The sequence below is a fragment of the Nelumbo lutea genome, chromosome 1, assembly GCF_056320005.1.
Source record: "Nelumbo lutea isolate HS-2025 chromosome 1, American lotus-T2T, whole genome shotgun sequence".
NCBI classification, from domain to species: domain Eukaryota; kingdom Viridiplantae; phylum Streptophyta; class Magnoliopsida; order Proteales; family Nelumbonaceae; genus Nelumbo; species Nelumbo lutea.
In genome coordinates, this window is record NC_142684.1 from 178,679,084 (window position 1) to 178,954,792 (window position 275,709).

A 275,709-nucleotide genomic window follows, 5' to 3' on the forward strand; every position below is an offset into this window, starting at 1 on the left:
GTTTTGGGGAATGCATGTACTAGCTAACTACATTGACCGCATAAAAAATATATGGTCGTGTGAGGCAAAGATAAAGTAGTTTCCCAACCAACCTTTAGAACATAAACTTGTCTTCAAGGGGCTCTCCACCTTCGGTCCTTATCTTGTGGTTTTGTTCAATGGGTGTGTTAGCAGGTTTAACTGATTATTGTTTTTCTTTTATCAGTTATTTAATTTTAGATTATTTTCTTGAATTAAGGATTTAATTAAAAATCAAACCCTAGACCCATTCGAACCAAGATTGGTTCAAACTATTTGGACCAAATCTAGGGTTTAATCAAGGCTGAAAGTCAGCCCTAATTTTCCCACTAATGGGCCTGAGTATTGATATTTAATTAAATGGTTAATTCGGCCCAACCTGTAAAGGCCCAATTTTAAATAGTTAAAACTGCTAAAATCCCACTTTAAACGATAAAGCTATATGGGCCGAACTGGGTAACCCTAATTCAGCCCATATACCTAGATAGCATTAATGGTTAATATTATGGAAATTTAATGGGCTTCCAATGGGCATTACATATAATTAATTGATTGGATCAATTTATCCCTGCATGAGATATATGGATGTGTGATGTGCTGCGTACATGGGCCATAAGTACTTGGTCCATGCTCATTCGACAGTGGCTCTTGCGCACACCATGGATGAATGCACATCATTGCCATGGTGTCCCTTTTGGTCATTGGATGACCTCCCTCAGTGGTGGGCCCCACACCTCATCAAGAGGTTATGTGCGGAACCCTAGCCAATTTAAGGCCCACCAAAATCTGACTTTATGAAAGTCAGTGGGAGCCACTTTGGTTTGACCTAAATCATACTAGGGCGTAATTATTTGTTCCCTCCAGCTAATATGAGTGCAAGTGATAGGGAGATTCATATGATGAACTCTCTAAAGGCCTTCCATCATTAGCATGAGGATGGATCCTTCAGTAATGAGGAAACACACCAGAAAATGGGCTATTCATTTGCTGTTGGGCTTGTCTAAGTGTTTCATAAGATGATAGGGGCGTCATAGACCAATGTGGGAGGGGCTTCACCAGAAAATGGGAATTCTCTCACGGTACCTTGGCGTTCACGAATATGATGCATAAGCACTCACTGGACAGAAAGGTTTACCTGAAAACGGCTCTGAACCTTGTCTGACAGAGGCCAAAGGGAAAACTCATATGATGGGTGGATATGATCCTTCACAAAAAGGTAGTGGAGTTATGCAGCTGAAACAGTTGGCTCCATGCACCCTATGTGATTTTCCACATTTCCAGAGACAACCCGTAGTCTCCATCACTGAGAAATGAGGAAAATCTCAGAGATGAATAAATGGAAATGGATCGTAGATTAAAATCCATATCTATGAAATAAACATGAATCAAATTAGGTTGTGGACTGATGTTTGCTCTTTTATCAGAAAATGGCAAACGGATCTTGTGCAAAGCTTCTTGATGACAACAAGCTTAAGGGCCCAAACTACGCCGACTGGTACAGGAACCTTATGCTGGTCCTAGCTTCTGAAAAGTTGGACAAAGTGGCAAAGAATCCTGCCCCGGAGCGTCCGGGTGACAGGGCTTTTGAGGCTCGAAGGAGAGACTATCAGGAATGGGAGGACAAGAACTCCTTAGCCCGGTGTTACATCATTGCCTCCTTGGACAACCCAATACAGAGGCAGTTCGATCAGATCGAACTCGCCAATGACATATTGGACAGTTTGAGGACGATGTATGAAGAGCATAATCGTTCTACTCGACAAAAGGTCTTGAAACAGTTCATGACCACACAAATGTCCAAGGGCCAACAAATTCACGACCATTGTTTTCGGATGATGAGTTACATCAACAAACTGGAGGCTCTTGGATCTGGGCTAGACCTTTGAACCCAGATAGATGCTACCTTTAATTCTTTGCCTCTTTTCTTTAATCCGTTCATCATGAACTATAACATGAACAAGCTGAATGTCAGCTTGCAAAAGTTCAGCAATATGTTGCAAAGAGCTGAATAACTTATTAAAAAGGATGAGCCTGTAGCTATGTTTGTTGAAGCTAGCAAAACGGGCAAAAGAAAGAGGAAGGCAAATAAGCTTTAGAAGAAAGCCACTAAGGGTAAGAAGCAGAAGAAAGACAAAGCATCGGATGCCTGTCACTTCTGCAAGAAGACTGGCCACTGGAAAAGGAATTGTCCTGCCTACCTGGAATCCAAGAAAGGTAATTTCGAAACTTGTATTATAGAAACCAATTTATTGGTAGTTTCTGCGTCCTGGTGTATTGACTCAGGGGCTTCAACTCATGTGTGTAACTCACTGCAGGGGTTCAAGGTAAGCAGAAGGCTGAGTGAAGGAGAAGTCACTCTCTACTTGGGGACTACTGCAACTATTGCAGCCGCGGCAATAGGAACTGTGGAGTTAATTTTTAGAACACATGGTCATGTGAGGCAAAGATAAAGTAGTTTCCCAACCAACCTTTAGAACATAAACCTATCTTCAAGGGGCTCTCCACCTTCGGTCCTTATCTTGTGGTTTTGTTCAATGGGTGTGTTAGCAGGTTTAACACCTAGCTTCCCATTTCTTTTAGAAGATCAAAAACACACTTTATTTAGGAGACAAAAATCCCATGTTTGGGTCGAGCTACTTCAATACCCAATAAATAACATAGTTCTCCCAAATCTTTGACTTCAATTTTTTGTTGAAACAATTGTTTAAGATGTTAGACAGTTTTGTATGCCCTTAGCTTCAATCAAAATGATGTACTTTATGAATTTATTGTAAATGAATAAAAGTGCATATTTGATTCATGTTCCCTTGGTATGTTTCTGTGTAATACCCTTAAACTAGACACTTAATGAGACTCGTGTTAATTTAGAATGTTCACAGCCAGTGGGTCGATCTGGGGAGACCTATCCTGACAAGGCTGACACTGTGGTGCCACCAAGTCAGTTGGGGTGGCTTGTCTCAGCTATCGGGGTGAGACCCTAGGCACATACAGTATAGGATTAATTGAATCTTTGAACTGGACCAGATTTTCAGTATTGCCCGGGACCTTGGAGATTGATGGGCAAAACTGGAAAGTTACACCCGACCCCTAGACTCGATTATGATACTACACTAGGTGTCGGATTGGGCTGTCTTTGATGTACCAATCATTGAGATCCTTAGCGGGGATCAAAACCTGGGTACGTTGGGACAGTTTGAGAATTCATCTGAGTGGGTGATCATAGTGACATGATCAGCCCCTTTGTCAGACAAAGGTAATGATCGGGGATGCACTCTCACTGATGGAAACCAAGACTGCCGGTAGCCGATTTCAATCGTTGAGATTTGTTTTGCAAAATATATTTTATATGAGATATAAAAGTATATATACATTATAGTTTCGAAATGATTTGCAAAAGGTTTTAATTCCTAGGATCCATACAAAAGATAGTGCAACACTGTTCTTTGCAGCCGAGGGAGATGTCCTCTCTTGTCGGGCAGTGTATAATCATTACGGGCTGAGAGGTTAAGTATAAGAACATTGAGGATAATATCTAATGGGCTAATCTTGCATCTGCCCACAGTCCCTGGGTGTTACAAAGTAGCTTGGCCCAGGGACCACTTAGGGTAAGTGTTGGGCCCATAGAACCCATCTGATGGGTTTCAGGGGGTGCACTGTCCATAACAGTGTATTCGGCCAGGCCTTGTAACAAAGGCTTGGCTAAACCCATGTGGTTGATGTGTAGATCAATGTTTGGGTCCCACGCCAAACAAGGAAGCCCAACTGGGCAGCAGTTTGGAAGGCTAAATGAATACATAACCTTAAATGGGTCTTAAGCCCATTTCGAACTGGGCTAATTTGATTAGTCAATTAAGGGGCAAATTCTGAGATAAGATCAGCTGATAGGATTGGGCCCATACCCTATCCACTCAGAGAGTCCAAAATCTAAATGAGATTTAGATCTGGAAATTTCCTAATAAGATTAGGGGATAGCTGATCCCTTTAAGTCTATAAAAGGAAGAGGGGGCGACAGCCTTTAGACACACAATCATCAGCAACAAATAGTCTTGTCTTCAGAGCTGAAATCACATAAGAGAGAATTCTACTCCTTGCAAATACTCTCTAGTTGCCTCCTTCCTGTAGCCGCCGCCTAACAGCAGTTCGATCTCCATTCCTTGGGAGAAATCAATATTGGATCTTGATTCCAATCTTTTGGAGAAAAGATTGGTGGGAGTTGTATTCACAAGCCATCCAGGTGATTATTGAGAAGGATCAAGTTCTTTTGGAAGAACACTGCTGATTCTGCTCCACCCTGCACTGCGCCATTTTCAGTGGGAGCAGATTTTGGATCCTACTTTGGGCATGAACACCTTCATTGAGAGATATTATTTCTCTGTATCATGTATTATCTCTCCCTACTCCTTTTGGTTCAGATCTGGTTTAGTTTATGGTTCAAGAATGATCCTTGAAAATATGATTTTCTAAATAGGGAATTCGATTCCTAGTTGGGCCACAATGCGGGCCTTAGACCTAGACCGAACCGAGTTGCACTTTTTATTTTATTTTATTGTTTTTTTATTTTTTATTTCTTTTCTAAGTAAAATTATAAAACTAAAATATTTAACTTTCCTTTGAACTTTGGGAATTGAGCATTATTTAAAAATTTAAGAAATGAAAAATCTAAGTTATCTAACACATAAAAGAAAAAAAAATTAACCAAATTGAAATAAGAATGATGGAATAACAAATTGGAAGAAGAATAGGAATTTTATGTCATTTAAATTTGAATGGTACAAATTACAAATACAATGATTTGATCATTGCACACTTTGATGAATGAAATATGAAAATGGAATAAGTTAATAAAATATAAAAAATACAATATGGTTAGAAATTGAAAATACAAAATTACATTGTTAAAAAAAATACCAAATAAATTAAATAAAATTAAAAAAAAATTACAATAATTTGAAAAAATAAAAAATTCTATATAAGTAGTCAAATTCATGAATCATCATTCATGACTTTCATCATCTGCTTTAGGTGAAATATCTGATATAGTATCATGCCTTCCCTCGTCTTATAATCTATTTCCTGCATCTATTCAATCCTTGAAGCAAATTTACATCTCTATGCTCTCATCGTTCACACACATTCTTTTGTCATCTAGCACCCTGGTACCTACATTAAAACAAGACTCCAATGGAACTATAGACATCAAAGGGGTTAGTAGATTATGTGCCATGGCGGCGAGAACCAAATAATTTTTTGAATGTTCACTCCACCAGGCTAAAAGATCAAAATTATTTGATCATTCACCTAAATTAGAAAATTTTGCTTGTAAATAAAAATTAAGATCATTAAATGAACTTGTTGTAGAACTAGTAGATTTTTATCTTGTACTTATTAAATAAAAAAGTTTCTCTCTTCTACTACTCGGCTCAAGGTCAGAAGTAGAAGAAGATGATGAATTTTCTTCTTTTTTTATTCCCTATATCAATATTCATATTTTCACAATATGATTCAAGTAAAATATCTAAACCATCTTTCCTAATACAAGGGTCTAATATCGTAACTAAACAATAAAGGGGATAAATGTTTCTTCCAATATTTGTTAATTTATTTTCCATAATTTCAACAATACATTGAAATTGTGGATTATTTCTATATTTTGAAAAACAATCACTAATTACCATTAATTGATAAGGTAAATTACAATTAGTTTGACAATAAATTCCAGATAATTCATTAGTTGCATCATAAAAATGTTTTAAAGAATCTCTTATACAGACTGCCATTTTTCAATCTTCCTCAAATATCATATCATTAGGCATTTTTAAATTATAAAAATAAGAAAGAATTTGTTTATGAGATATACAACTTTCTAACATAGCATAGGTAGAATTTCACCTATGCTTTACAATTAATATAAAATGTTTATATTTTAAACCATAATTTTGACATAAATATTTAAATTTTATATATATATATATATATATAATACAATTTATAGTTTTTGAAATATGAGTAGAAATAATATTCAATGCATTTTGAATACATAAGTTTAAGATATGACATGCATATCTAATATGAAATAATTTACCATTTAAGCATGGTTTTAATTGAGATTTTAAAATATCTATTGCAGAATCATTATTGCTAGCATTATCGGAACTCCATAAGCATGCAAAGTATTTAAAATACTTGCAGCAATAGCTGGGCCACTATGTGGCTATTCAAGCCTAGTAAAACTTAAAATTCATTTATTTAAAAGCTAATTTTCATCAATAAAATGGTCGGTAACACAAATATAACTAATATTAAATTTGAATGTCCAAACATCCGAAGTAATTGCAAGTTTAGAATTAAGGTTCTCTAACAAAGAAATTAGATTTTGTTTATATGAATACAAAATTTTTAAAGCATCAGTTCTTATAGTATTCCTATAAACTTTTTTATTATGTGGGTTTACAGAACTACGCAACCATTTTTCTAGCTGTGGATCTTCAACTAATATAAATGGTTGTTCTATATGTACAATATACTTAGCAAGTTCTTGTCTTATTTTTTCTTATGAATATTTAAAAATACCAAAACTAGTCCCCCTCCCAATCTGTGTTAAGGTTGTTTCTCTCCCTTCATCTTATTTTTGCTCATGTGTCAGCAGATGTCTGCTCAAATGACCCGTACCACCCTTGCTACACTAATTAAAGTCCTTCCTACATTTTTGGCAAATGGCCCTTTCCCCTTCCCCTCCATTTTCCCTAGTATAATACTAGGGGCGAAAGTTCCACTTCCTTCGACATCAATCGCATCAGTGCTAACACTATCATGATGCGATTGAATATCATCCATGGTGAACATGTTAGGAGATCAGTTTTCAGAAGAACCAACTTTTTTTTTAATTCTAAAAAGATAAAAAGTAATCTAATTCGACTTACCCGAATTGCCGATTCAAAATCCCAATTTGATTTCAACGGTTGAAGCCTTTCAACATTCAAGCCTCCCAAATTGAGATACTTGAGCTGGTTTAGCAAGCCTTCTTCTTATTAAAAGTCAAAACTTAAATAAAGTTGAGACTTGAGAATTGGAGAATGCAAAATCAGACAATCAACTAATCAGAATTACTCGGATTATAGAGAATTGAGAATGTATGAGTATGAGAGAGAGAGAGAGAGAGAGAGCGGGAGAGAGAGAGAGAGAGAGAGAGAGAGAGAGAGAAAGAAAAGGGAGAGATTAAGAGAATTGTTGAATTAGTGTGATGAGAATGGTGGAGGATAAGACTATTTATAAGAATTGAACATAATTTAATTGCCCAAAATACCCAAAAAACTAGTTGTTATTTAGTTGTCAGGAGGGGTATTTTGGTCATTTAAAGTTATTTATAACTTTACCCAAAAAGCCCCCTAAACTAGTTGTTATATAGTTATTGGAGAGGGCATTTATGTAAATTTTCACCCCATAAGCAATAAAGCCCGACTTTATTTACACCTCTACCTATAGTTTTCATTTTACTAACCCCTTATAATTTGCAACCTATTTACCTAATTGACCTTTCACTAAGAGGTGTTTGTTTTGGCATCTAAAAATTGTAACATTACCACCTAAAATGTGTGGAATATGTTCATAGACATGGATCCATGATTATTTATTCCAAAAGCACTCCTAACACTTCATACATAAAAAAAGCGCAAATAGAGTGGTTTCTTGTGTCTCAATAGAGGCAAATTTTGTGTTTTTATTTTATTTTGATTAAATTTATTCAATTGGACATTATGATCAAAACTGACATTTTCTAGGATCACCTAATGGAAGGTTGATTAAGTAAATTGATTGCAAATTATAGGGGTGTTTTAGTAAAATGTAAGCTATAAGGTAAGCTTTGATAAATCCATAAAACTATAGGAGATGCTTTATAAGGAGCAAATTTCTTAAACTACCCCTAAGTTTTTGGAAATTGACTTACTCACCCATACTATTTGAAAATTGACTTAAAGTACCCATAAGTTTTATAACAATTGACCAAATCCTTCTATAGTTAACATCTGTTAAAAGAAATATGGAAAAGACTATTTTACCCATCATTCTTCTTTAAAATTTGAAAATAAAACATTTAAATAAAAGTATTTTATTTTTTATGTCTTCCTAATCTCTTTGAATGCTAGAATAAAAGAAGCCCCTATAGTTGTCGCTCTTGTCCTCATCGTTGATTCTCTTTGTGTCTTTCTAACTCTATTTCTCCCTCTTCTCCATGTCTCATACTTGAAATGGCAAATGGACCGAACCACGGAAGCTCAGAGATATCAGTGATCATATTTTCAATTTTTTTTGTTAGGTTTTCTAGTTCAATTAACCATTCTTAATCTCTCTTTCTATATTTAGAATTAATTTCATCTTAAGTTTCTCCTCGTCCTCTTGTCTCTCTTCCAACCTACATTTGTTGTCAAGTAGCTTTGCTTCTAATTTGGATTCCTTGGAGCATATAGTAGAGGCTATTTTGGAAAAGCCAGTGTCCTCTTCTTTCTTGCCTACAACTGGTACGGCCTCAACTGGAGTGAATTCTTCATATTCATACTGGATGAACTACACGAAGTAGTTGCCCATTGCATTTCCATCTATATATTACCAAGAGCCACAAATGTCACCTGCAACAACTAAATGGTTTGATCTGTCCTACTCTTCTTACTCTGGGCTTCCTCAATATCATATTAGGGGTGGATTCTATGGCTTTTCAATGAATCCGCCTTATAATCCTTACTATTGTCGGCCACAGATTCCTTTAGTTGCTCCTCTTAAGCCTCCACCACCATCAGATGTCTCCACTTAGGACTTCCTTAATCCCTTTGGTTCGCTCAATGGTGGTTATTTGGGGTATTAGGTGAGATGTTGATGATGAAGATGGTGAAGAAGGGCAATGTCATCATTTAACGGAATTGGAAATGGAGTTGCAATCATCATTTAACAAAGTTGGAACCACTTGACGGTGGTTCTCTAGGGTATTAGGTGAGTTGTTGATGATGAAGATGGTGAAGAAGGGCACTATCATCATTTAGCAGAATTGGAAATGGAGTTGGAATTATCATTTAACAACGTTAGAAATAGAGTAAAAATCGGAGACAGAGATGAAGACAAAGGCGGAGTTGGATACGAAATCAGAGACAATGATGGAGACGGAGTCAGAATTAGAGAGAGGGACAGAGATGGAGTCGGAATCGGAGACGAAGAATGTAGTGGAAACATAAAAAAGGGTATTTTAGGAGTTTTAAGAAACATATCAGCCATGTGATGTCACATGTGAATGGAGTGTGACGGAAAGTTAACGACAAGGGAGGTTTTAGACAATTGTCAAAAATTTGAGGATACTTTAAGACAATATATAAACAATAAGGATAGAGTTAGTCAATCACATAAACCATAAAGGTAGTTTAAGAAATTTGCCCTTTTATAAATAACCCAAAGGGAAGATTCCCAATTAGTACCATATACTTTGGGTTTAGTGCCACTTTGGTCCCCAAACTTTAAAACATGACAATTCAATACCTAAACTTTCAAACGTGCCAATTTAGTACCTATCGTTATCCAACTTTTAACTAGTCGTTAAGTGGTATTTGAAAAGACACAAATGCCCTTTGAGTGTCATCTAATTTTCTCTATCAACCATCCAAGCATTGACAAAAAATGAATAGTCCCAAATCCTTGCCTTTTCTATTTAAGAAAGTTGTGGTCACCAAAATGCCATTGAGACGTGACCCAAACTTTCTTGAATAGAAGAGAAAAGGATTTGGGACTGTTCATTTTTTATCAATGTTTGGATGGTTAATAAAGAAAATTAAATGACACTCAAAGGGCATTTATGCCTTTTCAAAGGTCACTTAACAACTGGTTACTGGTAGATATTGGATTTGTACATTTTGAAAGTTAGGGTACTGAATTGTTTTGTTTTAAAGATCGGGGACCAGAGTGGCACTAGACCCAAAGTATAGGGTACTAATTGGGATTTTCCCTAACCCAACAAAAGAAGCAAGGTTCGACTGATTGTAAATTCATTGCAAACTCTTCTCCTTCTCAATTAAAGACTCAGTGTGTTTGAGCTTCCGCCATGCGAGATCTTCCACCACCGAATGAATGCATTGGTTTTACATTTATTATCAACTTATCACATGCATTGGTGAGGTGGAGATGACACTTTTTTCCACCATTGAATGCATTCATTTATGCAAACGTCAAGTTCTTTGAGATCTTGCTCTTTCTCTTTAGATACCAGGGAGGTTTTGATTGGTTGGATTTGTTTCTTCTTCTTCTTCTTTAATCATTGGTTTCATATTCAAATAGTAAAGATGGTTAGACTAGAATCTTGGGGACAAAGTTCCTTGTTGTGGGAATAAACTTTTTGATGCCCATCTACAAAGGGCTCTTATTTGAAATTTCCCATCATTTTCATAGATTCTCTTAATATTATCCCGACCCTTGAACAAGTTTTCTAACCTTTCTCCTATTTTCCCTTCCTTTTTACTTCAAATCAAATATAACCTTGGATTTATTTTTCAAACGCACCATATAAACAATATCTAGGTGATTATTATAATAGAAGAATTTTGACCAATTGAGCAATATCCAGGTGATTACAAACAATATATATGATGCCAATAAGGTACGATATTAGAAGGATTTTGACCAATCAAACCCTTAATCAATTCTGATGAATAGTGGATCATTGCTTTACGATGATCAAGTTAGGTCATATAAGTCGAGTTGAGGTCAACCCTAGCACAACCCAAGGTTTTAAATCCCCAATCAGACTTAGTCAACCCTAATCCTAACCCAACCTAAAGTTCAAGTTGCATTGGGCTTAGGTTGGGCCCATCCCGACCTTCTCTTATCCTCTTAAAATCTCACAGTACGTCTCAATTTTTTTTTGTAAGTACATGGACATAGACCTTGAAAGACATTGAGACAAATGCTTGTAGTGCATCACCCAACATTCACACTCAAAACAAATGGACCTGGGCACTTTGTATTCATAATAGTGCGATAGCCACCCTTGCCATAGCATTGCACTGACACAACATTCACACTGAGAACAGATGCGACTACAAGCATAGGTAATTCCACTTTGGTTATGACTAAGTAACAAAGGGCTCTTAAGAGCATAGTTGTAGCCGAGTTCGTGCTCACGATCAAACCTTGGTAAATGAGGCATAAGCCTTTGGCTAGGGGTGATCATGGGCCATGCCGGGCTTTGCACTTATGATAAGGGCTATAGCTTAGGCCCAGGCCCGGCCTGGCTTGGGGTTTCAGGCCTGAAACATAAGACCTAGCCTAGGTCTACACAGGCCCAAGCCAGGCCAGGCCTGATTCTGGGCCAATGTCTTTCATATATAAAAAACATTACATATTTATAATATTTTATATTAATGACATAACATGCATATAAACTTATATTATACATTATATAATATAAAATATTACATATAATATAAAGTATACATGTCATGCTATAATATTTATATATAAAATATATAATATAATGTAAAATAACTTGTATACATATGTATACATTATACTCAAAATGTGTAAGTTTAAATATATGCGGGCTGCGCTGGGCCTAGGTCGGGCTTGAAATATTAAACACAAGCCCGACTCTAAAATTTGCGGGCCTAGGCCCAGGCCAGGCCTAAACACAAAACCTAGGCCCAAGCCCGAAATTTCCGGGCTGGGCTGAAATGATCACCCCTACCTCTCGCCCAGGACCCCATGAAGCCACATATCGAAACTCTACTCATGAAATCCATTTTCTTATCTACCAACAGACCTACGTAATAAGGAAGATCTCCTCCCTTATCATGTCACCTTCTCATTCAAATAGGAAACTCTACGCCTATAAATAAGGTGAAGACCAAACTCCCCCAAAAACACACATCTTTCCAAGACTCCCCCACTTTGCTACAACCTTCATCGCCTCCTACTCGTTATGACCTTTGCACACCTTCCCCCTTTTTTCCTTCTTCGAAAGCCATCCTTCGTCCTCCAATAATACTATACTGCCATTGCCTTACCCTCCAATAATACTATACTGCCATTGCCTTACCCTCCAATAATACTATCGACCACGCTTTCATTGGCATTTGCTTGCTTGATGCTTTCATTAATCTTTGACTACACAATTGAAAAAAAAAAGAATGTTTAAATGATTAGATTCTATTATATATAATGAATATGATGATACATTTCCTATTGAAAATCTATGATGTTGAAATCAACAATAATAAAAAATAAAATTATAAAAAGGGCTCAAGAATTAAGACAAATTGGTATGATGGTGTGTAGCAATACTATAATGCATGTGTACAATAGCAATAGTGGAGTTAGGTTGCCAGACCGGTCAACCCTAATTGAACCCAAAGTCGAGTTGACAAAAGTTAATCCTAACCCTAACATGACCCAACCTAGTTGCAGCCATATTGATTACCACTTTTATTATACCAGTTGTTTGATAATTATCTTTTAGATGGTGTTCATTTTTAGTATTATGGTTGGTTTCTTACCACAATACCCTTATATTAATCTATATTCTTCAAACCAAAATACTCATTATTTGTGATGACAATATTTACCTTACTAGTAGGCATGATTTTTAGAACCGACCTGGAGGCCGAATCGGTTAGGGGTCCGGTTACTGGGTCAAATAGTCCGATCATTCGAATTGAATGGTCAACCTGTTCTGACAAAATAAATTAAAAAAATTTAAAAAAAATAAAAAATGATTAAAACCGTTCGAACGGTTAACCGCCAGAGTCAGCAGTTTACTGACCAAAATCAATGATTTTTTGAGAAATCATGGTTTTGGTGAAAAATGGAACCTGATCGGTTCCCAGTTTTTCTGGTCCAATCCAGTTTTGAAAACCATGGGTATTTTGGTTTGAAGAATATAGATGAATATAGGGGTATTATGCCAGGGACGGGCTTGCCTTGTTTTTTTTGGGTAAATCGAAAATTGTATCAAGGACGGATATTGAATTTACTAGAATACCCACAATGATTAAAATTAGATTGTTGTTGCAAGGTTTATGAATTTATGTATTAATTGTTGAATTTAATAGTACATTGAATTTTACTTTAGTAATAATTGCTGTTGTAACTAATGATAATTGATAGTTTGCTTTTCTACACGTTTTAATTAAATAGTTGGAAATTCGGATATTTTCATGCAATTTCACTCATCTGCTATTTATATATAATAAGCAACAACAATAAAATACAAGTTCTATACCCAATATGCCCCACCCTCAAATGCGGGAAGGGTATGTAGGGTTGGGGAAGGGGAGTCTAAAATTTGCAAAACCGTCATTGAACATGTTAAAATACCATCCTTGGTCACGAGTTGATTCATGTGTCAATTCATGAATATGTATATTACATGTTGAAATATTTATATATCATATGTGTAATTTATCATATAGAAATATAACATAATGTTTATAATATAAATATATATTAATTATATAATGTAAGGGCAATGGTAAAGTACAAATTTGACATGAATAAATCAAGTTTAATTTTTTTATATCCTGCATTAAAATCTATCTTATAATAATATAGATTTATTGTATTATACAATATATTAAAATATATTGTGGGTCGAGGGTTGGGCTCAGACCTGGCGCCGAACTTTATCGGCCTGATGCAAGCCCGAAATTTCCGGGTCGGGATGAAAATGATCACCCCTAAAATGTCCAGCCCCATGGAGTCAAAAAAAGGAAAAGGAAAAAAAATCTGAAAATCCGTGCCGAGCGAAAGAAGAAACTCCACTCCCTGTTCGACATCATCAGAAGCTGACTTCATGCTCTCTATTTCCTATATTGCATTCAGGTATGGTCGGTCATTCCCTTTGTTTTTTTATCCTCGAACAACATTTTCCTCATCATTTCATTTGCACGATGGTTCAACTAATTTCTATTAAAACTTGGAGAGAAAATTATATGCTTCTGCTTTCTTAGATAACCAAGGGTTTGATTTTTTTAGGTTCAACATCACGTTTCTTGAATCTTTGGACCGTTTCCCCCACCCCTTTTTCTTTACTTAGGATGCATACTAGTTTTTTTTTGAATGTTCAATCTGGTTAACTAAATTCCTCTTCGTATATCTATTGTCAATCTTGAGGATTTGCGTTTTGCATGACTCGTCGACAATTATTAGGTATTGATTCTTTGAGTTTTAGCTACTTTCTACGAAATCATTCATTGATATGCATTGGCTAAGTCATTGATCATGTAGTACTTATCACTTTATCAAATTGTTTTACTAAATTGTATTCTGTTCGTATTGTTTTCTTCACAATTTGATTTGCATTCTGCATACTTGATTACATGTTATTTTTTATTTTTTTAAATGCAGGAGCGGTTTGTCTGGTCATGTTGTTCTGATAAATCACTTTATTATTTTTTCTATCTTCTGTATTTTTTTTTTGTTAAATTGCGTTATACATATCTGTAGTTCCCAAGGTTTTCAATTTGGTTAAGGTTTGAATTTAATTTTTTCATGATATACTTAAATGTTGTAATGCCCAAATGCGTAGGTTCAATAAACAAGTATGTTCATTGTCAAATGATGTGTTAAAAGTATATCTGTAAGCAATATTGAATCTTATCAGATTAGACCCGATAGTCCCAATTTCAAAACTGGTTTTGCAGATTTACTTATTGGATATTTGGATTGGGTCTGGGTCTACTCTGACCGAGACTGACTCATTGACAGCAATACAGCTAACTATGGAAAGAAACCTAAAATGCCAAATAGACAATTTTAATGAAAGAATTGATAAGGACAAAAAGCGAGAATTGGAACAGAAGAAAGCCAAAAAAACTAAAAGTTGTGAAGATACCATCATCAATATCTTCATCATCACTGGTTCTTGTTTATATATCATTTGTTGTGAATAAGGTGAGAGGAGAGAAAAAGTTAAGGCTACACGACCACCCACCCATGATTCTTTTTATTACTATTAGAATTATCTAAATTTACAATAAAGACCCCAATGGGGCCGTTGTTACATTAAGGTTGCTGAATACAAATTTTCTTCCTCAAGTAACTCCATTACTCATAAACGACTGCACATACACATTACAATCTGAATACTCCAAGGAGCAGAAAGAAATGGAAATGCTTAGCTCTAGAGGTAAATAGGATTTGATACCAAGTAGTAATCTAGTAGATTGCTATTAGAGAGCAGAAGAGGAGGGAAGAGTAATAGTAGCTCAAATGCCGCCACACAGAAATACAGAAATACTAAAGTACCCTTACTAAGAAAAGATTGAAACTACCAATTAACCATATATACTCGCAACACCGGTTTATTTAAAACTGGATACATGAGAAAAAATGCTTGAAACTTTGTTGATGGAGAGGCCTTTCTTTAATCAAGATCTTGTGGACCAAGAATGTCAAATCATTTCTGTTGCAATAGTTGTCTTTTTTTCCTATTTAATGTCCAGCTCCTTATCCTCTGTTTTCATGTTTTATGTTGCTTTGACAAATTTGAAACAGCATTAGGCATGTTTAGTTTCCACCAGTTACTGAACATTTGAAAACATTGTTATGGTCATTTTTGTTTTGAACAGGTGCTTCCATATGATAGCAGATTAATAAAATGAGGTGGATAAAAGATCTTTATTGCATTAGCAAATATTGTAAATCTGCTGGAAAGATTTCTGAATTGGATGCATCAATGCATCATGCAGCAAATAAGTGTAAGCATGGCATTTCTAATGCCAAAATGATTGTAGACGACATATGCTTGCAACCTCGAAGAGGATATTGTTCTCAAACATTGTTGCAGCAGATTATCTTGGGAACTGAAGCAGCAAGCCTTCATGGTAGATTGATCATGGGAAATAATGCATTAGGGAGATTCCAACAATCCTTTTCCTGCAAAGGAAGTTTAATGAGTGCAAAGCACACTCCCTTGACAATATCTCGTTGGTTTGGATCAACAGTACAAAATGATCCTTGCATAAGTAGAGATTTTCTAGTTCAGCTTTGGGTTGCAGACAAGAAAATAAAAAGTTCTAGACACAAAAGAAGAAGAAGAGTTCAGCATGTACATATTGGTGGCACAATATACGAAAATCAATCTTCTTTTCAACTGCCATTTGGGAGGTGGTTTTCTGGTGCATCTGTTACAGAAGAAGGATCTAGTGAGCGGGCGAAACCAATCCTTAAGCAACCACCCCTTAGTGAGGCTCCCACAGGTTATTTGGAACCAACATCTTCTGAAGAGGTGATTAAATTTTGATTATTATTATCTGGGTTGCTGTTTTTTTGTCGTCTTTTTTTGTTTGATAATGGATAAAGGGAAACTTTGCTAATGAAAGAAAAAAAGAGAGTACAAAGAACCAGCTTAGAGCGAGCTGGTTTTTTTTGGATAATTAACAGGGATTTCTTTAATCAGAAAATCTTTATGTATAAATTTACATTTTGTTTTCATAGAGGCTTTAATCTCTCCCCATTATAACTTTGCCCAAAACAAATAGTCTCTCATAACTCCTTGCTTAGGTAAAGTATCAGCCATAGAGTTAGCTGATCTCTGAACCCATTGCACCTATACTGTTATGCTCCTTGTCATCCATGTGGTTCAAAACAAGCTTATAATGAGCCCTATAACAATAATCAAGAAAACTAATTGTTTTTTTCACTGCCTGTCGACTCTGTCCCTGAAATGCAGATTCAAGTATGGGTCTTTTAAATGTTTATTTCTAGAGTTTAATGTATCTATTTTTTGAGTCTACAATGTGAAATTTGTCGATTTGATAAACATTGTAGAACCTTATATTTATTAAATAATAGAAGATGTTCTTCACTTATACTGTTTATACTGATTTTTTTTGGTCAGTAAGATGAGATTTTATTAAATTTACACTCAAGTATTACAATAAGGTGGGAACTTTCTCCACTCAAAGGACAATTTATAATTTTCCCAAAACATTTGGTGCCTAGCTGTCCCTTGCTTAGTCAAAACATCTGCCATCCCATTTGCTGATCTTCCCATCCATTTAAAGGCAACATTTACCTCCCTTGTTAAGTTTACCATTTCCTGAAATGTATGTCTATAGGTCCATGGGATTTGGGAGCAACATCTTGTCCAAGAAATGACCACCTGAGAGTCCCTTTGCACCTCCAAGTTTTGGAAACTGTAAAGAGACTGGGCCAAATGGACCCTAATAGCCTTTCGTGTGATATCCTTTATTTTATCTTTTATTTTATGTTGATGGGCCTCACTTAATGGGCCTGTTATTTGTTCTTGTTTTATTTTCTTTATGTAACTGCCAAGCTGGCCACCCACTTAAGGGTATATTTGTCATCATCAATTTTTTAGAGATTAATAAAATAGGGTTAGAGGAGAAGGGTGATTAATTCGACTTCTTCTTCTCTTGCCTCTTCTCTTCGCCATCTTCCTCTCTTATACAGTTATTCAGGTCTGTTCTATTTTGCTAATCACTAAGTTTAATCTTGATATTAGAGAATTGATTTACATCTTGGTATCAGAGCAAGTTCAGTTCCTCTTCCTTCTTTTTTCTTTTTTCCTGTACACTCTAAAATCAAGAGAGTGTATGGAGAGATAGGTTCTCTATAGTATAGAGAATCACTTGCCTAGTTGGTAGAAGGGTATAGAGAGTTTAGTTCTGGCCAGATTTTGCCAAGAAATGATGCTGTTTTGCTGTTGCCCAAAACCCTAGCTGACTAGAGATTTTCGAGGTTACCAGGAAAGGTGAAGCTTGGGTGTGGCGCTCTGTGCTTGGAAGGTGTCTTGTGACTGCTAAAGGAGGGTGGTTCAGGTTTGGAAGAGTTTGGGTTAGTCTGGTGGGTGCGGCAATGTCTTATCTCTTCCTCCCATCTGCTGGACGGAGCAAAACCCTAGTTTTTCAAGCACCCAAGTTCTGGTTTGACTTCAAGTAAGTTTACATAGTCAAAATTTTATGTTCTTTGATTTCCGTTTGATTAATGGAGGCATACGGAAATGAGTTCAAGCAGGTGCCAGTTTCTGGACCTGCTTTAGTAGATTCCGTTTTGACTGGTGTTACCACAATTAAGCTAGATGGGACGAACTATCTTGCTTGGGCACAGCTTATAAAAATCTATGTTTGTAGTAGAGGAAAACTTGGGTATCTCATAGGCAGCAAGGTGAAACCCGAAGTGATAGACCCTGAATTTGAAAGATGGATGCAAGAGAACTATACTGTTATAGGATGGTTAATCAACTTTATGCAACGCCATATAAGCCAACACTATCTCTGGATGTCTTCGGCTAAGGAGATATGGGACAGTGTAACTGAAACCTATTCACAAAAACTGAATGTAGCCAGAGCATACAAATTGAAAAGTGATGTGAAGAACCTGAGACAGGAAGAGAAGAGTGTGGCAATCTACTACTCTATACTAAAATCCCCATGGCAGGAAATTGATGTTATGGAGACAGTGGTATGGGAGAATAAAAAGGATGCTGAAATGTATAGAAAACTAGTGGAGAGAAATAGGGTGTTTGAGTTTCTCACTGGACTCAACCCTGAGTTTGATATTATCAAATAGAACATTTTGGCCAGGGATGAGGTTACTCTTTCACAGGCATATGCTATGATAAGTAGTGAGGAGAGTAGGCGGCAGTTGCAGTTGTAGAGTCCATCTACAGAACATTTTGCACATGCGGGAATGAAACCGAAGGGCCCTACTGAGAAAAGAGAGCAGATGTGTGAATATTGCAAGAAACCACAACATACAAAGGACACCTGCTAGAAGCTTCATCCTGAACTTTTTCCTGATAGGTTTAAGAACAATAATAGCCCTAAGAAGGGCGGTCAGGTGGGAAAATCCAAGATTGCTAATACTACAGTACCTGAAGGGGGAAGTAAGGAAAGCGAAGAAAAATAAACTATTGAGCAGTTGGATGCATTGAAGCTGGATTTTGAGAAGTATGAGAGGCTCCTAAATCACCTGGAAGCTACGGTTTCTTCAACTCACCCTTCCAACAGTACATCATCTTCATCGACTTTTGCTCACTCAGGTACTCGTGCTTCTGCGAATCATGCTTCAGCTTCAGGTAATCATAAAATCCCTTGGATTATTGATTCCGGTGCATCAGACCATATGACCAGTCTATCTAACCTGTTTTGCTCATATCGTCTCCTCTCTGGGAAAGAGAAAATATCCCTTGCCGATGGGTCCCTTGCCCCCATCTCTGGTAAAGGTGATGTAAAGACTTCTGACACCCTGTTCTTATCTTCTGTTCCTCATGTCCCTAAGCTTAACACAAACCTCTTATCTGTTAGTAGCTTAACAAAGTCAATGAATTGTAGCATAACTTTCTTTCCCACTCATTGTGTTTTTCAGGACCTGCAGTCTCGGAGGATGATTGGGAGTGGCCATGAGGCGAACGAAATATACTTGCTGGACACACCAGATCAAGCTTTGGGACCACCTCATGGAGTTGCCTTAGAGTCAGTCGTGTCAGAGTCTGTTAACAAAATTTTATTATGTCATTTTCGGTTTGATCACTTGTCCTTTTCTGCTTTGAGTCATCTGTTCCCGGATATATTTAAAGGAGTGTCTTTATCGAGTCTTCATTGTGAATCATGTGAACTGGCAAAGCATTGTAGACATTCCTATTCAATTAGCAATAAAAGATCATTTTCTCCTTTCCATATTGTTCACTCTGATGTGTGGGGGCCATATCACATGCCAACCATGGGGGGTTACAGGTACTTTATCCTTTTTATTGATGATAATTCACGTTACACTTGGATTTATCTCATGAAATCCAGGGATGAAGTATTAGCTATTGTGAAAAATTTTCATGAACTCATCCTCACCCAGTTTAATACCCATATCAAAATATTCCGCTCTGACAATGCTAAGGAGTATTTTGAGAGAACCCTCTCCAACTATCTTGAAACTTTTGGGGTTATTCATTGAAGTTCTTGTACTTACACTCCACAACAAAACGGGGTGGCGGAAAGAAAGAACAGGCATGTGGTTGAGGTTGCCAGATCCCTCTTATTTGCATCCCATGTTCCTGTAAAGTTTTGGGGAGATGCTGTTCTTATTACTACCTTTCTGATCAACCGTATGCCCTCCCGGGTCTTTGGCTTTAAAACCCCTTTTAGTCTTCTCTTCCCGGATGATGATATCTTTTCTCTTCCTCTTCGTGTGTTTGGGTGTATTTGCTATGTGCATATTCATAGTCACCAAAGGCACAAGTTTGAACCTAAGGGTCATAAGTGCATGTTTCTGGGATATGCTTCCACACAGAAGGGTTATTGGTGTTTTGATCCAGTTCGTGGCACCCGCTTTGTATCTCGGGATGTCACCTTTGCAGAGTTGACTCCCTTCTTTAGTATTCCTCCTGAGGGGGAGAAATCTGATGAGTACTTTGCTATGTCTCCAGCTGTTCCTCTTCCCATCCCTTGTGAGTCCGGTCCTGGGGTGTCCACCTCTTCCATTGGACCTACCCCTGATGTCCCTGCTTCCCCTCCTGCTTATGCTCCTGCTCTCCAAAGGTGGTACCAAAGGCAGAGATTCAAACATGTGCAGGCTGTTTCCACTCCTTCAGAAGAGCATCTTGCCACTCCCATCATTCCTGAGGAAATAGGTCAGCCCTCTACTGACCTATCTCAGATTGTTCCAGACCTTGACCTTTCTATTGCTCTTCGCAAGGGCAAGCGGAAGTGTACAGCCCATTGTATCTCCAAACACTTATCTTACAACCTTCTCTCCCCTTCCTACTACTCTTTTCTTGCCTCTGTTTCTTCCCATGTGATACCCAGGTCTGTACGGTAAGCTTTATCTCAAGCTGAATGGAGGGAAACTATGATGACCGAACTTGATGCATTGCATAAGAATCATACCTGGGATATTGTGGACTTGCCGGAAGGGAAGGAACCAATGGGTTGTAAATGGGTGTTTACTATTAAATATCACTCTGATGGCTCTATTGAGAGGTTTAAGGCTCGATTGGTTGCTAAGGGTTACACCCAAATGTATGGCATTGACTATCTTGAGACATTTGCTCCTGTAGCTAAGATGACTTCAGTCAGGGTTTTACTTTCTCTAGCAGCTACTTTTGACTGGCCCCTACACCAGTTCGATGTTAAAAATGCCTTCTTGAATGGAGAACTGCATGAAGAGGTCTATATATCTCTACCTCTAGGAGTGTATGGGAAAGAAATGAAAGGCAAGGTGTGTAAACTACACAAATCTATTTATGGTCTCAAACAATCTCTTCGGGCTTGGTTTGAGAGATTTCAGACTGCTCTTGTCTCTTTTGGCTACATTCAAATACAATCTGATCATACACGGGTAATGACATTGAAGATGCTAGTAAACTAAAAGCATTTCTCAACTTTGAATTTGAAATCAAAGATTTGGGAGATCTTCGGTATTTCCTGGGCATTGAAGTTGCTCGATCTAAGAATGGTATATTCATATCTCGGCGCAAATATGTCCTTGATCTTCTTGCTGAAACTGGTAAACTAGCTAAACCCATTGATCCTAATCATAAGCTTTCTGCCGCAGATGGTCAACTTTTGTTTGATAAGGGAGAGTTTCAAAGATTGCTTGGGAAGCTGTTATACCTTTGCATGACTCGGCCAGATATTTCCTATGCATTCAGTGTTATCAGTCAGTTTATGCATTCTCCCAGAGATACTCATCTAGCTGCTGCAGAAAGGGTTCTATGCTACTTGAAAGGTACTCCAGGGAAAGGTATTCTATTTGCTAAGCTTGGTCACATGAACCTGGAAGCCTTTACTGATGCAGATTGGGTAGGGTGTATTGATGATAGAAGGTCCACTTCTGGTTATTGTGCTCTGGTTGCTGGGAATATTGTGTCTTGGAGGAGTAAGAAACAATTAGTAGTTGCTAGATCCTCAGCTGAAGCAGAATACAGGGCAATGGCTCATGGTGTGTCAAAATTACTATGGCTACGATCCCTTCTAGAGGAATTGGGGGTGGACTACGAGAAACCAATGATGTTTTATTGTGACAATCAAGCTGCTATCAACATTGCACATAATCCTGTTCAACATGACAGAACTAAGCACATTGAGGTTGATAGGCATTTCATAAGGGAAAGGGTCTCTTCAGGAGAAGTTTGTTTACCATTTATCACATCAGAAGAGCAACTGGCTGATATCTTGACCAAGAGAGTTCCCAGGGGGAAATTGACACACTATATAAGCAAGCTGGGCATGATTGACATCTATGCTCAGCTTGAGGGGGAGTGTAAAGAGACTGGGTCGAATGGGCCCTAACAGCCTTTCGTGTGATATCCTTTATTTTATCTTTTGTTTTATGTTGATGGGCCTCACTTAATGGGCCTGCTATTTGTTCTTATTTTATTTTCTTTATGTAACTGCCAAGCTGGCCGCTCACATAAGGGTATACTTGTCATCATCAATTTTTTAGAGATTAATAAAATAGGGTTAGAGGAGAAGGGTGATTAATTCGACCTCTTCTTCTCTTACCTCTTCTCTTCGCCATCTTCCTCTCTTATACAGTTATTCAAATCTGTTCTATTCTACTAATCACTAAGTTTAATCTTGATATTAGAGAACTAATTTACATCTGAAACCAAACTGTTTAGCAAATTTTAGACCATGGAGTAGTCTGCATAGCTAAGCTATCAAAGCATTGCCATCTGCCAAGGGTCGAATATAATGCCAACACCTATCCTTCTGTGTCTTGAAAGACCCCTCCCAGTCCAGCCGGGGCCAATTACCAATGTAACTCTCATCAAAATAAGTTTAACAAAATTGGTTGCTGGGGGCCTCCATTCCATAGATACTGTTTCCTTATCTTGAACTGGTAGAGCATCTTACTTCCAAGTTCTCAGAATGTCACTTAGTGAGGACACTTGGAAATTCTCTAGGGTCTTCACCCAATGTACTCGAAGGGCCAACTTTTGACTTCACAACTAAGAACTTTGCTATTCTAATGACTTCCTCCTCTTGCACATTCAGATCCACCAGGCAACTCTTCCCCCAGTTGATCCTCAAATTAGATAATTTCTCAAAGGAACTGACAAGGGTCTTTCTAAGGGACTCAAGGCTAATGTTGTCACAAAACAGAATTATGTCGTCTACAAATGGGTAATTACAACCTCAGCCCTTCCTACCCTCAAGCCTCTAATTAGGTTATCCATATCTGCCTTTATGATCATTTTACTTAGGACCTCTACAATCAAAGTGAACAGAAAGGGGGATAAAGGATCACCTTGTCTCAAGCCTCTTTTAGCTTGGAAAAAATCTCTAGCAGACCCCCTGATCAGAATTAAATATTGCACTGAGCTCAAACAACCTTTAATTCACAATCTCCACCTTTCCCCCAATCCAAATCTCTCCATAATCTCAAGAAGGAAGGAAAAATCCACCAAGTCATAAGCCTTTCTGGGGACATTATTTTCCTAAGCTTGTGCTAATATTCATGTTGGATGTACTTTGAAGAAAAATACAAGCATTGAATAAAATTGGTGGCATAAGTATGTGCCTTTGTGGTGGATTGGGCCCTCCCCCTCTTAGAATTTAAAGAATTGAATAAAGAGGATTTTGGAGTTAACCTTTGGTCCTTGCTGGAAGTTATCAAGGGGGAAATACAACCATAATCCATGAGATGTATCATCTTTTTATTTTCTTACTTGGACATATTGTTTTAGTGAAAACTTTTTACTCGCAGATTGTAATCTTTTTTTCCCTATTTTAAGAAAATTCCCTTTTGTATTTACTATACAAAGTTTATATACTTGTAGGCTCAAGAGAATTCCCATAACTGAAAAAATACATGTAGTGGCATGTACATCACTTCTGGTGTTTGCTTTCTCTTAGTTACTATTCTTTTTATTTTGTGGATTGTTTTTTGAGGTTAGACTTGAAGTGTCAACCTTTTAGTTATTTCTTTACTTCAATTCTGCTATTGGAATGAAATTCAACATGGTAGGACTGGCAATAGAAGTATAGAACATTATTATTAATTTTCTTTATTTTCTTTCCTTCTTTATCATCAGATAGATTATTTAATTTATTAAGATTCTTCTTTCCCTTACTCTCTATAAGAATTCTTGAAATGATATCTTTTAACAAAGGATGAAGTCAAGAATGTTTCAAGGCATAGTTTGGGTTATTTGAAGGTGTTGCTCCTCTTTGGATTTTCCAGATGCCTCACAAAATGGGTTCAAAAGTTTTTTTTATTTAGAAAGACAAAAGTGATTATATTAATGAGAAGAAAAGATATAGTAAGTTTACTTCAATATGTAGATGGCGCAGTTTTCTTTCTGTGATGCCAAAGGAGACCAAATTTGTCACCTAAAATATCTATTATATTGGGCGGAGGTAATTTCTGGGTTCAAGGTCAATCATGGCAAAAGTGAGATGCTAGCTGTCAGAGACATTCAGAATATGTAAGAGCTGGCTGGCAGCAGGATGTGATAATGTCTCTTTGACATCCAAATGCCTGGGGCTATCACTAGATGCTAAATGTACAGCAAGTTGTGTCTGGGACCGAATCTTGGGAAAGGTTGATAGGAGGTTGGCTTCATGGAAAGCTTGGTATCTCTCCAATGGAGGTAGAGTCACACTAAAGTGTTCTGTTAATTTTGCCGGGCTATTACATGTCTTTATTTTCAACTCCAGCAAAGGTGGTTCATAGGTTGGAGAAGACGATACAAGACTTTCTTTGGTCAGGTTCATTTAAATTCCATTAGGTCAATTGGGAACAAGTCAGTAAGCCAGTTATCCCCTGGGTATTTGAAGAGTAAAGTTGTTTAAATTTTCCCTCTTGGGCAAATGGCTTTGGCTTTTATTTGAGGAACCAAACAGTTTGTGAAGAAAGGTTGTAGCCAAAAACATGGTATTGGATATCTTTGATTGGGATGCTTCTGCCTCTCATATTTCATATGGCTGTGGTGTGTGGGGAGGAGTTTGCAAGGCATATCCTCAGTTTAGGGAGGGAACCAGACTTGTGGTTAGATCAAGAAACATGGTGAGATTCAGGAAAGATTCCTGGAGTGATGACTCCTCTTTGAAAGATGCTTTTCCTGCTTTATACATGATAGCCAGTAACAAAGAGACCATGGTAACCGATTGTTTTTCTTTAAGGGAAGGGGAAGTGGTATGGGCCCCTCAATTCAGGCAGAATTTTAATGATGGTGGAGAACAAATAAACATGTTAAATCAGGACCACAGAGTTTGGAAATGGAAGCAGGATGACAACTTTATGGTGAAATCTTTCTACCGGTATCTAATTGGGAGAAAGCAGGTAGCTTTCCTTGCAGAACTATTTGGAAATCTGCAGCTCCTTCGAAGGTATAATTATTTGTATGGGTATTTAGCTCATTGACAAAGGAAAACCTGATCAAGAGGGGTCTGAATATGTTCAATCCTCTCTGTCCATTGTGTGGTTTGAAGCAGGAAGGGTCTACTCATCTTTTTCTCCAATAAGCCTTTATGGGAGAATCTGGCATTACTTTCAGCAAGCTAATGCATTCCAATGGTGCTTCCTGAAGTCAGTTTTAGATCTGTTAATGCAATGGAAGGTCTGGGTATGCCGAAGAAAGGAAAGGTTATATGGACAACTATGCCCTTACCCTTCGGAAATTTGGATGGAAAGGAATGCACATCCTACTAAAGCTGTAATAAATCAAGCTTTTGATTTTTTGAGATCTTGGCTTGCCACTAATATTTTGTTCAAAGGAGAGCTTAGACAATCTTTTCTGACTTTTTTGAGTCCCCTCTTGGTTTTGAGGCTTTATACAGAATCTTGTTGTACATAGGGCTTTGTATGCATCTCTTTTCTTATGAGTGAGTTATACTTTACCTTTCTCAAAAGAAGAAAAAAAAAAGAAAAGATGTAGTAAAGCTTGTTAGAGTGTTATTTGCTATTTCTTTTCTTAGTATTTCATTCAGTATTCATATTCTATAAGTTGGCTTATGTATAGTTGGCATTAATTACTTTGTGGTGATTAATTGCTTTTCTATATTAAAATTTTAGGTCAAGGTTGCACCTCTTCTTGCAAGGTCTAATTTGCTTATAACTAGAAGTATAGAGTGGGCAAATCTTATGCTTGGTTTTGAGCAGGTAATTCGTTTAATTTCTAAATTCTTAATGAAATGTTTTGCAGGATTATTATCATCATTGAAATACTCATGCATGTCATTTTATGTGTTTCAAAAATGTTATAGCATTTCTATATTACATTATTTAAGCTTTAGATTATAAATCTTTTAGTCAGTTAGCTGGTTGAAATGGTCATGGTACAAAGGCTTCTTTGGTTGTAAGCGAAAATGTGAGGCATAATGTCATATTAAAGTTTTAGTTTGTATCTCTGGTTATGGTTTTACTTGTTTCCTCTTAGAGAAATATGGTCCCATTATCATCTCTGAACTCTGTCTTTTGAAAATATATTTCTGGATTTGAGTCTCCTTAATCTTTCTTCACTGGTGGGTTCATATTTTGGGCTTTTCTTCTGTCATTGTGTCATAGTAAAATGAAATGCAGAACAAAGGATTTACTAATTTGTTGAGCTTTTACCAAGTTTTGGTTTCAGTCAAACTGGAAACAGTAACTGATATAATATGCATGAAATCTAATATACATATTTTGTGGATGTGTTGATCGAGCACTGATTACTGTGACAGGCTTGGTTGCTATTATTACTTTCTACAATGGCAAAACACTTTGAGAAATGAGACTGTTTATGTTTTTTGCCTTCTGCAACTGGACGGGGGGCACATTGCACAATGTCATTTTTTGTCACTGATATACCGTTCTGGTCTTAGATTTTGAACAATTTCTCCACTACTGCTGTTGTCCACTTTTTTTTTTTTGTTTTTTCCTGTAAATTAACGTGTTGCTTTCTTTTTTCTTTTTTTTTTTTTCGTATTTGTGTGTGTGTGCATGTGTGTGCGCTCTCAGTACTAAGTCTTTCCTGGAATTGCAGGAGAACCAGTATGCAGTAGTAGATCCATGCTATCCTCAGACAGTATGTGACACACCTCTGTACTGTAACCAGTGACTAAAAGAAAAACCAGATTGTGTGATTGTCTTGCAAAAATTTCATTTGAATTTATACATTTTCTTTTATTTCCAGCCTGTGGGTTTTATATGCGAGCAGAGTAATATCATTGCTAGACAGGTATGATAACTGGTCTTGTTGTTTTCTATACACTTTATACATAGATATATAACCTTGTGCAATTTTAGGGGAAGTCTATATGGTTAGGGGATTTTTTTGATTACAAAATAGAATAAAATATAATTCATTAAGAGAGAGAGAGAGAGAGAGAGAGAGAGAGAGAGATTACATGAAATAATCTAAAAGGAAATAAACACCCTAATCATCCACATAAACAGAAATATCCCCACCATAATCAAACCCATGGCTCCCATACAGAAAAACAAACAAGTTATATTCAGCACTTCTAAATTTTTAAAAGGAAAGACCGACAAAAAAAAATCTTGGATTTATGACACTATCCAAGCCTACATACCTTAATTTACAGCTACTGAATCAACCCCTTTCCAGCAAAATAGATCCCTCTATGGTAAAAACCAATCTTCAGCAGCTAGCCTTTTCTTCACTTCTAAGTAGAAAGCACCTCCTAGTGTAATTTGAAGCAAACATGCAGCATATCCTTTTTTTATGATAGACTTGATGCTAGAATAAAAATTTTATAAAGAAGAATTAAATACAAATAGGTCTTATCAGTCCAAGCACAAAAAGAGAGCCCCATCTAGATATGCAATCATGCAACAAAACTTCCCATTGCTCACAAGATGTAAAGACCCCAGATAAAGTGGGGACAATATCAGATAAACGAAATCTACAACTCTGTTGAAGGCAATTTTTTAATCCAAATAATATTTAAATAAATTGAATTCAAATAAGTGGGTTGGCTAGTCTGTTAGCAAAATCATTAAAACTATAAAAAAGTATTCCGTACGGGAGTTCCCTCTCTTTAAGTGGGAGGGACAGATGTCCTTCACCTAGGAGGAGGAGGTAGTTACATAGCTACCCCACTCCCTATTTAAGCTCCTTAAGGGGGAAGCTAGAAGCACAGATGGAGAGACTCTTTGGAGAAAATTGTCACAAGAGATTACTTATCTTAAGAAAAGCAAAGATAAGGAGATAAGAAAAGAGAGGTGCTCAAGGGAAGGCAGGGAAGGAAAAGAAGTTTCGCTAATACAGGTAGGAAAAGGAACATCCTCTCAGAGAATACTTCCTATATATGCCTTCTGCTATGTATCCTTCTTTCTCTCTCTCTTTTATTTTCAGTTTTGAGAAAAGAAAAAGAGGGAAATAAACCATCTACGACCAGGTACCTCTACTTGGTTGAGTATGGTCCCTCTTCCAAGACAAAGCTTGGGATTAAACCATCAAAAGTTTAATTCTCAAAGACTGATTATGGTTCCCTTCAAATAAAAATGAAGAACAAGGGAATAAAATCGTCTACAATCAAAATGCAAATTGATTGACTACGGTTCCCTTCTTGTCTGCAAAATCCCGAAGGGTTAAGGCTGTCTACAATCACAATTTCATTTGATTGTCTACAACTTATCGTGAAGAAAGGAGTGAGAAGGAGATATTTTTTGTATCAAAAAGAAAAGAGAAATTTATTGTTGTAGAGTTTTGTTTTCTTCTCATTCTTGTAACACTTGATGTAAAAGAATTGCAAGTGAAAAGTTCTTTTAAATTACTCTATTGTTCTTCTCTTTTGTTATGTGCATTCATTTCTCCAAGCCAGAATAAAAAGGTGTTCTCTACTTTCTTGTGGAGATGTAATTAAGGGGAACAATCCGTATGATTCCCTGAAGGGGCTTTACCCAAAATAATAAGAACTCAAATCACTTGATTGAGTGAATTATGTTGCATGAGAATTTATTAAGATTTTCACACCAACAAACTCCTGCTCAAAATAGCCCCACAAAACTTGATGACCCTCATGTCCAATCTACCTAACATTGGCAAACCTTCCCTCATGAATCCATGTGTGGCATACCACCCAGCCCCTACATTCACACAAGCACTACTAATAGAAATTTGGTTTGTATTTAGGTTAGGAACACCAAAGATAGAAGAAAAGGTCAAGTCATCAGTTATCATAACATCTTTTTAGAAATAAAATTAAGAGATCCATCGGCAATGGATACCTTATCATTGCCAGAACATAAGGAACTAGATTAGAATAAGAAAGGTAAGATAGTCATATGGTCAGAAGCCCTTGAGTCTATTATCCAAGAGATATTTTGATTACTTGTTGCCAAGGCATGGGTACCTATATGTGCAAAGGCAGTCGATCCTCTTCCAGAAGATGTAATTTCTACCAAACCCTCCAACTGTCTCAGATACGTGCTGTACTTCTTGAATTCTTCTGTGTTCACAACAAGTGTCTTTTGTGGAGGCAAACTAGGTGGAATAGGAGTAGATGCAGGCTCCTCCAGTGTTGTAGTAGCGATATTAGCATTACCCTTTTTACCATCTCGAAATCTGGCAGGTTTTAAAGTGTGGATGTATCTCTAAACATGTATCCTTACTATGTTTGGGTTTTTACAAATTACAATGTTTACATACCACCTCCTTCTTTCCTACATGATCACCAGAACCCTCTACTAGACAAGATTAGGTCTAAATGTGGCCACGTGTTCTGTAAAATCAGGTAGTAATTGCAACATAACTCTCCTCTCTTAACTATGCACAAGAGGATAAACTTGTGAGGGCAACAAGTCTCTGAGTTTAGTCTTGTAAGTAAATCAAGCATTTTGTTCCTCTTCACCATTCTCTTGTGAGTTATCAACATCCCTCTTACATCCCCACTGTATATTGCTTGCAAAAGGTTAATTTCCTTCTAGTAGAATTGTAGTGTAAAGCGCAAGTGGCATCTCCTCCTGCTTCAGATTATTCACCTGCATCCTCAAATAATACCATATAATTCTCTTGTATCCATTGTGAATGATGGGGGTCTTAGGATCTGGTTCTACAACATTCCTAGATGCTTTGTACCATCTAACTTCACTATAGTGATAATCCCTTTAGTCTGGAGCAATGCTTTAAAATGCAGAGGTGTGATGCAAGGCATTCCACTACCTAGAGGTGTGACGTGCAGTTCAGAATGCAAGAGGCGTAAGCCTCCTGAACACAAAGGAGGCGTAAGCCTCCTTTAAGAGGAGGGGGGTTAGGAGGAGGAAGGGGGGATCTCATTTTTTCTTTATTTTTTATAAAAATATTTTATATTAATATGCATAATGTTAGAATGTTAGAGTGATGTTCGGCTGATAAGAGTTCTTATTAGCCCATTCTTATGTTTAACTTATCTTGTAACTGGGCTTGTGTTAATGGGCCTAATCATGTTTAATGATTTAAGTCATCTGGGTGTCCCATCACTAATCAGGGGTATCCCAGTAATTTCTTGTACCTTGTACTATATTCATCTATAAATAAAGGACTGGTCGACTGGATAGTACAGTTCGACATTCTCTTCAGTTCTGTGGTTCTCTTCTCTTCCTTGCTACTTCGAGTATAGCTCTTCAGATTACATGGTATCAGAGCATTAGCTCCTTCCTGGTTTCAGCAGGCGCACTCTTTTCTCTTGCTGTCTTTTCATCTTCTCTCTTCCTTTTCTGGGTTGCTGCAGTGAAGACCTAGGAGTGTAAGAGAGTAAAGCAAGTTCGAACCTAGGGTTTCTCTTGGTTGTAGGACTCAAGGGAAGTAAGACCCAGAAGTAGATGTCCTACTAGATTATCTCCAGAAAATAGTAGCTATTGGGCTACTAAGAGAGGTCTGTATAGGACAGACCTAGTTGAGGACTGATTTCAGCAGTCCTAGCACTAGCCGAAAGGGGGGAGAGCTTCCTCTACAGTTGCAGCTTCGTGCTCCAGCAAGACTTGGGCAGAACTATGGTAACTTCAGTTACAGATTCTCTTCAGGTCGGTTATCAGTTCTACTTTGTGAACTTCAGTTACTGCACTGCACAGTTACTTCAGGTTGCAGAACAAGCCCTAACTGAAGTAACTTCAGTTACTAGCACTGTGAACTGGTTCAGTTACTTCGACCAGTCCTAAACAGCACTGCACAGTACCCGAACTGTGAACACTTCTACCAGCACTGTGAACACACCCGGTTAACGATGTATCCTAGGAACTTACCCGAGGTTACACCGAACACACACTTGTTTGGTGGATTCAATCTCATATTAAACTTACGCAAAATTTCAAAAACAGAATGCAAGTCTTGTATTAATTCATGTGAAAACTGAGTTTTGACGACCATGTCGTCCACATAGCACTCTACTTTTCTACCGATTAACGGTGCAAATAATTTATTTACAAGCCTCTGAAAGGTTGCCCCTGCGTTTTTCAACCCGAAGGGCATAACCTTGTAACAATATAGGCCGAACTCCGTGATGAAGGCAGTCTTTTCTTCGTCTGCCGGGTCCATCTTGATTTGGTTATAGCCCGAATAGGCGTCCAAGAAACTTAGCAACTCATGCCCTAAGGTCGCGTCCACCAGACGGTCGATTCGGGGGAGCGGGAAGCAGTCTTTCGGACAAGCCAGGTTCAGGTCGGTGTAGTCGACGCACATGCGCCACTTGCCGTTGGCCTTCTTTACCAGGATGGGGTTGGCTTCCCAGCTCGGGTATTGGACTTCTTTTATGAAGTCCGCTGCGAGGAGCTTCTCGACTTCCTCGTCGACCGCTTTCCACCCTTCCGGGGCTAGGTTGCGTTTCTTTTGTCTAACGTGCCTAACTACAGGATTAGTGTTCAGCTTGTGAGTTATGAGTCCGGGGTCTATACCGGGCATTTCTGCCGTGGACCATGCAAAAATATCTAAATTTTGAAGTAAAAGACTTACCAGTTCGGATCGTAGGGGCTCCTGGATGGAAGCGCCGATCTGGAGTGTCCGAGCTGGGTCTATTGTCGAGGTCGGGACCGCGACTGTTTCTTCCGTGGGTGCGGCTCTCTCTTCGCCTTGCTCCGTGGGTCGCTCCAGTTCAAGGTCATTGGCTACCTTGGTTTTCCCCTTTAGGGCGGCAACGTAGCACTTGCGGGACTCAAGCTGGTCGCCCCGCGCTACTCCCACCCCGAAGTCTGTTGGGAACTTCATAGCCAAATGGTAAGTGGAGACCACTGCCCGTAGGACATGGGTGATCGGTCGACCTACTATGGCATTGTAGGGCGAGGGGGTCGCTACCACCAGGAAGTTGTGCTCGAATCTGACCACAAAAGGCCACGTGCTGACCTCTACAGGTACTGTTATTTTCCCAAGGGGCCGGACTTCTTCTCCGCTGAAGCCTACCAAAGGAGTGTCTGCGGGCTTCAGGTCGCTTCTCTGCACTTGGAGCTGGTCAAACGCAACTTTGAAAAGTATGTCGGCCGAGCTGCCTGAGTCGACGAGTACGCGCCTGACCTCGAAGTTGTTGATTCTCAGCTTTATCACGAGCGCGTCGTCGTGGGGGTAATGGACCCCTCGCACATCGTCTTCTGTGAAGAAAATCGACTCTTCTGTTCTTGGCCGCTTTGGGGGGTTCTGCTCCTCCCGGGTGACCTCACGAACCGACGTCCGAGCTGCCGCTGAAGTGCAACCCGCAACGATTGAACCTCCCACTATCATGTGGATGGTCCCCTGAACTGACCTCTCCTCTGGAGGCTGCCTGTGCGATTGTTCGGCCGGCTTGCTGTTGGACTCGGGAGCGTCTTTTCCGTGCTCTCCTTGCCGACCTGTTCTATTACTATTATTATTATTATTTTGTACAAAGTTTCTCAAATATCTGCGACGGATGAGCTCCTCTATCTCGTCGCGAAGGTTTTTACAACCCTTGGTATTGTGATCGTGGTCTTTGTGAAAGCTGCAATACAGATTCTTATTTCTATCATTGGGGTTTCCCCTCAAACGGGGTGGCCACTTCACGTACGGGGCGTCCTTGATCACCATCATGTTCAATGGAGTGTAATAAGCTCGGTCTGGGGTAGGAGCTCGGAACAGCTGACCCGGCTTTGCACCCCGAGCTGTTTCCTTTTTTCTTCGGGTGTCCTGATTGGAAGGTTCTCCTTCTCTCTTTCTTTTTTCGGGTGCGCCCTCACCCTTCTGGTTGATCTCCTCTTCGGCGGCTATGAACTTATCTGCAAGTTTCAGAAACTCGGTTATGGTCGCGGGTTGGTTGACGACCATGTGCCACTTGAACTCTTTGTGCTTCACGCCCTTCTTGGCTGCCGCAAGGCGTACGACGGTATCCAGGTGCGGTATCTGCATACAAGCATCGTTGAACCACTTGATATAGCTCCTGATGGACTCTCCCTCCCTTTGTGCTACGTTGAAGATGCTTTCTTCAGTTCGCGGGCACCGCTTGCTGGTGACAAAGTGGGACGTGAAGGCTTGTGCGAACTACGCCCAACTTCTTATTGACCCGGGTGCCAAGTTCCGGTACCATGTGCGGGCTGCTCCCCTGAACGTAGTGGAGAAGGCCATGCACATGCATGACTCACTGGCTCGCGCGAGGTGCATCTGTGACTGAAAAGCATCTACATGATCACTGGGGTCGAATGACCCGTCATACTTGTCAAGAGGGGGGAGCTTTAAATCCTTGGGCATCGGGACCGCTAGGAGTTCGGAAGACAGGGGGGACGGAACTGAGAGGAGGGGAGCTTTGGCTTCGGCCGAGCCTACCTCTTCTTTGCCCATGAGCTCGGGCAAATCCCGGGTGACAGATCGGCGAGCTCGGCGTCGGCGCCTCTGCTTCCTGACGGGCTCGGCGTTCGTGCTGCTCACCTCCGTGCTATCTAGAACGGTTTGTGCCGGGAGTAGCCCGGTCTGCTGGTGATGGCTACGGACGGAAGGGGCTTGCTTGGAGTCTGTTGCCAGAATCTCGAACCGGTTCTCGAGAATCAGGGTTCCAAACTTCGATTGTCGAGGCAACGCTGACTTGCCGAGCCGGGGTCCTCCCGACCTGTCCGCCCGCGACGAGATCGGGGTAGCCGGTCTCTCCCGTCTGTCGTGGGGGGAGGCTTGGTTTTTTGGGAGATTTTGGGGGGCCTCTCCCCGGCCAGAGTGTTCGCTTTGGTGGCGGGACTTGGCTTGCTACGAGGCCATGTGCTGAGGCTGGAGTTGAGGCTGTTGAAGCTGAGGTTGGGGCAGCTGGGGGAACTGTTGCTGATATTGGTACTGGGAGACCTGGTGCAGCACGTGCTGTTGATAGAGTTGAAGTTGTTGGAACTGTTGCATTTGGGCCTGCATGGCTCTCATGCACTGATAAGGTCCTCCAGCTGGTTCGGGCTGGCCACTGGGGGCACGACCGAAGGTTCGATGAACGTCGTTCCGACTGTAGTAGGGAGTGGGGCCATGACAGGTGCCATTGTGAGAGGCACATTCAAGCTGGGGATTCGGTCCGCTGAGAGGGGGACGGTGAAATGTCCGATACAGACAATAGGAAGTTGGGGTTGTTCCTTGGAGTTATCTATTTCCGTGCTTTGTCCAACGTTGCTAGGGGAAGCCATGAATGTTGGATTGTTTCAAGGAAGAAGAAGGAACTGAAAGAGTTTAGAGAGAAAGGCCTTTTGAAGCGTTTCCCACAGACGGTGCCAAATGATGTAGCGCGATTCGGGCACTCCTAGCTGACTGCTTACTGGCTCCTTGCTGGCAATGAACGGCACCTGAGAAGATGAAAGGAAAGATTCCCGGGGATTTACCCGGTGGGAATACTTCGATGCTTAAGTTAGTACTGTGAATAGGAAGTAAAGGGAAAAACAAAGGCTAAGAGTGGAGGTCACGCTTTTTTTCCTATACTCGAGAGATTGGAGGTCACAAGAAGAAGTTTCTCCTTTGCCCTGAGGGCTTTTATAGGGGTGCTCTTTGTGAGATCGGGCATAACCGCCACTGGGCCCCCCCCTGCCACAGCCGTTACCTGCTAGGGCTGTGCAGGTGGCCATTGCGATGTACTCCTTACCCGGGCGAGTGGCACGCCCCCAAAGTGACAGGCATGCCTCCGCCTACTGAGAGACGTGGGCGCAGACTGACGAAAGGACAGGGACTGCGCCGTCAGTATGGGATACTTCAGGAGTACCCTTAGTAGAATTAGTCCTCGGGACGACTTGTCTGCTCGGGAGCTCGGGTGAGCTGGTTTTCTTAGCTTGCGAGCTGAAGTTGCCTCGGAATATCCCTTTGGGGGTAGCTCGGGGAACCCGGAGCTCGCGTTGTGACGAGCTCCTCCTTTTGCGCGATATGATGTGGCGAGCTACTTTATGGGCCCGTTACTTAGCTGTATTGGGCCGCAATGCTGAGCTGTCGCTTACGTCGGGTCAATGTCCACGTGTCGCCGTTTCATAGATCGGGTCAAATCATCCTTCATCAGCACCAATGGGAAGAAAGAAAAGGAGAGACACTTTCACTAGACACCTTGGTTTTGGATGTCCCTCCAATGGGTGTCGATCTCAACAGGGGTCTAAAATAAATCAAATAAACCTTGAGTACCAACCCCAAGAAAGTTCTACAACTCTTAATCGGTTTTCACTTGACATTTCTGATTTTCCTTGATTTTTGGGCATCATACTCTAGGAAACACTTCTAGGCAGCAAAACATCAAATATCTCAAAAAATCCTTAAAGAAATCAGGTGACATCAACAATGGTGATCAGCTTCTAACACCCATTTACACTGCTGGTCCTACCTATACATGGGTTTCACACACAGAGAAGAATAGAAAACTGGCTCTGATACCTACTTGATGATTAAACAGCAAGTAATCAAGGAAAAATCAAAGAAAAATAGGAGAAAGAATTTGGGAACAGTTGCTGTAAAGAAACAAAGAGAATGAGGGGAAGAGTGCACTGATTTTGGGTCACAATGTGAGATCTGACTAACTTTTATATTTACTTCGTGTAGCTAAAAAATAAAATTACATTTCTGCCATTAATAAGTTGATTGGACAGAAATAAAAGATAACTAAATGCTAACCAGGCCCAAAGCCTACTAACAGTCCAATAACAAGTAAGAAGAACATTCCAATAAAGGAAAAAAACAAGGACAACAACAACATGTAATAACAGGCCCAAAAAACTGATATAAAAGAAGATATATATGCTGGTTCGATTTGTCAACAAATTTCAATGTTGTATGGTGTATCATTCTGCATAAATAGGGTTCTCTTTGTTTCATATCTTAAATTCTTAAGATTAGTTGGTTTTGAACACTCAAAGGCATTATTACCCTTCTCTATTTTTAAACTTTTTCAGGTTATAGTTGATGTTTCTCCTACATTCATCTTTTGTCTTTCTCCTTGTTACTGAGTGTGGACCTATTAAAAAAATTTCTATAGGTGCTTCGCACAAGGCGTCCTTTCCTTGCTTATATCACTGATGCCATGGGTAATGAACTCTTTAGGGTGAGAAATGCACATTCTTTTCCTTGCATGTGGTTGCGATTTTTCATCTCTGTAAGTTCTTGATATAATACTTCTATATTTTGATAGCTTGTTTACTACTAAATCTAGGTTCACAGGCCATTTTGGTGGATAACCAGCACAATTTATGTGGAGATAAATGGCAAGGTGTGGGTATTTGGTTTCGTTTATAAATTACATCTCATACTTCGTTGGAATTTGATACCTTGGCATACTTTTAGGTAAAAGGAGATTGACTTTGTAATTCATTCCATGTTGTCTTATTGTTTATAGGAAATTGGTGTTGTTCACAGGCGATGGCATCTTTGGAAAAGAGTGTATGATTTGTATTTGGGGTAATATGGCATTCTTTGATTTATATTTTTGTTATTTACTGAAATCTAGTCATTTATAGAAAATAAATGTTATAAACTTATCTCATTTAAATCCTTATTTCTTTCATTTGCTCTAATCCCTGTTTTGTTCATTTCCTTTTGGGTTCTGAATCTATACAATACAGCCTTAGTAGGCATTGTTTAAACCCTATGAAACTATCTCAAGTTATTGTTAAACCTGGTAGTTCTTCCTTTAGCTGTCTTTGGTGGTGCCTGATAACTGCTGAAACAGGTGCTACAAAATGAAAGACTCAATCATAAAAACATCTTACACTTGGGTATATTTGTAGTATATGATCAAAATTTTAGGGTTAAAACAATCATCCCAGTGCCTCTGCTTAAGTGTTAACAAATAGGTAGGTCTTAAGTTACTGAAATGCTCAATGGGGCATTTTTTAAATTTGGGATCTTTTCTGCATTCTGATTTCAGCAGTTAAGCAGAGTTATCAAAAACAATATGAATATCTTATTTTCTAGGATCTATTGCTTCTTTCAATACCAACTTATGCTCAAATAGCCCTAATTAGTTCATTCTCTCATCCATGTAAACACTTTCACATTTAACTTCGATCCTATCTGTAGTTCCACACTGAAATCTTAATTTTTTTTTATCAGTAACAGAGTTTATACTTTCAATACCAACTTGTGCATATCCTCCATAGTGTTCAAGGCGCCAAGGCAAACCTGAGCGACAGGGGAGTGCTTAGTCGTCTGGTTGCCTAGGCGGGCACCTAGGCGTTGCTTAATGTCTAAAAAAAATAAAATAAAAATGGGATGAACCCCTATTTTTGCCGTTGAAACAGAAATACCGGAAGGGCATAGCCCCTATCTTTCTTCCAGAAAAAGAAACAGACCTGTGCTTTTTGTTCCAAAAAAAGAAAAAGGAGGGGCGCAGCCCCTGTTTTTGCTCCAAAAAGAAAAAAGAAAAAGGAGGGACGGAGCCCCCTGTCTAAAAAGTGTGTTTTTGATCAATAACACACTTCATTAAATTCATTAATACTTTCAATGATAATTACAAAGAGGAAGACAAACTTTCTTATCTTCCAACTATAACTTGAGCCCCAAAAGAAGGAAAAAGAAAAAGAGAAAGAGAAAGAGAAGGAGAAACAGAAAAAATAATTACAACTGTGCCCAGAACATTGACTCCCTCTCCACCCCTTGTTTAGCTAAATCAGTTGATCTTTTTATCCAGCTGATTTTAACCTCCATTTCTCGAGCCAGCCATCTAACTTTCCTCTTCATATTGCTGTAATTCCATAAGCCACTGTAGTCTTTATTCAGCCATCCATCCACCACCTCCGAGTGCCTTTCAATTACAAGTTTTCTAATATTCATCTCCTTGGATTTCTGGATTCCTTCCATAACCGCATGGATCTCGGCTCTGAGAGAGTCACCCACTCCAATTGGACTTGAGAACATGGCAGAAACAACCCCATTCTCATCCCTGAAAAGACCCCCAACCCCTGATTGTCCAGGATTCCCTCTGCAGCTCCCATCAAATTTTAGTTTTATGAAACCCACAGGGTGGGGGGGGGGGAGTCCAAGACACATTCATCACTGTTTTGGTCTGGGTACTGTTAGCAATCTCACCCCAATTCCTCAACATGTCATCCACTGTATAATATGTGAATAGTTCTATGATTTCATCCACTGTACCACCCTTATAAGGATCAAAGCCCTCAATTCATTAGTACTTCTCTCTACTTCCGAGAAAATCCTAGCATTTCTTTCTTCCCATAAGGACCAGCAAACTGCAGCCCTCAGTCCTCTCCATATAATGCCTGCCCCTTTTCATGTGCCACCTGAAAAAAGGAGAAAACAGATTTTGCAAATATGATGGAGGGTTCTAACTACACCCAAATAGGGAAAGAGCCCACTCCCAAATAGACTTTGCATATTGGCAAGACACCAGTAGGTGAAAACCCGTCTCCCCATCAGCTTTACAAAGAACACACCAGTGAAGGGACAAACAAGTATTGGGTCTCTTCTTTTGGAGCAGATCACCAGTGTTGAATCTTTCTAGAAAGGCTTCCCAGCAAAAACTACCAACCCTAGGAGGGATTGCTCTGCACCAAACCTCAAGAATAGGAAAAAGGAGGGCTATAGGACTGGTGGACTGGCTTAAAACTTTGAAGAAAGAGGCACAGGAGAAAGAATCAATAAGGGTAGGAGTCCAAATTCTAGAATCCACCTTAGCAGGGTCTAAGAAAATATTGTCAAGAAGCTAAAGAAGACTCGAGACGCTGTCAAGGACTGAGTCTCTCACAGCCCTTCTCAAGCCCAAATTCCACCCAAATCCAGAAGTGGAAGAGGAGGGAGTTATGAAGGAGGAAACTAGCTCATTTTTAAGGTTAGAGAGTGCATACAAAGAAGGAAATTGGTCATTTAGAGGGGCATCCCCCACCCAAGTTTGTTCCAAGAATTTTTTAGCATTACCTGAGTTCAAGTCATACCTGGGTTTGATTGGAAGGATGAGTGGGGGCATGGAATGTTGTTCCCATCCTCCCTTTCTTGTTCAAAGGTTGGTCAATGTCTGTCTCCCTGAGTTGGTTGGTAAGCCTTTCTGTCCTTTGGGCGATTTGGCAATCTGTCCTCTCTACCCAATGTTTATCCCTTATTGGTGTGTTCCCGTTCTGCCTCAGGTTCTCCAAGTTTACCCCTTCTTTTGCACCTAGCACTATCGAAAGTCTTGGGAGCGCTACGTTCTGACTAATGTCTTCAGCCTCATTTACATCATAAGACCCAACTCTTCCTTCATCAACTATCAGATTTCTATGGCCGTCTGGGTTCAATCTCCATTTCTCCTTTATGTCCCCCTGGAATAGGCTTGTAATGTTCAGCATGCCCAAGTCACCTATGTTGTACTCACCATCATCATTCACGCTTCCAATGCTGGTACCCTCATCCAAACTGTCCTCTGGCTCTTCGTTGTTTACTCCACAGTGCACCCAACCTTCATCCAATTCCTCCCTTTCTCCAGTTCTCTCTCTTGCATACCTGGGATTCGGTTTCTACGAGAAACGATGCAAAGAACAAGGGTCTTCGGCGGGGCACCCACTGTAGATCACTGTTGTTCTTGCTCCACCACTGCAGTTTTCTCCTTTCTGAAATCGCCGCATTGAAAGAAGATAGACCAGAAGGTCTATCTACAGTCGGCACACTTACCAGCCCCTTAGCCTGACCCACGTGAGGCTTTAAGTTATCACGTGGGTCACTAACACATCCCCCCCAGTTCAAATGTCGACCCGCTCGGCTTCCTTTCCAGCCCTCTGCCCTGACCTACGTGAGATTTTAAGTTATCACGTGGGTCTCTGCTGATACCCCCGGTTTGAAAGTCAAGCCACCCATAATTTTAACCGGCTCAGATTGAGCCATTCGGCAGCTCGAGTCACTTATAATCTTAGCCATATCAGCATATGATGGGCCGACCACCTGACATTTCGCCTTAAATATTTTTGAATTATTTCCTCTTTCAATGTGGCTGCCCAATACCCCTTTGGAACCCGACTATTCCTCTTCCCCCAAAAGTTCCCCCTGTTCTTTTCCTTCCCCTCCCACTAACGCTCTGCCACGTATGCTTCCTTCCTCCATGTCACCTTCTTCTTCCTCCTTCGAACAGCTCGTCAACAGAGACGCTTCCACTTCCGTCAGGACCCAAATCTTCCTCCATAGTCCATCCAAGAAGAAAGTGACCAGACGGTCCTCCGGCTTATCCCCCGGATTCTTACTTTGATCTCTGTCAAGTCACTGAAGCTGCATTCCTCCATTAATCCACCCATCGTGTGGACTATTTTATCTACTATCGACTTATTCAAGAAATTGAACGGCACCCCAAGAAGAAGCAACCTACTGACTACTGTAATATCTCGCTCATTACAGGACATACGCCATTCTTCGATGATGATCAAACCTTCCTTTGTTTCAATAGAAGAGAGTTCTATTTTCGCCTCCCCTATGTCGAGAATGGCTCTGTTTTCACTAAACGGCACCACAAGAACAGGTTTTTTAATGTTAAAACTCTTCATTATTTCCTCTGCAACGAGCTGCCAGTCCTTAATCCTTTTTCCAGCTATCAACACAAATTTGTTGTTCCATTTCTGCTTATCAACTTCCAACTCCACTTTGCTCAATTTAACAGAGCAGGTAATGTATTCCTCCACTGCCTTCTGAGTTATTTGCTCTCCCTTTCCTACCAGAACACTCTCACTCTCCCCCAACTCTGTATTCTCCGTTGGAATCTTTTGCTGAACCTTTTCATTCATCTCTGTCAATACCAGGTACTCCCGTAGCTTATCTGCAAAACACTTCCAACCTGTCTTCCTATTTCCTTCCGGAATACACACGAACTTCCTGTTGCTTTCCCCAAAACGTTCTGTTATAACTGTGAACCACCCCTTTCTGTTGTTTCTCAGCTCAGCTATAAAGTTTTTCCTTCCCATATTCAACTGACCTTTTTTTTTGATGAATTATTCAACTGACCTTTTCATCGAGCTTGTTTCTTGCTGTAAGTAACTGCATCCACAAAACCCTTCATCCAAATCACTGCATCCCTGCAAAGAAAAATAATTGTTTTTTTCTCTTCTCTGATCTTCAGGCACACCTGTCCCTTGTTTCTGCAAGCTTCAAACACGTGCTTCTTGGCTTCGAGCTCCAGCCTTCTTCTCCATGTAGTTGCTGGCTTGAACTCCATCGCTCTGATAGTTATCTTATTCCCTCTTTTTATGAGTTTGAGTTTTTCTTGAACTCACTCTACCATGGAATTTTGATCATTTGGAAGAAGAAATAATTTCCAGAGCCCCTGTTTTTTGTTCCAGAAGAAAAGCATACCTCGTATCAGTGTATGTGATTGATTTCTCTTTCTTGTTCAGAGACACCTTGATGAGGATATCTCTCGAACTCTTTTCGAATATCATATCTCTCAATTAAGAAGATAAGGAATTAATAAAAACTTATTATAATATGAAAAAATAAAAAAAATGATTCGGTGCATCATGTCTGTGCTTATATTATGGACTTATAATATAAAAGAATATTGAATATGCAAAACTTAACACGGGTTATATATAATCATATGGTGTTTGGGCGAGGCGAGACCCAAAAAGCGCCTACACGCCTAGGCGTCGCCTTGACAACTATGATATCCTCATATCATGTACTTAACCAGTCTGTCTGTTCTGGACTAACTTGGATCCTTTTGGAATGAAGGGCTATGCAAATTGCAATTTAGAATTTTGTTTGTTCTGGAGATAAATTATATGGTCCATTACAGTACCAGGAATTTAATATTTTCCCACAATATATTGTACAGGAAAAAACAGTTTGCAGTGGTTGAAAATCCTGGGTTTTGGAACTGGACATTTACTTTAAAAGATATCGATGGGGATGTGCTAGCTGAGATTGATCGTAATTGGAGGGGTTTCGGCTTTGAGGTACTCATTTCTTTACAGTTTTTAATCTTTATTATTTAGTTTGTAAGAAAGTGTATTATCTATAGAGTACTTGGTGGTATTTGCTTTCTTTGTTGTTTATTATTACCCATTTAGTCTGGTGCTCACTTTGCTCCCAAGTGGCCTAGTCTAAGAACAAACTATTACCAGAGTTAACATTTTTCCCTAGTCATCCTTCTACTTAATTATTTGTGAAGTTTGAAGATTCTGTATTGCTTAATTTTCAACATAAATCTGTTTTTGGTTTGGAAAGTGGAAGCTAAAGGGCCATTACCTAATAATGGTTCTGGCTATCTGGGTATTGGCAGGGGTAGGTTGGATACAGACCTTAACTTTGGCATTTTTCTTTTCTACAAAGTGGTTTCTCCCATACTTGAACTCTCATTTTCATGCTTGTCGTCGAGAAATTTTACCATTACATTAAATCTATGACCCATGGAAAGTGGAAACTTTATTGAGTATGATATTGATGTTTTATGAAGCTTCTTGATCTTTTCTACATGGTTCCTTGCCTCTTAATCAAACTTTCAACATGGTTTATACAAAGAAAATACCAGTATCATAAGATATCATGCATGGAAAGTAGGGGGGGGGGGATGCAGCAATCAAGAAATTGTTGCCCTTTGTTGGTGTTAGGCACTGAAATTAATGGCCTAAGAGATATAGATAACATGTGTTGCAGCTCTTCACTGATGCCGGTCAATATGTGATCCGATTTGGGCATGCTGATTCCACCCCTAGGACGGGCCCTGCTGAAATGGTAAAATTTCAGTGCGGAATATCTGAGTATAATTTTTAACTTGGCCATATTATTTTTTATCAATTGTTGCTCATTTTTGTTTCAGATTCCAGACTTGGGAGTCATTCACCCATTGACTCTATCAGAGAGAGCTGTTGCCCTTGCTCTTGCAGTATCACTGGATAATGATTATTTCTCAAGGCATGGAGGCTGGTAAGCTTTAAATGAAGTCCATCCCTGTTGAAATTTATACATATTTTTTTGTATGCCTGTTTCCCAGACGATGGCCGACAAAGCTCTAGTTATAAGAAGGTTTTCAAATGACATGTTTGGAACTCAATTACAAGAGAAGCCATACCAAAATAGCAATAGCATATTCAAATTATGACTTTAGAAACCAATATCACTAACCTGGTAGACCAAAACACTAGTTCCTGAAGAAGCTTATGAAAACTCTTCTGAAAAATTTGCACGTGTGTTTTCTGAGGATGAAAACTATTGACCAGCTAATGAAGTTCTGATGGATAAAGTTGAACATAATTTGAAACCAAGATGTCAACTGGGGCCAAATAGCCATGGCTGATGTGGTGAGTTTGGGTGTCAAAGAGGAAGAAGTGGTCTCAGCTTTGTCAGAAGAAGTGACAGAAAGGGGTTAGCTGCATCCCTTGGTCTTGAGGATATCTCTAACTTACCTTCAGTATATTAAAGTGGAAAAACAGGATGTTCGTGTTCCTATTTACTTTTTCCCGTGGAATATTGAATAGATGATGCTCCTTGTTGCTGCCTGAAACCAGGAAGGAAATCATTTCATGGTGTCAAAATTTTAGAAAAGAAGGGATAGATAGAAATATACTGCAGTAAAAAATGGAGTTCGTGCAGGCAGGTCATTGGAGGAGATCCTTGAAGATAGAAGTAAAAAATTTCCTGTTTGAAGAGATGAGAATCAAGGGGAAGGTAAGCCTGAAGGTAAGGGAAGCGAAAAAAGGTACACTATTGCTGGAAGGATTAGAAGTGATCGAGTGGCTAAGAGAGTTCATAGCTGGAGTCTGTTCAAAAGGTAAGCAGATAAACTGACAGGATTTTAGTACATTAGAAGGGAGAAGATATGTTGTTGAACGTTAGAGGAATAGAAAAGGCTTCTTCATAGCTTTGGCTGAATTTTTTGGTAAGGGACAAAGGCAACTGGTGTGTCTACCAGCAGGAAAACAGAACCAAGGATGGGGGGAAGTTGACTGGTTGTTCAAAGAGTTTTTAGCTCAAAGAGTAGCAAATGATAAAAAAGCCTCCATAAGGGAGGAGAAGGCATATCTCAGCAACAGCAGGGTTGAACAAGGGCTAGTGGTCATGGCAAAAACAAAAGGCCAGTGCAGAATGGTGGGAGGTCTAGAGAGAGAAGAGTGGGATAGTAGGTTTGTGATACAAGCCAAGGAAAAGGTTAATGATTGGAGGAGGGTAGCTGACTTACTAGCAACCAGGTTGAAGCTGAAGAGTGTCTTCATAGTAACTCCCTTCAATAACTGTAAAGCCCTCCTAGATCCAATAGAGAATGAATTGGAAATATCAGCTATCAATGTTCAGGCTGATTTCGGATCATTCAGTCTTTAAATGGAATCCAACATCCAATTCCCTTCAATAACTACTGTGGTCCCCACCTCCTATCTATCAACTAACATAAAACATCTCAGAAAAACATCATAAAACTGATTAATCTTCAACACTCCCCCTCAATTTGGGAGTAAATGTCACACATTCCCAACTTGCGTAGATCATGTTCAAGCTTGTTCTTTGCCACCCCTTTAGTGAGAGCATCAGCCAGCTGCAACTCTGAAGAGGCATAAGGCAACAAACTTCTCCGGTTATTACCCTTTCTCTTATAAAGTGTTTATCAACTTCAATGTGTTTTGTCCTATCATGCTGAATTGGATTGTGGGCAATATTGATTGCAACCTGATTGTCACTGTATAACATCATAGGTTTTTCTGCTTTCACCCCAATCTCACTCAAAAGAGATCTAACCCAAAGAAGTTCTGAGATACCATGAGCCATGGATCTATACTCAGCCTCTGCATTTGACTTTGCCACAACCACTTGCTTCTTGCTCTTCTAAGAGATCAAGTTTCCACCTACAAAGGTGCACATTCCTGATGTAGACCTCCTGTCATCTAAGCATCCTGCCTAGTCTGCATCTGTATAGGATTCTAGCTTCAGATTCCCATGATTTGAGAAAAGAATACCTCTGCTAGGGTGTTTCTTCAGATATGCAAGTATTCTCTCAATAGCTTCCTAGTGCTGAACCCGAGGTGCATGCATGTACTGATTCACAACACTGATAGCATAAGAAATATCTGGTCGTGTCATACACAAATACAGCAATCGGCCCACCATTCTTTGATATCTCCCTACATCCTTTACCAACTCACCATCCACACAATTAATTTTGTGATTTGGATCAATAGGAGTGTCTGCTGGTTTGGTCCCCAGCTTCCTAGTCTCTCGTAGTAGGTCAAGTACATACTTTCTCTGCGAAATGAAGATCCCATGCTTGGATCTTGCAACTTCAATCCCTAAGAAGTATTTGAGCTCACCAAGATCTTTGATCTCAAATTCTTGCTGCAATGATTTTTTGAGATCATCAATCTCCTCTAGATCATTTCTTGTCACCACTATATCATCCACATACACAATCAGAATTGACACCAAAGCATCTCTCCTCTTCACAAAGAGGGTGTGATCAGACTGTGTCTGTGTGTATCCAAAACGGATGAGTGCCCCTCTGAACCTGTCAAACCAAGCCCTAGGTGACTGTTTTAGTCCATACAGAGATTTTTTGAGTCTGCACACCTTTCCTTTACCAACATTTTCATAAAAGCCTACTGGAATGTCCATATATACCTCCTCCTGTAAGTCACTATTGAGGAAAGCATTTTTGACATCAAGCTGGAACAAGGGCCATGAATAGGTGGCTGCTAGAGATAAAAGAATACGAACTGAACTCATCTTAGCTACTGGTGCAAAGGTTTCCAGATAATCAACACCATAGGTCTGAGTATACCCTTTTGCTACCAACCTTGCCTTGTACCTCTCTATCTTGCCATCGGCCTTATACTTCACTGTGAATACTCGTCGACATCCGACTGTCTCCTTGTCCGGGGGAAGATCAACTATTTCCCAAGTTTGGTTTTTGACCAAAGCATCCATCTCATCTTGCATGGCTGTTTTCCACTCAGGTTTGGAGAGAGCCTCAGTAACATTCTTGGGTATAGACATAGAATCCAGGGAAGAAAGAAAAGCGTGGTAGGAGGGTGATAAGACATTGTAGGAAAGATGGTGTGAAATGCAGTGGGCTGTACACTTTCTCTTCCCCTTACGAAGTTAAATGGGAAAATCAAGGTCAGTGGGATCAGCTGCAACAGTGGTGTTAGGGACAGAAACATTATCATCAGAAAACATAACAAGCTCAAGAGGAATACCTGGAGCTGTATCTTCCGAATCTGGAGTTTCAGAAGGACTAACAGAGAGTTGTGTGGGTCGTGGATGTGTGGAGTCAACCATCATCTTCCGGTGCACTGATATTGCTGTGAGGCTGCCCGTAGTGGCTCAAGTAATGAAACTAGAGGTGGTGGCTGAACTGATGGTGCAGGTGGTGGCTGAACTGATGGTGCAGGTGCTAGCTGAACCGATGGAGGCACCACAGAAACAGGAAGAGGAACAGATTGTGAGTTCTCCTCCCCAAAACTCTTCCCCTGAGGAGAACCACTCGAGAAGAAGAATGTGGATTCAAAAAAGGTAACATCCATAGTGACAAATCTGCTCTTCGACATTGGTCATAACAGCAATACCCCTTTTGGTTCTGAGCATACTCAAGAAAAACACATTGCTTGGCCTTAGGATCAAATTTCTTGCGATGAGGGCCAAGAATGTGAACAAAAGAAACACAACCAAAAACCCTCGGAGGTATATGAAATATCTCTCCATCTAGAAAAAGGAGGCAAAATGGCACCTTAAACCCCAAAGTCCGTGAAGGAACACGATTAATCACATGTACGGCTGTAAGGACTGCATCTCCTCAGAACTGCACAGGGACTGAAGCACGCACCATAAGACTCCTTGCCACCTCCACAATGTGTCTGTTTTTCCTCTCAGCAACTCCATTTTGTTGCGGTGTATATGCATAACTGCTCTGATGAACTACACCATGTTCTAAGAGATACGTGGTTAGATCCTTCTCAAAGTACTCTCTGGCATTATCTGATCTAAAAACCTTAGTTCTCACTCCAAATTGTGTGAGAACCATCTGATGGAATTGTCGTACTAAGTTAGGAACCTCATTTCGTGATCTCATCAAATATATCCAAGAATATTGTGTATGATCATCCACAAACAAGACAAAGTAACGGAATCCTTCCATGGAAGGGATTTGATATGGCCCCCATACATCAATGTGAATAATATTAAAAGCAAAAGTACTTCTTTTATTACTTGGTTTAAAAGACTGCCTACAATGCTTTCCTAACAGACAACTCTCACACTCCAAAGTAGATAATTGAACATACTCAAACAACTTTGGGAAAAGACATTTCAAAGAATTAAAAGAAAGATGTCCCAAGTGATTGTGCCAAAGCATAATCTGGTTTACTGACTCTGACCAACTACTACTGCTACTGCTAACCTGATGGCCCTGATGTCTCGGAATCTCATTCAGAAGGTAGACTCCATTCTCCTCACGACCACTCCCAATCATCTTCTTTGACTCCATATCCTGCAAAACACAATTACCAGGAAGAATGGTCATAGAACAGTTCAAATTTTTTGTCAAAGAACTAACAGACAGTAGGTTGGTATGAAGTATAGGGACATGTGAAACAGATGACAGAGTTATATCATTGGTCACTCTAACTATCCCCTTCCCAGCAATAGGCATATGTGAACCATCTGCTGTAGAGACCCTATCTCTACCAGAGCACAAATGATAGGAACTGAAAATGGTAGGGGCATTAGTCATATGCTCAGATGCTCTAGAGTCTATAATCCAGGGAGGTCCCTCCTTACCTGAAGTGGATGCAAGATTCACAGTTGCATATGGACTACCTGTATGTGCAAAGGAAGTGGTTTAGTTGGCTCTTGCATGCGGCTGCCCATTTGGAACGCTAGTGCTGGGTGAATCTTTCTTACTTATAATCTGTCCAAACCTCTCCAATTCTGTTCTCACTGCTGCTACTGCAATGGATTCCCAATCAGTTTGGGAGAGAGGGGCTGAAGAATCTCCTGTAGTGGCTACATTTGCATTTCCCTTCTTGTTTCTTATCCGAGTAGGCATAAGATTTGGATGAAGCTTCCATCAAGTGTCCCTGATATGCTTAGGCTTCTTGCAATAATCACACACCAAGTCCTTCTTATCTTCCCTTCTAGGCTCACTACTTCCCCTGTCTCCATTCGACTTAGGTTTTGTTGTACCAACCATAGCTGACTGGTCAATCCCAGGCTGTCTCAGCATTACATTCCTCCTACTCTCCTCTCCAGAGACAAAAGCATAGGCCTGAGAGAGTGTCACACCCTCCCTAGAAAGAATATGCTGCCTAGTAATGTCAAATTCAGGGTTCAGCCCTGCGAAGAACTCAAAAACCCTATTCCTCTCTACCAGTTTGTGATAAGTTGCTGCATCATTTACACTTTCCCATACCACAGTTTCTAAGTGATCTATTTCCTGCCATAGGGTTTTCAGCATGGAGAAATACACAACAAGAGGTTTTTCTCCTTGTTTCATACTTATAACCTGATTTCTTAACTGATAGGCTTTGGCTTCATTTTGCTTTTGAGAGTAAGTTTCAGTCACTCCATCCCAAATCTCCTTAGCAGTATTAGCCCATAGGAAATTTTTGGCAATATGTGGTAACATAGAATTACACAGCCAAGACATTACCATGTAATTCTCTTGCACCCATCGGGAAGAGTCTGTATCAGGTTTCTTCTCCTCCCCAGTGAGATACCCTAATTTTCCACGGGCACCAATAGCCATCTTAGCTGATTGTTCCCACTCCAAATAATTTGTGCCATCAAGTTTTACTGTAGTAATGATCCCAGACCAAAAAATATCACTACTACCTCCAACACCCAGTCCCACAATACCAGTAGATTTCATCTCGGTATTCCAACTCTCCATCTTACTTCAAACAGTTCAACAGTAAGAAAAAAATAGATTGGAGACCTTCAAAAAATAATTTAATACCACACAAACATAAACCAACCCTTCCGGAAGAAGAAAACCCTACCTGGAGGGAAATCTCTCTCCTCCCCACGCCTCCCAACAGAGAGAAAAGTGAATCGATCACTCCGGGAGGCCTAGAAAATTTCAGAAACCAAATCGCCCTCTTCAGAAAAAACAAAAGAAAACTAACAATACCTGGGTGCCCAAGATCAGATAAAAAACAAAGAGTCCAATTTTTTTGGGACTCTTCCTCGTACTCCAGTTCTTCCTGATTTTGATGCCGAACATTAGATCACCTTCCTGATGTCTAGATCCCACCAAAAACTCCAAGAACTGGGCAATCTATGGCAGATCGATCAGCCCTTTACTTCTTCATGCAATCGGCTGATCTAGGGCTGCATGAGAATGCTTCAAGAAACCCTAGCCGATGCTCTGATACCAAGTAGAAATCTGCTGAATTAAAAAATATGAAAGAAAGTAGTTTCTTGAAGAGAGGAAGAGAGAAGGAGAAGAGAAGAAGGGAAGTTGAAAGAAAAGAGAGCAATAATTCTGGCCGCCCCCTTCACTTATTATTTATACTAAAATAATAGAACAGTACAAAGACAACTATGCCCTTATAGGGCGGCAAAACATAAAACAACATATATAACACTTAAAAAAGCATAATAAAATTTGGACTCATATAACTACTGTGGTCCCCACCTCCTATCTAACAACTAACATGAACATCTACTCAAAAAAACATCATAAAACTAATTAATTTCAACAATTTGTTAAGAGGTCACGTGGGAGGAAAAGACTTAGAAAATGGGCCCAGTCGAGTGGATCCCTTTTCTGGTGGGCCGGAGAAGGCAACTCAAGTAAAGGCTTTAAAGCCGAGTTCTTATATTTCAAGCTTTGAGCCCAAGGCCCATTACAAGACAAATGGGCCAAGGGACCCTTTAAGTAAGCACGTGACTGGGAGGAGGGATGAGCTGATAGACGAGATTAAGCGTCTATCTTCTTCTACCCCGAATCCCTCCTTTCGATCGAACAATTCAGGCGCAAAATTTCAAGACTCTCAGTCTCGAGGATCTCTACAGTGGGTCCCATCCAACCTGGCGAACCGTCTCTCACCAGATAGGCACAACCCGAGATACCTGAAGCCTAGTGATTTGAACAGAACAAGGTTTGAAGATTGGTTGAGTGAACAAAACAACAATGACGATTCTGATAGAGACGAAACTTTAAGTTTGGGAAGTTTGTCTCCGAAAAGTAACAATGATTTACTTGAAATAGAAAGTTTGCATACAGAGCTGTTGTTTTTAGAGGAAGAGATTGAAGAGGCAGGTGGCGGGAAAACTAGAAATGGTGAAGAAAATGGTCCTAAAGCTGTGAAAACTCCTCTTCCCTTCGTCGAGGGAGCTGACCCTGAGTCTAATGAATTACAGGATATTGGTGGAGAGGGACAAGAATCGGCTGTGAGGATGGATGTGGGTATTCTAGTGTCGGAAACACAGAGAAAGGTTTTCCAAGTGGGTAGGTCGTCAGGAAGTGATTCTTTCACTATGTCTACTTCACAACTTTGTCCAAAAAGGGGAAAGGCCTTAAAACCATTTGTCGCCTGTCAACAACTCAATTCTAGTGATTCTAGTCCTACCCCCGTCCTACTAGGTTTGGGTGTCAATTCTTTTTTAGGTACTGACTTGTCTGCTATGCCTGTAACAGATATTCCAGCTTCCCATCCAGAAGGTTCTGATGCAAGAGAGAGGGTGATTGTGGAAGGAGGAGAGAGGGTGATGGAAGGAAGTAGTAAGGGGGAGGCAGACAAAATTTGGGAGTTGATCTGTACAATGATGGAGGAACTAAAAAAAAGGAAGGATTCTTAGAGAGATGTTGTAGCCAAAATAAGTGTGAGCAGGGTAAAATTCTTCCTCAAACATTGGCTGGAAAGGATGGAGAAAAGAAAAAGGATTAGGAAGGGGGGGAAAAAAGGAACAAAGAAGAAAAAAAGATTTGAAGTGGAAAGGCTAATCTCAGACATTGAGGGGGATTTAGAATTCAGTAGTAGAGGGGATGGGAGGAAGGGCCTAAAATGAGGAGATTATGGCCTTTTCATGGTTTTTTTTTGCTATTTTATCTCGATGAAAATTATTAGCTGGAATGTAAGAGGGTTAGGGAGTGCAAAAAAGAGAAGGGTGATCAAAGACCTACTCTAAAGGGAAAAACCCGATATTGTGATGTTACAAGAATCCAAAATGATGGAATTAGATGGGAGATGGGTGAGGAGTTTTTGGAGGTCTAGAGGTTTAGGTTGGAGCTCGTCTCCTTCTTGGGGAGCCTCGGGGGGGGGTTGTAACACTGTGGAGGGAGGATGTGGTGGCAGTAGTGGAAGAATTGATAGGCAGATCAGTTTCCATTAAGTGTAAGAATGTAGAGAATGGGTGTGTATGGGTCTTAACCAATGTTTATGGCTCTAATTCCTATAGAGAGAGGAATGAGATGTGGGAGGAACTATATGCAATCAAGGGGCTATGGGATGGCCCTTGGTGCCTGGGTGGGGATTTTAATGTCATTAGATTCTCTGATGAAACCAGTAATCCCCAACAGGTAATTACAAAAAGCATGAGGAAATTTAATGGTTTTATTGAAGATTGTGAACTGAAGGAAATACCTCTGCTGCAAGCTAGTTACACATGGTCCAACCTTCAGGAAACCCCTTTGTGTTTGAACTTGGACAGGTTCTTATTTAACCTTGCCTGGGAGAATAGTTTGGAAAACTTGGTTGCTAGAGCGTTACCTAGGGTCACCTCCGATCACCGTTCTATCCAGATAGGTACTGAGTTTTTTCCTATAGGACCCAAACCTTTTAGATTCGAAAATATGTGGCTTACCCATCCAGATTTTGTGAAAAAAGTGAAGGAATGGTGAGGTGAGGAGGAGAGGGGGGTAAGATGGAAGGGGATCAAGTTTCATAAGAAATTAAAAAGGTTGAGAGCCAAAATAAAAGAGTGGAATAGAGATCATTTTGGTAGAATTGAGGAGCAAAAATTGTGCCTAATCTCTCGAATAGAAAACTTGGATGTAAAGGAATCTCAAAATGGGTTGATCGAGGAGGACAAAGTGTTAAGGAGACAATTGAAAAAGGATTTGGAAGAGGTGTTATTGAGGGAAGAAATCAGTTGGAGACAAAAAGCTAGACACAAGTGGATTAAGGAAGGCGATGGGAACACTAGATTTTTCCATGATTTGGCAAATGGGAGACGAAGAAAGAATCTTGTATCCAAGCTAGAGATAGGAGAGGAGGTGATTACCAACCAGGATGACATAGCCAGAAAATTTGTGGACCACTTCAAGTCGATTTATAGAAGACCTTTGAGCGAGAGAGCAGTCGTGGAAGGGGTGGAATGGCCAAGAATTGATGACGGAGTGGCAAGGTGGCTGGAAAGGGATTTCGAGGAAGAAGAGATTAAGAAAGCTGTCTTTCTAATGGATAGATCCAAGGCTCCAGGTCCAGATGGCTTTACAATGGGTTTTTATCAAGACTATTGGGAGGTGTTGAAAGAGGATTTAGTTGAAGTCTTTAAGGAATTTGCAGGCAATCACATTATAAGCCCTGGAATTAATGCCACCTTTTTGGTCTTGATACCTAAGAAGAATGATGCCAACCACCCAAAAGATTATAGGCCTATTAGTCTGGTGACAAGCATCTATAAAATTCTGGCTAAAGTGCTCTCGTTGAGGATCAAAACAGTCCTCCCTTCTATCATTAGTGAAACCCAGGGGGCTTTCATTCAAGGGCGACAAATAACAGATCAGATCTTAATTGCGAATGAGTGTGTGGAGGAAATGAAAAGGTCTAGTAAGAGAGATTTCATTTGTAAATTGGATCTTGAAAAGGCTTATGATTCGGTGGACTGAAGTTTCTATTAGAGGTTATGCGAAACTGTGGATTTGGGGACAAGTGGTGTAGTTGGATTTTTTGGTGTATTAGTACTTGTCACTACTCTATTCTGGTAAATGGTATGGTGAGGGACTTTTTTCCAGCTTGCAGGGGTGTCAGGCAAGGGGATCCACTCTCACCCTTCCTTTTTACCTTAGTAGCTGATGTGATTAGTAGGATCATTACTAAGGTTGACAGTGAAGATGCCATTAGGGGTTGGAGAATAGGGAGACACCAAGTCCTCGTCACCCACCTTCAGTTTGTAGATGACGTAATGATCTTTTGTGAAGGAGGTTTTAGCGAAAAGGTAGCAAACCTAAAGGAGCTAATCAAAGGTTTTGAAGGTATTTCTAATTTGAGAATAAATTTGGAAAAGAGCTGCATAGCGGGTATAAATTTGGAGGTAGAGGAGGTCGAGACTATTTCGGAATGTCTTGAGTGTTCCACCTCTGCTTGGCCTATGTCATACTTAGGGCTTCCTTTAGGGGCAAATCCTAGGGAGAGTAGATTTTGGACCCCGGTGATAGAAAAGTTTGAGAAGAGATTAGCCTCATGGAAGAGGAATTGTCTCTTTAGGAGGGAGAATTACCCTAATAAGAGCTACCTTGGCTAACTTACCTACCTATTTTTTGTCTGTTTTCAGGATACCAGTTAGGGAAGCTAGGAAGCTGGAGAAGTTGATGAGAGATTTCTTATGGAAGTCGGGACAAGAAAAAAAGGATCACTTGGTTAATTGGGAAATTGTGTGCAGAAGTAAAGAAGAAGGGGGTTTGGTACTTGGGAGGGTAACTAGAAAAAATCAAGCTTTGTTAGGGAAATGGTTGTGGCGATGGCCATTGGAAAGAGAGAGATTGTGGCATGAGGTGGTGGGAAGCATTCATGGGAGGTCAGAGAATGGATGGGATGCTGGTGTATCAAGGCAAGCTAGCCTAGCAGCACCTTGGAAGGCCATTCACACACCCTTCCTCAATTTCTCAATTTTATCAGGTATTAAGTTTGTTCTGGCAACACTGTTCATTTTTGGGAGGATATTTGGGTAGGAGGCACACCTTTAAAGGATCTGTTCCCTTCGCTTTCTGTTTCTTTGTACAAAAAAGAGGTGGTCTCAAAATTTGTCTCACCTTTGGGAACACCCTTAGATCCTACTTGGGATTTTGGGTTTCGTAGAGGACTTAGGGATGATGAAATTGAATCACTTTCTGTTTTGCTTGGTTGTCTTAATCAGGTTTGTTTGGATCACTACGAGCTAGATAAGAGGGTATGGACTCCTAGACCCAATGGAACCTTCACTTGTGCTTCTTTCTTCAAGTTCATCTCTCAACTTTCTACTCACCAACCCTTTCCGCCAAAAGAAGTTTGGTGCATGCCAGTTCCCCAAAAAATTATGGCGTTTTGTTGAGAAGTATTCCATGGGAAAGTAAACACTCTAGATAGCCTACAAAAGAAAAGACCTTTCCTCTGTATTTCTCCTAATTGGTGTATCCTCTGTAGAGCTCACGGTGAGGATTGTTACCACCTATTAATATCTTGTCCCTTTTCTACAGACCTTTGGGCTTGGCTACTTTCGTTGTTTGGGAGTAGTTGGAGTCTACTAGCAGAAGTTCACATGCTCTTCAACCATTCTACCTTTTATTGGCCTACAACAATAGGGAGAATTATGTGGAGATGTGCTCGTGCTGCCTTGATTTGGACTCTTTGGGAAGAAAGGAATATTAGAACTTTTCAAGAGAAGGAAAGGAGCAGTTAGGAATTGAAAGACTGTGTGTTAAATAGGGCAATACCTTGGCTGAAGACCTTGGAAATCTTTCATCAATTCTCCTTTAATGACCTTTGGAGAAATTGGTTAGCAGTAGCGAGGTGTTCATCTCTAAAGGACAAATCAATTACAAGCCGGTCTCCTCCATCCGAAGGCTCATTGAAGTTGAACTTTGATGGAAGTAGCATGGGTAATCCAGGATTATCCGGAATGGGGGGTGCTTTGAGAATGAGAAGGGAGAGATTTTGTTGCTCTACTCAGGTCCCTTGGGAATTGGGGACTCCATCAGGGCAGAACTTTTAGCTGCTGTATTAGGGGTGCAGTTTGCAAACCAGATGGGGGTACAACACTTGACAATCGAGGGGGATTCCAAAGTGGTGGTGGGTTGGTTGAAAAATCCTGAAGAGGCTATGTGGCGTTACAAGAATGAAATGAAGAAATTTAGTTGGTTGACAATGAATATGTTGGTCACTGTACAGTGGGTGGGGAGATCAACAAATACTTTGTCAGATGTGTTAGCTAAGCAAAGGGTAAATAGGGAAGAATTGTTTTGGGCTCAGTTGTGATTCTTTCTTTTCTTTCCTAGTTTACTTGTAAGATTCAAGGAGGGGCTGCAGCTCATGCCTCTCCCTGGGATGTATGAACTCACTCTAAATCTGCCTCTGAATTCATAAATTTATTATCATTCATCAAAATTTTAGACTACTGGGTTCCTTCAGTTCTGACATCTTGGCCCCACTCCATCTTGCTAACTTTTGGGTTGCAGTACATGACCAGATGACCTTCCATTGTATTGTGGGCCCACCTTCTGGCTGCAATTATGGCTGTAGGTAATAAATACCTTGGGTGGCTTCATCTGGGTTTACTATAAGGCACTTGAATGACAGCAACTCACACAAGGGGATTTGTACGAGGTCCTAAGTACGCTGGAGTTAGAAATAAGAAATTGGATACACTTAGATTGTGGTGTCAGGGTAACACCAAGGGGTATATATATATATATATATATTGGCAACACCCTCTAAACGTGTGGCCAAGTTGAAAGGGGAATATTGGTTTGAGACCAGGCCACACAGGTAGGGTTCCACAGTGGGAGACGGTGGTTAATGAGGATAAAGAGGAATTTGGTAATCAGTTTTGTGGTTCCAAACAGCTTGTTTGCTGCATGGTGGGCATATGGGGAAGTGGGAGTTTAGGGATGACCATATTGAGAATATTTTGGGGTTACAGTCAAGAAAAGTGGGATAGGGGACTATTCCATAAGTCGCACCACAAATTTAAATTTCTATTCTCAAAATGGGAATTTGTTTTGCGGCAATATGGTTAATTTGTACACTCAGGTTCATTAAATGGCAAGGATCCAGCTCACATTCTAGGTTGTCCTGAATCAGATCTGTTGCAAAGATGAGATAGAACTTGGATATTTGGATCTTGTTGGAGGCCCATGAATTGAGTTGTTGATTGAATAATGAGCTATCTAGATCTCTGAATCAGGATATTAGGGGATCTTATTTCTTGTTATTGATAAAAAAAAAAAAACTTGGGGGATCTTATGGTAAGGTGGATGGTGCCTTGGTAAGCATGAGTCCGAAAGATAAATGCATCTCTATTGAGGAAGGTGGATTCTCTTCCCCTTATTCACAGCTGGGGTCAGCTTAGGGGAATATCTTTGGCAAGAAGATATTTATAAAGCAGGTCATAATCAGGATGAGGAAGAGGTTTGGGGGGGGGATTTGGATGTCTAAATTCAATACTTAGGGTAATTATAAAAAAAATTCAATACTTAGGGCTGCCAACAGGGCCCTCCCTGCATGATGCGTTAGATTGCCCAGCAATACATCCAGCACCAATACTGTTACAAGGAGCCTGTGTGAAGTGTGAACAAACATGTCATGGAGAGGGAGCATGTTCTGGTTTTCTTCTGGTTTATCAATTAAAGAGTACTAATTTTCTTGATAAATTGTTGAAACATTATATGGTTCTTTTTGTCTTTACAGGGGAATCCCTTTCATTGCTGTCGAAGAGTAGGATTCTGGGACAGGCCTCTTCTGGAAGACATCCCCTTTACTAATAGGTGTTTTTATTATTTGTGCGGTTGTATCAGGAATCTACCATTGCTTTGCAACATGTGATTTCCTTGATGATATAGCAATCTTCTTTTCTTCAATTTAGAGACATACTCGTCTGTTGTAACTGCCATTGTAAATGCATTGTATCAGCCATTTCCAGACTAACACTAGTGTTTTTTCTCTGATTTTTGGTTTAATTGTCAAGGGTTTAAACATTGTCCGTTAGTCCTTGTTTCAAACAAATCTCCACAAACCCGTCGTTCTGGTAAACTGGCGAACTGGCATTAATTAATAAATAGGGTAAATTTCTTAAACTACCCTTAGTGCCCTTACTGTTTGAAAATTGACTGTCACTATGTTTGAAAATTGACTGTCACTACCTTTACTGTTTCTAGCAATTGTCTAGCTCTACCCTTATCGTTAACTCTCCATCAAAAACTGTTTTCACGTACCTTCATGTATTTGACATAATACCCAAAGTACCCTCTGCATTCTCGTCCATCAGACCAAACCGGCGCTTGGACAGGCAATATGAAAGGATCAGATTTCTAAAGTAAAGAGGAGGGAGAGGGCAGCAGAGAACTCAGTCGGCCTGTGCATGCTCCGCCGTTCAGTAGTTGCAGCTGCCTTCCTTTACGGCAGAGATCTCCGTCACAGGTGCAACTGCCTTTTCTGTTCCTCTCAAGTCTCCCGTTCGGTAGAGATTGGATGCAAGGAGGGAACCGGAGACCGTCAGACATCTCCAGAAAAAAAAATGGTGAGATTTCAGACAAAGGTTCAAAGGGTCTGGGTTTTATAAGGAGACCGAGATTTCTTTGAAACCCACCCCACAAATCTTTAAGACCCTCTGCATTCTCGTCCATCAACCCAAATTGACCTCTACCCAGTTTCTTTCCGAGCATGTAATGAGCTTTAATATCTTTGAAAGGCTTTTCCAAGATCGTATTTTGCTTATGAACAAGGGAACGAGGAGAAGGCTTTACAGACGTGGCGGCCAGCAGCTGAGGCTGGTGCCTTTCGAGTAATGGGTGGGTCTGCTAGGTAGGAATTTTGGGCTGCGCATGAACGACAGGCTCTTGTCTTCTCCGTTGATGCCTAACAACATTCACTCCTGATCTATGCCCGTTAATATCTGGCTCCGGCACCTAATAACATTCGCTCATGAACACAGACCCTCTGCATTCTCGTCCATCAAACCAAACGGTGCTCGGACAAGCAATCTGAAAGGATCAGATTGAGGAGGGGGAGGGCGGCAGAGATCTCCGCCCGCCTGTGCATGCTCCGCCTTCGGTAGTTGCAGCGACGTCATTGTTGGCGATGGTGATGGTGATGGCCGCATCGATGGATGGCGCTCCCTCCCTCTTTCGATGTGGCCATCTATTAGTTGAAATGGTCGCTGGCCATTTCCAATATTCCCCTTTCCCCTTCATCTCACGACTATTTCCAAACTGCTCTTATCCCATGTTCCCTGGTTACGAAGGCAATCCTATTATCACCCCATCTTCTCATATTTGTTTTCTCTGTTTTTTTTTGGTTTCGTTTTTAGTATTTAAGTAATGAGCTTATTTGTATTTGATCGTTTGCTTCATTTAATGGCTGCTGTTAAATGATCTTTTTAATAAGTACTGTTAAATGAGCTTCTCGATTACATGGTAGAATTGATAATTCAGCGTAAATAAGAGAAGAAACGAAAAAATCAACAAAGAGAATTATAGATCTTTAAGGGCTTGAATTTGGGTTGCTGAACGTGTTTATAACTAATGGAGAGTAAATGTTTTATTTTGAAAATATGAAAAGAATAAAGGGTAAAATAGTCTTTTTTTTTGTTTTTATGTTAACGGACTCTAACGGTAAGAAAAGTATTAGTCAATTGTCAGAAACAGTAGGGGTAATGTTTGTCAATTTTTAAATAGTAAGGATATACTTAATCAATTAACTAAACCATAAGGGTAGTTTAAGAAATTTACGCTAATAAACATTGGTGCTTGAAATGAAACAATGCCGGCCACTTCTATTTCCATTTTCTTAAAAAGATCGATAAGAACTAACTTTTGCCAAATTGTGTAACTATGATTTGTTAACAGAATGGGCATAATAAAAGAGGCAACCAGTACAACATATTTTTTTTTTGTTAGCAAGTGCAACGTAATAACTCAATCAGTTCGGCATGCCGGTCAAGCCATTGGGCTTGAGTATTGATGGATTCTTGCCATTTAATGTTTCCCTCCAGATCTGGTTCTATCGTTCCAGTTTTCCAGATTTTCAGGTTGATAAAGAATTTGGAATCAGGACCGAAAGCATGAAACCTAATGTGTTGCATGCACAAAAGCATGAAAGCTATCCATGAGGTTTTGAAAGTGTGGCAAGAACAAAAGAAAGAGCAAATGTGAATCCAGAGCAATCCCTTGCTCTATAGGCGAGTAAAGAACTCGGATTCTATTCTTTCTTTTTAGCTTGTGACTCACGCTTGAATTCTCTCATAAATTAAAACAAGCATGTAACAAAGCATACCACTCCTATAATAAACTATTTTCCTTCTCAAACCAATCTTTCCATCACCCTAGACATGGTACCCGAAACCAACAATCCCAAAAAGCCTGGCCTTTCACATGATAATGAGAACCAGGGCGGTGTCATTGAGATGATCTCTGAATTGACACACCGAGTCATTGATCTTCAACACTTAAGTAGACCTGGGTCCAGCCGCCATGTTCTTGATGAGGATGAACATGGTGCAAGTATCATCACCCTCGCGGGAAGCAACCTTGGAGCGTCCATGAAATCAGACGTTGATAAGATTTCTGAACCAACCGACGAGGTATCAATAGGTGAAGACGAGGCAATGGTTACTTACCTGAACAATAATTTCCAAGCCATTAATAACTCAATCATGCTAGTTGGGAGTTACAGCTCCACTGATCCGGGTGTTCACATGGACATGTCGGAACAAATCGAGACTCAGGGTCAGCAGGGGCATAGGAAGGAGAGGAAGTATTGGAAGGAAGGGAAAGAAAAAAGAAAAAAGCAGCGAGAAAGTGGCATGAGAATTGCTGAGGAATGGTGAGTAGAATCCTCACGTATGCGTGTTTCTGAGCATGTTTTTATGTTTGTGTGGTGTTTTATGTGTTGTGATACACAATAATTTTACATGAATAAATGCACTAACATCTGTTTATTAATACTTTTGAAAGATAACAAACTTCGTCATGTTGCCTAAATCATTGTTTTTCGGCAAATATTTAGCTAGGTTATGTATTGCGGTTTCCATGCAAAATAATATTTTCTTTAGATTCATGGCAAGTAAAGTTTTCCCTGTTTGAGGTCGTTGTGAGTACATGGGGTTTTAGCTTTAAGGTGAAGCCAAATGATTTAGTCATCACTATGAATGTTATAAGATAAAATTATTGAGCTGTGACGGCATCCAACCAACTGACATGTTAGCGACGGCATGCAGAGCTAATGGGTCATCAGGGAAAATACAAATTAATCGTATTTATCTTTTTCTAGAAGACAAGGAATCTTGTCACTGTGAACAATCTGCTTTTTGAGCGTAAAAACTATGTAGATTATGTTCAGTTGCCTTTTGTTTAAAGATAGTTTCCTGTGAAACACTGAAGCCCAGCTTGAGGAATGGATTTCAAGATGTGAGCTTGGTGGTCACTTAAAAATCCAGTTTCTATGATTAGAGCTGTAATTGGATCGGATTCAGCAAAATTCGAATCTCATCCAATTATTGAAAACTTGGATCGGATTTGAAGGTATTGGATTCGAATTTGAATTCTAACAGATTGGATTTAATCCGATATCACTTTAATTTTTAAAATACAAAAAATATAAAATTTAATTACTTTTCAATTTTTATATATAATAAATTAATGTAAATATAGTATACTGAATTATTATATATAAATTCATAGATAATATAATGTACAAAAATATTTTTACAATTTTAAACACAATTATATAAAATTTCTATATTAAAATCAATTAATATTATAATATAATTAGATTCGGATTTTAATTGGATCAGATGGAGTCAAACCTAAATCTGATCTGATTATTAATCGAATGAAAATTGTAACATCCAAATCCGACCTAATTACATAAACACGTCATTCAAATCCAAGATAATTGAATGGGGTTGCAGATTTTTGAGTATCATTGACAGGCCTATCTATGATCTCCTTAGAGGGAATTTGATCAACATTTTGGTGTGATACCCTGGACAAAACCATCCCAGAAAAGGAAACGTTTTTCTATCTGATTCCTGTCTCAGTGGTTCAACAGTTCACGATGAAAGGATCGACCCATGACATCATATATGGTGTTCAGAAGATGTTATGTTTTACAGTTCTAATGTGTTTTTTTTTTTTTTTTTGATCAATTACAGTTCTACTGTTGCATTAGTATGGTATAGTTAATAAATGGATAAATTACTAAAACCTCTCCTTAAGTCAAGTAGACCCCCTTTGTTAAAATCCTTTAACAAGAGGCATGAATATGTCCAAAATAGCCATGTAGCTTCTTTGACCAAAGTGCTTATTTTCCAAAAATTTCTCTTTATATTGATTGCTACTCCAAGCCTTTTCAATCTCTTTTCCAAAATTGATTTATTTTCCAAATTTTCCATTTATATCAATTGCTCAAAGGTAAAACTGTAACTTTAAACTCTTTTTTCTGTTATTCATCATAAAGTTCATATTGCTTTTATTGTAGAAACCAACATCAATGATAACTGCATGGGTATTTTAGACATTTCTATCTCTTGCTAAAGGATTTTAATAAAGAGTCAAATTGCAACTATGTCAGAAAGTTCAGGGAGGTGTTAGCAATTACCAAACTTCAGAGGTTTCAACAATGGTGAAAAACTTCAAGGGAGGTTCAGCAATTTACCCTTCATAAATAAATTAATAATGGCTAACTTACGACTAAGAGAATAGAGATAGGTAGGCCACAAATTTGAAGAGAGAGAGAGAGAGAACAAAAGGGAAAAATTCCAGCTTTATCATTAAATTTAGAAAAACATAGTAGAAAACAACATTTTAATAAATGACCCGAAAATGAAACCATTTTGGCCACTGGTTTCTAGGTCAATGGTTCGACCATGCGGTCCGAACAAATGGCCCGTTCTAACAACTAAATTAAAAAAATAATTTAAAATTAAAAAACGATCACAAACTGTTGAACGAGTCAATGGTTCGACCGTCTGGGTCAAAGGTTTGTTGACTTTTTCAACATTTTTTTGACTGAAAGCGAGTTTTAGGTAAAATAGAACCAATTGCCTGGATGGTTCTCAGGTTGAACGGTGGTTCAAAAACCTTGGTAGAAAGTTTTGTTGAGACATGACAATGTTGCCATTTTTTCTAAGTTGTTGACTATTTGCCACTTCTACTTGCAACTTTTGCCACTCAAAAACCTTGGTAGAAAGTTTGTTGACTATTTGCCTCTTCTACTTGCAACTTTTTAGGTTGGTCAAAACAAATTATATGAGAATATACTTTTTTTCTTCCACAAATGCTTTGAGTTATCAATGCAACATTGCTGACTCGAAAGAAAAAAAAAAGATGCAACATTGGGTAGGGTTGTTCAGAAAATAGTAGAAACCAATCAAATTGACCAAACTGGCCCGATTCAACCAATTTAGTCGGTTCTCAAAATAATTCAGTCATTTTCAATTTGAAAAATAGTAAAATCCAACAGTTTGGTTCAGTTATGGGCTATTGTGTTATAAACCAAACAAAAACCGATCGAATCGACTACCTTTTACATCTATCTGTTGTATTAGTGGGACAAAGGGAAATGTAGCTTTGTTATTATTTTTTAATTTAGACTCTTTTTATGATCTAACTTATTTTATATTTAAATTTTGTCAGCCCGCCAACATTCTCTATTATTTTCTCCCACTTTCAATTTTTCAATTTTCAATTTCATAAAAAAAAAAAGACATAACTCAAAACTCCAAGGATTACATACTAAAGTGAAGTTTTACCTCTAATGGGACCCATGTAATAACAAATGGATGGTTTGACATTTGACAATAAAATATATAATGATACATTTTCCTTTGATTAACCAATTAAACCAACCGAAAAAAATTCAAAAATGATTTAACGGTTTTACATTTTTATGGATTGGTTTCAGTTGACTAAATGATCAACCCGACAGCGTTGGTTCGGTTGAAAAAAAGTAAGTGAAATGAAACCAAACGGACCCATGTATTGCCCTAACATTGGGTATCATTGCAAAACATCAAATTTGGTATTTCTGTTACAAATGCCAATGTCGATATTTTTCTGGCGGAATTTGTCATATGCTGCGATGTAACAAAATAATTTCTCAAAAATTTGAATTGGCCAACACAAAACATTAAAAGTAAAAACACAACCCTAATCTCTAAAAAAAGTATTTAAAGGACAGTTGCAGTTAAGTACCCTGCTTTATGCTAATAATACTGTCCTCCCTTTCTTTTTCTAACATCATTACATATACACCCCTTCCGTTAAATTGGACTGACAGAAGCAGCAAAATTACAAAACTACCCAATGTTCACCTTCTGAATGGTAAATTGGGTTCCAAAATTGCCCTTATTGGATTGACAATATTGCGTAGATTGTATTAAATTATCCACATTATTATTAATATTTCTCTGAAAAAATGTGGGTCCTTCATTCCTTATGGGTTTTCTTATGTTTTGATCAATACATGTATTTGCTGTCATTTGGAATTAAGAGATCTCGATCGCCTATCATCTGTTCGGATGATCAAATTCAGCCTGCTGTTAAGGCTTCTGGGTTTGCAGAAATGATTAACCTTCTGGCTTCTGCAGTTCTGCTATGTACTTGGCAATTCGATATTTCTGAAGTCCACATTAAAAAGGTTTGACTCAGATCTCAGAAAACTAAATAAAAACTGATATTTATACAACACCTAAGTTCTGTATTTTGCAATGGAAAACCTGCAAATGGCTTTTCACATGGAAGTTGGTTAATCCTTCAGAATCCATCAACTTCCGGATCCTTTTTGGAGTAGCTTCTGCATTCACCCAACAAATAAATGTCAACTACTTTCTACATTCTTGACCTCAAATATGATCTCAAAATACTTACTTTCAGCACCCCCAAGGCGATTCACAGATTCAACAAATCGCTTGTGAAGATCTGGAGTCCATCTAATCCGTGTTTCACTTGAGGTTTCTGTTTCAGATGTTACAGTACTACCAGAAGCAACAGAAACACCTCTAGGTCTCAGAGATTGTTTCTCTGGCTGAACATGTAAACTTGGTTGTGCAAGTGGAAGAGACGTGACTGGGTTGTAACCAACCTGCGTAAAGAAGACGAATGCAATCAGAGCCAAATGATACTTAACAAGGCAATTGTTTCTTATTGGCCCATTAAAAACACAAAATTTCTTACCAATAACAAAAAATATACATTATGATAAGACAAAAAAAAAGAAAAAAAGAAAAAAGCTCACTCTATGATTCTGATTTCTCTCGTAAGGAATTGAGGGGTTCCTGCTGTCAAAAGTGGCATCTTCACCCACCAACTTAGGCTGCAGAAGTGGATGAAGTTCAATCCCAGGCAAATTTGTATATGAACTTTAATTGGAAATATAAGAAAATCTAGCATTCTGATTTCTACAGAAGGGAAGTTTCACAATGGTTTGTAAAGTAGCTCTTGATTGAAGGTCAAGGTCATCACGCCTTTCTTAATTAACAGAAAAGGTTACTCAGAAGTAAATATGTTAAACAAATATGCTCCACTTTCAATCCAAATAAAATTGGGTTTTTGCTCTGAGGAGTTGAATCTTGGCTAACAAACGGAGATGGGTCTTCTAGAGTAGAACTTGAAATGATAATGAAAGTTATCAGAAAAACTGGAACCTTTTTGTTCTGTGGGTATCCGAAGCTAATAATTTAGTGTGAGATACTGGCATAAAGGGGGACGACCATAATGAGAGGCGACTGTGCGCCGATGAGAGGTGACTGGGCATTGATGTGAAGGGGTCTCCTGTATGCCGATGATGTAGGCACCTGTGTGCCATGATGAGAGGCAACCGCTTGGGCTGGAACACACCCGTGCGCTAGGGGCAATGTGATAGCTCATTCAGCTTGGGCAAGGGGCTGGCGAGGTAAAGGGTCATGCTTGAGCCAGGCCCACATGCCAAGCCTCCCTTGAGTGTCGGCAGCGTAGTGCCGGTCCATGCACGGTCCCCATGAGCATGTGTGCGCCCATGAGGAACCCTGGTAGCCATGCTAGCCATTAACCAGGGCCGCCCCGCAAGGGAAGTTGGTCTAGGGGTGCCAAGGTTAGGCACCCAAGGAGGTCGACCACCATCCTCAAAGAGTACGTTAAGCTTTTGGTGGTCTGCCTGAAGATGGGCTAATGCCCGGCTAAGGACCTCTACCTCACTAGTAGTGAAGCCCAAAGCACCAGCTCCAGAGGAATCAGCAACCTGCCCCATAGGAGAAGACACTGTTGGTATATTCTGTGAGTTGTCACCATTGTTGTTGGTGACAAGATTCCCACTTGCCGCATGACCCTTTTGTTGTTTCTTGTCCTTTCTCAATGCAGCTGGCTTCAGGTGAGGATACAGGACCCAACACTTTTCTTTTACATGTCTCTCACCACCACAATGAGTGCACTTAAGGTGTTTCTTGTCTGGATATCTGTTTCCCTTAGTGGAGACCAGGGCTGAATGTTCTCCAAATTGTTCAGTTGGTTGAGTTTGAGAGTCAACTTGCATCTCCTTTCTCCTGACTTCTTCATTCCTCACTAGATAATAAACATGGTGTAACTTGGGCAATTCATCTCTCCCTAGAATTTGTGACCTTATACCCTCATACACTGGGTCCAGGCCAGCCAAGAACTTAAAGGCTCTGCTCTCTTCAATCTGCTTATCATGTCTCTCCTTGTCCCTGGCATTTTCCCAATCCAATATCAAGTGATGGTCAAGTTCTTCCCAAACGCCTTCCAGAGTTACAAAGTATGTTGCAACTATCATATCCCCTTGCCTTAAGGCCACAATGTCTTGATTCAATCTGTAGATTCTAGCATTGTTTTTCTTCTGTCCATAGGTCTTAGATACCTTTTCCCAAATCTTGGCTGCTGTAGGAAAGTGATGAACAGTCCTGACAACTCGATGAGTCATAGAGGCAAGCAACCAAGACATAACTGTGGCATTCTCCTTGCGCCACACAGCATACTCTGCACTGCCAACCTCAAGTTCCTTCTTGTTCCCATCTAAGTACTTGTGAGATCACGGGATGTAATAAAAAGCATTGCAGAAATGGACCACTCCCTGAAGTTGTACTCATCCAGCAACACACTTGTAATTTGCAAGTTGTGCAGATTAGGGTTTTCCAGATTTGAAGACCTTGCAGTAGATCTGTTGTCCCTAGAAGAAACCTCTCCTGATACTGAAGACATCTTGACTGCAGCCTCTGTGTAGATGGTTAAGACTAGCCGAAGTGATCACAGTGCTGAAAGAGAGACTAGTTGCCGAGTTGAAGAAGGTTCTGACAGCTCACAACACTGTTTTAGACTTGCCGAGACTGTCACAGTTCTGAAGCAGTTCAGTTACAACAACAAATGAGTTGTTATGGGCTGGTAACCGACCTGAAACTAAGGGCTCTCCACCACTGTGCTATGCAGACTTCACTTGAGCTTTGAGTACTGCAACTGTAAAGAGAGTTCTCCCCTTACGACTACTGCTAGGACTGCTGAAATTAGTCCTCAACAAGGTCTGTCCTATACAGACCTCTCTTAGTAGCCGAATAACTACTATAACTAGAAACAGTCTAGTAGGACATCAGCATCTGGGTCTTACTTCCCTTGCGCCCTACAACCAAGGGAAACCCTAGGTTCGAACCTTGTTTTGTTCTCCTACAACCCTAGGGTTTCACAGCAGCAACCCAGAAAAAGAAAAGAAAAGAAAGACAACAAGAGAGAAGAGATGGCGTCGGCTGTAACCAGGAAGGTGCTTAATGCTCTGATACCATGAAAGCTGAAGTGCTGTAGCTCAAGCAGTAGAAGAGAGGTGAAGACCAAGAGATGCTGAGAATGTCGAACTGAACTAACCCAGTCAACAGTACTGCTATTTATATTAAAGTACAGTACAATGTTACATGAAATGACTGGGATGCCCCTGATTAGTGATGGGACACCCAGACAACTTAAAACACTAAACAGACTTAGGCCCATTAACACAGGCCCAGTACATAACAACTTAAACTCAAATACAGGCTAATAAGAACTCTTATCAGCCGAACCATCAATACATACAAAACCTTCAACCTAACACACAATATTGACATTGCATATTGTATTGGGAAGCTTGGATCCAAATATGAATGCAGAGACAATTTAGATAGACAGATATGGTGGAAAGATACAAATACACTTGGATATACTAGGAAAACTCTAACAAATCCCACAAATACATCAACAACACTAAGTCTAAGGTTGAAATAACTAAGAATATGGTATAACTATGAACACATAGAAATGCTAATTTTCATAGGTACTTTACAACCCACAATGCCAAGAGTGTAGAACATGTAGATATTGTTAGACAGTTTTGTATGCCCTTAGCTTCAATCCGATTTGATGTACTTTTGTTATTTAGTGTAAATAAATAAAGTGCATGCTTGATTCATGTTGTTTGGTATAATTCTGTGTAAGACCCTAAAACTGGACACTTATGGAGACTCGTGTTAGTTTTAAAGTGTTGGGATGGCCTGTCTCGGCCACCAGGGTAAGACCCAAGGCACATGCAGTATGGGATTACTCGAATCCTTGAACCGGACCATATTTCCAGTATTGCCCTGGACCTTGGAGATAGATGGGCAAAACTGGAAAGTTACACCTGACCCCTAGACTCGATTATGACACTTCACTATGTGTTGGATCGGGCTGTCTTTGATATGCCAATCAGTGAGATCCTTAGCGGGGATCAAAACCTGGGTATGTTGGGACAGTCTGAGAATTCATCTGAGTGGGTGATCATAGTGACAGGATCAGCCCCTTTGTTGGACAAAGGTAATGATCGGGAATGCACTCTCTCTGATGGAAACCAAACCGCCGACAGTTGATTTCAATCGTTGGAATTTTGTTTTGCAAAATTAATATACACACACACACACACACATATATATATATATATATATATATATATATTCGTACGGTTTCAAAATGTTTGCAAATGGTTTTAATTCCCAGGATCCATGTGAGTGGAGAGTGTGGCACTGTTCCTTGTAGCCGAGGGAGAGGTCCTCTCTTGTTGGGCAGTGCTTGATCATTAAAGGCTGAGAGGTTAAGTGTATGACCATTTAGGATAGTACCTGATGGGCTAATCTTGCACCTGCCCACAGTTCCTGGGTTTTTATAAGATGGCTTGGCCCAAGGACCACTTAATGTAAGTGTTGGGCCCATAGGGTCCATGTGATGGGCTCAGGGGTTCATTGAGCTTTTCAGTGATTTTGGCTAGGTCTTGTAATAAAGGCTGGGCCGAACCCATGTGGCTGGTGTGTAGATCAATGCTTGGGTCCCACGCCATACAAAGAAGCCCAACTGGGCAGCAGATTGGAAACTAGTTAAGCACTAAACACTTGATGGACCAAAAGCCCATTTTGAGCTGGGCTGATGTGATCACCCATCTAGGGGCGGATCTGAGATTAATGTTAGCAAAAGGATTGGGCCTTTAACCTTATCCACTTTGGATACCAAATTCAAATCAGATTTGAATCTGGTAACCTCCTGATAAGATCAGGAGTAAGCTAACTTAATCTGCAGATAGGATTAAGATAATCCCCTATCCAAATACTGATTTGGATTGGGATAACTCCTAATTAGGAGGTTTCTTAATCAAGAAGAAAAGAGGAGAAACCCTAAGAGAAAAAAGAGATTTTCGAACCAAGGGTTTAAGCAATAAAGCATCCTGCGAATTGAGATAAGATCTCATACACACTCCAGAGAGAAGAGAAGCAATTCAGCCATCTTCGTCCTAGGAGTTCTCCTCCAGCCGCCGCCATTCCTTCTTGCAAGATTTGATCTTTGCAGAAGAAAGAAATCAAGAAATCAATTCTCGACATCAGTCTTGCAGAAAAGACTGTAAAAGATTTGGTGCTCAGAGTTTCAAGAGGGTTCTTGAGAAGGATCCAGTGTGTAGGACGCACTCTGCTGGTTCTGTTCCACCTACAGCTGTGTCATCTTCAGCAGGAGCGGATCTTGGTGTCTGTTGTCAGTTGTTTATGTTTATGTTTATGTATTCAGGTTTAGTACCATAAGGGTACTGATGTAATTTCCTCTTTGATTACTGTTAGACTGTACTAGTATAAATAATAATAGATCATTCTTTCACCCCCTAAGTTCAATAGGGGCTTTCAGTCCTCTCGGCTCTCCTCTCCTCTCTCCCACTCTTCTCTCTTGTCTATCACTTGCTCTTACTCAACATGGTATCAGAGCAAGTTCGTCCAGGCCTGAAAACAAATTAGTTGAGGTCATTCTCCAATGCCGAGTAGATTGCCTCTTCATCTCCTAGAAGTTGTATCCTTGATGCTCGACTTCAAGAAGGAAGAAGGTGCCGGCCTGACTGTTCAACTTCTTAGCGCAGAAAAGAGTTCTGGTACAGAGTTTTTTCGTATTCCAGCCCATATGCTGTTTTCATTGATTGCTCGGCTGTAGAGAGGCTGTCACCTGTTGTACGAAGAGGAGGTTCTGGTTTGCAGAGAGGCTGGAGTTCAAGAAGGTACTGTCCATCTGCTGTTCGGGTGCCCTGGTATTCAATTGAAACTGTTTTTTGTTGTTCTTTCTTCTTGCACCCTTTGATGGACTGTTGATGCCCTAAAATTCGAATGTGGTGTTCTCCTCTGGTGTGTCACTACTATTCAGCTACATTGTTGATGGACTGAAGTTTTTCCTTGACTGTTCTTGCTGTTTGGCTACATTATTGATCTCAGTGACTGTTCGGCTACCCTGAAGTTGGTGTCAGCCGATTAGGTGTATGGTGAACTATCACCTTGTGTTTCTCTTTCTACTAAGGAGTTGTATGAAAACTGTAAAACCGTAGGTCATAAGACCTGGTTATGTACTGCATTGCAGTGCTTGTATTTTTATTCATTGGATTCCTACAAAAATTGTAGGTCATACAAACTAGTCCAAGTGTTGCAGCAACATTGCTTGTTCTTGGCTCTCTGTGAAACAGCAGGTCAGAAGTACCTAGTTGTATGCTGAAATAGCAAATGCTTCTTCTTTTGTGGACTGAAGGACATAAGATCCCTTTTCTGTAACAGCTCTGTGAGGCAGTGTGCCTTGGGTGTTGTGTGTTCTTAAACCTGAAATCATGAATAGTGAAGATTCAGCCACATCTGGAATCTCCACGATGCTGAATGGAATGAGTGGGGGTGGTGACCTATCCTTCCCTATGGCTGTTGTTCCTCTTGATGGATTAAATTACCTAGAATGGCGAGAGGGATCAAATTATACATCACTGCAAGAGGGAAGATAGGCTACATTAATGAGAGGATAAAAGAACCATCCTTCGAGAGGCTGAATATTATAGATGGAATCAAGAGAACAGTATTGTTATGTCCTGGCTCTTGGTTTCCATGCAGCCTCAAATCAGGAAGAATTTCATGTGGGCTGAAACTGCGAATGAAATCTGGGAACAAGCAAAGTCTACATATTCAGAATTGAGACACTATGCCAAAATTTATCAACTGCAGGCAACATCTTCTACTTGTAGACAGGGGGAGAGGTGTTTATCGGTCTATTACTTTGACTTAACATCTGCTTGGAAGGAGTTGGATCACTACCAGAGTGTGGATTGGAAATGTGATGAGGATGCTAAGAAGTACAAACAGATTGTCTCCTAGCAAAGGGTGTTTGCATTCTTACATGGTCTGTATCCTATGTATGAATCTATCAGAGTTCAGATTCTCAGCTCTAAGGATCTCCCTTCTGTTCAGTAAGTCTATGCTCTTGTACAATCTGAAGAAAGCAGGAGAAATTTGATGAACAACCCTGGTGGGGATGCTGTTGTATTAGTTGCAAAAGGGGGTGTATCTACTGGTGGGGGATCTTCTTCCCAGAAAGGAGATCTCCAGAAAAAAACAGAAGATAAGGAAAAATTGTGGTGCACTCATTGCCAGAAACCCCGACACACCAAAGATACCTATTGGGATCTTCATGGGAAACCAAAATGGGCTCAAGATCCGACTAAGAAGCAAAGTTCAGAGGTGAATAAGAAGTACGGGCAGCAAAATACAAAGAAACATCACATGGCCAACATGGCTACTCGGGAGCATCAGCCTACCATTTCTACTGTGACTCAGACACATTTCACTGGACCTGACCCGAGGGAGGACATTATGAATCTTCCGTGACCATTTAGAGCTCTATGGTAGAGCAATTTGTCAGATGGATACTCCTCCCTCAACCTCATTTGCATCTATGTCAGGTAATCCTGCCACTGCTTTCCATGTTGCTTCTCACACCCATGACTCTCCATGGATCATTGATTCTGGAGCATCTAAACATATGACTGGTACGTCCTCTTACTTTCAAACCTATCACCATCTTTCTGGAAGAGACAAGGTGAGACTAGCTGATGGATCATACTCTTCCATAGCTGGTCAAAGAATCCTCTCTCTTCCTCTTGGCCTTACCCTCTCTGATGTTCTTCATGTTCCAAACTTTCCCATTAATTTGTTCTCTGTTAGTAGTGTTACTAATTCCTTAAATTGCTCAGTGACTTTTTTCCTTTCTCATTGTGTGATTCAGTATCTGACCTCGGGGAGGACGATTGGTAGGGGTCGTATGGCTGATGGACTTTACATGCTGGAGAATAAGGTTGGTCTTCATGTTACAGAGTCTATGAGTCAGTCCTGTAAGAAAAATGTCTATTTATGGCATTGTCGTCTTGGTCATTTGTCTTTTGAGTCTTTGAAAGTTGTATTCCCAGATCTGTTTAAGTCAATGTCTGTCTCTGACTTTTCTTGTCAAACGTGTCAGTTGAGTAAACATTGTAGAACTCATTTTCTTCAAAGACATAGTAAATCTGAATCTCCATTTCACATTGTTCATTCTGATGTGTGGGGCCCTGTTACTTTACCATCTGAGAGTGGCTACAAGTATTTCATTACCCTCATTGATGATTATTCTAGATTTACATGGGTATATCCGATGCGAACCAGGGAAGAAGTACCAAAAATCATTCAAGATTTCTAGCGGATGGTCTTCACTCAATTTCAAACTGAAATCCAAATTTTCCAATCAGATAATGCAAAAGAATTTTTTCATAGTGACCTCACGGAATTTTTTGCTTCGCATGGTTCCCTTCACCGTAGCTCTTGTACCCGCACACCACAACAAAATGGTGTGGCCGAGTGGAAGAACCGACATCTCCTTGAAGTGGCTCGAGGTTTACTACATATGAATGTTCCCAAACGGTTTTGGCTTGAAGCTGTTCTTTGTTCCACTTACCTTATAAACCGTATGCCCTCTCGTCGGTTAGAGTACAAAGCCCCACATCAACTTCTCTTTCCTAAATTTCCCCTTCTTTCTATTCCTCCTCGTGTCTTTGGTTGTCGGTATTTTGTCCAAAATCTGTCTCCCACTCGTGGGAAATTGGACTCTTGTGCTATACCTTGCATATTTCTTGGTTACTCCTTCACTCAAAAAGGCTACCGTGTTTTTGATCTTGTTTCTTGTAAATTCTGTCTCCATGGATGTTTCTTTCTTTGAAGATGAGCCTTTCTATCCTGTTTCTCCTCAGGGGGAGTGTAGACATGAGGAGAAACTAGTTCAGCTTCCCTCTATCCCTGACCCTCCACCTTTTCGTGTTTTTTCTCGCCGTCGCAAAGGCCAGCCAAATCCAAGAGCTGTAGAGAATCCGGAAGCTGTACCTCCTGTGCCACCAGACTCCTCGAGGGAGGATCATACTCACTCAGGTATTTTAGCTCCCAATGATGTCCTTGAATCTATTGAAAATGATTCCTCTACTGCTAATGATCTTGACCGTCCTATTGCTCACAGGAAGGGGGTTAGATTGTGCACCACAAAACATCCCATTTCCAACTTTGTCTCCTATGAGAACATTTCACCCTCATTCCGTGCCTTCCTTACCTTTATTGACAGTGTCCCTATCCCTAAGAATGTGGCAGAAGTTCTTTCAGTTCCTGAATGGACAAATGCCATGAGGGAAGAAGTTAATGCCCTTCACAAAAATGGCACATGGGAACTTGTTGATCTTCCCAAGGGAAAGGTTCCAATTGGATGTAAATGGGTGTTCACAGTCAAACATAAGGCGGATGGAACAATGGAAAGGTATAAAGCTCGCTTAGTGGCAAAGGGATTTACTCAAGTGTATGGAGTTGATTATGCTGAAACTTTTGCCCCCGTTGCCAAGATGAATTCCATTAGAGTCCTTTTCTCTCTTGCAGCCAATCTGGATTGGGTTTTACACCAACTGGACATCAAGAATGCATTCTTGAATGGTGACCTTGAAGAGGAAGTGTACATGATTCAACCTCCTAGGTTTCTAGCCCAAGGCAGTGAACAGAAAGTGTGCAAGTTGAAGAAGTCCTTATACGGGCTGAAACAATCACCAAGAGCTTGGTTCAATAGATTCCATGTGGCAGTTCAGCAGAAAGGATACAGGCAATGTCAGTCAGATCACACATTGTTCGTGAAAAAAGGAGAAGGTAAAATTGCTGCTCTAATTGTTTATGTGGATGACATAATTGTTACTGGTGATTGGGAGGATGAAATTCAGAAATTGAAACTTTTCCTTGCAACTCAGTTTGAAGTGAAGGATCTAGGACCTGCCAGATACTTCCTTGGAAATGAAGTTGCCCGATCAAAGAAAGGTATCTTCATTTCTCAAAGGAAATACATCTTAGATTTACTTCAGGACACTGGAAAGATGGGGGTGAAGCCAGTTGACTCTCCCATCGACCCCAACCATAAATTAGGTGACAATTGTGGTGAATCACTCAAGGATGTGAAACAGTTTCAGAGACTTGTAGGGAGATTGTTATACCTTTCTATGACTCGCCCAGACATTGCATATGCTGTTGGTGTCCTCAGTCAATTCATGCATGCTCCTAGGTCTTCTCATCTTGAAGCAGCAGAGAGAATCCTCTGATATTTGAAGAAGTATCCGGGTACTGGTTTGTTGTTTCAAAAGCATGGACATTTGAAAGTTGAAGTTTATACAGATGCAGATTGGGCTGGATCCCAAAGTGACAGAAAGTCTACTAGTGGCTACTGCACTTTCATAGGAGGGAACCTTGTTACATGGAGAAGTAAAAAGCAAAATGTGGTAGCTAGATCCAGTGCTGAAGCTGAATATCGTGCTATGGCCCATAGGGTTGCTGAAGGCATGTGGATAAAGAATTTGTTGGGGGAGTTGGGTTTTCCAGTGACCAAACCTATAACTCTATTTTGTGATAACAAAGCAGATATAAGCATTGCTGCCAATCTGGTGCTACATGATAGAACAAAACACATCAGTTGAAAAACAGCCCACTTGATGATGGAACTGTTTGAGATTAGATGCAAACCAGAAAATGAACAAACAAGAGAGGAAGAGAAGAGAGAGCTGGCGGCAATGAGTGTTAGAGAGTAAGAGGTTCGAACATAACCCTTCTCTAACACTCTAAACATCTTATTAATAAGTTAATCTTTGACAAATTACAGAGAGGCCCTTGAGTGAGTAGGAAAATACAAAAAAAACAGAATATTACAGAGTATGGGCCCAGAATAAGGCCCACAACAGAGAGAAACATAACATAACATGAAATGACAGTCTATGGGCCATTCGGCCCATCTTCTCTACACTCCCCCTCAAGCTGAGCATAGATGTTAATCATGCCCAGCTTGCCAGTGTCATGTTGAAGCCTTGCCTTGGAAATGCCCTTGGTGAGAAAATCTGCCAGTTGTCCTTCAGAAGTAATGAATGGAAGACACACTTCACCGGAGGAGACTCTTTCACGAATAAAGTGTCTATCAACCTCAATATGTTTGGTTCTATCATGTTGTACCGGGTTGTGAGCAATGTTGATGGCAGCCTGATTATCATAGTACAACATCATGGGTTTGTCATGATCTACCCCAAGTTCTTCCATTAAGGACCTTAGCCACAATAATTCCGAGACTCCATGTGCCATGGCTCTATATTCTGCTTCTGCGGAGGATCGAGCCACAACTGTTTGTTTCTTACTCCTCCAAGAGACAACATTACCAGCCACCAGACTGCAATACCCTGAAGTAGATCTTCTATCATCAATATTTCCAGCCCAATCAGCATCAGTATAGGCTTCAAGTTTCAGATGACCATGTTTGGCAAATAGAATTCCTTTTCCTGGAGAGCCTTTCAGATAGCACAAAATCCGTTCTGCTGCTGCCATATGGGTATCTCTAGGAGCATGCATGAACTGGCTAATGCAACTGACAGCATACGCAATATCTGGCCTAGTCATGCACAGGTACAAAAGCTTCCCAAGAAGTCTCTGAAAGACCCCTTTGTCTTCCAACAAAGTTCCATCCGAAGCTGAAAGTTTGTGACTCATATCAATAGGAGTTGCAGCTGGTCTTGCACCCAATTTTCCAGTTTCAGACAACAAATCAAGGACATATTTCCTCTGGGAAATAAGAATCCCATCCCTGGATCTGGCAACTTCTATGCCAAGGAAATATCTCAACTCCCCCAGATCCTTAATCTCAAATTCTGTACGGAGGAAAGACTTAAGGCCCAGAATGCCAGAGGCATCATCACCAGTCACTATAATGTCATCAACATACACAATGAGATACACTGCTAGAGACCCGCTTTTTTTCACAAAAAGAGTATGATCTGACTGTGTCTGAACATAGCCGAATTTAACAAGTGCAGCTCTAAATCTCTCAAACCAGGCTCTAAGAGATTGTTTGAGGCCATAAAGAGATTTCTTCAGTTTACATACCTTTCCTTGCATATCTTTCCCATACATTCCTAGAGGAAGACACATGTAGACCTCCTCATGTAAGTCACCATTCAGAAATGCATTCTTTACATCTAACTGATAGAGAGGCCAATCAAAGTGAGCTGCCAGAGATAAAAGAACCCTCACAGATGTCATCTTAGCAACAGGGGCAAAAGTCTCCAGATAGTCAATCCATATGTCTGTGTGTAGCCCTTTGCAACAAGTCTGGCCTTGTACCTCTCAATAGTCCCATCTGCCCTGTATTTAATGGTAAAAACCCACTTGCATCCAACTGGATCCTTCCCTTCAGGCAAATCCACCACCTCCCAAGTACCATTTTCATGTAGAGCATCCATTTCAGCCTGCATGGCATCTCTCCATTCTGGAATCCCAAGAGCTTCTGATACAGACTTAGGAATGGGGTTAGAAGCAACTGAAGAGAGGTAGGCACAATATGAAGGGGAAAGTAGGTCATAAGAAAGGTGTTTGGAAATGCAGTGTGCAGTACACTTCCGCTTTCCTTTCCTAACAACAATGGGGACATCAAGATCTGGGAAGGGGGATTCCAAGGGAGCTGAAGCAATACCTGTTATCTCATCTGTGATTGGGAGGGTATGAGCCTCATCTGTTGTAAGGGAAACCACTTGCTCATTCCTGGATCTCTGCCTTTGATACACTTTGGGATTATGGGAAGGACAAGGAGGTAAAGAAATAGGAGCACTAGGACAAGAGGAATGAAGTGGCTGATCCTCCTTTGATTCATTTTGTGAGGATACAGATTTGTCAAGAGACTGAACTGGGACAGGAAGGGGAAGAGCAAAAACTTGTGACAGACTCTCCCCCTGTTGACAATGTCCTTCCTGAGAGGAACCATAAAAAGGAGAAAGGTCATCAAAGGTAACATCCATAGAGACATGTCTGGTGCCAGTCTTTGGATCAAAACAATAATAACCCTTTTGTGTGGGGGAGTAACCGAGGAAGATGCATTTGTGGGCTTTTGGTTCAAACTTGTGTCTCTGCACACTTGGAATGTGAACATAACAGGTACAACCAAACACACGAAGAGGAATTGGGAAGAGATCCTTATCTGGATGAAGAAGACTGAAGGGGGATTTAAACCCTAAAACCCTGGATGGCATACGGTTTATGAGATAGGTAGCAGTAAGTACAGCATCACCCCAAAATCTTGTGGGAACATGTGAGGCAAATAAAAGGATCCTTGCAACTTCAACAATATGTCTATTTTTTCTCTCAGCAACTCCATTTTGTTCAGGGGTTCTAACACAGGAGCTTTGGTGAATAACCCCCATGTCAGAGAGATACAAGGATAAGCTCTTCTCAAAATACTCTTTTGCATTGTCAGATCTGAAAACCTTAATTTTGGTACCAAATTGAGTCAAAACAAGCTCATGAAATTGCCTCACAAGTCTCGGGACTTCGTCTCGGGATTTCATTAAGTATATCCAAGTGAATCTAGAAAAGTCATCAATGAACAGGATAAAGTATTTGTAGCCCCCCATAGAGGACAAGTGGTAAGGCCCCCACACATCAGAGTGTACAATATGAAAAAGAAAAGAGGATCTTTTATTGCTCACAGGGTAATTTTTTCTACAATGCTTTGACAACTGACATGACTCACAATTGAGACTGGACACACTGACTCCCTTAAACAGTTTGGGAAGCAAATGACTTAAAGCAGAAAAAGGTAAATGACCCAACCGACAATGACTCAACATAATTTGACTGACTGACTCTGAAGAAGTAGAACCAAAAGCAGCATTCTTGGGATGATCAAAGCATTGGCCAGGGGTGTCGAGCAAGTATATTCCATTCGCTTCATGGCCACTCCCAATCACCTTCCGAGACTTCAGGTCCTGAAACACACAGTGAGAAGGGAAAAAGGTTACACAACAATTCAATGACTTGGTCAAGCTACTTACAGATAACAAGTTGGTATTTAACTTAGGTACATGAAGAGTGGAAGATAAAAGTAAAGAGTCTGTAGGCTTGACAGTTCCCTTGCCAGAAATGGGGGCAAGAGAACCATCAGCTAAGGTGATTTTGTCACGACCAGGAAGCAAATCATATGACACAAACAAAGTGGAAAGGTTGGTCATGTGATCAGAAGCACCTGAGTCAATGATCCAAGGGGTCTTGGGATTACCTGAGGTAGATGCATGGTTAGCAGAAGCCCTTATACCTGAGTGAGCAAATGCAGAGGTGGCTGGACTTCCAGAAGGGTTGGATGATGAAGTTACACCTTCAAGCTGGCTGATCATCCTTCCAAACTTCTCATAATCAGCTTTCATGGCTGCCAATTGTGCACTTGCAGACTCAAACTCTGTATCTGTACTTGTGGCTGTATGTGCACTTCCTGTTTTTCTACTGTTATTCTTCTTCTAGAATCGGATAGGGACAAGACTGGGATGCAATTTCCAACACTTGTCCTTAGTGTGTTTCGACTTCTTGCAATATTCACACACCACCTCCTTCTTTCCTGTGCCACTGGGGGCTTCTGTAACCCCTTTGGGTTTGATTCCCATATTTGCAAAATGATCATTGATACTGACCCCTTGAACCTGCACTTGCCTCCTGCTTTCTTCACTGCTGACCAAAGCATATGCTTGAGACAATGAAACATCTTCCTTGGACAAGATGTTTTGCTTTGTAATGTCATATTCAGAATTCAGCCCTGTCAAGAACTCAAAGACCCTATTCCTTTCAACCAATTTCCTATATGTTTCAGCATCCTTAGGGGTATCCCATGTCACGGCCTCTATCAAATCAATCTCTTGCCATATAGATTTTAGGGCTGAGAAGTATGCTGCAAGTGACTTCTCCCCCTGTCTTAGATTCTTCACATCACTTCTCAGTTTGTAAGCTCTGGCAACATTCAACTTCTGGGAGTAAGTTTCTGCAACACTATCCCAGATTTTTTAGCCGAGTTCATCCATAGATAATGCTGACTAATCTGTGGCTGCATTGAGTTCACAAGCCACCCAATCACTGTGTAGTTTTCTTGTACCCATCTCTCATAAGATGGATCATCCTCTGGAGGAGCTTTCTTGCTCCCAGAAATAAAACCCCATTTTCCTTTGCTACAAATGTGGATTTTCACTGATTGTGACCAAGCCAAGTAGTTGGTCCCATCAAGCTTAACTGTAGTTATAGCCAGCATAGAATCAGTTGGGGTTCCCAAAATCTGTCCATATTCAGCAGCATTCTTGTTTTCAAGGCTTGAGAAATCCATCATGTAAAGGCTCCAATTAGGATTTTAATAGGTTTCTCAAGGTACTGGGGTCTTGATGAGTTTAGTTTGAGCTGAATAGGTAACAACAACTAGCTCACAGAATCAGTTCAGACTTGATAACTGTGACAGTCCAGTTCGGTGGTAGTTTTTTCTTTACTGTTTCACCCTTTAAAGGACACCCAACAAACCTCCAATCACAAGGTATTTCAGGTTCTCAACAGCCGTTGTCCCAAAGAGAAGAAAATAGGGCCACAGTCCTTAAGAGACCTTTCGTCGAACACTCAGTGTGCAGTAGTTAACAGCCTACTGTTAACTAGAAGAAACCACTTCAAGGTGTTCAGTATAGGTCCAAGAAGAGGCTGGGATGAAGATGAGACTAGTGCCACTTAGTTTTAGATTAGTTTCAGCAGCTCGACAGTCCAATAATCAGCCGAATAGCACTTCCAAAACAACCCAAAAAAACAGTCCAGCAACAGTGGGCCGAATGTATGTGGGCTTTGAATGCTTTAATAGTCCTCCCAAACAACAAAAAAATAACTCAGCAAAGGACTGAGAAAAAACTTACAGCAAGAGAGTCTCTGGTTTGAACTATAAACCAGGCCGAACACTTGTTCTCTGAGATAACTTCGAAAGTCCTTTTCTCTGATTTCAAATCAGGCCAAACAACTTGCTCTCTGATTCTTCCTGGTCACCGAACCCTTCTCCAAGTGTATAGAAACTTGGGCACCCTCCAATGACCTCCAAGAACCAGGCGGATGACTGTAAACTTTCAGCCCTAGAACCTCCTCATGTAGTTGGCTGAACTAGAACCACATGAGGGACACGCCAAGCAATGGCCTGCTCTGATACCAAGTTGAAAAACAGCCCACTTGATGTATGGAACTGTTTGAGATTAGATGCAAACTAGAAAATGAACAAACAAGAGAGGAAGAGAAGAGAGAGCTGGCGGCAATGAGTGTTAGAGAGTAAGAGGTTCGAACATAACCCTTCTCTAACACTCTAAACATCTTATTAATAAGTTAATCTTTGACAAATTACAGAGAGGCCCTTGAGTGAGCAGGAAAATACAAAAAAACAGAATATTACAGAGTATGGGCCTAGAATAAGGCCCACAACAGAGAAAAACATAACATAACATGAAATGACAGTCTATGGGCCATTCGGCCCATCTTCTCTACAACATCGAAGTTGACAAGCATTTTATTAGAGAGAAAGTTATCACAGGCTAAGTGTGTACCCCCTATGTCACTTCTGAGAATCAGCTTGCAGACATCTTTACAAAGGGTTTAAACCTTTCTAGACATCATGATCTTTGTGACAAGTTGGGCATGATTGATATCTATGCTCCAACTTGAGGGGGAGTGTTGTCAGTTGTTTATGTTTATGTATTCAGGTTTAGTACCATAAGGGTACTGATGTAATTTCCTCTTTGATTACTGTTCGACTGTACTAGTATAAATAATAATAGATCATTCTTTCGCTCCCTAAGTTCAATAGGGGCTTTTAGTCCTCTCGGCTCTCCTCTCCTCTCTTCCTCTCTTCTCTCCTCTTGTCTATCACTTGCTCTTACTCGACAGTGTCCTCTTTGGGCGTGAACACCAACTTTGGGAGATACTGCTTCTCCGGATCAGGTATAATCCTCCCTTTTCTTTTTGGTTCAGATCTGGTTCGATTATGGTTCAAGTAGGATCTTTGAATATTGTATTCTAAATCTAGGGAATACGATTCCCAGTTGGGAGAAGGTAGGAAAATTTTTGAAATTCGCCCACCCATTCCGCAATCTTTTTGGTGTCCATAAGATGGATCCTATCATTCTTTCAGATATCATACAATAACTTATAATTCATCAAATAGTGTTTGAGCTCCCATGTACTAAAATTCATTACAAGACATATCAAATTGTTGTTAGATCAATGAGTTTGATGGACTATAGTTCTCTCTTACCTTGCAAATCATTTAGAATATATAAATTAAATTATTTTTTATTTTTTGGCTTTTTCTAAACAATTAAGTAAAAACCATTTTTGACAAATTATTCTTAGATCAATGAGTTTAATAAATCATTGATAGATCCATATTATAGTTCTTTCCTACAATGAAAATGCTTTAAAAATTATTTTCTTGTAATTTTCAGATTTTCCACTTCTAGAGGTGGTTATGAGTTATTATGGTGGTCATGACTGCCACCACAGATCCTGAATGATATGTGCCACATTCCAACTGTGCCCCATGCCCTGATGCCCATGCTTTAAGATACCAAAACAATATGCCCTGTATCAGGCATATTGTGTCAATATTTTGAACCTTGTTCATAAGTTGACCTGATTGGATTGGATAACTCTATAGTGCAAGAGACCTTTCATCATCACCATCCAAGCCTTATCCCAACTATATGGGGTCGGTTACATGAATCCTGTTTTGCCATTCCATTCTATTTAATGCCATATCTATTATTAAATTGTTGGCTCTTATTCTCTTAAACAATTTCTTACTACCCTTTCTAGCCCCTTCAACTTGCAAAGGATCACTTCTTATGGGTGTTGTTAAAGGTTTTCTGTGCACATGATCAAACCATCACAGTGCAAGAGACCTTTAATAATAAAATTTCCTGTTCTCTATCATAGTTTTTCTTTCTTTCATCTCTTTTGCTAGATTCACTTCTCAGTCATTGAACAGTGACTAACAAAACCTGGTCAAGCACATGGCCGCTGTTATTTCCTTGGAAAAGTAGAAAGGCACGATCAAAGGCCAAGGTTGATTTGATGAGATGGAAAATATAATACTTCAGTTACTATGTTGTAGATGGTGCGGAGAAATGTGCTACCTTCACTATGATACAATTCCATTGCAATATATGGTTTTGACTTTTGAACACAACCTATGAGCAAATATTTGTAACCTGTCTTGCTGAAGGTCAACTGAAAAAAAGGTTTTTCTTCATCATCTGTGAGCACGTTATTACCAACTCAAGTCCATCAATTGGAGAGTTTGATTTTTAGTCCTTACAGCTCAAAGGAAGAAAAAGAACCTAACCATAAAAGCTAGGAGAATAATCCGCTAGGACAAAACCTTTCTTATTAATTTCTACAAATTTTATTGGATTAGTAGTGTCCTCTCTCAGTTTGGCTTAGAGGGGCCAAAGAATAATGGGCACAGAACATTGCCTGATCAATTAATGTAGATGTTTGTGCTGTGCAAATTAGAAGATTTAGAAGAGAGGGCATGAAAAAAATTACTGTTCTACCTCAGATGAAGAGGATTGCACCGACTGAAGAGTGCTTGAATGGGAAAAATTGTGTGGTAGAGTCATCAGTGGTTCATCCCCAGTCAGCTTCAGCCATGCCATCCCCATTGTGTACCCTAGAGCTCGTGCAACTGGAACAGCCACTGCATTCCCAATCTGACAATATCTGCCAGTACAATAAAGATTAATATACTAGACTAGTTCTCATGGATCATGAAGAATTTTCAACTGAAATGGCAACTGGAAACTGTAGATTAAACAATTGACTATTAAATGGTGTCACATGCTGAAGAGGTTAGTCACACTGGATGTGGAAAACTATGGTTGGACTTCTCAATCTCCATATTACAGAGAGACACCAGGAAGGTCAAAACTTGGTGTTACAAAAGAAGTATTACCCCAAAAAGGAAATTCAGAAAATTCTCATTTGGCTTCAAGCCATCATTTAGAGATGGTTCGATTTAGGACTAATTATTTGGAATTAATGCCAATATAAAATTCAAAGAAACACCAACGGTGCAAACTATCTCCATAAATGTATTCACAGAGATTTTGCAGTGCTGGTAAGGTGTCATTTGTAATCTTTCTGATACTGATGGAGCTGATACTATTGTCTGAACTGAATATGCAATGGCATCATTGATGTGGTTTCTGAATTAAGATGCAACTCCTGGTGAATTAGCCGACTCCAACTGTCAGGTCTTCATCATGTAGGGTAGGTATATCTCAAAGTTATCAATATTACTTTTATAAATTGGTTTTGGGAGCATTTAAAGTATTCTGTTTCTTTTATCTCCTTGGTGGATGTACCAATGTGTCTATTATAGTTGATGCCTTGTTTTGATGATCCCATGTGAGATATTTGAGTTCAATGGAGATCTGTCATTGTGTGCCCCCTTTCTTCCCAGTCCAAAAGAAGTAAAGAACCTTGTACTTGGCTCATATTCCACCTAATCCTCTCCTACACTTATTCTTATAGGAACAGTAAGTCAGGAACCTTTCACAGGACAAGACTAGTGAATGCATGAAGCACAATAAAATTTTACCTTTCCACCATGATACTTGCCCCAAATTATACAATTTTAGTTTGCTACAACAGTAGGAGTGCCGTGGTACTTCTACTTTAAGGGTGAACACAGCTCTTGTTCAATTTGTTATTCTCACAAAGACCTATGATAACAGGATAGACTTGAAGGAAAATGAAATAAAAGACGGGGATGACTAATATTCAGTTAGCTTTTCTTGACAGGCTAATGAACAAGTGTTGATGTATGGAAATATAATAGGATAAAAGTATGATATTGGGATAATGCACAGGAGTATTGGTTATAGGAAGCATGGGATCACGAATAATGTGATAGGTTACTGCCTATCACATTGCGGAGAGAGAGAGAGAGAGAACGAGTATTCTTTCTTATTTTCATTGACAGAAGGCGCAGCTTATATAAGCAGTCGCTGGCCGTTACATTGCAGAGAACCAACTCAGTTGGTTATGATAGTGGAATTAGTTGGGATTCCATCGAACGTGGCCTATAGCTGCTCAGGTGTTTGTCAGGGATTCCTCTTATGTGTATACACCATAGTGATTGGTGGTCGTGGCCCATTAGCATAGCGAACTGGGCTTGGGCCAGCTCCTGTGTTCTCACCATCTCCTCCCCCCTTCAGTTTGACCTTGGCCTCAAGGCCCAGATCTGGGAACTGGGTTTGCAACTCCCAGTAAGGTTCCCAAGTGGCGTCTGTTGTAGGTAGTCCCTCTCACTCAACTAGAGCCTCCTGGATGACCTGCTTCCCCTTTTTAACCCACCTGAAGTCCATTATGCTCTTGGGTTCAGTAACTAGGCCTCCATCATCTGTGAATGTGGGCAGTGTTGGGTTGATGATGGCCTGGGGGCTGGTGCACTTCTTGAGCAGGGACACATGGAAGACTAGGTGAAGGGGGGAGGAGGGGGGAAGCTCCAGCTTATAGGCAACAGGACCAATTTCCTCCAGGATCTTGTAAGGACTGAAATAATGGGGTCCAAATTTTGGCCAGGCCCTCTTTGTGACTGAGACTTGACAGTAGGGTTGCAACTTCAAGTAAACATATTCCCTGATCTGATACTCCACCTCACGATGCTTCTTATCATAGTAGAACTTCATCCTTTGTTGGGCCCGGTTCAGGTTGAACTTGAGTTCTTGCAATATCTCATCTCAATTGATTAATCGTGTCTCCACTGCAGCCACATTAGTGGACCCTGATTCATATGGCAAGATGGCAGGAGGATCCCTTCCATACACGGCCCTGAAGGGGGTCATGGCTGTAGCCCCTTGATAGGTAGAGTTGTAAAAGTATTCGGCCCAAGGCAATCATTGGGCCCCGCGGCCTATCCCCTGTAAAACACCTCAGATATGTCTCCAAACACCTGTTTACCACTTCAGTTTGGCTGTCGGACTATGGGTGATAGCTGGTGGACCGGTGTAGCTTAGTTCCCTAAAGTTGAAAGTACTCCTTCCAAAACTGGCTAAGGAAGGTTGGGTCCCAATCCGAGACAATTGACTTGGGAGTCCCATGTAACTTGGCAACATCCCTGATAAAAACTTCAGCAACCATTGCAACAGTGTAAGGGTGCGGAAGTGCTGAAAAATGTGCATACTTGCTCAAGCGATCGGCGACCACCATTATGACTGAATACCGGTTGGACTTGGGCAGCCCTGTAATGAAGTCCATTGAGATATCCTCCCATACCTGGGCAGGTACTATGAGAGGCTGCATCAGTCCGGAAGGTGCTTGAGAATCATACTTTTGCTGCTGACAAACAACACAGGCAGCCACATATTGTTGGACTCTTCTTCTCATACCAGCCCAATAGTAGTGTGAAGACAGCCGTTTATAAGTCCGTAAAACACCAGAATGCCCCCCTTGAGGAGAATCATGAAACTGTTGCAAGAGAGCAGGAATGTGAGTGGAGGAGGAAGGTAGCACGTACCGTCCCTATATAGGAGATCTGGGCTCATCATGCTGTATCCTGGTACTGAGGTGGGGTTGTGTTGGTAACGGGCCCTTATCTGTGCCAATTCTGGTGCTTCACGAGCCTCCAACCTGATTGCCTTGAAAAAGGGGTGAGTGGGCTGGGAGCCCGTCAACTGATGGAACTCAATTACTCTCGAGAGGGCATCTGCTGCCTTGTTGGTGGGCCCAGGTTTGTATTCAATTGAGTAGTCGTACCCAAGAAGCTTGGATACCCACTTTTGCTGATATTCTGTGTGGACCTGCTGCTCCAACAAGAACTTAAGGCTCTTTTGGTCTATTTGAATGATGAAATGTCGGCCTAGTAGGTAAGCCCGCCATTTCTGGACGGCTAACACAACAGCCATGAGTTCCTTTACATAAGTAGAATAACCTTGGGCCTAGGCTGTCAAGGCCTTGCTGTAGTAGGCCAATGGTCTCCCTTTCTGCATCAAAAATGCACCTAAGCCTATACCCGATGCATCACATTCCAACACAAAAGTATCACTGAAGTCTGGTAGCATCAGAATGGGCGGGGTGGACATGGCCCTCTTCAGGTCTTCAAAGAGGCCTGCTGGGCTTTGGGCCCCCAGATGGAGTCCTGCTTCAACAAATGGGTTAATGGTGCTGCAATCGATCCGTACCCTGGAATAAAACACCTCTAGTAGCCAGTGAGGCCAAGGAACCCCCTAAGAGCCTTCACTGTAACGGGGGTGGGCCAAGCCTAGATACACGAGATCTTCTCTGGGTTGGCCATAACCTGACCTGCTGTAACAATATGGCCCAAATAGTGGACCCTGGTCTGGTCGAATGTGCAATTAGATAGTTTGGCATAGAACCCATCTTCTCTCAGTACCTCCAAAGTCTTTTCAAGATGTTGCAAGTGTGTGGGCCAATCGTGGCTGTAAACCAGAATATCATCAAAGAATACCAGTATGAAATGCCTTAGGAGTGCTTCTCTTGCCCAGTTGGTCACTACTTATAGGAGTGTTTCTATTGTGAAGTACAATGTCTAATATGCCCCTACATAAATTTGAACAATATCTACACATGATAAAATACAAGAGAATGACAAACACCCCTGTTCTCATGCCACCTAAAATCTTTCCTTTAAGCTAACAAACATGTATCATGTAATCCTAATCAATGTTTAAAAATGTGGAGGTGCAATTTGAGGTATTCAATTGCTTGGAGGCATGAGGCGTAATTCAAAATGTAAGAGACATAAGCCTCCTAAGTATCTTCGTCTATTGGGGTGTTAAAAATGGATTAGAAGGATATTTTAGATGCAAAAAGACCAAAAGCGTCAATTGAGGCTTCCCAATTTTTGGCCATTTTGGAACTTCTAGGTGCTTGTCTTCAGGTCTTCTCATCTTTCTAATACCAAACAGAAAAAACCAAAAAGTGATAGACTGCATAGAAAGACTCGCCAAACAACACCTAAATTTGGTTATTTCCCTAGTATTATATGGCAATAAGCATACATCTTTATTGAAAAAATTACAATTTCCCTTATTAAGAACATTCAATTTCCTATGAAAACATGGCAAATCATCATGTCTAAAAGACAATAGTGTTTTAAATAAATTAATTTCAATATTGTTAAAAACAATACAAATATAACAAGTACATAATAGAACAATTTCATATCAAATTAGAAACTAAAGAAGGATGAAATTTTGTAAGAAAAAAAATTAAGATAGAAAGTAAAAGAGAAATAGAACAAGGGTAGAAACCGTGGAATCATTGTTTTATTTAATATAAGAGGGAGAGAGGTAGAGGTGTAAATTGGGTCATGTTGCTTGCGGCTTAGCTCGATTTGTATGGACTGATGGGCCGTGCCAGGCTTGGGGTTTCAGGTCGGTGGTTCGAGCTGACACAACCATATATATATATATATATAAGCAATTGTATACACCAAAATTCATATAAAATAAAAAAATTAAGGTTTTTTTTTTCAATTTTTTAAATAAATAACTTTGGCCCGATCCACGGTCCGACCTGGCCCAATGCTTAGCACGACCCGTTTTACACCTCTAGAGAGAGGAAGAAATAATAGGAAAAAAATACAAAAGAAAAAAAAGCCTCTTCATCCTTCTTTTCTTTTTCTCTTCTCAAAACCCTTGAATCTTTTAAATTTCAAAAGTATAATATATATATAGTATTAATAGAATGTACTCCTCGACAACTATGCAGCCCCTAATGTTAGGACAAGGCATTGTTGACTTGAGTGTGCTTTAAAAAAAGCACCCCATTTGAATTCATTATTTATAGTATTCGTTGTTTATTTTCCATATTAATTGTTAATATGGAAAGTAGTTTATTAGTATGGGAAGCTCCTTGTAGTTCAAGTCTATTGGTTGTTAATTTCTTGGGTGCTTTTAGGAGTCCTACATTTTCTTTTTATTTTCTTTCCATCCTTCAAATAATTTTGAGAAGGATAGCCAAAACAAGTCTATATATGGGTGTTTCTTTTTCAAATGGTGGAATTTATCATGACCTCATTGGGAATAATTGAGTAGTTTCTATATAGTTACCTAGAGGGGAGGTTCTCTATTCTTTGGTGCATTCCCTTACTGTTAGGTTGAAGGTTTTGTATGTATGGATGGTTCGGCTGATAAGAGTTCTTATTAGCCTGTATTTGAGTTTAAGTTGTTATGTATTGGGCCTGTGTTAATGGGCCTACGTCTGTTTAGTGTTTTAAGTTGTCTGAGTGTCCCATCACTAATAAGGGGCATCCCAGTCATTTCATGTAACATTGTACTGTACTTTAATATAAATAACAGTACTGTTGACTGGGAAAAAAAGTTCGACATTTCAGCATCTCTTCTTCTTCTCCTCTTTTCTGCTACTTCGGCTACAGTAGTTTAGCTTTCATGGCATCAGAGCATTAGCTTCTTCCTGGTTTCAGCCGGCGCACACTCTCTTCTCTTGCTGTCTTTTCATATTCTCTCTTCCTTTTCTGGGTTGCTGCAGTAAAGACCTAGGGGTGTAAGAGAGTAAAGCAAGTTCGAACCTAGGGTTTCTCTTGGTCGTAGGACTCAAGGGAAGTAAGACCCAGAAGTAGATGTCCTACTAGGTTATTTCCAGCAAATAGTAGCTATTTGGCTACTAAGAGAGGTCTGTATAGGACAGACCTAGTTGAGGACTGATTTCAGCAGTCCTAGCACTAGCCGAAAGGGGGAGAGCTTCCTCTACAGTTGCAGCTTCGGTGCTCCAGCAAGACTTGCACAGACTTAGCTTCTTCTACAGAGACCACTGTTCACTTGCTACTGTTGCAGCATCGAACTGTTCACTTGCTACTGTTGCAGCTTCGAACTGTTCACTTGCTACTGTACCCGAACTGTTGCAGTTTCGGTTCAGCCCAAGTGAAGTCTATCTAGTGTTCTACCAGCACTGTGAACACTTCTACCAGCATAGCAAAGTGGTAAACAGCTCCAAGTTCAGGTTGGTTATCAGTCCGAAATCCCTCACCACTGCTGTGAGATTACCTGGGGAGCTGCCAGCTCCAGATTGTTCAGCACTGTGAACCCTAGTTGAGGACTGATGTCAGCAGTCCTAGTATTGGCCGCAAGTAGGGGCACTCTCTTTACAGTTGCAGTACTCGAAGTTCAAGTGGAGTCTGCATAGCACAATAGTTGAGAATCCTTAGCTTCAGGTCGGTTACCAGTCCAGAACTCCTTGCTTGCTGCTGTAACTGAACTGTTTCAGAACTGTGACAGTCTCGGCAAGTCTGAAACTGTGTTGAGTGCTGTCAGAACCTGCTGTGATCATTTTGGCTAATCAGAATCTGCTCCAGAACTGGTTCAGAACCTTCAGAACTGCTTCGGCTAGTCTTAATCAGTGTCACCTGCACAGTGGCTGCAGTCAAGATGTCTTCAATACCCAGAGAAGTTTCTTCTAGAGATAACAGGCCTGCGGCAAGTGGGAATCTTGTCACCAGCAACAATGATGACAACTCACAAAATACACCAACAGTGTCTCCTTCTCCTATGGGACAGGTTGCTGATTCCTCTGGAACTGGTACTTTGGGCTTCACTGCTAGCGAGGTAGAGGACCTTAGCAGGGCATTGGTCCGTCTAAGGAATAATTCTTTTGCTTCTACATCTCTTACCAGATCAGGTACAGCCTCTGCCTTCAGTGCCACTGGATCTATTGACTCTACTTCTTGGGTTATTGATTCCGGTGTAACTGAACACATGACACATATGTCTTCCCTATTCTCTTCATATCATTTGTTGTCTGGTCAGGATAAGATGAGAGTTGCTGATAGGTCTTTCTCCACTATCTCTGGAAAGGGAATGGTTGACCTAAGCAAGGACCTCTCTCTTAAATCAGTTTTGCATGTTCCCAGTCTCACCTCAAATCTTTTGTCTGTTTCAAAGCTTACCAAAAATTTGAACTGTAGTATAACTTTTTTTCCTACTCATTGTGTCTTCTAGGACAGATTGACAAGGAGAACGATTGGGTGCGGTCATGAGTATGGAGGACTCTACTATCTTGATGCAGACGTCGGTTCAGCAATACAAGCATCTGTTGGTAGTAGTCCGGAGAGTGCGGAGTCAAAAGCTAAGCTGCATCTTTGGCATGCTAGACTAGGTCATGTGTCTTTCTCCTCATTAGAAATGTTGTTTCCCGAACTGTTTAAGGGCATTTCAAGTCAGAGTTAAATTTGTGAAGTATGTCAAGTGTCAAAATAATGTAGAACTGTGTATCCAACTTCCAGTAATGATATTTGTGCTCCTTTTGATTTGGTTCATTCTGATGTCTGGGGCCCTTCACCCATTGTTTCTTTTGATGGCTTCTGGTACTTTATCAGTTTTATTGACCACTACTCTCGATGCACATGGGTTTACCTGTTAAAAGGACGGGATGAAGTACCACGGATAACTATGGCATTTTGCAAGATGGTTGAAACTCAGTTTAATAAGAAGATTAAGCAATTCAGGTCAGACAATGCTGCTGAATACTTTGAAAAATCCTTGACCTTATTCATGGAAGATGTTGGCATACTACATCAGTCATCCTGTGCTTATACCCCTCAGCAGAATGGGGTTGCTGAGCGCAAGAATAGACATCTATTGGAGACAGCTCGAGCCTTACTATTCCAGCACAAAGTCCCCAAGCAATACTGGTCTCAAGCGGTTCTTACTGCATCATATCTGATAAATCGGATGCCATCTAAGGTGTTGGGTATGAAAACCCCTTTCTCTGTTTTGTGTCCCACTCTTCCAGATTTTTCCCTTCCTCCTCGAGTCTTTGGCTGTATATGTTTCATACATGTGAAGGATCCAAAGAAGACCAAGCTGGATCCTAAGGCTACAAAGGGAGTACTCCTGGGGTACTCTCCTACACAAAAGGGTTACAAGTGTTATGACCTTGTCTCCAAGAGAAAGTATGTCACCAGAGATGTCGTCTTCTTGGAGTCTCAACCCTATTTTCAGTCTTCTCAGAATTCTCTTCAGGGGGAGACTAGTGGGATGGAAGAGGATTCTCATTCTCCCTCCTTTTTTGTTCCCCTATCTACCTCGGATCTTCCATCCTCTCCTCCTACTCCTTGTTATGGCATTCCAGGTCAACCCAATGAGACTTCCACTGTGCCGGTTACCTCTCCTGATGCTGCAGATGTTCCTGAAGGCTCCAGTAGGCAACAAAAAGAGATACTTACATTCAACAGAAGAAAAAGGGGCCCTCAATCTCATGACAGCAACCAGTTGGACTCGAATCAATCTGTCTGTACAATCCAAGGTAATTCTAACTCACATACTTCTGATTCGGATCTTCCTATTGCTCTCCGTAAGCCTATTCGCTGTTGCACCACCCGACACCCCATTGCTGATTTTGTTTCTTACTCACATTTATCTCCTGCCTATCACTCCTTTGTGTCTGCTCTTTCCTCTATGCGTGTTCCTTCTAGGTACTCAGAGGTTGTGTCTAATCCAAGGTGGAAAGAAGCTATGAATGAAGAGATGGAAGCCCTAATGAAAGCAATAACTTGGGAATTAGTGGATCTGCCAGAGGGGAAGAGCACTGTTGGGTGCAAGTGGGTGTTTACTATAAAGCACAGGGAGGACGGGTCTATTGAAAGGTACAAGGCCAGACTTGTGGCAAAGAGGTTTACTCAAAAAGAAGGGATTGACTACAAAGAAACCTTTGCCCCGGTAGCAAAGCTCAATACAATTCGGGCTCTTTTGTCACTAGCAGCAAATTTTTCATGGGAACTTCATCAGCTGGATGTGAAGAATGCCTTCTTGAAGAGGTATTTATGGAACTTCCACCAGGCTATGAGTTTGGTAGAAAGGTGTGCAAACTGAGGAAAGCATTATATGGGTTGAAGCAATCTCCCCGTGCATGGTTTGAGAGGCTTTGTGGGGCCATGAAGAAAGTGGGGTACACTCAGAGTGGTGCAGACCATACATTGTTCATAAGGAGATAGGATAGCAAACTTATTGCACTCATTGTTTATGTGGATGATATGGTAATTACCGGGAATGACTTGGACGAAATAAGAAGACTGAAGGAGTTTCTAGCTTTAGAATTTGAGATCAAAGACTTGGGTCATTTGAGATATTTTCTTGGGATTGAAGTTGCCAGGTCAAGAGAGGGAATCTACATATGTCAGCGGAAGTATGTTCTTGACCTCCTAGAGGAAACAGGCATGATGGGGTGCAGGCCAGCAGATACTCCAATAGAATAAAATCATGGCCTGTAGGAATTAGTAGGGGAGGACTACTATGATAGAGAGAGATACCAAAAATTGGTAGGGAAGCTGATATACTTATCCCTCACTCGGCCAGATATTGCTTATGCTGTGTATGTTGTCAGTCAATTTATGCACTCTCCAAAGATCCCTCATATGAAAGCAGTTGAAAGGATTCTCAGGTACTTGAAGACTTGCCCAGGGAAGGGAATTCTCTTCAGGAAAAACAATAGAATTGAAATTGAAGCCTACACTGATGCAGATTGGGCTGGGTCTGTTGGAGACAGGAAGTAAACCTCGGGTTACTATACATTTGTGGGAGGAAACCTGGTCACATGGCGCAGTAAAAAGTAGAATGTAGTGGCTAGATCAAGTGCAGATGCAGAATATCGGGCTATGGCCCATGGGGTTGCTGAACTCTTATGGCTCAGAACTCTTCTTAATGAACTTGGCATTAAGGCTGAAAATCCTCTCAGGCTATATTGTGACAATAAAGCTGCCATCAACATTGCCAACAATCCCGTGCAGCACGACAAGACAAAACATATTGAGATTGATCGGCACTTTGTTAGAGAAAGAATTGTCTCGGGTGAACTCTGTGTGGCATACTCCATCTGAGATGCAAATTGCAGATGTATTGACTAAAGGGTTTGTTGCAACAAAGTTCATGGACCTTCTTGGCAAGCTAAACATGATTGACATCCATGCTTAGCTTGAGGGGGAGTGTTAGGTTGAAAGTTTTGTATGTATGGATGGTTCGATTGATAAGAGTTCTTATTAGCCTGTATTTGAGTTTAAGTTGTTATGTATTGGGCCTGTGTTAATGGGCCTAAGTCTGTTTAGTGTTTTAAGTTGTCTGGGTGTCCCATCACTAATCAAGGGTATCCCAGTCATTTCATGTAACATTGTACTGTACTTTAATATAAATAACAGTACTGTCAACTGGGAAAAAAAGTTCAACATTTCAGCATCTCTTCTTCTTCTCCTCTTTTCTGCTACTTCGGCTACAGTAGTTTAGCTTTCACTTACTAGAATAAGAAAGAACAAACAAGAATTATATTGAGGATCAAAGCACCTTGCATTGGGTTGAGTAATTGTACATTAATTGGCGGAGAGAAACAAGGGGGCTGGCTCTTACTTTTCTCATTTGAGTTGGGTGATATATCCCCTCATGTCCATTGGTACTTTTTATTATTATTCATTTTAAATGAAACTTCAGACCAATTAACAATCAAAAACACTATCACAAAGAAGCAATTGCAAAAGTGCCAAAGCTTGACAATTGGAAAAATGAAAAGAAGAAAACAACAATGTACCTTTGTTTTATTGTCCCATAGAACCTATAATAATCAGGAAAACCTTGCAGCCTAGCACACTCACGTATAGTAAGGACTCGATCATGCTCAGGATGTAAAGTTGCCTAAGAAAATCAACAAGGTTAAACCAAGACCAAGAATAAATACCAAGTAATCATGAATAAAACTACAATGATAAAATACCTGGAAACGAGGATCTATTGTCGTCAATACAGTGGGTACTGTCTCATCCCACCATAGTCGTGCAAAAGGTCTGCATAACAAAACAAGCATTTCATCATCTTCTAATCATCATTACAATAGAAATCTGCTGAATTAAAAAATATGAAAGAAAAGTAGTTTCTTGAAGAGAGAAGGAGAAGAAGAGAAGAAGAGAAGTTGAAAAGAAAAGAGAGCTGTTGAAATAATTTAGTTATTTGTGTTAGGGTCTGTTTGGCTAGTTAAGGGTCTTTTCCCTTCTTATTTCTGCCGCCCTATATAATATAATAAAGCTGGCACCGCCAGCACTGTTCCATTGCCAATCTCTTCTCTTCTCTCCTTTCTCTCTTCTTCTTCTCTTCTCTTCTCTTTCTAATATTTCTGGCCGGCCTCACTGTCAAGATGGTATCAGAGCAGGAATACTGACTGAGAGAACAGATCGAACAAGCTTCCTTCCTTCTCCAACTTGCTGAATCTGGGCGGAACAGAGAGCTGAATCTGGGCGGAACAGAGATCTGAATCTGGGCCGAAGAAAAAGATCTACAACTGGTACAGTCCTTCTTTTATTTCTTCTTTACCCTCCTTGGTCGTGTACCAAGTGAAAAAACCAAATGAATCTGGGCTACTGAATGCTGTCAGACCTTTGTGAGGTTTATACCTTTTGTGTTTTGGGATCATGTGATTCTGTTCCTGTGTTAAGGTGACTGTAGGTCAAGGATGACCTGTTATCTCAATTTTTTGGCTTGATTACAAGTGTTAAGGATCTCTCCTGCTGATTAATGTTCTTAGACATTCTGGAAGGCTGGTAGGTTGGGACTGTCAAAACCGCACAGGTCTGAAATCTGCCAAATCTTGCCTTGTTTTTGTCCTGAAATTGGTACTGTTTGTGCTAAGACTGTTTTCAAACCTAAGTGTGTGGGTGTAGACTGAGTACGTGTGTGGAGCATATTTTTTTTTTTGGAGTAAGGAGGGATCCTAAGTCTGGTGTTTGGGATTGATTGTCTGTTTTGACCATGTCGTCTGAGAATTCTGCCACTTTAGAAATTCCAGGGAGACACGATAGAGTGAGTGGGGGAATGGATATGAGTTTCCCCATGGCTGTTATTCCCTTTGATGGTCTGAACTACCTTTAGGGGAATAAAACTCTACATCACTGCTAGGGAGAAAATAGGATATATCAATGGGAGAGTGAAGGAACCAAAGTATGGAAGTGTTGAATATGATAGGTGGAACCAAGAGAATAGTATGGTGATGTCATGGCTCTTGGTTTCCATGCTGCCATAGGAGGAAGACTTGTATGTGGGCTGAAACTGCTTGTGAGATATGGGAACAAGCAAAGTCCACCTATTCAGAGCAGAGACATTACGCCAAGATATACCAACCGCAAGCTGAATCCTCTACTTGCAAGCAGGGGGAGAGGAGTCTCTCGATGTACTATTCTGATTTGACATCGATATGGAAAGAACTTGATCACTACCAGAATGTAAATTGGAAGTGTGATGAAGATGCAAAAGCATATAACTCACTTGTATCTCAGCATCGAGTCTTTGCCTTTCTCCTAGGGCTGAATCCTTCATATGAGTCCATCCGGGTGCATATCTTGGGTGGTAAAGACTTGCCATCAGTTCAAGAGGTGTATGCCTTAGTGCAGGTAGAAGAGAGTAGAAGAAGTGTGATGAATTGTGTAGAGGGGGAGTCAGTTGCCCTAGCTGTCCGGGGAAATTCAGATGCAAATGTCGAAGGTGCTTTTAAGAAAGGTGACTCTTAGAAAAGAATAGATGATAAGAGCAAAGTTTGGTACGCTCACTGCCAGAAGACACGACATACGAGAGATGCATGTTGGGATATCCATGGAAAACCTAAATGGGCACAGGATTTGGGTAAGAAGTCAACACCTGATCAGGGCAAGAAACCAAGCCAACAGAATCAGAAGTATAACTCAACTAATTTGGCGTCAACAGAGACTAGTCCATTGGTAACTCAGGAGAGGCATCCCAGTACTGACCCTAAGGAAGAAATTATCAACTCTTTTCGTGACCATTTGGAGTTGTATGGTAGGACTCTCCGACAGATGGATTCTGGTCCTACTCCCTCTACCTCTTTCACGTCTACATCAGGTAATGTTGCCACTACCTTCCATGTGCCATCTCATACTACTAATTCTCCTTGGGTTATTGACTCCGGAATCTCAAACTACATGACCGGTAAGTCAAATTTATTTCAGACATATAACCTCCTCTCTAGGAGAGATAAGGTCAGACTAGCTGATGGTTCCTTCTCTACCATAGTTGGCCAAGGTACCATACCTCTCCCACTCGGCCTTACCCTTTCTAATGTACTACATGTTCCGAAATTACCTATTAATTTGTTGTCCATTAGTAATATAACTCACTCTTTGAACTGTTCAGTCACTTTTTTTCCGTCTTCATGTGTGTTTCAGGATTTGGCCTTAGGGAAGACGATTGGTAGAGGGAGCATGGTGGATGGTCTCTACATGTTGGAGAATAAAGCTGGTCTTGTGGCTACAGAGTCCATGAGTTTGTCAAGTGAGAGTAAAGCCTATTTATGGCATAGTTGTCTAGGTAATCTTTCTTTTGAGTCATTAAAAGTTATGTTTCCATAGTTGTTTGTGTCATTATCAATGAGTCAGTTACAGTGTCAGACATGTCAATTGAGTAAACATTGTAGAAGTTCTTTACCTTTGAGAAATAAAAGGTCTGAATTTCCATTTCATATTGTTTATTCTGATGTTTGGGGCCCTATTACTTTACCCACTGAGCCTGGATATAAGTACTTCATTACCTTGATCGATGATTACTGTAGATACACTTGGGTTTACCCTATGCAATCTCGAGATAAAGTGCCGAAAATTGTAAAAGACTTTCAACGCACGGTGTTCACTCAGTTCCAAACTGAAATCCATATCTTCTAGTCAGACAATGCGAATGAATACTTCCATAGTGATCTCACAGAGTTTTTTGCTTCGAATGGGTCGCTTCAGCGAAGCTCTTGTGCTGGGACACCCCAACAAAATGGTGTTGCTGAACGAAAGAACCATCACCTTCTTGAAGTGGCTCGTGGCTTATTAATTCATATGAATGTGCCAAAACGTTTTTGGATGGATGTCGTTTTGTGTGCTACATACATCATCAACAGTATGCCGTCTCAATTGCTAGAATATAAGGCCCCACATCAGCTTGTGTTTCCTACAACTCCGTTGTCCACCATTCCGATGCATGTTTTTGGGTGTCGTTGCTTTGTCCATAACCTGTCCCCTACTCGAGGTAAGATTGATCCTCGGGCTATTCCTTGTGTTTTCCTTGGTTACCCTTTATCTCAAAAGGAGTATCGCTGCTATGATCCTACCTCTCGCAAGTACTATGTCTCCATTGATGTATCATTCTTTGAGAATCAACCTTTCTTCTTGGTTTCTCCTCAGGGGGAGAGTAGGGTTGAGGAGAAACAGGCGACTCAAACTCAACTACCTCCTTTACCCGATCCTCCTCCATTCTGGGTTTTTCATCGTCGCCATAAAATCCAACAGAGTTCAAGAGCCGTGGAACCTGACACTATGCAACCAACATCATCGGATTCACCAGAGGCAGATCTGTTTCATCAGCCAGGTACACTTGCTCCTATTGATATGCCTGTTCCTCTAAATGTTGATTCACCTATCATCAATGATCTTGATATTCCTATTGCTAAGAGAAAGGGTGTTAGATCTTGTACCACTAATCATCCTATCTCTAATTTTGTGTCCTATGATCATGTTTCACCTTCATTCTGTGCATTTCTCTCTTCTGTGGACAGTGTCCCCGTTCCTAAGAATGTGGCAGAAGCTTTATCTAAACCTGAATGAACAGATGCAATGCAGGAAGAAATTGATGCATTACACAAAAATGGCACTTGGGAGTTGGTGGACCTTCCTGAAGGGATGGAACCAATGGGTTGCAAGTGGGTGTTCATAGTGAAACACAAGGCTGATGGAACTGTTGAAAGGTACAAGGCTAGACTGGTGGCAAGAGGCTTTACACAGGTATATGGAGTGGGCTATGCAGAGACTTTTGCTCCAGTGGCCAAGATGAACTCTATTAGGATCCTTCTTTTATTGGCAACAAATATTGACTGGGAACTTCACCAATTGGACATAAAAAATGCTTTCTTGAATGGTGACTTGGAAGAGGTGTACATGACCCAACCTCCAGGTTTTTGCGCAAAAGGCAGTGAACAAAAGGTGTGCAGGTTAAAAAAATCTTTATATGGGTTGAAATAATCACCTTGGGCTTGGTTTAGTAAGTTCCATTTAGAAGTCCAACAGATGGGGTTCAAACAATGCAAGCCAGATAACACTCTATTTGTGAAAAGAGGTGAAGGGAAAATTACAGCTCTTATTGTGTATGTGGATGACATAGTGATCACAGGAGATTGAGAGGCTGAAATAGTGAGACTAAAAAAATTCTTAGCCACTAAATTTGAGGTGAAAGATCTAGGCCCCTTACGTTACTTCTTTGGAATTGAAGTTGCTTGCTCTCACAAGGGCATCTTTATTTCCCAACGGAAATATGTACTAGATCTACTAGAAGATACGGGCAAGTTGGGGGTAAAACCAATTGACTCACCAATTGAATCTAATCATCATCTGGGAGACAGTCAAGGAGAGTTTTTGAAAGATGTGAAAAAGTTCCAGAGACTCATAGGGAGACTCTTGTATTTGTCTATGACCAGGCCTGATATTGCTTATGCAGTGGGTGTCCTTAGTTCATGCACAACCCTAGAACAACTCACTTTGAAGCTGCAGAGAGGATCCTTAGATACCTCAAGAAGTTTCCCAGAGCTGGTTTGTTATTCCAGAAACATGGTCACTTAAAGGTGGAAGTATATACTGATGCTGTTTGGGTAGGAGCAGTTGATGACCGAAAGTCTACCAGTGGGTATTGTGCCTTTGTAGGAGGAAACCTGGTCACATGGAGAAGTAAAAAACAAAGTGTGGTGGCTAGATTTAGTGCTGAAGCAGAATATAGAGCGATTTCTCATGGGGTTGCTGAAATTATGTGGATAAGAAATCTGTTAGGTGAATTGGGTTTTGCATTGAGCAATCCTATGCCACTCTACTGTGACAATAAAACTGCCATCAATATTGTTGCTAATCCAGTCCTGCATGATAGGACAAAATACATTGAAGTGGACAAGCATTTTATTAGAGAGAAACTTGAAAATGGAGAAGTGTTTACTCCATATGTCAGCTCAGAAGAACAACTTGCAGATATCTTCACCAAAGGTCTTCATCATGTGCGGCACAATGATCTGTGTAACAAGTTGGGCATGATTGATATCTATGCTCCAACTTGAGGGGGAGTGTTGAAATAATTAAGTTATTTGTGTTAGGGTCTGTTTGGCTAGTTAAGGCATTTTTTATTTCATTTTTTTTTTATTTCTGTTATGTCTGTTACTGTACTCACTTACAGCAGGGGCACAAGGGTCTTTTCCCTTCTTATTTCTGTCGCCCTATATAATATAATAAAGCTGGCGCTGCCAACACTGTTCCATTGCCAATCTCTTCTCTTCTTCTCTCCTTTCTCTCTTCTTCTCTTCTCTTATTTCTGGCCGGCCTCACTGTCAAGAAGAGCAATGATCTAGCCGCCCTCTTCACTTATTATTGATAGTAAAAATAATAGAACAGTACAGAGACAACTATGCCCTTATAGGGCGACAAAACATAAAACAACATATATAACACTCAAAAACATAACAAAATTTGGACTCACATAACTACTATGGTCCCCACCTCCTATCTATCAACTAATATAAAACATCTCAGAAAAACATCATAAAACTGATTAATCTTCAACACTCCCCCTCAATTTGGGAGTAAATGTCACACATTCCCAACTTGCGTAGATCATATTCAAGCTTGTTCTTTGCCACTCCTTTAGTGAGAGCATTAGCCAGCTGCAACTCTGAAGAGGCATAAGGCAACAAACTTCTCCGGTTGTTACCCTTTCTCTTATAAAGTGTCTATCAACTTCAATGTGTTTTGTCCTGTCATGCTGAATTGGATTGTGGGTAATTTTGATTGCACCCTGATTGTCACAATATAACATCATATGTTCCTCTGCTTTCACCCCAATCTCATTCAAAAGAGATCTAACCCAAAGAAGTTCTGAGACACCATGAGCCATGGATCTATAATCAGCCTCTGCACTTGACCTTGCCATAACCGCTTGCTTCTTACTCTTCCAGGAGATCAAGTTTCCACCTACAAAAGTACACACTCCTAATGTAGAACTCCTATCATCTAAGCATCCTGCTCAGTTTGCATCTATATAGGATTCTCATGATTTGAGAAAAAAATGCCTCTGCCAGGGTGCTTTTTCAGATATGCAAGTATTCTCTCAATAGCTTCCCAATGCTGAACCCGAGGTGCATGCATGTACTGACTCAACACTGACAACATAAGAAATACCTGGTAGTGTCATACACAAATACAGCAGTCGGCCCACCATTCTTTGATATCTTCCCGCATCCTTTACCAACTCACCATCCACACCATTAATTCTATGATTTGGATCAATAGGAGTGTCTGCTGGTTTGGTCTCCAGCTTCCCAGTCTCCTGCAGTAGGTCAAGTACATACTTTCCCTGTGAAATGAAGGTCCCATGCTTGGATCTTGCAACTTCAATCCCCAAGAAGAATTTGAGCTCACCAAGATCTTTGATCTCAAATTCTTGCTGCAGTGATTTTTTGAGATCATCAATCTCCTCCAGATCATTTCCTATCACCACTATATCATCCACATACACAATCATAATTGACACCAAAAACCAAACCGCCCTCTTCAGAAAATCAAAAGAAAACTAACAATACTTGGGTGCCCAAGATCAGATAAAAAACAAAGAGTCCAACTTTTTTGGGACTCTTCCCTGTACTCTAGTTCTTCTTGATTTTGATGCCGAACAATAGATCACCTTCCTGATGACTAGATCCCACCAAAAAATCCAAGAACTGGGCAATCGACTGATCTAGGGCTGCATGAGAATGCTTCAAGAAATCCTAGCCAATGCTATGATACCAAGTGGAAATCTGCTGAATTAAAAAATATGAAAGAAAAGTAGTTTCTTGAAGAGAGAAGGAGAAGAGAAGAGAAGTTGAAAAGAAAAGACAACAATGATTTGGCCACCCCCTTCACTTATTATTTTTACTAAAAATAATAGAACAATACAAAGACAACTATGCCCTTATAGGGCAGCAAAACATAAAACAACATATATAACACTCAAAAACATAATAAAATTTGAACTCACATAACTACTATGGTCCCCACCTGCTATCTAACTAACAGAAAACATCTACTCAGAAAAACATCATAAAACTGATTAATCTTCAACAATTACAATAATAATAACAATAATGATGATGATGATGGTGATGATTACATAATAAAGGTTCCTACGAAGCACAAGCTTACCTCACTGACTTTCCTTGGGCATACCTCAAAGCATAATCGGGAACCTATGCACAAAGAAAAGAGAGAGTAAATGAAAAAGAAGATTTCAGAACAAGTTAATGTTTTACTTGGTAAGTTTGGGTATTATAAAGGACCACGGGTCCCATGCAACAATGCTTATAAGGATCAAAGGACTTGTTTAGTATAGATGAGACTTTAACTGCTTGTCCTTAACATGCTTGTGGTTAATTTATCTAAAAAAAGGATGTGGTTAGCCTGGGATTAACTGACAAGGCGATATTTGATTCAGGTTGCTGGTTAGGAAAATACAGCCTTCATAAGCAAGGAAAGGGTTGTAGAAAGGCAAGTTTCCTTTGAAGATGTCTGCTAGGTAGGTTTGAAGACACCCTACCAAAACAGCAAAGGTGGAGAGCTGGGTAGAGTGGTTGGAAGTGTCACTCTAAACTGGAAACCAGAAAACTTTGTTGATATTCTTCCTCGTTCAAAACCCTGGGTCATGATTGTGCACTCTTAAATGCCCAAAAGATGCTTTTGTCAAGATGGGGATCATTAATGGGCATGGTCAAGATCCTCACTGGTTTTGGTCATCCCATCATAAGCCCCAATGTTCTCACTCTACTGTTCTCCTCAAGAAGTGAAGTTCTCTAAAACCACAACATTCGGCAGTTTGGGGATATCAAATAAGGATATCCCAAGGGGTGCTGGTGGAGATAGAACATTTGGGCTTGGAAACTGAAATGGTGAGAGATGAGTAAGTGTAGTTATCAATTGATGCAGAATCCTCAGATTCCTCACTGGAATGCAGTCATTGGATGAGTATGGTGTTTGAAAATAGCTCTGGGACATGGATTGCAAATCAGGCAGCAAACTTGAAATTGAAGGCCATGCTGATGCAATTGGGCTACTAAGATCAGTCTTTGACAGAAGGTCTACAACAGGATGTTGTACATTTCTCGGAGGCAATTTAGTTACTTGGAAGAGCAAAAAGAAAACTGTGGTTGCAAATATTGCTAAAGCAGAGTATAGAGCCATGGCACACACCACATGTTAGCTTATGTGGTTGAAACACCTACTTCAGGAAGTTGGATTCACCATGACAAGTCCTACGAAGCTGTATTGTGACAACCAAGCAGCAGTCCATATCTCTTTTAATCCGGTCTTCCATGAAAGAACCGAACAAATAGATGTTGATTGTTGCTTCATGAAAGAGAAGGTACTTGGTGGAGAGGTCAGCACATCTCATGTAAGTTCAGAGAAGCAATGGGCAAATTTGTTTACAAAGAGCTTAAGCTAGAAAAGGGTTGAATACATATGCATCAAGCTGGGATTATATGATATATAAATCTCCAGCTTGAGAGGGAGTATTAGCAGTCAATTGATCAGGGGTGTCTTAGCCATTTACTTATGTTTTGTTATGTTTGAATATTATGTAAATGAATAGGCCAGTCCTAACCAAGTAATGGACAGCCCTCCAGTTTTCTCTCTTTCTCTCTTCCTCTCTTCTCCCTTTCTCTTGTCCTTTCTTTCTACAGATTCCTCTAGGGTTTGTTTGGGAGTTCAGAGATTGTATCACTATCTATTGGCCACCAGTGAGCCAAAGCATTACCAAGCGATTTTTTTTTTCTGAAAATCATATGATTATTATACTACAATTTATAACATTCATGCGGTTCAAACAAATCCAATTGAGAACTAGTTCTTTGCTTTGTCAGTCTATTTTTTTTTTCCTTTTGATTTTACATGGTGCTCTTGTTTTAATGTGTTGCTATCATATTTGTCAAGGCGACACCTAGGTGACAAGTGTTAGACAGCCTATGCCCTTAGCTCCAATCAGCATGAAGTGCATTATGACATTTATAGTAAATGAATGAAGTACATACCCTTAAACTGGACACATATGAGACTCGTCTTAGTTTAGAATCTTCACAGTCATTGGATGGATTTGGGGAGATTTATCCTGTCAAAGCTGACACTGATGTACTGCCAAGTTGGTTGGAGTGGCTTGTCTCAGCTGCCAAGGTGAGACCTGAGGTACATGAAGTGTGGGTTTTCTTGAAACCCTGAACCGGACCAAAATTCCAGTATTGCCCTGGACGTTGGAGATAGATGGGAAAAACTGGAATGTTACACCTGACCCCTAGATTCGATTATGATATTGCACTAGGTGTTGGATTGGGTTGTCTTTGATATGCTAATCAATGAGATCCTTAGAGGGGGTCTAAACCTGGGTATGTTGGGACAATATGAGAATTCTTCCGAGTGGGTGATCATAGTGACAGGATCAACCATTTTGTCGAACAAAGTGAATGATTGGGGATGCACTCTCTCTGATGGAAACCTAAATTGCCGGTAGTTGATTTCAATCGTTGAAATTTGTTTTTGCAAAATATATTTATATAGAGATATACATATATATATATATATATATATATATATATATATATATATATATATATATATTATGGTTTCAAAATGTTTGCAAAAATGTTTTAATTCCTGTGATCCATGTGAGTAGAGAGTGCAGCACTGCACCTTGCAGTAGAGGGAGAGGTCCTCTCTTGTCAGGTAGTGTTTGATCATTATGGGCTGAGAGGTTAAGTGTAAGACCATTGAGGGTTATACCTGATGGGCTAATCTTGTATCTACCCACAGTCCTTGGGCCTTCATAAGATGGCTGGACGTAGGGACCATTTAGTATAAATGTTGGGCCCATTAAGAGCCCATAGTGATGGACTCAGGGGTTCATTGTATTCATCGGTGAATTCGGCTAGGCCTTGTAACAGAGGCTAGGCTAAACCCATGTGGCTGATGTGTAGATCAATGATAGGGTCCCACGCCATACAAAGAGAGCCAAGTTAGCCAACATTAAAGAGGAAGTGAGCCTGAAAGCTTAATGGGCTTAAAAGCCCATTTCGAACTGGGTTAAATAGATTAATTAAATAGGGGAGGATCTGAGATTTGGATCAACAGATAAGATAATGGATTATCCTTATCCACTCAAAGAGTCTATATCCAAATAAAGATTTGGATCAAGGAATTCCTAATTTGATTAGGAAGGTTGATCTTTATCTGCAGATAAGATAAGGGATTATCCTTATCACTTAAAGAGTCTAGATCCAAATAAAGATTTGGATCAGGAAACTCCTAATGAGATTAGGAAGTTGTCTCTTTAAGGCTATAAATAAGAGAGCAGGGCGAACCATGAAAACACACTCACTCAATACAGAGAGAAGACAACTCAGTTAGACTGATTGGATCAATTTGTTTCATGCATGTGATGTATGGATGTGTGATGTGCTACATACATGGACCATAAGTAATTGGCCCGTGATTATTTTGACAGTGGCTCTTTCGCACACCATGGCTAAATGCACAACATTGCCATGGGGTCCATAAGGTCATTGGATGATCTCCCCATATGGTGGGCCCCACATCAACTTCCTCCCAAAGATGAACCATGCAGAACCCTAGCCGCTTAGGGCCCATTTAAATATGGCTTTGAGAAAGTCAGTGGGAACCACTCTGATTTGACCTAAATAAAACTAGGGCATAATATTTCATTCCCTCCACTGAAATATGAGTGCATGTGATAGGGAGATTCATATGATGAACTCTCTAAAGGCCTTCCATCATTAGCATGAAGATGAGTCCTTCAGTAATGAGGAGATGCACCATAAAATTGGGCTATCCATTTGCTGCTAGATTTGTTGGATTGTTTCATAAGATGATTGGGGCGTCATAGACCGATGTGGGAGGGGCCTATCCTAAAATAGAAGACTCTCTCACGGTACCTTGGCGTTCACGAATATGATGGGTAAGCACTCACTGGACAGAAAGGTTTAACCTAAAATGGCAATGAACCTTGTTTAACAGAGGCCAAAGGGAAAGCTCATGAGATGAGTGGATGTGATCCTTCACAGAAGGTGGTGGGGTTATGCAGCTGAAACAGTTGACACCATGCACTCTGTAGTTTCCCACATTTCCAGAGGCAGTTCGCAGTCTCCATCACTGAGATACGAGGGAAATCTCAGAGATGAACAAATGGAAATGGAACATAGATTAAAAGCCATATCTATGTAGATAACTTGAATCAAATCGAGTTGTGGACTAATATTTGTTTTGCCTTTTATCAGAAATGGCAAACGGACAATTCACCAAACTGTTGGACGATAATAAGCTTAAGGGCCCGAATTACGCTGACAGGTATGGTAACCTTATGCTGGTTCTAACGTCCGAGAAGTTGGACAAAGTTGCTAAGAACCCTGCTCTGGATCGTCTGGGCGATAGGGCTTCTAAGGCCCGCAGGAGGGAATATCAAGAATGGGAAGAGAAAAACTCTCTTGCCCAGTGCTATATCATAGCCACCTTAGACAATGAGATACAACGACAATTCGATCAAATCGAAGTGTCCAAAGATATCTTGGATAGTCTAAGGACAATGTATGAAGAGCATAATCGTTCTACTCGTCAGAAAGTCCTAAAGCAGTTTATGAACATACAAATGTCCAAAAACCAACTAGTTCATGACCATTGTCTTAAGATGATGGGATATATCAATGAACTGGAGGCTCTTGGATCTGGATAGATCATGTCACCAAAGTTGATGCCATCCTGAACTCTTTGCCTCCTTTCTTCAATCGGTTCATAATGAATTACAATATGAACAAGCTAAACATTAGCCTTCAGGAACTCAGCAATATGTTGCAGAGGGCCGAAGAACTGATAAAGAAGGATGAGCCCATTGCCATGCTTGTTGAAGGTGGCAAATCGGGCAAGAAGAAGAAGAAGGCAAAGAAGAAACCTCAGAAGAAAACTAGCAAGCCTAAAAAGCAGATGAAGGACAAGGCATCAGATGCCTGTCACTTCTGCAAACAGACCGACCACTGGAAGAGGAATTTGATATGACCCAGAAATTTGACACACAGTTCACAGACGCACAGCAAAATCCAAACCACTAGTACATCAACAGGGAACTGATATTCATTTAGAAGAAAAGATCACTTACAGTAGGTCGGTTCTTTGAGAGACCGCCGGCTCTCCCAAGCACTCTCAGAATTCTGTACTCAACAAAAGTCTGTCTCCTCCATCCCCCAAAGCCCCTTCTTATACACATCTTACAACATAACTGCCTTCCATAATAAATGCCCCACACTCTTCTTATTCCCAACTGACGAGCTATAAATGCTACTCTTCTTATTCCCAACTAACAAGCTATAAATGCTACAAAACTCTCCTTATTCCCTCCAGCCATAAGTTCCCCCATGTTCAATTATTTCCCCCCTTGGCTGAAAGCTGACCTTTCCCCTTCCTGACATACGTAAAATTAATTGGGGGCCTATCATTACCCGCCGCCCAAAGTTTAACCTTGTCCTCAAGGTTGAAATGAGAAATTGGTCGCGAAGTAAGTCAAAAGGCTCCCATGAATCTTCAAAATCAGGCAGGTCCTGCCAATGGATAAGCACTTCCGAACTAGTAACTCCAAGCATAGTGGATGGACGCACCCCTCGAGCGGCTGCAGGTTCCACCAGCATTTCCATATCAACTAACAGAGTGGAAGGAATCACAAGAGAAGAGATATGATTGCCAATTGTTTTCTTGAGTTGCGAGACATGAAAAACAGGATGAATCCTTGCCTCTGGAGGAAGTTGAAGTTTATAAGCGACAACGCCAATTCTTTCCACAATAGCAAATGGTCCATAAAATCGAGGGGCAAGCTTTTCATTGGCTTGGCGAGCTAGAGACTGTTGGTGATAAGGTCGCACTCGCACATATACTGAATCTCCAACCTCAAAATTAACATCACGGCGATTCACATCAGCCGAATCTTTCATCTTTTGTTGTGCACGGTGTAGATGAGCACGCAGCTCCCTAAGTATAGCATCTCGCTGAAGGAGAACAACTTCAACATCAGCATTAGCCGTAGAGTCAAGCTCATAGCGGATTAATGGAGGAGGATTGCGCCCATAAACCACCTTGAAAGGTGTCATGCCAGCAGCAGTGTGAAAAGAGGTATTATAGTTGTATTCTGCCCACGATATCAAAGAAGACCAGTGGGTGGGGGAATCAGCCGCAAAGCTTGCACCAAAAGAAGCTCATATAGATTTTATCACGATCAGATACAATCGCGCGGGGAATGCCATGTAAATGGACTGTGTTGTGCAGGAAGGCCTGAGCAACCGTGAGAGCTGAGAAAGGATGAATGAGAGGGATAAAATGGGCATACTTGGAGAGACGATCGACCACCACCATAATTGTGTCAAACCCCTTTGACTTAAGAAGAGCCTCAATAAAGTCCATAGCAATATCCTTCTAGATCTGTTTAGGTACGGGTAAAGGTTGTAAAAGGCCAGCGGGGGACATGACTTCATATTTATTGCGTTGACACTTCCATAGCTGTCACCATGGCCGAGGAAAGACATGCTCTGATACCACTGATATGACCCAGAAATTTGACATGCAGTTCATAGACCCATAGCAGAATCCAAACCACTAGTACATCAACATGGAACTGATATTCATTCAGAAGAAAAGATCACTTACAGTAGGTCGGTTCTTCGAGAGACCGTCGGCTCTCCCAAGCACTCTCAGAATTCTGTACTCAACAAAAGTCTGTCTCCTCCATCCCCCAAAGCCCCTTCTTATACACATCTTACAGCATAACTGCCTTCCATAATAAATGCCCAGCTGGCCAACTTATAAATGCCTCACACTCTTCTTATTCCCAACTGACAAGCTATAAATGCTACTCTTCTTATTCCCAATTGGCAAGCTATAAATGCTACAAAACTCTCCTTATTCCCTCCAGCCATAAGTTCCCCCATGTTCAATTATTTCCCCCCTTGGCCGAAAGCTGACCTTTCCCCTTCCTGGCATACATAAAATTAATTGGGGGCCTATCAGAATTGTCCTCAGTACCTGGAGACCAAGAAACAAGGTAATTTCGAATCCTTTGTCATAGCAACCAATATGTTGTCACTTCTGCTTCCTGGTGTATTGACTCCGAGGCTTTTGCTCATGCATGTAATACATTGCAGGGGTTCAGGACAAGCAGAAGACTGAATGACAGTGAAGTGATTCTTTACTTAGGGACTTCTGCAAGCGTTACAGCTACGGCCATAGGAACTGTAGAATTGTATTTTAGAGAATAATTACATTAAAAGATTGTCTCTATGTTCCCAATTTGAGAAGAAATTTGACTTCTATTTCAAAACTGTGTGCGAATGGTTATTCTGTTCTCTTTAGTAATGTGATTACTATCTGTAGAGAACACTGATGTGGGCCCCACAGCTGTGGTCCCACTCTGTCCGTAGGGTAGAATGTGCCCTAATCATCCTAGGGTTAGCTGATGGTCAATTTGATATTCCAGTTGTTATTTATATTTCAGTTTTATATTGTTTTATGTGTTATGTTGTTTTATATTTCAGATTTGTCCTTTCATGTAACTAGCATAAACTATAAATACTAAATAGAAGTGGCGGCAATAGAATATTCAGATTTTGTCCTTCCTTTCAATTCTTGTGTTCTACTGCTCTCTCTCTCTACTCTTTCTCCTCTCTCCTCTATACCTTTTTCTCCTCTTTCGAACCTGAAATCTATTAGGGTTCAAGACTGATAGCAGTCTTGAACTTCTACTCGGTATTAGAGCCAAGTTAGGGTTTCTCATGTGAGTCTAGTCCAGCCGACCACATGAGAATTCCCTAGGGCTGGAAGCTGAGAAAGTGGAGTTCGTGGACTGATTCTTGGAGATCGCCAGAGGGTTTAGCATCTGTTGAAGACGTGTCACGGTTGCAGAGTGTTGGTGATCAGGAAGAATCAGAGAAGACTAGGGTTCGACTAACCTTGGAAGGCAACGAACAGTTTTTCCTTGTAAGTTATCTATTTTCTAAGAGAAGTACTATCAGAGAGGATAGGTTGGACCTATCTGGAAAGGGCAGCTGAACCATTCTAGGGTTTTCTCTCTTCTATTCTCTAGGGTTTTACAGCAAACCCTACTGTTGGGCCGAACCACCTTAGGGTTCTTTTCTCCTACTCTAGGGTTTGAAAGTGGTCTTGCGGCAAGCCCTAATGTTAGACTGAACATTGCGATTTACCTGGAGCTGTCCTTAAGTTTTGTTAGCATCGATCAGCCTTTAGGGTTTCATATTAACCCTACTGCAAGTCCATCTGTACGGTACTGATTGGAATGTGCAACTGAAATGTTTTTCTTAAGGACTGACTAAAATCCTAATTCTGCCAAGCATATCAGACTTGCTTCTAAGCTGATTTTTCAGATCCTTTTGGGGCTTTCGAACTCTCTTAAGGGGTGAGAACTGTACGGACTGCTGCCGTTGGTTTGCTAGTTGGTTTCAGATCAGATTCCTACCTGTTTTGTGCACATACACTGTGAATACAGATTGGTCCTACATTGTTTTGATTGTGATTGGTAGTCCAAGTGCTGTTTTTGAGACTTGACCGAGATGGACTTTAAAAATCAGGCATAAGGCAATTTTGGGAACAACAGTTATGGTAGTGTTTCTGAGATAGGTGGTCAGATTACAACCGTAAAGTTTGATGGATCAAACTATTTGGAATGGGCCCAATCAGCCGTGATGGCTATTGGGGGAAGAGGTAAATTAGGGTACCTCTTGGGAGATGTGAAAGAACCCCCCAAGGGAGATCCTACGTATACCAAGTGGATCCAAGAAAACTACTTGGTTATGACATGGCTGTGTAATTCTATGCAGCCCCATATTAGCCGAAATTACTTGTGGGCAAAGACAACTAAGGAGATATGGGATGTTATAAAAGAAACTTATTCCCAACCCCTTAATGTTGCCAGAGCATATGAATTGAAAAGTGAAGTGAAAAACCTTAAACAAGGAGAGAAACCAATTTCAGTATACTTCTCTACCTTGTAGTCCCTGTAGCGTGAGATTGATCACTTAGAGACTCTTGAGTGGGAGAGTTCCAAAGATGCACAGATATATAGAAAGCAGGTCTAGACAAACCGGGCGTTTGAGTTTCTGGCGGGCCTAAATTCAGAGTATGATATTGTGTGGCAACAGATTTTGACTAGTGACAGTGTGACTCTCTCAGGCATACTCCTTAGTACATAGTGAAGAGACCAGAAGGAAAGTTATGATGCAACCTCAGCCTCTCACACCAGCCTTTGTAGCTATCAAACCCAAATCAGGGGGTGATTTAGAGAAGGACAGGAGGAAGGAAGACAAAAGGGATGTGGTATGTGAACATTGTAAGAAACCCAAACATACAAAAGAAACATGTTGGAAACTGCATCCTCACTTGGTTCCAGCAAAGTTGAGAAGCAAGAAGGGCAATGCTCATGTGGTCGTGAACACTGATTCAACATCCTCATCTGGCACAAGAGGAACACCATTAGAGACCTTAGCTGCAGTTCGGCTGCCCTAATACAGTTAGAAAAGGAAGTTGGAAGTTCAGCTCAGCCACCGCAGTCACCATCAGTTCCTCCCACATCTGCCTTCGCACATTCAGGTACTCGAGCTTCAGCCTACCATGCCTCAGCTCCTGGTACTACTGAACCTTGTTGGGTAATAGATTCAGGTGCATCCGACCACATGACTAGCTTGCCTTCACTGTTTACCACATACCAATTTTCTTCGGGTAGGGATAAAGTATCTATTGCTGATGGCTCCTTGGTCCCTATTTCTGGGAAGGGTGACATTAAGTTATCAGATACTATCTCCCTGTCATCTGTTTTGCACGCTCCTAAGCTTGATACTAATCTTCTTTAAGTCAGTAGTATTACCAAGCATATGAACTGCTCAGTAACCTTCTTCCCTGACCGATGTGTTTTTCAGGACTTGGAGACGAAGAAGGTGATTGGGATTGGCCGTGAAACGAATGGGATCTATCTGCTCAGGGAGAGGTCTCGTCAGGGTGCGTCAGTAGAGAAGATGTCCTTTGTTTCTCAGAGTGTGAGTTCAGTTATGCTTTGGCATAACTGATTGGGTCATTTGTCCTTCCGGTCTTTAAAGAGTCTGTTTCCTGCTTTATTTGAGTCTATTGAGTTGTTTCAGCTGTAGTGTAAAAGTTGTGAGTTTGCTAAACATTGTAGAGGGTCTTATTTATTAAGTAATAAAAGGAGTAACAATTCTTTTGATATTGTGCATACTGATGTTTGGGGGCCCTATCACATCCCTTCCATGGGTGGGTACAGATATTTCTTGTTATTTGTTGATGACCATACCCTTTTCTTGGGTTTATCTCATGCGTTCACGAGATGAGGTTCCTGTCCTGACCCAAAACTTTCACCAAATGATCCTAACCCAATTTGATGCTTCTTAGATCCGATAACGCAAAGGAATACTTTGCTAAACCATTGGCATCTATACACCAGAGCTCTTGCCCTCATACACCTCAGCAGAATGGAGTTGCAGAAAGGAAGAATAGGCACATCTTGGAGGTGGCTAGAAGTCTTATGTTTACCTCCGATGTCCCTATTCGCTTCTGGGGTGATGCTATCCTCATGACAATATATCTTATTAATCGGGTTCCGTCCCAGGTCCTTGATATGAGATCTACTTTTTCCTTTCTATACCCAAGTGAGGAGTTGTTTTCTATTCCCCTTAAAACATTCGGTTGTACCTGCTTTGTTCAGCTTCTTGGACCTCATCACTCCAAGTTCGAACCCAAGGCCTCCAAATGCATTTTCCTTGGTTATGCACAAACTCAAAAGGGTTATTGCTGCTATGATCCTGTCTTAGGGAGGAAGTTTGTCTCCATGGATGTCACTTTCTTTGAGGAGACACCCTATTATCCTCGGGTTTCTCCTTAGGGGGAGAGCAGTGAGCATGGGGGTTTGAGTCCTTTTCTTCAGGGGGAGCGCAGTGAGAGTGGGGGTTTGAGTCCTTTTCTTCAGGGGGAGAGCAGTGAGAGTGGGGCAGTTCCTTTACCTTTCCATTGGGCGATGAGAGCTGCAATGGTGAGGGTGGTCAGAGGGATTAGGAGTTGAGGGTCTATCACAGGCGATGCGGGTAGGTTGATCCTTTACAGGCCCAGTCAGATCATACTCTATTCATCAAGAGGGTAGAGTCCTCATTAACACTACTTGCAGTATATGTTGATGATATTGTGGTGACAGGGAATGATAGCCATGAGGTTGAGTCCCTTAAACAGCTCCATCAAGAATTTGAGGTGAAAGACCTTGGTGTACTTCGGTATTTTTTGGGTATTAAGGTTGCTAGATCCAAACAGGGGATCTTTATCTCTCAGAGGAAATATGTCCTAGATCTGCTAGCAGAAACTGGAAAGTTAGTTGTCAAGCCTACGGATACACCCATTGAACAGAACCACAGGATTAGTGTAGAGAGTGGGGAGCCTCTTGAAGACAAGGTTATGTTCCAGCGATTGGTAGGAAAGCTCCTATATCTCTGCCTCACTCGGCCAGATATTACTTATGCTGTTAGTGTTGTCAACCAGTATATGCATTCTCCTAGAACTACACATCTTCTTGCGATAGAAAGGATATTAGCATACTTGAAGAGATGCCCAGGTGGGGGTATACTGTTCAAGAACAATAACCACATGCAGGTGGAGGTATATACGGATGCCGATTGGGCTGGGAGTGTTGATGACAGAAGGTCTACCACAGGATATTGTGCTCTTGTGGGAGGTAATCTTGTCTCTTGGAGAAGAAACAAAGTGTTGTCTCCCGATCTAGTGCTGAAGCAGAATACAGGTCAATGGCTAACGGAGTGGCTGAAATCCTATGACTGAAATCTCTACTTGAGGAGTTGGGTATTGAGTATGAGAAGCCCCTGATGCTGTATCGTGATAATCAAGCAGCTATTAATATAGCACATAATCCAGTGCAGCATGACAGAACCAAACACATTGAAGTTGACCGACATTTTGTACGAGAGAGGGTCTCATCTCAATAAGTATGCCTCCCTTACATCACATCTGGTATGCAACTAGCAGATATCCTCACTAAAGCCGTATCAAGAAAGAAGCTAGAGGCGGATCTATCCAAGTTGGGAATGATAAACATTTATTACCAACTTGAGGGGGAGTGTAGAGAACACTGATGTGGGCCCCATAGCTGTGGTCCCACTCTGTCCGAAGGCTAGAATGTGCCCTAATCATCCTAGGGTTAGCTGATGGTCAATTTGTTATTCCAGTTGTTATTTATATTTCAGTTTTATATTGTTTTATGTGTTATGTTGTTTTATATTTCAGATTTGTCCTTTCATGTAACTAGCATAAACTATAAATACTAAATAGAAATGGCGGTGACAAAACATTCAGATTCTGTCCTTGCTTTCAATTCTTGTGTTCTACTACTCTCTCTCTCTCTACTCTTTCTCCTCTCTCCTCTATACCTTTTTCTCCTCTTTCGAACGTGAAATCTATTAGGGTTCAAGACTGATAGTAGTCTTGAACTTCTACTCTATCAAAAGGAATAACAAATTCCTCGCATATTGAGAACTTGAGAATATAACCGAATATAACCGAAACTGTCTCTATGTTCTCCATCATTCTCTGGAAACAAATACAATCAAAACTACATCGGATAATAACCCCAAGAAAAGAACCCGTGATACAGTTAATCCCACGTGCCTGTGGCACTACCGACTTGGCCACATTAACATAGATCGTATCACAAGGTTGGTAAATGATGGTCCTTTGGATTTTCTAACTGTAGAAGATCTCTCAACCTGTGAACCTTGCTTTCAGGGTAAGATGACGAAACGACCATTTAATGGTAAGCCCGAAAGATCAACAAGCACGCTTGACCTTATACATACTGATGTATGTGGTCCCATTAATGTTAGGACACGTAACCAGCACGTTTATTTCATAACATTTACCGATGATCACTCTCGGTATGGTTACGTGTACTTAATGAGACACAAGTCTTAATCCTTTGAAAAGTTCAAAGAGATCAAGCAAGAGGTTGAAAAACAGTTGAGGAGACACATTAAGGCCCTTCGATCAGATTGAGGAGGCGAATATCTCTCTGATGAATTCGGGGACTACTTAAAGGAAAATGGGATAATAACACAATTAGCTCCTGCTACACCACAATTAAATGGTATGCCAAAAAGGAGAAACCTGACTTTATTGGATCACTTCTCGTACACTCAGAATCCTGCTACTCCCAGAATTCGAGGATCACTTCTCGTACACTCGGAATTACCCACATCCTTTTGGGGTTATGCATTGGGGACTGCGATATACGTGCTGAACTGAGTTCCAACCAAATCCATTCCAAAGACTCCCTATGAGATTTGGACCAGTAAGAAACCAAGTGTGAGACACTTGAAGATTTGGGGTTGTCCGACACATGTTAAAAGAACAAGTGCTGACAAATTGGAATCTAAAACCAGTCGTTGCCTATTTATAAGTTACCCAAAAGGCTCTGTAGGTATTTATCCTATGACCTAGGAGAACAGAAGGTGTTCTGTGGTCGAAATGCCCATTTATTGGAGGAAGATTACATCCTAAACAATCATCGTCAAGAAGTTGTTCTTGATGAGGAGAGCTCAGAAGTAGTGGGAGATGTCCCACAAGCTCCAATTAATAAGCAACCTAGGAGATCTACCCGAGCATCTAGGCCTCCAGTTCGTTACAACTATAACCAAGAAGGTTACTTGGTGGAAGCCATGACCAGTGAGGAGGATCACGTGACTTATATGGAAGCTATGTTGGACATAGATTCCTTGAAGTGGGATGCCATTAGAGCTGAAATGGACTCAATGGAGACCAATGGAGTTTGGACTCTGGTAGATCCGCCCCTTGGGGTAAAAGCAATTAGTTGCAAATGGATTTATAAGAGGAAGAAGGGCCCCGATGCTAAGGTTGAGACCTACAAGGCTCGTCTTGTGGCGAAAGAGTACACTCAGAAAGAAGGAACCGATTATGAGGAAAGCTTTTCGCCCGTGTCCATGCTTAAATCCATTTGGATCCTGCTAGCTGTAGCAGCATACCATGACTACGAGATTTGGCAAATGAATGTCAAAACCGCATTCCTGAATGAAGATCTTACTGAAGATATCTATATGCAGCAACCTCAAGGTTTTATACCTACAGGTCAGGAACAGATGGTATGTAAACGTAATCGATCCATATATGGACTTAAGCAAGCTTCTAGGAGCTGGAACATCCGGTTTGACTCTACTGTCAAACAGTTTGACTTTGAGCATAATCCAGATGAGCCCTGTGTTTATAGGAAGACCGGTGGGGAATGATGTAGGAATGTTAACTACGGTGAAAGTATGGCTTTCGCAGCAATTCTCCATGAAAGATCTTGGAGAAGCCTCTTATATCTTGGGACTTCAAGTCTATAGAGATAGATCGAAGAGAACAATAGGATTATCCCAATCTACTTATATTGACAAAGTAGTCAAGAGATATAGTATGGAGAACTCCAAGAAAGGAAATGTTCCTTTCAGGCATGGAGTCACTCTCTCCAAGGGTATGTCTCCCAAGACACTTGAGAAGATTGAGGGCATGAATGTAGTTCCCTATACCTCTGCCGTAGGGAGCATCATGTATGCGATGCTGTGCACTCGGCCAGACATTGCTAAGGCCGTGAGTGTGGTAAGTAGATACCAAGCTAACCTAGGACAAGAGCATTGGACCGCTGTGAAAAACATATTGAAATACCTTCGAAGGACAAAAGACTTTTGTCTGGTATTCGATGGTAGTTCACTATAGATCCTTGGGAATACCGATGCCGATTTCCAGTCAGACCCAAATGATAGAAAGTCTACATCTGGATACATCTTTACAGTGGGGTCCTATGTAGTAAGCTGGAAAAGCAACAAACAAGGGTCCACTACAGATTCCACAATCGAGGCCGAGTACATTGCCGCAAGTGAAGCTGCCAAGGAAGTCATATGGATGAAGAAGTTCATTCGTGAATTACGGGTAGTTCCATCCAACACATCACCCATTCCACTGTTGTGTGACAACACTGGAGCCATTGCTTAGGCTAAGGAGCAACGAGCCCACTCGAAGTCAAAGCACATCAAGTGGAAGTACCATGTACTAAGGGAAATAGTTAGAAGAGGGGACGTCCTGATTCAGAAGGTAGCATCAACGAAAAATGTAGCAGACCCATTGATTAAGCCACTAACACAGAAAGTGTTTGAGCAACACGTGGAAAGTATGGGACTCTGGCTTATACCCGATTGGACCTAAGTGCAAGTGGGAGTTGTTAGACAGTGTATGCCCTTCGCTCCAATCAGTATGATGCACATTATGACATTTTATTGTAAATGAATAAAGTACATATTTGATTCATGTTATTATGGCGTGTTTCTGTGTAATACCCTTAAACTGGACACATATGAGACTCGTGTTAGTTTAGAATCTTCACAGCCGCTAGATAGATCTGGGGGGATTTATCCTACCAAGGTTGACATTGATGTACTGCCAAGTTGGCTGGGGTGGCTTTTCTTAGCTGCCAGGGTGAGACCTGAGGTACATGTAGTGTGTGTTTTCTTGAAACCCTAAACCAGACCAAAATTTTAGTATTGCCCTGGACCTTGGAGATAGATGGGAAAAACTAGAATGTTACACCTGACCCCTAGACTCGATTATGATACTGCACTAGGTGTTGGGTTGGGCTGTCTTTGATATGCCAATCAGTGGAATCCTTAGGGGGTCAAAACCTGAGTATGTTGGGACAGTCTGAGAATTCATTTGAGTGGGTGATCATATTGACAAGATCAGCCCCTTTGTCGGACAAAGTGAATGATCAGGGATGCACTCTCTCTGATGGAAACCTAAACTGCTGATAGTTGATTTCAACCGTTGAAATTTGTTTTTGCAAAATATATTTATATAGAGATATACATACATATATATATATATATATATATATATAATATATATATATATATATATATATATATATTATGGTTTCAAAATGTTTGCAAAAATGTTTTAATTCCCGGGATCCATGTGAGTAGAGTGTAGCACTGCACCTTGCAGTCGAGGGAGAAGTCCTCTCTTGTTGGGCAGCGTTTGATCATTATGGGCTGAGAGGTTAAGTGTAAGACCATTGAGGGTTGTACCTAATGGGCTAATCTTGCATCTTCCCACAGTCCTTGGGCCTTCATAAGATGGCTGGACGCAAGGACCATTTAGTGTAAATGTTGGGCCCATTAAGAGTCCATAGTGATGGACTCAGGGGTTCACTGTATTTAGCAGTGAATTAGGCCAGGCCTTGTAACAGAGGCTAGGCTGAACCCATGTGGCTGATGTGTAGATCAATGATAGGGTCCCACGCCATACAAAGAGAGCCAAGTTAGCCAACATTAAAGAGGAAGTGAGCCCGAAAGCTTAATGGGCTTAAAAGCCCATTTCGAACTAGAGGGAGGATTTGGTACACACTTTGGGCGTGAACACTTACGTTGGGAGGAGCATTCTTGCATGGATTCCATATCAAGTAAATCCCTCCCTAATTTTGGCTTCAGATTTGGTCCAGTTTGGTTACAAGAACGAACCTTGAAAATGCAATTTTCTAAATTGGGAATAGAATTCCCAAATGGGAGTCAAGAAATCTTTTTGAAATTTCGCCCAACCTTCCTACAGGGTTCAACCATCCATATGATGGATCTCCCATCCCTACAAGGCGCCCTTTGAGGCTCACCTTACCTAATCGCCAAGCAGTTTTGTACTATGTATTGTAAAATACTTTTTTATTCTTTATTTTTTGACATTATAATTATAAAATAAGCACTATTAAACTAAAATATTCATTTTGTGTTTATGTACTAATTTGTTTTTAGATTTTTCTTATTTGTTAGGATTTAATCAATACAAACATTGCTAAATGCTGTATTGAACCCTCAAAGACTTTAAAACGTGAACCAATAAGTAATGAAGAACTTAAAATTTTGTCTAATCAACACATTTATTATACTTTAACATGAAATCTATACTTTTCTTATGAAAATTATGAATAATTATTAAGGAAAGATGGCTATGGTACTTAGGAAACTACCCTAGGATCTATGTTTTCTATATAAAAAAATATGTCGCCTAGGCGACAAGGCGCCCCACTAACGCCCAACCTCGCCTTGGCGCCTTGAAAACTATGGTTGCTTTAATAGGACTTATTTATGTTAATAACTATTTTAAAATACTATTGACTTTACTTTTCATCATAAATAGGAATATAGGATAAGGAAACATGATATATGGGCTAATTCATTTTGAAAGCAAACATGATTATATCATCTTAGGTTTCTAGTGTATTAGTATCCTTGAATTAAATACACATATGGTAGATATGCATTAAAATGGGGTAAAGTTACTTTTTTTTGTATATATTTAAGTTTTACTACATCATCATCATCATCATCATCATCATCATCATCATCTAAGTCTTATTCCATCTATATGGGGTCAGTTACATTAATCTTGTTTCGCTAGTCCTTTTGCTTAGTGCCATACGTGTTAAATTATAGGCACTTAATCATTTCTTAGTACCTCCACCCAAGTCCTTTTTGGTATGCCCCTAGCTCTTCTAGCCCCTTCCGACTTGTAATAAATCGTTTTTTTCTAACAAGTGTTGTAGATGGTCTTTATGCATGTGACCAAACTATCTCAATCTAATTTTTCTCATTTTATCACCTATTAGAACTATTCCTAGGTTTTGTCATATGACTTCATTTTTAATTTTGTCCTTCCTAGTTTTACCACTCATCTGTCCGAGCATTCACATTTCTGTCAGACTCATCTTTTAGCCATGATATTTCTTAACTTCCCAACACTTTGCTTAAGACAACATAGCTGGCCTTATAACCATTTTATAGAATTTTCCTTTTAGACAAAGCTGTATTCACCTATCACACAAGACTGCAGATGGTCCTCCATTTTGCCATCCTGCTCTAGTTCTATGGACAACATCCTCCTCAATCTCTTCTTTGTTATGAATTATAGAACCAAGGTAATGGAAGTGGTCACACGGATTTATCTCTTGGTTTGTACTCATATTGTTATTAAATTTACATTGCATATATTCTATTTTCAAAATCTTGACAAATCCTTAAGAAACAGAAACAATCTTACAATTTATGATAATATTCACAATACAATTTGATTCCACCTTCTTTATGAGTTAAGATACATGCACAATTTTCGCAACAGTAGTGATATGTATTTACTGTGTCCAACTATTTCCATGGTTAAAACCACCAAAAATGTTTTTGATGAGGAAACTAAATAATTAATCAAATTTCAAAAGGTGGTGGCAGGTAACACTATGCAAAATCACCAATTTAATAACTTGGAATTTTATGGGATGTTAGAAACGTTATTGAAATAAAAAGGAATTGCACATCTTTGTGCATGTGTATGTTTTTTTTTTTTTATGTGCAGACGTGAATATAGCAATTTATGGAAACAGGCATAGGTTGAGAAACCAAAGAGGAAACAAAGACAAAGAAACAAACTCTTACCAAAGGCTTTCCAGATGGCAATAGTATCCGCTCCATTGATGGATCCAGCTGGACAACATTGTCAGCTCCAACAATTAAACCAGGGAGGTCCCTGAAGTTTGCTCCCTACAAAACAGAACTAAATTAGACAACATAGAAGATAAATAACGATCAAAGTATAAATGAAAGTGATTCTAGTTTAGCCCACCTTTCTTTGTGGTATTTGACAAACTCTTGCATAATCATCTTCGTTTAAGGGAAGAGGCCGATGATCATAAAGTACAGATTTAGTTTGTCTTTCACCATTGCACATGGAACCCATCATCTCTACAAATAAGTTTAACTTGTGAAAACCAACTTGCCAGAAAAACTATGTAGTTTTTCTTTCGTTTGATGATAAGGCAAGAAAATAAAAAGAAAAATAAATAAAAAACGAAAAAAAGAAAAAAATGTGTGAATGTATTCTGTTTTACATGTTTTTCTTGTAGTAGGATCCCAAATTGTTGTTTTTGGGTAGCTTTGTTGACAGTTTGGAACCAGGGGTATTTTCATCATTTTATAAGTCAGACTTTTGGTCAGGGGAAATTGGGTGCATATCTGTTGGGTTTTGGTCTCTTGGGTCATGTTGTAACAAAAGTTATCTTTTGAGGGTTCATTTGAAGTTGGTTTTGTTCTCAAGGAGTTGCTTGTGAGAGGGATACATTCTAGGGGCTTATGTGTAAATATTTTAACTGGCTTGTCCAACAAGCCGGTGAGTCTTATAAAAGAGAAGGGGGCTGTTTCTATAGGGGCTTTTTTCTGGTTCTTTCTCTCTTGTTTGAGCTGTAGCTCAGCCCCAGCTAGGGTTTTCAAGTATTGGGAGCTTGGGTTTTGAGGAATCGACCCATCTTGGCATCTTCCAATCCCTCCATTGCTGCGTGTCCGCGCGGGAGGCCAGCTTGCTGCCGTTGTTATTGTAGCGGAACTGTTCCAGGAGGAGTTTTACTTCAGGTTCAGGTCTGAAATCCCTAAAAATCCAACTTATTTTGTTGTTTTCAGCTTGGTATTTCTTGTGTTTATTGCTGTATACTTGAGGTACTGCATGTAATTTGTCTTTCTATCCACGTCATTTGAGTTAGTGTTACCTTAACACCTGAATTTTATTTTTACTTTTCAAAAAAAAAAAAAAAAAAGAACTATGTAGGTCTAAAAGATTTTATAGTGGAAGTAAAAGAAAATCAGCCTTATGGATTTCATGCCACATGCATATATATCGGTAGACAACAGTCGAGAGAATTTTATTATTTTACTTAAGGCTTAGTTTGTGAAGAGTGCAAATATAAATACATTCAGTGCAAAACCTTGTATACGGTATTTCTAAACCTTGTATTTGCATTGATGCACTCTTCCCAAACTAAGCCTAAAGAACAGAGTACAAGAATTGTGCCAAGTACCGTACTGCAGGTAGCTTGGGCAACCTACTCCATTTATCCCTTGTCTTGCCAAAGTATCTGTCATATAATTAGTAGATCTATAATACCAAGCAAGGTAGCATTCAATTTGGTGGCTAGTTCCAATTTCTAAACACTGCATATAACCATCTAGATGCCTTAGAGATAAGTTTAGCAAAAGCTACTATGAATGTTCAGAGCTTCATTGGTGATAACATTGCAACATAAGCTTCACTTTGATAAGTTGAAGTCCTGCAAGTCAGAAAGGTGAGGCAACTATTGAGGCTTTAGATGCGTCTCGTTGGTTACTTCTGTGGTTCAAACCCAGATGAAAAAGATGTTGAATGGGCAATCAAGGACCAAAATACCAATTTCCCAGTTGAGATTAGGTGTGAATTTACTTTTACTTATGCTCTCTAGAAAAGGAGAGACAGAAAGCGTTTTGGAATGGAACATGATTGCATGAAGTAGATCCAGAGTACCTGGTAGGTGCTTTGAAACAGCCATCAAGGCTTCAACAAAGAAGTCACTATGGATTTATCCTGATTGAATTCCCCATTCCTTTATAGTGCATGATTTGGTTTGGGGAGGGATAATGGAGGAAACTCAATCATCAGGGTCAAGAATTGACGATGATAATCAGATAATGTGCTAAAAGGTGGTGGCAAAGCTGGAAATTCTAACAGGACATGGGGTACAAAATCCATTGGGATGTTTGTAGGGATGATGATGGACCAGTCTGGCCCCCTGCCAGGTTTTTACAGGGTAATAACAGCCTTTAGGGCTGCTCGAGCCCAGCCTGGCCCACTTTTGGGTTAGGTCAAGCTGAGTGGACCTAAGGTTTTCTTGGCCCAGGCTTAACCACATTATGTGTAGGCATATTGCTGGTTTAGGGTAGGCCAAGCTTCAAAGAAAAATGGTTGCCTAGGCCCAGAAATTTCCAAGTTGAGCAGGGCCAGTCTATGCGGACCTGGGCCAAAATGATCAAAACTCTAGATGTCTGCCTTTATTGAAGGGTTTGACAATAGATATAGAATTTACATTTTGTTAAAAGTGAAGGAGTTTTGGGAAATATAAAAAGGGAAAAAGAAATCCCTGGCCTTCTATTGGAACCCTTCAGTGATAGTAAGGGTTTGAAAATAAGGATGAATGTTGGTTTTATAAGAAGATAGGTGGATGATCGAAGGGTTAATGGGGGAGTATTTATCATGCAGATGGGTTCCATCAAGTGCTAAGTCTTCTGAAAGACTAAAAGAGAGGACTATGCATATTGCTAGTCTAACTTCTAGGCAAAATTTGCAAACTCAACTACTCTCAACCCAACTGTTGGATTGAGTTTAACTGAAATTTGCATATATAGGTGCTCAAAGATTATTAAAGCCCTTAAAATCTCAAGTTGACCAAAAGAGCTAAGGCATTTTTCATAATAAGTTAATAAAGAGGTCATGAGTAAGTAGTAGAAAGAGATAGCAAAACTCATATTAAGTTTATTTCAACCACAAGAACAAATGTCTCTAGATAATCTATTCCATACATCTATTTATATGGTTATACCTCACATCGAGCTTTACTTTGCTCCTACCATGGACGAATTTATCCTCTTGATTTTAAAGCCTAAATCTTAAATCTTAAATCCTAATCCTAAACTTTAAACCCCTAAACCCTAAAATTTAAGTGTAAAATGCATTTGGTTGGATGCTTGTCCTTTGACTGGGTAGGAGCTAAATATTTCTCCCACATGCCTTATACCTCATAATGTATTCATTAGCAAAACACATTCCATTTAGGCAAATCAACAATATCCCATGTCTAATTCCGCTATAATACATCCAACTCAAATTTTATAGCACCCACCCATTAGGGTTTAGATAATGTTTATAGCATTCCTAGGAACAAATTCACAAGAAACCAAGGTTTTAAAAGGCTAAAGGCATAGTTGAGGCATGATTAGACCTATTAATGAGTCGGGCCAAGTCGGGCTTTCACTCTGCATTAACAAATGTTTTTAAGACCCAAGCCTGAGTCCGACCCTCATAAAAAGCCTAAAGCCCAGGCCTGGGCCCGAGCCCAAAGTATATAGCTCATGTTGCTACTGAAGTGGTTGAATAGAGAGAAAGAGAGAGAGAAATTATAAAGAAAAAAATGTATATATTAAATTATTAATATATATATTAATATTAATATTATATATTTTATATTATATAAATGAGTCGGGCTGGGCCGAGCTTTTTGACAAATCCCAAGCATGGCCCAACACACAATCGGGCTTGGTGTTTTGGGCCGGAGGTCAGGCCCGCAGGCCTAATTACATATCCAAGCCCGGTCGGGGTGCAGGCCGGGCTGGGCCAGGCTATCGGGCTACCGGGCCCATGAACAGGTCTAGGCATGTTGGCCCAAAACGGTGAGGTGTAAGCCTCAAAGCTTAAGAATAAAAATAATTAAATTTTATAAATTGATAAAAAAATATCATATAATATACCAAGTTAGAATGATATAAGAGAAGTTATAAATATTCATAAAAATAAAGTTTATAAGCAATAAGTTTCAATAGTTAAGCATTAAATAAAATAATAACGAATCAACTAACAATTATAAACATTTTACATTTCATGTTTCAAAATGCAAAGTTCTCAAATAATTCAAATGATCAATTTAGAAGAAAGGACACATATGAAGAATTATCCATATAATTGGATATTAAGTGTATGGTCATTCAATAGTTTAGAAGAAATAAAGTAATCTAGTTAATTTGATTTGTGCAAAAAAAAAAACAAAAAAAAGAAAATAAATCCACAAGGAAAAAAGAAATGAGAAAAATAACAAGCATGGGAAGTTAGATTTAATATAATAAGAAAAATCGCTTGATATATCCAAGAGAAACTAAGAACTTGATTGGCCCTTTTTACATTGAACTCCCCTAAAACACTAAGAGAAAGTAATAGAACTTGGTTTCCCCTATTGGTTTTTCATTTTTACTCTTTTTATTTATCTGCTCATAATTATTGAAGTGCTTCTTCCATATATTTTGAACTATAAAAATGCACAAATTTTCAAAAGGGGCATGCCTGGGTCGAAGAGCAAGGCACATCAGGTGTGTGCCTTTCGGAAATGTTATTCCTGGGACCTAGGCAAGGTGCATATCCTAAAATGTGCCTCGCCTGTGTGCCTTGGTGCACCTTTAAATCACTGCATAAATCTTCTATGGCATCAATCACGATCAGTCACCAAAGTACCAACCAGATGCCATAAGTTCTGATGTAAGCCATGTCACCGGCTTCCAGCCTCTCCAGTTCATTGTTTAGAATGAATTTTTGAACCAGAAGAGGAGGTGGTTGAGGCTGTACAAGGCAATACTTTTCAGGTTCAGAAACTTAATTATGACAAAAAATCATACAACATCACTAGATCGTCGTCCATAAGCATCAAAGTTAGAAAAACAGCATTCCAACAAAAACAGTTTCAGACTCATACTTAATTATTTTGTATGTTTAGGAAGCTGTGCATCATAATATCAAAAACAGCTTCAAGGTTAATTTCAATATCCATCTAGAGGTCAAAAGATTACCACATATAGTTGATCTAATATATTTTTGGAACTCAGTTTCTGGAGGTTTTCTGTATGACATCTCCTCACGAGTTTCATCATTTGTGACCTGAAATAGAGATGTAACAGTGCTAGTTCATTTCATTTTTAATATCAGATTAACAATGTAAAAAATAGTGACATTACAACTGGAAGATCAGAGAGAGCATCATGAAGGCAAAGTGCTTTTTCTAGTTTCCAGGGCTGGCCCTCATCATAGGCAACGACATTACGCTACAAAAAAAAGTCAAATATATTAGTAACAAAGGACTAGTAACATAGTAAATTGAATTAGTGATCACAGAGAAGAACAATCAGTACCTCAAACTCATTGGGGGAACCATATCTCAAAATTACATCATGTGTGGGAAGTGGATATTGTGGTAGTTTCTACAAACAAAATATCAAACACAAAATAAAAAGAAAATGTTCATCATTTTAAATCTCAAAAGGAGCACTTCCCTCAGTTTGGATGAAAACCCACAAGAGACCATCAAACAAAATCATTAAAAGATCTACTACTGTCACATGATATACAAACGAAAGATTACTTACCACATTGGGATGGGCACCCCACAAGAAAACACGCAACCGAAATTGTGGAAGACCATAACAACCGGCTGCCATTGTTCCAAGCCTTGCTTGGTAATTCATATGAACCAATCGACTTAGAGCATATCGTCCAAGAGAACCCTTGGCAAACCTCAAAATGTCAACCACATTTTCCATTAAAACATACTTAGGTTTTAAGAACTCCACTATATCCATAAAGACTACTATTTGCTGATTTTTTTCATCATCTAGAGGTGCATCAACATTTCTGTGACGATTATAGCCACTAATCCCTTGGCAAGGAGGGCCCCCACAAATGACATCAACATCACCCTGGAATTTTGTTTAATTGCTGAGAAAAGTGTGGTTTTAAGAGATAATCATCGTGAAAAAAAAAGAAGTAAACTTTGTGATCCAGGACACAGCTGGTGAAGCATTACAAGCAATAATACTTACTGGAAGTGGCAATATCTTTGACTTACAGCCTTCTCTCACAAATTCCATTAATCGATCTTGACAATTACTGAAACAAATAAGATAAATATGCACTAAACATACAATATGCTATATTATAAGAAGAACCGTATGAAACCATGAAAATGGCATACCCCAAATGTTCAATTGGTTCCCATGTATCATCACTTGGATGATAACCCTTCCAGCGCACCTAAATGTTACAAGCATCAACATGCATTAATTCTTCAAAATCTTAAATGAAAGTATCACTTACTTTGAAAGAGGAAAATTAGTATATGCAAAAAATTGGTTGAACAAGGCATGTCAAATAAAAGTTTGCTAAAAAGTGAACACTTTCAATGCCTTACTCCATTTCCCAGGTCATTTGTCATGTATTAGAATGAGCATAATCTTGTAGCATCAAACTAAAATCACCTAATGCACCAGTTGAAAAACAGCCCTTCAAAGTATGGGACTGTACAGGATTAGATGAAAACAAGAAAGGTAAGAGAGTTGAAAGATTGGTGAAGTATGAAGAGAGAGAGCTGACGGCAAAGAGGGTTAGAGGATGAGAGGTTCGAACTAATCCTCCCCTCTAACACTCTAACATTGTTTTATTAAGTTAATTCTTGAATAATTACAAGAGAGGCCCTTGGTTGGGCAAGAAATTACAAAAACACAACATAGAAGTGGATGGGCCCAGAATAAGGCCCATTACAGAAAAGAACATAAATATAACATAGAATAACAGCCTATGGGCCATTCAGCCCATCTTCTCTAAACTCCCCCTCAAGCTGAGCATAGATGTTAATCATGCCCAACTTGCCAGTGTCATGTTGAAGCCTTGCCTTGGGAATGCCCTTGGTGAGAAAATCTGCCAACTGTCCTTCAGGAAGTGATGAAGGGAAGACACACTTCACCCGAAGAGACTCTTTCTCGAATAAAGTGTCTATCAACCTCAATATGCTTAGTTCTATCATGTTGTACTAGGTTGTGGGCAATGTTGATGGCGGCCTGATTATCACAGTGCAATATCATTGGTTTGTCATGCTCAATCCCAAGTTCCTCCATCAATGATCTCAGCCACAACAATTCAGAGACTCCATGTGCCATGGCCCTATATTCTGTTTCTGCTGAGGATCGGGCCACAACTGATTGTTTCTTGCTCCTCCAAGAAACAACATTACCAACCACCAAACTGCAATACCCTAAAGTAGATCTTCTGTCATCAATGTTTCCAGCCCAGTCAACATTAGTATAGGCTTCAAGTTTCATATGACCATGCTTGGTAAATAGAATTCCTTTTCCCGGAGAGCCTTTCAAATAACACAGGATTTGTTCTGCGGCTACCATATGAGTATCTCAGGGAGCATGCATGAAATGGCTAATACAACTGACAGCATATGCAATATCTAGCCGAGTCATGCACAGGTATAGGAGTTTCCCAAGAAGTCTCTAAAAGACCCCTTTGTCTTCTAACAACGTCCCATCCGAAGCAGAAAGTTTGTGACTCATATCAATAGGAGTAGCAGCTGGTCTAGCACTAATCTTCCCCGTTTCAGAAAGCAAGTCAAGGACATACTTCCTTTGGGAGATAAGGATCCCATCCTTGGATCTAGCAACTTCTGTGCCAAGGAAGTATCTCAACTCCCCCAAGTCCTTAATCTCAAATTCTGTACAGAGGAAAGACTTAAGAGCACGAATTCCTGAAGCATCATCACCAGTCACAACAATATCATCAAAATACACAATGAGATATTCTGCCCGAGATCCACTTCTCTTCACAAAAAGAGTGTGATCAGACTATGTCAAGACATAGCCAAAGTTAACATGTGCTGCTCTAAATCTCTCAAACCATGCTCTAGGAGACTATTTGAGGCCATAAAGTGATTTCTTCAGTCTGCATACTTTTCCTTGCATATCACTTCCATACATTCCTAGAGGGAGAGACATATAAACCTCATCATGTAAGTCACCATTCAAAAATGCATTCTTTACATCCAATCGATAAAGAAGGCAGTCAAAGTGAGCTCCCAGAGATAAGAGAACCCTCACAGATGTCATCTTAGCAACAGGTGCAGAGGTCTCCAGATAATCAATCCCATAGTGTAACCTTTTGCAACTAGCATGGCCTTGTACCTCTCAATGGTCCCATCAGCCCAGTATTTAATGGTAAAGACTCACTTGCAACCAACCGGATCCTTCCCTTCAAGAAAATCCACCACTTCCCAAGTGTCATTCTTGTGTAGGGCATCCATTTCAAATTTCATAGAATCTCTCCATTTTGGAATCTCAAGAGCTTCTGACACAGACCTGGGAATAGGATTAAAAGCAACTGAAGAGAGATAAGAAAAGTATGAAGGAGAAAGCAAACCATAAGAAAGGTGTTTGAAAATGCAGTGTGCAATGCACTTCCGTTTTCCTTTCCTAACAACAATGGGAACATCAAGATTCGGGAAAGATGGTTCCAAAGGGGTTGAAACAGTACCTGTTGTCTCATCTATGATTGGAAGTGCATGAGGCTCATTTGTTGTAAGGGAAACAACCTGCTCATTCCTAGATCTTTGCCTTTGATATACTTTGGGATTGTGGGTAGGACGAGGAGGCAAACAGAGAGGAACACTAGGACAAGGAGAATGGAGTGATTGATCCTCCCTTGATTCATTTGGAGAGGACACAGGTTCATCAAGAGACTTAACTGGGACAGGGAGAGGAAGAGCAAACACTTGTGATAACCTCTCCCCCTGTGGATAATGTCTTTCCTGAGATGAACCATAAAAAGGAGAAAGCTCATCAAAGGTAACATCCATTGAGGCATATCGAGTGCTAGTCTTTGAATCAAAACAACAATAACACTTCTGTGTGGGGGAATAACCAAGGAAGATACACTTGTGGGCTTTTGGTTCAAATTAATGTCTCTGGGCACTTGGAATGTGTACATAACAGGTGCAGCCAAACACACGAAGAGGGATAGGAAAGAGGTCATTGTCTGGATGAAGAAGACTGAAGGGAGATTTAAACCCTAAAACCCTGGATGGCATACGGTTTATGAAGTAGGTAGCAGTGAGAACAACATCACCCCAAAATCTTGTAGGAACATGTGAGGCAAACAAAAGGCTCCTTGCGACTTCAACAATATGCCTATTTTTTCTTTCAGCAACTCCATTCTGTTCAAGGGTTCTAACACAGGAACTTTGATGAATAACCCCCATATCAAAGAGATAGGAGGATAAGTTATTTTCAAAATATTCTTTTGCATTGTCAGATCTGAAAATTTTAATCCTGGTATCAAACTAGGTTAAAACAAATTCATGAAATTGCCTCACAAGCCTTGGAACTTCATCACAAGATTTCATCAGGAATATCCAAGTGAACCGAGAAAAATCATCAATAAACAAGATGAAGTATCGATAGCCCCCCATAGAGGATAAGTGGTAAGGCCCCCACACATCAGAGTGCACAATATTAAAAGGAAAAAAAGATCTTTTATTATTCAAAGGGTAATTGTTTTTACAAAGCTTTGATAACTGACATGATTCACAATGAAGACTAGACACACTAATTCCCTTAAACAAGGCATTGTCCTAGAGTATCGAACAAGTATATTCCATTCGCTTCATGGCCACTCCCAATCACCTTCCGAGACTCCAGATCCTAAAAAACAAATTGGGAAGGAAAGAAGGTTACACAACAATTTAATGACTTGGTTAAACTACTTAAAGATAACAAATTTGTACTTAATCTAGGTACATGAAGAGTGGAAGGTAGGAGTAAAGAATCTATAGCCTTGACGGTTCCCTTGCCAAAAATAGAGGCAAGAGAGCCATCGCCTAAGGTGATTTTATCACGGCTAGCAAGCAAATCATATGAAACAAACAAAGTAGAAAGGTTGGTCATGTGATCAAAAGCACCTGAGTCGATGATCCAAGGGGTCTTAAGATTACCTGAGGTGGTTGCATGATTAGCAGAAGCTCTTATACCTGAGTGAGCAAATGCAGAAGTGTGTGGACTTCCTGAAGGGTTGGAAGATGAAGTTACACCCTCAAGATGATTGATCATCTTCCCAAATTTTTCATACTCAACTTTCATGGCCGCCAACTGTGCACATGCAGACTCAACTTCAGCATCCGTACCAGTGGATACATTAGCACTCCCTGTCTTTCTACTATCATGTTTCTTCTGGAACCGAACAGGAACAAGACCGGGATGTAATTTCCAGCACTTTTCTTTGGTGTGCTTTGGCTTCTTGCAGTATTCACATACAATCTCCTTCTTTCCCGAGCCACTAGGAGCCCCTACAACTCCTTTGGGTTTATCCCCCATATTTGCAAAGTGATCACTAGTGCCAACCCCTTGAACCTATACTTGTCTTCTGCTTTCTTCACAACTGACCAAAGCATACGCTTGAGAAAGTGAGACACTTTCCTTTGATAAAATATTTTGTTTTGTAATGTCATATTTTGGGTTTAGTCCGATTAGGAACTCAAAAACCAGGTTTCTTTCAACTAATTTCCTGTAGGTTTCTGCATCATTGGTAGTGTCCCAAGTTACAGCTTCTATTAGATCAATTTCTTGCCACAGAGATTTCAAGGTTGACAAGTATACCGCAAGGGATTTCTCACCCTGTCTTAAATTTTTCACATCACTTCTAAATTTATAGGCTCTGGCTACATTTAGCTTTTGGAATGTTTCTGCAACACTGTCCCAGATTTCCTTTGCTGAGTTCATCCATAAATAATGTTGACTAATCTGTGGCTGCATTGAATTCACCAGCCACCCAATAACGGTGTAATTCTCTTGCATCTGTTTCTCATAAGAGGGATCATCCTTTGAGGGAGCCTTCTTGCTCCTGGAGATAAACCCCCACTTTCCTCTACTACATATATAAATTTTCACAAATTGTAACCATGCCAGATAGTTGGTTCCATCCAATTTAACCGCGCTAACAGTCAACAAAGAATCATCAGCTGGGGTTCCCAAAGCATCTCCATATTGAGCAATAATTTTACTCTCAATATCTGAGGAGTCCATCATGTAAAAGCTTCAATTAGGGTTCCGGTCAACTTCTACTAGTGTATTAAATGTTAATGAACTCAGATTAGGTTAAATTGGCATCGAACACAGCAACTCACAAGGCCAACTCAGACCTAACAGTCATGAGAACCAAGCTCGGTAGCAGCTCTTTCAAGAAGATGATGGCCTGATTCAGCCTTCAAGAGGTAACTAGTAGACCTCCAAATACTGTGTACCCAATTGGAGTACCTTTCTAGTTAGGGATTCTAAGTTCCCAACAATAAGTGCCCTAAGGGGCCTTTTTACAAACACTGTGTATGCAGTAGTGAACACTCCACTGTCACCAAGTAAGAACCACTTCAGGAGCAGTCCGTATCGATCCAAGAAGCAACTGAACTGAAGTAAGAACTTGTACCACTGAGTCCAAAGAGGTTTCGGCAACTTAACAGCCCAACAAGGTGAGAAAACAACCCAGAAATCTCTGAGTTAAATCAAGTTAATCACAGCCGAACAGCTGAACAGATTTAAAGGGGTTTCGAACACTTTAGCAGTCCCCCAAACCAGAAATATAACTCAGGAATAACTAAATGCAACTTATAATCTTGTTAATCTCTGATTTGAGCTCCAAATCAGGCCGAACAGTCCTTCTCTCTGATTCTTCCTGGTCGCCGAACCACTCTCCAAGCTATTAGAGCCCTGGGCACCCTCCAATTACCTCCAAGAATCAAGCAAACAAGTTTAAACTTCCAGCCCTACAACACCCTCATGCAGTCGACTGGACTATAACCACATGAGAGCCACGCCAAGCTCAGGCCTGCTCTGATACCAAGTTGAAAAACAACCTTTCGAAGTATGGGACTGTATAGGATTAGATGAAAACAAGAAAGGTAAGAGAGCTGAAAGATTGGTGAAGTATGAAGAGAGAGAGCTGGCGGCAAAGAGGGTTAGAGGATGAGAGGTTCGAACTAATCCTCCCCTCTAACACTCTAACATTGTTTTATTAAGTTAATTCTTGAATAATTACAAGAGAGGCCCTTGGTTGGGCAAGAAATTACAAAAACACAACATAGAAGAGGATGGGCCCAGAATAAGACCCATTACAGAAAAGAACATAAATATAACATAGAGTAACAGCCTATGGGCCATTCGGCCCATCTTCTCTACAGCACCCAATGCTTTGAGGGTAGAGGTTAGGTTCTTTATTCCCTTTTCTTTCTCAACTGTACTGTTGGTTGTACTAGGGCTGATGTCAAATTCTAAGTTGATAGTTAGTTTTATTGTTAGGGAGTGTTGGAAGATTTCGGTAATTATGTATTATGTATTATGTTTGATTATGTGCTATTTTAGGTAGTTGAAAGATTTGTGAGTTGTACAAATATTTTTAGAAATTAGTTTTATTTAGGGAGATTTGTTACCTAGTTTGTATACTAGAGAGAGCTATAAATTTTGATGTATAGAAGCATAAAAAATATCCCATTCTTATTGTCTTTCTATCTCTTCTTTATGGTATCAGAGCAAAAAAGACCTAGGGTTTGTTTTTGCATTTCTGTCCCTAAAAAATGTCCGAAGTCATGTCCTCAGACTTCTCAGCCTGAGCCCCAGATTGTCTGAAATCTGCCTGAAAATCACCTTATTCAAATCACTACAATCCAACTAAATGGTGACAACTTTCTCCGATGGTTACAATCTGTTCGCATGTATCTCAGAGGGATAGGAAAAATTGGCTATATCACAGGAGACACAAAGAAGCCTGATGTGAAGGATCCAGCCTATGCTGTTTGGGATGCTAAAAATTCCATGGTGATGACGTGGTTGGTTAACTCCATGACTGAAGAGATAGGGGCAAATTATCTCTGCTATTCTACAGCCAAGGAATTATGGGACAATGTCTCACAGATGTACTTTGATTTAGGGAATCAATCCCAAGTGTACGAGTTAACTCTACAACTCGGAGATATTCGCCAAGGTGAGAACTCTGTGACTAAGTATTTTAATTCTCTTAAGAGAATTTGGCAGGACCTGAACTTATTCAACGATTACGAGTGGAAGTCACCCGACGACTGCAATTATTACAAGAAGATGGTGAATGTTGCCGAGTCTTCAAGTTTCTTGCAGGTTTAAACGTTGAATTTGATGAGGTTCGTGGCCAAATTATTGGAAGAAACCCTCTGCCCCCAATCAGTGAGATATTTGCAGAAGTACGTAGAGAAGAAGGCCGGAGACAAGTGATGCTTGGAAAGAAGGCTGTAGGTACAAACGGACCTGTGGAGGGGTCAGCCCTGATTATTTCCGAGGCCCAAGTCAGTCGAAGGTCATCCCAAAATCAGCAGGTTGGAGACAAGAATAACTTGTGCTGTGATTACTATGGGAAACCTCGCCATACCCGAGAAAATTGCTACAAATTGCACGGGAGACCATCCAATGGCAGGGTGAACAAACCTAGTGAACAGAATATACCTACAGCAAACGAGGCTGAATCATCTCCATTCAATAAAGAGCAAATAGATCACCTTTGGCACAAACAGGTAGCAATTCTTTGGCACTCTCAATTCTAGGAAAATCCGGTCCTTGGATCATAGATTCAGGGGCCTCCGATCATATGACAATCTGCTCTAATTTATTTAGTTCCTATTATCCTTGTTCTGGTATTGAAAAAGTGAGAATAGCTGATGGTAGTCTTTCATCTATTGCAGGCAAAGGAAACATTAAAATTTCAGAAAAAATTACTCTGAAATCTGTTTTACATGTTCCAAAACTTGCCTGCAATCTTCTTTCTGTCAGTAGATTGTCTAAAGATACAAACTGCTCCATTCTTTTTCTTCCTTGCACTTGTATTTTTTCAGGACTAGAACTTGGGGAAGACGATTGGAACTACTAGAGAGATAAATGGACTCTACTACTTTGATGAAACCGCTATTGGTAATAAAAATGTTCAAGGTTTAAGTAGTACGAGTTCAATCTCTGTCTATGATCAAGTTATATTATGGCATAGAAGATTAGGGCATCCTAGTTTTTCCATATCTCAAACATTTGTTTCCTAAATTGTTTAAAGGAATTGATTGGTCAAAACTTCATTGTGAGGCTTGTCATTTGGCTAAATATCATCGTGTTTTATTACCAATAAAACTTATTTTGCTTCAAAACCATTTTATTTGTTACATAGTGATGTTTGGGGCCCATCTAAGGTTAACACACTTTCTGGAAAAAAATGGTTTGTGACTTTTATTGATGACCATACAAGGGTATGCTGGGTTTACTTGTTGGAAAGGAAATCAGAGGTTGAACAAAGATTTAAAGAATTTTTCCTAATGATTGAAAATCAATTTCAAACCAATTGGTATTCTAAGATCAGATAATGGGACTGAATACTTCAACAAATACTTAGGAGCATTTCTGACCGAAAAAGGTATTATCCATCAATCAACTTGTCGTGACACACCACAACAGAATGGGATTGCTGAAAGAAAAAATAGGCACCTTCTTGAGGTAGCTAGAGCCATCATGTTTTCTATGAATGTACCTAAATATCTCTGGGGAAATGCTCTCCTAACTGCATGTTACCTAATAAATAGAATGCCATCTCGAGTTTTAAAATATGAATCTCCTTTACAGAATCTGAAAAATTGTTTTCCCACATCTCAAATAACTACGGATCTTCCTTCAAAAGTGTTTGGTTGTGTCTGTTATGTGTATATACCAAATGTTTTTCGATCAAAATTGGATCCAAAAGCTGAAAAATGTGTGTTTCTTGGTTATGCATCCAATAAATGCTTTAATCCAGTTACAAAGAAATTTTTTGAGAGTATGGATGTACACTTTGTTGAGGACCAACCTTTCTTTCAAAAAAATTCTCTTCAGGGGGAGAACATAAGTAAGGAAGATAATTTTTTGGAAACTTTACCTATTCTAGAAGAATTTATACCTTTGAATAAATCTGATAAGCAAGTTTCGGAAACAATTGTTGAAAGAATGGAACCTAGTAAAAGTACTCTTAATCTAAATTTGCCAGATACTACGTTATCAGAGACAAGGAGAGAAGTACTTCAAACGGATCACAATCCTCATCCTAAGCTTCAGTTTTATACTAGGAAGAGGTTTCACAAAAGTACTATTGTTCCAGTTGTTCCTACAGCAGAAGTCCGATTCAATTTACCGAGTGAAGGTCCTACAACTCAGAGTAATCCTTCTACTCCTATTCCGTCTTTGCCTAATCTGTCCTCTTCAGATCTTGACATTCCAATTGCATTAAGAAAAGGTACCCGAGCTTGCACAAAACATCCTATTGCAAAATACTTGTCATATGAGAAATTATCACATACTCAAAGCATTTGTGTCTTGGATTTCTAATCTGTATGTGCCAAGAACTGTTCAGGAAGCATTAGATGATCCGAATTGGAGATTAGCTGTGATGGAAGAGATGAATGCTCTTAGGAAAAGTAATACGTGGAGTATTACTGATCTACCCCATGACAAGAAGACAGTCGGGTGCAAATGGGTGTTTACATTGAAGTGCAAGGCTGACGAAAGTGTGGAGAGATACAAAGCAAGACTCGTAGCAAAAGGATTTACCCAAACTCATGGTATAGACTACCAAGAGACTTTTGCTCCCATTGCTAAAATTAACTCTATCAAAATACTTCTTTCTCTTGTAGTTAATTTTAACTGGCCATTTTGTTAGTTCGATGTCAAAAATGCCTTCTTGAATGGAGACCTAAAGGAAGAAGTATATATGGACCTACCACCAGGATTTGAAGAAAGTCTTGGAAGAGGCAAAGTTTGTAGGTTAAAAAAATCCCTATATGGGCTAAAGCAATCACCAAGAGCTTGGTTTGAACAATTTGGGGATGTAATAAGGCGGCATGACTTCTCACAAAGTCAAGCTGATCATACTTTATTTTTCAAGCACTCCACCGTAGGTAAAATAGCTATTTTGATAGTGTATGTAGACGATATTATCATGACTGGAGATGATTTATTTGAAATCAAAAAGTTGAAGAATAAGCTTGAGGCTGAATTTGACATTAAAGACCTGGGAAAACTTAAATATTTTGTCGGAATGGAGTTTGCAAGGTCAAAGGAGGGAATCTTTATCAACCAATGCAAATACATTCTTGATTTGCTCAAGGAGACAGGGATGACAGGTTGTAAAGCCGCAAAAACTCCAATGGACCCAAATATGAAGTTAAAAGCAGCAACAACAAATGAGGTAGTTGATCGAGAACGTTATCAAAGATTAGTTGGAAGACTAATCTATTTGTCGCACACAAGACCTGACATAGCCTTTGTAGTAAGTGTAGTTAGTCAGTTTATGTATTCACCTGGACCTACTCACTTTGAAGCTATGTTCAGGATTTTGAGATACCTTAAAGGAACTCTGAGGAAAGGACTCTTGTTCAAAAATAGGGGTCATCTCCAAGTCGAGGCCTACACAGATCCAGATTGGGCAGGTAATATAAATGATAGAAGATCTACTTCAGGTTACTGCACTTTTGTAGGAGGGAATTTGGTCACCTGGAGGAGCAAAAACAGAGTGTTGTAGCAAGGAGTAGTGCAGAGGCAGAATTCCGCTCTGTTGCACATGGATTTTGTGAAGTGTTATGGATCAAAAGGCTCCTAGAAGAGTTGAAGGTTCCTACACCAACACCTATTAAAGTCTATTGTGATAACAAGGCAGCTATTTCCATAGCTCATAATCCAGTTCTACATGACAGAACAAAGCATGTAGAAGTGGATAAACATTTCATCAAGGAGAAGATAGACAGTGGTGTGATATGCATGTCCTACATACCCACCACGAGCCAAGTAGCAGACATTCTCACCAAAGGGCTTCCTAGGGCGCAGTATGAGAACTTAGTTAGCAAGCTTGCCATGAGTGATATATTCATCCCAGCTTGAGGGGGAGTGTTGGAAGATTTCAGTAATTATGTATTATATTTTATTATGTGCTATTTTAGGTAGTTGAGAGATTTGTGAGCTGTACAAATATTTTTAGAAATCAGTTTTATTTAGGGAGATTTGTTACCTAGTTTGTATCCTAGAGAGAGCTATAAATTTTGATGTACAGAAGCATAAAAAACCATCCCATTCTTATTATCTTTCTGTCTCTTCTTTAGGGAGTATGGATGTTTTTGAGGAGTTTAAATTAAGCATAGTAGTGGGGCTTTTGCAAGACTTGGGAAATACAGGTCCTATAGTTGTGTTCGGTGCCAAGGTTCACATGTCCATATTCAACAGAAAATTAAAGTTCTTGATTTGAGGATAGCATTAGGGAACATGGATTTTTTACCAGCAACAAAAACTAAATTCATTAATAAGAATAGATGAAAATTACAGATTCTGGGGGAGAGTGTAGTCCCTGATGTCCCTACCCCCCGCCCCATTTTACTATTAACCCCTTGCTTTCCTAGATGGATTTTTTTTGGGGAGGGGGGTGAAACATAGAAACTTATTAGTATTAACTAAAGAAAATGCAAAATACAAAATAGCACATAAAGGCAACCATATAAATTGAGTATGACGAGCTAAAAGGGAAAATTTTCTATTACCAGCTATATTCCATGGCATTTAAAATATTACCCATAACATCTGGTTTCGGTGGATATGCATCTAATTCCTGACAGAAATTAGAAATATTGACATACAGAATATTGCAAATATCTCTTTACAAAGTTCGACTTTTGGAATTCCTATTATAGATATTGCAGCCCCTTGCATGAAATATTGACAAATTTTAGGGAAGTTGCAAATCATGTCAAGTGCTCAATATGGACCTAATACCAACTATTTGCAGTCAGATATGCAAATCCTCAAAAATGCCTGTGAACTTTCTCACCTTACTATTTCTTTCTTTCCACAAACCCCCAATAAATGATGAACTATCTTCCAATATCAATGACCTAAGACATGGAAGAGATAGCAGTCCATGGCATGAAGACCTCATATGGTTCTTAGTAGTGAAGAAAAGCATGCATTTTATCAGGTCAAACATATTATAATAACAATTGACCAAAACCTATACCCACAATTTGGGTTAAGAATATCAATGGATTGAATCAAGATCGCCTCCCATTCCAAAATTCTAACACAATCAGCAGGATACAGATTTCAATAATATATGTAAATATCAAAGAGATCAAACAAGGAAACCTATCTGATCTAACAATATAATTTTATAACAAATTACATGCATATAACTAATACATATTTATTATTTGAGTTGGTTCAAATGTTATACTGTGGAGAAAGCAGTGTTTTAAAAGCAAGAGGCACAAGAAAAGTACAAGAGCCTTCAACCGCCTAAGGTGCAAACAAGTCTAAATCTAGAGTCGTGGAAATGTCAATCATACAGATATATGAAATATTTGTTTATATGCTTATTTGTGTACGTTTAGTGGCCTAATGGTAGTTCTGTCTTTATACATTTTATTATGTTCACCATAATATAATAATGAGTGGGGCAATTGCCCTCTTTATCTTTTTGCTCTCACATCCTGTTTTTTCTCTTCTCTTCTCTTTCTCCAAGAAATCTATGCATGAGAGCCAGAGCAGGTTCTTTAATTGACTTGATCTATCTCATTTTCACTCTTTTTTACACTTTTTTGGATACTGGAACTATAAAAAAACGGAAGGGGCAGATTGGACCCTATTGAACCAATTGGAGATAGGGTTTGTTTTTTCCTTTTTTTTTTCTTATTCTTTTTTCTCCTTGGGTGGTGAGACCAAGTAGGTTATTAATGTGAACATAAATAGGTGGGTCTAGGAGTCTGTTTGAGGTTTCCAGGACCCTTCACTTGACTGCAGTTTTGTAGCTGCATATTTCTAAGTTTTTTTGACACTACTGGAGTATTCCTGTTGCACCCATCTGTGGTGTTTTATGCTGATTGTGATCAGTGATGCTAGAAATATTCTGGGTATGCAGAACTGAAGTGTTCCTTTCAGCTGCAATTGAATATTTTCTGGCCATTAAGGGAATTTTCTCATGGAAAAACCTGAGAACTGGGTTGGCTGAACTGGAATTTTTTTTTTATCTGTGAACGGTCTGTACTCCTTGATTGCTTGCTGGCAAGGGTGTTCAAGTGAAATAGATGCTGTTTCACCATCTAAATATCTTGTTTAGTGACTAGTGTGGCTGCTGGGTTTATTCTGTGAAGTTAAAGTATATACTCTTGTTTGTGGTCTCGAAAGATGACAAGTGAAGATACAGCTATGCCTACTGTTAGAGACTGACAGGAACCCAATTTGGTGGTATAACAGTGCAGATAACATGTTCGTGCCTGCTTCCATCGCTCTTCTCGATTGCCTAAATTACATGGAGTGCAATAAGTCAGGCTGTTTGTTGATTGGAGAGGTAAAACTGGTTACTTAACCAACAGTATTGCTGATCCTAAAGAGAAGGGGCCTACTTATGACAAATGGGATCGAGAATTGTATGGTAATTCCCTAGGTTCCATATCAAGCAGCAACCATCTTTCCGTATTAAATGTCTTTAATCTTCATAAAAAATGTATAAACTTCATTAAAACATAGAAAAGAAATTTCAGAAAATAGAGGGGCTGAGCGTCTAATAAAACTAATATGTGTTGATTGGACAAAATTTTGAGTTCTTCCATGCTTGCTTATTAGTTCAGGTTTTGAAGTCTTCAAGGGTTCAAGACAGTATACATCTTGATTGAACCCTAACAAATAAGAAAAATAATTAAAAGAAACTAGTATTTTAACTCAAGCTCAATAATTTAGTTTAATAATGTCAGTCTTATTTATTGGCATAAGGTGATAGTAAGTATTCATGGACAAGCTGCAAACAATTGGGACGGTAGTCTTGAGATGTGATTCAGTCCAATAAAAATTAGAATGGAAATCTGAAATTAGATAGAAAATAGAGAGAAATAGAAGAGAAACAAAAGTGGATGAAGAAGAAGAAGAAGGGAGGAGAAGAAAGTTCAATTAGTCTTCTCTCTTTACTCCTAAAATGCTTTATTAATCTAATCTTGATGGATCAATTACAGTACTGCACTTAATAGGGCGGCCAGCTCATAAACATGACTCAAAAGAAATAAAAGATGGTTAACAGGCCCATTAAGACAAATGTAACAGATAAGAGAAGATTAAAGCATAATAAGACACTAAGGTCCATTCGGCTCAGTCTCTCTACACTCCCCCTCAAGCTGAGCATAGACGTCAATCATGCCCAGCTTGCTTATTGTTGAGCAAAAGAAGAAGAAGAAGAAAGGAAGAAGAAGAAGGAGAAGAGAAGAGGCTGTAGACTTAAGGCCTCAAAAGAACAGCTTCATGCGAGTGAAGCATTTGTATTTATACTATACTGGCCGTTCAACACAAGAGGTCTACAAATTTACAAAAATACCCCTGCAGGCACTAAACCTGTGTACAGTACATACAATACATCTGTCAACACTCCCCATCAAGTTGGGGCATAGATATCAATCATGCCCAACTTGTCACAGAGATCTTGGTGTCTGGAATGGTTTAGCCCTTTTGTAAAGATGCCTGCTAGTTGGTCTTTAGAGCTGATGTATGGAGTGCATACTTCGCCTGTGATGATTTTCTCTCTGATAAAGTGCTTGTCAACTTCAATGTGCTTTGTTCTATCATGTAGTACCAGGTTAGCAGCGATACTTATAGCTGCCTTGTCACAGAGTAGAGTCATGGGTTTGTCCACTAGAAAACCCAACTCTCCCAATAGATTCTTTATCCACATACCTTCGGCTACTCCGTGTGCCATTGCACGGTACTCAGCTTCAGCACTGGATCTAGCTACCATGGTTTGCTTCTTACTCCTCCAAATAACAAGGTTCCCTCCTACAAAGGTGCAGTAACCACTAGTAGACCTTCTATCACTTTGAGATCCAGCCCAATCCGCATATGTGTAAATTTCAACTCTCAAATGTCCATGTTTCTAGAATAATAAGCCAGCACCCGAGAACTTCTTAGGATACCGTAGTATTCTCTCTGTTGCTTCAAGATGAGTGGACCTAGGTGCATGCATGAACTGGCTGAGGACGACAACAGCATATGCTATGTCTGGACAAGTCATAGAGAGGTACAACAATCTCCCTACAGGCCTCTGAAATTGCTTCACATCCTTAAGAGGTTCACCTTGGCTGTCACTTAACTTATGGTTGGGGTCAATGGGAGAGTCAGCTAGCTTAACCCCAATCTTTCTAGTGTCCTTAAGCAAGTCTAGGACATATTTCCTTTGGGAGATGAAGATACCCTTTTTTGATCGAGCAACCTCAATTCCAAGGAAGTATTTGACAGGTCCAAGATCTTTGAATTTCATCCTTCCAGTCACCAGTAACAATTATGTCATCCACATATATTATTAGGACAGCCATTTTACCTTCTCCCCTTTTTACAAACAGTGTGTGATCTGACTGACATTGCTTGTATCCCCTCTGCTGAACTACAGTATGAAATCTGCTGAACCAAGCTCTTGGTGATTGCTTCAGCCCATATAAAGACTTCTTTAACTTGCACACTTTTTGTTCATTTCCTTGAGCCAGAAAACCGGGGGGTTAAACCATATAAACTTCCTCTTCAAGGTCACCATTCAAAAAGGCATTCTTGATGTCGAGCTGATGTAGATCCCAATTTAGATTGGAAGCAAAAGAGAAAAGTACTCTAATAGAGCTCATTTTGGCAACAGGGGCAAAGGTTTCTGCATAATCAACTCCATATACTTGAGTAAAACCCTTTGCCACTAAGCGAGCTTCATACCTCTCCATGGTTCCATCAGCCCCATGCTTAACAATGAACACCCATTTACATCCAACTGGATCCTTTCCCTTAGGGAGATCAACAAGTTGCCACATGCCATTCTTGTGAAGAGCATCAATTTCTTCCTTCACGGCATCTGTCCATTCTGGTACTGAGAGAGCTTTTGCCACATTCTTGGGAATAGGGATACTGTCAATGGAGGTAAGGAAAGCACGAAATGAAGGTGAGATGTTCTCATAGGAAACAAAGTTGGAAATGGAGTGTTTAGTGGTGCACGACCTAACACCTTTCCTGGGGGCAATAGGAAGGTCAAGATCATTAGCAACAGGGAGGTCAGGACCATCATTGGGAGTCAAGTTACCTGAGTGAGTATGATCTTCCCCCGAGGAAGTTGATGGCACTTGAGGTACAGCTTCTGGATTCTCCACAGCTCTTGAACCTGGTTGGCCTTTACGACGACGAGAAAAAACACGAAAAGGTGGAGGATCAGAAGGAGAAGGGGAAGGGGGAGAAGGATTAGGAAGAGGAGGAAGCTGAACCAGTTTCTCCTCATGTCTACACTCCCCCTGAGGAGAAACAGGAAAGAAGGGCTCATCTTCAAAGAAGGTAACATCCATGGAGACACACAATCTCCAAGAAACAGGATCAAAGCAACGATACCCTTTCTGAGAGAATGAGTAGCCAAGAAATATGCACGGGATAGCACGAGAGTCCAATTTCCCTCGGGTGGGAGATAGGTTTTGGACAAAGCACCGACAACCAAAAACACGAAGGATAGAAAGAGGGGCCTTAGAAAAGAGAAGCTGACGTGGGGCTTTGTATTCTAACCAACGAGAGGGCATTCGATTAATGAGGTATGTAGAACAAAGGACAACCATAAGCCAAAATAATTTGGGAACATTCATGTGGAGTAGTAGACCCCGTGCCACTTCAAGGAGGTGTCGGTTCTTCCGTTCAGCCACACCATTTTGTTGTGGCGTGCAAGCACAAGAGCTTCGATGATGTGGGCCATGTGAAGCAAAGAACTCCGTGAGGTCACTATGAAAAAACTCTTTTGCATTGTCTGATTGAAATATTTGAATCTCGGTCTAAAATTGGGTGAAGACCATCCGCTAAAAATCTTGGATAATTTTTGGTACTTCCTCACGGGTTTGCATTGGATATACCTAAGTGTATCTGGAATAATCGTCAATAAAGGTAATGAAGTACTTGTAGCCACTCTCAGAAGGTAAAGTAACAGGGCCCCACACATCAGAATGCACAATGTGAAAAGGAAACTCAGGTTTACTATTTCTTTGAGGAAATTGAGTTCTACAATGCTTGCTTAACTGACACGTTTGACAAGAAAAATTAGAAACAAACACTGACTTACACAGTTCTGGGAAAACAACTTTCAAGGACTCAAAGGACAAATGACCCAGACAACAATGCCAAAAATAAATTTTACTCTTTTTGAACTGACTTAGAGACTCTGTAACATGAAGGCCAGTTGTATTCTCCAGCATGTAGAGTCCATCAACCATACGTCCCCTACCAATCATCCTCCCCGAGGCCAGATCCTGAATCACACAATAGCAAGGAAAAAAAATCACATAACAAATTCATAGGGAATTTTGTAACACTACTGACTGAGAACAAATTCATAGGGAATTTTGGAACATGAAGAACATCAGAAAGAGTAAGGCCGAGGGGAAGAGAGAGAGTTCCTTGACCAACTATGGAAGTGTATGATTCATTAGCTAGTCTCACTTTATCTCTTCTAGAAAGAGGGTGATAAGTTTGAAAGTAAGAGGACATACCAGTCATGTATTTTGATGCTCCAAAATCAATGACCCATGGAGAGTCAAGGTTGTGAGAAGCAACATTGAAGGTTGTGGCAGGATTACCTGATGTGGATGCAAAAGAGGTGGTGGGAGGAGCATCGACCTGGCAAATTGCTCTACCATAAAGATCCAATGGTCACGGAAGGAGTTTACAATATCCTCCCTTGGGTCAGATCCAGAGTAGCTATGTTGGCCATGTGGTGTTTGAGTCACAGTAGAAGTGGAGGGCTGATTATCACGAGTAACCATGTTGGCCATGTGGTGTTTCTTGATACCTTGTTGCCTAGGCCTTCTAATTACATCTGAGCCTTGCTTCTTAGGTAGATCCTGAGCCCACTTTGGTTTCCCTTGGAGATCCCAACAAGTATCTTTGGTGTGTCGGAGCTTCTGACATTTAGTGCACCACAATTTTTCCTTATCTTCTGCTTTCTTCTAGAGACCCCCTCTCTTGGAAGAAGGTCCACCACTAGTAGAGGTACCCCCCTTTGCCACCAGCACAATTGCATCCCCTCTGGCGCTGTTCATCAAGTTTCTCCTGCTCTCTTCAGACTAGACAAGAGCATAGACCTCCAGAATTGAAGGAAGATCCCTAGAACTTAGAATTTGTACTCTGATGGATTCATAGATAGGATTGAGACCATGTAAAAAAGCAAACACTCTTTGCTGTGAGACAAGTTTCTTATACAAGTTTGCATCTTCATCACACTTCCAATCAATATTCTGGTAATGGTCCAACTCCTTCCAAACAGTGGTCAAGTCAGAGTTATAAACTAATAAACTTCTCTCCCCCTGTTGACAAGCAGATGAGGCTACTTGTAGTTGATAAATCTTGGCATAGTGTCGAAGTTCAAAATATGTGGATTCTACCTGTTCCCATATCTCATTTGCAGTTTCAGCCCACATGAAGTTCTTCCTTATTTGCGGTTGCATGGAGATCAAAAGCCATGACATAACCATACTATTCTCCTTATTCCATCTATCATGTTCTGCATTTCCAAAAGGTGGTTCTTTGATTCTTCCATTTATATAGCCTATTTTTCCCCTTGCAGTTATGTATAACTTGATCCCTCTTGACCACTCTAGGTAATTTAACCCATCAAGAGGAACAACAGCCATAGGGAAGGATAGGCCACTGCTCCCACTCATGCCATTCAGCATTGTGGAGATTCCGGATGTAGCTGAATCTTCACTATTCATGATTCTAGGTTTAGAAGTACACAAAACCAAAGGCACACTGCCTTACAGAGCTGCTACAGTCCACAACTACGCACTTGCTGAAAGCACAAACACTGCAGCTACAGTACTAGTTTGTATGACCTACACTTTGTAGGAGTCCACAGAACAATATACGAACACTGCACTTGCAGTGTAACCAGGTTTGAATGACCTACGGTTTTACAACTTTCATGAAGCTCTCTCAGTAGGAACAGCAATACAAGTGGTGGTTCACCACACCTAATCGGTTGATATCCACTTTCCAGGGCAGCCGAACAGTCACGTAGGGTTTAGGGTTCATCAACAGTCCCTTAGAGAGCTGAATAGAGCAATACACAATCGGAGGGGAAAAAACATCTGAACAGTCCCTACTCAGATTTTAGGACATTAACAGTCCATCGAAATAGTGCAAGATGAGAACCATAAACAGAGAAACTTCAATTCAAAACCTAGGTCACCCGAACTGTGAATAGGCAGTACACTCATGGACTCAATCTTCTCTACAGGCCAGAACCCTTCTTCGTACATCTGGGATGGTTTTCTACAGTCTTCTTAGCCGAGCAACTCCAGTCACCAACACCTGGGCTGGAGGATAAAAAACAAAAAACTTGTAGCAGAACCCTTTTCTGCGCTAGGAAGTTGAACGGTTAGCTTTCTTGTAGCAGAACCCTACTCGGCAATGGAGACTAACCGCAACACTAGAGAATGCATCCTCTTCCTTGTCTTTGAGCATCAGGACTATATCTCCTACGCAGCAGTGGAGAGAAACCTTAGCTGGTTGTTTTCCAAGCCTGGTCGGTTCCACTCTGATACCATGTTGAGCAAAAGAAGAAGAAGAAGAAGAAGAAAGAAAGGAAGAAGAAGAAGAAGAAGGAGAAGAGAAGAGGTTGCAGACTTAAGGCCTCAAAAGAACAGCTTCATGCGAGTGAAGCATTTGTATTTATACTATACTAGCCGTACAACACAAGAGGTCTACAAAATTAAAAAAATACCCCCGTGGGCACTAAACCTGTGTACAGTAACATACAATACATCTGTCAACACTTATATAATGCATTAGCTTCCCTTTTGGAACACCCTTTGTCAAGACATCAGCCAAGAAGCAAATAAATGGCAAGCATATTTCGCCTAAAGATTATGTGCGATGTTGATAGTTGCTTGGTTGTCACAATATATCATCATTGGTTTCTCATATTCAATATCCAGTTCTTCCAAAAGTGACCTAAGCCACAATATTTTTGAAACTCCATGGGTCATCACCTTGTACTCTACCTTAGTGGAGGATCTAACTGTTGAAACTGAAGAGAGGAGAGGAGACTTGTGTTTTTCGGCAATGAGGGTTCTGAGAAGAGTTTTCGAACAGTCTCTATCTCAGCCCTCTAACACTGTTTTATTAGATATTTTTGAGTAATTACAAGGAGGCCCTTAGTTGGGCAGAATTTACAAAGAACTTAAAAAAATAACTTAACATTGACAGGATGGACCCAAAATAAAAAGAAGATTAAACAACCTAAGGGCCATTTGGCCCATCTTCTCAACACTACCCCTCAAGCTGAGCATAGATGTCAATCATGCCAAGCTTGCTGGTATCATGCTGAAGTTTTGCCTTGGGAATGCCTTTGGTAAGAAAATCTGACAACTGTCCTTCAGATGTGATGAAAGGAAGACACACTTCACCCGAAGAGACCCTTTCCCTAATGAAGTGTCGATCAACTTCAATATGCTTGGTTCTATCATGTTGCACTGGGTTGTGAGCAATGTTGATGGCAGCCTCATTATCACAGTATAACATCATTGGCTTGTCATATTCAACTCCAAGTTCTTCCATCAAAGATTTTAGCCATAATAATTTAGAAACCCCATGTGCCATGGCCCTATATTCTGCTTCAGCAGAAGACCGAGCAACAACCGATTGTTTCTTGCTTCTCCAAGAAACAACATTACCAGCTACCAAGCTGCAATACCCAGATGTAGATCTTCTGTCATCAATGTTCACGGCCCAGTCAGCATCGGTGTAAGCTTCAAGTTTCATATGACCATGCTTGGCAAACAGAATACCCTTTCATGGGGAGCCCTTCAAATAACTTAGGATTCTCTCTGCAGTTGCCAAATGAGTGTCTTGAGGAGCATGCATGAATTGGCTAATGCAACTGACTGAATATGCAATATCTGGCCAAGTCATGCATAGATACAAAAGTTTCCCAAGAAGTCTCTGAAAGATTCCTTTGTCTTCTAACAATGTTCCTTCTGAGGCTAAGAGTTTATGACTCGTATCAATAGGAGTAGCAGCTGGTCTAGCACCCATCTTTCCAGTTTCAGAGAGCAAGTCAAGAACATACTTTCTTTGGGAGATAAGAATCCCAACCTTGGATCGAGCAACTTCTATGCCAAAAAGTATCTCAATTCCCCCAAATCTTTAATCTCGAACTCTGTATGGAGAAAAGATTTTAGATCTTGAATTCCTGAGGCATCATTACCCGTCACTACAATATCATCTACATACACAATGAGGTATACTGCCAGAGGTCCACTCCTCTTCACAAAAAGAGTATGATCGGACTGTGTCTGCACATAACCAAAGTTAACAAGTGTTGTTCTAAATCTCTCAAACCATGCTCTTATCAATAGGAGTAGCAGCTGGTCTAGCACCCATCTTTCCAGTTTCAGAGAGCAAGTCAAGAACATACTTTCTTTGGGAGATAAGAATCCCATCCCTGGATCGAGCAACTTCTATGCCAAAAAGTATCTCAATTCCCCCAAATCTTTAATCTCGAACTCTGTATGGAGAAAAGATTTTAGATCTTGAATTCCTGAGGCATCATTACCCGTCACTACAATATCATCTACATACACAATGAGGTATACTGCCAGAGGTCCACTCCTCTTCACAAAAAGAGTATGATCGGACTGTGTCTGCACATAACCAAAGTTAACAAGTGCTGTTCTAAATCTCTCAAACCATGCTCTAGGGGATTGTTTTAGTCCATAAAGAGATTTCTTCAGCCTGCATACCTTCCCTTTTATATCAGTTCCATACATCCCTGGAGGAAGAGACATGTAAACCTCCTCATGTAATTCACCATTCAGAAATGCATTCTTCACATCCAATTGATAAAGGGGCCAGTCAAAGTGAGCAGCTAAAGAAAGAAGAACCCTCACAGATGTCATCTTGGCAACAGGTGCAAAAGTCTCTAAATAATCAATCCCATATGTCTGTGTATAGCCTTTTGCAACCAGCCTGGCCTTGTACCTTTCAATGGTACCATCAGCTCTGTATTTGATAGTAAAGACCCACTTGCAACCAACAGGATCCTTCCCTTCAGGCAAATCCATCACTTCCCATGTGTCATTCTTGTGTAGGGCATCTATTTCAGATTTCATAGCATCCCTCCATTCTGGAATCTTAAGAGCTTCTGACACAGACCTGGGAATAGGATGAGGAGCAACAGAAGAGAGATAGGCAAAATATGAAGGTGAAAGCAAACTGTAAGAAAGGTGCTTGGAAATGTAGTGTGCAATGCACTTCCGTTTTCCTTTTCTAATAGCAATGGGAATATCAAGGTCAGGGAAGGATGAATCCAAAGGTGCTGAACTAGTACCTGTTGTCTCTTCTGTGACTGGAAGTGTAGGAGGCTCATGTGTTGTAGGAGAAACAACCTGCACATTTCTGGATCTTTGCCTTTGAAGCACCTTGGGATTGAGGATAGGACGAGGAGGTAGGGTACCAGGACAAGGAGAATGGAACGACTGATCCAACCTTGATTCATTTGAGGGAGAGGCAGACACATCAAGGGACTCAACAGGGACAAGAAGAGGAAGAGCAAACACCTGTGTCAAATTCTCCCCCTGTGGACAATGTCCTTCTGGAGAGGAACCATAAAAAGGGGAAGACTCATCAAAGGTGACATCCATTAAGACATACCAATTGCCAGACTTTGGATCAAAACAGCAATAACCCTTCTGTTTGGGGGAATAACCAAGGAAGATACACTTTTGGGCTTTGGGTTCAAATTTACACCTTTTGACACTTGGAACATGTACATAACAGGTGCAGCCAAAGACACGAATAGAAATAGGAAAAATATCTTTGTCCGGATGAAGAAGAGTGAAGGGAGACTTAAAACCCAAAACCCTGGATGGCATGCAGTTTATGAGATTGGTAGCAGTAAATACAGCATCACCCCAAAACCTGGTAGGAACATGTGAGGCAAATAAGATACTTCTTGCAACCTCAACAATATGCTTGTTTTTCCTCTCAGCAACCCCATTCTGTTTCGGGGTCCTAGCACATGAGCTTTGATGAATAACCCTCATGTCAGAAAGATAGCAGGATAGGTTTTTCTCAAAGTATTCTATTGCATTGTCTGATTTGAAGATTTTAATCCTGGTATCAAATTGGGTTAGAACAAATTCATGGAATTATTTTACAAGTCATGGGACTTCATCACGGGATTTCATCAGGAATATCCAAGTGAATCGTGAAAAATCATCAATAAACAGGATAAAATATTTGAAGCCACCCATGGAGGGTAAGTGGTAAGGCCCCCACACATCAGAACGCACAATATTAAAAGGAACAAAAGATCTTTTATTTCTCAAATGATACTTGCTTCTACAATGCTTTGACAATTCACAAGACTCACAATGAAGACTGGACAGACTAATTCCCTTAAATAGTTCAGGGAATAGATGACTGAAAGCCAAAAACAGATGACCAAAACGACAATGACACAACATAATCTGACTAACAGACTCTGAAGAGACAGATCCAAGAGCAACATTCCCAAGATGATCAGTGCATTGTCCCAGAGTATCAAGCAGGTATATTTCGTTCGCCTCATGGCCACTCCCAATCACCTTCTGAGACTCCAGATCCTGAAAAACACAGTAGGAAGGAAAAAATGTTACACAACAGTTTAGTGACTTGATTAAACTGCTCACTGACAACAAATTTGTATTTAGTTTAGGTACATGAAGGGCAGAAGGGAGGTACAAGGAATTTGTAGCCTTGATGGTTCCTTTACCAGAGATAGAGGCAAGTGAACCATCAGCTAAAGTGATTTTATCACGTCCAGGAAGTAAGTCATATGAAACAAACAAGGTAGACAGATTGGTCATATGGTCAGAAGCACCTGAGTCAATAATCCAAGGTATCTTGAGATTACCTGAAGAAGTAGCATGATTAGCAAAAGCCTTATACCTGAATGAGCAAATGCTAAAGTAGTAGATTTTCCTAAAGGGTCGGTAGCAGATGTCACATCACTCAGCTGACTGATCATCTTCCCAAACTTTTCATATTCTGCTCTCATGGCTGCAAACTGTGCAGAAGCAGACATCTCTTCACTATCTGGCCCGGCAGCTACATTTGCACTTCCTGATCTTTTACTATCATATTTTTTCTGAAACCTGATGGGAACAAGGTTAGGATGTAACTTCTAGCAATTGTCTTTGGTGTGCTTCGGCCTCTTGCAGTACTCACATACAACTTCTTTCTTTCCTATGCCACTAGAAGTTCCAACATTCCCTTTAGGTTTAATCCCCATATTGGCAAAGTGATATTAATATCAGCCCCTTGAACCTGTACAGCCCTTCTGCTCTCTTCACTACTCACCAATGCATAAGCTTGTGACAAAGATACACACTCCTTAGAAAGAATATTCTGTTTTGTGATATCATATTCCGGGTTAAGTCCGGTTAAGAACTCAAATACCCTGTTTCTTTCAACCAGTTTCCCGTAGGTCTCTGCATCATTGGTGGTGTCCCAGGTTACAGCTTTTATCAAGTCTATTTCTTGCCACAAAGACTTCAAAGTTGAGAAGTATACAGATAATGGTTTCTCCCCCTGTCTCAGATTCTTCACATCACTTCTCAACTTATAGGCTCTGGCCACATTTAGTTTTTGGGAATAGGTTTCAGCAACACTATCCCATATTTCCTTTGCTGAATTCATCCATAGATAGTGCTGGCTGATCTGTGGCTGCATTGAGTTCACAATCCACCCAATGACAGTGTAATTTTCTTGCATCCACTTCTCGTAGGATGGATCATCTTCTGGGGGAGCCTTCTTACTCCCGGAAATGAACCCCCATTTTCCTCTACTACAAACATGAATCTTTACTGATTGTGACCATGCCAGATAATTAGTTCCATCTAGCTTAACTGTGGTCACAGTCAATAAGGAATCACTTGGAGTCCCCTGACCCAATCCATATTCAGCACCACTTTTGTTTTCAAACTTTGAGGAGTACATCATGTAAACACTCCAAATATGATTTCAGATGACTTCTACAAATATGCTGGATAAGAGCAAGCAATAACTGAGTTCAGCCGACCACAAAGAGACAACACACTGAATTCAGCCGACCACAAAGAGACAACACACTGAATTCAGCCGACCACAAGGAGGCAACACACTGAGTTCAGGCTTCAAGAAGAAATCAGAAACTCCTAGGCACTGTGCACTTAGCCGAAGTACCTTTTCAAGGTTGTACACTCAACCAAGAAGAGTAAGTACCAATCGGTATTGCTGAATAGGCCTTTTCACAAACACAGTGTGGGCAATAGAGACAACCCCACTGTCAAAGAAGAGAAAAAACCCCAAAAACTGTTCGTACAGCCCTCTAAAAACAGTTGAACAAGAGTAACAATACACAGCCTTGTTACAAGGATGTTTCGGCAGATTTTAACAGTCCAAGAAGAAGAGAAAAACAGCCCAGAAATTTCTGGGTTAAACCAAATTTAATGGAGTTGAAGGTAGTACAGAACAGCTAGGATTTTCGAACACTTCAACAGTCCAAACACAGTCGAAGGTAATGCAAAACAGAACCAGAAAGCTGAGCACAACTTACAGTTCGAGCTTCAGCAGTCCAAACACAGTCGAGCTTCAAAAACAGAACCGAGTTGTTCCCCTTCTCCTTTTTTCTTCTTCTCTGATTCTTCCTAGTCACCGAACCCCTTCTCCAAGAGATTCTAGTCTTGGGCTTGTCCAATGACCTCCAAGAATCAGGCAGTACGTGACTAAGCCTTCAGCCCTAGGACGTTCAAGTTCAGATATGCTCTGATACCATGTTGAAACTGAAGAGAGGAGAGGAGACTTATGTGTTTCGGCAATGAGGGTTCTGAGAAGAGTTTTCAAACAGTCTCTATCTCAGCCCTCTAACACTGTTTTATTAGATATTTTTGAGTAATTACAAGGAGGCCCTTAGTTGGGCAGAATTTACAAAGAACTTAAAAAAATAACTTAACATTGACAGTATGGACCCAAAATAACAAGAAGAATAAACAACCTATGGGCCATTCGGCCCATCTTCTCTACACTAACCACTACAAATTGCTTCTTACTCCATGAAACAACGTTCCTTGCCACCATACTATAGTATCCCGAGGTGGATTTCCTATCATCAATGCATCTAGCCTAGTTTGCATCAGTGTATGCTTCCAGTTTCATTGCCCATGCTTAGTAAAAAGAATGCCCTTCCCTAGAGTACCCTTCAGGTAACACAAAATCCTCTCAGTAGCTGCCATATGCATGTCTCTAGGAGAATGCATGAACTGACTAATGACACTTGCTACATAGGAAATATCCAACCGAGTCATACAAAGATACAACTTCCCAAGCAGTCTTTGGAACACTCCCCTATTAGTCGACAATTTACCATTAGTAGTCGAGAGCTTGTGATTTAAGTATGTAGGTGTAGAAGCTGATTTAGCACCAAGTTTGCCGGTCTTAGAAACAAAGTCAAGGACATACTTGTGTTGAGAAATGAAGATACATTCATTAGACCGAGCAACTTCAATTCCCAGAAAATATCTAAGTTCCCTTAAGTCTTTGATCTCAAATTCAATGTTAAAAACCTCTTAGCTAAGCACTTTTTGTGTATCGTCACCAATAACCACAATGTCATCCACATAAACAATGAGAAAGGTCATCAAGGAGTCTCTCATCTTGACAAAGAGAGTATGATCAGACTGAGTTTGTATTCAAAGGTAACAAGGGCAGCTCAAAATCTCTCAAACCAGGCTCTAGTAGACTATTTGAGGCTATAAAGAGACTTCAATTTACACACATTCCCTTGCATTTCCTTCCCATACACAATGGAGGTAAAAACATATATAAACCTCTTCATGCAAATCTCCATTCAAGAAGGCAATTTTATCATCAAATTGATAGAGTGCCTAATCAAAACTAGCAAACAATGACAGCAAAACCCGAGGAATTGGAGGAAGAAAGGGTCCAAATTTAAGAGTCCAACTTAGAGGGATCTAAGAAAACTTTGTGGAGAATTTGGATAAAAGACAAGACATTGTCCACATCTAAGTCTCTAAAAACCCAGTTGAACCTAGTCCTAATCTAGTTCGAGCCCTAAACCAAACGAGGATAACAAGGTAGAAACAAGCTCTTTTTTGTAATTGGAAAGAAATATAAATTAGGAAATTGATCTTGAAGTGGTGAATCCCCCACCCATACATGTTCCCAAAATCTTACCAAATTCCCAAAACACAAATTATACCTAACAAAGGGTGGGAAGTGTGGAAGGATGGCATGAATAGCATTTCAAGGTGCTACATTAGTAGCTCAAACCAAAACTCTGACATCCTAGCCATCAACCACTAGCCTAGGGATGCTTATAATCACCTTTGTCCACAGTTTGTTCGTGTTCCTCAGTAATCTCCACCCCATTTCCCTAACAACGCCATATTCCTCTTCTAGATGTTCCCAATCCCTAAACCATTAGACTCCTTATTTCTACTAACCAATTCCCATCTAACCCTATGGTCCTTCCTTTCCTCCTTAGGCTCCCACAAAAAATCCCACATTGACTTCTCCAAGCTTTTACAAATCCTCAGAAGGACCTTGAAAACTGAAAGAAAGTAAACAGGTAAGTTGGCCAGAGTTGATTTGATCAGAGTTGGTCTTCCACCTAAAGAGAGGTAATTTCTTTTCCAAGAGGCTAGTCTTTTTATAAACCTGTCCACCATCGGGTTCCAAAGCGTTAATTTCTTGGGTTTCCTCCCAAAGGTGATCCCAAATGATTCATTGGCCACTTGGAAACTTCACAGCCCAAAATGGTTGCACATTCTGTCACCTCTGTTCCATCCATATTGATCCCCACCACACAGCTCTTACTGAAATTAATTTTCAGATTTGGCATCTTCTCGAACACTTGGATCAACCCTTTCAGATTTCTTACCTAAGTCATATCATCTCCCTCACAAAATAATATGGCATCATCAGCAAATTGCAGGTGAGTGATAGGCACTCTTTCCCTACCCACTCTCAACCCTCTCACCAGACCCCTCAAATTTGCGCCCCTGATTGGGATACCAAGCACCTCAGATACTATGGTGAATAAGAAAGGGGAAAGGGGGTCCCCTTGTCTAATTCCTCCAATAGCTAGAAAGTGGTCCACAACTGTACCATTAACCAAGATTGAATAGTAATATTTACTTATGCATACTTGTATCCACTTACACCACTTTCCTCCAAACCCTCCAAATCCACTTACACCACCTTTACACTAATATCTCTTCAAGCCCCTTTGGTTAATACCTCAATTCTTGTTGCCACAAGAAAACTGGTATACATCATTCAAACTGAGAACCAGATTAAACAAAAACTCCTAAATGGTCCTTGTACCTCCATTGTATGGTTCAAACTTTATGTCCTTGGTTCTATGCCAAAGAAAAGAAATAAAGGAAAAAAGTGTTGTCTTTGATTAGTCTAGGAACACATTCAGATCTGCCTTCTTTTAATTACCAGCACAGTAAGAGCAATAGAAGATCAAGAAAGGGAAGTGAGATTGATCATATCTATGGGCTGAACCTGCTTTGATACAAAGTTACTGGCCATAGGAAGAAAAAAGAGAGAGGGGAGAAGAAAAGACAAAAAGAATGAGAGAGACAAAGGTGTGACTGGCAGCATGGCAGTCCCCAACCATTTTATTAAGGTGAAAAAGGGGTAAAAGACCAATTTACCCCTGCATCATTAGTACACAAGTTAGAATAAGGTTACGTTTGGTAAGGGTGCAAATCCAATACTGAGGTGAATTTATATTCTGGTTCTGTTTTGCAGTTATTTGGTAAAAATAGGTCTTTGTAATGAAAATGAAAGTAAATTTGTTTTTCTTTTTGACATTTTTTTATTTCAAAATGGGATAAAAAAATTCTTTTCAAAAAATAGAAGAAAATGATGAAGGGAGAAGAGAGAAGAGAGAAGAGAAGAAGAAAGAAGTTTGAGAACCAAAACATTGAGCTGGTGGTGCCAACTCTTTTATTTGTATTAGGGCGACCATAATATAATGAGAAATTACAACTGTACCCCTATGGTACTAATGCAGACATAAAACAGCCTTTTACCACTCCCCCTCAAGTTGGAAAATAGATGTCAATCATGCCGAACTTTTCACATAAATCGTTATGCCACAAATGATGTAAGCCCTTTGTGAATATATCCGCCTTCTTGAATCGAGCCAACTTTTGCTTCCCACTTTCAGTAGTAACACAACTAATAGATAATTCATCAAATTTACAAATGTGTTCAACTACATATAGCGTACCATGCTTGAGGTTAGTCAATTCCTCATATAACTCATCTTGGAAGTCCATTGGGAGTACTTGTCCCTCAAATGTTTCTTCATTTCTGACCATGTAGAAATAGGACCATCACCTCTATTCTCCAACCGCCGCTCCATGCTTCTCCAATCGTGCAAATCTGATACTCCAATCATCAATCATGTCATACTGTGTTATGGGCCCGGGCGTAGGATCTCGTCACGGGTCGGTCCACGGGGAGAACCTCTAGCTTCCCCTTGCCCCTCCCTTTGCGTGCAGGCCCTATCGTGGCGACCTAAGGATGATTTGTCCAAGAGATCACCCTAACTCTCCTCAACTCTTTTCTTGACTGAAAACTGAATGCCTTTATTCTCAATTCGCAGCTCCTTAAATAGAAGATTACAAGAGGTGAGAGCCCCCCTATAGGAGGACTCCTTGTAGGATTCGACTACTTACAGATAAGGCTAGGATAAATCGAACTCTAAGATCAATCAAACTCCTACTTCTGATAGATAAACATAAACATACTCCAACTATTCTTCTAATAGATAAAGTAAGATAAGAGAGACTACTAAGGATAAGATAAGATAAGATAAGCTGGTGGAGCTGATAAGATAAACTACCGCCATGTGGGCCCCTCCTTAGTGCTGCTGCCGGCGGCGGTACGTCCTTCCCACGAATGCATCCACAACATTACACCCCTCCTGGGCAACGAGCTTGTCCCCAAGCTCAAGATCTGCATAGGCGTCTTGAAGAACAGCCCAGGGGATCCAGATGGCCTCAATTGATGGTAGGTCGTCCCATTCCGCTAAGACTTCGAGAGTACCCCGACTAACGCAAGATCGAACAAGAGCCCGAGGCTGGAGAATGGGTCTACCATCCCTTAAGGGTGGTAGGGGAGGTACCTTATCAGGAAGAGCACCTGTCAATGGCTTGAGCAAGGATACATGGAAGGTATCATGTAGTTTGTTGTGCTTTGGTAGCTCGAGCTGATATGCAACTTTCCCGATCCGCCGTAAAACCTTGAAGGGCCCGTAAAATTTGAGAGCCAGTTTAGGGGAAGATCTGCCTTTGAGAGAGTGTTGCCGATAGGGTTGGAGTTTCAACCACACGAACTGTCCAGGTTCGAAAGTTAATTCTCAGTGGTGCTGATCGTAGGCATTCTTCATGCGTGTCTAAGCCTGCTGTAAGCGGAGAGAGACTTCGGCTAGGAGGGCATCGCGATCTTGTAGACCACGATCGATTTCTTCCAACCGCGTTGAACCGGGTTCGTAGGACAATAGGTGGGGGTGGTCCCGACCATAGACGACCTGGAATGGAGTCATGCCAAGAGAAGAGTGATAGGCCGTGTTGTAATAGTATTTGGCCCATGGAAGGCAATCCACCCAACGCCGTGGCTGGTCACCCACAAAACAACGGAGGTACATCTCTATGGAACAGTTTACCACCTCCATTTGCTTGTCTGTCTACGGGTGGTAGGCAGAGGAAAAGGCTAGGGTTGTGAAGGTGCTAGTAAAAATCGAGTCCCTATCACTGACGATGGATTCGGGTAGCCCATGCAAACGGAAAATATGTGAAGAAGGCGTGGGCAACCGAAACCGCGCTATATGGGTGGGACAAGGGAATGAAATGAGCATACTTTGAAAAGCGATCCACCACCACGAATAAGACCGATTTCCCACCTACCTTGGGTAGGCCCTCAATGAAGTTCATGGAGATATCAGCCCAGATCTGTGTTGGAAGTGAAAGAGGCTGGAGAAGGCCCGTCGGGTGTAAGTTTTCCCATTTTTGTTGTTGGCACATAGAACAATTCTGGATGAAGTCCCGAATCAAAGTCCTCATACCATGCCAATGGAAATCAGTGTGGACGCGGTGCAATGTCTTCTGAACACCTTCATGTGTGGAGTTATGAGTGCTGAAGATAACGGAGGGGATTAAGGAGCAATCGGCTGGGAGATATACCCGTCCCTTGTATAGTACTAGCCCGTCGTGAATGGACCAGTTCGGGTTGGTCGTTCCGGACTGTATTTTCTGAACAAGGTCCCTCCATTCCGGTGATTGGGGCAGCATGCTTCTAATGCTTTCCAATAGGGTGACACGGGGCCGAGAGATTGCACAAAGGAGCATAGCATCTTCGTCTCGCCTGGACAGGGCATCTGCCACCCGATTTAAGGTCCTTGCCTTGTAGTCTACCCGAAAATCAAACCCGAGCAGTTTGCTCGCCCTGTGCTGTTGGGGCGGAGTGGTAAGCCGCTGCTCAAGTAGATACTTGAGGCTGTAGTGATCTGTCTTGACGATGAAGGGTCTCCCCCACAAGTATGGCCTCCAGTGTTGCACGGCCTTGGCTAGTCCAATCAACTCGCGCTCGTAGGCCGATAGCTTTAGATGTCGATCAGCTAGTTTGCGGCTAAAGAAGGCTATGAGGTGTCCTTGTTGTTGTAGTACTGCTCCAATACCTACACCGGAAGCATCGCATTCCACCCTAAATTCTTGGTCAAATTTTGGTAATTGCAGCACGGGGGTGGAGAGTGCATCCCTTAAGTTTGCGAAGGCGGCGTATGCTGTGAAGTAGTTTGTGATGTAGAGGTTTCAGAAAGATAAGAGAACACACCTGGAGTCCCGGTCATATGATCTGAGGCTCCAGAGTCAATAATCTAGGAAGGAGTTTTAGATGACATGCAAGCAATACCCGATTGGGCAAGTGTGGCAGTGGTATGCTGTGAAGTAGTTTGAAGGAACCGTTCATACTCATCACACGGTACACTCACCATCTCCCTCCCAGAAGTAGATATAGATGTGGAAGGAATTCGGCCTGCCAGTTTACTGTCACTGATATCAACCTCGCCTGCTACAACATGATTAGCCCATTTAGAGGGAGGGCCATGTACGACATAATAGAAATTCACTGTGTCCTTCCCTACTACAATGAGTACACTTCCTTGTAGAGTTATTTTTTCCTCTGCCACGGCCTCCCCCTAAGTCACGGCCACTCCGACCAATCATGGAATTGCCACGGCCTCCACTGGGAGCATGACCACCCCCTCTTGTACTATGTCCATCCCCTCTTGTTTAACACACTTACGAGGGAATTACACAACCACAAAGAGCTCGGCAAGGTCACTGCATTCCACCTTACACCACTTGGCCACTTACAGCAGCCCTAACACCACTCAACAACTCGCAACAGCCCTACACCATTCAACAACTCACAGCAGCCCTACACCTTTCGGCTACTACACACACAGCCCTTTCTAGGTCAACAATGAACCTAGTTCTCTAGATTCCAATCAGTACTAACTTCTTGTAGGGTTTCTACCCAGAAATATCAGTAACACTAGAAGAAGAGAAAACCGACCTTCCTTTGAGAATATCAACCAACCATTCACTGCTGAAGTCACTTTCCTTGCTGAAGAAGGTTATGCGCAGCAGAGAGAGACGAGCTGTGATGTTTCTGACCTACGGCGAACCAGTTCTCTCCATTGACTGACCAGAAACAAAGGAGAAGAGTCACGAACGCTGCCGAGGTGCTTTACCAACTGAAGTAGGTCAGGAGCATGGCTCTGATACCATGTTTCGACTGGTGCTACAGTAGTCCGAACCAGAAAGAGAACAAGAAGAAGAAGAAGAGAAGAAGAAGAAGAAGAAGAAGGGTCTGTCAAAATCTGATGGACTACCCATACAGTCAACCCCCTTAATCTATATTAGACTCTAATAATCTTTACAAAGACAAAAATGCCCTTACTTAAGTCTGGGGCATAGTAACTCTAACAACACTACCACATAAGCAAGCTACTTAACAAACATAAGAACACTAAACTACCCCTATTCAGCACACTTTAACACTATGCTTATGAATTTCATCTTTCTAATAACCAGTGAAAACTATATCATTAACATATACTATCAGGGTTGCAATTTTACCTTCTCCCCTCTTCACAAACAATGTATGGTCAGACTAGCACTTCTTATAGCCTCTCTATTGTACAACTACATGAAATTTGTTGAACCAGGCCCTTGGTGATTGTTTTAGGCCATATAAGGACTTCTTCAACCTACACACATTTTTCTCATTGCCTTGAGCTCGGAAACTAGAATGTTGCACCATCTACACTACTTCAAGATCACCATTTAGGAAGGCATTCTTGATATCAAATTGATGAAGATCCCAATCAAGATTAGTGACTAAGGAGAAAAGGACTCTGATAGACTTCATCTGAGCAACGGGTGGAAAAGTCTTTGCATAATCTACTCCATACACTTGAGTAAACTTTTTGCCACTAATCGATCTTTATACCCTTCAGGAAGATCCACCAATTCCTACATACCATTTTTATGTAATGTATTGATTTCCTCTTTCATTGCATCTGTCCATTCATGCACTAAGAGAGCACCATCCACATTCTTAGGAATATGAACACTGCCAATGGGAGAAAGAAAGGCATTAACAGAAGGTAAGATGTTTTCATAAGAAACACAATGGGAAATGGGGTGCTTAGTGGTGCAAGACCTAACTCCCTTCCATTGAGCAATAGGAAGGTCTATGTCATTAGCAATAGAGGAATCAACATCAATAGGATTGGATACATCAATAGGAACAAGGGTACCTGGTTAGGTATGATCCACCCATGACGAATCTAATAGCATTGGTTGTATAGCGTCCAGATGCTCAACCGCTCTGAAACTTGGCTAAACCTATTTGTGGCGACGAAAGAAAACATAGGAGGATCAAAAAGAGGAGGGAGTTGAACCTGTTTCTCCTCACTCCTACACTCCCCCTGAGGAGAAACAGGAAAGATAGACTCACCTTCAAGGAAAGATATGTTAGACAGTGTATGCCCTTACCTCCAATCAGCTTGATGTACATTATGACATTTATTGTAAATGAATAAAGTACATATTTGATTCATGTTATATTGGTGTGTTTCTGTGTAATACTCTTAAATTGGACACTTACGAGACTCGTGTTAGTTTAGAATCTTCACAGCCGTTGGATAGATTTGGGGAGATTTATCCTACCAAGGCTGACACAGATGTACCGCCAAGTGGGTTGGGGTGGCTAGTCTCAGCTGCTAGGGTGAGACCTGAGGTACAAGTAGTGTGGGTTTTCTTAAAACCCTGAACCGGACCAAATTCCAATATTGCCCTGTACCTTGGAGACAGATGGGCAGAACTGGAATGTTACGCCTGACCCCTAGACTCAATTATGGTACTGCACTAGGTGTCGGATTGGGCTGTCTTTGATATGCCAATCAGTGAGATCCTTAGAGGGGGTCAAAACCTAGGTATGTTGGGGTAGTATAAAAATTTACCTGAGTGGGTGATCATAGTGATAGGATCAACCCCTTTGTCGGACAAAGTGAATGATCGAGGAATGCACTCTCTCTGATGGAAACCTAAACTACCGGCAATTGATTTCAAACTTGTTGAAGTTTGTTTTGTAAAATATATTTATATAGAGATATACATATATATTATGATTTCACAAAACGTTTGCAAAAGGTTTTAATTCCCGAGATCCATGTGAGTAGAGAGTGCAACACTGTACCTTGCAACCGAGGGAGAGGTCCTCTCTTGTCAGACAGTGTTTGACCATTATGGGTTGAGAGGTTAAGTGTAAGACCATTTAGGGATAATAAACCTGATGGGCTAAACTCACATCTACCCACAGTCCTTGGGCCTTCATAAGATGGTTGGACCCAAGGACCATTTAGTGTAAATGTTGGGTCCATTAGGAGAAGTTGATCCTGATCTGCAAATAAGATAAGGGATTATCCTTATCACTTAAAGAATTCAAATCCAAATAAAGATTTTGATCAAGAAACTCCTAATCAGATTGGGAGATTGACTCTTTAAGGGTTATATATAAAGAGGTGGGAAAACTAAAAAAGATATACACAATTTGACTGCTTTTTGCTTCCAGTTCTCTCTCTCTCTCTGTTCTTGCCGCCCTGCCCTGTTCGATCTCCACCTCTTGGACTGATCAAGATTCGATCTTGATGTTGTTTCTTGGTGGAATAAACAATTTTGAAGTTGTGCTCACTACCCTGTTTGATTCTTGCTGAAGAATCTAAGGTTCTTGCTGAAGAACAACTTGTTGATTCTGCTTCACCCTAAGCTGTGTCATCTTTGGGCATGAACACCTACGTTGGGAGGAGCTTTTTGTGTGGACTCCGTATCAGGTTTTCCTCTCCCTAATCTTGGTTTCAAATTTGGTCTGGTTTGTTTCAATAACAAACCTTGAAAAATGTAGTTTTTCTAAATCAAGGAATAGGATTCCCAGATAGGAGAAAGAAATTTTTGAAATTTCACCCAGCCACCCTGCATGGTTCGGCCATGCATATGATGAATCTCCCATCCCTTCAAGATACATCCATAGAAACATAGTAATTATGAGAGAGAGGATCAAAGCATTGGTACCCCTTTTGAGACATGGGATACCCCAGGAAAATGCAAAGAATAGCACGAGGATCCAATTTACCGCAAGTTGGAGATAGGTTTTGAACAAAACAACAGCAACCAAACACACGGATATGAATAGGAAACAAGAGAGCCTTAGCAAACAAGAGCTGATGTGGGGCCTTGCACTTATTCCATCAAGATGGCATGCGATTCATGAGATATGCAACACATAAGACAACCTCTAGCCATAAATGTTTTGGGACAATCGTATGAATCAATAATCCCTGGGCCACTTCAAGAAGGTGGCAGTTCTTCCTTTCCGCAACGCCATTTAGTTGGGGTTTTAAGCATATGAGTTATGATAAAGTGATCCATTCAAAGCAAAGAACTCCATGAGGTCATGATAAAAACAATTTTTTGGCATTATTAGATTGGAAGATTTGGATTTCGGTTTGAAATTAGGGGACCACATTCATTGGAAATCTTTTCTAATTTTTGGTACTTCATCTCTGGTTTGCATGGGATACACCCATGTGTATCTCGAGTAGTCATCAATAAGTGTAACAAAATACTTGTAGCCAATCTCAGAGGGTAAAGTAATTGGGCCCCAAACATTAGAATGAATAAAATGGAAAGGAAATTCAGATTTATTATTTCTTGAAGAAAAGTGACTTCTACAATATTTGCCTAATTGGCAAGTTTGACATATAAACTCTGACACTAACATTGACTTAAACAACTTCGGAAACAAAATTTCTAACAACTCAAGAAATAAATGACCAAAACGACTGTGCCATAAATAGGCATGACTCTTACTAGATCAACTCTTGGACTCTATGACTGAAAGACCAGACTTATTCTCCAGCATGTATAGCCCATCCACCATACTTTACCAATCAACTTCTTCCCTAAGGCCAAATCCTGAATTACACAAGGAAAAAGGGTTACTGAACAGTTTAATGAGTTGGTGACACTACTAATAGAAAACATTTTTTATATCTTTTGAAGGGTTACACGAGGGATAGCCCATCCCCCAACCTAGGCGCAAATGGGATTTGATCCCAAGACCCCACTACAACCAATAGGAGACCTTACCAACTAGTCGGTTGGCACCTTCCTTTTTTTTATCAATAACAACACTTTTATTAAAAGAGATAAGTAAGATACAACCAGAAAGGAGGGGTAAAATGTCTTAACCCTCCCTTTCAAACCCAAAAAAACATATTACAGAATAGCCCAAAACAAATTAGATCTTCCCACCCCTGTTTAGCCAAGGAGTCAGCCATGGAGTTGGTACTCCTCTTAGCCCATTGAAACCTTATGGTCATGTTCTAAGTTAGTTGCTTGTTTTTCTTTCTTTCATTTGAGAACTTCCACATGCTGGGAGTCACCTTCCACCAACAACTTGCTAATATTCAACTGCTTAGCCCTTTTGACTCCTACAACTGCAAGGATTTCAGCTCTCAAAGAATCCCCCCAACCTATAGGTCCTAAGAACATAGCAATAATTTTCCCTTCTTCGTTCCTAAAAATACCACCTATGCCCAAAGGGCCTGGATTTCCTTCACTACTACCACCAAAGTTCAATTTGATGAAACCCAAGTCTAGTGGAGTCCAAACAGCTCTGATATCACTAGACATAGGAGCTGACCAAGCCACTTCTTTCTAGTTTCTAATGATGTCTCCTACTGAATAGGCTTCAAAAAGCTTCAACGACTTGACCCAATGAGCAACCCTGACATATACAAGTTCTATGAGGGCTTCCCTGCTTTTCTCTTTTTCATGAAATAATCTTTGATTTCTTTCTTCCCAGACCGTCCAACAAACAGCAACTCTAGCGCATCTCTACAAAATTTTACCTCTTTTCTTTAGACCCCTCACTGGAGTGGAGCTAAACAAGCTATGCACACTTGAAGGGGAGGGCCACCTGCAACCAAATAAAGAAAAGAACCAACACCAAATATTTGAAACAAAAGGGCAAGAGACAAGCAAGTGATAGCAGCTTTCACCATTCTTCTTACATAAGATGCACCAATGTAGGGATAAACACCAATTAGGCCTTTTCTTTTGAAGTAGGTCACAAGTGTTACACTTCTCTAGGATTACTTCCAACCAAAAAGCACCTACCCTAGGAGGGATGGGGCTACCCCAAACTTCCCAAACTGGAAAAGGAGGTCCAGGTACCGGACTAGACTGTGTCAATGCTTTGAAGGAGGAGCAGGAGAAGATACCCGAGGGAACAAGAGACCACACCTTGGAGTCCACAATGGAAGGTTCAAGGACTACTTCATCTAAGATTTTAAGCAGATTCGAAATGGGTTCCAACTAGTAGCGGAATTAGACAAGTTAGCAAATGTTGCTATTGGTTCATTTTTAAACCTAGACAGAGCAAACAAAGAGGGAAACTACTTTTTCAAGGGAAAATCCCCCACCCAAGTGTGTTCCCAAAAAAGTACAGACAAACCAGAACCAAGATTGTACCTGATAAATGGAATAAAAGACTGTAGGACAGCATGAATCGACTTAGGATTATTTTAGCCCTAGATGATAGTCCCGGATCCCAGCCATCTACCTCTTGCCCATGAATACTTAGGATTATTTTAGCCCACAAATTTTCTTTTTTCTTTGGACCATCTCCATAACCATTTCCCTAAAAGAGCTTCATTCTTCTTCTGTAGATTTCCAAGCCCTAGTCCCCCTTCACTTTTAGGTCTTGTAACTAGATCCCACCTAACTTTATGGTCCTTTCTCTCCTCCCCAAGTTCCCATAAAAAGTCCCTCATTAATTTTTCCAACTCCCTACAAACTCCTTTTGGGATTCTGAACACCAACAAGAAATATACTAGAAGGTTTGCCAAAGTTGACTTAATCAGTGTTATCCCGCCCCCCAGAGACAAGTAGTTCTTCTTCTAGGAAGCTAGCCTTTTAGTGAACTTGCCAATCACCGGATTCCAAAAGCTCCTTTTTCTGGGATCGTCTCCCAAAGGAAGCCCTAAGTACTTCAGTGGCCAATGAGTTATCTCACATCCTAACACTCGAGCCCTTTCCTCCACCTCTCCCTCACTCATAGTAATACCAATCACACAACTCTTACCCAGATTTACCTTGAGGTTGGTCATTTGTTCAACCCTAATCGCCATCTTCATATTGCACACCCAGCTAATCTCCTTTCCATCACAAAACAAAATTGTGTCATCTACAAATTGTAGGTAAGTGACCGAAACCCTATCCCTCCCCACTCTCCAACCACTTATCAGATCTCTGGAGTCTACCCTCTCAATAAGCCTCCCTAGCACTTCAGAATAATGGCTGAAAAGGGGAGAGAGGGTCCCCTTGCCTAATACCCTGCATAGCTGGAAAGTGATCCACCACCTTGCCATTTACTAACACAGAATAATGGCAAGTCCTAATGCACCTTTTAATCCACTTACACCACCTTTGCCCAAAACCACAAGACTCTAGCACTTCCAACAATAGAGACCAATCAACCAAATCATATGCCTTCTCCAAGTCCAACTTACACACTAGCCCTATCTCACCTCTACTTCTGTAGTCTTCCACACTCTCATTTGCAATTAAGATTAGTCAACAATTTGTCCACTCGTCACGAAGGCACCTTGGTTATGGGAGATGATCAAGGGGAGCACCTCTCTAATTCTTCTGGATAACACCTTAGTAATGATCTTGTAGAGGCTATTAACTAAACTGATGGGTCTGAACTCTTTAGGATGAGAAGCCCCAACCTTCTTCGGTATTAAAGCAATAAAAGTAGAATTCAAGCCTGGGTTTATCACATCTCTTTCAAAGAATTCCAAGAACATTGATTGAATGTCAGCCTTAATTATCTCCCAACAATCTTGATAAAAGGCCATCAGGGCCCGGGGCTTTGGATCTATCCATAGAGAATGGCTTCTCTGATTTCTTCCAAATCAAACTCTCTTTCCAGCCACAACATCAACTCATTGGGGAGCTTAGGTCAATCCAACCCTTCAATCCTTAATCTCTTTTGCAAAGGCTTTCTAAAGATGGATTTAAAGTGTTCCACAAAAGCCCCGGCAATCTCTTGCTGTTGTGTTAAAACAGTCCCATCAACAACCAGCTTAGATATGGTGTTCTTCTTTCTTCTGCCATTGGCCATTGCATGGAAAATCTTTGTATTCCTATCTCCTTCCTTCACCCATTTGTGTCTAGATTTTTTTCTCCAACTTACTTCTTTGAAGATTATGTCCTCCAGGCTCTTCTTTAACTCCCACCTCATTTCTTTATCTCGGCCCCCAAAACATCCTCTTTCTTCCTTAGCATCTAACTCCTCTATTTTACTCATCAAGTGTTGCTGCTTCTCTTCTAGCCTACCAAAATGGAGAGAATTCCATTCCTTAATTTTGACCTTAAGCTCTTTCAGCTTCCAATGGAATTTCATCCCTTCCCAATTGACTTTCGGGTTGCTTTCATTCCACCAAGTTTTCACTTGTCTTTGAATTCCAGGTGAAGTAGCCACATATTTTCAAACCTGAAGGGAGAGGGCCCACTACCACCAATATCAGACTTACCAATCATTATTGGCCAATGATCAGAAGTAACTCTGGGTAGAGCCCTTGACACCAGATCTCCCCAATGCTCCTCCCAGTCTATGGTGAACAAGAATCTATCTAATTTGGAGCAAATAGGTTCAGCTTAAAGATTAGACCAAGTGAAATTATTCCTTTAACTTAAAAGCATTAATGAACTCATTGAACTTCCTCATACTGGTAGTGCTTCTTTGTCTCACCTTATTGCTCTCTTCAATGAAACGTATCACATTGAAATCCCCTCCCACAGACATCTAATATCTCCCAATTCCTCCCAAAGCTCCTTCCTTTGTTTGTAATCATTGGGACCATATACATTGGTAAGGACCCACTCAAATCCATTTGACACCTACTTAAATTTGACAGAAATTGAGAACCTTCCCACTAATTCTTCCACTCCCTCCACTATTCATCCTTCCACAAAGTAATTAACCCTCCAGATGAGCCCCAGGAGGGGCTCATAACCCACCTCAGTCCATTCACTCTCCACACACTTCTAGCCCACCTTTTGTCAAAAGTCATAAGTTTAGATTCCTGAATTAAAACAATGTCTGAATTTTCTTTCTTTAAAACTTCCTTTATTAAGGCTCTTTTTCTTACACCCCCCAATCCTCTCACATTCCAGCTTATAATCTTCACTCCTTCCACAGCTCTACCTAGCCCCACTCCCTTTTCTTCTAGTAGCCTCCTTTTCTTCCCCCCCCCCCCTTTCCTCACTCTAGTCACTGTGCTCATGTCCACTTCCAACTTTAATTTCTCAGCTTCGCCTAGCCTTCTCTTCCTCCTATTCCCGCCATCTTTTTCAGCCCGTAAATACCCTTTCATCTCGTTTAGGATTTTCACCTTACAACCTAACTTTACTACAAATTCAGCTAATGACTCTACTTCTTCCTCTCCCTTCTCTTCCTTTTCCCCCCCTACCTCACTCCTATTCCCCTCCTCCTCCATCTTACCACTGTCCACCTTAGTTTCCCCTTTGGTTAATTCATTTCGATATGGTCTCCCCACCTTTTCACCCCCCTCCTATAACTTCCCAACCTCCTCAATATCAGCCTCTGGCCCTTGGGTATTCAACAAAGGGGCACGGTTGGGATCTGAAAGGCAAACATCACAGGCAGAGCAAACATTAGTATCTAAAACCGAAACCACGGCCATACCTGGGACTGAAAGAGAAGGAGAAGAGACATCCAACTAGGTAAGTCCATTCACTCTTCGTGTAGGGCTTATCTGGTCGGCACCTAGGCTAACTTCATCCTTGTTCGTACCTCCAAGGCTCTGTCGTTCATCTCCGTCTGTGCCGTCTCTGCTCGAATTATGATGAGCAGCCAAAGTCCTCTTGTAGGTCCCTTGTCTTAAGTTACTCTCCTGGTTTGGTTCTCCCTTACTTGGTGTTAGATTTTCCCCCTCATCTTCTAAGGCATGCTCGACAACGTTCAGCCCTCCGCACCTAGTGGAGGATTTGTGCAAGAAAGGATCCTCTACAATGTGCTCTAAGAAAAGGATATCAATATTCAGGGCATTTTCCAACTCTCCTTGATGATCTTCCCACTAAAGTTCAACTTCAACATCTAAGTTTGACATCTCCTCTGAACTGTCGCAACTTACCCATCCGCCGTCCTCGTCTTCATAGCCTTCCTTACCCCCCCGGAGTACCTCGGGTTTGGCCTTTCTCGTTCTGATCCGACCTGGTCTCCTTCTCTGTGTTTTGTCACCGGTAACCAGCCCAACTTCCTCTTCGATAAGCTCTGGTTGCCTGAAGAAAAAATTCGGTTCCCAGGGGTTGAGCCACGTGAAGAAGAAGATAGACCCATATTCTTGTCTATCAACAGCTGAGTAGAGATTCGACTCACGTGACCACTAAAGTGGTCACTTGAGTCCAAAAGCTGATTGTGGACCTTAAGCTCGGTGAGAACCACCCGACCTAGAAATGGACCAGTTGGTTCAAAGAGTGGTGCGTAGCTTGAACTTAGTCTTGGGCAGAACCCCCCATCCCTGGTCTGATCTGGTTACCCCTATGACCAAGTCCGCATAGGACAAAACAGCGGTAGAGTTGTTTTGGTTTTCAAAAAAATTTGAAAACTTTTCCACAAATGCCTCTTTGCTTTTGGCCTTCGACTTTTCAGCTTCCTCTTTCATAGAAACCTTCACTCCAACGGCTGCCACATGTCCAAACTTCCTTCGCTCAAACCTACCAATTGTAATCCATCTTGCCACATCATCATCTCCCTCAAGCTTCGACCTCTCCAGCCACTGCAACGTTTCAACTTCCGAACTCACCCAGACTTTATACCAATAGCCTTCTACACATATTTGTACTACCCTTGGAACTTCCTCAGGCTTCATTCCAGCAACTCTCAAGTGTGTTGCCCTCAAATCTGTGGTCTTATACGACAGAAGAACACCGCCCATCGCCTGCACCAGATTCTCCAAGGTTGATTTTTGCCAGAGGTGAAAGGGTAAAACCAGCAGCTTCAGTATAAAGCTTCCATCTACAGCAGCAACCTCATTTGAAAGAGGACACCAATTTTCAATTCTTACAAGACCTTCACTCGTTTCCAACATAGTGAAATCAATCAACAACTCACCCACATCAAGGACTGCTTTCCTATCGTTGAAAAGAATAAGAATGATCGTTTGGTTCAATCCAAGTTCCGTTGTCACCTCTTCTAGCAGCCCCTTCCAGTCCTTCACCTCCTCCCTCAGATAAGATGTATTTCTTTTCCCAATTTCCTTTCTCCCCATCCAATGCAACTCTTGGTACTGGGATAGTAAACGCCACAATTGGCTTTCCTTGGGTTCCCACTATGTATTCTAAGCCCAGCTTCTCTAGTCTCTTTCTTCTTTCTGTCATCTCTTCTTTCTTACTCTGTCCACCAACTACTCTCTTTGTTTGTACCTTCACTACCTTTGATTCCTTACTGACTATTCTCCTATGTAGAGCATTAGCCACCGTTGTCCATCCTTGCTGCCGAACATCTTCATGGATAACTAATATATGTCTCTTCCTTTTGTCAAACTTCTCTTCCAAGGTAACAAAACAAACACTAGAGTCTTCCTTCTCTCAGTTGTGTAGTGTCTCCTTGCCAGCCTTAGTGTACCTTCCCACCTTTCACTCCAACTCACCTGGCCAACGGCACCATCTAGGAAACTCTGAAACCACGAAACGGCATCTCCCACTAACAGAATTGTTCCTTTCTTTCCTTCTCTGATCTTAATCGTAAGCTCCTTTTGGTAAAAAGTCTCCTCCAGCAACAGTTCCTTTCATTCTATTCTCAACACTTCTCTCCACTTACCGGCTGGTGAGAAACCTTCATGTCCTTCGAACACCATTCTCTCCTCTCCTCTTGTATTGGCTTTACATGTCATTTCCGGTTGGCACCTTGCACTAACAGAAAACAAATTGATGGGTAATTTTGGAACATGCAAAACATTAGAAAGGTTAAGGCCAAAGGGAAGGGAAATGGTTCCTTGACCAACAATGCTGGAGAGTGAGCCATCAGTTAGTCTTACTTTATCCCTCCCAAAGAGAAAATGATAGGACTGAAATTAACTTGACATACAGTCATATGGTTCGATGTGACAAAATCAATTATCCAAGAAGAGTTAGGGGAATGAGAAGACAGATGGAAAGTTGTAGCAAAGTTACCTAATATAAACGCAAATGAAGTCGAGGGAGGAGAGGCAAAATCCATTTGACGAATTGCCCTACCATATACCTCCAAATGGTTACAAAAGGAATTAATAATATTCTCCCGAGGATCAAAACCAGAGGGGTGCGTCAGGGTCACAATAGTAGTAGATGGATGAGTCTCTTGAGAGGCCATGTTTGTTGCATTGAACTTCCTTGGGCCTTGTTGTTCTTGTTTTTTATTCCGATATGAACCTTGTTTCTTACTCAGCTCCCGAGCCCACTTCGGTTTCCCATGAAGATCCCAGCAAGTATCACATGTGTGTTGAGACTTCTGACAATGGGTTCACCGTAGTTTGTCCTTATCACCCACCCTTTTCTGAGAGTCCCCCTTCTTAAAGGAATTTCTCCCGCCTGTAGCAACATTCCCTTTTGCTACCAAAGCAATCAAATCTCCCTTAGAGTGATTCATCAAGTTTCTTTTGCTTTCCTCTAACTATACTAGGGCATATGCCTCTTGGATAGATGGAAGAGGCCTATAAACCTTTGCATCTTCATCACACTTCTAGTTCAAACGCTGACAATGGTCCAACTCCTTCCAGATGGAAGTTAGGTACAAGTAGTGCACGAAAAGGCTTCTCTCCCCCTATTTACAAGTAGATGACTGCCTATAACTGATAAATCTTTGCATAGTGACACAGTTTAGAATAGGTTGACTTTGCTTGTCCCAGATCTCGTAAGCCGTTTCAGCCCACACAAAATTACTTCTCACTTGAGGTTGCATAGACACTAAAAGCCATAACATTACCATGTTATTTTCCTGGTTCCACCTGGCATGTTCTACACTCCCGAAATTAGGTTCTTTAATTTTCCCATTTATGTACCCTATATTTCCTCTTGCAGTTATATACAGTTTGATTCCCTTTGACCATTCTAGGTAATTTAGTCCATCCAAGGTATAACAACCATAGGGAAGGACAAATCTATACCCCCACTCATCCCATTCTGCATTGAGGAAACACCAGATGTGGCAGAGTCTTCAATACTCATGATAACTGCTTCAGGTCACACCTAAACAGCCACATAAACTGAAGGGCAGTACAGTCCAACACCACAACAGATTTATTTTTCCACAGTCCACAAGATTCTCCCCTTCACACAATGTGCTACTGCTGGGGAATTACAGTACTGCACCAAGAAACTGTGGAACAACAAACCTTTTTTGACCTAAAGAAACCCTACAATCTTCAAAAATATTACCTTACTGTTGTTGCAACACAGGTCACCACCGACCTACAATCCCATCACAAGTCCGTTGTTACAGCACACACAGGTCATCCCCAACCTACAAACACATCACAAGGATCACATGATCCACGGAGGGGAAAAAACAGGTGCTGATCACCTCACATCAGTCAGCCGAACCCATTACAGGTTCTGTCTTGGTACACTACCAAGAAAAAAGGTAAAAAAAAAAACTTCTCAGATCAGCGCAATGCTGTTCTCAGGCTTCTCCAAACAAAAAACAGCAACCGGTGAAGAAAAAACACTTGATCGATCTCCCTCTCAGATCTAATAAACCTGCTCGGATACCATATTAAACAGAAAAGAGAAGGTTGAAGGGAGAAGAGAGGAGAGAAGAGAGAAGAGAAGAAGAAAGACGTTTGAGAGCCAAAAGATTGAGCTTATATTAGGGCGACCATAATATAATGATAGATTACAACTGTACCCCTGCGGTACTAATACTGACATAAACAGACATAAAACAGCCATTTAACAGATTCCAGTCTTGAAATTCGTGTTTGTACACGTCACAATAAAAAAAATACAAAACTGAACCAAGTCTGCATTCTCACTTGTTGACGAAATTGCATTTACATTATGGCATATGCTTTTTGCACTCATACCAAACACAGCCTAAGGGGCAAACTAAAGCAAAACAACAAGAAAACAATTGCAGCCAATAGACGTAGTATCAAATGTTAAATCAGTACAACTACTATTATACTCCAAATAAATCATTAACATTGCTAAACTCCAAACAAAATAATTTGTTCGCATACCTTAAATCTCAGTGCACGATTTCCCATTTCACCAGGATCGCCATAGCAAATATCGACTAACTTCAAAACTTCATATTCACCAGGTTGAATGTCGGATTCACACTGAGAACCTACTTTTTTCTTAGATGCCCTCGAACAAGACCTTCGTGTTCTTTCCATATCTCTAACCACATACCTTTTGCAAAGTTTTTCCCATTCCTTCAATAGGTCAAGAAAATCCTCTGCAGTTTCATTCCTAATCTGTAAAAAGAGCATAGAAAGATAAGTAATACCGTCAACAGTTTATGCATATTATTTTTTTTTAGATACATAACAATCACATTTAATTCATTTGTATAAAAGAATATGCAAATTTTTAGTTTGGAACCAGTGAAGAGACAAAGGGTATACTTGTGTTTCTGGATGATTTAGCCTTAAGCTTTCACATGCATTTACATTAAAATCAACAGCCCATCTCTGCAAAGAAATGTACAAATATTAGAATAAATAATGATGCCACAAGAATGAAACCTCATCCCTTTGCTTGATAAAATTGTAAAACCACAGGCTGACAGCTGCAATAATGCAGGTTTAAGTCTGTACACACACACACACACACTAAAGATTGTATCTGAAAGATTACCGTCACGAGATTTACACCAGAAAGTTTAGCACCAAGGCATAGTCCAGTTGACATTCCACCACAACCAGAATACAGATCCAGAAGTGCCAGCTCTGATTTTTCTGGTCCATAGTCCAGTCTTTTGTCCAAATAAGGCATAGTGTCATTCTTCTTAAATATCTTAGGGAAACCAGAGGAAGATAGACCACTGCTTTCAGCAGAAATATCTGAAGCAAAGAGGAAAATTACATAGGTCCAGAAATGAGCAACCAATAAAAATAATTACTAAACACGAAACATGGATTTTGGCAACCTAAAAGCATTAACTAAACCATCTTATTTGGACACCACATAAAATGGAATCATTTTATTATTTTTATCCCATTTTAATACACACTAGCAGGACCTCGAATGGATCCATTTCAGATTGTTAAGAAAAAAAAATGTAAATGAATTCATTTTAGATAAAACATGAGTGAACCTCATTGCAATATTTTATTACTACCCTGAAATGGACCCACTTGAGATTGTTTGAGTACTCTAATGTAAGGGAAACCCAAAATGAAAAATGTCTTTTTCTTCATACCATCTATTGTAAATAAACAAATAAAAAGGAAAAAAGAAAAGGGACAGGAAAGGCCCCATCATCATCATCTAAGCCTTATCCAAATTATATGGGGCTGGCTGCATGAATTCTGTTTTGCAAAACTAGCATGAGCACAAAAAGACAACTCAGACTCCATGACCATAAAGAATTTGGCAATGGCTTTAATGCCAGCTGCCAACCTGATGCAGTCCTCCTTTATCCAGGCTTAGAACTAGTGGTTTAAGACAAACTCACACTGATGGAATTAAAGCTAGATTTTTTTGGTAGAAAAGCTAGATATATTCAACATCTTTAAAAACAAGATTGTGCAAATCAGACATAACGTTCAGCAAGTTCTGGTAAACATAAGAACACCTAGACTCTCTACAATGGAGCTTTCTAATTTAGTTGATTGAATGTTTAAATTAGTCTTATTATAATAGGATTAGCTTCTGGCAGTTATTGGTTTTAGCAATGATCTAAGAACTTACATAGTGTAAGTACATGTAAGTAACCATCAAAGAACCTGCAATGAAGACCACACTAACATACATATAGCCACCGCAAAACCCATAATGAAAGTTATGTCCATCGCTAGAGCAAGTGAGATTGCACAACCAGAAACCGAAATCGCAGACTCACACGTCCCCTAAAACTCAGAAAACCTGCAATGAAACTTGCAACATCACACTTATCCTCCCATCAGCAGCGATGCCACTTAGAGCATATGACTGCAAATGGAGATATTGTGCTAACAGCGACAAGTTCAGAACACTACAATGCGAGTAATGAATCATGTGATACCACCGCAAAAGATATCAAATACCGCACTTACGATAGAGTCCATGCACTATCACATCTGCTTTGTTGTCTAACCAGACATCGCAAAAGGTCATTAAAATGACACCTGGTGCAGCAGCGATATCGGGTCGTTTGCAATGCCATTTGTAGATACTTAGACACCTCCTTTAGAGACATCATTCCACGTGACCACAAGTGAGCTTCTAGAAAGGGCTGTAGCTACATGCGGACTCTAAACTCTGAAGATAGGGATTCCAGATCCTAAGAGATTCTCATGGGCACGTGGCAAAACCCTAAGCGGATTACCTGTTTTATACCTAATGAATTTTAACCGCATTTCCAAAGCAGGAAATTTTCCCCCTATCGTCTTCCCTATTCCCTCTCATAGCTACACCCCCCTCTCTCTATAAATAAGGGAGGCTCGAAGCTCTCCACACGAGATCACCCCATAAGAGTGCTACAAGAACCCTAGCAAGCCAGCCTCCTACCTCTTTCAGTGTTCCTCTCTCTTTAGCCCTTCCCCTTACACCCTCGCCCGATCTTCCAATCATCCACCATCCTTCAAGTAGACATCCACCGTACCCTTACCCTTTAGCCAACACATAGCAACCAATTGGGGCTTTTGGCACCGAATGGGACAAGACATGCTAAATTTTCTAGAGAACAAGCCATGGTATAAATGCTCGTCAATTATAGTAGCTGACAGACAAAAAATATTGTATTGAAAGTTTAAGTTTGTTTAGTTATGCGTGTAATTGGTGCTTGATGCTCTTAAAGTGATGGGAGAGAAAGGATCCACTACGTGTACACCAATGACAAGGTGGAAGGAATTCAACAATGAGGTGCAAAAAAATACTCATAATTGAGGAGAGAATGGTAAAACAAGAGGTTGTATGTGAAAATTCAAGTGGCATCTTGGGGTGATCACGGGCTAGAATGGACAGAGCCAAGCCAGGCATTGGGCCTATGCCTTTAAATTAATATGTATAATGTTTTATATTATAATGCATATAATATATGTAATACAGTATATGTTATATTGTATATGAATATAAATATTATATATAATAAATTTATGTCATGTATAATATTTATGCATATAATATATCACAAAAATAAAATAAAACATACTATATATGTATATAAAATATATATAATATATAAATATTGTGGGTAGGGCCTAAAGTATTGGGCCCAATAATTATTTCAAATGACAATAATAATTTCAGTATCCTTATCAAACCACAACACATTAACAAAGATAAGTAATCAAAACATGGTGTACTAATGGATTTAAATTTTGTACTTCATTTCATTGTTAATTAAAATACTTCTTATTTATCATATTAACTTTTGTTTAATAATATAATTATATTATGTTAGGAATATGTGCAAAATTTTCAACAAATTTTTATGTTTTTTATAATTTTTTGTTTCTAACTATTTTTAAAATTTTTATTGTATAATCATGACATCGTTGATTGACCCATTTCACCCAAACAGTTGAGCCATTAACCACAACTTATATGAAAAAACCATTTTGTTTTTGAGTTGGTTTAATTTCTTTAATTCATTTTCATCATTAATAAAAATAATTCTTATTTGTCATAGTTATTTTTGTTTAGTATGATGAATACATAATAATAGAGATGTACCCCAAATATTTTCTACAAATTTTCTACGTTTTTTAACAATTTTTGTCTCTACCATTTTTAAAAATTTTATTATTTAATTATGGCATGATAGATTGACCTATTTGACATAAAAGGTTGAAGTATCAATCCACCACTTGAATAGGAATATAGTTTTGTTTCTAGGTTGGTTTTAAATTTTGTATTTCATTTCCGTCATTAATAAATAGTTTCTTATTTGTCATACTTATTTTTGTTTAATATGATAAATATATAATATTCGAGTTATGCCCAATTTTTTTACAAAAAACATATATTTTTTTTGTAATTTAATTGTATTTAAATTTTTATTATTTAACTATGACACAATAGGTTGACTGATTTCACACAGTTAGTTGAACTAATTACCCACCACCCAAACAGAAGAATGGTTTTGTTTTCATGTTGGTATTAGATACATAGGTTTTGTATTGTTAAAAATTATTGGATATATATTTAATTAGTAGAATTTATTGGTAAGAAACAAAAATGCTTCAAATAATTAGAGAGAAAGGGAATTAACACCTTAAATATAGGACTTAGTGCGAGGGAATAGAATGAAGTGAGAAGTAGTAGGGACCAAATTCAAAAGTATGGGATGTTTTAGTCAAGAAAATGTCCACAAAGCTCATTTATTTAATATGCCTCCAAGTATAGGATTTAATGAGAGGGAAAAATGGGAGTTAATATCTTAATTTAGGACTTAATGACAGGGAATAGAATCAACTTATCAGTACTTAAAATTATGTTTTTGCCCTCATAATAAAGAATAACCAAATTCAAAAGTAAGGGTATTTTAGTTCAAAAAAATTCCAGAATCTAAACCTTATTCCTACTTTTAAAAGGAGTACAGATTTAGGGCCTATTGTCCACTTAAATGGACTTTTTATATCAATAATTATGAAATTTCATTAATAAGAGAGAAACAAGGAGTTAATGGGATGAGAATATGTGACTTCCAATTTCTGAAAATGTCATCAATTGAAAAGTCAGCAAATATATCCAAGGATTTTAACCAATGAGCCACTCTAATGGTGATGGTCTCTACATCTCTCCTTGTCCAAGAAAATTCTGGACTTTCTTTCTTCCCATATCGTCCAACTTATAGCAGCCCTGGTGCATCTCCACATTATCCTTCCCCGTTTCTTTGGTCAAATGAAAGTTGTTGAGGCAAATAAACTTTGCACATTCAGTGGGGAGTCCACCTACATCCAAACAAAGGAAGACACTATTCCCAAATATATATAAAAAAAGGGCAAGAGATTAATAAGTGATAGCAAGTCTCACCATTGGCTTTGCACAGGACACACTAGTAGTGAGGGGATAAGCACCACTTAGGTCTCTTTCTTTGGAGCAAGTTACAGGTATTTATTCTTTCAAGGAAAATTTCCCAGCAAAAAGCTCCAACTCAGGAGGGATAGGCTTCCACCTATAGGACTAGGCCTACATATCTAAAAATAAAAAGTTTTATAAGATGTTACTGATCAAAAAAAAAAGTTTTATAAGCTGTGATTGGGAGTAGTTTAATAACCTACTCCCAATCCAGAAAACTTTAAACCTTCAATACACCAGCTGCAAAAATAAACACAAATAAACTTGCTCTATAATTAATACTGAACAAATCATGGCCTCTTCATAAACTAGATATCAAGAAAGAATTCTTACATGGTGAGTTGAAGGAAGCATATGTTCTTACTCTTCTTGGGTTTAGTCTTCCAGGATAGGAAGGAAAAGTTGAAAGCTAAATAATGTAATATATGGTCTCAAGCAATCTCCAAAATCATGATTTGACAAGTTTAGTTTGAAAATTCAGCAACTGTGATTCACCAGAAATCAAACTAACCATACCTTGTTTGTTAGGAGGATGGACACATCGAGTACAATTCTCATTCTTTGCATAGATGACATAACCATTGCAAGGGAAGATCTCAAGGAAATTTAGATCTTGAAGCAATACCTAGTAAAGGACATTGATGATATAAAGGATCTAGGTTAATCAAGGTGCTCTATTGGCATTCTCAAGACCTATGGACATGGTTATTCTACAAGAGAAGAATTAATGGTTGAATTACATGGTTTAAGACAGGGCAGATCCCTCAACTACAAAAAATATAATAGTGGATGGTGAATTAAAGGTAGCAGTGAGCTAGTTCAAGAATAACACCACAGAAACTTGGAAACATAGATACCTTACGGGGGAAGTTAGAAAGGTGGCTACTGATTTTAATGTAACCGTTCACTGGACACACAGATCAGCCAACAGCAAAGCTGATGCCTTGGCTAGACAAGGAGTAAACAGGGAACAATTATTTCAGGGAGTATGTCATTCTTCTAACAATTTACAAAATTTGTGATAGTTAGTATATTATTTGTAAGAACAAAAGACCAACTGATGTGCTTACCAAGGCAGTAGAGAAGTTAAAATTGTCTAATATACTCCTTGCCATTAACTGCCAATTTTATTATTTATGGAAAAAGAATGTAAGCATACAAGAGTGTGCTTTCCCAGCAGCACCAAAGATCCCTGCAGGTGTCTGATACCAACCCAAATAAACCCTTTATGCAAACATTCTAGTTAGCTGCATCTCCAATGGTTATCCCCCAATATACATTGATCCTGTGTACCCCTGGCTTAGCTAGAATGCCTGCCAAATTGTTTCCCTCCCTTGAGATCCATCAACCTGAACTCTCTTACCAACTTCTGATACTCCTTAATAGGTTCCCTATATTTCCATGCGCCCGGATTGCTATTGGCTATGGCATTCACTGTTATGCTTGATTCTCCTGCCATGAAAAAATTTTCTAATGCACTTGCCAAGCTTGGCATTTGAGATATTTAAAAAGCAGCTTGAGAGGAAGTGTCAATAGATATGGTGTGAGTACTGCATTAGCGTAATTCTATTACATACTCTAATGAGGGTATTAAAGTCATTGTATTCTTCTTTCTTTGAACAAGATTAAAGATAGACTGTCATTCACACATCCAAGCCTGTTCCCTCTTTCTCCTAAAATTCTCCATCTTCTTTTTTGTCATAGCAATAAATTGATAACACAAATAATTCACATCATTGTAACTTAAGTTTCAAACCACTATAATGAACATACCATCTAAAATAGTAGTAAATGTGGAATAGTCCACTGAGTATTTCATATCGTAATATAAGTCACACGGTGGCATGTATCTTGGTTTCAAATCTACCTGCCACAAAGAACCAAGTTACCATTGAATTCAACAAAATACATGGTATACAATCAACTAACAAAAAGGAATAGATATGCCTTCTAAGTTGCAAGAAATTAGAAAACGATAAAGTTAAAAACTAGTTATAATTGCACAAACTCTCCCCATTTCCTAGGAGGTACAAAATTCCAAGCTCAAAAGCATTGATTTCTGCATGAACTCTCCCCATTTCCTGAGGTAAAATATTCCAAGCTTAAACTGCCTTCTTTTAAGGTCCCCTCCTCAATACCTCCTATGAAAAAACTGTTATGCTTTTTTTCCAGAACGATTGCAGGATAAAAAGGCAGAATGGAAGAGAGTTTCATTCATGTGGTAGGATGGAGAAGATCCTTGAACAGAATTTTTGTATCCTTTCGAGCTACTTCGAATTCTCTTGCATAGCTATTCAAATTGTTTTTCCATTGTTCCTTAACTTTTTCAGGTACAACGTTTACTCTGGGAAAAAAAAATTGTTTTGGGTAGACCTACGGGTGGGTGAATTGCCTATCAAAGATCTTTTCCGAAATTTGTATTCTTTTCCTCATTTCATGAAAGCCTATTTCGAAATTTATCTCTTTTACTCCCCTATTTGATGGGATAGCTTGGGATTTGGGTTTTAGAGAGGTTTGAGGGAAGCTGATTGTTCAAATGTCTTTGAGTTATTGCATACTCATGAGAAGGTGGTGTTAGACCCATCTAAGCCTAATGTGAGGATTTTAGACTACTAAACCTATGGGTACTTTTTCCTGTACTTTTTTTTTAAAGTCCTCACTCCTTCACATGCCATCTCTCCTCCTTTGCCTGTACATTAAGTCTGGTGAATTCGTGTTCTCTGAAGCTTCTTTTTCTAGGAGGTTTATCATGAGAAGATTAATACTCAAGATGTGTTGCAAAAGAGAAGGAACAATGCCTCTTTATCCACTAAATGTTGCATACTCTGTAAGGTTAATGGTGAGACTGGTTACCTCCTACTAATCTCCTGCCCGTTTGTTACCTTTATTTGGGAATGGTTCATTTCTCTATTTGGGTGCAGGTGGACTTTGTCTACTAGCTTGGCCAGTTTGTTTGAGACCGTCGCCTTCAGATGGCCGAGGAAAAGAGAAAGAATACTGTGAAGATGCACAAGGGCTGCAATCCTATGGGCAGTATGGGAAGTGTAATCATTCATGGAGAGAGAGAGACGAGAGAGAGAGAAAGAGAAGAAGAAGAAGATATGATTGAGAGAAAAAGAAAACCTTCTTTTGGCTGCCGCCAGTTCATTATTTATATTAACTTAATATAAAAAGAATGGAAATTACAAGTATGCCCCTGGCGGCACTCCCTAGAAACAAACTAATAAGAACAAATGAAAATAACTAACTGACAGTATCTTAAGAGGACAACCCACTAACAGCAACTATAAAATAACAATTAAATAATCCTCATGACACTCCCCCTCAAGTTGGGCTGAATATGTCTATCATGCCCAGCTTGTCACATAACTCATTGTGCCGCGAGCACGAAAGCCCCTTTGTAAGGATATCAGCAAGTTGTTCCTTGGAGTTGACATAGGGGATGCAAATTTCCCTTTTTCCCAATTTCTCCCTTATGAAGTGTTTATCCACATTAATATGCTTGGTCCTCTCATGTTTATTGCAACCTTATTGTCACAATAAAGGGACATAGGACTATGAACAACAACTCCAAGCTCCCCTAGAAGGTTCTTTAGCCAAAGGACTTCAGCCACCCCATGTGCCATAGCTCTATATTCAGCTTCAGCACTTGACCTTGCTACCACACTTTGCTTCTTGCTCTTCCAGATCACTAGATTTCCTCCCACAAATGTGCAATACCCACTAGTGGACTTTCTATCATCCATAGCTCCTGCCCAATCAGCATCTGTAAAGACTTCCACCTTTAGGTGATTGTGTTTACTAAATAGTAGGCATGTTCCTGGATATTTCTTCAAATATCTTAGGACTCTCTCTGCTGCCTCCATGTGTGGCTTCTTAGGAGAGTGCATAAACTGGCTCAGGACCCCAACGGAATAGGCAATGTCTGGACGGGTCCTGGACAGATAAATCAGCTTTCCCACTAACCTTTGGAACTGTTTCACATCTTTCATAGGTTCACCATCACAATCACCCAACTTGTGGTCAACATCCATAGGAGTATTTACTGGCCTTGCACCTAATTTGCCTGTGTCCTGTAATAGATCAAGGGTGTATTTCCTTTGAGAAATGAAGATACCCTTTTTTGAGCGGGCGACTTCAATTCCAAGGAAATACTTCAGGGGACCCAAATCTTTCACTCCAAATTTAGATGCAAGGAATTGTTTCAATTTTTGTATTTCTGAACTCCAACTTCCTGTAATGATGATATCATCCACATACACTATCAATACAACAACTGTTCCTAACATCTCTTCACAAAGAGTGTATGATCAGACTGCCATTATTTGAAGCCCATCTGCTGAACTTCCACATGAAACTTACTGAACCAAACTCTAGGAGATTGTTTTAAACCATAAAGAGACTTTCGCAGCTTGCACACCTTATTTTCACTTCCCTTGGCATAGAATCCAAGGGATTGAACCATGTATACTTCCTCCTCTAAGTCACCATTCAAAAAAGCATTCTTTATGTCCAGTTGATGCAATTCCCAGTCAAAATTAGCAACTAATGATAGGAGAACCCTAATTGAGTTCATCTTAGCTACTAGAGCAAAAGTCTCATCATAGTCAACCCCATACACTTGAGTGTACCCTTTGGCTAGTAATCATGCTTTGTACCTTTCAATTGTTCCGTCTGCCTTGTGTTTAACTGTAAACACCCACTTACACCCCACAGGGTCTTTCCCCTTTGGAGGATCCACCAATTCCCAAGTTCGATTTTTATGAAGAGCATTAATCTCCTCCTTCATGGCATCTGTCCATTCGGGGCATTTTAAGGCTTCTGCAACATTTCTGGGAACAGGGATGCAATCAACTACATATAGAAAGGCTCAGTATGAAGGGGAAATGTGATCATAGGAGACAAAATGGGTAATGGGGTGTCTAGTAGTGCATGACCCGACTCCCTTTCTTTGAGCAATAGGAATGTCAAAGTCATCCACAGTAGGAGTAGGGGTATCAATAGGTGCAACAGAGATTGGACTTACCTCCTGGGAGTCTAACGTTGTCGGTTACTCAATGTTTGGCTGCTCTACACCTTTATCACATTGTTGATCTCTACGATGTGTACGTTGGAAGACACGAAAGGGAGCAAGGTCCGGAATAGAAGGAAGAGAGACTTGGTGGACCTGAACCTGCTTCTCCTCTCCCACACTACTACTCTCCCTGTGAGGAGAAGCATGGAAGAATGGCTCAAACTCAAAGAATGACACATCCATAGACACAAAAAAAAACTTATGACTAACGGGATCAAAACACCGATACCCTTTTTGAGAGGAGGGATACCCTAGAAAGATACAAGGAATGGACCGAGGGTCTAACTTAACTCGAGGAGACAAATAATGGACAAAGGCACGACAACCAAAAACTCTCATGGGAATGGAAAATAAAGGGGGGACTGAGGGAACAACAACTAATGAGGGGCCATGTAGTTCAGCACTTTGGAGGGCATGCGATTGATGACATAAGCAACTGCAAGTATAGCATCCATCCAAAACCTTTTTGGAACATTCATGTGTAACATCATCCCGCGAGCTACCTCAAGGAGGTGTCTGTTTTTTCTTTCTGCAACACCATTTTGTTGTGGTGTTCTGGCACATGAGCTCCTATGAATAGATCCGTGGGAGGCAAAGAACTCATTGAGCTCACCATGGAAGTATTATTTTGCATTATCGGATTTGAAGATCTGTATTTCATCATGGAACTGCATAAATACCATCCTCTGAAAGTCTTTCACAATCTTTGGAACTTCGTCTCTACTACATAGGGAATACCCATGTATAGCGAGAGTAGTCATCGATCAATGTGATAAAGTACTTATATCCGACCTCAGAGATTACAGTAGTAGGCCCCGTACATCAGAATACACAACATGAAAAGGAACACTTGATCTTTTATTATTTGAGTGAAAAGTTGTTCTACATTGTTTGCTCAACTGACATGTTTGACACTGGAACTCTGACACTGAACATGACTTAAATAAAACCGAAAACAAAGACTTTACTATTTCAAAAGAAACATGACCTAACCGACTATGCCACAAAAAAATTTGACTCTTATTTGACTGACTATGTGACTCTGAGGATGACACCGAGAGACCAGCTTTGTTGTCGAGAATGTAGAGACCATCCACTAGGCTCCCTCTACCAATCGTCCTCCCAAAAGTTAGGTCCTAAAAAACACATGAGCCAAGAAAAAAGGCTATACTACAGTTTAAAGAGCTTGTGACACTACTAATTGAAAGCAAATTTATAGAAAGTTGAGGGACATGCAATACACAATCCAGGTTAAGGCCATGGGGAAGAGATTGATCCTTGGCCTACAATGGAGGAGAATGAGCCATCTACAAGCCTCACTTTATCCCTTCCTGACAAAAAGTAATAACTCTGAAACAAGTTCGGCTTACCGGTCATGTGGTTAAATGCCCCTGAGTCAATGATCCAAGGGGAACCAATGGGAGTGACATGGAATGTAGAAGCCGTATTACCTGATGTAGATGCAAATGAAGTAGAGGGAGTACTAGTGACTGAGCTATCCATCTGCCGCAAAGCCCTACCATAAGACTCCAAGTGGTCTCTGAAGGAATTCATTATATCTTCCTTAGGGTCAGAATTATTAAGGTGGTTTCGGGTAGTACCGACAACCTGAGTATCTTGGGTTACCACATGTGCTGCATTATGTGTTGTGTTCATCTTCTTCTGACCTTGCCCTTTACCCTGTTCTTGGTTCTTCACTGCCCACTTGGGTTTCCTGTGAATGTCCCAACATGTGTCACGTGTATGTCATGAACGCCGACAGTGGGTACAAAACAACTTGTCTTTATCATCAGCCTTTTTGGTGTCACTTTTCTTCCCCGTGTTGTTATTACTCATCGCAGCCAAAGCAACTTGTTGCTCCCCCTCAACTGTAACCATCACACTCCGCCTACTTTCTTTCGATTGAGCAAGGGAGTATACCTTGTGAACCGAAGGCAACTCTTTGCTTCCTAGGATCTGAACTCTCAAAGGTTCATAGGCAAGGTTCAGTCCCAACAAGAAGGCAAACACACGCTACTGAGAAACCACCTTCCTGTAGGCCTTAGCATCATCATCATGTTTCCACTCTATAGCCTGATAATGATCCAATTTTTCCATATGAAAGTAAGGGCTGAATAATAGGAAGACAAACTACGATTTCCTTATTTACAAGTTAAGGATTCAGCTTGCAACTAGTAAACCTTGGCATAATGCCTTTGCTCAGAATAGGTAGTTTTGGCTTGTTCCCAGATCTCACTAGTGGTGTATGCCCACATAAAGTTCTTCATCACATCAGGTTCCATGGCTACAAGGAACCAAGACATCACCATACTGTTTTCTTGGTCCCACCTATCATGTTCCCCTTGCCGTTACATAAAGTTTTACACTTTTAGCCCACTCCAGGTAGTTTAGACCATTTAAAGGGGTAATGGGCATGGGAAAAATCATGTTTTCATCTCCCATACCAGTTGTGTTGCGGGTCGGTGTAACCCCCGATGAAGTTGAATCATAGTTTGCCATAGAGTACTGCTGAAATCAGTCCAAATCCCACACAACTACACAACAGCAACAAACAGAATACTAACCCTCAAGAAATTTACTTCTGGGATGTGGAAAAATAAACAAAAAAAAAATGCAGAAATCAACCCTGTGATGGTTCAGTCATTAAACCAGCCCGGTAATCAGTCCAACACTAGCCAAGGCAGACGTTAGAATATTAAACTATCAGTCCGACTACAACCCATATAGTCTAACAATCCAGCATCCAAACGAATGTATAGAACCAAGGAATAAGGCCTTCACACCATTGGCCAAAAACAAAAAAAACAAGAACACATACCCTGCCCAGCACCTGTACGAAGGTGCCAACCAGAAATTGACTTCACAGCATCGAACAGAGAAGAAAGGGAGTCTCTATCTGCATCGCCCTTCTTCGACTAGGGTTTCCTTGATATTACGACCAAGGAAGAACCCAAAGGAGGAGCCGCAAGTAGTCTGGTAGGGTTTCTCTGTCTTCCACATCCAAGAAACCAAAGAAGGAAAAGAGGACAAAGCAGGTTCAAATAGGACAGACCGAAATTCTTTTATAGCCCAAAACCTTGCTCCGATACCATGTAATCATTCATGGAGAGAGAGAGACGAGAGAGAGAAAGAGAAGAAGAGAAAGATATGATTGAGAGAAAAAGAAAACCTCCTTCTAGCTGCCGCCAGTTCATTATTTATATTAACTTAATAGAAAAAGAATGGAAATTACATGTATGCCCCTAGCAGCACTCCCTAGAAACAAACTAATAAGAAAGAAAGAAAATAACTAACTGACAATATCTTAAAAGGACAACCCACTAACAGAAACTATAAAATAACAATTAAATAATCCTCACAACAGGAAGAAAGCAATGCAAGAACATTTGATGTCAAGAAAAGAAACACGGAAATGATGTAGGAATGTATCATCACAAGGGTAATCATTGGGGAAAATCATTGGGCGGCATATTCTCATGGCACCTTACTCAAAAGATGATGTTATAAGGAAGTGGATGGAAATAGTTGCATCATCATCAAGAAAAAGGAAAATGCATAAAGAATGGGAACCACCTGAAGGCAGCTTCATGAAGTTAATTTTTAATGGCAGTAGCTTTGGAAACGCAGGCCCCTCAGGTGTGGGAGGAGTCTTTAGGGATAAGGGAGGTCACATCTTGGCCACTGTTCTCAGGTCCAGTAGGATTGGGAGATTCACAAGGGCTGAACTAATGGTTTTTTATATGGGGTACAAAAAGCGAAAGAAATGAATATGGAGAGAGTAATCATTGAAGGGGATTCTCAGGTAATCGTTGGTTAGTTAAAATATGAGAAGAAAACAGTTTGGACTCGTAGAGAGGTATTAAAGCAGATAAATTTATTAAAAGGAAACATGGTGATTAAAACTCAACGGGTACCTATTGCCACAACTGGGTTGGCTGATACTTTAGCTAAGCAAGTAGTCAATAGGGGGTTATTTATATTGGGCTCTCAACTGTAATTGTTTACTTATGGGTTATATAGATAAGTAGATTTACCTGCCTCCCCATGGGAAGCTTGACATTGTACATATTATTCTGTTCATATTAATAAATACTTTCTTGTTACTTATCAAAAAAAAAAAAGTTATAATTCCTAGCATGGCTCTCTTGGGGAAAAAGGAAGAGAAGAAGAACAAAATAGAAAATAAAACAAAAAATAAAGAAAGCATTAAAATAAGGCAAGCATAAAGGAGAGTTTTCAGTTTACATAATAAAATTAGAGATTGAAGCATCATACACTAGGTGCCATCTGTACGATCTTGACTTTTGAAACAATGCAATCTAATAAATTGTCATTCATTAAATCAGAATAAAATAGTCGCTTCTTGTCATGGAAGGCGGCTTCATCTTTCATGACCTGTATAATGCATACAAAGTGTAAGAATCAAGATTAAGAAAAAATGTCATAATTAAATTCAATACTATCAGTTTCCCACCGTATCTTCTGCTCTAAAGAACCATTGGACTCTAAAATAATCTCCACCCTCCACTGTTTTGAGAAACTCCAAGATCCGGCCTACATAATTTTGTGCTCCTTCTTTGCCCTGAAGAATGTGGCATATCAATCTAATTGTTCCAGGGAACCAAAATAATGGTTCTGGAAACAAAAAAGTTCAGTGATGGAGACTGCATAGCCAATCCTAACAGGATATCAATAAGGAAGCTGCAATTTAAAATCATCAAAACAGAAGAAAACAAGCAACAATAAAATCAGTGAGGTTGACACCTGTCACTAACAAAACATTGTGTTCTGCTTGCAGTAGATATTACACATTCATGAAATACTTTTGATCCAAAAAAAATACAAAAAAAAAAAACAAAGAGCATAACAAAGGCAAGAGGCTCACAACTGAAAAAACACTGTACAAGGATTGTGAAGAAACAAGACTAAAACTGATAATGGCTGGTGCCCGTTACCTAATTGGTGCTGTTTGTGTGAGCCGAATGGTGAGACTGCTTATCATATCCTTGTCTCCTGTCCTATTGCTAGCAGTATTTGGGATTGGTTCTTCTATTTTTATGGATGTAGGTGGGATACTCAGATGAACTTGGAAAGGCTGTTTGACTCTTCCACAAAAAGAAGAGCGAGAGCACTATTGAGGTGCACAAGAGCAGCACTTATTTGGGTGCTGTGGGAGGAAAGAAACTTGAGAATATTTTAAGAAAAGAAAAGATGCAAAGAAGAATTAATTGAAAGGATTATGATAAAGGTAACATCATGGGTAAAATCACTAAAGTTATTTTCAGACTTTACAGTGGATGATATAATCAGGAACTGGAGAGAAGTTGCTTCATCTTCAGATGTTAAGAAGAAGGTCTTAAAGGAATGGGACCCCTCTGAATCAGGTTTCCTCAAAATAAACTTTGATGGAAGCAGCCTTGGCAACCCAGGAAGATCTGGAATCAGAGGATGACAAGGGGATTGTAATGGGGCTGTTCTAGGGCCCTATAGGTATGGGTGATTCCACTACAGCTGAACTAAAGGCAGTGTGGTCTTTGGGAATCAAAAAGCTAAGGAGTTGGGAGTGTGAAAGCTTGTCGTGGAAGATGACTCCAAAGTAGTGATAAGCTGGCTAAACCAAACTGAAAAGAAATCCTGGCTGTTTAGAAATGATACCAAGAAGGCTAAAATACCCCTCCAAGGACATGCAGTTATTATTTCAGTGGACTCCAAGAGCGGCAAATGGATTTCAGACCAGCTAGAAAAACAAGGAGCAAACAGGGATCAGTCTTTTTGGGCTCAGTTGTAAGGATGAAAAATCAAAAGTGATAGGTGGCATCTTAAGTTTTAGTGGGTAGCTGAGGCTACTCATAACCTGTATTCTTTTCTCATCTTAAAGAAATTCTCTTTTACTAATCAAAAAAAAAAAAAGAAAAAAACCTGATACAACGAATTTCTCTGCTGTATCAGCATAAGGAATACGAATAACCAGGCAGAAAAGATAAAATGACAATTAGTGGTGGAAAACAACTAAAACAAAACAAGGAATAAAGCCTGCTACAAGTCACACATTTATTTTTTTGATAGTCGACAATTGGCAATTTTATTAATTATAGGAAAAGAATAATATATAAAGAGTAGTTTACAAGTAATGTAGGACTAGCAGAGCCGTCCAAGCCCTTTTTCTTTTGTATCATTGTTGTACATTTCCCCAAAACAATTGTGCCCTATTTGCCTGTTGTTTACCCATCAGATCTGCCAGACTGCTAGCTGTTCTTTGTGTCCAAGTGAATGTAAAAGTGGGATAAGACGACAGGTGCAAGATCTCCATCATCACATCTTTATTGCCAAGAAATTTGTTGGTTCTCTCTTCGCCAACCCATGACAACCTTTTTTATAGTAAAAGAAAAATTTTATTAAAAGGAGAAAGAAAAACTGATTACAACCACTTAACAGGTGCTATGATAACACCTCAAAAACAAGCTAAATGCAAACCATAAAACAAATTAAACGAGAGTCCCTTCTTACAAGCACCAAAAGCCATCCCCTGGTAACTCCTCCACATTCAAACTTCCCCATTAAAAAATTCTTCCTGCCCTCCTTCCATATTTCTTCCCTTCCCATACTATGGCTTTCTTAAGTCTCTCTTCCAACCATCCCCTCTTAAATTCTTCAAAAGATCTTCTAGCAAAAGCCTCTCCTCCCCAGAAAAACAAACCCAAAGGCTTGCCAACCTCCACCTCCCTGTCAATGATTTTCTTTAAATCCACATTTCCTTCTTTCCCCTCCTCCGTTTCTGGCAACACCTCAACAGCAGCCTCCTTAGCTTCACATCTGCTCTCCCTCTTCTTCACCTCTGTAACTCCACCTTTTCCTGACTCCACCCCCCCCCCCACGGAAAGAGACATCGAAAGGTTCTTCTTTCAAAACCTTGCAATTCTTGACAACCTATAATTCCCCCTTCATGGTCAGATTTTTAAAATTCAATCATTTGTCCAGCCTCAAGCTTTTAAAACAAAAAGCAATTCTTCTCTAGTCGAATCACCAAATTCCTTTTGGTCCTAAGAAGATTGCAAGTATTGCTCCATTGCTGTTTCAGAACACACCTATGCCAGAGCTGCCTGAGTTTTCCAAACCACACCCATCAAAGTTTAACTTCACTTGTTGATGGGGGTGGTTACCACTCTGAAAAGATATCGGTTCTAGAGGAAGAAGAATTTGACACCTGCTGCCAACCTCTCAAGATGTCAACCATGGAGAAAGGTGAAAAGAAAAAGAAAAAAAAAAAAAAAACTATATAAGCTTTGTATCCATGATACCACTCTTATTGATATGTTCAACTAAGCTCTCCATGCAGACCAAATAAATCATAAGGGTCTGTTTGTTTGCAGTGCAGTCTCATTTGTACTAATGCAATTGCAAGGAAGTACAAATAAGAAAAGTGTAAATTCAAACTCACTTTTACATCAGCTTTTGCTTTACTTTTCTTTAAGTTTTATTTTACTTCATTTGTAATGCAGCCAAACAAAATAAAAGGAAATTTTACAACAAAAAAAAGTCAGAATTAGCATTCTATCCATTTGCATTCCCATTCTTTTGCATCTGTGCAAATAAAATTGTGCACTGCAAACAAACTAGGACTTAAGGTAGGTAGATAAGTTTGCCTCAGTGGCAAAAGTGAATCCTATTTGGGTCTGTTAAGATGTGCCGAATAGGGGTAGTTTAGTCTTCTTCTGTTTATTAAGTAACTTGCTTATGTGGCAGTGTTATTAGAGTTACTCTGCCCCACACTTAAGTAAGGTTATTTCTGTCTTTGTAACTATGATTAGAATCTAATATAGATTAAGGGGGTCGACTGAATGGGTTATCCCATCAGATTTTCGAAAGACCCTTCTTCTTCTTCTCTTCTTCTTCTTCTTCTCCTCTTCCTGTTCGGACTACTGTAGCAACAGTCAAAACATGGTATCAGAGCCAGGTTCCTGACCCAAATCAGTTGGTAAAGCACCTCAGCATTGTTCGTGACTCTTCACCTTCGTTTCTGATCAGTCGATGGAGAGAACTGGTTCGCCCTAGGTCAGAAACACTACAGCTTGTCTCTCTGCTGCGCATAACCTTCTTCAACAAGGAAAGTGACTTCAGTAGTGAATGGTTGATTGATATTCTCAAAGGAAGGTCGGTTCTCTCTTCTTCTATTGTTACATATATTTCTGGGTAGAAACCCTACAAGAAGTTGTTGTACTGAGTAGAACCTAGAGAACTAGGTTCATTGTTGCCCTAGGAAGGGCTGTGTGTGCAGTAGCCGAATGGCGTAGGGCTGCTGTAAGTCGTTGAATGGTGTTAGGGCTGTTGTAAGTCTTTGAATGGTGTTAGGGCTGCTGTAAGTGGTCGAGTGGTGTAAGGTAGAATGCAGTTACCTTGCCGAACTCCTTGTGGTTGTGTAATGCCCTCTTAAGTGTGTTAAATAAGTCTGAACTGGGTGCAGCAGATTTGGCTGTGTTGTGGTGCTTGAGTGGTTGTAAAAGGGCCTCTACTTGTGATTAGTGAATGGTAAACTGATGCTTATGTGGGACGTAAGTGTGTGAAGTCAGTAGTAGTGTGAATAAGAACAAGTGTGTGAAATCAGCAGTGGTGTTTAGAGGTTGCAATAGGTGCTGAAATATCAAACTGTGAACAACATCAATCAGCTTGTAGCTGAGAAGTAAAGTTAGAGACAATTGTGAAAGAGTACAATGGCAGCAATAGGAGAAGGCTACAATGATCAGAAACCTAGTGTAGTAATTTCCTCCGACTACCTAGGAGTACAAATGATATCAATTAAGCTAAATGAGGAGAACTATGTTCCATGGGCTAAATCAGTGGAAGTTTTTCTCAAGGCAAAGAAGAAAGCAAAGCATGTTAGAGATGAGAAGCCACCGGTTGACTCTCCAGGGTTTGATGATTGGGAACAAGAAGATGATCAAATCATGACTTGGCTGTGGAATAGTATGGAACCCAAAAACAGTGCCAACTTCATGTTCCTTGATACGGCTAAGGATATATGGGAGCATGCTAAGAAGCTATATTCTGTACAAGATAACACAACAAGAGTATATCAGTTGTATCAGGAGTACTTTGATTTACAACAAAGAACCAAAACACTAGAAGAGTACTATGCCTGCATGAAGAATATAAGGAATGAACTCAATGTCTATCATCCCCTTACTCCAGATATTCAAGTTCAGCAACAGCAAAGGGAGCAGCTAGATGTTACAAGATTTTTAGTGGGGCTGAAGTCGGAATATGAACCAGTTAGAGCTCAAATATTGGGGGGCTCTACTCTTCCTACACTTGAGAAAGTATTCTCAAGACTTCGTAGAATATCTTTGGGCCAGACAGAGAACCCCACATAGTATGATAGATCAGCACTTGTGACAGTTAGAGGTGGTGGACATAGTACAAGAGGGGGAGGTCATTCCAAAGGGGGCCGGAGCAATTCCATGATTGGTAGGGGTGGTCGTGACTCAGGGGGAGGCCGTGGCAGAGGAAAAAATAACTCTACAAGGAAGTGTACTCATTGTGGTAGAGATGGACACAGTGAATTTCTGTTATGATCTACATGGCCCTCCCTCTAAATGGGCTAATCATGCTGTAGTAGGCGAGGTTGCTATTAGTGACAGTAAACTGGCAGACCTAACACCTTCCACATCTACATCTACTTCTGGGAGGGAGATGGTGAGTGTTCCGCGTGATGAGTATGAACGGTTCCTTCAAACTACTTCACAGCATACCATTGCCACATATGCCCAATCAGGTATCGCTTGCATGTCATCTAAAACTCCTTCCTGGATTATTGACTCTGGAGCCTCAGATCATATGACCGGGACTCCAGGTGTGTTCTCTTCTCTTGCTGAAACCTCCACACCACAAACTGTTACACTTGCCAATGGGTCCTCATCTCCCATCTGTGGTGTTGGTAATGTTGACTTGGCTTCTGTCCCTTTATCATCTGTTTTATACGTACCTAAGTTTCCATTCAATCTTATATCTGTTAGTAAAACAACCAAAGCTCTTAACTGTTCCATTACCTTCTTTCCTTCCACTTGTGTTTTTCAGGATCTCAAGACAGGGAAGAAGATTGGTGGGGGGCATGAATCTGGTGGATTGTATTACCTTGACGGCAATGGATCTTCAATTGCACTTCAGACTTCCCTTACTCCTCTACAATGGCATTGCCGACTGGGACATCCATCTCTCAAGGTTTTCAAGATGTTGGTTCCATCATTGAGTCAGTTGTTAGTTTTACAATGTGAGTCATGTCAGTTTGGTAAACACCGTCGTGTGTCCTTCAGTCCAAGAGTTGAGAGTTGTATGTTGAGTCCTTTTTTTTTGGTTCACTCAGATGCTTGGGGTCCGATCAAGATAGAGTCTTATAATGGGTACAAGTATTTTGTCTCCTTTATTGATGATTGTTCAAGAATGACATGGATTTACTTAATGAAAGAAAGAAGTGAATTATTTTCCATTTTTCAAAAATTCCATGCTGAAATACGCACACAATTTGGTGTTCCAATCAAAATTCTTCGTTCAGATAATGGTCGTGAATACTTTCTTACTGCATTTCAACAATATTTAGAACAGCATGGCATTATTCATCAGACCTCGTGTGCTTTCACCCCTCAACAAAATGGGGCGGCTGAACGAAAGAATCGTCATCTTCTTGAAATTGCTCGGTCTATGCTTCACCACATGCATGTTCCTAAACGGTTTTGGAGTGATGCTGTACTCACTGCATGTTTTCTCATTCTTTTATTCTTCATGGTCGGTCCCCCTTCTCCATCTTGTTTCCCATTTTATCTCTGTTTCCATTAACTCCTCGTGTCTTTGGTTGTGTGTGCTTTGTTCATAATCTGAGTCTTGGAATAGACAAGCTAGATGCACGCTCAATTAAATGTGTCTTCCTTGGCTACTCTCGGACTCAAAAAGGGTACAAGTGTTATAATCCTATTGCCCGAAAGTGCTATGTCTGCCCTGATGTCACATTTTTTGAGTCTGCCCCCTTCTTCTCTAGTCATGAAGCACCCTTGTCCTCACCCTTACCTCCTCTTCCTCTTCCTGTCAGTGATTCGGTTCCAGAGGCTGTTGTTGGAGTAGACTCATCTCCTCATCCAATGCAAGTCACCACTGAACGACCACCGATCCGACAAGTGTATACACGTCGAACGACACCGGTCCCTCCTCCTGCTTCTACCTCATCTATGGATCCTCTCATGGCTCCTATTGCTGAACCTTCAGATCTTGACCTACCCATTGCCTTACGGAAAGGTAAACGTAGTTCCACACTCCATCCCATTTCCAATTTTGTTTCATTATCTCGTCTTTCTGCCTCACATCGCCAGTTTGTTTCACTTTTGTCTTCTATTTCCCTACCTAACAATGTTCAAGAAGCTCTTAGTTCACCTGGATGGCGGCAGGCAATGGAAGAGGAACTTTCTGCTCTTCAACATACTCAAACGTGGGAACTTACTACTCTTCCACCTGAGAAGCATGTTGTGGGCTGTAAATGGGTGTATACTGTGAAATACTTGCCAGATGGTAGTGTGGAGCGTCTGAAGGCCAGACTTGTTGCTAAAGGTTACTCACAGGTATATGGTGTGGACTATATGGAGACATTCTCTCCGGTGGCTAAAATTGGTTCTGTTCGTGTCATAATTTCCTTGGCAATTATGTATGATTGGCCTCTCCTTCAACTTGACATAAAGAATGCCTTCCTCCATGGTGATCTAGTGGAGGAGGTATATATGGAGCAACCACCTGGGTTTGTTGCTCAAGGGGAGGGTGGTAAGGTGTGCAGGCTGAAGAAAGCAATTTATGGGTTGAAGCAATCTCCACGTGCTTGGTTTGGGAAATTCAGCGAAGTGGTGAAGAGTTTTGGAATGAAGCAATGCCAGGTTGATCACTCAGTGTTCAGCTATGACTCAGAAGCTGGGAAGATTTTATTAGTGGTCTATGTGGATGATATTGTCATCACTGGTAGTGATAAATTGGGGATTGGCAAACTAAAGGTATTTCTGCAAAATCATTTTCAAACAAAGGACCTTGGAACATTAAAGTATTTCTTGGGAATAGAGGTTGCCAGGTCAAAACAAGGTGTGAATCTGTGCCAAATGTTAAGTTGAGCAGTGATACAAGAGAAGTATTTGAAGATCCTGGAAGGTATAGACAACTAGTGGGAAAGCTGAACTATCTGACTATCACGAGACTCAACATCTCCTTTGCAGTCAGTGTGGTGAGCCAATTCATGCAGAACCCTCGTATACCTCACTGGGATGCAGTCCTTAGAATTGTGAGGTATCTGAAAGGAGCTCCAGGCCGTGGGCTATTGTATAAACCAGGAGGAAAACTTGAAGTAGTTGGGTATACAGATGCAGACTGGGCAGGCTCAGTGAGTGACAGAAGATCTACTACAAGCTATTGCACATTTCTGGGAGGAAATCTTGTGACATGGAGGAGTAAAAAGCAGACAATTATAGCCAGAAGCAGTGCTAAAGCCGAATATAGGGCCATGGATCACACTACCTGTGAATTAGTGTGGCTGAGGAATCTCCTACAAGAAATTGGGTTTCACATGGATAAACCTATGAAATTGTACTGTGACAACCAAGCTGCACTACATATCTCATCCAATCCTATCTTTCATGAGAAAACGAAGCACATAGAGGTTGATTGCCACTTTGTGAGAGAGAAGGTTCTTGCCAGAGAGATAAATACAGAACATGTGGGTTCCAATGACCAGTGGGCAGATTTGTTTACAAAAGCTCTAAGCTCAGGGAAAGTGAACTATCTATTAACAAGCTGGGATTATATGACATATATTCTCCAACTTGAGGGGGAGTGTTAAGATGTGCCAAATAGGGGTAGTTTAGTCTTCTTCTATTTATTAAGTAACTTGCTTATGTGGCAGTGTTATTAGAGTTACTTTGCCCCACACTTAAGTAAGGTTATTTCTGTCTTTGTAACTATGATTAGAATCTAATATAGATTAAGGGGGTCGACTGAATGGGTTATCCCATCAGATTTTCGAAAGACCCTTCTTCTTCTTCTTCTTCTTCTTCTTCTTCTTCTTCTTCTTCCTGTTCGGACTACTGTAGCAATAGTCGAAACAAGGTCTTATTACTTCTTGCTATCATTTTTTTCTTGGTCAGTACATCTTGACGTCAAACATGTTTTTTTTCCTTTGAATGAAGACCGCCAAGAAAAAACATACATGTAACCACCTCCAGGTACTATCATCCCAAACAGTGAAGGGAAATTTGCAGACTAAAGAAAGTCTACCCATGACTTGAAGCAATCACCAAGAGCCTACTTTGAAAGGCTTGGTGAAGCCATTCAAAGATTTGGATTTTCACACTATTATCTTAATCATAAGTTGTTTACTAAAAAGAAATTAAAATCTCATAATTGTTTTGGTTTCATATAATGTAGATGACATTGTGGTTACAGGTGATAACATGTTTAGGATTATGAGCATTCATGTTCCCATTCGAATGTTTTGAATGGACATCAGGGCAATAATGTTATTTTGCATATTCTGTCATCAGATATCAGTCCCGCGATGAGATGGGAGGTCAAAAACTGTAGAGAAGATGGGCCGAATGGCCCATAGACTGTTTTCTTATTTCTTTTCTTTATGTTCTTTGCTGTAATGGGCCTTTCTTATGTTATGTCTTTTTTAATTATTCGCCCAGTTAAGGGCCTCTTTGTAAATTACTGAAATTAAGTTAATGAAAAGGAATTAGGGTGTAAGAGATAAGATTCAAAAATCTCTCTCTGAACCCTTATTGCCGCCACCTTCTTCTTCCTCTTCTCTCTTCTTGATTCTTTGTTTCTGTTGTTCTCCATCACTTTTATGCACCTTTTTGAACAGTCCATTTATTTCAGAAGGTTGTTTTTCTTCTAAAACTTTTTCTTTCAGAAATAGGGGAGGTTAGTGAACATTTCCAAGAAAATAGTGTGGGTGTAATTTACTCTTTTAACTTTATCACATTTAAGTTCTCAGCATTCCATGACTACATCCAGAAGGGGAAGGGTGGAGGAATTTTACTTGAGATTTTCAATGACACATTTTTGTTTCCAGAGGTTGAGTTTTTAAACACCCCCTGCCATGGGAGTCTGGGGGAAATGTCTGGTTAGTAGATTTGTGGAGTCTATATTCTCTTCCATTTAGTACCAGAGAATCTGACCTGTAGCATGAAGATGTCCATGGATTCTGTGGGAAAACTGTATGATCTATAAGCTTGCTAAAGAAATGTCTGGTTCATAGGTTTTTTCTTTTTTTCATAAATAACCAGAAATTTTCATTAAACTCTCTTAGCTCTCTCCAAGATGACAAGAATACAAAAATTACAGAACAGCCCAGAAAAGTTGATCCCTTCCCACCCCATTCTTTGTCAAAGCACCAGAAAAGCCATTTGCACTCCTTTTAAACCACTGCAACTTGATCTCTATATCTTGTGTTAAATACTTTCATTGACAAATTTCCACCAGCCAGTCTCATCCTTCTTGCAGCCAGTTAACTACCAACTTTGAATCCACTTCTATGATCAATCTTCTTATATTCAGCTCCTAGGCTTTTTGGATCCCTTCCATCACTGCCAAAATTTCTGCCCTTAAGGAGTCTCCCACATCTATTGGTCCCAAGTTAAGGGCAATAATTCCTTCCTCCTCATTCCGAAAAACACTTCGAATACCTGAAGGGCCCAGATTCCCCTCACTACCATCGAACATAGTTGTCAAGGTAATGCCTAGGCAACAAGGCGCCCTTCGAGGCTCGCCTCGCTTAATCGCCAAGCAGTTTTCTACTTCCTACTATAAAATACTTTTTTATTCATTCTTTTTTGAGATTATAATTATAAATTAGACTATTAAACTAAAATAATCATTTTGTGTGTTTATATACTAATTTCTTTTTATTATTTTCTTATTTATTAGGGTTTAATCAACACAAACATTGCTAAATGCTGTATTGAACCCTCAAAGACTTGAAAACCTGAACCAATAAGGAAGAAATTAAAATTTCTTCTACTACTACTACCGACACTTTTTATTTTCTTCTTTTCCTATAACAAAAATAAGGGTTCAGCCCCCATATTTTTTGAATTTTATTTTCCTTCTTCCTTTTCTTCTCATGAATATGTTGATTTTCCATACTTTAATATGAAATTTATACTTTTCTTATCAAAATAATGAATAACTATTAAAGATATATGGTTATGGTACCTAGGGAACTACCGTAGGATCTATGTTTTTAACATAAAAAAAGAAAAAAAAAATCCATCAAATAGGTGACACCTAGGCAACTAGGCGACAAGGTGCCCCCCCCGCAATTACCTAGCCTCGCCTTGGCGCCTTGAAAAATATGCCATCGAAATTCAAATTATTAAACCCACTAGAAGGTGGGACCCAAACTGGTCTGATGAGGTGACGAAGTGGGTCAACTCTATTTGGAATCTGAAGAGTGAATCAAGGTTAGAAAACTAAATGCTGGTTTTTTCCTTTTCATCCGCCTCTTTACTTTTTTTTCAGGGAAATTTAACCAAATTTCATTAAAGAAAGAAGAGGTACATGAAAAGATGATGTGCTCAACTGGGAACTGGATCAGTTTCAATCACCAGAGATAAGACTAGGAGACAGAATCCTAGTGGAAGCTAAAGAAATTCACTTGACTCCTTTATTGGTGTTGTTTTCTGCAATAGAGGGTTTCAACTTAAGAGTGATGGTGGAAGGTTGCTATCCACTTAGATGGTTAGAAGATCAAGAGATTAGGGAAGGCAAGCCTAGTTTTGAGAATCATTATTCTGTCTTGAATGAGAGGGAGTTGAAATGTCAAGTTGAGGGGGTTTGCAAGTTGAAGACAAGGGCAATTTTGGGTTTCTTTTTGAGGGATGTGGTGATGTGAACATATTTAATACTGAACATGTATCTCAAAAGTTTAAACACTTGGTTGAAAGGTCGTAGGAGTGTGGACCGGTTGAGGATCTTAATGAGGGTGGTGTGGCCCAAATAAATAATAGTGTTAGGCTTGGGCAGTTTGACAAAAGGATGATGGTAACACAAAGGGTTCAAAAGTTGAAAAGGTTTTGGCAAACAAAGAGAATAAAGACAAAGGTATGTTAACAATAAGGATAGGTAGAGTCACTGAATGGAGCAGAATGGACATCTCAGGCAGTATCATCAAGCCATTTCAATCAAAATAGAGATTATGGTGAAGATTGGACTTGGGTGATTACAAAGTTTAAGAGGAAGGAGGTTTCTATTTCAATGGCAGTAGAGAAAAAGAAGAGTGACACCTCACAGCTTAAGAAGTCTCAATGTTCTGATGTGCCGAATCATTCATTGCATGAGGATTTCCAGCTCGCAGAGAAGATGGTGAAGAAAAGTGTGAACACTTTGGTAGGTAATTGTAAAGAATACAAAGATCTGGTGCAGAGGTTTTCTCTACTGCTTAGGAGGCAGAAGGGGGTACTAAAAGATGGGAATACAATTGATTGTGTGGGATGGGGTGAGAGGAGAAAGGAGAGGGAATCATAAAGATGTAAAATAAGGTAGGGTTTTAAGTCTGAGAGGTTTTGGTTGGTTTAGAAGGGGAAGTTGGTAGAAAAGAAGTGGAGAAGGTATCTTTTAGCAAAGAAGGGGTTGCCTGTGACAGGAATCAAGAAGAGCCTAAGGGAGAGTGAGTTAGTGATTGAGAAGATAAGGTTGAGTCGTCCAAGTAGGTTGTTAGGGTGAAGATTATTGAGCCAGAATCAGCAGTTCAAAATGAAAGTTTGACAGTTATTCAGGAGGGAGATGTGGTTGTTGGAAGGGTTGGGGAGGACGAAAATGTGGGTGAGTATGGGGCATGTAGAAGGAAAAAAAGGGGAGGAGGAGGAATTTTCTAGGAAAACATTTAAAGAATTGGAAGACAAGTTTGGTGGGCATTCAAAGGGGAGGGGGAAAGATAGTTTTCTTCTGGAAGAGAATAGTGTTAATTCAAGGTCAGAAAATGCTCATGTCAACTTAAGACTGTTGTCATGTGTGGTTACTTTAATAGGGAAACCTGTAGAGATGACAGAAACAGTCAAGTGGGGTCAACTTGAAGAGAAAGGACAAAAAGAGACATCTACAGCCACTTCAACTCAAAAAGCTTCTAATCTGGAGCGGAATCCAAGGCAAAAGATGTTGACTATAACTGCAGAGAAACCCAACCCGAGGTACAACAGAAGGAAAGAGGAGGAAGACGAAGAATGTAGCGATTGGAGTGACTGTCAGATTGCAAGTGATGATTCCCCGTCAAGTTTAGGAAGTGTTGACAGCTCCAAGGCCATAAAAGGTGGGATGATGAGCAGTTAGGTGTGGCATTGCTTTCTGAAGAGCATTCAACTGCTGGCTTAAACACCGCACCCACTGAGAAGGGGACATCGCAGATGAAGACAGAATTCAGCGCCCCTATAGACAAGGCCGAGTCGAGTACACAGCCAATCCAAGAGCAAAGGCAGGATTTCTGTGCTTCGGGAGTTGATCTGAATCATGAACCAAGCTTAAGTGCAACAGAGATTCTTTCGTTGGAGTCTGATCAGGGAAAGTCTGAAGAGGAAAACAACCTACAGGAGGTTTCGAAAGAGTTGGCCTGCGAAAGAGGAGGATAATTAGAAGACTTTTAAAAAAGAAGCCAGATATGGTTATGCTCCAAGAAACAAAATTGCAGGAAGTGGATAGAATACGGATAAGAAGTATCTGGGGGAGAGAGGTGTAAGTTTGGTTTATGCCCCTTCTTGGGGGGTGCCAGGACGAATTTTGACAATGTGGAGAAATGAGGTGGAATGTGTAGAGTTAATTGGGTAGTTTTTGGTCTCAATAAAAATAAAGAGACAGCAGGACAATAAACTTTGGGCATTAAGAAATGTTTATGGCCCAAAAACCTATAGAGAAAGTAATCTTTTTTGGGAAGAGTTGAGTGATATTAGGACTCTTTGGGAAGGTCCATGGTGTTCAGGGGGTGATTTCAATGTTATTAGATTCTCAAATGAGTCAAATAATCTGAGCCATAACCACAAGTATGAGGAAGTTCAATAACTTGGTGGAGGCTTTGGAATTAAAGGAATTACCTCTCCTACATGCACACTACACTTGGTCCAATTTTCAAAATAATCCAGTTTGCTCAAAATTGGATAGATTTTTGTTCATAGTGGATTAGGAAGAGATGTGGAAAGATTTAGTATCAAAAGCCCTGACTAGAATAACTCCAGACCACTATCCTTAAGTTTAGGGGAGGAAAGGCTAGTAGGAGGACCAATCCCTTTTAGATTTGAAAACATGTAGTTGGAAGACCCCTAGTTTCTGGTGAAAGTTAAGGTGTGGTGGGAGAAAAGTGGAATCTTTGCAAGAGAAAAGAGTGTCAGATTTGTTAAAAAACTAAAGAAACTAAAAGAGAGGGTAAAAGTGTGGAATAAAGAAAACTTTGGGAGGGTGCAAGACAAGAAGAGTTGGACTCCTAAAAGAGTAGAGGAATTAGATAAGGAGTCTTTGAGAATCTTATCAGAAGAGGAAAGGAAAGAAAGATGGATTTTTAAAAAAGAGTTGGAAGAACTCTTGAGGAAGGAAGAAATTTCTTGGAGACAAAAACCGTGGTGCAAATGGCTTTTAGAGGATGACGGGAACACTAGATTTTTTTCACTCTTAAGCAAATGGAAGAAGAACGAAAAACTTCATTCGTGGCGTGGAGTTTGAGGGAGAAATGCTAACATGGGACGAGGACATTGTGAGAGTTTTTGTGAATCATTTTAAAGGCATCTATGGAAGAAACCACTAGAAGGTAGGTTCACTCTGGAGGAGATAAAAGAAGCAGTGTTCTTAATGGATAATTCAGAAGCTCCATGACTATAAGGTTTCACTACGGCTTTCAACCAAAAATGTTGAGAGATAAGAAAAGATGATTTGTTGGAAGTCTTCAATGAATTTTGGGTTACAGGTGAAGTAAATCCAGGTGCTAGTGGCACTTTTTTTGCAATAATTCCTATTTAGAAAGAATCTTTACACAATTACACCCAAAGGATTATAGACCAAATCCACTCTGGCAGTTATTCTCATTGCTCAGCACCTCCTAGCCTTCCCTGTTATTATTTGTTGGCATCTGATCTAACCCATTGAGTAGTGCAGTGAAGCCCTCTTTCATTTCCTTGATGTTTGCCGATATTCAATGGATCTCCCCTCCACCTGATCAACCCAAGCATCCACTAGCGTTGTCCTGGTATTGGGCATGGTAGCTCTGATACCAAAATAGGAACCTGCCTAACACAGGTCTCTTCGAGAGAAACAACCACCTAAAATTGAGAAAAAGAGAGAGAGAGAGTTAGAAGGTAAGCTGAACGATCAGTGATCTTTATGATTCATACATTGCTATGTATAATGTTTACAAAGCTTCAGTTAGGTGCAAAACCGGCTGAAACTCCCATGGAACCAAATGCTAAGTTGAACAGTGATACAGGGGAAATATTTGATGATCCTAGAAGGTATAAACGGCTAGTGGGGAAGCTGAACTATCTGACTATCACGAGACCAGACATCTCCTTTGCAGTCAGTGTGGTGAGCCAATTTATGCAGAACCCTCGGATACCTCACTGGGATGCAGTTCTTAGAATTGTAAGGTACCTGAAGGGAGCTCCAGGCCATGGGTTATTGTACAAACCAGGAGAAAAACTTGAAGTAATTGGGTATACAGATGCAGATTGGGCAGGCTTTGTGTCTGATAGAAGATCTACTATAGGTTACTACACATTTCTTGGAGGAAATCTTGTGACATGGAAGAGTAACAGCAGACGGTTGTGGCAAGGAATAGTGCTAAAGCCGAATACAGGGCCATGGCACACAAAACATGTGAATTAGTATGGCTAAGGAATCTCCTACAAGAAATCGGGTTCTCCATGGATAGACCTATGAAATTGTATTATGACAATCAAGCTGCACTCCACATCTCATCCAACCCTGTTTTTCATGAGAGAACAAAGCACATAGAGATTGATTGCCACTTTGTGAGGGAGAAGGTCCTTACTGGAGAGATAAGCATAGAACATGTGGGCTCAGGTGATCAATGGGCATATTTGTTTATGTTAGAGTTAGCCGAATAAGGGTAGATTAGTCATCTCACCTTGGTTAAGTTATGAGCTTATGTGGCAGTCTTATTAGAGGTTCTCTGTCCCATACTTAAGTAGGGGCAGTTTAGTCCTTGTACATTTAATTAGAAGCCTAATCACTATTAAGAGGTCGACTGATAGGGTTTAGCTATCAAGTTCGACAGTTCTTTCATCTTCTTCTTCTTCTCCTTACTGGTTCGGACTACTGTAGCTACAGTAGCTACAGTAAAAACATGGTATCAGAGCGTGACAACTTCAGTTCGTGACCTGTTTCAGTCCATGACAACTTCAGTTCTCTCCTTTTCTTCTCTAGGTTGTCAATGGAGAAAAGTGATTCGTCCCAGGCCTGAAACATCACAGCTCTTTTTTTTTTTTCTGATGCACAGAACCTTCTTTCCTAAGAAAACAACTTCAGCAGTGAATGGTTGGCTGAAGCTCTCAAACGAAGGTTGGTTATCTCTTCTCTATGTGGGGTTGATGTCAATGATAATCAACAGGCAGACCTAACTCCTTCCACATCTACATCTGTTTCTGGAAGGGAGATGGTGAGTGTACCGCGTGATGAGTATGAGCGGTTCCTTCAGTCCACTTCACAGCACACTACTGCTACTCTTGCCCACTCAGGTATAGCTTGCCTGTCCTCTAAAACCTCTCCTTGGATTATTGACTCTAGAGCCTCTGATCACATGATCGGGACTCCAGGTGTGTTCTCTTCTCTCTCTGAAACTTCCACATCTCAAACTGTTACCCTTGCCAATGGTTCCTCCTCTCCCATCTGTGGTGTTGGCAATGTTGACATGGCTTCTCTTTCTTTATCATCTGTTCTATATGTCCCTAAATTTCCATTCAATCTTATGTCTGTTAGTAAATTAACCAAGACTCTTAACTGCTCTGTTACTTTTTTCCCTTCCTCTTGTGTTTTTCAGGATCTCAGGACAAGGAAGAAGATTGGTGGGGGGCATGAAGCTGGTGGATTGTATTACCTTGACGGTGGTGGATCGTCAGTTGCACTTCAGACTTCACTCACTCCTCTACAGTGGCATTGTCGACTGGGACATCCTTCTCTCAAGGCACTCAAGATACTAGTTTCATCTTTGAGTCATTTGTCAGTGTTACAGTGTGAGCCGTGTTAGATTGGGAAACATCGTCGTGTTTCCTTCAGTCCTAGAGTTGAAAGTCGTATGTTGAGTCCTTTTGCTTTGGTTCATTCAGATGTTTGGGGCCCGATCAAAATAGAGTCTTATAATGGTTACAAGTATTTTGTCACTTTTATTGAAGACTGTTCAAGAATTACATGGATTTATTTAATGAAAGAAATGAGTGAATTATTTTCCATTTTTCAAAAATTCCATGCTGAAATACGTACACAATTTGGTGTTCCAATCAAAGTTCTTCGTTCAGATAATGGTCGTGAATATTTTCTAACTTCCTTTCAACAGTATTTAGAACAGCATGGCATCATTCATCAAACTTCTTGTGCATCCACTCCTCAACAAAATGGGGTGGCTGAACGGAAGAACCGTCATCTCCTTGAAACAGCTCGGTCTATTCTTCATCATATGAGTGTTCCTAAACAGTTTTGGAGTGATGATGTACTTACTGCGTGTTTCCTCATTAATCAGATGCCCTCCTTTATTCTTCATGGTCGGTCTCCCTTCTCTATCTTGTTTCCCACCTTGTCTCCCTTTCCATTAACACCTCGTATCTTTGGCTGTGTGTGTTTTGTTCACAATCTGAGTCCTGGAATAGACAAGTTGGATGCACGCTCCATTAAGTGTGTCTTTCTTGGCTACTCTCGGACTCAAAAAGGGTACAAGTGTTACAATCCCATTACTCGGAAGTGCTATGTCTATCCTGATGTCACCTTTTTTGAGTCTGTTCCCTTCTTCTCAGGAACTGAAGCATCTTCGTCTCCACCTTTACTTCCTCTTCCTCTTCCGGTCAGTGATCCCGTTCCGGGTGTTCCTGTTGGAGTTGACTCGTCATCTCATCCAGTGCAGATCCCTACTGAACGACCACCAATTCGGCAAGTGTATACACGTCGAACGACACCGGCCCCTCCTCCAGCTTCTACCTTGTCCGCGGATCCTATCGTTGCTCCTGTTGCTGAAACTTCAGGACTTGACCTACCCATTACCTTACGGAAAGGTAAACGTAGTTCTACTCTCCATCCCATTTCCAATTTTGTTTTAGTATCTCGCCTTTCCGCCTCACATCGCCAGTTTGTTTCACTATTGTCATCTATTTCCATACCTAACAATGTCCAAGAGGCTCTTAGTTCACCTGGGTGGAGGCAGGCAATGGAGGAGGAACTCTCTGCTCTTCAACATACTCACACATGGGAGCTCACTACTCTTCCCCCTGGTAAGCATGTTGTGGGTTATAAATGGGTGTATACTGTTAAATACTTGCCAGATGGTAGTGTGGAGCGTCTGAAAGCCAGACTTGTTGCTAAAGGATATTCACAGTTGTATGGAGTGGACTATATGGAGACCTTCTCTCCAGTGGCTAAGATTAGCTCTGTCCGTGTGTTAATTTCCCTGGAAGTTATGTATGATTGGCCCTTATTTCAACTTGACATAAAAAATGCCTTCCTTCATGGTGACCTTATAGAGGAGGTATATATGGAGCAACCACCTGGGTTTGTTGCTCAGGGGGAGGCTGGTAAGGTGTGTAGACTGAAAAAGGCAATTTATGGGTTGAAACAATCGCCTCGTGCTTGGTTCGGGAAGTTTAGTGAAGTGGTGAAAAATTTTGGAATGAAACAATGCCAGGTTGATCACTCAGTGTTCAGCTATGACTCAGAAGCTGGAAAGATTTTATTAGTGGTCTATGTGGATGATATTGTCATAACTGGCAGTGACAAATTGGGGATCGACAAACTCAAGGTCTTTCTGCAAAATCATTTTCAAACAAAAGACCTTGGGACATTGAAGTATTTCTTGGGTATAGAAGTTGCTAGATCAAGACAAGGTGTAAACCTGTGCCAAAGAAAATATGTTCTCGATCTATTGGACGAAACAGGACTGTTAGGTGCAAAACCGGCTGAGACTCCTATGGAACCAAATGTTAAGTTGAGCGGTGATACAGGGGAAATATTTGATGATCCTGGAAGGTATAGACGACTAGTGGGGAAGCTGAACTATTTGACTATCACGAGACCAGACATCTCCTTTGCAGTCAGTGTGGTGAGCCAATTTATGCAGAACCCTCGTATATCTCACTGGGATGCAGTTCTTAGAATTGTAAGATACTTGAAGGGAGCTCCAGGCCGTGGGCTATTGTATAAACTAGGAGGAAAACTTGAAGTAGTTGGGTACACGGATGCAGATTGGGCAGGCTCTGTGTTTGATAGAAGATCTACTACAGGTTACTGCACATTTCTTGGAGGAAATCTTGTGACGTGGAAGAGTAAAAAGCAGACGGTTATGGCTAGAAGTAGTGTGATTGAGGAATCTCCTACAAGAAATCGAGTTCCACATGGATAAACCTATGAAGTTGTACTATGACAATCAAACTGCGCTCCATATCTCATCCAACCCTGTTTTTCATAAGAGAACAAAGCACATAGAGATTGATTGCCACTTTGTGAGGGAGAAGGTTCTTACTAGAGAGATAAGCACAGAACGTGTAAGCTTAGGTGATTAGTGGGCAGATTTGTTTACAAAAGCCTTAAGCTCAGGGAGAGTGAACTATATATGTAACAAGCTGGGATTATATGATATATATTCTCCAGCTTGAGGGGGAGTGTTAGAGTTAGCCGAATAAGGGTAGATTAGTCATCTCACCTTGGTTAAGTTATGAGCTTATGTGGCAGTCTTATTAGAGGTTCTCTGTCCCATACTTAAGTAGGGGCAGTTTAGTCCTTGTACATTTAATTAGAAGCCTAATCACTATTAAGAGGTCGACTAATAGGGTTTAGCTATCAAGTTCGACAATTCTTTCATCTTCTTCTTCTCTTCTCTTTCTTCTTCTCCTTACTGGTTCGGACTACTATAGCTACAGTAGCTACAGTAGCTACAGTAAAAACAGCTTACAAAAGGCTTAAGCTTAGGGAGAGTGAACTATATATGTAACAAGTTGGGATTATATGACATATATTCTCCAGCTTGAGGGGGAGTGTCAGAGCTAACCGAATAAGGGTAGATTAGTCATTTTATTTCTATTAAGTTATGTGCTTATGTAGCAATCTTAATAGTGATTTCCTGTCCCATACTTAAGTGGGGGCAGTTTAGTCTTTGTACTACTAATTAGAGGCCAATCCATATTAAGGGTCGACTAATAGGGTTTATCCTATTAGGTTTGACTGTTCTCTTCATCTTCTTCTTCTTTTCTCCTGGTTCGAACTACTGTAGCTACGGAACAAACATTTCTCTTTTCTCAGTTCGGCTAAACAGCACAAACACATAGTAACATACCGACTCCAGGAGACTAGATCATAACAACAATACCCCTTCTGATTTCCTGCATACCCAAGGAAGACACACTTCTTCGACTTAGGATCCAGCTTTGAACAGTGAAGACCAAGAACATGGACAAAGCATACACATCCAAACAGCCTTAGGGCTTAGAGGAATATGGAATGTCTCCCCCTCAGGAAAAAGAAGGCTGAACGGAATGCTATATCCAAGAACACGAGAATGCAGCCGATTAATTAAGAACACTACTGTAAGAACTGCATCACCCCAAAAATGAACCGGAACTGTAAAGCTCAACATCATGCTTCTTACTACTTCCACAATATGTCTGCTCTTCCTTTTTGTTACACCAGTCTGTTGTGGAGTGTATGTACAACTACTCGATGGATAACTCCATGCTCCAATAGATATGATGACAGGTTTTTTCAAAGTATTCTCTGGCATTGTCTAATATAAACACTTCCACTTGTACCCCAAATTGTGTCAACACCACCTGATGGAATTGTTGAACCAAAGACTACACTCATCACGGGATCTCATCAAATATATCCAAGAGTATCGAGAATAATCAACCACAAACAGAAAAAAATACCGGTAGCCATCCATAGAGGAAACATTGTATGGCCCCCACACATTAGTATGAACACTATCAAAAACAGAATAACATCTTTTATTACTTGCTTTAAAACAATGTCTACAAGGCTTTCCAAGTTGACATCCCTCACACTCCCAACTGGACAAATTGACCGACTCAAACAATTTGGGAAACAAAGAATGCAAAGAAGCAAAAGACAAATGTCCTAACCGATTATGCCAAAACATAATCTAACCCCCTAACTCTGACTCAACACTCATGCTGACATGATGAATCTGATGACTAGGAAGCACATCAAAAAGATAGATTCCATTCACTTCATGACCACTCACAATCGTCCTCTTTGATTCCAGGAGAAATTCTTTGTCAAGCTACCATAAGATAAAAAGATTAGTGCCCAATCTAGGAACATGAAGGATAGAAGGTAGGGTAAAGGTATCAGTTATCCTAACAGACCCTTTCCTAGCAATGGGAACATGTGATCCATTAATTGTGGAAACTCTATCTCTACCAGAGCAGATGTGGTATGAAGTGAAAATGGTGGAAATGTTGGTCATATGTTCGGAGGCTACTAAGTCTATAATCCAAGGAGGTCCCCCTTTACCTATAGTAGATACATAATTTGTAGTGGCATGTGAACTACCTGTGTATGCAAACGAGGTAGAATGACTACCTCCTAATCCACCTGCACCTTATTGTCCACTTGATAATGAGTTATATCCTTTTGATTCAAGAACTGCCCATATCTCTCCAATTCGGCCCTCATTGTAGCTGTTGCAACAAATTCTAGAGAGGTTGTGGTAGGTGGCCTTAACAAATCACCAATCACTGGCATATTCACATTTCCCTTCTCATTCCTGAGCCAGCACGGTACAAGGTGTTGGTAAAGCTTCCATCAAGTATCTTGGTATGTTTGGGTTTCTTACAATAGTCACAAATCAAATTCCTTTTGTCCTCCTTCCTCGGTTCATTTCCACCCTTGTCCCCACTCGACTTAGGCTTCATTGTGCTAACCATAGCTAATTGCTCAAGGCTTGGGTTCCTCATCATCACATTTCTTCTACTCTCCTCTCCAAACACAAAGGCATATACCTGAGAAAGAGTTACACTGTCTCGGGAAATAATATGTTGTCGTGCAATATCATACTCAAGGTTTAGTCCAGCTAAAAACTCAATAACCTTATTCTTTACTACCAGCTTCTAATAAGTTGTTTCATCTTTGCTACTTTCCCAAACCATAGTCTCCAAATGATCTATCTCTTGCCATAAAGATTTTAGGGCTGAAAAATAAATAGCAACAAACTTATCTCCCAACCTAGTAACAATCACCTGTTTTCTCAACTGATAGGCTCTAGCAACATTTTCATTATGTGAATAAGTTTATACTACTCCATCCCAAGTCTCCTTAATTGTGTTAGCCCATAACAAGTTCTTATATGGGGCACCATAGAATTATACAACCAAGTCATCACCATGTAGTTCTCCTGTACCCATTGGGAATCGTTAGTTTCAAGTTCTTTTCCTCACCAATGACATACCCCAATTTTCCACGAGCACCAATAGCCATCTTTGCAGATTGTGACCATTCTAAGTAGTTTGTACCATCCAACTTGACTATAGTGATGCTTCCGGCCCCGAAGAGGTCTCCAACACCTCTTCCCCCGGATTTCATTTATCATGAAAATTTGTTTTCAACCCCATAGCCCTCCACAATTCTCAGAGTAGATTAGAAAATCAATTTGAGATGAAAAAGAAGGTATTTATCTCCTTTACAAACCTCAAACACCCTCCTAAAACCCTAGAAGTCCCTCCCTCTAAAGATTCCTTTTTTATGTGGGAGCGGGAGATGAGAGAGAAGAGGTTGTCGCTCCTTCCAGAGACCTCCAAAAAGGCTGAGACTTGAACCACCCCCTTTAGAAAAACTCAATGAACCCTAGAAACATAGTTGTCAAGGCGACACCTAGGTGAGTGCCTAAGCAACAAGGCGCCCTTGGAGGCTCACCTAGTAGTTTTGTGCACTGGGTTATAAAATACTTTTATATTTTTAATTTTTTGTCATTATAATTATAAAATAGACATTATTAAACTAGAATATTCATTGTGTTTATATACTAATTTCTTTTTATTATTTTCTTATTTGTTAGGGTTTAATTAATACAAGCATTGCTAACTACTGTATTGAACCCACTGTTCAAAGTATCGATACACCTTTGTGTATTGGTAGAGGTGTATTAGTACTTGTAACGATGCTCCCCCTATTTTTTTTTATTTCTTTGGTTTTCAATTTCATTTATATATATATATATATAATATTTAAAAAAACAGGTCTCTGAAAACACTTGTAAACAGGTGTATCGAGACCCCAAAGATACAATACAATACACCCGATACAAGGCATATCGTATCAAAATTTTGATCCTTGATTGAACCCTCAAAATTTTCAAAACCTGAACCAATAAGCAAGGGAAGAACTTAAAATTTTGTCTAATTAACACATTTTCTTCTTCCACTTTGTCTTTTCTTCTTTCCTATAACAAAAGTAGGGGTTATGCCCCTATAGTTTTTTAATTTTCTTTCCTTTGTTCTTTTTCTTCTCATAAAATGTTGATTTTCTAGACTTAAACATGAAATTTATACTTCTCTTATGAAAATTATGAATAATTATTAAGGAAAGATGGTTATGGAACCTAGGAAACTATTCTTGGATATATGGTTTTACTTAAAAATAAATTTGTCGCCTAAGCACCCGCCTAGTCAACTAGGCGACAAGGCGCCCCTGTCACCTAGCCTTGCCTTGGTGCCTTGAAAACTATGCCTAGAGAACTAGAGTGCCACTTCCTAGGTCAAAATTGAAGAGTCCTACTAAAACAAGACTCTCCCCCTTTTCTCCAATTCTTCTTGATTTTGGTGTAAAACCCTAGACCAGTTACAAGGGATTGCAATTCCAACAAAAAATCCAAAAACTGGGCTTAACCAAAGTCTTCAATCAGCTCTTTACCTTATTATGTAGTCGGTCGATCTAGGGCTGCATGATGGATCAGCTCAAGAAATGTTTAAACTTGCTCTGATACCAAGTAGAAAGGTTTGGACAACCTGTTTTGATATAAAAACTGTAAAAGAAAGAAGAAAAAAAAGAGGAGAAAAGGTTTTAGCTAAGAAAGAGAGAGATGAGAGATAGAAGAGAATGGAAGAAGCTCAAAATTAGGTCTAGCCACCCTTTCATTAGATTATATACTCATAAATAAAAGAGAGTACAAAGACAAATATGCCCTTAGTAAGTCGGCTACTTGTGAGAACTTAAAAACACTCTTTAACTTAAAACATAAAATAATGGGCCTCAGGCCCAATAACTCCCTAACTATGCTATGTAAATAAAAAATATGTTATATCAGCCCAAAACTCAACATCAATAAACAGTATGTCCAAAAAATGAGTATGATAGAAAATCAGGAATGTAAATGTTATGATGAATGAATGGGAAAACTAGAAAAAATAAGATCAGAAATGAACATATTTAAAGGAAAATAGGGGTAGCTGCAAAGGTGATAAAATGAGTGAAAGTGGATTAAGATGGTTTGGCTATGTTCAGAGAAGACCATTTATAGACCAGTACCAACAAGAAGAAGTCATTTGTTACAAGTAGAAATGTCAGGAAGAGCTACGGGAAGACCAAAAAGGACTTCTGTTGAAGTAGTAAGAAATTATTTGAGGGCCCATAATTTAACAATGGTATGGCAATGAAAGAACAAAATGCAGAACAAGATTCGTCTAGGCAACCTCATATAGTTGTGAGACAAGAATTAGTCGGGTTAAGTATTCTATTTCTCTGAGTTGTCCCCCAATATAATTGATTGCTGTTAGCACCCTGTCTTGCAAGTGCATATGCCATCAGCAACATTGGTAAATAGCGGGAAGGGGAACTAAACTATGCTGACAACTTAAGTAATATTATTCACAATTTATGTTCAAGTGACATGAATAACTGGATCATAAGATATGTTCTGACACTATGCATTTTTTATCAAGGAAATAATTGATTCCAGCCTTGTGTCATGATCACTGGCCTGATTGAATGTGCAATCATACCCCTTATGCACATATCATCTTCCATAACACAGTTAGAGACAGCACAAATTTGCTAGTAAATAATGTAATGCACTTGAAACATAATAATTATAACAGCAACACACAACCTGGATTCAGTATGACAAGCACATACCTCACAAGTAAATGGAAGAAGTTAAACAAAAGGGCAATAGTAATAGCTCCAAAAAAAAAAATGCGTGCCATCATAATATTAAAAATATTTTCTTGACAGAATGACCACAGGTACGAATTTAGGAATTAACAATGGATAAGGTAGGACCGAATGCAAAACTATAGGGCAAGTACACTTCTCTAATAGGACACCAAATTTTCATATTTTGTAACACCAAAATATAAGAATAAAAACAAGGAAAGACAACAAAGTTATAGTACGAAACATTTATATGCCCTATAGAAATCGACAGAATAAGAAGGAGGTACCTTTACATATGCACAATCTCCAAGATTGAAAATACACTTATCTATTTCAGCTTGAGTATAATGGCATTTCACATTCAAAATTATCTCATCCTCTTCATCATTACTACAGCAAAGAATAATTGCTATATTGAGCATGTACATACAGCAAATAAAGACAAAACAATAACCAAACCAAACAGTCAAGTTTGCAAACTAACACTCACTTAGACATCAAACTCCGCTTACTTCCCTTGCCCTGCAAAACCAAGAATCCATATCAAAACTGAAATGATTAAAATCTTCATAGCTTGTGTAGAACATGGTCAAAAAAACATAAACCATAAAACATTTATCTGGACAATGCCAAGGGAGTTAAGATTGCAGTAATACCTGGATAATTTTGGTCCACACAGCTCTAATGATTAAAAAAACGATCTTGACAAAATTCTCAAAATACCAAATAGAGTATATCATAGTTATCAAAATCTCAAGATCTACAATATGATTTAAATTCAAATCATGAATTCAAAGGGTTTCGATTTAAATTTTATATCTGAATTGTTTTATGCAAAAAATCTTATGATTACTATTTGAATCCTAAAACTCGATTAGTGAATCTTACGATTTATAGGGTTCATGAAATCTTACAATTCAGTTTTTCCAAAAACTCTGGTGTTACTTTTCTTATTTCTCTTCCTCTTCTTTTACCCATTCAATCCTTCTCTGAACTCTAATACCCACTTGGTATTGAAGCCATTTTTCCTTATTGTGATCAACTAAGCTTTGTACTGATGTTATCATGGTACCTCAATGAAATCATCATTGTACTGAACTACTGACATCGACTGGAAAAAATAGTGTTTCCAGGTCTTGATAGAAGAGTTATTGTGGATGCTATTGGGCATTTTTCATGATCTACTGATGAGGGTAGACCATTTTTTCTGATTTTTCTTTGAAAACTCAAGAAAAAAACAGAAAGCACCATTTTCATTCATGGAGCATTCAAGAGGGGTTTGTTTTAAATATGGCTGGTACTTGGTAGATCTTGCCTTGCCCCAAGATTGCAGATCATCCAAAAGTGATAATACACCCTTCAATTGATTTTGGATCCTTCAGTGGTCTGATTTATAGAAAATTCTTACCATCTGACTCTTCTTTGCCTTGAATGTGATGTGTGGCTGTTCAGGAATTGTGCTACACCTGCATATAACTCCACTAAAGGGTGATCATGGGCCACACTGGTGTGACGGTCTGACACTGGCTTAGCCTTGCCTACGCTTGTCAGGCTTATGTTAGGGACATCACCGTCATTTTAGCCTGTAAGATTTTTGGGAGAACTGATGTTATCTTCAAGCAGACCACCAAAAGCTTAACGTACTCTTTGAGGAGGGTTGGTAGACCTCCTTGGTTGCCTAACCCTGGTAGCCATGCTAGCCGTTAACGCACTCATGGGCGCACGCATGCTCATTGGGACAGTGTTGGACCGGCACTGCCCTACCGACTCTCAAGGGAGGCTTGGCATGCGGGCCTAGCTCAAGCATGACCCTTCACCTCGCCAGCCCCTTGCCCAAGCTGATTGAGCTATCCCGTTGCCCCTAGCACACGGGTGTGTTCCGGCCCAAGCGGTTGCCTATCATCATGGCACACAGGTGCCTATCATCATCAGCATATAGGAGACCCCTCACATCGATGCCAAGTCACCTCATCGGCGCACAGTCGCCTTGCATTATGGTTGTCCCCCTTTAGCACGTAAGCGGCGTCTCCCATGGACCGGTCTAAGCCAGCAGAGTGCCCCGGCCATTGGACTTGAGGTCATGATCCAGTGCTACTGACTTTGGTGGAGCCATCCCATCGGGCAACTCCTAGCCTCTAAGCGCAAAAAGGCTTGTCCTGGCCTACCTTGGCCTGGACGCTGCATGGGTTTCTTCCGCTGTAGAACTACCCCCGTGACATTGGGGCAGGTGCAAGCCAGGCAAACCACCTATAAGAGGCATCAGGTTTCTAAGCCCGACTCTGCCCATGCCTAGGCCTAGAACTTAAAATATGTTATATTTAATATATATTTAATATATATATGTTATATTAATACAACAGATAATATGTATAATATATGTTATACTTAATAAAATATAAAATGTCAAATAATATATTACACGTAACATATTAATATATGTGTATGTCTATATATATAGTAACATTCAAGTCAGACCTAAAGTATTGAGCCTAGGCCCAAGCCCAAAAATTTGTGAGCCAGGCCAAGCTAGAAATGACCAACCCTCCCCCAATGTTCTTTAAATGCACAAGGTGCAAAAAAAAAAAAAGCACAAAGGGCTTTTTATGCCTAAGGTGCACACCTTTTTGAAGCAAGGTACAAAATTTTTTAAAATTTCAAAGAATGCAAAAAAGTTAAAAATACTATTAATTAAAAAATAGTAAACTTAAATTTTAAACTAAATCTTTTAAAAAGCCTATTAGCTCAAGTTAAAATACATAAACTATGATTGGGACCTAGGGTTTCAAAGAGGGTTAAGGGATGAGGAAGCTTCCAGTGCAATAAACTTGTTGGAAGTCTTAAAAGGAGTTTTCCTCGACAAGTCAAAACTGGATAGGCAAGTTTGGACTACTCACCCTTTGGGCTCCTTCTCTTGTGCATCTTTCTTTATGACCTTGGCTCCTCCACCTTCCCTGTTAAATAAGTAGTAGGAGGGACCCTATGTTGCAAACTTGCAAGGGCTAATGAGAAGACAAAGAAGTCTTTAAATAGACAATTTTATTTGACTAGTGGACTACAATATTAAAAGTCATGCTTTTTTTTGCAAAAAATATTGAAAATTTTTTAAAACAAAATTCACACAACCTCTCTCTCTCATGACACTAGGTCCTATTGAGTCCTGCATAACTCCTCCCTCTATCTCCCTTCCTCTCTGTCCCCCTCTCCATTTTGATCCATGTGTCGCCCAACCAAAATGGGCCCTTGGCATTAAAGCCTAAATGATGGAGATCACTAGATAAAAAACAAATGGAAAAAATAACATAAATTTTCTTAAAAAATGCAAAAAATAATAGTTTCAATAATTTTCTTAAAAAAAAAAACCATTCCTTCTTTTGCTTACACTAAAATACCATTTCTAGAATGGGTAAGCAAGTTAAGAAATGAGGCACAAGAAAACAGGCCATCAGGTCTTGGATGCCAGATTCTATCATCCAAGGCATTTTGATCCAAGAAAACATTCTCCAAATTCAAAAGTAGGAGGGCAGAATCACATTCATTATCTCCAAATTCAGCCCTTAGGTTTGACAATGAATAAAGTTAAGGATACGATAATTTAAGGGGTTGGTCCCCAAGCCAAAGGTCCTACCAGAATAAGACCTTATCTCCACACCCAACATCAAGACAGATAAAGTTAAGGTAGGTGTTGAGGTTTTAGACAAATTGTGTAGTCTATAGTGGTATTTTTTATTATTTATTGTTTAGATAGGAAGTGGGGACCATAGCACTCTTGTTAGATCCTTTTTAAGCAGTTATTTTAATTGTTTTATGTGTTAGCCGCCCTATAAGGGCATATTGGTCTTTGTACTCTATTATTTTAGACTATAAATAATAGTGAAGAGGGCAGCCAGCATTATTGCTCTCTTTTCTCTCTCAAATCTCTTCTTTTCCTTTTCTCCTTTCTTCTCTTCTTCTTCAAGAAATATTTTTTCTTTTACAAATCTTTATTTCAGCACCTTTCCACTATCCCATTGCTAGGAAGGGATCTATCAAGATTAGTGATTCCATTTCCCTTCCCTCTGTCCTTCATGTTCCCAGATTGAGCACTAATTTGTTATCTGTTACTACTTTGATTAAGAACCTGAACTGCTCAGTAATTTTTTCTCCTGGTCATTGTATCTTATAGGATTTGGATTCAAAGAGGACTATTAGGAGTGGTCATGAAGTGAATGGAATCTACCTCCTGGATGTGCTTCCTCCACATCAAAGTCATCATGTCAGCAAGGATGGTGAGTCAAGGTTTGTGGATCAGATTATGCTTTGGCATAATCGTTTGGGTCATTTGCCTTTTTCTTCTTTGAGTATTTTGCTTCCTAAACTTTTTGAGTTTGTTAGCTTGTCAAGTCTGAAGTGTGAAGGTTGTCAACTTAGAAAGCATTGTAGACATTCATTTAAAGATAGTAATAAAAGGTGTTCTTCTTTTGATGTTATTCATTCTAATGTATGGGGACCTTAGCATGTTCCTTCTATGGGAGGCTATCGATATTTTCTCTTATTTGTGGATGATTTCTCACGATACTCTTGAATTTACTTGATGAGATCCCGCAATGAAGTACCATCCTTGGTGAGGCAATTTCATCAGATGGTGCTAACACAGTTTGGAACAAGAATAAAGGTCTTCAGATCAGACAATGCTAGGGAATATTTTGAAAAACACCTTGCTTCATATCTATTAGAATATGGTGTTGTCCATCATAGCAATTGTTCCTACAATCAACAGCAGAATGGTGTTGCAGAAAGGAAAAACAAATACATTGTTGAGATTGCAAGAAGCATGATGATCACATCTACAATTTCAATTCAGTTTTGGGGTGATGTAATCCTCACAGCAGTATATTTGATTAACAGGGTGCCCTCTCGTATACTTGGATTCAGTACCCCATTCAGTCTCCTTTTTCTTGAGAGGGAGATGTTTCATATTCCTCTCAGGTTGTTTGGGTGTGTCTGCTTTGCATATATCCTTGGTCCTCACTGCTCGAAGTTTGATCCCAAGAAAAATAAGTGTGTCTTCCTTGGATATGCAGAAAATCAAAAAGGGTACTGCTGCTATGATTCAGTCTCCGAAAGCCGATATGTTACTATGGATGTCACCTTTTTTGAGTCCACATACTTCTTCTCAAAGAATCCTTCTCAAGGGGAGTGTTTTGGGGAAGTGAGTCAGTAGTCTATTCCTGTGAGTCAATAATCTATCCCTCTCCCAATTCTTGTGTCTACTCCTATGCTTGACCCTCCTGTGTCACCTACCTTACCACCTCCTTCGCGTCCTGCTTCTTAGCATTACTCACGACAAAGACTTCGCAAGGAGATTGATTCCACTACAGCAGAACTCACATCACTTCATGTTGGTTCTTTGGAAACTCCAGATTCAGTTGACATGGATTCAGGTATCCCTCTTGATCCCTCTACTGATTCAGTTCCCATTGATTCAGTAGAAATCTACTGAATTAAAAAATATGAAAAAAAGTAGTTTCTTGAAGAGAGAAGGATAAGAAGAGAAGAAGAGAAGTTGAAAGAAAAGAGACCAATAATCTGTTGCCCCCTTCACTTGTTATTTATACTAAAATAATAGAAAAGTACAAAGACAACTATGCCCTTATAGGGCGGCAAAACATAAAACATCATATATAACACTCAAAAAAATAATAAAATTTGGACTCACATAAATACTATGGTCCCCACCTCCTATATAACAACTAACATAAAACATCTACTCAGAAAAACATCATAAAACTAATTAATCTTCAACACTCCCCCTCAAGTTGGGAGTAAATGTCACACATTCCCAACTTGCGTAGATCATGTTCAAGCTTGTTCCTTGCCACCCCTTTAGTGAGAACATCATCCAGCTGCAACTCTGAAGAGACATAAGGCAAACAAACATCTCCGGTTGTTACCCTTTCTCTTATAAAGTGACTATCAACTTCAATGTGTTTTGTCCTATCATGCTGAATTGGATTGTGGGCAATAATGATTGCAGCCTGATTGTCACAGTATAACATCATAGGTTCCTCTGGTTTCACCCCAAACTCACTTAAAAGAGATCTAACCCAAAGAAGTTATGAGACACCATGAGCCATGGATCTATACTCGGCCTCTGCACTTGACCTTGCCACAACCGCTTGCTTCTTACTCTTCCAGGAGATCAAGTTTCCACCTATAAAGGTACACACTCCTGATGTAGACCTCCTGTCATCTAAGCATCCTGCCCAATCTGCATCTGTATAGGATTCTAGCTTCAGATTCTCATGATTTGAGAAAAGAATGCCTCTGCCAAGGTGCTTTTTCAGATATGCAAGTATTCTCTCAATAGCTTCCCAGTGCTGAACTCGAGGTGCATGCATGTACTGACTCACCACACTGATAGCATAAGAAATATTTGGTCGTGTCATACACAAATACAGCAATCAGCCCACCATTATTTGATATCTCCCCACACCCTTTACCAATTCACCATCCACACCATTAATTTTGTGATTTGGATCAATAGGAGTGTTTGTTGGTTTGGTCCCCAGCTTCCCAGTCTCTCACAGTAGGTCAAGTACATACTTTCTCTGTGAAATGAAAATCCTATGCTTGGACCTTGCAACTTCAATACCTAAGAAGTATTTGAGCTCACCAAGATCTTTGATCTCAAATTCTTGCTGCAATGATTTTTTGAGATCATCAATCTCCTCCAGATCATTTCCTGTCACCACTATATCATCCACATACACGATCAGAATTGACACCAAAGCATCTCTCCTCTTCACAAAGAGGGTGTGATCAGACTGTGTCTGTGTGTATCCAAAACGGATGAGTGCCCCTCTGAACCTGTCAAACCAAGCCCAAGGTGACTATTTCAGTCCATACAGAGATTTTCTGAGTCTGCACACCTTTCCTTTACCAACATTTTCATAAAATCCTGTTGGAATGTCCATATATACCTCCTCCTGTAAGTCACCATTGAGGAAAGCATTTTTTACATCAAGCTGAAACAAGGGCCATGAATAGGTGGCTGCTAGAGATAAAAGAATACGAACCCAAACTCATCTTAGCTACTGGTGCAAAGGTTTCCAGATAATCAACACCATAGGTCTAAGTATACCCTTTTGCTACCAACCTTGCCTTATACCTCTCTATCTTAGCATCGGCCTTATACTTCAATGTGAATACCCATCGACATCCGACTGTCTCCTTGTATGGGGGGAGATCAACTATTTTCCAAGTTTGGTTTTTGACCAAAGCATCCATCTCACCTTGCATAGTTGTTTTCCACTCAAATTTGGAGAGAGCCTCAGTAACATTCCTGGGTATAGATACAGAATCCAGGGAAGAAAGAAAGGCACGATAAGAGGGTGATAAGGCACTGTAGGAAAGATTGTGTGAAATGCAGTGGACTGTATACTTTCTCTTCCCCTTACGAAGTGCAATGGAAAGATCAAGTTAGTGGGATCAGCTGCAACAATGGTATTTGGGACAGAAACATTATCATCAGAAAACATAACAAGCTCAAGATGAATACCTGGAACTGTATCTGCTGAATCTGGAGTTTCAGAAGAACTGAAAAAGAGTGGTGTGGGTCGAGGACGTGTGGAGTCAACCATCATCTGCCGGCGCTGATATTGCTGTGAGGCTGCTCATAGTGGCTCAAGTAATGAAACTGGAGGTGCAGGTGTTGGCTGAACCGATGCTAGCTGAACTGATGGTGCAGGTGGTGGCTAAACTGATGGAGGCACCACAGAAACAGGAAGAGGAACAGATTGTGAGTTCTCCTCCCCAAAACTCTCCCCCTAAGGAGAACCACTCGAGAAGAAGAATGTGGACTCAAAAAATGTAACATCCATAGTGACAAATCTGCTCCTCGACACTGGGTCATAACAGCAATACCCCTTTTGGTTCTGAGCATACCCAAGAAAAACACATTTCTTGGCCTTAGGATCCAATTTCTTGCGATGAGGTCCAAGAATGTGAACAAAAGAAACACGACCAAAAACCCTTAGAGGAATATGAAATATCTCTCCATCTGGAAAAATGAGGCTAAATGGCACCTTAAAACCCAAAGTCCGTGAAGGAACACTGTTAATCACATGCACGGCTGTAAGAACTGCATCTCCCCAAAACTGCACAAGAACTTAAGCACATAAGACTCCTTGCCACCTCCACAATGTGTCTGTTTTTCCTCTCAGCAACTCCATTCTGTTGTGGTGTATATGCACAACTGCTCTAATGAACTACACCATGTTCTAAGAGATACGTGATTAGGTCCTTCTTAAAGTACTCTCTGGCATTATCTGATCTAAAAACCTTAGTTCTCACTCCAAATTGTGTGAGAACCATCTGGTGGAATTGTTGTACTAAGTTAGGAAACTCATCACGTGATCTCATCAAATATATCCAAGAATATAGCGTATAATCGTCCACAAACAAGAGAAAGTAACGGAATCCTCCCAAGAATATCGTGTATAATCATCACTTCATGTTGGTTCCTTGGACACTCCAGATTCAGCTGACATGGATTCAGGTATCCCACTTGATCCCTCTACTGTTTCAGTTCCCATTGATTCAGTAGAAATCTACTGAATTAAAAAGTATGAAAAAAAGTAGTTTCTTGAAGAGAGAAGGAAGAGAGAAGGAGAAGAAGAGAAGTTGAAAGAAAAGAGACCAATAATCTGTCGCCCCCTTCACTTGTTATTTATACTAAAATAACAGAAAAGTACAAAGACAACTATGCCCTTATAGATACTAAAATAACAGAAAAGTACAAAGACAACTATGCCCTTATAGGGCGGCAAAACATAAAACAGCATATATAACACTCAAAAAACATAATAAAATTTGGACTCACATAACTACTATGGTCCCCACCTCCTATCTAACAACTAACATAAAACATCTACTCAAAAAAACATCATAAAACTAATTAATGTTCAACAGATTCTACTAATCCTGTTACAGATAACCTGGATCTTCCTATTGCTCTCAAAAAATGGAAGAGAAAGTGTATTGCTCATTGTATTTCGCAGTACTTATCCTACAATGGACTTTCTCCTTTTACCGTGCTTTTCTTTCCTCTCTTGGCTCTATGTCTATACCCAAGGGTGTTAGTGAGGCTCTCTCCAAACCTGAGTGGAAGAAAGCTATGTAGGAAGAAATGGAAGCTTTAGTTAAGAATCAAACATGAGACATTGTGAACCTACCAGAGGGCAAGGAGACTGTTGAATGCAGATGGGTTTACACAGTTAAATATAAGGCAGATGGAAGTATAGAAATATTACAAAACAGCCCAAAATAAGTCATTCCTTCCCACCCCTTGTTTAGCAAGTGTATCAACAATAGCATTTGCATCTCTTTTGAGCCACTTACAAGACACCTCTACCCCTTGTAGCAATTTAACAATTCATAAATGTAACACCACCATCCATCTTCCTCCTTTTTCTGAAACCAACTAATTACAAGCTTCAAATCACCTTGTATTACCAACTTCTTGACATTCAGCTCTTTAGCCTTCTAGTTCCCTTCCATAACAGCCTTAATTCCAGGTCTTAAAGAATCCCCTTCACCAATTGGGCCTGAGAAGAGAGCAACAATATTTCCTTCTTCATTTCTGAAAACTCCTTCAATGCCAAATGGACCTAGACTGCCTTCATTGCTACCATCAAAATTGAGTTTAATGAAACCACAAGAGGGTGGGGACCACATAGGCCTAACCACCCAATGAACTACCTTGATGGTGATAGCTTCGATGACAGCTTCTCTACTTCTTGCTTTCTCACGGAAGAGTCTTTGGTTCTTCTCCTCCCAAATTGTCCACACATCGCTGCCCTTGTGCATCTCCAAAGCATTTTCCCCCTCTTCTATGACTAGCTTAGGAATGTGGAAGCGAATAGGCTTTGTACATTAGGGAGAGAGTTCCACCTGCACCCAAACAACGAAAAGAACCATTCCCAAATTGAAGAATAAAAAGGGCAAGAAATTAGTAAGTGATAGCAATTCTCACCATTAACTTTGCATAAGGAGCACAAGTGAGGGGAAAGGCACTAATTAGGTCTTTTTCTTTGCAATAGCTCACAAGTATTAATTCTTTCCAGATACATTTCCCAGCACAAACCACTCACCTTGAGAGGAATAGGTCTACACCAAATTTTCTTAGATGGGAAGGACACTTGGCTTTCACTCGATTAAGTAAGGACTGAAAAAAATGAGCTACAAGAAAAGGAACCTGAGGGTAGTATGGAGAATCATATTAGTGTAAACCTTATGTTTCTAGATAGGGCCAAGAAATTGTATTATGGACAAGACAATGTCACAAGAATTTACCAATCATACCAAGACTATTTTTCTCTTCAACAAGGGGATAAAAGTGTTGAAGAATATTGTGCTTCCTTAAAAATCTTAAAGAATGAACTTAATGTTGATCAACCCCTATCCATTGATTTGAAGACTCAACAAGAACAAAGAGAATATATAGATGTTGCAAGGTTTTTATCTAGGTTGAGGTCTGAATTTGAACGAATGTGGGGCCAAATCTTAGGTAGCAGTGATCTTCCGTCCTTGTCCGAGGTTTTCTCCCACATAAGAAGAGCCTTAAATCCACATAGTGATCATCCCCCACCTTTTAGAGAGATCAGACATGGTGGTTTCTAGAAGAGATTTTCCTAGTAGAAATATGTGTGGTAGAGGTGGAGGTAGTGTGAGGGGTTTTAGTCATAGGCCCAGGGGTGGATGTGGAGGTGGTAGAGAGTATGGTGGTGGTCATAATGGTGGTGGCTATGGTTCATCTTGTGAATGCTCACATTGTGGACGAGAAGGTCACACAATCAACTTCTATTATGATCTTTATAGCCCTCCATATTCTTGGCTAACCATGCAATGGTGAAAGGTGACTTTGGGAGTCTTAGTGTGCCTAAAGATGCTCCTTCTAATGTTGGTAAGAATAAAGACACAATCTCTATCTCACATGAGGAATATGAAAAGCTTTGCCAATCTACTTCTTCTAGTTTTGCCACTACTACACTGGTAAAGTCAAGTATTTCTTGCCTTGCTTCTAGTTCTACTCCTTCATCCTAGGTAATTAATTCTAGAGCCTCAGACAACATGACTGGCTCCTCAAATATGTTTGTATCTTTGTCACCACCTTCTACATCCCAGATGGTTACTTCAGTTAATGGCTCTTCTTATGCTATTACTAGTACCGATAATGTCTCTTGGTTCTGACCTTAGTTTACACTCTGTTTTTTTTTATGTTCGTAAGTTTCCCTTTACTCTTTTGTTTGTAAATAAGCTTACACAAAACCTTCATTGTTCAGTAACCTTTTAACCTTCTTATGTCTTTCAGGATCTCAAGATGAGGAAGAAGGTTGATGGTGATTGTGAAGTTGGAGGACTGTACTACCTAGATGACCATGGTCCTCAGAAGGCTCTTCATTCCTCTCTTCTACCTCATCAATGGCATTGTCGTCTCAGTCATCCTTCTCTGTGTGTTTTGAAAAACCAAGTCCCGACTTTGGAATCTGTAACTCAACTAGATTGTGAATCATATCAATTAAGCAAACATCATAGAATGTCTTTTGTTCCTAGAGATGATAAGAAAGTCCTGAGTCCTTTTGCTTTAGTCCACTCAAATGTTTAGGGTCCTAGACGTGTCTCATCTTATAATGAATTTAGATATTTTGTAACATTTATTGATGACTATTCAAGAATGACATGGATTTACTTAATGAAAAATCATTCAAAATTGTTCTCTACTTTTCTATTTTTTCATGCTGAAATAACGAACCAATTTGGTGTATGCATTAAAGTGTTTTGTTCCGATAATGCCAAAGAATACATTCATAATAGTTTTCAGTCTTATTTTGACTCTCGCAATATTATACATCAGTCCTATTCACACACTTCTCAATAGAATGGTGTGGCCAGGAGGAAAAAACATCATGTGATTGAAACTACTCAAGCCTTGTTGATTCAAATGTCAGTCCCTAAAATCTATCAGAGTGATACAGTTCTCACACTTGTTTTCTTATAAATCGCATGCCCTCTTCAGTCCCAGATGGCAAGTCACCTTTCTCTATCTTGTTCCCCTCTATTTCCCCTCTCTCTTCCTCGTGTGTTTGGTTGTGTGTGTTTCACAAACTGAGTCCAGGTCATGATAAACTTGACCCTAGAGCTATCAAGGATGTGTTTTCCTTGGTTACTCTCATACTCAAAAAGGTTGCAAGTGCTATGATCCTATTTTACAGAAAGCTTGTGTTGCTCCAAGTGGTACCTTCTTTGAGAATTTACCCTATTTTTGTGGACATGAAACTTTTCCTTATATTCCTCTTCCCTCTGACTCTAGTGATGTCTAGATTCCTTTGCCTACTTTAGAGGATCCTTTTCGACCATCTATTCACAGTATACTCCAAACGTGATCAACAACCAAAATTGTCACCAGTAGTTGATCTAGCTCCTATTTCTGACCTACCACCAGAGTCTATGTCGTTGAAAGATCCACCACCCTCAAATCTTGATCTACCTATTGCTCTTCATAAGGATAAGTGTGCTTGCACAAATCACCCCCTTTCTCGATGCCTCCTTTGCTCACTTATCTCCTTCACATCAATGGTTCATTTCCCTTCTATCCTTCGTTTCCCTACTGTGTTCTCTACAAGAAGCACTCTTATCTCCTGCCTTAAAGAAGGCGGCTGATGAAGAATTGCATGCCCTTCAATCCAATAATACTTGAGATCTCACTCACTTCCTTACCACCTAGGAAGCAACCAGTTGGTTGTCGATGGGTGTATATAGTTAAACACCGTCAAGATGGCAACATTGAGTGGTTCAAAGCTTAACTTGTTACTAAGGAATTTACTCAGACCTATGGTGTAGATTATTCAAAAACCTTCTCTCCTGTGGCTAAAATAGGTTTTGTACAAGTGCCCATCTCTTTAGCTACCCACTTTGATTGGCCCCTATTTCATCTTGATGTTAAAAATGCTTTCCTCCAATGGTGATCTTCAAGAAGGGTATATGGAGCAACCTCCTGGCATGTTGCTCGGGGGGAGACAAGGAAAGTGTGTCGATTGAAGAAGGCTATTTATGGGTTAAAGCAGTCACCATGGGCATGGTTTGGTTGTTTTAGTAGTGTTGTGCAGGATTTTGGCTTGAAACAATGTAATGTTGATCATTCTATGTTTAGCAAGGACTCTTCATATGGGAAAATCATTCTAGTAGTGTATGTTTATGATATTATTCTCACTAGCAATGATGCACATGGAATTAATGAAATAAAACAGCTCCTACAACAACACTTTCAAACTAAAGATCTAAGAACCTTGAAGTACTTTCTTGGAATGGAGGTAGCTCAATCGAAGTGGGAAATCAATTTGTGCCAGCAAATGTATGTTTTGCATATGTTAGATGAAACTGGATTGTTGGGATCCAAGACAATTGAAACTCGTATGGATCCCAATGTGAAGATGACTGATAGTCAGGGGAGTTCTTAGAAGACCCTAAAAAGTATCGGAGACTGGTAGGCAAGCTAATCTATCTTACGATCACTAGGCCTAACATCTCCTTTAGTGTTGGAGTCCTCAATCAATTCATGCAAAACCCAACAACTAATCATCGGGGTGGTGTTATAAGGGTGTTAAAGTATATAAAGGGTGCTCCTAGTCTTATATAAGAAAGGGGGAGATATGTCTCTGGTAGAGTATTCAGATGCAAATTGGGCAAGGTTTTTAATGGGCAGGAAGTCTACTATAGGTTATTGTACCTTCTTGTATGGAAATCTCATTACCTAGAAGAGCAACAAGAAAAGTGTGGTTGCTAGGAGTAGTGTTGAAGCCGAATACAAGGCAATGGCCCATGCTACCTACAAGCTAGTTTGGTTGAAGCATCTTCTTCAGGAGATGAATATCACAATTTGTCAACCCATTATATTGTTTTGTGACAACTAAACCACAACACATATTGCCTCCAATCCAGTGTTTCATGAAAGGACTAAACACATTGAGATTGATTGCCATTTTGTGAAAGAGTTCTTCCTTTTCTTCTTTTTCTCTTTTTTTCCACTTTACTTTTCTTTATTGAAGTTGGAACACCTCCTGCATCGCCTTTAATTTCCGGCTCAACACTAGCACTAACATTGCTTTCCCAAACCTTCTCCTCCCCCCTTTTCAGCCTCTCTATTTCAGCAGAGACTACACCCTCCAAAAACAGCAAAACTGGGTTTCCAAAATCAGGTCTAATCTCTAAAGGTGTCATACTCGTACCCCCGGGTTTGGGAGAAACACAAATCCCATCGAACCCCTTACTAACCTTACATAAAAGACCAATGTCACCAATCACGAGAGATGGACAAGCGTTGATAGTCATTCTTGAACCACCAATGATCCTCTTCTTGCCACTTTTGTCAAACCTGGCAATCACCCAGATCCACCTCTCTTCCTTTCTTTTTCTAGCCTCAGTCGAAACCCTCCTTGTTACTCCATTTCTTTTCAAAATTGGTTTGATAGCCCTAGAAGCTTCCTCTTATCATCTTTCCTATTTCCCAAACAACTTTCCTTCTTGTCATTATGCAAATCAGCTTCGAAATCTTGAACACTGCTTGACTTTCCTAATGGGTGAGACAAGTACTTCAAGCAAGAACCCTGATCTGCAGTAGCCAAAGGAGAACTTGCACCACAAACCTTAGCACCACCCTCGAGACCCTATAGAGATTCTTCTACAATCGCCAGCTCAGAGCCACTGGTGATCCTACCTTGTGTTGAAAGGGGGGAATTATCTCCTCTTGACAAGCCAGATGAAGGCCACAACACACAAGTCTCACCCAAAGAATTTAGTAATAATAAGAGTGTAAATCAAGGAAGAGATTGAGGATTGGAGACTAATAGATAACTCAATGTGACCATTTCCGGTACCTTGGTTCAATAACTCATAACAAGGGAGAGATTGAGGATGTCACCCAAAGAATTAGATTACAGTGGGCAAAATGGAGATGTGCATTTGGACTTTTATGTGATAAGTAAATACCATTTGCATTAAAAGGAAATTTCTCTATACAGTTGTGAGGCCATCTATGTTGTATGGAGGATAGTGTTGGACAGTCAAGGAACAACATGTTCAAAAAATGGATGTGGCAAAAATGTGAATGATAAGATCAATGAATAGAAAAACTAGAAAGGATAGGATTAGGAATGAAGTTATCCATAAGAATCTAAGAGTAGATCCAATATGTGCATAGAAAACCATGAATTGCGCCAATTAGAATAAGTGATTTATTATACATTAAAGAGGCTAGAAGAGCTCGGGGTAGACCATAAAGGGCATGGGTGGAAGTAGTAAGAAATGATTTAAGCACTGATAATTTAACAGTAGATATGGCTTTAAATAGAAAGATTGGCTAAACAGGATTCTTGTAGCAAACCCCATGTAGTTGGGATAAGGCATGGGTGATTCTCTCTCTCTCTCTCTCTCTCTCTCTCTCTCTCTCTCTCTCTCTCTCTCTCTCTCTCTCATATAAGGTTTTGCACTCTACATATTTGCATTTATACTCCTTCCAAACTGAGCCTATGGAGCAAAATTTGATGGCTGATGATCTAGCTAGGAGGAGTGTGGAGAGGGATTTTTACAATGAAATCTGAAAGTTCTTTTTTTTTATATCATGTAAACCCTTTAGTTTATAAATAAATAGCTATCTTTCTAAGCAAATAAATAAATGCGGAGCTCAAAGAAAATTAACTGAACCTCAAATCACTAAATGCGGCTCAACTGAAAGTCTAAAAGCAGCAACGTTAACCAACTTCACGGTGAATAAACCATACAAGCATCAAACATATTACATACCTTCTCTTCATAGCGCCAAGGCCACCTTTGTCGAGCTTCATCAGCAGGGACTGGTTCACCAATGAAAAATGATACAGTGTCAGATTCTTTACTTTTATTCTTTGAAAAAGCAGCCTTTAGCTTTTCCGGAGGCGGTTTTTCAGCAGAATCCTCAAATTCAAGCGAACTGCAATTCGAATGGTTGTTTTCAGTCACTGTCGAAGCTAAGGATGTTCTTGGAAATCGTCTGATGCATTTCTCACCAAGCATTGCCTGATCAGTGGAAACAACGTATTCCTTGTCATTCCCTTTCTGAGAAGAATTGGCCAATTCAAAAGAATTACCCTTTGAGAGGCTATTTTCAGTCCCCATCAAAGCCAAGGATATCCTTGGAGATCGTCTGACACATCTCTCATTCGGAATTGTCTGGTCAGCTGTTTTCAAATATGGACTCATCCGACTACAATTGAGATACACTGAAGGCCGCTTCCGAGCAGAATCGAGAAACTCAAGTGATTTATTCGAATCTAAGGAGATTCTTGGAGATCTCCCTACATATTTCTCGTCCAACAATATTTGGTCATCTGTTTCCAAAGACGCAGTCATCCGGTTCTTACCATTTTCAAGCAATGTAGGCCGTTTCTCAGCCGAGTCAAGAAAGTCAAGCGGATTTCCCTTTGAACTGCTGTTGTCGGATGCCTTTGAAGCTAAGGACATCCTCTGAGACCGCCTGACACATTTCTCGTCCGGATTTGTCAGGTCATCTGTCTCCGGAGATAGAACTAAATGACTTTTACCAATTTCAGGCGCTGAAGACAACCGTTTCTTAGCAAAATCAATAAATTCAAGCGAATTATCACTTTTGTTGTTGTTTTTAGTCCCCAACGAAGCCGATGAGATTCTTGGAGATCTCCTGACACGTTTCTCGTCCGGCATTGTCCCCTCAGCTGTTTTCAATGACGGAGTCATGCGCCTTTTACCATTTTCAGTCACTGGAGGTCGTTTCTCAGTAGAATCAGGAAACAGAACTGAATTATCCTTTGAGCTCCTGCATTCAGTCCCCATCGAAGCCGAGAAGGTTCCTGGAGAACTTGTAACGCATTTCTCGTCCGACGTCGCCGTAGCAGCCACATTCAAAGACGGAGTGATGCAGGCCTTACCTTGTGGATGAGAGATGCAGCTTCTCGGAGACCTCAAGATCTTGTCTGCCATTGCTGGGAACAATAATCCCCGAGTGAGGATAAGCCGAAACCCTAGTGTTGATTAAAGACAACTACGGATCATAGATTCCCTCTTGAGTCGGGGATTTTTTAACTTTCAAGCGGAGAAAGACAAGCGACTTGCTATTATTGCTGAATCTTTTGAGCTCTCACTCTTGAGTCTAGATTCCCTATCAGGTGTCATTTTCCCCTCCTTTGTTTTCTTATTTGAGGGTTGAAAATAAAGGTTTGGCGGGAGTTCGATGGTTTACTTCGCACCTTGCACGTTATCCACTAAGAGCCCGTTTGATTCGTGGTCTGAATCAGAATGGAATTAAAATCCCTTTAAATCGGAATTGGGAATGGTCTATTTCGGCAATCTGTTTGGTTCAATTTGGAATAAGAATCTGAATTCAAATAAGATATAATGAATTTTATTCTCAAATAATAATAATAAATGGTTAAATTCAAGTAATAAATGGTTCATGTTGAATTTTGTGACTCGTATAATTTTACTGGTTTGACATACAAGGGTCAATTTATGTGGATCGGTAGACTGTATAAATGTCTTAAGAAATGGCAGTTTATAAATAATAATAAAAAATGTTAGTATAAATTATTAATGTTTATATATATATATATAATGAACTTTCTCGTACTTAGTACGAGCTCATTCACTAGTTTATTTTGAATTTGAAACCAAGGGTGAACTGATTTTTTTTTTTTTATTCGATCAATGATTTATCCATGTTTTATTAGGCACTCATAAAATTCCACTATCCCATTCCAAAAAACAAAAAAAAGGGATTCCACTATTGGTTATGGCCCCAACCACGAGCCTGAATTGGTTTTTATTTGAATAAAACTTCTCATAAGGCTTTAATCTAAGGCTTCTCCATGAACTTAAATTGGTTAGTTATCTTTTAAAGTGCATATTGTTATGTTTGCATCTTATTTTTCAATTAAGTTGTAATCTAATGATGAGAGTATTCCTCATTTGATAATTTGTTTTACCTATAAAATGCCTATTTTGTATGTAAGGTTTATCTTTTCTTGTGTCAAAAAAATAACGTCTTTTAATGAAAAGAGGGAGATCTATTTTGAAGAGAGAGAGAGAGAGAGAGAGAGAGAGAGAGATTAAGGGAAAAGGGAAAAAAAGACTCATAGTGTTGTGGTTTTTTTTTCCTTTATACAAGTTATTCGGGTTGAGAATTGAGATTCAAAAAAAAAAGGAAAAAACGAATATATAGAGGTTAAGCATTGGTGTGAGTTACAAGCCAAAAGATATTAACTAATGTTTATCATTCTTTTTTCTTAATGAAGTCTTATTTTTTTGTCTTTCTTGTGGAGATAAACAATGAAGTTAAAATCATATATATCTTTTGTGTAATTTGTGGTGCTCACTTTTATTTTTGCGATTTTGATGATGTGCAATTTGGGCTCCCTGCTAGCGAATAGCTCAGACGTTGGATTAAGTAGGTCGCTTGGTTGAGTTGCAAGAGAGAGATCAAAGTGTCCAAGTTGCTTTGTTCGGGGTGGGCACTCTAATGCTTAAGTCAACGAACTAGAAGTATGATTGCAAGAATGCAAGAGAACTAGGGTGTTTGATAGCTGAATTGTGTGTACCTTGTGAGGTGAAGGTGAGGCCTTTATATAGGCAAGCTGATATGAGCCTCATGAAGCACGTCCGGGGAACTTTGGGCCATCTAGTTCGGAGGTGGTTTCACGCCTAGAGGTGGGCTTCACATAAGCGGGTAATGTTTATTCAATCGCACCTGAAGCAGGCACGGTGATAACCAGCTCTTCTGACGTGGCCTCATGATCCTGGGGAAGTCGGAGATGATAACCCACTCAAGGGGGGTCTCCCAACACGTCAGGCAAGTCGCTAACTGAAGCCAAGTAAGATTAGCGGAAGTAGGTCGCCTCTTACGCTAACATGATGTCTTGCTTGACTGTTCAAAGTTCGCCCTACCAAAGGGGTGCCAAGGTCGCCTAGCACATCTTGAGATTTTTTTACGTGGTGTCAAGGGGTATCACTCTACTATACTGCAATGCCACTTGTCATGATATCATTAAAGAACCAAACCACCCCTCATCAATTGCCCCCACTCCCAAGTCCGGCATGATTAGCTCAATTAGGGAGTAGTATTAACCCAAGGTGATTTGGTTTGTGTTTCATATTCGACCACAGTTTGACCAATGGCTTGAAATTGGGCTGGCTTGATTGGTTCGATTCAAGCACGCAGTAGCCTTTCAAGCACACATGGACACCATGCAGCCATTAGGTTGTGCAGATGTCAAAAACGCAGTAAACTAATTTTGCGTCGGAATACAAACCGTCATGTCCTTGTGAACTGTTGGATCCAAGAGTTCTAGTCACTGTGAGATCGCAGAGCTTGGTATTTGGAATGGCAATGGGGTAAGGTGGGGCGGGGACGGGGAGCCTCTCCCCGTCCCCACGAAAACCCCCATCCCCACGGGGTCCCCATTCCCCGTGATTTTTTATAATGTTAACCATTTTGTTTTTGTTTTTGTTTTTATTTTTATTTTATTTGAAAAACAATAATAAAATAATTAAAATTTACAATCCTATTAGAAAAGATTCAAACATATTCAACCATATTTTTAAAAATATTAATATATAGATGTATTTGTACATATATAGTGGGGATCCTACAAGGTAGGGATTGGGGTCCCTACGAGGCAGGGACTGCTCTCCCCATCCCCATCCTCGACCTGCCCTGTTAACGGGGATGAAAATTTCCCCATCCCCATTCCCGACCTGCCCTGTTAACGGGGATGAAAATTTCCCCATCCCCATCCCCACTCCATTCAGGGCAGATCCCCACGGGGATTGGGTAAATGGGGAAAATTGTCAACCCTACTCGACATTGTCAACGTCATCAGTGTAGTCAACGAGGTCAGTCTATTCAATCTTGGTGAGTCATTTTCCCTTGATTATGTTCTTTGCTTTTATCATGTCCGGTGTTGAGCCCGAGGAAGATAAGGGTCCGTCTTGCCAAGCCAAGGAGGGGTCCTTGGCCCAAGAATGGTGAGGTTCCAATAAGAGAACATCATCCTCACATCATCCACCCAAAAGTAAACCCAAGTTCAGTCCCACTGAACTAGCTATCGAGGGCATTTATAAGATCATAGACTGATATAGGATACCCGACCAGTTTGACTATTCCCTTCCCCTTGGGTAGTTCCTATGGGAGCATGATGATGACGAGGTCACTGTCTTCGAGGAAGCCCTGAAGGGGGGTCATTGTTTCCCCCTTCACCCACTTATTCCAAAGTGTTGAACTATTACAATGTTAGCCTAGGTCAGCTTCACCCTAATTCCATTAAGACCCTCATTGGCACCATCTATTTCTGTCACCATGTCAGCTTCCCTTTAGATGTCAAAACCTTCGTTGGTATGTGCCACATAAAGTGAAATCCCTCTAGTACTCCCAATATGTATAGTTACTACTTGTCCTACCGATCTGGGTGTAAATCGTTGCATGGCTTCCCTTCCAATGTACTAGAGTGGAAGATGAGGTATTTCTTCCTTGACCAAAGTGGTGAATAGCCATTCTCAACAGCTTGGAGAGAAGGGACTAGGGACTTCGGGGAGGATAGGTTGAGTGAATGGATGCAAACAAGGGTGCAGCTCTTAGTTGATGGGAGGTTGGAGCTGAGTGAATTCTAGGCCAAGGAGAAGTTGATCCAAGTGGGCTAAGTCCTCCGGGTAGGTCACCGTTTTAGGTTCTTACGTATTCCTTTCTCTCTTTGATCTTAACTAATCTTTTGACTTCTCGTGTAGGAAACTTGTTGAGCGTGCCAAATTCCGAGTTGTTCTAGGCTACGAGGAGGAAGAAGATGAAGGTGACTCCCCAAGAGGCTCCTAAAGTCATTGCTTTCGAGCATGTTGGGAAGAGTGCAACTGAAGCTATGCCAGTGGTAGACCTTGTTGAGGAAGAACGACTAGAGGGGACCTCGCTAGGACTTGATAATGCTTGGACTTTCAAGGAGCCCCTTCCACAACTCAGGGTCGGGGCGGCTGCTACTAATAACCCTGCATTTTGATGCCTTAAGGGCATCAATTCAGTGGTATTTTTGGCTTTAGAGTAGTCAAAGTGTACTATTTTCCTAGTTAAAATCAATTATGTGACCTTTGAGGGTCTCTGTGCAAATTATGGAAGTTTTATAGGCTGAAGTATAGTTTTTGGGAAGCTAGTGTAAAGACCAACTAAGCGAGGGGGTGTTTTTGTAAAGAACTGAGAACAGGAGAGCCCCTCCTATCTGCTAAACCCAGTTGACGCCCATCCTATTGTATTACCATGCTCTCCCCCTCCTTAGCAAACCCTAGGGAGCCTCTTTAACATAATCTTTTCTCTCTTAGCAAACCCTAACCGCCCCCAGGTGTTTAATCTCTACCCTCCACCTCTTTTAATCTCAACCACTCATTTTAGGGCTCTCCTTTATAGCTTTTAAACCCTAGGGCGCCACCTATTCTGCTAATCCTCACCATTCAGCTCCCCACCATTAAATCTCAGCCACTCCCTCCATCTTATATCCCAACCATTCAATTTAGGGCACCACTTATTCTTTTAATCTTAACCCTTTAACCCTAGATGTTCTAATCTACACCCTCCATTTCGGGGTGCCCAAATCTCAGCCTTACATAATATTGGGCATCCTCTCCTTTCATTCTCGGCCATAGGATCACCCCAAAACCATCTTAGCCATCCATTAGAAGCCCTAGGGCATCCCTAACTTTGCTAAATCCCAGTTGTCACCCCCATCTTTCTCCCTATTTCCAGTTGTGTCCACCCTTCTTTGTAAAAGGGTCCTAAGGGCCCTATAGAAGGGGTTGGTCAATTCATCCAAGTAAGAAGGAAGGCTGATCTTGAGAAATTCAAGGGTAGAGGAAGAAGAGGATGCCCAAGCAAGATGAGGGGTTCCTACTTGTAGTTCGCCAACACCACTACTGCCACCTTTGGATTTGAATCCCAACCATATTTTCTTTAGTTTTAGAATTACTTTCTGTTCTTTAATATCTAGTTTAGTTTTTCCTTCCTGCAAATTTATTTTTATTAGATTTAATTTGTGTTTTATTTCTTTTGTGCATATCCGAAATTCAGCCAGGTAAGATGGAAGGCCTAGATCGAGAAGTTCGAGGGTGGAATGAGAGATATGGAAACTACTACCTCTGACTAGATTCTCAGACATTTTTATTTTGTTTCTTTTATTTAGTTGTTTATATTATTTATTTATTTTTATGCACTTGTTATTTTCAGTACTGTTTGAATTTGATTTTAATGAATTTCATTTTTTTAATTAATTAATTTTTTATTTCTACAACTCCTACTTGCGTTCTCTTCTCCCAGATCTAAGTACATGATTATTTTTCCCTTGCTTTCCTGTGGATACGACCCGTTCTCTTCACTTTACTGCATTAGTAGTTGTTTGAGAATCTGAATAAAATTATAAATGTTTAAAGTGGTGTTCCAAAGTGTTTAACGACGCGCTTTCAGACACACCAACTACTTCGAATGTCGGGCCATTACAAAGGAGAAGCGCACCATCATGGGCTTCTGAACAACCCTAGTAAAGAGCATGGAGGTCGTCCTTCCAGAAGAGGTCGCAGAGCTCTACAATTGCATCCCGATGAACTCGGTGGGAAGCTTATGCATTGCCTCTTGGTGGCATGTGTATGACCTCTTCCTTTGTACTTAGTAAAGTTTTGGATTGTTGTTGATGCATTGTTTCTTTTTTTCTCTAGAGAACACGATGGCCCACACATTGCTGAGGTAGGCTAAGAGGGGAGCTACTAGAACCCAAGCTCTTGAAGAGGGGGCAACAAAGCACTGATCTCACCTAGAACAAGCTAGCTGATTCATCCATGACCTAAAAGCTGAGATTGTCTAGAAGCAGAGTCATAGTGCTGACCTAGCGAGCACAATTGAGAAGATAACCGATGAACTAAAGGCCAAGGATTGTGAGTTACGGGAGAAGGAGTCCAAGCTTGCAAAGCTTCAAGGGAAGCTCCTCGACGACATTATCCGGTATGGGCGAACCGGATTGTTAGATTAGACAACAGCTTGCTGAATTAATGCGGCAAGTTGATTCGGATAACTCGCTAGGAACAACACTGATGAACTCTCTGGGTCAAAACAACACAAAATGGGCGAGATTATTTAGGTTCGGGTTGACCTTCAAACGCGTCGCCTTCTTCGCCTGTTTTGGGCTTAATAATCAGAATTACATCAGCATTTGGGCTACTCCCTGCCGGCCGTTTCATGCCACTGTACGGCCGAAAAATGGTCAAAAACAAAGGGCTAGCAAAAGCCAACCATACCCTACCGGTTATCTCGCCGGAATTTGGCCAAACCGTCAGCAAACTTAAAATTGAAATTATTATTATATTTTTGGGTATTTCTATAGTTTCTCATGCATAGGTTGAGCACTCAGGCTCTGATACCAGTTGTTATTCTTTTATTAGGATCGTACAACCTCATGAATGAGAATAACAATAAAGACTTACCTGAAGCCAGAGATCTGGATGAGGCCATGACAATTTGAACTGGGAGATCACTTCAGCCCGTTTCTCACACTTCCCTTTTATAGCCATCTTGGTGAACGATTACCTTCCCATCAAGGTGTCTGTTCAAATCTTGGCTTTGAATGTTGAGTTAATGGCCTTTACAAGACCATTAAATAGAAGAAACATTCCAAACGTTTCTTTACCTTTAATTTTAACACAACTACCTCAACCTTTATCAATTAGACCCTTAATGATCTGAGAACAACGAGAAGTGAATCCATGGGAAAAGTTTTGACTTTGAAGCTTGAAGGGAATTGGAAATATCCTCGTCTCAAAACGACGCCCTTCAAATCGGAATTCTATTGAGCAGAGTCCTAAGAAGTAACAACCTTAGCCGCACTAAACATGCCTTGAGATTTATGTCACAAATTCTAATATCAAAGGCATATGTGGTGGTAGAGAGGGACCACATCTGCGCCTCACATGCACATGTTAGTGTGCATTGGAAACATCTTCCGAATTTGTTCAGTGGAAGATGTTTCTAATGCATGGTTGGGATATTGCTGTGAGGCATTTGTGGGGCCTAGATATAAATTCTGGTTGAGATGCTACGGATTGGCCCAAAATTTAGTGAAGCTTGTACCACTTTCTAATTAATATCATAAAGGCCAATCATGTTAAAAATGATTATTTCTAACCAATTACAGTGAACCATATACATAAGAGCATCTTTCCAAAAACACAAATAGGGATGTCACGGCGTCCAGCGGTGGTCGGGTTTTGATATGGCCCTGCTCAATATGTACCCCGATCAAAGAATCTATGTCTATGTGTATAAAGTATCTAGGCTTGTAAATGAAGCGAATTTGAATCGAATATGACTTTATTCGAATTCGAAATCGATTAATCAGGGAAGATTCAAATTCGATTTGATATTCGATGATAATCATCTGAATTTGAATTCGTCGAATAAGTCGAATATCCGAATTTGATTGACTGTAATTTGTTAAGTTTAACCACTCAAACTTAATTTAACTAAACAACATGAAATGAATTTGATTGATTTGATTGCTCGTTACATTCAGAGAAAAACACACCTCAAATCGAGTTTATTTTACTTGGTTCGACAAAAATTGTTTAAGAGAAAATCTGTAAGCGGGAAGAACATCGAAGACGCTGAGGGGAAAATCTGCAACCGAGAAGAACGGAGACGCTAAGGAGAAAGTCTACACCCGGAAAGAACATCGAAGACACTGAGTAAAAGTTTGCAACCGGGAAGAAGAGAGACGTTGAGGAGAAAATTTGCAACCGGAAAGAACATGGGAGACACTGAGGGGAAGTCTGCAATTGGGAAGAACAAAACGCTTTATTTCAAAAGGTAATGTTATTTTTGTCTTCATTGTCTTTTCACCAACTTTTTATTATTAAAATGATATTATATTGAGTGATTTTACCGAAAGTCGTTATGCATTTTACTTCTTAAAATATTTCTTTATAAGAAATCAATATTTATCAATCATCGCAAATATTATTAAATAAATATATAATTTATATATTTATAATATTGTAATCAAATCGGATATTTGTCAAATCGAATTATATTATATTCAAATTCGATTCGATTAACTAATCGATATAAAAATCATATTCGAATTCAACCATAAATTTTAATATCTGAATTCGGTTCATCTAATTCGGATCTCGAATTTGAATTCAAAATTTCGAATACCGTGGCCTAAAAGTATCGACGTATTGTATCTGTATCCAATGTCATCCAAACAATCATATAAACATGGTTTGGGGGTTTGAAAGTTTGGGATGATTGAAGGTATTCCTCTCCAGCTGATAAAAAAACAAAAATGGGTATCGATGGGTATTGATATGTTGATCCTTGGGGGGTTGGAAGGACTCGAACCCGATCTAACCTGTTCGGCTCATATATTATATTAATACTCGATCAGCGTGTAACTCGGATTGGTCCAAATTAACAGCTTTAGACTTGGGCCTTGGGACTTTGTTCATTCAAATTTTGATGAGAGTCCAATCTAAACCCACCCAAGCACTCCTCTGATCAAGCATACAAATATTTCAATGTTGCAGTATCAATGAATCAGATTTACCACCTACCTAAGCCAACCCACTTACATCTTGGTGAATAAATTAAAGTCAATGAGCACATAGCTGCAAACCCATTTTTAATCTCTACAAAATCTTAATTTTGTTGGATAGAATAAGAGGGTGTGGAGAGGCATGGTTTGCGTTTCTCAACTTCCTCAAGGAAGAAGAACTGCGAAGCGTGAAAGTGGAAAGAGCATGAGAGAGGCTGAGAGGGTAAGGATTAAAAGTGAGAGCCATTCTTACTCGGGCAATATCCCATGTGATCCTTTTGATAATAAAATATATTATTTTACAAAACAGAACCTGAACAAGCTTACAAAATCAGGGTTCTTTGGTCAAAGCTTTAAACCCTGGCTTAATTTGTATTGCTTAAAAACCTTGTCATTAAATAATGATTCTTGTGCCTCTCATCAACTTTACATGATCACTCTTCACACAAACAAACTCGCTGGTGCTTATCTTTTGTTTTATGTACTTCTGTTCTGGCACAGTAAATATAACCGTTTAGTTAGGTTGGTTGGGATGGTTGATTTGCATTGCTAGGGATATATACTGTGGGACCTACTGATTCTTTGCTGTTACGGAGTCAACCAGGTTGTAGAACTCGGTGGCCCTAGATGTTTCTACTTTTCTGTTGGATTAGAATATATCATCGTTTGCTTTGTTTTGATATCATAGCTGGATGAATTAAACTGCAAAATATACGGGCTACTCAATTAAAGGAAAACATATAATTTAATATTATAAAATTAAGGAAAATTTTCGCTTTAATACCCTGAAGTTTGGGGGTTAATACTCATACTTTCAAATGTGTCACTGTAGTATCTAAATTTTCAAAAAGTGTTAAGTTTGTCTCTGCTGTTAATTGACCATCAGTTATTTGTTAAAAATGTCAAAACCACCATTCGAAAGAAGATATTGATCATTGTCATCTACCTTGAGATTGAACCGGTTGAGGTATTTGAGATTCTAGGCTAATAAAATCATTTTCTTCTACTTTTAGATCTGAAACACATTCTTCTCTAGTTAATTCTTGGGAGAATGGCTGTTCAACACACCTTAAGAATTCTTAGCCCCACAGTACAGTTGGGGTAGGTGCCAAATCGGAATTGATGTCAATACACGAGTAGGTATTGGTGTTTTAGGGTGGGGTTGTTTGTCATTTTAAATTGTTTAGGGTTGTAATAGAATTTATAATTCTGCAGTGTGGTGCAATATACTTTTCCGTTATTCCTTTGCTTTTAGTTATTGTTCCCCTCTATCATATGCCATGTTTTTTTCTTTCTTTTTCTTTGAACATAACCGGTTAAGTATCAAAGTAGAAGATAATGAACAGTATCTTCTTTTGAAGAATAGTTTTGACATTTTCAATAGATAACTGACGATTGGTTAATGATAGAGACCAACTTGACACTATCCTCAAAGTTCAGTGAAATTTTCCCTAAATTCAAATTTAACTTTTATAAATTACACTAAAATTTAAGTAGGTCCCCTTTAGTATAGATATAGATATGAATGCATCTCTAAACTCATTAAATTGAGGCTAGTTATGATGTTTTAAAAATTGGACTGGGCCTACCATCAGGGTCTACGATCCATTATCCATACATAGCGCTAATCAATCCTTATTATTCGTTTGTCTAGTAAATATTGTGGATAAAGTTGGTCAAGTTATTAATGTTTATCGATCAGTACAGTGGACTCCATATTTCTGGATGAATCAATTACTTGGGTAAGCATTAACTTTCACCAATTGAATAAGCAACTTAGCCGTTGTGTTAGTGATCAATTTGATAATCTCTCGTTGGATAAATTTATAGTGTAAAAGAACGCAAGAAATGTGCTTATAAGTTGTATCTAAAAAATACTTGTCCAAACACACTAACCTGGGTTCAAAAAACGAATGAGCCCCTAATTCTAATTAAAGAAATTGAAAACATTTTCTAAGCCCAACCCAAAATTGGATAAGGGTTGGGGTTCAACAACTCAGCTTAGGTTAGGGTTGACCTAACCCGGGCAGACTTGCACGGCTGCACCCATCATAGTTAGAATGGAAACAGAAGCATCGAAACGGTCTAAGCACAAAATGGAACCGACCACTTTAATCATTAAGCAACGTTTTCTTTAATTTTTGCCCATTTGCAGTTCTTATAATCGGCTTAATTAGTGGACAGACGGGCTGAACTGAACCAGTGTCTTTTTCAATTTGAAAACGGTCCGGTTTTGAAACATTAAAGTGGCTGGGATGGCAGCCAAGAATAATGGATCTAATGTTAGCATATCATTCCCCATGTTGCTTATATTTGTTGCGGCAAATATAGGCTTCATAATTGCCACGTGGCAAAAAGGAGCCATTCATATTATTAGAGCACTTATCTGTTTGTAACCTTCAAGCAAAACGCTCTCTTGAATGTTGTTAGGGAAACCAGTTCTGGAAAAAAAATGAAACTTTAACTGATGACATCAACGAGGGTTGCCTCATTCAATAAAACGTGGCTTAAGGCTAATATTATTGGAGCTCGTACCTAGAAAAATTTTCTATAAAGTATAAACCACTCAAATGATTAGGTGAACTACTTGTTCAAACTAGTTTTTGATCAAAAGCTCCAATGCTTTTTTACAAAGAATGGATGATCGATCAGATGGTTCCTAATGCAGCTTCCGAGCTGCCATGATTCATCATTTGGACCGTCCATCTAACACTTAGGATACACTGATGATCAAAAGGATGCTAGTTGGCCATGAATCCACTTCGATTAGAACTCTCACTGTTGCAGTTGTGAGCATTAAGCGGAAGATGAGGGGCATTTCAGTGATTAAATTGGAAAGAAAGGGCAAAGAAAGAGATGGCTTTTAAGAACAATGATGAAGAAACAACGAGCAAAGGTGGTATATCACGCGCAGTATCAGAATACGGAGATTATAAGTGTGGGGGCCAAGGATGGGAATCTCAGTAACAACCTCCCAGCTTGGCATAAGAGATCGGAAGAATTCAGATCTCTGAATTTCAGTAGCCTCCTTTGTATCTCTGTCATTCTCATAGCAGAGAACAAAGGAAAAGCAAAGAAGAAAAAGCAACCAGGACGCTTCCTGATTTCCTCCTTTTTCGCAACTATCTTTCATCTTTTCCCATCTTTACTGACTTAAGGAGCTGCAGATCTTTTCAAATTTCATCTGGGTTTTCTGAATTCTGTTTAGTTTTTGCTCTTCTGATTCAGATTTCATCAGGGTTCTCTCTGGAGTATCCGTTTGTTACTTTTAGTTGTTGGATTGACAAAGGCAATTCTTGTTCTCGTTTAACAAGCTCTTTGGCTTTCAGGGGTATCACTTCGTTTTTTTTCGGTAAACCCAGTTCAACTAAGTCCAGCTTGTTCTTGGGTCTTGTTCAAACAAGTTTGTATTCGTAGGTGAACCGTTGTCTCTACTGTTCATGATTTCACTCCTTTCGGATATCTTGTATGAAATAATTTATTTTCTTTATTTTTGTAATAAGCATGTGGAATGTCTTCGGCAGCTCATCTATTGTCTTTCTTTGTTTCTGCTAGCTGAAGCAGACAAAGACCCATAAATCAAGGAGACCCACATCACCATCCAAAATCAGGAGCAAGACAAAGCACGCGAGAAAGAAAAGATGTTTGTGGAGACTCAGTACTTTGATCCTCATGATCCTCATCAAATACCAGCAGCAGTATCAGTTGATAATCCTTCTCAAACAGTTACAGACTGCTCAGGCCTATCACCACTCATGAACAGCTTCCAAGATAACTTCAGGCTCTCCAGTTCCTCGTCCCCAGAGGACATCCCAGACCATCCCAATCCCTCCGGCGATACCAGCGCCTCTGCAATCGCCGCCTCTATGGGAATTGACCTCCAACAGCAGCTCGGCTTCGAGATGGAACACGAACTTAACAACCAATTGATGCAAGACGTACTCCATGATCCCCCCCAAACCCAGTTCGAGCAGCACAACTGGAATGTCGGGGAGCAAGATATGAGTTACCGGCATGAACAACCACTGCCACAACAATATAAACAATACCATGACCAAGACCAGCATGTGGGTCTACAACATAATCTCCACTGCTTGAATTCTACTCCTTTTCAGAATCCTCCGTATGTGGCGACACCCGACCTTCTCAACCTCTTACAGTTACCACGTTGCAAGGTATCCTCGATGCTTCCCGCTTCATCCATTTCCTTCACAAACACCAGCAAAAAGCGTCCCAATTACCAAACTTCATTAGACATTTTTGGGGAGCTCCCCACCACCGACGGCACGGTGGCAGCGACGAGCTTGTATGACCACCCACCACTCCATCTGAACCTACCTCCACAGCCTCCGTTGTTTAGAGAGTTGTTTCACTTGCCCCAAAACTATAATTTGCCTGGCTCAAGGGGTTGTTCTTTCTTTGGTGGGTTGGACGAGAGAGAGGTTAGTTGTGGTGTTTATCAAGACGGGGATGACAGGCAGTTTGAGAATTCGGTGTTGGACTTCAGGAGGGAGATGAATGGCTTGGGTAAAGGAGGAGAAGCGAGGGGAGCCCACCACTTCGCCACTGAGAGACAAAGGAGAGAACAATTGAATGAGAAATTTAAGGCTTTGAGGCTTCTAGTTCCGAATCCTACAAAGGTAGTGACTACCCATCTCTCATTCTCTCAATTAACACCAACCAACCAATCACAGAAAAACACAAACTTTTTTTTTTGTTCATGATTTCTTTGATTTGTTTCTCTAATTTGTTTGTTCAATTAATTTGTCTCCTGTATCCAAGGCTGATAGGGCCTCCATAGTGGGAGATGCAATTGACTACATCAAGGAACTGCTAAGAACAGTCGATGAACTGAAGATATTAGTGGAAAAGAAGAGATGTGGGAGAGGAGGGAGCAAGAAGCTCAAGACTGATGATGAAGCAGCAGGAGATATGGAGGGCTCATCGATGAAGAAACATGGTACACTCACTGATAGGGAGCAGTCCTTCAATGGGTCACTGAGGAGCTCATGGCTCCAGAGGAAATCCAAAGATACTGAAGTTGATGTTCGCATCATTGACGACGAGGTGACCATCAAACTCATACAGAGAAAGAAAGTAAATTGTTTGCTTGTTGTATCAAAGATCCTAGACGAGCTTCAGTTGGACCTCCTCCACGTTGCTGGTGGGAATATTGGAGATTACTACAGCTTCTTGTTCAATACGAAGGTAATCTACATTTTCTGTTCATCTATTTGCTGACAGTTACTTGTTTGATTCCTTCCAAAGTAGCCTTGGATTTGATAGGAGTACTACGGAATGTTTCCTATAGAAAAAGTGGGTTGTTTTGTTTCTATGCAGATATATGAAGGTTCATCCGTGTATGCCAGTGCAATAGCCAAGAAGCTCATTGAGGTGGTGGATAGACAACATGCAGCTTTTCCTCCTAGCAACTTTTAGTTCAGAGAGTAGAGTTGATGAATGGATTTAGTTCTTTCCTTTGTTGAATGATTGCAAGAGGGGAGAATTGGGGTAGGAGTGAAAGGGGAGAAAAAAGGTGAAATAATCTGGTAGTCAAAAAGCGGTGCTTTCTTTCTGCTTTCCCCCTTTTCTTGGTAGGCTTTTCTAATTTTAATGCAAGAAACTTGATCATCTGAGACTCTCAGTTGCCCAATGAAAGTAGTTCATTTTCAATTCTTCATGCACATCTCTCATATAATAAATGTTGGGATTTCACTACTGTGATGCCATGGCGGATGATTGAGGTTGTGTTTGGTTTGAAAGAAAATACGAGAGAAAGAGAAAGTTGGGGGGAATTCCTGTTTCTTTCTTATTCTCTATCAAACCAAACATAGCCTAAACAGCCTAAATGTTCATGTATTTGTGTTTGAAATGTTAGATAGGGCTATCCATTTAGTTGCTGTAGGATATATATGTTGGAAGAAAATTACAATTACTCCAATACTTTCATGTTTCCTTATTATATGGCATTTTATAAGTATTACCATACACTAATTTCCAATAAGCTTTAATAATTTAGGGGGTATTCTCCCATGTGGATTGTTTGTTGTTGTAAGTTTCAAGTTTCAACAACAAATCGAATCCGTTTGAAAACTGATTGATTATGGAAATGAAAAAAAAAAAATTTGCTCTTGATTGTATATGTTTTTTTTTTTGTTTTTTAAACTGATATAAAAAATTTGCTCTTGAATTTATTGTTTAAAAACATTTTTATTTCCAAATTTGATATCATGGTCCATTTTCTTTTGGTAAAAATACCATGTTCCATACATCATGTGATTTCTTTATTACAAAATTTCTTTTGTTTAAACTTAAGAAACTATTCCACAATCTCAAAAAATTGTTTGTTTTAAAATTTCTTTTGGTAAAAATACCATGTTCCATACAACTTGTTTTTGCTTTTCAAAATAAAAACACAATTTAAGAATAATGTGATTTACCCTTCGTTGATGTGGCAATTTTAAAAACAAATGGAAATGCTCATTTTATAGAATACACTCTTAATGATTAAAAAAAAAAAAAAAACAAACCCTATGATGATTCCAGAAGGCTCCTAGTTATCTGGGGTCTTGTGAGACCACCGTGCAAAAGTCATTATTGTTATTGTTGTTGTTGCAAGTTGTGAACATGATACTGTTGGCATCATGGCATGGCTAATGCAATATGGTTCTTGAGGCCTGAATTCCTACCAACACAAGTAGTTTTGACAAATAAGTAAATAAAAATAGTCAAAGCCTATTTTACAAGAGAACTTAATTTCTCCGGGAGCTTCAAGTAGCCTCTCAATGGATCCCATGGTTTTTAAAACCGAACCGGTGACTGAACTGGTCAGGGGTTCGATTATTGGTTCAAACGGTCTGACTGTTCAACCTGAATGGTCGGCTTATTGTAACAAAAAAATTAAAAAATTAAAAAAATTGAAAAATGGTCAAAACCATTTGAACTGTTAATCAGTCAGTTCAGTGGTTTGTTGATCAAAATCAATGGTTTTAGGGAAAAACAGAACCAGTCAAGTGACCGGTTCTTGGTTTTTCCAGTCTGACCATTCGGTCCAGTTTTGAAAGCCATGATAGATCCTTCAACCTAAAAACTTAAGATGTTAGGTGAGGTCCCTTAATAGGTTTTTGCTTTCTAACATGTCCCCTCACGTAAAAATCTATTGACTTAAAGCATGGACAACCACAGGTCCACCTAAAACTTGTGCTGAAATTTAATAAATTATAATGAGGTGATGACGTTAAAACTGTAGAACACTTGGTCAAACAACGCCATCTCAAAGAACTCTTCAACGTAGAAGTTTAAACCATCAGGTCCCTAAATAGGTTTTTATTCTCCACCAAAACCTTCTATGCTGCATGCTGCTTACACCAACATTACCTCATTCTTTGGACCATGTGGTGCATATGCGCATCTATGGCTTCCAATTGGCAATTTCTGAAGTTCATCAGAAAAAAAAAAAGCAATCTCTCAAGAAACCCCTTTATTAGGAATTAGGATTGGGTTTCCAAAGTTCCTTTTTATGATTCAGGGGTTCTAGCTTCTTTTAAAAAACGATTTTCCCTTCTTGAATCGAAGAGGGTCCACCAAAAACCCATTCAACCACAGCTTCTAAGCTTCGGTGGATTTGCTTTCTTTACTCTCAATTCATTTGATACTTTAGCATTGCAAATTATACTTTTGTATAGATCCAAGATCTATATATACATATTTGGGAATTTGGTTTCCCTTCATGAACAACACAAGTGCAGGTACCAAGAGTACGTAATCAATTGATAGTCTCTGGCTGGTTAATTATAATGGAGACTTGAGATTGAATCTCACCTTCATTAGAATTGTGGGAGTTCAAATTGGCACCCCACAGGTGTCCTACATGCACATCTCAGCATGCATTGGGAACATGTCTATTTCTCTGTAGTTGTTATTAAGAGATGTTTTCAATAAACCTGGCAATTGGGTTGGGTGGGTCGGGTTCGGTTGGGTCAAGAGATTTTGGGTTGGGTTGCCAAATGCTAGACTCTAACCCTAAATGCTTAGGTTGAGTTGACTCATGGATCAATTCGGGTCATCCAAACAAAATAATTAAAATTTTAAAAAATAAAGAAAAAATATAAGAGAAATGCCAAAATTAAAGGAATTAACTTAAGATTTCAAAAATAAAACAAAAAACTTGAACATTTAACAATTCAAAGAATAAACACTAAAGCTGTATTTAGAACCATGGGTGTTTTCTAAATAAATGTTGCCACGTAGATGCCACATAGGTGTTTGGCGCGATAAACATATATTAGAGGTCAACCGGCTGTTTGGTGCGACTGTTTATTGAAAAAACACCGATAAACAGAAATGGGTGGATTTTCGTGCAATGAGCCATTGGGGGAAGTGAAAAATTATCGCTTCCCCCAAACTTCGTGTTTCATGAAACGCGCATTTGACATGGCGCGTACGTGAATGGTGATGTGGCAATTGAGGAGAGATATCTGGTGCTCGCGGATCACTGAAGTTGCGAAGAAAACCCTGTGCCCCAAACCCTTACCACTATGCGAGAGGGAATTTTCGCAAGGATAGCCGCAGAGAGGGACTTGCGCAGGGAGATTCGCTTCTCATGCTGACCAGAGAGGGTGTTCCGCCAATAAGTTTGCCATCGATCGCTACAAAATCCCTCTCCTCGACGCCGGCTGTATGTTTCATACTGACCACTACGATTTTTGTTTTCTTTTTTCTTTTGTCTGGCAGCCCTAATCCGGTGAGGTGTTGTTGTTACGTACACCGGGAAGGTGCTTAGTTGCTGTTTATTTCCCGATCTGAACGATATGTCACACCTACCCCTTCCTCTAAAAGTCGATCATCCGGTGAACTTTCCTTTGCTTCGATACGTTAACTCTGCCGTCTTCTTTCTTCTTTATTTCTAGGAATCCATTGCAACCGCTTTGGGTACAGAAACAAGTGGTAAAGCTGGGAGATGAGAATTGAAGGGGACATGGGCTACAACTAACTACTCCTTTGAATGGTGCATCGATCAATTTAAGCTGATCTACGTGAAGCTAGTTTGTTGAATAGGTACCAAACCATATGATTAACAAGTACATGTAGGCAAAACCCGATAGAAGAAATGTCCATATCTTGTGCGAGTCAAATGTATGCCAATTTGTGTAACTCTATCCAATTCTAACGTGTGAATGACAAATTTTGGAAGCTTGGTATTCGTTGAATTCATATGACATTGAATGCGCAAGGGGTAGTAACAAGTAAAATGCATTAGATAGATGTGTAGTAATAAGTAAAATGACTCTGAAATTTGTTATTAGGATATACCATATATACATTGGATGTGCAAAGGGTATTTTCGACCATTGGCCCATACTGATCCCTATACCTGTCATTTTGGTCGTTGGATGTGATTTTCATTCAAAATCAACTGTTGGATTTTAAAATGTCACTCAAAAATCAAGGAGAGGTGCCACAATGAATCACCCATGCATATGGCCCACTTCTTGAAATGCCCTTCTAAACAACACAAGGTAGGAAATGTTTCTCATCGCTGAATGGGCAAGTGCCTTTAGATGCCATTTCTTGAAACACCCGCAAATTAGCCAACCAAATAACGAAAAGAGAAAAATTTTAAAGTGGAATTTATCATATAAACACTCCCTAAGAAACGCTAACGGAACGAAACAATTGGGTTAGTGGATTGAATTGTGACCCAATCTGATGGAGGGTGATTTGTCCTGACCTCATAATAAAGGGGACACGTGGATATGATTCGACATAGGTGCCAATTCGATATAGCCAGATCGCTACAAAATGATACTCTACTACCCCGAACTAAAATTTTTTGAGCTAAGGGCACCTCGGTACCAGGTCGCGACACCAGTACCTAGTTCAGTTTAAGGTGTACGAGCCTTAGCTCGAGAACATCAGTTCGAGGGGAAACCAGCTCGGGCATGCCGATCTGCCCTCGATATAATCCCGAAAGTCACTCCAACGGTTCCCAATTTCTGCGGGATCACGCCTCGTAACAACTAAGCATTATCTTCCCGTCCGATCTAGGCAGAAGTGATTAGCCTTATCAATTGATAACGTCACATCCAGATAACGCGGAAACAAATTCTATCATGGCAATGATCTCAGAACTACTCCGTAAAGCCCACGAGGACTTCATTATATAAAGGCCTCCTTCCCAGGGCCCAAGGTACGCGCATTTTACTGCTTACTTGCTCTCTTGCTCTCTAATTATTCTCAGCTCGCACATACTAACTTAAGCATTGCAGCAACCTCGCCGGGTAAGCACCCCCGGTTTCTCTGATTCTTTCTGTGCAGATTCTCCACGTCCGTCGTCTACCGGAAGTTAAACCACCACCAACTAAGAGCAGCCAGATTGCGCAGCATCAATTGGCGTCGTTTGTGGGAAACGCTTCAAAAAGCCCTTTTCCACAAAGCATTTCATGTCCAGTTTCCATGGCATCTTCCAGCAACGTCGGACGCAGCACTGACATGAACATCTATGGGGGCCAAGTCCAGGTCCCAACCATGTGCATTGGACAATTCACCGTACTCCTCTCTGCAGACGGGGTGCCCACACTGAACACACCACTCCCATCTGCAGTAGGTACGACCTTCGTAGAGCCCACTATCATTCCCCCTGTGGTCGGACATAATCAACTTGATAACCTGGTGCACTACATGCGGGCCATGCAGGCCCAAATGTAGCAGGTCCAACAATTCCAGTTGTACCAGCAGCAAGTCCTCCACCATGTCTATCAATAGCAATACCAGCAACAATTCCCCCCACTATCGCAAAACCAACAACCGGTTCCACCTCGGCATCCGGCTATGCAGCATACCAAGCCTCGTCGCTGTAGCGAATGCCCTCCTCGCCAAGGAGAGACCTCCCAAATCCGAAACCTTCTGGGAGTCAAGTCTTGTCCCATGGCAGGAGGGAGAGACATATTACTCCTCCCACCTCACAGCAAGTAGATAGGTCAAGAGACACCTGGCCCACTAGGCCCGCTTCACCTCGGCCTTCGCAATTCGAAGTTCCACTCGTGGAGAACCGGTTTGGGGCTCTGTCCGCGGACTCCCGACAAGGTCCTTCAATCCACAGTAGCCGTCGTCAGCAGTCCGAGCAGTTGCCAGTGAGAACGGTACCTAACAATATAGAGGCTAGTAGCACTAACGCGGAACCGGTAAAGAGGCAGCAAAGGTGGCGGCGCAGAGCTCGCCGAGCAATAGTCCAGAACTCCCCCGAACTGCCGAAGGGAAAAGAAGAGGCAGGCTCAGGGATTGTGAAGACCACTCTACTTCTGTCTATGCCTTATCCTCTACCTCTCGAACTCTTGGCCACCCCAATGCCAAAGGATTTCAAGGTACCTCCCTTAGATAAGTATGTTGAGTCGTTCGATCCAAACGACCATGTAGATTTGTTTCAATCTCAAATGTAACTGGCCGGAGCAGATGAATCCTGCATGTGCGTTGCTTTCTCCACAACTTTTAAGGGGGTAGCTCGCACATGGTATATAAACCTTGCACCCGAGACAATAAAGAGTTGGGCACAGTTCGTGCAGATCTTCACCTCGTACTTCATCACTAGTGAGAGGTCCCCGAGGTCCCAATAAAGCCTGTTTGGAATAGTCCAACGAAAGGGAGAATCCATCCAAAGTTACATCAAGCGTTTCAACGACGCGTGCTTGCAGATTCCCGATCTAGACCTCACTGTGAGACTTACAGCTATAAAGAGAGGAATCACCCACAAGGAATTCAAGTGGCACGTGGTCGCTAACAAACCAAAAGATGTCACAGAGTTTCTCAAGCTCGCTGACCAGTTCATCGGAACAGAGGAAGAGATGAACCAGAAGAGCGAGAATCTACCAGAGAAGAGGAAAAGAGAAGATGAGACCTCAACTACCGGGGACAACAAAAGAAAGAAAGACGAGCCAGTTCGAGGAGGAAAACTGGATCAACATTCCTGAGCTTCGCAAGCTGAAAGAAATTACACTCCCTTGAATGCAAAGCGAGCAAAAATCCTCTTGGCGATCAAGAACGCTTCTTACGTGAAGTGGCCACCTCGGATGAGAGGAGACCGAAATAGGCAGAACGAGTAGCCGCAGAGACAACTACCCGAAGAGAGGCCAGTTCGAGGAGTAAAACATATGATCACCGGCGGATCGATTGTTGCGGGCTGCACCTCAGCCGCGGCGAAGACATTAGCTCGTGAGATCAAAAGAGAAGAACAAAATCCTCCGAAGCGGCCAAGGTTAGAAGAACCCATTTTCTTCACCGAAGACGACGCGGGCGGAGTCCACTACCCCCACGATGACGCGCTCATCATAAAGATGAGAATTAACGATTTCGAGGTGAAGCGCGTCCTGGTCGACTCAGGCAGCTCGACGAACATACGCTTCAAAGATGCATTTGACCAGCCACAGCTCCAGGAGAGCGACATCAAGCCCGCGAACACACCCTTGGTAGGATTCAACGGAGAGGAAGTCAGGCCCCTGGGAAGAGTTATAGTACCTGTGGAGGTCGGTACCTGGCCTAGCATAGTGAGATTTGACCATACTTTCTTAGTTGTCGCAACCTCCCTCCCCGTACAATGCCATAATAGGTCGGCCTATCACCCACACTCTACGTGCAGTGGTGTCCACCTATTACTTGGCCTTGAAGTTCCCCACGGACTTCGGAGTTGGGGTAGCGTGAGGCGACCAACTCGAGTCTCGCAAATGCTACATCACCGCCCACAAACGGAAAGCCAAGGCAACAGATGACCTCGAGTTGGAGCGACCTACGAAGTACCATGAGGAGCGAGCTTTGCCAATAGAAGAGACGGCCTCTGTACCCGTTTCAGCAGAAGATCTAGCCAAGACTCTCCAGATTGGCGCTTCGATTGAGGAGCCTCTACGATCTCAGCTGGTAAGCTTCTTACTTCAAAACTTAGATGTTTTTGCATGGTCCGCGGTAGAGATGCCCATCATAGACCCTAGAATAATCACTCACAAGTTGAACACTGATCCTGTAGTTAGGCCCGTTAGATAGAAGAAACGCGACTTAGCCCCAAAGCGCTGGAGAATAGTTGACAAAGAGGTCGGGAATCTCCTTACAACCGATTTCATCAGGGAGGTCCATTACCTGAGCTGGGTGGCTAACCCCATTCTGGTAAGAAATACCAACAGTAAGTGGCGCATGTGCGTCAACTATACCGACCTGAATCGAGGTTATCCAAAGGACTGCTTCCCACTTCCCAAAATCGACCGTTTGATGGACGCGACCTCAGGGCACGAGTTGCTGAGCTTCTTGGATGCTTATTCGAGCTACACTAGATCAGGATGGACCCTGTCGATGAGGAAAAAATGGACTTTATAACCGAGCTTGGCCTGTACTGTTACAAGGTCATGCCCTTCGGACTGAAAAATGCCGGGGTAACTTTTCAAAGACTTGTAAACCGATTGTTTGAGCCGTTGATCGGAAAAAAAGTAGAGTGTTATGTAGACGACATGGTTGTCAAAACTCAATTTTCAAATGATTTAATAAAAGACTTATATTGTGTTTTTCAAAATTTGCGCAAATACAATATGAAATTGAATCCCAATAAATGCGTCTTCGGTGTCACTTCGGGTATGTTCCTGAGTTACATCGTTAACCAACGCGGTATCGAGGCCAACCCTGAGAAAATTAAGGCAATCCTAGACATGAGACCGCCCCGAAAATTGAAAGAGGCTCAGAGGTTGAACGGTCGAGTAGCCGCTCTGAGCTGTTTCATGTCTAAATCGGTAGATCACTGCCTGCATTTTCTTCAAGGCAATCAAAAGAAGCAAAGGCTTCGAATGGACCAAAGAGTGCAAGCTCGCTTTCAACGAGCTCAAAAGGTACCTCGCCAGCATCCCGGTTTTAACCCGACCCGAGGAGGGAGATATTTTGAAGTTGTACCTCTCCGCGAGCAATGAGGTGGTAAGCTCGGTACTGATAAAAGAGGTGGATCGGGTTCAACGACCCATCTACTATGTTAGTAAAGTTTTGCAGGACGTAGAAACGAGGCATCCAGAATTTGAAAAGTTAGCGTACGCGCTAGTCATTGTAGTTCGGAAGCTTCGGCCATACTTCTAGGCTCATACCATCGTCGTCCTCACCAACAAACCTTTGAAGCAAGTCTTGCTCAAGCCTTAGGTTTCTAGTAGATTGACAAAGTGGGCCATCAAGCTAAGTGAGTACCACATCCAGTATGAGCCCCGAACTTCCATCAAGGCCCAAGCCTTAGCCGACTTTGTCGCATAATGTACCTTCAGCGCTATAGTCCCTGAGTTGATCGAGCCCGAGCACGGAGAAGTTTCAACCAGTGCAGGCACCACTTCTGGTTGGAACGAGCCCGACCTGGGATGAGGAGCCCTGGATCCTCCATGTGGATTGCTCTTCAAATCAACAAGGTAGCGGAGATGGAATCATTCTGTATGGGCCAAGCGGGGTGAAACTAGAGTATGCTCTTCGATTCGAGTTCGCTGCATCCAACAATGAAGTAGAGTACGAAGCATTGATAGCTGGGCTTGCCTTAGCAAACGAAGTGCGAGCTAAACACCTCGTTATTTGCAGCGATTCCCAGCTCGTGGTCAACCAGGTCACCGGTGACTATGAAGCCCGCGAACCGACCATGGTCGCTTACCTAGCCAAAGTCAGAGAAGCTCTGCGCGACTTCTAGTCCTACTTCATCAGACAGATCCTGATGTCCGAGAAAGCTGAGGCTGATGCCCTATCCCGATTAGCCAGTACAAGCGACAACACCATGAGAACCGTATACATAGAGAACTTGCCTCGGCCTAGCATTCTTGGGGGGGCAGAAGAGGTCGCACCTGTTGTGCAAGCAGAGCCGAGCTGGATTGATCCACTCACAAGCTATCTGCTCCACATGACTCTCCTTGCAGATCGTAACACCGCTAGAAGGGTAGAGCGTCAGACAGCCAAATACGTCATGATAGATGAACGGCTATACCGAAGATCCTACACGCTCCCTTATCTGCGTTGCTTACGACATTCCGAGGCTGAGCTTGTACTCCACGACACTTATGAGGGTGTTGTGGCGGACACCTCGGGGGCAGGGCTCTCGCCCAAAAAGCGCTACGACAGGGCTACTATTGGCCAACGAAGAAGGCAGATGCAATCGCGTTCGTCAAAAGATGTGACAAATGTCAAAGGCACGCCAACATCCACCACCAGCCCGTTGCCGAGATAAAGTACCTCACCAGCCCATGGCCATAGTGGGGAATCAACATACTTGGACCATTCCCGCCGGCGATAGGACAAAGGAGATTCCTTGTGGAAACAGTGGACTACTTCACGAAGTGGGTGGAGGCCGAACCTCTCGCGACGATCACAGCACAAAGCGTACAAAACTTCTTTTGGAGGAATATAGTTTGTCGTTTCGGACTACCTCAAGTGCTTATCTCTAACAATGGCAAGCAGTTTGAAGACATAAAGTTCCAAAACTGGTGCAAAGACATAGGGATACAACAAAATTTCACATTGGTGGCGCACCCTCAAGCCAACGGCCAAGCAAAAGTCACGAATAGGGTCATCCTCCGCGGACTGAAGGCATCCTTAGCCCGAGCTAAAGGATTATGGGTTGACGAGCTACCTAGCGTACTTTGGACATATCGGACCACTATGAAGACCGCCACGGGTGAGACCCCCTTCAACCTCACCTATGGCATGGAGGCAGTGATCCCAGCCGAGATTGAGGTGACTACGCTACGCCTGGAGGCACACAATGAAGAAGCGAATGAGAGCGAGCTCCGTACCAACCTCGACCTACTTGAAGAGGTACGGAACCTCGCATACATTAGGACAACGACCTACTAGCAGAGAGTAACTTGGTACTATAACTCCAGAGTCGAGAAGCGGAATCTCCACGTTGGAGACCTGGTTCTTCGCAAAGTTATGGTGCCTGAGACCAGTATTGGTTATCTCAGAACGAATTGGGAAGGACCCTATTGGGTAAAGTGGCAGCTCGGGGAAGGCACGTACGAGGTCAAAACCTTAGAAGAGAAACATGTACCTCGGGCATGGAACATCGTCAACCTGAGGCAATATTATCTATAATTGCTGAACTAGGGAGTGGAATGCGAGTCGCCCCCCTCAAGGCCTAAGGGTCAAGACGCTGAGCTAACAAAAAGACCTCGACAACATAAGACCTAGTCGACTCCTCGGCATGGGCAAACTCCAAAGGAGTGTGGACTATGAATCGCTCCCTCAGCCTAAGGGCTAAAAGCGCCGAGCTCACGAAAGACCTTGACACCATATAAGACCTAGTCGCCTCATCAGCATAGGCAAAGTATTTTTAAGTAGCCCGTGTGTAGACAAGTCGGGCATATACCCTACCATGTCACTCACCTCGGCGTACACCATAAGACTGCCCCAAGTACTAGGCGACAGTTCGGGGCAACGACAAGTGGGGAACCCCCCATTTTGGGTATCTAGCTTGATAGCTCAACAGTTTGAAAAAAAATCACTATGGTTAGAAAGGTTTAATTGCACAACACTTAGCAAAAAACGTATTTCATTATAAAAAGTCCGTTACAAAAGGGAGAGAAAAAGAACAGATGTTGAGCTCGCAGGCTCGAAGTACAAAGAACATTTAAGGGCACTCATCGTCCTCACCCGAAGTCTCGGTGGAACAACCAGCCTTGTCGTCGGCGACGACCTCCTCAATGTCAAGTGGCTCGCCATCACTCTCTGCCTCGGTGTCCGGGTCTCCAGCGACTTCAAGGGCCATCTCATTCGTAACCCGGGAAGTAGTGATTGCACTCATATCGAGCTGCGGGAACCCACGCTTGGTCAGCCACCTACTGAGCTTGAATCCTTTACGGTAGCCCTCCGACCCGACTTCGATCAGCTCTCCCTCGAACTCTTCCGAGCTCTTATAATCCTCGATGGCCTTAACCTTGGCTTCCTCTATGGCCTTGAGAAGAATCTCACTTCGCTCCTTGACGTCGGCCTCGAGGTTCTCCACCTGGCGCTTCAGATCTGCCTTCTCCGACATCAGCGACTCGATAAGCTCTTTTTGAGCTCGCGCACTGTTCTCTAGTTGACTGATCTTGCTGCGAGCTAAGTTCAGCTCAGTATGAGCCTCACGAGATGAACTCTCAGCAGCTAGAGCCCGCTTCAAGTGCTGCTCGGATTGGTAAGTCAAGGCGTGCACGACGGAGTTCACCTGCCAAGAGTATAAAATTAGTACCAACAAAGCTACAAATACGAAAATCAAAGTAGAACAAGACTTACCACCATGCAGTGGGTAACTGCTCGAGCCCCGAGCCGAGCAGGCGATAGTTCAGCCCAAGTTGAGACTTCTTCAGCATATACATCTCCTTTGCTCTTATGGAGGCTGCACTACGGGGTCAGGATACTCTGAGCTGATCCTTCGCTCCCCGAAGAAGCAACAGTTGTCGTAGGGGCGAGTCCCAAAGATGTCTCGGGCACACAAGGCAGGACCTTCTCCGACTCCAAATCAATCACCAGAGCCGTATTGGAAGGCTGTTCGGGCTCAGGAATGGCGGGCTCTAGATACTCGGTACGAGCTCTTTTAGTAGCTCGCTTCTTCTTCTTTCCTTTCATCCGCCCAAGAAGCTTGTCCGGGCTGAGATTCATGGGAGCTGCAACAAAACTTAGCGTTAGCGACATCAACAAGAGTAGAGTACCAGCTGTCAGAATAAATCCAAGACGACCTACCAAGACTCAAGCCGACCTGCACGAGCTTATCTTCGGCAAGGTAGTCCTTATAGTGGAAGCCGAGCTCCGCCCAAAAATGGAGCATCTCCCTTGTCTTCAGGTCCATCCTAACACCAGAATCCTGAATGGAAGCCCTCCAATGGGTAGGAAAAGGCCACCCTACGGGATTACGAACTATGAAATAACTCCATTTCCAGGTCGGGATCCTATTGGGTAGTTCGTGCAAAAGCTTATAGCCCGGGCGAGGAGATAGATAGTAGGTCTGCCTATGCTCGGGAAGGACACAGGAAGAGTTCCTCTTGATTGACAAGATATAAGAGAAAATACCGAGGTCGAGAGGTAGACAGTACTCATAAAAAAGAGAGATGGTCCCAACCACATTTTGGATGGAGTTCGGGTGTAATTGGTTTATGGTGATGTTGAAGAACTTGAGGACCTATATGATCAAGGGGTGCAAAGGTGAGCGAAGACCAGCCACGAGCTGCTCTTCGAAAATTACGATCTCATTATGATCGTGTTCCCAAGGGAAGTTAGTTACGGGGAGACTATAGGTGTACTCATCCGGGAGGTGGTATTGACCTATTAAAGCCCTAAGTCTATCCACAATCAGCGTCGAGGGACCAAACCTGTCTGGCGCCTGACCTCGATGAGAAGTGGACACCGGGTTATCCGTGGCCTCTCGCGCCTCCCAGGATGACTCCACCTCGGGAGGACCGACTTGAGCCGAGGTACCTTCCTCGGGCTCATCTAAAAGACTATCAAAACTAAGGTTGGACATAACTACGAACTGAACTAAATTGAAAAAGAGGCTAGGATAGACTCACCTAGAAAAATGACCGAACTGGGAATCCCGAGCTAAGGAATCTAAGCGCGACCTCTGAGCGAAGGCTGGTGAACTTATGGCGAAGAAAAATGTCTCGGGTCCCCCCTATTTATAGCTACAATATCTGAGAATCAATGGTCAAGATCAAGGCGATCCAACGGCTTTCAAGAAAATCGGTTGTGCGACCCTCGAGGTTGAAATCAATTTAGCGCGTTGTTTGGCGTCCGCAAAAATTTATAGATCGCGTGACGTCCGCGCATAAACCGTACGCAACTCGACTTATCCTTGATTGAGTTGAGCAGTGAACTTGTCTGACCGACAAACTATCCGACTGGACGGCCTAGACTTCGAGCCAAATCCACCCATCATGTCGTGAACTCCCCACACTAGGTCAGGACCCCTGGCTCTGGGAGTGGAGGGCAATTGATGGAGGGTGATTTGGCCCGAACTCATAATAAGGGGACACGTGGACATGACTCGACATAGGTACCAACTCGCTACAAAGTGATACTCCACTACCCCGAACTAAAATTCTTCGAGCTAAGATCACCCTGAGCTAAGGGCACCTCGGTACCAGGTTGCGACATCAATACCTAGTTCAGTTTGAGGTGTACGAACCTTAGCTCGAGAACATATGTTCGAGGGGAAACCAGCTCGGGCATGCCAATCTTCCCTCAATATAATCCCGAAAGGCGCTCCAATGGTTCCCGATTTCCGTGGGATCACGCCTCGTACCAGCTAAGCTTTATCTTCCCGTCCGATCCGGGCGGAAGTGATTAGCCTTATCAACTGATAACGTTATCTCCAGATAACGCGAAAACAAATTCTATCATGGCAATGATCTCGGAACTACTCTGTAAAGCCCGCGAGGACTCCATTATATAAAGGCCTCCTTCCCGGGGCCCAAGGTACGCGCATTTTACTGCTTACTAGCTCTCTTGCTCTCTAATTATTCTCAACTCGCACATACTGACTTAAGCATCGGAGCGACCTCGCTGGGTAAGCACCCCTGGGTTCTCTGATTCTTTTTGTGCAGATTCTCCACGTCCGTCGTCTACCGGAAGCTAAGCCACCACCAGCTAGGAGCAGCTAGATTGCACAGCATCACAACCCAACCCGATTTTTTTTTTTTGTTTAGTCGGGTTGAATCATTCTAAAATTCAGGTAGTTAAATATGAGACCCTAATCTTGCTTTTTTCGGATTGGATTGGTTCGGATTCGGCACACTTTATGGGGCGCATGTGCAAATTTGGGTTGTGGGGTTATGGGTTTGGAGACGAATTACCCTTGTTAGGGTTATTTCGATCAACAAAGAAGAGGCTAGTTTCAACTTTTAAATGCCTTCACAATTTAAATATATTTTAAGTTTTTAACGCTGAGAAAGTAATTAAGTTGAACAAATCTCCTATTCATGATTCTTATGATGTCAATATTTAACTTAGCTCAGTTTGGAAAGAGTAAAAATGCAAATATGTATAGTACAAATCTATACAAAATAATACAAAACATAAGGTTTTGCACTCTACATAGTTGCATTTATACTCCTTCCAAACTGAGCCTTTAAGTGTGTTTAAAGCATACATAATGTTAGAGTTGCAGGTGCTGCCACAATTTACTGATGCACGGTTTGGAAGGAATACAAATACATACAAAATAATATAAAATACATAGTTTTGCATTCTGAAGGAATGAAGGATTTGAATCACAAATTCCTGGTGATTAGAGTTCAAACAGTGACGGTGCTCTTTCATGGCCATTGAAAGGGGAATTCCTGGTTCAAGCATTTCAGGCCATAGTTTTGAAATGGACAGGACTGGACTGGACAGTCGGACCAGTTGACTGGTCAGATAACTGGTTCCATTTCAACTTAAAACCATTGATTTGGTCACTGACCCATTGATTCCGGCAGTCGAACTATTCACATGTTGATGTGAGCAATGGTTTTAGCTATTTTTATTAATTTTTGACCCAGAAAGTGATGATCGGACTATTTGAGCCCGAAAGTGATGTTTACCTGCAGCAAAAGTTATAATTATTGAACGGGATGCTCCTAAAGCATAAAAAAATTTTTAACGTAATTGTTTGAAATGTGAACTAATAGATGCATGCTAACTCTTAAGAAAATAAAAAACACTAGCGGAGGGACCCTGATTTTTAGGGGCTGGAATGGAACTGTCGACCCATTGACCGTTGGTCCGGTTTTTGGCCAAAAACCGTTGAATCGGTTAATGATTCATTAACTCAAACAGTCAAACCGTTGACCCATTCAATGATTTTTGGCCGTTATTTTTTTATTTTTATTTTTCAATGGGAACCATCCAAGCAACTGGTTCCACTTTATCCTAATCTCGGTCCCTATCCAAAAATTGTTGAATCAGTCAATGACCCATTGGCCCAGGCGGTCGAACCGTTGATCCATTCAATGGTTTTTGTTTTTTTTTTTTTAATTTTTGTTATTAGAATAGGCCATCCGTTCAAATCGAACAGTCGAACCGTCAACCCGAAAACCGGTGGCTAGAATGGTTCCGCCTTTAGGTTGTATGAGTCACACGCTCGAATGACATAACATGTATGGTACTGCTTAATGGACCTCAAACACTAAATTTTTTACTTGTAATTTTTTTTTGTTAGGACGAGTCGTCCATTTTTTTTAATTGGGTACCGTCCAAGTAGGGGTGCAAGTTGGGTTGGCCCGAGTTAACAGTTTACACTGTTTCGTTCTTGGGCTTCGGGTTGGGCCCATTGAAAATTTGACAAAATCCCAACCTTAACCCAGAAAAGATGCACCCCTACGTCTAGGCAACTATTTCCGTTTTACCCCAATCCTGGTCCCTAGCCAAAAACCATTGAATCAGTCAATGACCCATTGCCCGAGTGGTCGAACCGTTAACCCATTGACCCATTCAATGGTTTTTGGTCATTTTTTTTTTAATTTTTGTTGTCAGAATGGGCCGCCCGTTCAAACCGGAAGATCAAACTATCAACTTGAAAATTGATGGCCAGAACGGTTTTATTTTTGGGTCGTATGAGTTACACGCTCGAATGACATAACATGTATGATACTGCTTAATGAACCTCACACACTCAATTTTTTGCTTGTAATCTTTGTTGTCAGAATGGGTCATTCGTTCGAACCGAACGATTGAACCGTCGACCTAAAAACCGGTGGCTAGAATGGTTCCATAATTTTTTTTTGTTGTTAGAACAGGGCCATCCGTTCGAACTGAACGGTCGAACCGTCAACCCAAAAACCAGTGTCCATAACGGTTTCATTTTCGGGTCGTATGGGTCACACGCTCGAATGACATTACACATATGATACTATTTAATGCTCGCAAACTCAAATTTTCGTTGTCAGAACGGACTGTCCGTTCGAACCGGATGATCGAATTGTCGACCCGAAAACCGGTGACCAGAACGGTTCCGTAATTTTTTGCTTGTAATTTTTGTTGTCAGAAAGGGCCATCCGTTTGAACTGGACGGTCGAACTGTTGGTTGTTAGAATGTTATTAACAACATTTATCAATAATACTAAGTAATTATGCTATTTAATTAAATAATCATTAATGATAGTTTTAATAATATTATTTAGTTATTTTTAATATAACAGTAAATATTAAATTTATGAATAGGATTTATTAACAATATTCATTAAATTAATAATTACCAAAATTAAATTAAATTAACAGTATTTATCAGTAATAGTAATTATAATATTTTATTAAATAATCAATATAAATACTTTTAATAACATTTTTAATTATTTTTAATATAACAATAGTTACTAAATTTATTAATAGTATTTATTAATAACAATATTTATAATTTTAATTTAAAGTAAAATTAAAGTAAATATTTATTTATTAAAAGTATTTATAATAACAGTAATTATTAATTATAATCACTAATTATATATTTATTAAATTACTGTAATAATCACTAATTATAACAATAATTACTAAATTTATTAACAGTATTTATTAATAACAATATTTATAATTTTAATTTAAAGTAAAATTAAAGCAAATATCTTAAATTACTGTAATAATCAATAATTAATTGACAGTATTTTTTTAATAACAGTATTTATAATTTTAAAGTAAATATCTAGTTATTAGCAATATTTATAATAACAATAATTATTAATTATAATCACTAATATTTATTAAGTTACTGTAATAATCAGTAATTACTATTATTATTAATAACAATAATTTAATAACAGTAATTAATAATAGTAATTACTGTTATTGTAATTAATAACAGTAAATACTGTTATTTATATTGCACGGAGAGAGCATCCCAATCAATATATATATATATATATAATAAGATTCCAGCAATCAAAATGAGTGAAAAACTCCTTATTATGGATTAGTAAAATTTAATATACCACTTCAAAACTTATTAGGTGTTGACGCATTTGGCGATAGAGACATGCTTCGAAGTCGTGATCGCAGGAGCAGTTTTGTCCTTTCGTCAACGTTAACGGTGAATACTTTAACAAGTTATGTTTAAGTAATTCTGAAAAACATAAAGCATATTTGAATAATTTAATAAAACATATTGTATATATTAATCTTAGAAAAATGACTAATGTAAGCATTTTTGTATTCTCTCCCAAGCCAACACTAACGTGTTACATGCGGTTGGTTATGTATCGGAATTTGCTCCATACAAAAGCGCACCTTACGCCAATCTCATAGCCCTATCCTACAATGTATGAATTGGGATATGTTCCTCACAGAGTGGATTTTATATTCACAGTAATATCCCACCTTATATTAGAATATGGAATAATAAATACAAATATGGGAGATGTTCATGATGTGCGGCCAAGATATACTATGAGGTCGGTGTGAAATGCACTGAAGAGCACACAGAGCAGATTTGGACTCACTCTATATTGGAAACATCTCCTAAGAATAGCAACATAAAGTACATGAGATGTTTACGATGTAAGACGGGGAGGCATTGTAAGGTTGATACAAGGAGCGCTTTGTGAGGATTCTCACAAGCACATCCTACGAGGTATTGGAGACATCTCTTAATAATTAATATACACAAATATGGGAATTGGGATCTGCACCTCGCACCTCACTAGCTTCATAATCATATCCCATTGTGTATTGAGAACATCTCTCATGAATAATAACACAGAAGTACGGGAAATGTTTCCAATGGACTTGGATCTACTACGCATTAGTTGCTACCACATCCCTACACATGGTACATAACAACTGTGCATTGGAAATATCTCCCTTCTCATTCATAGAATGGTGTTTGGTGAGTATAGATGTGAGAACATTTTGTGAGTAGCAATCTAGAGTGGTTTTTAATCATGGTTTTAAAAGGCTATTCAGGCGAGGCCAAAGGCCTAAACTTCAAGGAGAGGCTGACTAAAAAGGCCTGGCCTCAATAGCCTTTACTCTCCATTGCCAAGGCTTAACCTTGAGTTGTTAGAGGCCTATGTCTTTAAGCCTTTAACCTTCTAAAGTGCAATGCCTAAGGCTTAAATAATGACATTTTTTGAAAATATTGTTAATGGGAATTACTATTAAATTATATATATATATATATATATATATATATATATATATATATATATATATATATATATATATATATATATATATATATATTAGTTGTTGATGAAGGAAGATTTGGCCCGACCTCTCTATTATGTGACACGTGGCAGAAACAACAGCTCGGCAAAAGGGGCCAAGCCTAGGCGGGAACAAGGGGACACACTTCGCCGAACTGACCCTTGTAACAGCTCGGGATACACTTCGCCGAACTGACCCACCTTGTAGCAGCTCGGAAACTCCGCCCGTACTTCCAGGCTCACACCGTCATCGTCCTAACTGACAAACCTCTTAGACAAATTTTACTCAAACCCGAAGTCTCCGGTCGACTGACGAAATGGGCCATTGAACTCAGCGAGTACGACCTCCAGTACAAACCGAGAACCGCTATCAAGGCCCAAGCTTTGGCAGATTTTATCGCCGAGTGCACTTTCAGCCACGAAGCCCCATAGGTTGAGCCCGAGGTCCCCAGTTCCGGCGAACCCGGAGCTCCTGAGCCCATAGAGTCCGAACCCCGTGAAGTAGCAGCCAGTGTGACATCTCTCCTGGTCAGGCGAAGCGGGAACTGGGATGAGGAGCCCTGGATCCTTCACGTGGATGGTTCCTTGAACTGGCAAGGCAGCGGAGCTGGAATAGTCTTGTGGGGCCCGAGCGGCACAAAAGTAGAATACGCACTGCGCTTTGAGTTCGCGGCATCCAACAACGAGGCAGAGTACGAAGCATTGATCGCCGGGCTGGACCTAGCGCGAAAGGTGAAGGAAAAACACTTGGTCATCTACAGTGATTCTCAGCTCGTGGTAAACCAAGTTACCGGCGAATACGAAGCACGCAATCTCTCTATGATCGCATATTTGGCCAAAGTTAAAGAAGCCCTGCTCAACTTCCGGTCACACATCATCAGGCAAATCCCGAGGTCAGAAAACACTAAGGCCGATGCCCTGTCCCAGTTAGCCAGTACGAGTCACAACAATATGAGAACTGTGTACATAGAGGACTTACCTCGGCCTAGTATTCTCGGGGGGACAGAGGAGGTCGCTCCCGTCTTAGAAGCAGAGCCGAGCTGGATCGATCCACTCGCGAGCTTCCTGATAGACGGAACCCTCCCTATAGAACGCAATGCAGCCAAGAGGGTGCAGCGCCAGGCGGCCAAATACGTCATAATAGACGAACGGTTATACCGACGGTCGTACACGCTCCCCTATTTGCGTTGCCTGCGACCTACCGAAGCCGAGTTCGTACTCCGCGACACTCATGAAGGCCTATGCGGCGGACACTTGGGGGGCAGAGCACTCGCCCAAAAGGCACTTCGACAAGGATACTACTGGCCAACGATGAAGGCAGAAGCTGTCGAGCTCGTCAGAAAATGCGACAAGTGTCAGAAGCACGCTAACATCCACCATCAACCTGCCTCCGACCTCAAATACCTCGCCAGCCCATAGCCCTTTGCACAATGGGGCATCGACCTCCTAGGGCCATTCCCACCAGCAACAGACGGAAGAAAATTCTTAGTTGTTGCGGTAGATTATTTTACGAAGTGGATAGAAGCCGAATCTCTGGCAACTGTTACGGCTCGAAACATACAGAACTTCTTTAGGAAGAACATAGTATGTCGGTTCGGGTTACCTCGGGTTCTAATCTCCAACAACGGCAAACAGTTCGAGGATATTAAGTTCCAAGAGTGGTGCCAGAACATGGGGATTTGGCAAAATTTTACGTCAGTCGCGCACCCGCATGCAAATGGTCAGACGGAAGTAATGAACAGAGCCATCCTGCGCGGACTAAAAGCACGTCTGGATCGAGCTAAGGGATTGTGGGCCGAAGAGCTACCAAGTGTCTTATAGGCTCACCGAACAACCGAAAAAGCAGCCATGGGAGAAACCCCCTTCAACCTCACCTACGACACTGAAGCAGTGATTCCGGCGGAAATCGAAATACCAACGTTGCGATTAGAAACATACGACGATCGGACGAACGGAGACGAGTTACGCACCAACCTCGACCTACTGGACGAGGTAAGGGACCTCGCGCACATCCGAGCAGCGGCATACCAGCAGCAGGTAGCTCGCTACTTCAATAGCAGAGTAAAGCAACGAAGCTTCCGAGTCGGCGACCTAGTCCTCCGTAAGATTATGGTGCCCGAACCCGGCATCGGCAAGCTTGGACCTAATTGGGAAGGGCCCTATAAAGTAAAAACAACGCTCGGGGGCGCATACGAACTCGAAACCTTGGAAGGCAAACGAGTACCTCGAACGTGGAACATCGTGAACTTGAGGCGATACTACCTATAAACCACCTAGCGAAGTGGATGAAATCAGGCCTTGTGTGCCACAAGGCAAGCCGAGGAACTTTGGCGTAAACAGCACATTATCAGCTCGGCAAAAAATCAGTTTGCGGCATAAAAAACCACGGAAATTTAAAAACCCGGCAAAGAAACAGCTCGGGGAAGATGAGCAAGGGGAAAAAGACACTCCATTGCAAGAAACAGTACATTGGCAAAAAAAAAAAATTTACATGCCCGGAGCCACTTCTTCGCCATCGGAAGGCACTTCAACAACACCCGAAGGCCCTGCCTCTCCTTCAGAGTCCGGCTCGCCATCGGCAGCATTGGCCATCTCCTGAGTTATACGCGAAGTGGTTATGGCACTTACATCGAGGTCGGGGTACGTATTCCGGATCATCCACCGGCACAACTTGAACCCCCTCCTATAAGAGTCCACCATCAGATCGTCAAAACGCGGGGAGGCAATGTAGTCTTCAACTGCCTTCTTCTTGGCATCTTCAATGCCTTGGGAAAAAATCTGTATTCTCTCCCTGATATCCTCCTGAAGATATTCGACTTGATGCTGCAAATCCAACTTCAAGTCCGCCATATGCTTAACAACTACCCCCATGGCCTCGGTGTCACGCTGAGACCTCGCCTGTCTGGCCATCGCGACGCGAGCAGCCTCTTCAGCAGCATAAGCAACCGCCTCAGGAGCCCGGGTATTTGCCTCTGCAGCACGGAAGGCTTCTTCAGCAGCATGAGCGGCAGCCTCAGTAGCTCGCGCCTGTCGCGAGCTCCTCTCCACTTGGTCCGCCAAGGCATGAATCGAAGAATTCACCTACCAAAAGAAACAAGTGAGCAAATGACAGCAGAAGCAACAGAATAAAAAAGGAAGACATAATCTAACTTACCACCATGGCATGTGTTACGGCGCGGCAAGCGACCTGATTCAAGGGAAGATCGGTCCACGCCGCGACCTCCTCGGGGAAAGTAGCATCCCAACTCTTCTGAAGAGCGTAGTTCGGCGTCAACACGCTCCTAAACTCCCCTTGAGCTCCCGAGCTTGAGGGCCTAGCCCGCGTATGAGCAGACCCGGAGTGAGTAGGAGCACTTTAGTACGCAGGAGCGCCCGTATGAGTGGTTTCAGTGTAAGGCGCTCTGGCAGTCTCGTGCACCGGTGGAGTCACTTCGGGCTCCCTGGGCAGATCCTCTGGCGTATGGTCTGGGGCTTGGGGCTCCTCATCCAGGGGCAGCTCGGTACGAGTTCGCTTGGCGACCCGCTTCCTCCTCTTCATACCTTGGAACAAACGCCCCCCACGAGTTCTCTCCGCGTCCATTACACCTGCAGAAATGAGTTCGACATCAGAAAAAACGAAAAGAACAGAGCAAGCAAGAAAACCGCATAGCTAGAAACCTACCCGAACTCAGGCCGGCTGCAATAAGCTTGGCCTCCGTTAAGTAGTAGTGGCACTTTAAGCCTTGCCGTGCCCATTGCCGGAGACCCTTCACCGTCTCTTTATCAAGAGTTACGCCCAAATCGGGAGCAACCTCACCCCACCCGGTCTGAAAGGGCCATCCTTGTGCACTTCACACGCCGAAGTAGTCCCGCTTCCAAGCCGGGACCTTATTAGGAAGATCGTGCAGAAGCTTGAAACCCTGGCGAGAAGAAAGGTAATACACCCGTCTCCCCCCAGGAAGAGAACCCGCCTGTCTCTTGAGCATCAAGATAGAGGAGAATATCTCTAAGTCTAAGGGAAAGTTCTGCTCGCAAAAAAGGGAAATTGTCCCCACCAGGTTCCGAATAGAATTCGGATGAAGCTGGCCAATGGTGACACCGAAGTGGTTTATGACTTCGACGAGAAGGGGATGGAAAGGAAGTCGCAACCCTGCAGCGAGCTGCTCTCGAAAAATCACGATCTCGTCGGGACTGTGTTCCCAAGGAAAGCTACCCGAAGGAATAAAATATGTGTACCCCCCAGGAAGATTGTAAGACAGAAGTATGGATTGAAGCCCCTCAGGCGTCATGGTCGAAGGGCCAAACCGGTCTAGCATCCGACCTCGGCGGGAGGTAGACACCAAACTGCCCGAAGCGACTCGACCTACTGGTTCGTAGTCCTCAAACTCCACCTCAGGATCACTGAGGCAGTCTGGGGACACGACTTGGTTGGTGGAACCTACATCGGCCCTACTCGAAGAATCGTCTGAGCTATCAAAGCTAGACATTGGGGAAAAGACGAATTCAAGAAAGTACTCACCAGAAAGTTTGTAGAAAAACCAAAGAACCGTGAAGACTGTATAACCAGCCTTGACGCGAGCTGGAAAAGACTTGGATGCGAGCTGAAAGGTTGGACGCAAACTCAGTAGACAAAACGCAGAAGTGACAAAACAACCGGGGTCCCCCACTATTTATAGCTACAATAACCAAGAATCGATCGTGCAGACCGAAGATGATCCGACGGCCCACGTTCTTACCGACCGCACAACCCTTAAGGTCGAGACGTGATTGGCGTACGTCTTTCCGAAAAAAGCAAAACGTCAGCGCACGTCTTTTTGAAACCGACATCGCTTCGACACGCGTCTTTTCGAAACTGACGCGCCGCACGTCTCCCTGATAGTTGCCCGCGCACGTACAGCAGTGGCGCGCCTTTTTGAAATGACCCGCTGTCACGCCCCAGCGGCGCGAATTGGTTTGAAATTTAAAACGCGCGGTCACAACCACCAGTGTTCTTGAGTAAGCACGTTTCCAGCCTTCTCGGAAACCGAAAGAACCCTAGCAAAAGCGTCTCGTGCAGTGAAGGTTCGAAGGACGGGACAAATCCACCAACTACCTCGCGAAAACTCCCCACACCATGGCAAGACCCCCGGCGCAAGGAGTCGGGGGCAATTGATGAAGGAAGATTTGGCCCGACCTCTCTATTATGTGACACGTGGCAGAAACAACAGCTCGGCAAAAGGGGCCAAGCCTAGGCGGGAACAAGGGGACACACTTCGCTAAACTGACCCTTGTAACAGCTCAGGATACACTTTGCCGAACTGACCCACCTTGTAACAGCTCGGGATACACTTCGCCGAACTGACCCATTTTGTAACAGCTCGGGATACACTTCGCCGAACTGACCCACCTTGTAACAGTTTGGGATACACTTCGCCGAACTGACCCACCTTTTAACAGCTCGGGATACACTTCGCCGAACTGACCCACCTTGTAATAGTTCGGGATACACCTCGCCGAACTGACCTGCCCTATAGATACCTCCGAGCTCAAGACCGCCTCACTCAGCACTTCGCATCACCTTCTGGGCACCAAAACCAAACAAGTCGTACCATGCCTGACACTAGGAAAGTCCGTGCCCGAGGGCGCCACACCTGACTGACTTGGGATCTGACGTTTGGCAGCAGCACCCTAAACGGCCACCTGCCACCGCCACTGACACCGCCATCTCCAGTTAGACGGTTAGGCAGTGACGGTTCTGTCTCAGCAGAAAGGACGACGACCGAATTGACAAGCACAAGGGTAATCATACCCGATCTGACAAGGGCCTCGGGACGAGTACACGAAGTGACTATAAGAGCCCCCTGCCCCCCGACAACCGAGGTATACAAATTTTGTGCTATCTGGTAGTACCTTGCTTTTGAAAGATTCTAACTTGAGCTTCGGAGCCTCTGCACCGGGTTCCCCCCGGAGCTTTCCCATCTCCTCCGTTTCAGGTTCCCTGCTACCCCGTTCGGAAGCAAGGCAGCGTACAGCTAAGACCAGCCGGATCGCGCTCCATCAGTTGTTAAAATAATTAAATGATAAATTCAAGGTTATGGTAATCTATCCAACTTCAGCTTATGTCATTAAGGAGTCCACAACCTCAATAAGAACTTATTCAGCTATTATCAAATGACCTCTAAGTTATGTCATCCAAATAATTTTTTTATGGATTATGTAGGTAAAATTAAAAGTCTAAAACAACCTAGTGGAACTATAAAGCATCTTTTTTTATCAATAATGGAACTATAAAGAATAAACCAACCTCGACAATGAGAAAGAAAACTCCAAAGAAAAAAAGTATTAGAGAAAATATAAAATACAAAAAAATAAATTTGACAGTTGCGATATATGATTATTTTTTAATAAAAAAATTTATTAGCTTGGTCCCTAGATTAGGTCAACTTCAAATTGGATTGGGTAATGTAAATCTTGAAAAATAAATTATCTTTTTTTTTCATTTTTTTTTCTAATAAACATAAAAACATAATTTTTAATTTTTTATTATTTAAGGCTTACGCCTCAAAACGCCTTTAAGTTTAGGCCTCGCCCCTTTCACACCTAACCACCTCGCCTCCGCCTCACTTTTTAAAACCTTGTTTCGACATTGTAGCATGTGCCTCTGAGGTCGGTGTGAGAAGGCGGCTGAGAGGTGTTGTATAGTTGGTGTATGGAGCGAGTAGATCCGGACGCGTTGGTTATATACGGCGTTGGAATTTGCTAAATTCTTGTTTGTAGCATATTGGGACCGCCAGCTGGCATCTTCAATCAATCCCCTTACAGAATCACCAAAAAATCCTGATGGATTTCCTACTATTCGACCATGATGATACCAGAAAACTTATTGTTTTTGGTATAATCAATCATCCAACGGTATCATAATTCATAAAAGTGGTATTTTCCCTTTATTTTATTATCAAAACATTTCTTTCCCCCCGAAAAATAACAAAAGTTAACAAAACGGACATTACCTACGCGTGAGCCTTGCGCGTCTGGAGAATATAGAGAGAAGCTTCTCTGACCATTTCGCCACGTGCTTGCTCTCTGGGCTGGACAGCCATGTATGGTCTGTCTCTGTGCACCATTTTACCGTTTCAATCCATCTTTCCAATAATGCATTCATCATCCAATGGCGGATAACAAAGCCGCGTCATCATGGTATCAGTAAAAGTTTCAGAAAATCTTAAGCGCGGTAACGTGGCTTTTTTATCTGCTGTCAAAAGGAGTATTCCCTCCTTTCAGAAGTGTGGAAATCCTCAATATATACACGCTTCGTCTTCTGCGACTCGTTCCAGAGGTGTGAGTCTCACCTACCAAGAAAACAGAGTAAAGATAAGAGGATTCTTCTAGTGTTGATTGTTCTGTTCTGTGGAGTCCGAGAAACAAAGTAGGAGCGTTCATCAATCATCTGAAGTGAACTCGAATCATTTGAGGTATGTTACTTCTTCTTTCTGAAGTCTTTTGGCTTGATGGGTATTTTATTTTTCTTGATGAGCTTCGATGTATGAGCGTTCAGCATGTCTTTGGGTTGCATAAATTAGCAATCCGCAATCTGCATGTCCTATTTCTATCATTTAGATCGAAATCTGTCTCTTTCAGAAAATTTTAGAAATCTCTCATTCTTTCCTCTTCCCCTCTATTCATCTTTGTGTGGCTTTTCAAATAGGGTTTTGGGATTTGAAACAGAGTTTATGAACTTAAGACCTCACTATCTTGGATGCCCTGCTTCACTCTGTTTCATGCTAGAGAGAAGAGAAACTGTTGAAACCTAACTTGCGCTGGGGTTTAAGATGTATAGTTCATAATTTTCCTCTCCGATGCCCTGCTCCTCTCCAGACTCCAATGCATATTAGTGAAATCCATGAAAATTAATTAATCTACCATACCCAGGTTGGTCATGTTGTTAGTTTTTATCCAATCACGCTTTTGATTTTCTGCGCCGCTCACGTTTTAATTGAAGATTTTTTTTTTCTTTTAAAAAGCTGCTCAAGTTTAACAGGAATAGTTCTTTCTCACTTTGATTTTACGATTTTAATATGATATCGAATCTACTCTTCATTTCCTCGACAGGTCCTCCGTTGAGCTCCGTTTCTGCCGATGGCCGATCGAGTCCACCCCAGAGACTCCCCACCCATGGATAGAACTGCCCAACAAGCACCGGAAAAGCCCGAATCTCCTCCGAAACTGCCCCTATCAGTTCCAGAGAAACCAGTTCCTCCGCCCGGGACCTACGTCGTCCAAATCCCCAAGGATCAAATCTACCGGGTCCCACCACCGGAAAATGACCGCAAGTACAAACTCTACAGCCAGCGCAAAAACCGCCGGAACCGCTGCTGCTGCTGCTTCTGCTGGTCACTCGGCCTTTTAGCTCTCCTTATCTTTCTTATTGCCATTGCCGCCGGCGTTTTCTACCTCGTCGTCCGGCCGAAAATCCCAAGTTACTCCGTCGAGGACGTCTCCATCAAGGGCTTCAACCTGACTTTAACGGATCCGACGATCTCGCCGGTGTTCAACGTTACCGTGAGAGCCGAAAACCCAAACAAGAAGATAGGCATCTATTACGAGACAGGAAGTTACGTCGCCGTGTCGTATACGGACGTCAAATTATGTAGCGGCGCCTTGCCTGCTTTCTTTCAGCCCAGTAAAAATGTAACGGTCTTTGCAACGGAGTTAAAGGGGTCGGACTTGAGACTGTCGAGTCAAGTGCACGCGACGCTGACGCAGGAACAGAAGTTGGGCAAAATTCCGTTAGGGTTGTATCTGAAGGTTCCCGTTAGGGTTAAGGTTGGCTCCGTTAAGACTTGGACGATTACCGTTAAGGTTCATTGCGATATAACGGTGAATAAACTATCAGTGGATGCGGCCGTTCTTTCGAAGAGTTGTGATGCTAGACTAAAGCCCTGGAAGGACTAATAAGGTGGAACTGCTTATAGCCGTGGGTGGGAGATATTGTTTTTAATTCTTTTTGTTTAATTTGTTTTGTGTTATACTGGGGATACATAGATTATCGAAATAATATATGCGTATTTGACTAATTATATATTATATAAAATTTCGGACCCCTTCAACCAGGATTTATTCAACAGTATATTAATGAGGACCTAGTATTAAGGTGATGATATCATAGATTTTTCGTGTAGCTTTAAACCAAATGGTGACGATGATTAACCATAATTCTTGAACCATTCTTAGGTCCGTTTGTTTATATGAATAGGGGTCTGGAATCAGAATGGATTATTTCCATTTCAACTGTTTGGTTGAGCAGAATTGAAATCTTATTTTCATTCTTATTGGAATGATATTTTTCCATTTGAAGGAATAGCCATTCTTTGCCTTTTCCTTGGGAATGGAATTCTATTTTTATTGATTTTAATTTCCATTCCGGATTTTGATTTCCATTACAACCAAATGGATCTTTAATTCTTGCATAATGAAGCACGTAAGGAATCAATCAAAGAAAACCTATGGATTCAGAAAATGTGTAGTGGCCTAGTGGGTTTAGAGATGAATTATCCTTTACCTACTTGTATTCTGCACGGGCCCTTTCACTACTAAACCCAAACAATTAAGGAAATTTGAGCGTTTTGTGATGTATGGCATTACAGTTGAATTTTTGATGGTGCTGCCAAATCTTCTACAATCAGCTGGTGCTGATTGTGTCGTGTTTGAGTCTTCTGCTGCTTTTTGTCCTATTTGAACGGTAACTTGTGTAGCACAGGATTCTACCAAGAAGTCACTCGAACTAATTTACGGTGGGGCCATGGAAATAAATGAAATGCTTTGATTTAATTGTTTCAGCACTGTAACAAATGTGGATTGTTTAATATCTGAAGCGGTTGAATGTGCCTTGCGATTTCAGGATAGAAGAATTGTAGCCATTTGGGATTTTTTGAATGTCATTTTCCTGATTGAACAAATAGAAGAAGACGCGAAGACGGAAATCCTAGAAAAATGTCATTTTCCTCATTCGTAACTAAGGTTTTTAAAATTGAACAGGACAACGAACTGGTGAGTGTCTATTTTTGAGTTGAAAGGTTTGATTGTGCGAAACAAATGGATGGTTTATTTTGATAAAAAATAAAAAAAATAACAAAAACAATAAAAACAGCCAAAACTGTTGAATGATTAATATTATTACGGTGCTGTGCGATTTGAACAGCGCTATCTAGAATTTCGGCATATTACCAAAATATTAAAAGGGGAATTCTCTATAAATTATCATAACTTTTCAGCATTTATCTTAAATTTATCATAACTTTTCAAAATATTTAGTGAACTCATGTTAGTAACTTAGCGTTAAATAGAGTAACAGATATTATCAAATTACCATTTTACCTTTGTTAATGTTTAAAACTTTACAATATTCCAGAAATACTCTTTTCTATTTCTCTTATTGTCCAGATTTCATTGATGCTCAATCGACTTTTTGCTGGAATCAGGGTTGTAGTGGGTTTGGACTTTTCTATAACTCGGTCCAGAATTCTATCTAAAATAGGGTTTTGTAGATTAGGATCAATAAGAAGAATTCTCTACTATTTCAAAATAATTCCGACATGTATGAATGTTGTGAGACACTACGGGCCGAATGGAAGTGCAGGAGGCTGGCGACTGAGTTCAGAGGACAAGAGGAGCTTACCTTGTAAATAGGTTCAAATCCGCCCAGACCAAGTTAAGTTTATTTTCTGATGAAAAGTTGTCTGTGGCGGATAGACTTTTCTGAGTAGTTTTAATTTACAATTTTCCTTCCCGTTTTCAATTTCAAGTAATAACTTCTCTTTCATTTTGTTCTGCTGAATATAGAGAAAGTGAGAAACATAAGATCTTGCTCCGTTGCTCGTCTTTTAATTGATAGAAACTATTTTCTTTTCAACTTTTAGGTTGACTGTGAGAGGTTTTCTCTCGACACGAGACTTTTCTTCAAGCAAAAAAGATGCCCAAAACCAATTTTTACACTAGTTCACTTTTGTATGTATTTGGCAATATTACATTTATGTATTGACAAATGATAGAAAATATATTTTCTAATGCAATGTTTACATTGATAATAAGATATAAAGGCTCAGTTTGGAAGGAGTACAAATACAAATGCGTAGAGTGCAAATCCATGTATTTTTGTATTATTTTGTATGCATTTGCACTGTATATATTTGTATTTGTACTTTTTCCAAACTGAGAAAAAAGTACTATGAGGGCAATAAAAGAGAGAGATAATTGATAATAATGGTCGAATATCTATTCTCTTTTCTTTGGTGATATATATAGAGTACAAGAAGTTCTATCTGAAGTAGGATAGGTTAGATGCAATCCTAATTAGGATAATCCTTATCTTATTAGGATAGGTTTATCCTTTACAAAGATAATCTACAAGTATATAGGATAGGGGTTATCTACAAGAAGGAGAAGTATAGGATAGGGGTTATCTACAAGAAGGAGAATTATAGTGTGAAAGGTATTTACATGATTAGAGGGAAGAGGAGTTTACAGGATGAAGTAGGAGTCTTGGGTGCATGTGCCATGCACGTTAGTATGTTGTCAGTTACACCCCCCCCCCCAAGTGCAGCCAGGGGAGAAACGGTGAGCTTGTGACGAAGGACCTCGAATTGCGGAAGACTGAGAGGCTTGATAAGGATGTTTGCGATTTGATCAGCCGAGGGTATGTACCGAACATCAAAAAGCTTCGCTGCAACCTTTTTTCGTATGAAGTGAATATCCAACTCGATGCGTTTAGAACAAGAATGAAGTGCAGGATTATTGGCAAGAAATTTAACGCCCATGTTGTCACACCATATCAAAGGAGCGACAGAGAGAGAGATACCCAATTCTTGGAGGAGCATATGAAGCCACAAAACCTCAGTAGTCGCGGAGGCTAAGCTGCGATATTTTGACTCAGTACTGGAACGAGCCATCATGGGTTGCTTTTTGGAGCTCCAAGAAATTAAATTAGAACCAAGAAACACACAATAACCACTCTGAGAGCGACGATACATAAGACAACTACCCCAATCAGCACTAGAGTAAGCAACAAGAGAGAACGTACGGCATGGTTGAAGAAGCAAACCATACGTGGTCGTCCCTTTGAGGTATCGAAGAATCCTCTTTGCAGCTGCCCAATGAACAGTAGTAGGGGTTTGCTTGAACCGACAAGCCTTATTCATAGCAAAGGCTATTTCTGGACGTGTAATAGTTATGTACTTGAGAGCACCAACAATATTGCGAAAAAAGGTTGGATTAGCGAGAGGTTCCCCTTTCGATTTGGTGAGCCGAGTAGAGGGAAACATGGGAGTAGAGAGGGGTTTGGCATCGTGAAGCTGTGCTCAATGCAGAACTAAAATAAGAACTAAATAGAGAGGCATCTTCTGATATTATTCTAGATCCTGTAATGATGATGTCATCAACATAAATAAGAACTAAAATAATATCAGATCTAGAATGAGAAATAAATAGAGAGGCATCTGCTCGAGATTCGAGAAACCCTAGAGAAAGAAGAAAATCACGCAGCCGTGTAAACCATGCATGAGGTGCCTGTTTCAAACCATAGAGAGAGCGATTGAAGCGGTAAATATGAGTTGGGAATCTGGGATCAACAAACCCAATAGGTTGCTTCATATATATCTCCTCTGAAATGTGGCCATGTAAGAAGGCATTGCTAACATCCAATTGGCGAAGATCTTAATTAAAAGAAACTGCAAGAGATAATATTATGCGAATCATAGCTGATTTAACCAAATGGTTGAATGTCTCATCATAATCAAGACCAGCTTCCAGTGAGTAGCCCTTGGCAACAAGGCAGGCTTTGAAGCGTTCAACCACACCATCAGGCTTACGTTTGATTTTAAAAACCCATTTGTTGCCAATAATATTTTTATTAGGGGGTGCCAGGACAAGAGTCCAAGTGTTATTTTGAATTAAAGCCCTATATTCATCAGTCATAGCAATGACTCAGCGAGGATCCTTGTGAGCTTGGGAATAACAAGTAGGTTCGGATTCCAGAAGAGGACTAGCAAGAAGGGCATACCTCGGATTAGGCTTGAATATACCATGTCTAGCCCGAGTGATCATGGGATGCAAGGAAGAGGTAGGCGGCGGGGCAGAATTAGTAGATACTGCAGTTGAAGGGAGCACAACATCCTGAGGTGTAGATGAAGAAGATGAAACCTCACCTGGCAATGTAGTGTCAGAAGCAGCAACAAGGGGAGGATCCCCAACTGGAGGTGGTGAAATCGATGATGGAGAAGATGTAGCATCAATCGTAGTAAGGAAGGGATAGGAATCCTCATTAAAAATGACATCCCGAGAGATAAAAATCCATCCTGTAGATTAATGCAGGCAAACATATCCTTTGTGAGAATTAGAATAGCCAAGAAATACACATGAAAGAGAGCGAGGCTGTAACTTGTGCTTACTATACGGCTGAACATGTGGAAAGCACTCAAATCCAAAGGCATGGAGTTTGAGTTAGTCCGGAGGACGACCAAATAATTTCTCAAAGGGAGAACACGATCTAAGAACTGAAGTAGGAAGCCGATTAATAAGATAGACTATAGTGGAGAAGGACTCAAACCAATATTTTTGAGGAATCCTGGCATGAGTCATAAGAGCAAGAACTGTTTCAACAATATGGCGAAGTTTGCATTCAGCTCACCCATTCTGTGCCTATGTGTGCGGACATGATGTACGACGAGAGATGCCCACATGATGAAAATAGTTTTCAAAGGTATTAAATTCAGAGCCACCATCACTTTGAAAATATTTAATTTTTAGTGTCAAACAACAATTCAACGTTGGCTTTGAATTTTAAGAACACATTAAATGCCTCAGATTTGTAAGTAGGAGGAAAAATCCAACTATAACGACTAAAATCATCAACAAACATAATATAGTAATGATAGCCAGAAGAAGATGTCACTGGAGAGGGTCCCCATAAATCACAATGAATTAATTCTAAGGGAGAATTACTAATGGCATGATTTCTGGAAAACAGAAGTACATGACTTTTGGCCAAAGAGCAAGTTGAACAAAAAGTTAAATCACTACTAGGTACTATTATTGGTAAGTGCTGAGAAGAAATAAGTTGTTGAGTCACTCTAAGAGCAGGGTGACCCAATCGATGGTGCCAAATTGCAAGGTTGGCACGCGTACCTACAAATGTAGAAGGGGACAAAGCTGATATCTTGAGTGGGAGACGAAACTGATACAAACCATCCCTATTCGGCCCTTGAAGAAGTATCATTCCGATGCGTTGATCCTTCACAAAAAATTCATGAGGGTGAAATTCAAAATAGACATCATTATTAATGAAAAACCGAGCCACAGATAACAAATTGAAGTTGATCCAGGGAACGTGTAGAATATTATTCATAATCAGTGATCAGGAAGATAAAAGCAAAAACAGTAAAAGAGCCAAAATGAGCAATCGGAAAACCTGAACCGTCACCCATAGATGCACGATTAGATCCATCATAATCAGAATGTATTTGCAGTTTATTTAGATCTAAAGTGAGGTGATGTGTCGCCCCAGAATCTAGGAACCAAACATCTGTATTCTGCTTGTCACGTCTTGATGTAGCCGTAAACGCCAAGGGTTGTGGTCGTTTAGGGTTCTTTAAACTCTCAATGTGTGCAATGAGTTTCCGATAGTATCTGGCAGAATGATTTCGTCCTCCACAAATTTGATAGGGATTATTGCTATATTTGGAGGGCTTAGTAGAACCATTACCCGTTTGGGAGGAATGAAATTTATTATATTTCTTGGAATCCTTGTCCTTTGAGGCAAGATTCGTAGAAGGAGAGTTAGCCTGTGTAGAGGCAGTTACTGAATGAAGTAAACGATTTTCATGAGTGAGAAGCATACCTTGCAAACTAGCAAATGATAATTCATCTATTCGGGTAATGATTGCTGTAGAGAAGGCATCATAGTCTAGACCAAGACCATTGAGGGCATGATGAATTAACAGCAAATTTGTCAGGGGCTCACCAATTGCAACTAGTTTGTCAC

General features: G+C 40.5%; 5 protein-coding genes and 2 long non-coding RNA genes across 21 annotated transcripts; 5 read left to right on the plus strand and 2 right to left on the minus strand.

The window, feature by feature from the left end:
- Positions 1–13,644: 13,644 nt before the first annotated feature.
- Positions 13,645–57,131, plus strand: LOC148879502 (scramblase-like protein). Of its 2 annotated transcripts, none has more exons than XM_088961041.1 (12): positions 13,645–13,866; positions 15,615–16,273; positions 26,026–26,112; positions 26,975–27,016; positions 27,125–27,169; positions 36,339–36,404; positions 36,513–36,569; positions 36,696–36,757; positions 42,105–42,225; positions 42,926–43,003; positions 43,089–43,195; positions 56,863–57,131. In XM_088961041.1, exons 2-12 carry the CDS (start codon positions 15,644–15,646, stop codon positions 56,891–56,893), a joined length of 1,326 nt encoding a protein of 441 aa, XP_088817167.1. In that variant the 5' UTR covers positions 13,645–13,866; positions 15,615–15,643; the 3' UTR covers positions 56,894–57,131. The 2 variants fall into 2 exon arrangements, with proteins under 2 accessions (XP_088817167.1, XP_088817168.1); XM_088961042.1 differs by having other exon boundaries at positions 13,865–14,193.
- On the minus strand, positions 38,419–39,915 carry LOC148879503 (uncharacterized). Its single transcript, XM_088964171.1, has 3 exons — positions 39,851–39,915; positions 39,250–39,793; positions 38,419–38,598 (listed from the first exon to the last, which is right to left on the minus strand). Exons 1-3 carry the CDS (start codon positions 39,913–39,915, stop codon positions 38,557–38,559), a joined length of 651 nt encoding a protein of 216 aa, XP_088820297.1. The 3' UTR covers positions 38,419–38,556.
- On the plus strand, positions 40,271–41,635 carry LOC148879504 (uncharacterized). The gene is made up of 2 exons (XR_016104256.1): positions 40,271–41,300; positions 41,391–41,635. It is a non-coding gene; the product is annotated as an uncharacterized LOC148879504 (long non-coding RNA).
- A 6,039-nt stretch (positions 57,132–63,170) lies between the features above and the next one.
- Positions 63,171–234,612, minus strand: LOC148879505 (DNA (cytosine-5)-methyltransferase 1-like). 6 transcript variants are annotated; one of them, XM_088961044.1, is made up of 26 exons: positions 234,476–234,610; positions 226,766–227,958; positions 211,419–211,450; positions 211,216–211,318; positions 186,024–186,131; positions 185,825–185,944; positions 178,249–178,342; positions 172,108–172,313; positions 171,876–171,941; positions 171,486–171,725; positions 125,644–125,702; positions 125,492–125,558; positions 125,039–125,368; positions 124,805–124,873; positions 124,631–124,717; positions 124,466–124,553; positions 119,679–119,797; positions 119,492–119,596; positions 101,058–101,101; positions 93,578–93,647; positions 93,395–93,498; positions 82,393–82,558; positions 64,408–64,485; positions 64,041–64,254; positions 63,890–63,966; positions 63,171–63,790 (listed from the first exon to the last, which is right to left on the minus strand). In XM_088961044.1, the coding sequence occupies exons 1-26, from the start codon at positions 234,501–234,503 to the stop codon at positions 63,740–63,742; spliced, it is 3,918 nt and encodes a 1,305-aa protein (XP_088817170.1). In that variant the 5' UTR covers positions 234,504–234,610; the 3' UTR covers positions 63,171–63,739. The 6 variants fall into 6 exon arrangements, 4 of the variants coding, with proteins under 4 accessions (XP_088817170.1, XP_088817172.1, XP_088817171.1 ...); XR_016104257.1 differs by lacking the exon at positions 82,393–82,558 and having other exon boundaries at positions 234,476–234,612; XM_088961046.1 differs by lacking the exon at positions 64,408–64,485.
- Positions 234,613–239,595: 4,983 nt separating this feature from the next.
- LOC148879506 (transcription factor EAT1-like) lies at positions 239,596–242,263 on the plus strand. 9 transcript variants are annotated; one of them, XM_088961053.1, is made up of 5 exons: positions 239,596–239,785; positions 239,913–239,996; positions 240,139–241,223; positions 241,366–241,791; positions 241,924–242,263. In XM_088961053.1, the coding sequence occupies exons 3-5, from the start codon at positions 240,225–240,227 to the stop codon at positions 242,020–242,022; spliced, it is 1,524 nt and encodes a 507-aa protein (XP_088817179.1). In that variant the 5' UTR covers positions 239,596–239,785; positions 239,913–239,996; positions 240,139–240,224; the 3' UTR covers positions 242,023–242,263. The 9 variants fall into 9 exon arrangements, with proteins under 9 accessions (XP_088817179.1, XP_088817178.1, XP_088817176.1 ...); XM_088961050.1 differs by having other exon boundaries at positions 239,603–239,785; positions 239,913–240,000; XM_088961049.1 differs by having other exon boundaries at positions 239,606–239,822; positions 239,913–240,000.
- Positions 242,264–245,087: 2,824 nt separating this feature from the next.
- On the plus strand, positions 245,088–245,792 carry LOC148879507 (uncharacterized). Its single transcript, XR_016105615.1, has 2 exons — positions 245,088–245,260; positions 245,493–245,792. It is a non-coding gene; the product is annotated as an uncharacterized LOC148879507 (long non-coding RNA).
- Positions 245,793–268,008: 22,216 nt separating this feature from the next.
- On the plus strand, positions 268,009–269,782 carry LOC148879508 (Late embryogenesis abundant (LEA) hydroxyproline-rich glycoprotein family). Its single transcript, XM_088961057.1, has 2 exons — positions 268,009–268,147; positions 268,785–269,782. The coding sequence occupies exon 2, from the start codon at positions 268,812–268,814 to the stop codon at positions 269,625–269,627; it is 816 nt and encodes a 271-aa protein (XP_088817183.1). The 5' UTR covers positions 268,009–268,147; positions 268,785–268,811; the 3' UTR covers positions 269,628–269,782.
- Positions 269,783–275,709: the final 5,927 nt, after the last annotated feature.

Excerpts from the sequence above, each read along its gene's own strand:
- LOC148879502 (XM_088961041.1), top strand. The coding sequence starts at position 15,644 with ATGAGGTGGATAAAAGATCTTTATTGCATTAGCAAATATTGTAAATCT. Across the intron at positions 27,170-36,338 it reads GTAATATCATTGCTAGACAG|GTGCTTCGCACAAGGCGTCC; the intron begins GTATGATAACTG and ends AAATTTCTATAG. Across the intron at positions 36,570-36,695 it reads ATGTGGAGATAAATGGCAAG|GAAATTGGTGTTGTTCACAG; the intron begins GTGTGGGTATTT and ends TATTGTTTATAG.
- LOC148879503 (XM_088964171.1), bottom strand. The coding sequence starts at position 39,915 with ATGCGGCGATTTCAGAAAGGAGAAAACTGCAGTGGTGGAGCAAGAACA. Across the intron at positions 39,794-39,850 it reads ACAACAGTGATCTACAGTGG|GTATGCAAGAGAGAGAACTG; the intron begins GTGCCCCGCCGA and ends ACCGAATCCCAG. Across the intron at positions 38,599-39,249 it reads ATCCTTCCAATCAAACCCAG|GTGGCACATGAAAAGGGGCA; the intron begins GTATGACTTGAA and ends TCCTTTTTTCAG.
- LOC148879505 (XM_088961044.1), bottom strand. The coding sequence starts at position 234,503 with ATGGCCTCATCCAGATCTCTGGCTTCAG. Across the intron at positions 211,319-211,418 it reads AAGCGGAGTTTGATGTCTAA|TAATGATGAAGAGGATGAGA; the intron begins GTGAGTGTTAGT and ends TCTTTGCTGTAG. Across the intron at positions 63,967-64,040 it reads TCGCCTTGGGGGTGCTGAAA|AAGCTACTCCAAAAAGGATC; the intron begins GTAAGTATTTTG and ends GGGTGAATGCAG.
- LOC148879506 (XM_088961053.1), top strand. The coding sequence starts at position 240,225 with ATGTTTGTGGAGACTCAGTACTTTGATCCTCATGATCCTCATCAAATA. Across the intron at positions 241,224-241,365 it reads TAGTTCCGAATCCTACAAAG|GCTGATAGGGCCTCCATAGT; the intron begins GTAGTGACTACC and ends CCTGTATCCAAG. Across the intron at positions 241,792-241,923 it reads GCTTCTTGTTCAATACGAAG|ATATATGAAGGTTCATCCGT; the intron begins GTAATCTACATT and ends GTTTCTATGCAG.
- LOC148879508 (XM_088961057.1), top strand. The coding sequence starts at position 268,812 with ATGGCCGATCGAGTCCACCCCAGAGACTCCCCACCCATGGATAGAACT.